Source organism: Saccostrea echinata, unplaced genomic scaffold, assembly GCF_033153115.1.
Source record: "Saccostrea echinata isolate AGI-Se365-2 ecotype Australia unplaced genomic scaffold, CSIRO_AGI_Sech_v1 ptg000008l, whole genome shotgun sequence".
In the NCBI taxonomy this organism is placed as follows: domain Eukaryota; kingdom Metazoa; phylum Mollusca; class Bivalvia; order Ostreida; family Ostreidae; genus Saccostrea; species Saccostrea echinata.
The window spans coordinates 3,549,527-3,837,884 of record NW_026889757.1 but is presented as its reverse complement, the minus strand read 5'-3'; the positions used below and the strand labels follow the sequence as shown (position 1 = coordinate 3,837,884).

Genomic DNA, 288,358 nt, shown 5'->3' with positions numbered 1-288,358 from the left:
CGTTCTTTCTGATTATTAAGTTTGTCGTAATGTCGATCTCGTACCGATATTGAACTATGATTCCGCAAACCATAATATTTTTACCAACGCTCACCCTTACACAAAACCTAACCCTAACCCCAACCTCCTTAAAAATAAAAACAACCCTTGCCCTTTATTTGTCATCCTTAATTTTATTTAGATATTTATACCTAGCTGCAATAATGTAACCCTCTCCGATTTTTTGGGGGGGAGACGGCTACAACTCCTTAGGATCTCCGTAATGGTGCAAGTGCGGGAGTAATTCATTACCGCACAGTTTTTGGTTAAAATTATCAAAAAGTGGGTATTTTAATATCATATGTTAACTGAACTCATAAAATGTAGTTATGCAAGACATGAATTGGTCCAAAAATATAACGAACAATTCGTAGATCGGTTTATTTTTCGTGTATGTCAACATCATAACTTGAATTTGTCCGCCATGTTTACTGACTTTGATCGATTTTATTTTGGAACAACCAATGAGAATTCTAGATCTACGGGAGCGGATCTATATTGGATTTCCCTTATTTTAAGCATAAATATTACGGTTTATGAAAAAATATCACATGGAATGCTTTTATTTATCGATGTTTAGTGATACCAAACAACACAAACATTTATCAACACCGACATTTACTTTATCAAGTAATTCTAAATATAAAGCGCAAGTCTCAGTACATCACGCGAGAACTGTCATGGCTGCTGAAGAGAACGACTGGTAAAACGCAGATTTACTTTACTTGGTTTTCGCGTATAATGGGCTATGTTGTTGATAGTGAATAAAAATTCTTATTGGAAGTAAGTTAAATGCAAAAACAGTTTATTTTGCCTGCAGACGCCCGTATCAAAAATATAAATTTGCACCATTATGGAGATGCAGTGGAATTGTAGCCCTCTCCTGAGAATATCATGTTAAGAAAAATCGGAGAGGACTACATTATCGCAGCTAATTTATACCAAATAATGAATGCACATTGACATCATACTTGCGACCTTCTATAAATATGTTTCTTCCTCAATTTGGAAATAAATTGTACAGATCTGTATCGATATCGATGATATTGTCGATAGCAACGGTGTCGAAATAAAACTAAGTTTAATATTTATCCAGTATTTCCAATTCCATAGTAATGATCAGGATCGATAGCATTACAATATCGATGTTATATTGTCGATATCGACATAGAATTTGTTGGAACCTGAGGGGTGGGGTTCAAACTATCAAATTTAATGTAACTTTTAAAAGTCTTATTTACTCCTAGACATCAAGCAGTCAGACTTTAAGTATTTATAAGATATGAGAATTGCGAACAGTCAAAGCAAACAATACAAAATTGTTAGCAGAGCCACAAGGACCTCTGAAAACAGAGGAGGGACCAGGTACCTTAAATGAGTGAGCATCCCCTGTTGTCCGGTCACATCCGTTGTTTGCTCTTTGTCATTATCGTGAAACTGGAGAATTCAGTAGACAATTCAATGTAAAAGTAACGGACTTAACGAGAGATTGTAGTTGCAATCATAGCCCTTGTTTCAACCATAGAATTTGCAAAATATTGTGTGTAAACGAGATTCTTTATATCCTTGTATAATCAACTTATTCTTTAAATGCTTGCTTATTTTTTTTCCAATAAGCAATGATACCTCAAAAGCAAACTGTGAAATTCTTGGTCCTTAGATTTGGAATTTTGATGTAAGAGTTGGGCTTTATAGATCATATAGGTAAAGTAATATTCTTTAAAGTCTTCTTCTCTCAGCTGTATATTTAGGAGACAAACTAAATGCACAGAAATGATAAGCAAGTGTGCCTCTTCCAAAATTTTGAATTAAGGCCTTTTGGTCGTGGTTATTTTGTTAAGGTGGGGCTTTATTGGTCATACATGTATAGTGAAATTGCTTCAATTCTTTGAAAATCTTCTCTGTTCCTGTGTATTGAGCAGACAAACTAAGTGCATGGTTATGAAAAGAAACAAGGAAGGGTGACCTTTCCAAAATTCTGAAACTGGTCCAATGGATCAAGTGTTCTGGTTCTGAGCAGGGTACCATTGATCTTATGAGTAAACTGATAGAAGTCAGTTTCTTTTGTTTATTCAGTTATGATAATTAATCACTGTAAATACTGAAATTGATAGATCAATAAAAATTAAAAAAAAAATTAATGTATACTCAACAAAAAAGTAACAGGTATGGAATTAAGTCCACAATTATTTTTTAATACAAGAGTTTTGTTTTTAGGAATAATATTTATGTGGCTGTCGTACATACTGCTTTTTATTTGCACAAGTTCGATTACCGAGTAACCGAAACCATGTGCACATTTACAATATCCCCCTCCCAAAATGAGAAACGCTGTCAAAGGTCAAGTGAAAGAAATTTTGTGTAAAACTTTAATTTTCAACAAGAGGCCCATGGGCCACAACGCTCACCTGAGTAACTTTGGCCTTGCTGTTTTTCACCTGATCCCCCATCCCCTGTAGTACTTATTGTGGCCCCGCCCTACCCCCAGGGGTCATGATTTGAACAATTAGAATCTACACTACCCCAGGATGCTTCCACATATTTTTTCAGCTTTTCTGGCCCAGTCGTTCTTGAGAAGAAGATTTTAAAGTTTTTTTTCTGCATATTTCAATGTAAAACTTGGATTCCCTATTGTGGCCCCGCCCTACCCCCAGGGGTCATGATTTGAACAATTAGAATCTACACTATCCCAGGATGCTTCCACATAAATTTCAGCTTTTCTGGCCCAGTGGTTCTTGAGAAGAAGATTTTTTAATCACCCCACCCAATTTTTGTCTTTTCTTGATTATCTCCCCTTTGAAGGGGACTTGGCCCTTCATTTTAACATTTTAAACTCCCCTAACCCAAGGATTCTTTGTACCAGGTTAGGCTAAAATTGGCCCAGTGGTTCTTGAGAAGAAATTGAAAATGTGAAAAGTTTACAGACGGACGGACGACGGACAACGGGTGATCCGAAAAGCTCACTTGAGCTTTCAGCTCAGGTGAGCTAAAAATTACTTTAGACTTTGAAATTTGACAATTGCTGACCTTAACTAATGACAGCATACCGCAGAGGCGACATATGGATGTACAGCACAACGGTTGTGCCAAAGGCATGTTGCAATTGGGTATGCTTAACGTCAACTGGTTCGACAGTTAAACGTCAGCCAAAGCGTATCAAGGAGGTAAAGGGAAAGGTCCCAGAACACAGGAGAGGGGGGGGGGGTGCAACAAAGACTGAAGTGACAGGCCAAAAAGTACGACAGCCCGTCAGCAGTGTGAAATTTGCTCTTGGCAAAACGCATCGGTTCATGTCTGCCGAAATCTTGAATAGAAAGTATAGGAATGATCATGGGTTGCAAAAACCCACTCAGACGTTAAGAAATAGGATACCTGCAGCAAAGAGCTAGTTTCATTTTTTGCATAAAATGGCCCTGTCCTTATATCAATTAATTGACTATCACCTTCTGTCCCATTTCATATATCAAAATAGAGTAGAGACTTAGTGCTTTCATTTCCTATAATAAAATTTCTTTTTGAGAATTCAGGTACTGGTAAACAGGCTTTGAGAAAATGCAATGTTCTTGAATTTTGCAGAAAACATGCGTATTTGACTACCTTCAGCAAAGAATTAAAATATGAGCACAGCTCACGATCCAAAAATTAAAACATGTTTTGTGATCTTCAGAAACCGATCGTTCATTATGTAATTGCATATTTTGGATCAGAGGTTGTGCTCTATATGAAATATTGAAATAATACCTCAATTTTTGGCCATTTTTATGGGGTTTTTTTTACTGAATATGGGAAACATGACGCATTTTATGACGTCATAATGCATTGACTAGAGAGAAAATTACGTCATGTTCAATAGATACACAGTCAAGGATCCAAGTTATAAATACTGCATTTCAAAACCAAAACTGAGCAATTTCTATTTTTTAGAAATTCTCAGGGCTAAAAAGGGCCCTAAGTGGCTCTGGCTCTTTGCATGTTTACAAGCCAGCATATCCGTCCATGTTTGACTGTAATATCTCGCAATGCTTGTCTTGAGTTAGTAATAACCATGAACATTGGCAATTACGAGACCGATTCTGTTCACATATGAATCATATAATTTATCTATTTCTTTTTTCACTTCTGGATTATTGAATACAGAAGGATAAATGGTTCTCATATTGCGCCTCAATCTTTTAATGCGCGATTTTAACATACATCTGATACATTTAATCCATTCTGACAAAGTGTCAAGGTGTTCTTTTTCATATCTGGCCCATCGCCTGGCGTAATCCTCTACAGAATCCATAATATTTAAGAAATTTCGACGCCAGTTGAAGGATCGGGATTCCCTATATTTAGGACCTTTTAAAATTAATTATCTAAGGTCCTCATTATTAACTATATTTACGTCACCAGTAATAACGTGTCCTGCAGGACTATTTATAGGGTGAAGAAGAACATGAACACGATGGAGGATTATGTTTCAGATATTCGATATCCAGGTCCTGTACAGTTTTCTTGTAATGTTGTTACCCTATTCCGTCCGTCTGTCTGTCACATTTGCTTCTTCCTCAAACTCCTCTTATATTTTACGCAGTAACCAATCAGTCTTTTGGAATATGATAGGCGGTGTCCTGAAGGTTTGCAATAAGGTTTTGAAATTTTTAATTTTACCCTTATCACCTGCATATGGTGTTTATGTCTCTCAGTTGATTCGATACGCAAGAGCATGCTCTACGTATGAACAATTTCTAAAACGAGGCAAGCTATTGACAAACAAGTTGACGAAACAAGGGTATCAACAGTGTCGTTTGAAGTCATCTTTTCGCAAGTTTTTAGGTCGATACAATGACCTTGTCAGCACATACAACCTATTATTGAGTCAAATGCTGACTGATGTTTCTCATACTAATTGTTATGATATTATTTATACACTGAACTGTCTGCGGATTTATCTGGTTTTTGTTTCCCGATCATGACAAGGAGCAGACGACGGATGTGACCGGTCGGGAGAGGATGCTTACTCCTCCATGGCACCTGAGCCCACCTCTAATTTTTGAGGTCCGCGTTTGCTCTGCTTCAAATTTGTATCGTTTCATTGGACTTCTGAGATTGAATACCGTTTTATCTTCATATTTCATTCTACTAAAACCTCGTTCTCAGAACTCCTCTTACATTTAAAATAGTATCCTAATCATCTTTTGGAACATGATTAGTGGTGTCCTGTATATGAGCATTCAGGTTTCTGAATTTTCATTTTTACCCTGGGGTCAAATGGAGGTAAAAATGCAAAAAATTCCTGGTTCCTAGAACTCCTCTTACATTTTACACAGTAGCCTAATCATCTTATGGAAGATGATTGATGGTGTCCCGTAGATGTGCAATAAGGTTTTGGAATTTTCATTTTTACCCTTAGGGTCATATGGGGTCGAAAAATGACCTTTTATACAAAAAGCCCCTGGTTCCCAGAACCCCTCTTACATTTTTAGCTCACCTGAGCCGAAGGCTCAAGTGAACGTTTCTGATCAAAATTTGTCCGTTGTCTGTCGTCGTTGTAGTTGGCGTTGTCGTAAACTTTTCACATTTTCACATTTTCATCTTCTTCTCCAGAACTACTGGACCAAATTCAATCAAACTTGGCACAAAGTATCCTTGGGTGAAGGGGTTTAATGGCATTATTGAAAAATCTTCTTCTCAAGAACCAATGGGCCAGGAAAAATGAAACTCATATGGAATTAGTGTCAGATAGTGTAGATTGAAGTTTGTTCAAATCATGAACCCCGGGGGTAGGGTGGGGCCACAATGGACAATCAAAGTTTAACAGAGAAGTATATAGGAAATATCTTCTTCTCAAGAACAGCAAAGCTATAATTGGTCAAATATATTTGGAAGCATCTGCAGGTGGTATAGATTCAAATTTGTTCAAATCATGACCCCCGGAGGTAGGGTGGGGCCACAATGGAAGATCAAAGTTTTCATAAAGTATATAGGAAAAATCTTCAAAAATCTTCTTCTCAAGAACAGCAAAGCTATGATTGGTCAAAATTATGTGGAAGCATCTTCAGGTGGTGTAGATTCAAGTTTGTTCAAATCATGACCCCCGGGTAAGGGTGGGGCCACAATGAACGATCAAAGTTTTACATAGGAATATATAGGAAAAATCTTTTGTCATATATATATGGAAGCATCCTCAGATAGTGTAGATTCAAGTTTATTCACATCATGACCTCCAGCAGTAGGGTGGGGCCACAATAAAAGTTCAAACTTGTAGAGAAAAAAGTCACAGTCAAAAAATTATGTAAGCATCCTGAGTTAGTGTAGATCTTAATTTGTTCAAATCATATCCCCACTCCCTTTTAGGGGTAGGTTGGGACCACTTATGCATTTAAGCTTTTCAATACTAAACTGATTTTTGCTTTTTTCCTAGCCACAGTGCTCAAGTGAGCGATGTGGCCGCTGGGCCTCTTGTACACAGTAACCTAATCATCTTATGAAAAATGGAGGGTGGTGTCCTGTAGATGTGCAATAATGTTTTGGAGTTTTCATTTGCACCCTGGGGGTCAAATAGGGATTCATGAATCCACCTATAACATGTATAAATTCAAGGTTGTCTCGAATCATCGGATATCTCAAACTTTAATAGTGGCCCCATCTAGTTTGAGATAATGAGGTTTGACTGTATCTACCTTACTAACCATGACAACACTGTTCAACTAAATCTCTTTAAAGAAGATTAACAGAATAATGTATCTTAGTATAATCTACTTGTACAGTCTCATTCAAATAAGATAAAACGGTAGGAGGAGTAGTGCTTTGTAAAAACAATTTTGATTCCACAATATGTAATGAAGCTATCGCAATAAGTTTCCATTGCTCTTGCCAAGTGGGTCTTGAAAAGTTTGTATTTCTTATACGTTCCATTATAAAACTTTAATTGCCTCTTATGGCCCCACCCTATCCCTGAGGGTCATGTGTGGACAAATTAAATCTACACTATGTTATGAAGCTTTCAAATAAATCAAACTTTTCTGACTCAGTGGTTCTTGAGAATAAGACTTTTGAAATTTTCAGTCATCTTATATCTCCTTAAAATGAGCTTTACCCTTATTTGAACAAACTTAAATCCCCTTTACCCAAGGAAACTTTTAGGCAATTTTGTTTAAACTGGTCCAGCAGTTCTTGAGAAGATAATATTGTAAAAATTTTACGCCAAAGACAACAACAACAACAGAGATTATAATCAGAAATAAAAGTTTATTTGATCCGTCAGATCAAATGAGCTAAAAATAAAGGCTGGTGGTGGTTGGGGTGGGGGTGGGGTGGAACACTTGCCTAACAAAATACTCAATATAAAGCTGTTCCCAAAATTTTGCATTCATAGGGTGAGTTTATGTTAGCAAACTTTTCCAAAGTGCCATGATATTTGGTTCTTGTCGAAGGGAGGGACCAAATCAACGTGAGGGAATGGTTTAACAACATACAAAATATAACGTTTTACAATAGAAATTAACCCTTTGTTTCTCAATATATTTTATCACACCTCTAGTGTGTTTCTTGTTATTTTGATTAGAATAATGATGATTAATTGCTGCCTAGTCCAATTTTGTACAGGCCCATATAGTAATTATGGTATTTGTACCCTGTTTACCCGTTTACAGGTCTGCAACAAGTCTGGTGAGGGTCTATGTGAGTAATTTTCGAACATAATTTGGTTCATTTTTGCATACTCAAAATATGAAAACAGTCATGTATTTTGTAATGGATTTAAGCCTTGAACTCAGTTGTAGTTTTCTTTGTGACCTGGATGGAAGGAAAAATGAACAAGAAATTTATTTGCAGAGGTTTTCTATAAACTTGACAACCATCCTAGAAAATAAATGTTTCATCCAGGGAGGGCAAACGAGAGAAAAAAAAAACCCTGGACAAGAATTGTACACAAAGAGTTTACTGACTTTGACCTTTCATCTATAAAAATTAGAAAGAACGTTTACTCTAGACAAGTATATATTTATGCAAAGAGATTTTCTTACCTTCACCTTTCATCTAGAAAATTGGCTCAATGTCACCGCAAACCCTCTACCCGAGAGGACTCTAAGTATAAAGTATGAGCTCAAAAGAGCCAAGCGGGGAGAAAAGATGCTCTGAACAAGGATTTTACACAAGGAGGTTTTCTTTACCTTGACATTTGTTTGAAAAAAATGGCTCAAGTCCTTGAACACCCTTCGCCAATGGATACTCTGTGAGTAAAGTTTGAGCCAGGTAAGGCCAAGGAGAGAGAAGACATACTCTGAACAAAGTTTTTCTAATGCAAAGCTAGTTGAGTTGATCTTTCATCTAAAAAATTGATTCAAGGTCACTGCATACCCCCTACCCAAGGACGATCTATTGTTTGAAAGAGTTAAATATCAGCAATTATCAACCTTGCCTTTGAATAGTGCATTCAACCAAGACTGAGGCAAAATAGGGCTATCGTTTCCCATTGTCACATTTGGGTTGTAAGGGTGCCATTAAGTAGTGTTAAGGTTTGGGACCAAATTGTTAGCAATTTTCTCTTTGTCATCTTTGGACAACATTTAAAATAGCACTCCTATGGGTAAGTATTCTTATTTAGTATATCTTGTCAACTTTTTGAGGGATCTCCGGCTCTCTGGCCCTGGAAGGGACCAGTAGACTAAACCAAACTTTTTTTACATTGCATTGTGAGATGAAGTTAAAGAAAGACTACTACCTCCTTTACCTTTGAAGTGTAAAAACAACAAAGTTCAGGTTAGCTTACTGGCCCTTTTCCTTCAACAGGACACTTCCAAAACCTGGCAAGTGGTTTTCCCTAAGGTCCTTAACCTTTCACTAGTGTTACTTTGTTCTAGTAGCCAAAGATGCTTTCAATATGAATGCTTGAAATACGTGCCCCACTCATGGCACCACTTGGTGGTACCACTACAGCAACATTCTGATAGCAGGAAATGATAGTCCTAGGGGCCCTCTACCTTGCCCCAGTAATGATTTGAAGCACACTTCAAAGATAAAGGGTATATTAACTGACCTTTAACCCGTATATTAAAACACAAAGTGAAAAACAACAAAGTTCAGGTTAGCTAACTGGCCCCTTCTTTTCCCAGGGACACTTCCAAAACCTGGCAAGTGGTTTTCCCTAAGGTCCTTAACCTTTCACTAGTGTTACTTTGTTCTAGTAGCCAAAGATGCTTTCAATATGAATGCTTGAAATACGTGCCCCACCCATGGCACCACTTGGTGGTACCACTACAGCAACATTTTGATAGCGGGAAATGATAGTCCTAGGGGCTCTCTACCTTGCCCCAATAATGATTTGAAGCACACTTCAATGATAAGGGGTATAATAGCTGACCTTTAACCAGTATATTAAAACACAAACGAAAAACAACAAATTTCAGGTTAGCTTACTGGCCCTTTCTCTTTGTCGGGACCCTTCAGAAACCTGGAAAGTTGTTCTCTCTAAGGTCCTCAACCTTTCACTAGTGTTACTTTGTTCTAGTAGCCAAAGATGCTTTCAAAATGAATGCTTGAAATACGTGCCCCACCCATGGCACCACTTGGTGATACCACTACAGCAACATTCTGATAGCGGGAAATGATAGTCCTAGGGGCCCTCTACCTTGTCCCAGTAATAATTTGAAGCACACTTCAACATTAAGGGGGTATAATAGCTGACCTTTAACCCGTATATTAAAACACAATGTGAAAAACAACAAAGTTCGGGTTAGCTTACTGGCCTCTTAACTTCCCCGGGACCCTTCAAAAACTTGGAAAATGATTCTCCTTGAGGTCCTTAACCTTTCACTAGTGTTACTTTGTTCTAGTAACCAAAGATGCTTTCAAAATGAATGCTTGAAATACGTCCCCCACTCATGGCACCACTTGGTGGTACCACTACAGCAACATTCTGATAGCGGGAAATGATAGTCCTAAGGGCCCTCTACCTTGTCCGAGTAATGATTTGAAGCACACTTCAAAGATAAGGGGTATAATAGCTGACCTTTAACCCGTATATTAAAAAACAAATGAAAAACAACAAAGTTCAGGTTAGCTTACTGGCCCTTTTTCTTTTTCAGGACCCTTCAGAAACCTGGCAAACTGTTCTCCCTAAGGTCCTCAACCTTTCACTAGTGTTACTTTGTTCTAGTAGCCAAAGATGCTTTCAAAATGAATGCTTGAAATACGTGCCCCACTCATGGCACCACTTGGTGGTACCACTACAGCAACATTCTGATAGCGGGAAATGATAGTCCTAGGGGCCCTCTACCTTGTCCCAGTAATGATTTGAAGCACACTTCAAAGATAAGGGGTATAACATCTGACTTTTAATCCGTATATCAATAGACAATGTGAAAAACAACAAAGTTCAGATTACCTAACTGGCCTTTTCTAGTCATTGGAACCTGTCAAAAAGTTGACAAAGGATACTCCCTAAGGCCCTTAACTTTTTTCCAATTTAGTGTTAGTTTGTTCTAGTGGTCAATAATGGTTGAAAAATGAAAGCATGAAAGATGTTCCCCACCGTTGGCACCACTTGGTGGTGCCGTTACAGCCTCAAACCGATTGCGGGAAAGATAGTCCTAGAAATCTTCTATCTTGCACAGTAATGATTTAAAGCACACTTATAAGATAAGAGGTATAATAGCTGCTTGAAATACGTAACCCGCCCTTGGCACCACTTGGTGGTACCACTTCAGCCTAAATTCTATGGCCGTATATAATAGCCCTGTGGACCCTTATACCTTGAGCCAGTAATTGTTCGAAGCACACTTCAAGGATCATAACTTAAAATAGATTAAATTACCTTCAAACCCTTATCAATGTAAATATTAGGAGTAAGCAAATTTCAGGTTAGCCTTTTGGCACCATCATGTTCCTGAGACCCGTAAAAGAGCCTAAAAGGGATTCTCCCGGAAGTACTTAACCTATCCAATGCTGTTTTATTCTTAAGCGGTCAAAGATGGTGACATTTTCTTCTTTTTGTTTGTTTGTTTGTTTGTTGTGAAACCGCATAATTTTCCTTATGCAGGTGAGCTTAACTGCCTCCAAGTGTTTGAATTATTAATTAATAATTAAGTGTTGCATTAATTATCTAATTATTAATTATAAATTGTCGAAAATGAGGCATTAAACAGTATTGCGTCAGAGTACTCTCAGTCCTTTGATGAATTTCCTTAGTGGCTGCTAGCTTCTACGGGCTTAATGGCTGCTGTTATTGGCTGCTAGCTTCAGTCTAGTGTTTTCTAGATCTCTCACATATAACGTTTGATAGTGTTGAATTTAAATAACATGTATTTCATTGATAAGAAAAGAACTTTTCCAAAAGCAAACCGGAATGGAACCTGAAAAATTATCGATTTGTTTGTTCAAAATGGCAATCTTGATATACAATAAGTAGATTCAGGACCATTAACTTTTGACAAAAACATCATTGTTTACGAACTTTATGGACAACCCTCGTATACTGTAATCACATAGGTATATTAAGTGTCTTAGCATATCACTCATAAGTAAGGAAATGCCGAGAAAATTGATACAATCCATAGAATTCGCCCGCGTGGCGCAGTGGTTGAGCGTATGCTCTAGAGTCGCGAAGTAAGGAGTTGATCCTTTCGTCGCGGGTTCGAATCCCACTGTGGAACGTGGAGACCGGTCCCTCGGATGAGACCATATAAACCGAGCAGTAGGTGCTGGCACGAAAAAGATCCCTCACTGCTCAATGGCCATAAGTGCCGAGTATAGGATAAAATTTGCAGCTCTCCACCGGCAAGTGGTGGCGTCTATATATGAGTGAAAAATTCTCGAGAGGGACGTCAAACAACATACAAACAAACAAACAATCAAGAAATTAAAGAAATCATTTCAGTATGTTCAGTTTGAAAATAAATTCATATTTCAAGTTTATCTATGTAGATCTACTGAAAATAGTTTTTCTCTGTTTGATACCACTAAACAAAATAGATTGTTTGAATCGAAGTTGTGTCATTTATTTACATTAAAATGACGATATCAACAATTAGAAGATGTCATAGAAATGAACTAAACAGATCCCAATAATGCAAAATCAGGAAAAAAATGAAATAGTTGTTTCACTACGTACGAGGGTCGTTAAATAAGTGATGCAAAATGTGATCTTAAAATAAGACAAGCACAAGAATCATTTCTTTATATTTTTAATCCCTCAAAGTATTCCCTGTTAACCTCTTCACATGTCTTAAGTCGTTGTACCCATGATCAGAACACCTCGTCATACTCCTTTTTAGAGATGCTCGAAAGACACTGATGAATAGCACTCTCCATCAGAAACTAAAATTTAAAGTCTTCCTTTGATTGTTTTCTTTAGATTTTAGAATAAAAAGATTTCACAATGAGATCTAGCGAATATGGAAGATGGCTAAGCTCTGTAAATGCTCCTTTTCCCAAAATTTCCTGTACATCTCTATGATTATTTGCAGCAGACTTGTCAGACACAAGAAAATAACCCCGTGAACCGGTATTTGGACACCCCTCACAGCTGAACTTTCCTCAATGCAATTATAACTACCGGACCTCTTGACTAAAGAGGAAACCTGTATAAGCCATATTGTAGCTCTGGCTTCACTTTGCAATAATAAAACGACAGCTTTCTCTTTAATTCCACTTTTTTATTAATATTGTTCTCCTGGTTGTAAAATATTCACCATTATTTTGACAGCCTTCACCCAAGTTTTTCATATCTTTTTGTTATAATGTTTATTTTTCAATAGACCATTTGCACACTTAACGAATGTTTTTTTCTGTAAGGAAATAAGGCACCCATATGATATAGAAATATTTTAAGATTCATATTTCGTTTGTCAGATCTCTAAAAACTGTGGCAATGAATTTTTTAATGTCTTTGCAATGTCTTTCAGTGTAAATCTAGTATTTACAGATATCATGTTGCTCAAGACATCGACACATTTTGGTATGGTGTCCCAACAGAGTTTGATCGACCAGTTCAACTGCGATCTTGTATCACTTCTTTTCCATTTTGGATTTCTAAATCTATTTGAACACTGGACAGCGTGAAAGGCTAGTCCTTCGAGATATCAAAACCAATTTTTTATATTTATCATCTCGGGTTTGAACATTGATTTTTCCGGGTTTTTTTAAATCATTAACAAGAGCTCTGTCCTGTCCACGATTCTCGTTGCTTAAAGGATTTATGAGAATGATCACTGTTCGTTTTTTTTAAAAAAAACCTTTTTTATCAGTTCTCAGCAGACTCGGTACTCGTGCGTCAAAAATTCCAGTCTGGGTATTGACAACCAGTCATATCAGACTCTGCATATGTTAATAGTACCAGACTGCGCATTAATCATGTCACATCAGACTCCTTATAACGAATTATACAAGATTCAGTTAAACACTCTGATTTTATCATCTAATGCAGTTATCGACCCATACATTTTTAATTTATATTTATTATTTTATTTCATATATTAATGTGAATATAAGGAATTCGCTGACTAGTTGTTTTTTTTTTTTTTTTTTTTTTTAATTTTAAATAATTAATCATAATTATATATTACGCTTTTCAACTATTGTTGATGACCTGGCATAGCCAACTAACTGGAAAGTAATTCCTTAAATATTTACAAGAGATATGATTTTTAAAATATTATCTGAAAAATATATCACATAGTGATAAATTACTTTTCTTTCAAGGATATCCACTCCTCGGTCAGGGAGGATAACTCTTAAAATCATTATTTGATTAAAAATTATCAAAAGGAAGCTTGAAATTGAAATCTTTTCTTGCAACAATTTTCATTTCATGCATGTCAATATGATTCAAGGTTCTTTGAAGTCTTAAAAAACTATTGTAAAAAGTTTACATTTTTACCCCTCGAAAGAACCAAAAAAAAAAAACATTTTTAGAGAAATTTAATTTCCTGTAAACTAAACTTATACATGTAGACGCTAACGCTTATTAGCATGAGATGATATCACATGTGATCTGTGATGTCTGGTTATGGTAGAACAAGCTTTTTGCATTATGTATTATATAATAATTAAAGTAATTAGAATAACTAAAACACTGTATAACTATGAAAAACATTCAATTTTCTCCTAATCCCTGGATTTCTACAGTTTTTTATCTTTAAATATATTTACTGATCAGAAAATGCATAACTGGTGCTTTTATTTGCATTTCCCGAAAATATATCTGAAATCAAATAATATTCCCTCAATAATATGATTCACTTTAACGATGAACTTTGAAGAAATACCATGGGTAAATGTACATTACTTTGTGAATTTAGAGACATTTTTGTAAGCAGTATCAATAACTTAACTGCTTATTTTAAGAACCTAAGATTGGAATACCTTAAAAACTAAAATATAAAAATCATTAAGAATGTGTCAAGATTAATTACACTCTACATGTATCAGTCTAGTTTCAGGAACAGGTATAACTTTAATTACTTTAAAAAAAATCAGATAAATCATGGTATGAATTTTGATACTGTGTGAGAAGTAATTGAGATCGGACACTACCACTTTAAAAAAAAACTAATATATTAAATTCATTATAAACATATCAGGGCTGATTTTACTTTAGTTTTTGTGTCTTATCATCATTACAGTCTTCTTCAGCGCTTCAAAGCTATTTTTCCAGTACAGCCATACCGGGTACTGAGGACCATGAACAGGAGACTGTGAATACTGGCCGTTCAGGTTTGATCTGAGGCACCAGCCGTACCACCAGGCTCCTCGATATACTTCAGCACAGTTTTCATCATCTTCACTTGTGTCATTATCCTGATCTTTTGTGCTGAATCTCATACCACTGTGATAAGCCAAACTGTCACCTTTAAAAGAGTATTGCTTACATTAAAGTTTAATGCATAAAATTTTTTTTAAAAAATGAATAATTGTAACTCAGTTATCAAATCTGATAGTGCCCTTGGTCTGCATCGAAAAGCATCGAAAAATTGAGTCATCCTGTCACCTGTAATAGGGTTTTAATGACATCTACTATAAACAGGGAAAATTTTTGCCCTCCTTTTATTTTCCTCTCTTTGCCTTAGTCAGAAGTGAGCAAATTTAAAACTGGGCGAATTCCTGAAAGACAGTCTTATACATTTATTGACTGGGTTCGAGGGCAACATGCGTTTTGTCGGACCCAAGAACCAAATTGTTTGCCTGAGGCTGTTAGGCCTCAAGCAAACAGTTTGGTTCGAGTGGTCGATAAAACGCATTTTGCCCGAGAATACAGTCAATAAATGTTTTGTTATACCTTTTATTTTTTTTAACATACATATATCTTGTGCTGGCTTCCGTGATGTAAATTTTATTTACCAGCACGCACTGTTGTTAAACTCGGTCAATTCCGGTCTTGTGGATATCACCGAATGCAAATGAGATTTAGCTGATCCCGCCCATTGTGTGACGGAAGCGGTCCAATATCTCATCGACAGATCCAATATCTCAATCTTCAGTCAAACATCGATTTTTTTATGACTGCTCTATAAAACATTGAAAATGTTAGACTTTTTTAGTATAGATTTATAAAGGAACACATTTTTAAAGGCGGAACAATATCTGTTAAGGACAACTATGTCTATGCGAATTTAAAACAGAACAAAATTGTTTGAAAGTGTGAAAGGATGAAATTAGCACGGGGCGAAAATAACCCTGTATACAGTAATTGATTTTCGTTGGTAAAATGGCAGAAAATGTGCGAAGTCAAATATAATGTGAAGTATACAATTGTGTTGAAGTTTCCAATAATCAGGATAATAAGAAAACTTAACTTGGCTCATTTTACTTGGAGCCCTGTAGGACTTTTACTATAATAAAATACTTTGCTTTTAAACTAAATCCAGTATGTTATCTGAACTTAAAAGGATTTTAGTACTATCCCAAGCTTATGATAAACTTAGTAGAGATTTATCATAAACAATACATATTCTTTTTAAAAGTATCCTCTCTAATACACAATTTATATCTTGATCATGCACTACTCACTCGCTGTCCCGCTGTATCCAGATACTGTTATATAGTATTTATCGTTTTCATCTCCGATGTAAAAGATGGCATATTCCGCATAAGCCTGTTCTCCGTTAAATCTCCTTAGGTCTACTCGGAGCTCTTGATTTTGATCCCTTGTTAAAGCATGGATTGCATCATTTCCTTAATTGTTTGGATATTCAATATATAAATACATATACAAAATTGTCAATTGGATGATTAGCATCTTTAAAGGATCTCGTAGATTTTAAAGTTTTTCGTGGTACTGTATTTGTGTATCTGGGTTTCTTTAAAATTAAATTGAATTAAAGTTGAAATTATAGCAGCAGCTTGGGGGAAGAATTTATAACCATCTTTTATTTTTGGTAACATTTGCAACCACTTTGTGGAAATCCTTAATCCACGCACAGAAGTTTCTCGTTTACTAAATTGTATTGAAATTTGATGATAACAATAGAAATATCATTTTGCAAGATACTTCTTTTTTCTTTAAAAGTGAAAACTTACATTTACATCAGAAATAGAATATTTTAGTTGGTTTCCAGTTACAACAGACTTATATATATATAATTGTGAAAACATTAAAGGGAATGAAGACACAGAGCTGATGATTAATTGATGATAAATTTTATCTGTTCCTATCGTAAGCAGGAACTAGAATGCTATATTTCATTATTCATTTCAAGTGAACTCAGAATAAAAAAAATTACAGAATCTACCACGTCTGTTCATATACATTTAGATGTTTACTGAAGATAGGCTTTAATGGCATACTAATGACGAAAGAAAGGATTTTAGATTTTCAATCCTCAGACTTCTCATATCTATGTAACGATATTCCATAATAACCTGCAGACGGTCTCAATGTCTCTTAACCGATTTAGTTCGCAAAGGCTTCATGTGCATTCAAATTTTAAACCTAGGCATGCTACTGACAAAAAAAAACTTTATAATACAGTGGGTTTCAACAGTTTACTTTAAAGTAGGTATTTAGCATTATAATGACCTTGATTGCAAACAAAAACTATTATCTGGTCGACCTTTGACTGAAAGATTTCAAACCAGCTGCTAGGTAATGTGTTAAAAAAGATTTAAAGAGTATATTTCATTTCATTGTCCTGTATCTAATCCCTGTATATACAATGTTTTTGATTGAAAATTGAAAGTTAACAAGAAAAAAGGAATACACAGGAATACCTATCCAGTAGTTTTTAGAGGCATTCCCAAATCCGTGTTTATATTCTTTCCATGTCCTGAAAAAATCAACATCGCCATCTTCTCGTTTCTGAATTACCTATAAACAATATTCACTGACTTAGTATAAAGTGTCTTATCATAGATATGAAAAAAATATTATCCACTAGATTGCTCTCTCCTGGGTCATCTTGACAGACTAGGATAATTTTCTGAGTTTGAGAACTATTTGATGATATAAAGGGTATAGGAATATGTTTGAGTCTTATAATTTTGAACATTTAAATATTTTATTGACAATTTGAACAAGGTCCAAAAAGCTTATCGTAAGTATGTTTTTTTTGTTCTTTGCCCGTGAGCACAGAAAAATACCAAATAGCAGACGAATTAAACTGAAGGCTTTCACCTAGCTGTCTCGTTTAAAGTCATCATTTCGTAAGTTCTATGGTCGATACAATGACCTTGTCAGCAAATACAATTTATCATTGAGTCAAATGCTGACTGACGTTTTTCATACTAATTGTTAGGCCATTATTTACACACTGAATTGTCGACGGATTTTTCCGTTATTTCCCGATCATGACAAGGAGCACACGGCGGGTGTGACCGGTCGGCAGGGGATGCTCACTCCTCCATGGCACCTGATCCCACCTCTGATGTTTGGAGGTCCGTGTTTGCTCTGCTCCTATTTTGTATTGTATAATGGACTTTTGAGCTTGAATACTGTTCGTTATCTCCATATATTTCACCTAGATGTTTTATAGATTGTCTCATCTTCAAGTTTGCTGGTGGTTTTCAAAAGCGGTGTTCCAGCAAGACATTTAACACGACCTTAGTTAAGGTACTGTTAAACCAGACATGTTGCATGTCACAATTAGCAATAGATGTAATAAGATCGTTTAAAACTATTTTGTTTTTATGATGAACATTGCTAACAGCAATTTCCACAGAATTTAAATATTGATAAATGAAAACAAATATAAACATTGGAGTACAGGGTATTCCTTAATAAATTAAAAAAAAAACACTCACCGTCCAACCACCTCCATCTGTCGTCATGTCACAGAAGACCTCTCTTCGGGTGTCGGCATAAATAATATATATGCCATCTTGGCCTTTCCTGCTGGAGTTTCTTTTCAAAATCTCCGAGCAGTCTTTGTATATTTTTTCTATGTAATTTTTAAATAAATATAATTATTAGTAATTCTACTTAAATGACTATTGTATTAGTGCATTGCAAGCTGCAAAATGTTTTATCTGTTGATTTCTTATCAACTTCGTGATATCAAAGTCTCGTTCAGTCAACATTTCGCACATTCTTCGGTCGATATAATAACCTTGTCAGCAAATACAAACTATCATTAAGTCGAATGTTGACAGACATTTTTCATACAAATTGTTGCACCATTATTTTCACTGAATTGTCTATGATTTTTTTCAGTTTTCCCGATTATGACAAGGAACACGCGGGCGGGTGTGACCGGTCGACAGGGGATTCTTAAACTTGCATGGCATCTTTGATGTTTTTCTTAGTGATCCGAGTGTGCTTTGCATCAAATTTTTTATTGTTTCAATGGATATTTGAGCTTGATAATTGCTCGTTATCTGCATATTTCATAACGAACATATTTGAATTAAGTAAACAAAGTACAATAGAAGCATACTCCTCCATGGCACCTAAACCCAAATCTGATAATTTGAGGTCCGTGTTTGCTCGGCTCCCAATTTGTATTGCTTCAATGGACTTTTGAGCTTGATTACACTATTCCAAAGGACTTTTGAGCTTAATTATTGTTCATTATCTCCATATTTTATTGTAAAATAGGAAAAGGATCGTAGAGAAAAAAAAGTCGTTTAATTGAAGATGAGAACTTCAACAACAATTGAAATTTATCCTACCGAATTTTAGAATCACTACGTGCAGAAATATGTAGAAAATAATTGTTTTACCTGCTAAAACAGGTAAACAGTTTCCACGAATACAGATGGCATCCTCGGTACATGAATAGTTTAGACAATCACCCACAAGATGCTGAAAATATAACATAATAAAGTCGTGATTCAATTCATATGTAATTCAATTCATTTTTACTAAAATTTTACAAGATTTATGTCTTACCTGTGGAAAATTTTTCCGGTCAACATGAATGATGCTGTCCTCTGTCATTAGAGGACTGACATTCTTGATAGGAAATCTTGTGTTAAGACGACATGTCTTTTCTTCTCGTATCCAATCTACTGACCGACATAACGTAAACTTGTAACAAACCATCATGCACATTCCCATGTCAGCATTGGTCAAAAGGTTAAAACCAGGCACTGAGGAATTTTCATAACTGCTTATTATCAAAGTTTTTGGGTCGAAGCACTGAGAGTAGCATGTCCGTAACAGAAACAGGACTTGGCCAATGAGGTACAAAGTGATCACATTAGAAACTGTTGCAGATAACATTGCAATAGTTTTTTCCCTTTTTAAATGACAGAGCGATCAAAATTTTTTGTCATGGGTACTCATCAAATAATCAACTGTTCTGGTTTTTTAAACTTCTTTGGTGTATATGTCTATCTTTAAGTATGTCTAATAAATATCTAATTAATGATTGATGAGGTCTCATGTGATGTGTTCATCGATTGTTCAGTACGTTTTATTATCGTTTTAATTTAAATGTGGTAAATTCAAAACGTTGGTCTTGCTTTCATAATAATAATGCACTTTTCAAGAAAGATATAAAGTTCGTTTTCCACCTTTGTCAAAAAAAAAAAAGAAAAAAGAAAAAAGGCAGAAGAAACGTTTAATTTGATGTTAAGTATTTATATTCATATATAAAAGAAAAATTTTAAACTAAGTACAAAATATAACGGGAATGATGTATCTTTCCAAAGTCTTTAATCTGAATTTTTTATTTATACATGGCAGTTATTGCATTTGCCTGAAAAAGGAATTTATGTAGAAATTTAATGCTTCTCAATTTATGAAAGTATTTGTAGGTTTCTCTTTGGGAGATTATCCAGTTGTTTTATTATAAATATTTTGCAAGTTGTCTAGAATTGGCGAGCATTACCAATCTACCACGTTTATGTGTTAAGAATTCTCATGTGAGTCTTAAGCACGTCACGATGCTATAATTTTAAGTTTTCTGTGACTCCTGTTGAGACGACCTTGTATGATCTGACCAGTGACAAATGACTGACAGCTCATTTTTTATCTAATTAATACCCGTCCTTGATATATGCATTCACTTTAAAAGGTGCAAATGCGGCCAATTTAAAACCAAAACTCTGTTGAACCTTTACAATGCAAGATGTACAGTTATTTTAGATAAATATTACATGTACTTGAAAACATTACTAATGCGTTTTCCCAAAATACTTGAGACACTTTTAGTTTACCTTTATCATTTAAGGACTAATGACCCTCTGCTCCAAATTTCACGAAATTTTTTTAAACTTCCCAACATTGATTTTCGTCAAGAGCTATAGCATCAAAATCAAATGAAAAATAGTATGAGGTATGAAGCGCTGCTTATTTTTTCAGAAATGATTTTTATGTCAGATCATAATATGAAGAAATTTTAACACAGAGATTAGGAAGAGTAATAATTTATTATCACAACATAAAATTAGAAATATGCGGTGTATATGAAAATAATATTTAGTGTCATACCTACTAAATTCATATTAGAAATCATAATGAAGCGCTGCTTCCTAAGTCAGAATATCACAATGTTATATGTAGTTGTAAGAAAACAATACATCTGTTAGCAAGAGTTATCTTTCTTATAAATATTTTTTCAGTGGGAAAAAAATGTAATACTAATAAAAATTCTACATTTGGTGCTTGATACATTAAACCATTTTTAAAATGATCGTTAAACAGATAGAACTTATTCAATTTTTAAGGGTTTTAAAACTGGATTTAAATGTTTTTTTGTCAAACATAATAAAACAATTTGAAAAGTACAGTCAAAGGAAATATGAGGTAATGTTTCCATCATATGTTTAGTTTGATCGAATTGACTGCTCAAAGGTCCCGATAATTAAACTCTGATAAAGTAAACTATGAGTAATACTAGGATATTTTACTTGGAAAGTTATCTCTCTTATCAGAGGGTCGGTCCCCCTTAAAATGTATTTTATGTTTTATTCTTATTTATTTCTAGCGTATATTGGCAGAAAAAAACATTGACAATTTTTTGGAGTTTGATTTTACGTAAAAGTTTTTCAAAATGATTTTTTTCCTTGGTAATAGATCCATCTGCGAATGAGAGGTATCATCGCCATATTGTCAAAGTTTGTACCCTTATCCCTCAATTATTATACACTTTGGTTGTATCAAATTAAATTCCAAGAATATCAGCACATAGGAAAAGGAGATATCAAGTGAAATCGAATTATCTTTCCTTCAGTCTCTTTAGGGACATTGCTTTAAATGGCCTGAAATAACCCCATTTGGTAATCCTTCGTAAAAGATTTGATCCTCTTTTAAAATCAAACTGAGGATCCAAAATGAAAAAAAAGCAACTCCTTATGCTTAAACTTCCACAACAGGATTGTATCGAATGGTTTTTGAAAGTCTTCACTTTCTTCATCCCATCGTTTTCTGAAGAATGTATTAAATGATTATCAATCATTTGTATCTAGTTTGATCTCTGTTAATTTTTTAAAACTATCCTTCGTTTGACAATTCATATGCTATTTCATAAACCACATTTAAAGACTAAAAGAATGCAATTTTTCAGTTTTGTCAGAAAATAAAAACTTCAGAGTTCGTGTTTGGCTTTTTCAAGGCTTACTTAGTTCAATAATATTTCATGAATATTTTCTTTTACCTTTTCCATTTTCTACAGATTTTTATTTAAAATATACCCATTTGTCTCCTATAACATGAACATGTTCCTTTCCAATTTTGATCTTTAATCGATAACCCATATAGGTACTTGAAAATGACAACATATTTTGTTTGAATATTTGCTATTTTTCTCCTGCTTAGTTGTAGAGAAACTGTCATTTCTCTGACAATTTTACTGTAAGTAATACTTTAGAACTATGCAGTGTTTTATTTCCATTTTAAATGAAAGTTATTTATATATGTCCTTTTTATGGTGTCCCGATAGAGCCATTTGCAAAAGTGTAACAATTCCTCACACGTCATCAAGCTAAAGCAACTTGAAACAACATCCGACAAGCTAACGCAAAACACGGCGTCAGGCTAACACTTTAACTCAACAAGTTTTCCGCATCATATCGATTTTAAATTTTGTATTCAGCCCAGGACCAGTATATGAGTTTTGGTGTTTTGTAGTTGGCGAGTAATTCTTATGCAGGTAAACGACAATAAAATAAAAATCATCTGTTATCTTACTGATTTGATATGATTAATAATTTTCCAAAGAGCAGAATATTTGACAAGAAATGTGGAATGTAAAGTTTTACTTCTATTTTTTGTAACTAAAAGTTTCTAGCAACAAGCACGCTCAACCTTAATCCAAATTTTTATAAGATTCATTAATTCTAAACATTTTTTATTATATAAACGTTTACTGAATAATGTGTTTATCCACAACGACTTTTTGAAATCTTTTGTTCTCGCCTTCTCGGGCCGTTTACGTCGCCTTAGGCGGTTTGGGGGGGGGGGGGAGGGAGGGGGGAGGTAGGGTACTGTCGCATTTCCTCATACAAAACATCTTTCAGTTTCTCTGTTTCTATAACTAGGGGTCTTTTCGTTAATTCTACGGCCAAGAAAGTTCCACAAGACTAGTGTTCAAGTGAGTTCATGTCTGTGGACATTGTGACGTGTAATCATCGTGTAATCAGTCAATGACATCATGGCAAAGATACTCTTTGACTTTTCAATCATTATGAGGTCTGATGATGTGTTCCATAAGTACAGGCTTCTGGGCCATAAAACTTAGACGAGCTCATTTTTGATCTCAGTATCACTTTTACCAAAGGAATTGAAAAAGGTGAAACTGAGATCAAAAGTGAGCTCATCTAAGTTTCATGGCCCCAGAGCCAGGTCTTCATAACAATTGGTGGTCATCAAAACAGCAGGCGATGTTTTGCATCGCTTGTTAAAAAAATATCGACGGGATAATTTCGTAATGTCGACACTTTGAGGGGTAATACGGAAATGTATGGGGTCCTTGAGGTTAACTCCTCACCCTCAACGATTTTTTCAAGGACCGCTATATTTCCGTATTTCTCCTCTAAATGTCTACATAACTATTAATACCAGAACCAGATATTGATTACACGTCACAACAGATTTGGTATAACAAGTTATACCTGAACCAAGTATTGATTGCAAGTCACAACAGACTCGGTATATCCAGTGATACTATAGGTTTTCATCATAATTAACAGTAAAATCAGACAAGGCGTACGTAGATAACCGCAGATCTAATATAACTGATCTCGTCATAGCCGTCTTAGCTTGGTATCTCCACAAATAGGAGACAGTATCAGCCATTCAGATAGACTCTCTCTCTCTCTCTCTCTCTCTCTCTCTCTCTCTCTCTCTCTCTCTCTCTCTATATATATATATATATATATATATATATATATATATATATATATATATATATATATATATATGCATATACATCTCCTTCAGGTAAAAGTGTGACAGAAGTACCATGTGCACCGGACTTCGTGAAATGGTACATCACACGTACCAACATAGTTAGAAGAGAGACAGTTAACACACTGCATTTGTTATGAGGGGAAAAACTTTCCTTATTAACAAGAGACATAATATCATGTATGAGAATCATTTCACATAGCAATGTCAACATAGATTCTTTTTTTTAGAACTGTAATGTGAAAATCATTAAGGCACAAAATATGAATTTTCAAACTAAGAAAAATACAAAGAAAACATTGAATGGTTAATGATACTGAATGAGAAGGTAATCACATAAAGATGTTTGTAAAGAGTTTTAACATGTTAAATTCATTATTAACATGCCGAGACTAATTATACATTAGTTTTTGTGTCTTATCATAATCACAGTCTTCTGTAGCGCCTCAAATGTATTTTTCCAGTACAGCCATGTCGGGTATTTTGGACCAATCACAGGAGACAGCGCATACTCTCCGTTCAGATTTGATTTGTGACACCAGTTGTACCACCAGCCTCCCCGGTATTCTATAGCACAACTCCCTTCTACTGCATTGTCATTCTTCTGATCATATGTGCTGAATCTCATACCATTGTGATAAGCCAAACTGTCACCTGAAACAGAGTATTGGCTTCATTTAACTTGATTAGTGTGAGTTTGAAATTGGTTTTTCAAAAATCAAATGGCATGGAATATCACGAAGACAAAATGTAAGCTAATGAAAACCGACCATAGAAAATCAAAGATGAATTCCTCTGAACTAAATTGTTATGTATCAAATTGATTAAAGATGTTGAATCTGAAAAAAAAATTATTTAGGAGTACACATTTATCATTCATTGCGCTATAACTGCCATATTGATTCAGTTTGTAAAACTTTGACATATAAATTATCTATCTTACACACAAGAAAGATATTCAAAAATGCATAGATTCTGTCTTTAAATTGTATGCCCTGTTCACATAAAGAGTTTAATTCGAATTAAACGTAAGTTTCTGCGAATCAAATTTGTATTGCGTTCACATGGAGAAATTTAAGCGAATACTTTGTATCGCGATTATCTCACAGTTATCTAACTTAATGACGCTCTTTTGCGGCGAAGTCGAGGAAACTCTAAATCTCGCGAGATTTCCGGGGCATGAATTACTTACGCTAGTGACAATCAAATGATTCGAACAATTAATATGCCGACTATGTATTGCAAAGGTTTGAACTTCAAATAGTAGGTTGTTTAATTTGGAATGTTTAAATTTTTTATCAGCTTCCAAAAGTAACGATAATCAGAAAGATATGGTTGAATTTAATTAGTAGAGTCGGCTTGCTGAAAAAGTATCACTGAATAAAATTGTAACACATAAGGACTAGGTTCTCTTTAAATTTATAAGCGTGTTTCAGCGAATGTTCCGCAAGATATTTCACCAGGCCCCAAGACCATAAACTGAGTACAGACTTAAGTCAAAATTTCAAATCAATATAATTTTTGGAATAATTTTGATAATGAAACAAAATTTTCAACATTCGTAGGGATTCTTGTATTATTAAAACTTTCAAATTTTTATGCACATATGTTGAGTAGAACTCAAGATACTCAAAATCAAAATTTTGACTTAAATCTATTATCAGTTAATGGTCTTGAGGCCTGGACTTCTTTCATATCTGCCCTTTAAAAATCCACAATGCTTGATCTCGCGTTGTATGCAATAGCAATGTGCCCCCAGGAAAGAATTCCATTAAGTTAAGTAATCGCGTTATCAAGAATTAGTTTAATTCGAATTAGTTTACTGCGCATTAAATTACTTCGCATTAGCTCCGTGTGAACGCTAAGCGAAGCTTGTTCGAATTAAATTCTGACACATGCGTAATGACAGAATTAAGTCAAATGCCACATGTGGGTGGTCAGATATAAGTACTTGTATTATTTTTTGAGTGGAAAACTATAAAAAATTATGTTAATCACTAAAATGCGTACAGACGCTATGACATTAGGTCAAATGGATCCGTCATGCATAAGATGACGTGATTTGCAAATGATGTCATAATAGCCTTATTGAATAGCCCTACTATAGAAATAAAATTTAATTCGCATTAGTTAATTTCGCATCAGTTGTCATGTGAACGCAATTTAATTCGCATTAGTTTACTTCGCATTAATTTACTGCAAATTAAACTCTCCATGTGAACAGGACAATAGTTTAACTACGTAAGTGTATTTGCGGCAGTGCACCAGGTGCTGGCAATGGAGCTTGGGTATACAGAAAATAAAGATTGAATAGCCCTACTATAGAAATAAAATTTAATTCGCATTAGTTAATTTCGCATCAGTTGTCGTGTGAACGCAATTTTATTCGCATTAGTTTACTTCGCATTAATTTACTGCAAATTAAACTCTCCATGTGAACAGGACAATAGTTTAACTACGTAAGTGTATTTGCGGCAGTGCACCAGGTGCTGGCAATGGAGCTTGGGTATACAGAAAATAAAGATTGAATAGCCCTACTATAGAAATAAAATTTAATTCGCATTAGTTAATTTCGCATCAGTTGTCGTGTGAACGCAATTTTATTCGCATTAGTTTACTTCGCATTAATTTACTGCAAATTAAACTCTCCATGTGAACAGGACAATAGTTTAACTACGTAAGTGTATTTGCGGCAGTGCACCAGGTGCTGGCAATGGAGCTTGGGTATACAGATTGTTACAGTGACCCTTTTGAATAAAATGCGAAATCATAACTACAAGCAACATTTGAAACAAAATATCAAATATTGTTAACAATCTTTGCAGAGAAAATTTCTACAAATGAAATGTATAAGTACCTACTGTCTCTTTTTACTAGATAATTTAAAGGATATAATATTTATAATTAATATCTTTTAAACTTGAATACTATCCAAGGTATATGACAAACCAAGCTAGAAAATTCTAATATTATCTTGATTACACTACTCACTCGCCGTCCCGCTGTATCCAGATACTGTTATAGTGTATTTATTGTTTTCATCTCCGATGTAAAATGTGGTATATTTCGCATAAGCCTGTTCTCCGTTATATCTCTTTAGGTATACTCGAAGCTCTTGGTTTTGATCCCTTGTTAAAGCACGGACTGCATCGTTCCCTTAGTAAAAAAAAATGAAAGTTTTATATAAATATACTGGGGGAATCCTAACATTTTTTCCCAGAAAAAATTCTGATTACATTAAGGTGACCGAATTTCAATATAATACATGTACAAAAATGGGAAAGGGATCTTTCAATGAATATTTTCAAGGTAAATTAGTATAGTAAAGCTATGATTAGTAAAACTATGATTGGAAAAAACTTGGTGAGGCCAGGGACAGCATTGAAACTAAAAATTATTAATATTTGGTTACCAAATTACAACAGATTTAAATACAATTCTGAAATGATAAAAAGGAATAAAAGAATAGAGCTGATGATTAATGGATAATACAATTTATCTGTTCTTGCCTTCAGAGGAAGTAGAAGGCTACATTTCATATTTATTTCCAATGAACCCAGAGTAAAAGATACTAGACAGAATCTTTCACATCTGTTTTTTATTTAGATGTTTCCTGAAGATAAGATTTAACTGCATACTAAATGACAAACGGAATGATTTTCCTATCCTCAAACTCCTAGTATCGATGCAGCAATAGTCCATAAGCACCTGCATACACTCTCAATGTCCCCAAATCGATTTAGTACGCAAGAGCTTGTTCCATGGTTGTTGTTTTTTTGTTGTTTTTTTTTTTTTTTTTTTTTTTTTTTTTTTTTTTTTGTTTGTTTTTTTTTTTGAACAGAGGCAGTTTATAGTCTCGTTTAAAAAGATGGCATTTTGTAGATTATCTGTTTCTTATAAACTTGCTTGCAAGCACAAACATTAGGTGGAAGTTTGTCTTAAATATTTCATACCAATTGTTAAGAAATATTTGCAGAACGTATTTCATTTTCTGTGTCTAATACCTGTATTCATTCTGTTTTGATTAAAACATAATCGTTTTACCAAAAAAGAGCAACATATACCTACATGTATCCAGTAGTTTTTAGAGGCATTCCCAAATCCATGTTTATAATCTTTCCACGTCCTGTAAAAATCGACATCGCCATCTTCTCGTTTCTGAATCACCTATAAGCAACACCATGTCTGTTTATAAAGCTTCTTGTCATAGATGTGATTAAAAGATTATCCACGATGATCTAAAGGGGCATGAAAATATGTCTGGTATTCTTGTTTTTTGTTGAACATGCGGTATCTTAATGACAATGTGTGATAAGGATTAAACACAAGTTCCAAAAAACTTTCAAATTACACATTAGAATTAAACTAAAAGGCTTCACCCTAAGTGTTCTTTAGGTACCATATTTACCTTGTCTACAGGTACAGTAAGGGCTTTTCGGTAGCGATTATCTACCAATCGCGACCCCAGTTAAGGTGCTGATGTAACCAGAAATGTTTCATGTCACCATCAGCAAACATTATGAGTTCATTCATTAAAATTTGATAATGTTGTTCCATGATGACTATTGCAACAGTTATTGCTACAAAATTCCAACAGTGATAAACAACTTTCTAATAAAGGGGCATTTTATTAGTACAATGTATTCATGCAAAAATTAAACACTACTCACCGTCCAACCTCCTTCATCTGTCGTCATGTCACAGAAGACCTCTCTTCGGGTGTCGGCGTAAATAACATATACGCCATCTTGGCCTCTTTTGCTAGAGGCTCTTTTCAAAATCGCTGAACAATCCTTGTATATTTTTTCTGTTTAATGTTTAAATAAGTCAAATTATTTATCTCTCTGCCTAACGTATCATTCGAGCATCACATCATCCACTTAAAAGTTAAAAGGTTTTTATCATGTCATCTAAATTTCTTTAAAATGAAGCACAATTATCATGATTGAATATATTCTTGAAACATATAATTACCATTTTATTATTAAATAATTTTGAAAACGGTTGTGATTAAGCAATAAAACGCTCATGATATAGGGTCCTCGAAGTAAAAATCTCCACATTAGATAGGGGACAAGTTGTACTGAAAGGTCACAGTGTCAATGGTCAATTAGAACTCGTAAAGCTTATCGTAAGAAAAAATATATCGAATAGATTATGACGTTAAATAAATATACTACACAATATGGTTGTGGCAAATTTTGACATGACGATTTTTTTGGTAGTGGACGTTCAATTTTTTATGTATGAATGCCTAGCAGAGATAAATAACCAAGAAATTTTGCTGACAAGTAGAGAGGACAGCGAAGACGAAGCGTTGACAATTTGGGACTTCAAATAAATAGAACGAATTACTACAGTTTGATTACGTAAATGTTTATAAATATTTGTGGTCAAATTCTCCTTCATTCGCTTTATTTATAAATTATATATCAATAAATCCTGTATATCTTCTAGCTATTACAGCAGTGAATATCATGTCCTAGAGATGACACTTTTCAATGCCACTGTACGCCATTACGAATTTCAGAACATTCCTACAGTAAGAGTCCGTGCGTCTTTTCTTTTTTAAAAAAAAATGCATGTTGCATGGTTATTTTTTATTTATTTATTTATTTATTTATTTATTTTTTTGGTTTTGTTTTAAAAAGCACCATTTCCTTAAAATATTTTATTAGTACAAAAACAAATCGTGGTCAGGCATAAACGATCGTTCTGAATGGGGAAAAAACCTCGCATTTGCAAAAAAGGGCCCCCTTTCACCTCCCAACCAAGTCTAGGAAATGTGATAAAATCTTCCTAAATCATTTCCTGTAAATATATGTGCATTCAAACTCCGCAAATTATACCTTACTAGCTGTCAATAATCCAATCATCATTTATTTATTATCTAACAGGTTTAATAGACGCAACAAATGAGCCGTTTTGTAAACACAATACTAATAAAACACATATTTTCGTGGGGTCAAATTTTCGAGGTTTGAGGAAAAAAATGGTTTTTGGGGGATCTGATTTCGTGGATGAAGAAATGTTGCGTACTTTTATATGGAATTTTACATTTCGTTGAGGACATGATTACGTTGATCTCTTCATACCTCAAAAACAACGAAAATTAAACCCCACGAAAATTAGTGATTTTTCTGTAATTACTTCGCTTGACCAAGATTGACACCTATGATGTCAAAGCAATTGCGCGTAACATTGGCGATCAAAATAATTATGCATACATTGACTGATATCAATGCTTATATTCCCAATTACTTCTTATTACTTCTTATTCAATTAATTATTCAATTAATTAGTAAATTTACAAGAACCAAAATTTACAACAAAGCAAGAGTAATTTGAAGACATTCTATCTTCTTTCTAAAGCAAATAACAGAAGAAATTGAGTGAGAACGAAAATTATTTAAAATTACTTTTCTGTGGGATCAGATTTTTGTGGTTTGAGAACAAAATATCTTTTCGTGGGAATGTGATTCGTTACCTTTCATAGAGGACATGAATTCTCTGGTAACTTCAAGTTAACTTCAAAATTAACCCCTCCCGAAATTTAGGATTTCACACTATATCCATGAAGCATAAAACATACATGAAATAAACATAACACATCCGAAGCTTGCAGAACAGGGAAATAATCGTGAAAGGAATGTGAACTTCAACAAAAAGTGAAATCAAGCATATTAAATTTTAAAATTAACTTAAAATATATTTTTTTAAAAATTATCACCTGCAGAAATTTGTTACCTTTTAAAACAGGTACACAGTTACCACTAATACAGATGGCATCCTCGGTACATGAATGATTTAAACAATCACCCAAAAGATGCTGAAAATAAATCAACTCAAGTCGTGAATTGTTAAAATATCTTTCAATTCTTACTTAAATGTTTCATGATTTTTCTAACCTTTGGGAAATTTTCCCGGTAAACACGAATGATTCGGTCTTCGAACATTAGACGACTGACATTTTTGATGTCAAATCTTGTGTTAAGATGGCATTTCTTTTCTTCTCGTATCCAATCTACTGACCGACATAATGTAAACTTGTAACAAACCATCATGCACATTCCCATGTTAGCATTGGTTAAAAGGTTAAAACCAGGCACTGAGGAATTTCCATAATTGCTAATGATCAAAATTTTTGCGTCGAAGCACTGAGAGTAGCATGTCCGTAACAGAAACAGGACTTGTCCAATGAGGTACAAACTGATCACATTAGGAACTGTTGCAGATCCCATTGCAATGGTTTTGAAAAAATGAAAGAGCGAACAAAGTTTATTGTCGGAAGGTTCTAATAGAATAATCAACTGTTTTGTTTTCCCTAACTTCTGTGATATAGATATTTATCTATTATTAAGCTCTGCCTATTTATGATTAATGAGATCTCACATTTTTCATTGATTTTTCAAGGATATTTTTTTTTATCTTTTTTATACGAATGGTTTTGCTGAATTAAAAACTTTTTGCTTCCAAAACGATAAAGAACATTTCGAGAACTCTATAAAGTACATGTTCAAACTTCTTTGTAGAGAAAAAACAATTCATTTAATCTTAAAGTATATAGAAAACACTTACTGTGGCCTTCAACACGACATTTAGATATATTGACAACGTATTATCAATTAACAATAGCTAAAACATTGCTGTGACTTCATGCCTTTCTTCTTGCTGTCTAAAAATTTACCTGTCGCCGTCCGATAATAATAATTTGCAGTCCAATAATATATTATCGGACGGCAGTGATAACAAAATCGGACAGTAGTTAAAAAAACAACAACAACTTGAGTGAAATCAAGGTTTAATATGTTCAGAAACCAAAGAAAAAAAATTAGGGAGAAAAAATTCAGGGAAAGCGAACGCTAGGAAATTAAATTGTTAAAAATAGCAAATCCAAGAAGAAACTGGAATTTAAACCTTCCTCAAAAGTAACACTTTCCATTCCTTTTTTTTTTTCTTTTTTTTTTTCTTTCTTTTTTTTCCAAAGCGTTTTCGATACTGCACTGTGAATAAGCCAATTTAAATCCATTTCTAATAAAGAACCAGTCTGCGAGTCTCTTCATTTAACGAGGTTTGTTCGCCAATGACTGCACTTTTAAAACCCAAGATTTTCATTATATCATCCAATCAAAATTTTAGATAAAAATCCGCATTTTTACTTTAAATGCATTTTGAAGATATCATCCAACACTGTATCTGTACCAATGTCAAACGCACTTAATAAAAAAAATATTCCGAATCATAAAAATCCTTCATCACCTGACCACTGTCCATAGTTCCTGCTAAGCCAAACGACTGCCATTGAATGAACGAAACAAAAGAGTTCACTCACTAATTTTACTGTCTAAAGGGGAAAAAAACTTTCTTTTTTCTTTTGTCTACTTATTAGATGGTTTCGGGTAGAAAACTATTGATGCCTGAACTCCTATTGTGTAATTATCGGACTCCTCCAGGTAACTTTTGGACATTTAAATAGCAATGTTTTAAGTAAGATATATGCCTCATACAATTCTATATGTAAAATTATCAGACTGTTTTTGGCCCTAACGGGCCTCAAACAGTCTGATAATTTTACATATAGAACAGTATTCGGCATATATCCATTACTTACTTCCAGTCATATGTCGTTCATATATCCCAGAGCCTTAAATAAAAAATACCACAGAGTCTGAGACATTGGTTTCATATTGGGATATTTTACTAGAGAAGACCTTTATGGTAACCTAGCAACCAAGTTTATGATAAACGTGATAACTTAAACTTTTCATTCGCAACTTTCCTTACTTATGTAGCAATATACCCATATCATCTGCATATGGGGTTTATGTCTCTCAGTTGATTCGATACGTAAAGAGCATGCTCTACGTGCAAACAATATCTAAAACGAGGCAAGCTATTGAAAAGTCCATGAAACAAGAATATCAACAGGCTCGTTAAAAGTCATCATATCGCAAGTTCTATGGTCGAAACATGATCTTGTCGGCAAATACAATCTATCATTATGTCAAATGCTGACTCCGTTTTTCATATTAATTGTAATTGTCTATGGATTTTTCCGTTTTTGCCGATCATGACAAGGAGCACACGGCAGGTATGACCGGTTGGCAGGGAATGATCACTCCTCCATGGCACCTGATCCCACCTCTAATGTGTAAGAGGTCCGTGTTTGCTCTGCTCCTGATTTGTATTGTTTAAATGGACCTTTGAGCTTGAATACTCGATTTTTAATGAAATGGATGATTCCCGTTAGAGTTCCCTCCACTTATCTTTGTTTGCGAAATTCCCTTATGCTTTTGAGTCATGGCACTGTACCAAGTTCTGTTGAAATACAAATCTTTTTTTGGAAAATACGAAGCAGGCACGCATGATAGTAAAATATTTTCATTATCTATTTCTGATGAAAAATGAAGATACCGAAGAATGCCAAGCAGATTTCGACTTCCTTTGAACGGTTTTTAAACATCGTTGGTTTAAAACATCGTTACGCAAAACATTCCTTTCTTTTTATCTAAATTGAAAAAAAAAATGATCAAATTAGGGGAACCCTTGCTCAAAACATCCCACGAACATGATCGCCAGGTTCCTCCTCTCACATCTTTTTTTCCACAGACATATGGCTGAAATACTGCCCACTTTGTGTAAAACAACACATTCTTACTGTACCGTAAAATTCAATTAAATTAATAAAAAAAATATAAGCATCATGACCGAATTAATATTACCTGTAATCAAGCCCCAGGGTCATAAATCAGTCTTAGACTCATATTAAGTCAAAATTTGTATTTTTACCTAGATTTTGAATAATAGAAAACAAAAAATATTGAAATGTAATATTTTTTTCCCCTCTCAGATATTGTTTTTAATATTCAAGTATCATATTACAATAAATATTCATTCAGTGAAAGACTGAAAATTTTATTTAATCTAAGACTGCCGCATGATTCTGGGGCCACGCAGGGACATAAAACATTCATGTATGAATTTAATTTATCTCGATTTTTTTTTTTTTTTTTTTTTTTTTTTTTTTTTTTTTTTTACAAATGTCGTAGCAATGATTCTCTACCCATTCCAATCGCAGCTGCTTGGAAATACTTGTGCAAGTTGTCCCTAAAAATGTCAGGGAACCAATCAATGAAATATGAAGATAACGAATAGTATTCAATCTCGAAGGTCCAATGAAACGATACAAATTTGGAGCAGAGCAAACACGGACCTCAAAATTTAGAGGTGGGATCAGGTGCCACGGAGGAGTGAGCACCCCCTGCCGACCGGTCACACCCGCCGCGTGCTCCTTGTCATGATCGAAAAAAAAAACGGAAACATTCGTCTGCTAATAAATAAACAAATTCTTTTGAACATTTAGAGACATTTGATTCGTACAGTATGAAACATATATGTCATTGAGAAACTATCGAGTATTTAGAAAAAATCCTTTATTGATTTATACACATGTGAAATATGAAAGCCCTAACACAAACTGTTCAAAATTTATGGCCACGGTTAAAGTTTTTCTAAAGTAGGTCAAACTCCAAGGTCAAAAGGTCAAAACAAATGTGCTCAAGGAAAAGTCTTGTCACAAGGAATACACATGTGAAATATGAAAGCCCCAGCACCAACATCTCAAAAGTTATGGCCAAGGTTAAAGTTTTTCAAAAGTAGGTCAAACTCCACGGTAAAAATAAATGATTCCCAAGGGAAGAGCTTGTACAAGGAATACACGTGAAATATGAAAGCTATAGCTCCAACAAATCAAAAGTTATGGGCAAGGTTAAAGTTTTTGCGGAGAAACAGATAAACAGAGAGACAGTGAAAAGCTTTATGCCACTAAAATCTTCGATTACGGGAGCATAAAAAATTACTTTGAATATACTCCAGCTGGAATGGTACTAGTATTAAATTCCATGTTCCCTGTAAACCTTATTTATAACATGCCTAGTTGCATTTAGGCTGTTTTATGTAAAAGACAGAGCAACTAAGTATTTAAAAAAGTTAAATATCAATCATGAATATTAGAACTATGATACATATTAAAATTCATCATAACTTTCCCTTTTATCTTTGTTTAGCAGCATTACATGACTTTCAAAAATATGCATAATTTGGCAGCAAAATTCTATTATGTTGACAACGTCTTTATGTTTCATGTTACTGGAACGTTATTATGCTCATATTTTCTTGGTGATATATAGATCTCTGCACTACTGGACGAAAAAAGTGCTGAGAATCCCAAATTTTACTGATAATGTTTGATAATTACTGATACTGTGCTGTTCTTGCTGATAAATACTGATATTTACTGTTATTCTTACTGTTGTATCTGATAATTTTAGTTGTTTCTGATAAATACTGATAATTACTGTCGTCTTTACTGTTGAGTCTGATAAATACTGATAAATACTGTCGATGTGCTGTCGATGCTGAGATTTACTGATAATTACTGTGGTCATTGTTCTTGAGCTGAGAAGGTGATAAAAAACTTGAGTGATGATTAATTATTTCAAAGAAAGTATTTTATCAACAAAATTCATTACAATTTACTTACTAGTTAAATTCTAAATGAAAAAGTCACATGAATTATTTGTTTTCACGTTTCATTTATTTATTTTTATTTTATTATTTATTTTTTTTACATCTTAATGTTAAAATTAGATCATAAATGTTTATGTTTTCCTTTATCTTTATATTTCTCCTTTGTTGTCAATATCTGAAGGGGGCGGGGGCGGGGGGGGGGGGGAGTGTTCATGCAGTTGTTACTCTACCTATGCAGGTACTTTTTAAAACAATTTTTTAATTCACAAAGGTTTTTTTAAAAAAAATCCCATCTCATATTTTTTCCGCGTGTACTTAATTTGTACTGTCGTTAAAAATTTTAGGAAGCATCTTCAATACAGTTAATGATTGCAATTAAATTTATATTTTCATATAGAGAACCTGAATATTTGACTAGTAACATGGGTTCCGTCTGCTCTCTTAGTTGAGACCCCCCCCCCCTTTACAAACCATTCTCCTTTTAACAAGGCAGTATTAAATATTTCTCACAAAAAATCTACTCATATAACATATACTATGCCCTTTAATGAAGAATGTGACAGGTTCAAATAATAATTTTTTTAATATCATTTTGTGGTATCAAGCTATATATCTTTCGTTGTTTTTTTTAACAACAAGCCACCAAGAGATAGAAATCTTATGCAGTGTGATTCTCATTCAATGAAATACGGAGATCTTTCTTCGTTAGTACGATGTGCGTAATTACTGGTAACAGCTAGATCAATTTAAAAAAAAAATAATAATAACCTGCTTATACGCGGTCAGTCAGTTAAAAAACGAAATAAAACAAAACTTGAAATTACTCGGTTGTTCTTAAAACACTGTGTAAAATATTCACATGTCCACCACGTGTAGAAGTTTCTACTTTCGTTTTGAGAATCGGGTCAAATATTAGTACACGTTGTATTTCTTACGATACGCATTTAGTAACATTAGTAAAATTAGAAATAACCTTGTACAGAGAGTATAATATTTGTTGTCCATTTCTCTTTTTGCGAGACCAATATACTCAAAGTACACGCGACATGATTCAATTAGTTATTCAGACTGTAGCAGAAAAAAAGGGGGGATGACAGAATGTTAACTAAGCTGATAGGCGCAAGGTTGATTCTTTAGTTTTAAGTTCCGTAAGTTATACATGTAATAATTACTAAATATCTTTAATATACATGAATAAATTATTTTAGAGAATCAAGAAACAATACAAAATTCAGCTATTATAATAACATTTATTCATGAGTGCGATCAGCATGTTACTATTATATTCCGATAATTCATAACAGATTTTTTTTCTCGGCTTCAGCGATTTTCTGAACTGTGAACAGCTGATGCTAATATCATTACACAAATTGCTAAATCACTAAACCATCTTTAAAAAAAAAAATCTTGTATAAATTTTGCATAATTATTTATTAGATAAACAAAGTCGAACTCTTCCTTATCATTTTCTCGTCTCCGTTTTACAGGCCCATAAACACTGTTAACAGTGTGGATTCAAATGAATTTACATGTAGCATCCTCCCGCTGGATATTCTTTAAACTTTATCTCAAGAAATGTACGTAAAACTAGCAAATGAAATTAAATACTGAGCAAAGATCGACGTGAATTAAAATAAATCTATTTTATTTTAACATGTTTAAGTTACTTCACTTAATTAATAAGTTTGTACAACATATATAAACTTCATTTCTCTCTCTCTCTCTCTCTCTCTCTCTCTCTCTCTCTCTCTCTCTCTCTCTCTCTTTTTAAATTTTGTACTGTGTCCTATATTGCTAAACATTTTTCTATCAATTTAATTTGTCAATCAAATCGATAACAAGTATTAAATTTTTTGTGCATTCATAAAGATTGTTCCTGCTCCAAGTAGCAGGTACATGTACATGTACAGTGCAGGTTCATTTGTTTATTATTAACACCGGTGGCCCCAGACGTATTCTCTTTAGAGAAGTGGACAGGCTTTCGCCTACATCCACTTCTCTTCGCAAGCCTTCATGTTTTGAGTCTGGAAAACGTGTAAATCTCGAACCGGTGACGGTCTACACTTCAACTGATATTTCGTCTAAAAGACGTCCGAATGTACGTAATAGACGTGTTGTCTTAACAATTTTAACATAAATACACACAACTGTCACAAGAAAACTGACCTTTAAGTTCTGTTAATCCATTTTCACAAGTTCTCCATCCCGGATTTAAACTAATGTTTATCTACCACAGCTTATTAGAAAAAATTGAAAATTTTAAGTCGGATAATTTGGAAAATTGGCGAAGACGTATTTTAATGTTCAAAAAAAGTTTTGGACAATTCACTTTTGATTTAGCATATTATTCAAAATTAATATTATTACCTTTACTTATTTTTACTATTTTAGTACAATTTAAATGTAAATTTGAGCTTAAAAATTACTTCATTACTTCCTCACTGACAATACTAAAAAATATTTTCTTTTATTTTTAAACGATATTAACTCTACCTTTCCCGAGAAATGAAAAAAAGATTTAAAACAAAGATCAAAAGAATTTGAACGAAACTTGAGGAAATACTGTCTCGTTAGTTTAAACAGAGTAGACGATTTCTCTCGTTTCATTATTATTTTGTAAAAATAGTTTCCATTTTTATCCGAATTAGAGATTTTTGAATACTTCAAGAGTTACTTGCACATAATTTAAATCCGGGATGGAGAACTTGTGAAAATGGATTAACAATACTTAAAGGTCAGTTTTCTTGTGACAATTGTGTGTATTTATGTTAATAATATAACACGTCTATTACGTACATTCAGACGTATTTTAGACGAAATGTCAGTTGAAGTGTAGACCGTCACCGGTTCGAGATTTACACGTTTTCCAGAATCCAAACATGAAGGCTTGCGAAGAGAAGTGGATGTAGGCGAAAGCCTGTCCACTTCTCTAAAGAGAATAGCCCCAGACGCAGAACAATAGGTAATTAGTGCCCATTGTTACGCTGACCACTACAACTTACATGGAATATACATGTTGTACCCGGTTCTGCCCCAGTGCCTAAGACATGTACACAATAAAGCCAAATCACGGGTTGATCTTTGATTTCTGATCAATTTAAACGTGTATTCCATTCAGATCTGTGACCTTACAATATTAAAATCGATCAAATTAATAATCCATTATTTACATTTAGTAGGTCCCATTTCTTATTTTCCATTCCATAAAAATTAAATTAAATGAATGAGATTTTTAAAACTTATTGAATAAAAATGTTTTATGTGGTGACTTGTAAAACTGTAAGAGACCAACATCAAAATTACATGTACACGTGTATACCATTGCACTTACACTATAATTCTGACAAATAATTTTTGATCAGTCCCCATCTGCCGGTTGCACATGTATAAACACATGTAGCAGAGTTATATTCTGGGACGATCTACGGATGCTTGCATTACGTATTCCTAAAAAAATAAATAAATAAATAAATAAAAAATGTGCCTCCAGACTGAACATATTCACCCCTTTTTTTCATCTCTCAATTTATTAAAAAAAAAAACCAATAAAATTTATCAGTTTCGGGCAGATTTTCAGGGGAAAAAGATCGAAAGACCGAACATTAAAAAAAAAATAATAAAAAACTATGCATATCTTTGGGGAAGAATTTAAAAAAAAAAAAAAAAAAAAAAAAAAAAAGCTATCATGTAAGGCCATCTTTAAAAAGAAAATGATTGTTTGTCCTCTCTTGACCGAGTGAAAAAAAAGTCCGAATCAAATTTTTCCTATTCTGCTGGAATTTTTTTTTATCCCGGTTTTAGCCCACCCATTAATAATTATTTCCACTTCAGTATTTTTAAATGAAAAAATTCACCAACCTCCTTACCCAAATTTCTTGAGTCGGGCAATCAATCCTTTTTTTTTTTTTTTTTTTAATTTTTTTTTAAAGCCTTAATGTTTTAGCATTACAGTGACTTATGTTAAAATGAAATCTTCATGCAAAAGGAAAATTCCATTTATTCTGGTTACAGACATACATGTACTATTTTCATAGATTCTTGGAAAACATTTGCCTTTACGCTGACAATTTTATTTAATGGTTAACTTTAATTATAATTGTCAAGATTTTCACAACCGTATTATAATTGAGACCAGTATCATATTTTTGTCATAAGCAGTAAATATAAAGAAACGTGAATATGTTGTTGGGAAAATTAAATAAAAAAAAAGAAAGTAATGATTGAAGAAGGTTTTAACAACCCAAAGCTCTATTTTAGCACCTTCTCGCTCAAAAACAAGGACCACAGTAATTATCAGTAAATCTCAGCATCGACAGCACATCAACAGTATTTATCAGTATTTATCAGACTCAACAGTAAAGACGACAGTAATTATCAGTATTTATCAGAAACAACTAAAATTATCAGTTACAACAGTAAGAATAACAGTAAATATCAGTATTTATCAGCAAGAACAGCACAGTATCAGTAATTATCAAACATTATCAGTAAATTTTGGGATTCTCAGCACTTTTTTCGTCCAGTAGTGCTGAGATAAAAGAGAAATGAGCATTATATTGTTAGAGCTTATACTCTTCATCATAAATTGTTACACATTTGAACTACATGTATTTCCATTTGAAATTCTAAGAATTGACCAAAAAGAGATGAAATTTGGTCATCTTTCTTCAACCCCTTTAGGGTCATTGCTATAAATAGTTTATTTTGTAAATCAAATGATTTGTTTCCTTCTTGGGAAAATTTGTTCAATTTTTGTTTAAACTGAGGTCCAAAAATTAAAAATATCAAACGTTTGATAATAAAACTTCCACTAGATTGTATCAAGTTTTCACTATTTTCCTTTCATTGCATTCTAAATAATGCATTAAAACTATAATCTCCTAGGAATCTATCCTTTATAAATGTCTGTTAAAGGATTTTTCTTACTTTACTTTCGATTATCCATGCGTCCTGATTCTTTTTTATAATCCATACTACATAGTAGACAACCAAATTTTCAAATTTATTTTAGCTTTTCTGCATTCTGGATGCATATTATGATACCATTTTATTTGTATAATGTAGTAAACTGAAGTTATATTTTTCGCTTTTTAAATTAAAGTACCAATATCCATCCCAAAAAAATCACATGTTGTCAGGACCTGGACTTTTCATTTTTTAATCGGTTTTAGGAAATAAAAGACTTCAGAGTTTGTTGTTGGTGCTTTAAGGTTGATTGAGTTATCTTTACTCAGTTCAAGAATCTAAGTGTTTTGGTCTATTATGAATATTTAATTTGTAGACATTGTCCTATTTCAATACAGATTTTCAAAAAAAAAAAGTTTGTCTCCTTAACCGACTGATCATGCGGAGTGTACTATTTCTTTTTCAAATGCGAAATACGTATATTTGTCCTTTCAGTTTTAGTACGTCGAGGTTCAACTTGGAGGTAATTATCCTTTTTATAATGTAAAGACTGCATCATGTATTATTTTATTATACCTCTATATCTTTATTAGACCTCTACTGATATTTTCCTATATAAATTATATCGTTAAATTTAAATAATTCCCCAGAAATCGCTGCGAATGGACTCATTCCCTTTTGCATTAGTCAAGTGAGTTAATCCTTGCTTCGAAATCTAATTCCATATCCGTAATCAATTAGATTTTACTTCTGTATCAGTAAAAAAAATCAATTAAAACGTATATATCATTGGCGGAGTTAGCCAATTCCATTCCCCTCCACCAGGAATAATACCTTTGGCTTCGCTTCGTAAAATAATCCTGGCCTCAGGAAACTGGAATCTTGCTAACGTCCTCATTGATATACTTAAACCATATAATATATCATTTATATTATATTGCATCTACACCTATGTGTTATTTACCGTCCACTCCATCACAGAAAAACAGCATAAAGAACACCATTTTCTTTGAGAAATCGACACCGTACATACCTAGTGTTGTACTCCTACAAAGTGATGTTTAAAACATGGTGACCTAAACTTTCATCTTGAGAACTTGAATGACTCAGACACTGCAAAGTTCCTCGGGATCTTAGATAAACATGGACAATCTCAACAAAATCAGAATCCAACACGTGATCACACCCTATGTTGTATAGTCCCAGGCACCTGAAGCATGGATCCCCCCCCCCCAACTAACTAATAAAATACTGATATAAGGAGACTTCATGTGATTTATCCGTCAATTTGATCTGTATGTCGTTTTGTGCAATTGGTTTGTACTTTTGTTAAGGGTTTAGAAATTGGCCACATACGGTCCAATAAAAATACACAAGGTAAGAAAATAAAAATTATAAACAAACAGGGGGTTCCCCGCTTCGAGGCTGATTTCCAAGGTACTAACAGTGTTATCTGTCTTATTTTTGCAACCACTCTGTCGGGGAGATGTTCTCCTACTCGTCTCTTTAATCTAAACCCCATCTAAACCCCACCCTGTTTTATATGCTGTAATCAGACGATTTATGAGACTAGCACATAAAATTTTCTCTACTGACAGCCTAGGAAGAGGTGTGATATGTTACGCTTTATCTGACTGGTCAAATGATTTAAGCTGTATTCCGTCGAAGTGTTGTTTCTGAGGTACTGATGTAAAATATCCCAAAATTCTGCATCGAGAGTGATACATCCCCCTCCCCGGTTGTTTGGATTAAAGAAACAAACAAGTAGCATTCAAAATGTAATTTATTTTTCCATATAAAAAATATTATGCTTGTAAACTATTATAAATTTATTGATCACATCACCTATATATATATATATATATATATATATATATATATATATATATATATATATATATATATATATATATATATATATATATATATATATATATATATATATATATATATATATATAATTATGTTTATTACACTTTCAATAGTGAAATACTGTAATGTATTTATTGAATTAAAGTGATTTTTTATCACAGAGTGAAGAATAAAAGTAGTGCGTCAAAAAACTCGAGATTTTCCTTTGTTGTAAAAAAAAAAATACTCCCTAACCTGTTAGAAGATAGAGTAAATAAACCATCTTGGCAGATACTTAAACTACCACAGTTTCTCCAAATATGCTGTTGAAATCCATTTTTACAATATTTCAATCTCACAATCACTAAGCTTTGTGTCTATCCGGATTTAAAAAAATCAATTAAAATTGCTGGTCATATAGCCCGATGATTTTCCTTTTTTATGGATTTCACTATAAGATTGTGACCTTTTCTGTCATTTACACTAAAAATATTATTAGTTATCCGCTGTCCAATCAAGGGTGTTCAGGGATTTACCCCGGGTTGTATTCCATACACCCTTCGGCCTCTGGGTGTATGGAATACAACCCAGGGTAAATCCCCGTACACCCTTGATTTGACCTGGATAACAAATTTATTTCATATGTACTCAAATAAATTCTTTTTAAAACAAGTGTTTCAAGCTATCGATAAGATTTACTACGTCCTACAATGCACCATGACGTCATATTATTTGCTTTTTATCATAGAGAAACTATGCATTTTGACGTCACGTTTTTTATTGCCGGCTCAAGTCGGTATCCGGAAATTTGCACCCGACTTTGTAACCAATCAAGGCTCGTGTTACAAGCTACATAGGAAATAATAGTATTTAAGTCCTAGCGCTAAATTCGTCCATCTTCTTAAGCAAAGCCTCGATAAGTTTTCTATCGTCCAAGACGTTTGCCAGTAGGAGTGAATTACATTCACATGCACATACCCTCGGGTCAGCCCCATGGTCTAGTAGTTTCAAAGTGATTGCAACCAGACTATCTGATCTTGGTTTCTTCTTATCATATACATTAAAATCATTATCCTTTTTACTGCCTTTATTCATTCTATATGCTTCAAGGTAAAGAAAACGAAGTAAAGGAGTAAATCCCATGTTGTCAATCACGTTAATGTCAACTCCGTTTTTTAAAAGAATGTCGAGTGTCTTTTCATCTAAAAGTTCGCATGACAAATGTAATGGCGTAAATCCATATTTATCTTTTGCGTTTATGTTTGCTCCGTATTCTATCAACAATGAAATTGTTGCATGGTTCTGACTAAAACATGCAAAATGTAAAGCGGACCGCGAATCTTTATCCTGAAAATTAACATTAGCTCCACACTCTAACAGAATTTTTGTGCACTCTCTATGGTATTGGGCAGCACCCATAAGTGCTGTTGATCCATTTTCATTTTGACAATCCAGATCAGCTCCGTATTTGATTAAAAGAGACACAAGAGCAGGAAAGTTATCAGACCTATCAGGATCGAAATTAAAGCATAAATCGTCTTCTGCGCTTATATCATGTAACCTGTAACGGAGTTTTTTAGCAACATCATAAGTATTCCATATACATTGAATGAGTACAGTTTGTCCCTTATTCAACTTCATGTTGATTTTTGCTCCGTTTTCTATCAAGATAGTCATTCCACTCTGGAATGAAGACCATGTTGCAATAGAGAGAGGAGAGCATATTCCTTCAAATGTATTGTTAACATCTGCACCAGATCTAATGAGTAGGGAAACCAACTCAATGTCTTTTATGCAGCAAGCACCAATTAAGGGCGAAGGTTGCAAAGAATCATTTGCATTAATTTTCGCGCCGTGTTTTATCAACAGCTCTGCGGTATTAAAATGGTTCCTGTAACATGCTGTGTATAATGGGGATATGCCATTATTGTCGAAGATGTTGACGTTTCCTTTCAGATCGAGAAAGAGTTTAAGAGTTTCTTGCTGACCTACATTTGAAGCCCACCATATTGGCGTTCTTCCATTCTTATCTTTTTCATTTACATTGAAGCCTTTTTTCATGAGTAAAGCAACCACCTCATAATTTTTACTCTGTATTGCAGCCCAGAGAGGAGTTTTACCTGCTTTATTTGTATTGTGAATATTTGCACCTTTATCAAGCAGATACGAGACAATTGTTAAGTGACCTCCATAACACGCCCACCAAAGTGCTGACCAACCCTCCTCTTCCAATTCATCTTCAAATATGTCTAGAATAAAATGGCTATCAAACATGTTTGAACAACATCTATCTTCCAAATCCGCACCATTCTCCACCAAAACTTGCACAACTTCGTTGTATCCTTTTTCACAGCTTACAACAAGAGGGGTATTACCATTTTTGTCTTTCATATTCAAAAGTGCTCCATTCTTCATCAACAAGTTTATAATATCAGTATGACCAATTCTACAGGCTGCAATAAGAGGTGTCACTGACTGGTTTTGGTAATAACTTAACTTGTTTAAGTCATGCATGTCGCAAACTCCTTCAGTGAGGAGAAACTCTAAAATGTCTTTCTTCCCTTTCAAACACGGCACAGTTACAAAATTAAGGCTCTCTAAAGGACAATTATGTCTTAGATGTTTAGTTGAATCACATGTTTGTTTACATAGGAAACAGGTATATGTCGAATTGAAATCAGGACCAAACAGTTTAAAACACAATTTCACCATATGTAAATTCCCACTAAGTAATGACAAAAGAAAAGCCGAGTTTTTACTTATAAATAGCTCATCCCTTAACGCCGTGTCGGCAACTTCTAAAGAGCGAATCAAGAAATTAGTCCATCCCGCACCAACTAACCACAATAAAAAGTTATTTTCGTTAATTTCAAGAAGTTGTTTTGCCGATACATTTTTGTAAAAATTTGGCATGTCACCGTTATAGACAGCTATTATTGTCAGGTTACGAACCGGTATCCAATTTTTCTCATGGGGTATTTCGAGTTCCTGTACTTCTTCTTCTGCTGATTCCTGTTTTTTCAATTCTTTTTTGTATTCTATATAATCCATGATTCTTGTATTTCCGATACAACTTCGTTTCTGCAAAATGTTATTTAATTTTCCATTTGACTTCAATCCATTGAATAAAAGTGTTTCTATTTCATCATCAGGAAAGCAAAGATTAAACAGTAAATCATGAACATCTGTTTCTTCCGTAGAATCCTCATTATCTGAACAGATGGTTTCTGATTCCAAACGATGTAATATTCTTTCAGCAAGAGCAGGTTTACAAAGTGAATTTAAGAAGATAAAGTATTCAGTCTCATCCTTATCTTTAACTGACATGCAACTTGGATTTCTAAGTCTAGCGTCCAATATCCACATAGGAGCAAATTTTATCAAGAGATGAAGAGATTCCTTTGCAAAGTGACAAGCTATAATTTCTGTCAATGTGGCATGCAGAAATTTATAAGTATCACCCTCCTTTTTTATAAAGGAATTTGTCAATGCTTCCAAAGCTAGTTTTATTCTTTTTCTGGAAGTACCTTGTTCTAGACAGCACTCGTCGTAAACTTCATCGAATATTTTATCGATCTTCTCATCATTCCCTTTTTGTAAGTGTGAAACTTGAATTCCGTTGTCAAAGAAGATGCATAACACAAGAGCACAGTATTCGTACGGCGTCGGATGGTGTCTCAGAACATCTAGTTCAAGAAAGTACTCTTTATATGGAAATTTCAGAAAACGTTTTATGTTTTTCTTAAAATTCTTATTGGTTGAAATGAGTTTGCATAATAAAGGAAAGCAATCATGCAAGTCCAGAATATATTTGTTCAATTGAAATTCATCCCGAGTGTGGGATTTAAAGATTGCCATCTTTTCTTCTCTCGTGAATGAAAATTTCTCAGAAACTAGATTGACCACTTCGCCCTCTGTTTCCCCAAACAGTTTAATGTCTCTGTAATGATGCGTACGACTAATTGAAAGTCTACATGAAACCAGTATTCGAGTTTTATCGTTTTTTGATAGGGAACGCATTATATCTTCTTCATATCTTTTCCATTCGTTTGCTAAATGAATGTCTAAGCACTTCTCGCCACATGGATCATCTATGACAAATATTTGGTCGGTATGTGCGTCGAAATATTGTAGAAACTCGCTCGGAACTTTTATTGGCAGGACGACATAATTATACTTCTGCATTTTTAATGCAATGTGATGTACAATGGCAGATTTTCCAGCTCCAGCATTTCCAACAATAGATACACATTTTTCGGATTGAATTAACATTTCAGCTTCTTTACATGCTCGGGTTTCATAAAATTTAGTGTCATCTTCTGACCATATATTTAGCTTGTCACCGATTTGCTCTAAAATGATTGAAAAATCATTAGATGGTACTTATATGTATTTTAGCCCTCATTTTAAAAATGATTTTTTTTTTTGAATGAATATTTTTGTGATTCCGGAGTTAGGTAAATTCACTACATTTCAGTAGGTCTTTTAATTATTGTATTAAATAACGGACGGTCATTGTAATCTGCTTTAATGATCATACTGGGTTTTTTTTTTTAGTTAAATACATCATTGAATAAAAGATAAAAATGAATGGAATTTTTTTTAAAATTTAGTTAAGCACATGTACAGTTTATATATATATATATATATATATATATATATATATATATATATATATATATATATATACCTTTGACATTTGGTGGAATAGTTTCTTGATACTGGGCTCTTAACTGGTTTATTTCTAACAAAAGCTCCCTATCTTTTTCCTCAATAAGAGATTCCTTCAAAGACTTAGCTTCTAGCAGTTGAGATTCACCACCTAATCTTCCTATAACCTGTTCAAAAGAAAAGTGATTTTTAAAATCTCCTGTACAAATCAATCACATTATTGGCTCATGAATTACGTACTCTTTCAATTTCTGCCCAATAGTCATTGAAGTCTTTTTCTGTCAGTTTTGCATTGTTTGAATGAGATACAAGGTTTCTGTAATGCTTTATTCTGGCAAGGTCTGCTCCAACACTGTCATCTTTCTGTAAAGGCAGCTTGTCAAAACCCGTTGCAGGAGCAGGGACATTCGTCATATACCGTAGAAGGAGGATCAGCAATGTGACGTCGAATTGCCTTGAGTTTACATATCCTGAAAAAAAGAATCCCTCAGTTTATTAGTGTCAAGAAATATATATTTTATAGATAAACAAAAAATATAAATTATAAATATTAATAATTTTGTTTGACATGCATTGGTCTTTTTTTTCCTTGCAAAATAGCAAAATAAAGAACATAGTTTTAGTCCTTTTATGTTGAAATGTATTCACGTAATGCTATTTATTTCTAATAATTCAATAAGGTCTCTAATTATGTCAATAATAAGGACACATTGTTACTTTTGTTTTTAAATTATTGTGCACCCTTTTATACCTGAGGGTGGGTACAGGGTCTTCCACTGTTGAGAGGAGATAATTCTTCCCTTCAGAGCTGAAAGGACATCTTTTTTGACGGCAAGATCTGTCATTAACTGTAACGGTGGGTGACGGGAATCAAAGTACGTTCTTACTGCTTTAGGCGCTCTTCTTAGAATCAGAAACGTGAATCGAAAGAAATTCATTTCCACAGGAGGAATAATGAAACGTTTGGGAAAGAGTTGTGGATGGATGTAGTTTTGTGTTACTTTTGTGTTAACTGTGTGTTCTGAGTGTTTCGTAGCAGTAGTATACGTTGGAATAGATATGTCAGTGTCTGAGTAAGTCGACACCGAACAGTCTGTACTGGATATTCCTTGTGATACTGTTAACTTGGGTGTATGTTTATCTTGTGATTGTGATGCATAGGACGACGTTGCCTTGAATTCCTTTGTGGTCATAATTGACGTCATTTCACTGGATTCTGAATCAACCACGGTACTCTGACTTGTTCTCACTAAAAATGTTTTATCACAGCTTTGGTTTTCTGACATAATATCTGCACTGTTTGACGGGAAAATAAGTGAATCTTGTCGTGTAGATGGAAATAATGACTGTGCTGTTATTGTTGTTGATTGTGGAAGTTGAGAGATTACCATATACCCTGAACAGGCAATGGCTGTGTTTTGTGATGATGTTAATTGCTTTGAGCTTGTCAACTGGTGTTCTAAGGTGTTCTCTGTAAAAAGATAATTGATGAAACATGTTATTTCTAAACGTTACTTTTTGTTCCAGCAAAAATAAAACAATGCTATATCTTTACAAAAAGAGGTAAAGATTTCTTATAAAAAGTACGTCTCCTCATTACCTTCTAAAAGATGTACATGGCCGGGGGGGGGGGGGGCGCGGGGGGGGGGGGGGGCGTGCCCCCACCAATAATTTTGCCGATATATAGAATACTATAGAAAACATAACTATTATATGCTTGTGCCCCCTCAATAAAAAAGTCTGATGACCCTTTTTTTTTTTTTTTTTGCTTGTCAAGGAATTTTGGTAGTTGATTGTGCCGCCCCCCCCCCCACCCCCCCCCCCCACTGAAAATGTATAGTTGTGTCCCCTCAAAGTGAAATTGCGTCCTACTGGCCTGATGTAACCCTTGTTGTTTGATAATTCATTCTTCAAACTGTTTTCAGAGATTGGAATGCCCGATGTACGTCTTGTGTATATCAATGATATAGAATGATATGGTGCTATGGATTGATAACAAGTATGTTCATTGAACGGCGCAGAATCTGCATCGTTTAAAGACGATTTATGACACAATTTTATTTCTGGAGTATGTGAGGAGTTCTCTGATTCTCTACTCACTGATTCTCTTTTTTCATTAGTCTCCATTTGGTCAAATCTTTTCTTTTTTTTTTTTTTTTTAAAAATACTCTTTTGTCAGTTGTGTTTATTTTAAAACGTTTGATATAAATCTGTGATTTATTCTTGGTCAAGTGTTTCGTTTCTTACATAAATAAATCTTGTTTCAGAATGTGATTAGCGCCGACGGAAGAAAAATGCGCTTGTATAGAAATTTGAATAAAAGCTAATATAGCTTCATGTGTTTTTCTATTGGCATTAGATAAATTCTGAACGTATAAATTATCCACTGGTTTTAAAACTGAGGATTATATAAATCATTCACTGGTTTTAGAACTGAGGATTATTTGAGAGCGTGAATATAGTCTAAATCATCACCGCGGCCAATTGTTCTCAATACAGTAGTTTCAGGACATATATAGAAATGAAATTCATTTTCCAGTTTCATTGAAAGGATGGATAATAGATCTCAAATATAAGTACACAAACATAACATCGAATATTCTAAATAAGGATCATTTATCGAAACTTGATGATTTAGATCTCAATAGTACTAGGCATGTACTAATTTTAGCGTGTTGGAAAAGAGGGGGAAATTGGATCCTTTGGTATGATCGTGATGTAGCAATCTCAGTATATTTCTTCGTGTAATAGGGATATAAAATCATGCTTTAGTGACGCTTGCTCCGTGATCGGAAGGTCGAATTTTCGAATCACGGCCGCAACCGAGGTTCCGTGTCACGATAAGCGTTGACACAATAAAGAACCCTCACTGCTCAATGGCCCCGAGTGTCGAGTTAAGGTCAAAATTTAATTTTGGTATATGGTCTCTATATGTGTGAAAAATTCTCGAACTGGACGAAAAACAACACACAATCAATCAATCAATTATACTTTCGTGTTAGCCATATGACATAGGCCATAAAGTGCCAAAATCATAAGAATATAGACAATATAACTCTTGTAACTTACGTCCACAAACATTCAACTTAAACATTTATACAGGGTAGAAGAGCATTTAACTCACTAAATCTCGATTTGCATTCTGCATTCAAAATGACCTTCTATTCATATAATGTAAATGTATTTACGTGTACGACATTTTAAATTTTTAAATAGATTTTGCATTGTACAAAAGATAAAATGGCATTCCCAAAAAAAATTTTGCAATGCTTTGATATAATTGATATAATTGGCAGAATAAAAAATAATATTAACATTTATTTTTTATCAGTTTGTATGAAATAGGTGAAGATATGTATAACTGATCGATCTCAAAAATCTACAAACAATACAATTCTGTGAACAGGGCATAAACACGGATCCCTTAACATTCCAGAGATGAATCAGGTGCGTGAGAAGTAAGCATCCCTTGTCGAATGATAACATTCACCGTGAACCCTTTGTATTGATTAGGATTTATCCGTAATAAAATTTATTATAAAAACATTGGCCCAACAATTGGTATGAAAAATATTAGTCAAAATACGACCCAATTATAGGTTCCGTTTGGTAACAAGGTCATGATAACGACTATAGAGTTAACGTAATGCTGACTTTAAACAGGGTTGTTTAAATCCCTGAATATCAACTTATTTGTAAGTAGCCTGCCTCGGTTTAAAAATTGATCGTACTCAGAGCATGCTCTTGAACATCGAATCAACTGGGAGGCATAAACACCATATGCAAGTGATTGCGCAATATTACTAAATAAATAAGGAAATTTGACGATGGAAACGCTGGGAAATATCGAGTCGACATGAATGGAAGTAACTATTGTTAATTGATAAAACGTCGTCGATACATCTGAATGTCTAGTTGAGGCCACTGTAGGTGATTTCTTTTTCTTATGTAAAGCTTTTTGAATAAATCCTGCTTCATAGGAATATAAAAATAGGTCGGCTAATAAAGGAATAATTATGCATGTAAATGATCCATGCAAATTTATGCATGTGTATTCTTATGCTCATGTCTTTTATTTCAGTGTATAATATGACACACATAAAGACATATTCTGCCAGGAGACATGGACAAAGTATACGGATATGAATAAGGATATATCAAGTGACGAAATACATCGCAAATGATTTCTGTATTATTTTGTATTTATTTAGATCCACTTGATATTATTATCATATCATCATATCATTTTTATGCCAATGAAACAGGAAGGTACGATTAAAAAAAAAGGTAGCTTGAAATGTGATATGTAATTTTGAAGATAATGGACGAGGAATATTATTTGGCATCTACATCTATACATTGTTTGTCCAGTTTTTCGTAATATTAGAGATAAGTACACATGTATCATTAACATGAACTGCCCCGAAGTCCTCTTAATATAGAATAAATGATTATAGTCAAAATACTGATAAAATGAAAGTTGATCTCATGATATGAAGCGTTGAAGTGAACTTAAAATAAGTAGCATTATTCAAAGGGTAAGCGATCGTAGTGTACCCTTGTTGCTATGAATGGCTTCATGGTTTGATTACCCCTAACGTGAATGCACTTAATATGTACCCCAGCAGAGCGTTTTATGACACCACCTTCGTTCTAAACAAATTGATTAAACATGGCATCTCCACGCATAAATTAATGTAGTTATACAGATTATGTACCAGTGTAGTTCTATGAAACCTTCCTATAAATTTAGCACATCAAGTAAAAACCTAATTTAGTTTAATATCAGCTACCACAAATGAACACACTTACCTAGAAAGTAAACAAGGAAATCCAAACTTTGTACATGTATGCGAGATCAAATTTAAAAAGCTTCTCTCAAGATTGATTTAAAAAGCACGAACTTGTATGCACTTGCACCGGTCAATGAACACAGTCGAAGTTCAAATACCATTATAATATGAATGCTTATTAGCATTATGGATATAAGGCGACTGAACATTGAATGAAAAAGGTGAAAATAACGAACATTGATCAATCTCAAAACCTTCTAAATTCTGTAACATCACTTATTTTCGTGGAGTCAATATTTCGAGGTTTGAGGAAAAATATTAGTTCGTGGAAATTTGATTACGAGGTTGAATAAGTGTTCAGAAGTAATATATTTGGAATTAACATTTCGAGGAGTACAAAATTCGTGGGTCTCTGTACCACGAAAACAACAAAACTTAAATAAGTGATTTCACAAGATACAAATTTGTGAACAGGGCGTAAAACACGAATCCCTGGAAATTCCGTACGTGGGCTCAGGTGCCTAGGAGGAGTAAGTACACCCGACAGATTACACCCTTTGAGCCCTATATATTGATCAGGTAGACGGAATAATCCAGAGTCAAATTTGGTATAAAAGCAATGGCCTAACTATTTGTTTGAAATATATCAGTCAATATAAGACCCATTGATATATTGTTTTCGAAAGAAATTTACATGCCCCTATGCGGCTCATCAATTAAAAGTAAAAAGTTAATTATTCCATATATATATATATATATATATATATTTGAAATCATTTATTGTTTAATGTTCCATTCTCTACTTGGCTTATCTCATTTCCCAAAACAGTAGATCTAATTACCTAAGTTAAATATTAAAAACCCCTTTTGACCAATCACACTAGTATGTACTAGTTCATGTATAAGGAATAATCCAAAATTTCACTTGCCCTGAAATATATAACTAAGTCCTTAAGACTTCCAAAAATCAGCACACACACACACACACACACACATAGATTGATATATATATATATATATATATATATATATATATATATATATATATATATATATATATATATATATATATATAAGTAAATTGCCGCTTGTCTCTTTTCTTACCATATCTTTTGGTATGTCCTGTTACAAATTAAATTCCATTGGGTACTACGATTCCTTTTTTATTGAGGGCATTGAAAAATAAGGATATAATTATCTCTTGCAATTTTTCTAAACAAATATCCTTTTGTTATTTTGTTACAGTGAAATTATTTAACCTCCATTAGACATTTTTTGCATACATTGCAATTACATTGGAACACATATAGAACATTTAATTCTTAAAATCTTGCTTGAAAAATACATAGTTTGACTTCGTCGTAAGTTTCATTTGAAACGCTAACGTGAACTTTCTAAAACATCAAAATATAAAACATTTTAAATTAAATCAAAATTGTTGTAAATCAAAATCATGACTTTTCTTGTACATTTCGCTGCATATAAGATGTTTATTTCTTTCAAATCAAAATAAAGCAAGGGTGAAATGATGTCTTTCTTAAATAATAACTGAAATATACAGAAAGTCATTATATGTTCCCTGCCCGCAGGACCGGTTTACAACAATATGTGATATGCTTGTTTTAAATATGAGATTTTTCTGTTCCTTCCACCAATCACAGTTTGCTTTTGTCTTCTTCATACGCTGGGTTGTGCACTTCAATCTCTCTCTCCTTCATCATTGAGGTTTGTGAAATATCATGTGGTGTAGATTCTCTGTACACATTGTAAAGACCTCCTTCTTTTCGCCTTTGCAGTCTCTCTCTACATTGAAATGCAGATTTTAAAGTTCACAACTATTTTATTAGTTTGCACGATTTAATTTCATTATATTGCTAGCATGCAGGGGTAATTTGGTCTTTCTTACTAACTGTAGCTTTAGTTAAAGGAGAATAATTTTTTAATCAAAAGGGGACACGTTTAGGTTTTTAAAATCTTTAAGTTACCACAGCTTAATTAATGGAAATAAATAATACAGTGAAAATCTTATTCTTTAAGGTACATCAAGAGAAAATTCAAATGCTTGCCAATTAATTCTTTGCTAAGGTCATGTTATTAGGCTATTTAGATGAACTCACTTTTGTTTACATATGTAGAATAGGGTCAACAGGAAGAGGAATCCAATGACACCACAAGTTGCTGCCAGAATGGTGACCAACTCACTACTGTAGCCGTCTTCAGACTTTGATTTAGATACCTGAATAGCCGCGAATTCCTGTCTGCATTTCTCAGCTGTTGGAGTAAAACAGAGAGGGATCCATTGTATTTAAGAATGTTTCCAAAGACCCATTGTATTTAAGAATGTTTTCAAAGAAACACAGGAGAGTGTCGAATAAAGTTAATTTGGTTAAAAGTCTAGTTTTATATTTTGTTTATTTCTGCAATGAAATGTATTTAAATACATATAGCTTTGATTATCTTTTGAATACATACTATCACTGTTTGTCCATGATGATGTGCTAACAGACGGGTCACAGAGTTTACAATGGTCAGTTTGTTTCTCTTCCAGCAAGGCGTGGCATTCGCCGTTAATAAGACATGTGTTCTCCTACGCAAAGTAAATGTGATCAAGTTGTTTGTAAAAAGATATGTATAAACAATTAAAAAAATTGAAAGTACCTCCAAAAGGTAACTGAATAATATAATACTTACTCTCAGTTTACAACTGGATTTCATGATATCGTCTGCGATTGAACAATCAAAGCACCTGGAATCATACACTAAATGAAGGTATTGGTTCTCACTCAAAGTTTGACCATCGTTGCTGACCTGAATGAGAGCACCTCCACGAGATTCTGGGAGATTGCACGAGATCTGATTCATATTTATAAAATCACCAGAAACGGTTCTCATTGCTGTAGTTGTTACAACATCAGCTTCTATCTGATGATGAAAGATAAAAATAAGTTTGTCTATATGAATAACAATCTAAGAATTAAATGCAAGAGTTTGCAACACTCTTATGATTATTTTTGTCTTTTTCTTATGGCTATTTAAAACTAAATTCACTTCAGGCATACATAAAACATCTGCATTCATCAAACCATTAATTTTCTATTAACTATTGAAAAGCACGTCGACAGAATGAATTATCACTATAGTGTATAAGAGAAACATAACCTTGACGTATTTGTAATGACAGGTCAATGTCGATGAGTCCACGAAATTAGCTCCATATACAGTGGCTGTACTGCAGTCTTCTACTTCCTGTGTATTACAACCACAAGTATCACAACTGGTACCGTTAAACAGAGTCTCCATGACAAAAGGTATTGTGGATTTGTGAATATCACACTGGATACCAGAATATCCCTCATCACAAACACAAACTCCTAAAATAGTTAGAAAGATTACATATGTCACTCGAATTAAAGTTTATCAAATCTTAAAATTGGACGTCAATTCACTGATAATTTTTTTCCGTTTATAAAACTGTTTTACGTACTATTAATAAATAAATGTAATTGCTTATTATGATGACTTTACAACTGGATTATAATAGTTATTGAATCTTAAAAACTGGACATGCATGGTGACATATTAATCAACAACTTATTATTACATTACCAAGTGAGAAAATTAGCATTTTTATTGAAATATATTTAAAAAATAAATGCTTTTCTGCACTTTTTATCTATATTACCCTCTGAGCAGTGACCGTTCTTTCCACAGTCTAGCTGACAGAGATTATTTGTGATATCTGTTGTGTTAAATGTAGGTTCAGTTGTTTCGTTCTCCGCCGGTTGCTGCTTGTTTACCTCAGCTAAACAGTTGGTAACTATGTCGCTTATATGGTCTTTCGCCCACTCAGGATCGCCTGTAAGCTATTTATAAAATTCATAGTAACAAAAATGTGGGCAAAGGGATTGACAGACTGCAAGTATGTTTTTAAAAGATGGCAATGAATGCTTGCAAAAATAGTAATCAAACACTTTGAAGAATGTACAATCGACTTAATATATATACCTTTAAATCTTCAGCACAACTATCCACTTGGCTGGTGTAGTTTGAGGAGTTCAATACGGACATGCAACTTTTGGAGGCGGTACTGTTTGCAATATACTCTTCGCAGTAATTCCTTGCACTGTCCCAGGTGTATGTATCGTCCTGAAAAATAGTAAACAATTATTTTACTTAACAATGGAATCTTATCACAATTTACCTTTGTTTTCATTATGTAAGTGAATACCTCCTCAAAGTCTGGCATCACTTGTTCATTTCCTGCTTGTCGCCGTCCTCGATGAGAAGAGGGACGAGCAACCAAGGCCTGATTCACAATTGTTGATGTGATGTCATATCCTAAAACAGAAATGAAATATTTACATTAAAGAAGGCAACAAAAAAAGTTGGTAGAGGTGGAAGGAAAAAAATAATACTCACTGTTTCTCTCGCAAATAAAAATACCATATCCTGGAGAGCAATAGGGGGTTCTATTATCTACACAACTACACCATGTTGTTATTCCGGGCAAGGTGCCCGGTCTAACACCAGTAAAAATTCTTTCTGCAGGTCTGTAAGTAGATGCTATGATTTAATTTTGTATATTGTATTACCAACACTGTAAAATGTACTTTCGAGTAATACTGAGAAGAAACTGTACTTGATGTATATACATGTATTTAAAACAAAACAAAATCATAAAAAAAAAATTTCTGAAAGCTGTTGTTAAAATGAAAATACTGTATACAGGGAAATTTTCGCCCGGTTTTATTTTCTTCCCTTTGGCCCTGCTCACAGGAGGGCGAATTCAAAACAGGGCGAATTCAAAGAATGCAGAATAATTTCTTAAACTGAATTGTGACTGGGAGAACTTAAAACGGAGCAAACTGTTTGCAGGTGTGAAAGGGCAGAAATACCACGGGGCAAAAATAACCCTGTATACAGTAAACGATTAAAATATCAAATAACACTCCTTTTTTACTTCAGATCATGAATATTTTCTTTTGATATATATATATATATATATATATATATATATATATATATATATATATATATATATATATATATTCTGCGTCACCTGTGACTATTACAGAATGTGTTGGGATATCTATCTCTTCCAGGTACGTCGTTACCAGAGTTACCATCATAATTGCCACACAAACCTTTAAAAAATCGAAGAAAAAAGACTTGTGTTATTGAGGGGTCATGTTATAAGGTTTTATCTAAAATTTCTAAGAAGCAAAAAGCAAATACATGTCCTCATATGTGGCCTTGAGTCCTCTTGGGTTTCTTTTTCTTCTAAGGCTACATATAGAATATTTTACCCGTGATAATTCTTACATATTAAATATGTACCTGTAACTTTGTTGCGATCTACACTTGATGGTTTAATCCAGATGTTAATAAAGTTTCTAGAACTTGTCTGTATGGTAATGATGGTGCCAGTCGGGAGCAGAACCTTAAGAAAAATAGAAATCATATAAATCTACACGTAAATGCATTTCTGTGACATTTCTGAAGATTCTCATCATACATGTACATCTGATTTGTCATTGCTGTATCCAGCAATCCTATAATAAATGAGCTGGGTGAGCGCTGTACGTACATTTTATCCATGTCAACATACTAAGTTTTGAGTAATATAAATCCACGAACCTCATATTTCTGACCACAGCCGTATCTTCGGATGTAAGTTCCCGGGGTGAGTTGACCGTTCTTATACAGTTTTACACTTATTGGGGCCGAGTGACTAGAACTATGATGATGGTGATCGTGATGGCGATGGAAGAGAAGATCGAAGATACTGTGACCACCAGATGTGCTACCTCCATTACAACCAGTGAAGGTAATGACGTCATCGCCTGATTTGATGGCGACTGCACAATTGCATGTTGCTCGTGATGAAGAACTGCACTTTGCGTAACTAGCATGCACCTTTAGTAATGAATCAAAACCTGTCAATCCGTATATATTAATTTTTTTACAGGCCTTACAGAAAAAAGACACGAAGACAAACCTCAAATGGAAGTGATTTGTGTTGATACAAAACGAATTCGCCAGTGAGGAAATTATTATATCGCCTGAAGAAAAGAAATAAAGAACATTTTGATATCGCCTTTAGTTGTACCGCCTCGACTTTTAAGACTGTTTTCAAACACCTTTTATCAATGAAGATCCCCACTTACCTGCCATCAAATGTAGTAATGTGAGGGTCATTTACAGAACTACAGACGGATTTATGGTCATTATCCTTAGCAGTGACCTAAAAAATAAACATTTTTGATAATAATACACTACATAAATAAGAAAAATACATATAAAAAATCTGACAACCCTCATCCATTATCACTCAATAGTTCTCCTTTGTATCCAAACAAAATACGAAACCAGCAATATTAAAAACAAACCTGCACACACACACACACACACACAAAAGAAATCAAAATATTAGAAAATATCGCAAGATTTTTTTGAACAAGCAAGATTTTTGGATTTTTTTTTTTTTTTTTTTTTTTTTTTTTGGTATTTCAATGGGATATCCAATAGCCTATTTTCAACATACTTCCATATTTAGTCTCTGAACCCCACTTATGATCAGGAAATACAAGTCCAAAGTAAAACTCTTTCTTGTAGTTTCATCTTATAGATTTTGCAAAATTATAGCCTTGCTGTTCCGGACTTTTTCTAAAAGCAAAATATTTACATGTATGTGTAGAACCTTCCTGTCCTCTGTTCGCCCCATCTCTGCTCCGGGGATAATGATTTGACGAAATTACAAAATGTATTATACACTCCCAAAAGCTACTTCCATAATTATTTATTTTAGCCTTAATTGGTGTGCATTTTATGAAGATTTTATAAGATATTTTTTCTTTAACATACCTACACAATTTTTTTTTACTATTTTTTGCCTCTAACAGGTCCAGGGAGTCAATAAAACACAGTTTTACATCGGTGGTTGGAATTAATCTAGTGGTTTTACAGAAGATGTCGAAAATGAGAAGAAAAGTTATCTAGGGCATATAGACTACCGGAATACAGACACTAGTTTTCTGTTCACTTTCTATCACAATTTAATAGCTCCATTCCCCTAGGCATCTAAAAATTATTGAGTATTGTATTCCACCAAATTCAAGTTGAAGTCCAAACCTTGTATTTCTTACAAATATATATCGACTATTGCTTCCTAACTTTTAAATCACTATATAAACACTCTTCAGTGCCTAGATATCTGAAATATAATCCTCCAACGTATTCACGATCATATTCTTCTTCAACCTACAAGTATAGTCTTGCTGGGCACGTCATTACTGGTAAGGTAAAATTAGTTAATAATGAGGAACTTAAATCACTTATTTTAAAGGAATCAAAATTTAGGGAATCCGATCTTTCAACTGGCGTAATAATTTCATAAATATTATGAATTCTGTGAAAGATCTTGCAGGGCAATGGGCCAAACATGAAAAAAAGACCTTGACACTTTTTCAGAATAAAGTAAAAGTATCAGACAGTGTTGAAATCCCACATTAAGCGATTGAAGAGCAATATGAAATCCGTGTAACCTTTTGTCTTCAATCATTCAGAGGTGAAAAAAAGAGTTAGACAGATCACACAATCAATGAATATACTGGTACCAGCTGAAGAAGCAGGTTGCAACATTGTCTTTGTAAGGCTCATTATTTTAATTATATTTAAGACGAGCTGGGAATTAATTCTGCCAGTGGTTTTCCAACTTATACCAATAGCTCACTTTCTAAGGAGGAAATTCTTCAAAATCATACGTCATTTTCAGATATTTTTAATATTCCCAACACTGAAATTGAATTTCATTTAACATACTTATACTGGATTCCTAAACTACTTAAAAATCCTTACAAATAAAGATACATAGCGGGTTCCAGTAAATGTTTTACCAAGCCTCTTTCTTTACTCCTCACTATAATATTAACAGCAGTGAAGGAGAAACTTCAGGAATATTGTGCAACAATATATTGTAAAATCACATATTTTCGTTGGGTCAAATTTTCTTTCGTCGATACAATGACCTTGTCAGCAAAAGTGATCTATCATTAAGTCGAATGCTGACGTTTATCATGTTAGGCCATTATTTACACACTGAATTGTCTAAGGATTTTTCCGTAAGTGTGATCATTACAAGGACCAAACGGCGGGTGTGACCGGTCGACAGGTGATGCCTGCTTCTCCGTGGCACCTGGTCCCACCTTTGATGTTTTCAAAGGTTCTGCTCCCGATTTATAGTGTTTCAACTGACTTTTGAGCTTGATTGCTGTTCTCCATATTTCATTTATAAGACTGAAAAGTCAAATACGAACTCTTTCTATTGCATTAAAAAGTTTATAATTGGAACCCACATCCCTTTACAGCGTTGCTGAAATAAAGCTAAGGGAGAATTCTGTATTCAAGTTATTGTTTACTCGTAGATCTGACGATAACGTACAGTCAAACCTCGTTATCTCGAACTCGATAGGACCGAGAAAAAAATTCGAGATATCCGAGCTTTCGAGATATTGAAGCTAAAATACTTAAAGATAAAGTGCCTGGAACTTCCAAATCACTATAACATATCCATGGCATTCAAAATATCAGTGCTCGAGATATCGATGTTCATGTGTATTTTCTCTTAGCAGAAAGATCTAGTCACCATATTTGGCTATAATGAATCTGTATTACAATATTCCTCTAGTAGATTATTAACGTGTTAATCTGAAAATGTAGAACTTTTCTTTAATTATTCATTGTCAGAAGAAACTTACGGATACTTTTCCAATGTTCAGTGTATGTGGTGTAGTTGTTACGGACCCTGACTGTACATTCAATATGTTGGCATGAACATTATAGTTAACAGTCTTGTCACGGTCATACGACCCATCTACTGTTGCGTAAACTGGTAAGCTTATTGGATTTTCCCAGTTATGGCAGTTAACTACAACGCCACATGTTTCAGGCTTGCTCGACTGCTTTTCCCCAGCCCAGCCAATCAGAGCTTGAGGAACGACTGACCTCCCACCAGGACAGGACTTGATGATGTAACGGAATTCTAATTTAGCGGTAACTTTGAACTCACATCGCCCTCTACAGCCCTTGCAGCAAAAGAACTGTGGTGGCGCTGTTACTTGGACGAGTATGTGTGGAATAGGGAAGAGTGTTCCTTCCGTTATTTGTAAATGGTTGCCTGAAGTTATCTGTAAACGCAGAAAATTCTAAAGTGAGCAAATACTGAAATCATTTATTTGGTTAATTATACTACTAGATATTATGAAGAGTGAAATTGACAATGATGAACTGTCAGTACCTGAATGTTAGGCTCGAAAACATTACTGATAGAAACTGGGGTTAAAGCTACTTGATCCTTGAATTTGGCTTGTATGGAACAAGTTACCTGTAAGAAAGTCAAGATGATAAGTGTTTGGTTTTTTAATGTTCATGTACGATTTAAAATTCATAAGATTAAAAGTCAAAATACCCTTTGCTTGTACAAGTTTTCGTTAATTTCGGCCGCAGAAAATTTGTACTCGGTTGTTCTACCAGGAACAATGTGTCTCAGAACACATTTTCTGTTGCCAATATTTAAACAAACGATGAACTCGACATTATTCTGAATAGCTGCCTGGAATGAGCAAGTCAAGTAAGCTGTGCATCTGCCATCAACTGATGGCTGAAGGCTAGGCTTATTAGTGTACGAAGGGACAGTGGGCCTCGGTTTTGTTGTTGTGGGTTCCGGTGTCGTTGTGGGTGTCGTCGGTCTGGCAGTCGTTGTCGGTCTGGCAGTCGTTGTCGTTGTCGGTCTGGCAGTCGTTGTCGGTCGAGGTGTCGTTGTTGGTTTACTTGTAGTTGTCGGCTGAGCTGTAGTTGTCGGTTGACCTGTAGTTGTTGGTCGAGCTGTGGTTGCTGGTTTAGTAGTGGTTGCAGGACGAGCTGTCGTTCGTTTTGTTGTTGTTTGCTTTAGGGTGCTTAAGTCTGTATGATAAACAACGCATAAAATGATATGGAAAGTTATAAATTAGTTTTCTGTGCAAATTAACTTTATCATTGCTTAAAATATTTTATAAAACCATAAGACTTTCGTGGGTGGGATTAATTTGATTGGTGATATATTTTAGTTTTTAAAAGAAATGTAATTAAGAGAAGAAATCATATCATTGCTGTTATACCTTTACAGACATATTGACCAGAAGGACAGTAATCAGTCGTGTGGTGAACCGCTGGTGTGGTCTGTACGGGAGATGGAGTAGTCACTTAAAGTAATAAAATATGAGAATATTGCAAAACAATATATCCTAAGCTAAAATGGACAGAAAGAAATCTTTACGGTATTCTATGAAATTGGAATCTAATGTATTTACTTTCAATTGGAGGAGGTATAATTCCACCGGCTACGCAATCTCCAATCCAGGCATGGTATATGATAAGAGACTTGATACACAGGTTGACGTTGGTGGTGGTCGATGATGGAGTGTTACCTATGTACAGGTGCTCGTTACTGGTGCTTATAGTGGGGTGAGGAATAGATGTCATTGAAACAGCCACAACGTGGTTGTCAATAACCACTTTAATACCGTTCTTTTGAGACCAAGAAAAAATTATTTTCAAATATACGTTTAAAGACAGTTTATCACGCCCAACACTGGCAAACCAAGAATGAGTTTTACTAGACACCGCAAAATGTAGACGCCCAAACTGATAGATCATTTCCATTCCTGTTCCTAATAGATTGCTACCGCCACTAGATAATACGATTGTTCCCTCGTCCAATTGTTGGAATTTTACGATAATCTGGATTGTTAATCCTTGCAAACAAAGTCCAATGTTTCCAAAACATAAATTTCTATGTTCTCCAAGATCCAGATATTGACTTGAGTTTGATATTTGCAGAGAACAAGCTGAATTTTTCGATGTATCAATAGATGGTGTTCCAACCACATGCATATTGACATTATTAGATGTCAGTGTTGTTACATTAGTCGATACTGCAGTTAAGTCGAAGTGGTACTGTGGTATTGTTTCTATGGTTGGCTTTACAGTACTTGTTTCTGAAAGAAATTTACAATACTTACGAAATGTTAACAAACGTTCAAATACTTATAAAGGTAGTTAACAAATGATGCATATCTCTTACCAACATAGTACACAATTTCCGTCATTCCAGAGATCATTATATTTGGGTTGTAATTTGCTTCAATATTATGTGGAGAACCAATTACAAGATTTTGTGACTGCAGAGTCACTGAAACATTTGTTGATGGAGTCTTGGACTCTACATGCATTCCATCGATATGTAAAACAAGTCCGTTAATTTCGCTCCAAACAATCTTATACGCATGCCACTTGTGCTCGTTAAAAGCAAACGGGAATTGCAATGTCCAAATCTTCGTGGTGAGTACACTGAGATAAAAAGTGTGATTGAAATGGTACAATTCTATTCCAGGACGAAGCGGTCCTGCGCTTGAAAATATGTATGTTTTTGCTGTATGAGATGGATCTGTTAAAAACTTGAGTTCAAATGAAAACGAAAATCCTGCTATACAATGCAGAATATTATTTAAGCAGCTTTGGGAGTTCGCATGTTTAGAGAATTCAATAAACTGTCCTGTTTTATTCAAAACTATGACCGTTTTATTGTTCGCGCTTTCTACAAGTAAAGGGTGTCCATGGACTGTGAAATTATGCGCTGGAGTATACAAGTGATTGGCATCTATACTAATGAAGTTGTAATTCAGCTCCAGTTTTTGGTAAGCAAGCGCACTGGAATCTGTTGAAAAAATTAAAATTGTTAAAATCAAATGAGATAATGATTGATTTGAGTATTTCCCTTTATTCCTTCCGCTCAATTTGTAACAATTCAAATAATTAAATAATCTGCACCTTTGATAACCATTATCAATTTACAAATATTTTTTCAGTAAATTATTTGTCAAAAATTAGAGAAAAAATTACCAATCCAAATTTATAGTTAATATAACTTAAAATAAGAATTTATCATAAGCGAAAAATATACCATTTTTGGCTTTAATTATTTCTTTCATTCCAGTTATCAACATATGGGATGAGTAGGAAAAATTTATCTTCGGAGACGTTCCAATCACTAAAGAGTGTGACTGTAGAATAACATTGGCTTGTATGGAAGAAATGGTTTTCCCAATCTGACAACTGTCCACATACAGAGCGAGTCCAAAGACTGGACTCCATTCAATGCGATATAAATGCCAAATATTAATCTTAATATCAAATGGCACTGCTAAATTCCACCGATGGTCGTTAGACACAACCGTAACGTGAAAAGTTCCATTGAAATAATACATTTCGATACCAGAATGCCCAGTTTGTAAACTAGACAGTACGTACAATTTGTTAGTCGTTATCTCAATGAATTGAACTTTTATGTCAAATTTGAATCCTGAAGAACATTTCGAGATGTTGCATATGCAAGCGTTCGTGCTCGAGCTCTGAAACTCGATATATTGCCCCGTTTTGTTCAAAACTAGCGCTAGCTCATTGCCGTTTTGCACAATCAAAGGATGTCCATGAACTGTAAAATTTTGGGCTGGTGTTTGTAGCATATTTCCATTAATATTAAGAAAATTGTAGCTTAGAGTAATCTCTGGGTTTGAACCTGTTATCAAACAATAAAGACACGTTAACGTTTAGAAAAGATAAGCAATAATAATAACTATTTTTAAAACAGAAAAAAAAGGTATAGATTTTGTAACATTCTTGTTTTTTAAAATATAAGAATTGAACTTTCTTGTTGGTTATTTATGATTATAGGACCACAGTAATTAATCAAATCAAGCATCTGCTTAATTACTGATATACTATGTAGTGTTAATGACAGAGTTAAACACACACCCATACATAATAATTATATATTCGCTGTTAGCATGTAGCGCAAATAGACAGTAACTGAATAGCATATCGTTATTAGAAATACATGTAGACATTACTTTTATCACTTGTTGTTGATTGTACTGGTGTTTGTGTTGTTGGTGGAGTTGTTGATATTGTTATATGACTTGTAATGGAAACTTTGGTTGACGATGTGCTTGATGTCTGAGGAACAGTGCTGTATTCTGATAAAATGAAAAAAAAACTTTAACTTATTAAAGTAAATATATCAAAAGCATATAAAGGTATTAATAAACTTGTATATAATAGATTTTTATCTGTTTCTTCATCGTATCCAGAAGAGTAATATCTTTCCATAGGTTAATCAAATCTAAATTACAAGTAGTAGCTATAATAGATGTACCTGTAATACATCCTTGTCCGATCAGAGAGTCACGTGATGCAGACCACGTGTACAGATTCCTAACATCCATCTGTGTGGAGGAATACGTGCTGTTTGGCGCATTTGCTATATACAGTGGGTATACAGTAGGCTGATCAGGGTTTGGTAATTCAATTGAATGAGACATGAATACTTTTCCATCCAAATAAACTATAAAGCCGTCTTTTTTGTTCCAAGAAACTTGATAAATGTGCCATTCTCCAGCTTTGACATCCAGTTTCTGCTTTGCAGTCCATATAAAGTTATCTTTCTTTGTAGAGCAATACAGGTCACCGTGCCAGAGGTATAAAGCCAGACCGCTGGCTCCTACTTGATCACCTCCGCTAGAGAATATGTATCGTTTGTCTGTGGTATTCATGTCCTTAAGTTTGATCTCTGCACTCAGAGTAAACCCATGATCACATTTTGTCATATCTTGGATACATTCTAGTCCGTAATTAGGCAGTTCAACATACTGACCATCTTTGTGGAGTTCCAGAATAGCTTTTCCATTTTGCTCAGGCGTTAAATGTGGTTTGCCATACACAGTAAAATTATACGAAGGCGTAATCAAGACGTTTCCTTCAATTTTATTAAAACTAAAATCCAACGTCTGTTGATCGCAGGAAGGAGTCGTAGCTTTGCCTGTACTCAATAAAGAGTTTATGTTGTATTACGATTTACACAACGTTGCAAATATGATGTAAAGCAATTGGAACTGGAATTTAAAAAAGTAAATAATTTGAAATTCTTACAGGAATCACATATGAATTAATAATATCTTACTTGTTGAGCCAGCCGTAGTTGCAGCAACTTGTGTTGTCGTTGTTTGCAGGGTGGCTGTAACAAAAATATTAAAAAATTTGTTAAAATATCAATATTTGTCTTCTTTACAATGTAAGTGTAAAATTTATAGTAAATTAAACTTTCTACATTTTTATAACTAGATCAAGAGTCTTACTTGTTTCTGTTGTAGTAGACGTGGTAGATGTTGCCTGCTGTGTCGTGGTTGGTCTAGGAGCTAAGATATATTTAGAGAATGTTTTAATACAATTCTTAATTATGAAAAAAGATGAAGATATCGAACAGTGATCAATCTACAAACAATATAAATCTGTGGACGTGGAATAAAACACGGACCCCCAGAAATTTCAGTGGTTGGATCAGGTGCCTAAGAGGAGTAAGCATCCCCTGTCGACCAGACATATCCGCCGTGAGCCCTATGTATTGATCAGGTAGACGGAATAATCTCAAGTCAAATTCAGTATAAAAACAAATGCCTAACAATTGATATGAATACGTCAGTCAAAATACGACCCAGTGATACCAGTTGCTTATATGATATGGCAGATTATAGATAAGAAACAAAAAAATCGTGCAATCAATACTCACTAGTAACCAATCCATTAATCATAAGATTTTCCCTATGGGAATCAAACGTTTGCACACCACTGACGGTCATAGAAATGGACACTTGATGGTGGTAGCCGTGTCCTATTGTAAGTGGCTTGACCTGGTGAGCTACAATTGGCTGTGGTTGGCTTACAGAACCAGCTAGATTATTATCAATGACAAGTAAAGACCCGGATGTCTTGCTCCAGGAGAGCTCAATTTTATGCCATACATTCAAGCTCAGTGTATTCGGGATTGTTACGACCCACTGTTTGGATGATGTCGTAACGACAAAATGTAGCGTATGGTCTTTATAGAAAAGAGCTATTCCTTTGTGATTCTGTAAGTCTCCACCACTGGATACAATGTACGTGTTATCAGTGAGTTGATGAAGATTCACATTAATTGTAAGCGTGAAACCAGAAGAACATGTGTCAATGTCCTTAAGACAGGCGTTGAATCCAGTGTTGTTGACTGTGATATAACTGTTTCCTGTCAGGCTTATTGCCTTTCCGTTGTCACTGTTCACAAGGGTTGCAGTTCCATGAATGTTTAAAGTAATGTGCAAGTTTGTGTGAATAACATGTTGTATGATTTGTGTAAATCCCAAGTTAAGGTGTACCATATTTGAAGCTGTAAAAAGCGAAAATCACATTTCAAAAAAGCTCTTACATAGGGCTTCAAATCTTTTTTTTTCTTTCAAAAATGCAAAACCTATTTTTTACTTAAGAAAACAAACTTACTCTGTTTATCACAGCTGTCCCCATAGAAACCATGAGGACATTTGCAAACATTAACACCAATACATGTTCCTCCGTTCTTACAGAAATCTTTACTACAAAGACCTAAATATAAACTGAATGTTAGTTTATAAAACCATCAGAAATATTTTCAAACAGAAAAAATGCAAATAATGTAATAAATATGTATTCTTTATGTGCTTTCTATATAAAAAAAATATATAACTTTGAAAAAAGGAATGTTTATACCAATCAATTGCTACCCTACTGACAAATATTCTTTTATGTAAAACAGAAGCTCTACCTGCTGGATCGCACCCTACGACTTCCATTCTAAAACAAGCCGCACTATGGTAAGTTTCAGGATAAATTCTAATAGCATCTGTGACGATGTATGGATTCAATCCGATATTGTAGTATAAAGTAGAGTTGTAAATTGATGGAATGTGCTGAAGAAATTGAAAGGTATTACCTCATAGTGCATCTCAATTTATTATTTTTGACATATCAACTATCAAAAGTATAATAAACAAAGTGTATACCTCATGAAAGCTACGCCACTCTCTAATGGGGTCCATCGCAGAGATGAATTTCAGTTCAAATGTCTCCATGTAAATACTAGGATACGTGCTCGAATCTTTTTGACTGGGGTGAAGAAAATGTAGACCAGACACGGCCATAGGTTTAGCAAGTCTGACCTCAAGCCAAGGATTATGATCACTGGGCGCTGGACACCAGGCTCCGTTGTCTTCTCCTGTGTGGTTCATTGATTACATTTAAAATTGTGTGTACGCAGAATATAAAGATAAACCTTCTTTAAAAAGACAAGATGTGTTTGTGAAACACTGAGGCCCCGTATGACAACTTATAGCAAAGGTTAAACTTTCTCAAATGCAAATCAAATATGCTGGTACCCAAAGTAAGGTCTTGTTTCGAGGAATATACCTGTGAAATATGAAAGCAATCGCAGCCACCATTGAATAGATATAGAAAAGGTTAAAGTTTTTCAAAAGTAAGTCAAACATCAAGGTCAAGGTCAAATGGTCAAAATTAATGGTGCCTAAGAAAAGGCCTTCTCACAAGAAATATATAGGTGAAATATGAAAGCCGGAGCACCAATCGCTCAGAAGTTATGACCAAGGTTAAAGTTTTTCAAAAGTAGGTCAAACTCCAAGGTCAAGGTCAATGGATTACAATTGTTGGTATCCGAAGGAAGGTATTGTCACAAGGATTGCATATGTGAAGTATGAAAGGCCTAACACCAATGACTCAAAAGTTATGGCCAAGTTTAAAGTTTTTCAAAAGTAGGTCAAACCCCAAGGTCAAGGTCAAAGGGTCAAAGTTGTTGGTATTCAAAGAAAGGTCTTGTCACAAGGATTACATATGTGAAGTATGATTGTAGGTATCCAAAGGAAGGTCTTGACACAAGGATTACACATGTGAAGTATGAAAGCCCTAGCTCCAACTGTTCAAAAGTTATGGCCAAGGTTAAAGTTGGGTAAAATTTTGTAAAACTAGGTCAAACTCCAAGGTCAAATGGTCAAATATGGCGGTACCCAAAGGTCTTGTCACAAGGAATACACATGTGAAATATGAAAGCCATAGCTCCAACCAGTCAAAAGTTATGGCAATGTTAAAGTTTTTGCGGATAAACAGACAAACAGACAGACGGACGGACAGGGCAAAAAGTATATACCCCCGAATCTTCGATACGGGGGCATAAAAATACAAACAGTAATATTTTACCTGAGCAACAGTTGTATCGGACCTTATCTTTTGGTTTCCCTGCCGCTGCCGATGACACAGAAATCATATCATCTGTGATGGCCCCGCTTGCCAACCCAAGGGCAGTTTCACACACTGTAAAATATTTATTTCAAATTATGGGTTTGTGAATTTTAAGTGTATAGTATAACTTGGTAACTAGAAAGATTTCTAATGATTCTATTGTGCTACAACTTTATATTCACTTTATAAATACTCACCAGGGTTTGAAACTGAAATAGTAATGATAGTTGAAATAAGTTGATTGTATTTGAATAAAAATGGTCTTAGGACTAGTTTTCTGATCAATTGTCTTTCTTTCGTTTTTACTACATATCTTTGCGTTGTATCATTGATCTTTAACATATTTTAACAGCATACTAATTTCATGCAAGTATATATATGCATATATATATATATATATATATATATATATATATATATATATATATATATATATATATATATATATATATATATATATATATATATAAAACGTTAAATTTTTAAACTTCAACACATAACAGCATACTAATATCGTGCAAAAATATATCTATTATACCAATAGTTTTTATACTAAGTTTTTGTATGATGATTTGGATAAATGGATCTAAAATTAATGCTTCCTTACTCAGATTTTCGCATCTTGCTCCGTTGTAGTTATTAAGGCATGCACATTGATTTTCAGCGATACACTGACCTCCATTCAGACAGGGGTTGGGACACAGGGCTAAATCAAGGTTAAATTGAATATGAAAACTAGACTGCTTGGTATTTAATATCCATTTTCCTTTGCTTTCAATCAGTCAATTTAAAGGAAATGTTTATCTTACCCTCATAATTGGTGCATCCTAACGGGTCAAATCTTAAACATGGACTTTTTTGGAAAGCGAGGATGTTGATTCTAAATTTGGTAACAACGAGTCCAGGATTTATTGTAATGTTTGTAGAAACTGTGTCGTCTCTGAGAGCATCTATAGGCTACCAATAGATAAATATTGACAGATCAAAAAAGGAAATCATTTCTCTGTGTACCAATATAAAAGTTTCTAGAAGTTCATGTTAAAGTTCATGTAAAAAAAAATCTTGATTCTTATTGCTAAGACCAAGCATTAAAAGAGTTTAAAAATCTTGATTCTTATTGCTGAAACTAAGAACTAAAAGAGTTGAAAATTTTCTCTAAATCATTATACAGAACTATGTAGCTTTACCTGAGGGTGAGTTGAATCAGATGAAACATACTGAAAAGATGTTGATCCCTTCAACATAAACTGTAACGATACAGACATTACATAACCCTCGTGGGCATCTTCTGGTTTTTGAATAACAAGACCACGTATTCCTACAGCTCGACCAAAGTCCACCTCAATCCAGTTATCTGTGGTGTGTGAATTACCACACCATCCTCCTTTTTCTCTTTTACCTGATGCATTTGAAAAGAGCAAAATATCTTGTTTCTATCTGAATTTTGTGTGAGTTGTCATTTCATTAATTAAAATAATTTATTATCCATCATACCAGGTTTTAAATGGAGCGTTTCCTACTACTTCAACATTTCTCTACTTAATGGCACCCAATTCAAGATTAAGACATATACTATTATATGTAGAATTTTAGCAAAATCCATTCAATAATCCAACTTATGAAACTTACTATTACAACAATCAATTCTGGCATTGGTAAGTCTTCTTGTTGAGGGATTGGACGTTTTAATCATGGACTCCGTTATACCACTCCACAGAGAAGATTTACATACTAAATAAAAATAAAAACAGTTCAAAATACTGAGTATTGCAAAAATAATATATTTGAAAAGTAGTCTCTCAGTAACTGCAACAATCTAATTCACCTATTATCATCTGAAGGACATTTGTTTAACTTGGATAAACTCATCTAAACGCACAATAGCAAACAATCAAAATTAAAGGCACATTATATCTCTTACATGTCTAAAACATTTATCATAAGACTCTTAGTGGATTGAACACTAATTGTATTAGCAATTTATTTTTATTTGTTGATTTTTAGCGTTTTATATCGTTGCTTTAACATAACATCCATACCAAGACAATCGAGGAGGAGCCACGTGTAACAGCTAAGTCGAGAGAAAAAAGTGAAAAGATACAGTTATGAATCTGCTACTGGAAAGCTACTGTTTCTTGTTTACAGAGTAATCATAAAAGGATCAAAATAAAAATCGCATATTTTCAAATCTTAGTATCACAAAACTTGTAAAGAGTAACAAAGATAGAAAAACTGTATATTTAAAGAGTTCTTTTAAATATATTATACCTATGATCACTGATAGAGAACCATAAAAATGCTTGACTCAATTAAGTAAAAAAAATGTTATTTACCTAATTTTTACAATAAAGATATATAATTTATACTGCACACCTACATTTGACCTCTACCTATTTTGACACTTCAGAATTGTAAATGGAGATGATAAGGAAATGACACGTTTTATTTGATAAATTATTAACACTTATTTTACGTACTAATCCATTTAACTCTTTAATAGAAGCTACATTCATCCGTGGTGATAAACAAAGGTATCAGGGGTGGGATCTGTTTTAAATACTTTTCCCTAAACTTTAAATGATGTGTAATTTGTCAAAACTGAGGTTTAACAAACATAATTAATGCTAGGGTTACATGGTAACGAGTCCAGAGCATCGAAGTTTAAGTCTGGTCAAATGAGGCTACGGAGGTAATGTGTTTTTTGGAACTTTTTACAGATAGATCATACAAAATATTTATAATTTTCATTTTTTTTTTAATTTTGAAACTGTTTATGAACTTTGTGTTATCATACCCAAAGCCTTACATGAATTTAGGAATCATGTTTTCATCTCATTCAAGGATCGTGGTTACTTATGTACTTTTTTAAATTCAAGAAATAAAAAAATGATGTAGACCTGTCTAAAAGATTTCGAAAAACAATTACAAAATTACGTAATTCAGTCTCTTTTTACTTGTTTCGTAATACACAGTTATTATAAACCCTTATTAGGTAGAACAAAATGAAGACAGGTACATAATTAAGGGATTTACAGTTTCTAAGCTAGAAATTAAGTAAAATTTGAATAAGACAAAAAATAAAAATAAAAAGCAGATGAAAGAAGTTAATTTGAAGGAACAGACAAAACTTGAAATAGTGTAAATAGCTAGATAATTAAGATTTAACAAAAATAACCGTAATGATTAATAACCATTATAATTAATCCTACTTAGTGAAACCAATTCCAACCAAGTATATTCAATTGATTGCAAATATAGACTAGGTGCACATGTATTAATGATTGAGAAGGGAAGGTTTACTCATATTCCTCGAGAGAATAGATTATGTTTTTTTCTGTCAATTAGAGGTTGAAGATGAGTACCATTTTATTTTGAAATGTTCACTTTATCATGAGTACAGGGAATTGTATATTAAAAAGTATTGTTGGTATAGATCCAGTATGTATAAACTTTTACAATTATTATCAACTGAAAATGTGAGTGAATTAAGTAATATAGGGAAATTCCTACAGAAAGCAGAAGCACTTAAAGATTCACATCTGTAAACTAAGGATTTTTTTCTTTAATATTGGTTTAAAATATTGTACACAAATAATATTATGTTAAAATAAGTGTATGTAAATATTTTATGTATGTACATTTTGTATTTTGTAATTGTCTAATGAGTATGTATTCTGATAAGCCAGATGGCTTAAGGAATAAATAAACAATCTGTTGGAAAAAAAGAAAAAATTTAATTATTGTAAGAATATATACATATATATATATATATATATATATATATATATATATATATATATATATATATATATATATATATATATATATATATATATATATATATATAAAGTTAAAAAATACATGTAAATACAAGGTAGGGTTTTTGCAGAAAGGCGACAGAAGAATGTAATAAATATAGAAATAAATCCGGAGAAGAGAGCCCCTCGCTACAGTCTAATCTTGGACACAAAACATTGCTTTATTTAAAGTTCAATGGGTCAATTTGTTGTTCTGTTACAAAATTAATATATCTTGACGCTTGGTACATAAAAGAGAGAGATAAAGAAACAATTTGTACATATTAAAATTGTCCGGTAGTGATAATCAGTGGTACCTTGTAGATGCTCCAGAATTCTATCTGAATTTGCGCCAAGCTTCTGGTAATCGTGGGACGTACTATGAATACATATTACGTATTAGCTGAATCTAGAGAAATTGGGGAGTGACAAAGTTAAGAAGATTTATGACTTTTTTGTTCATTTTTCTTATCGAGTTATTGAATTTCTCCTGTGACTTATCTGTCTATGTGGGCGGACCCTGTAAGGTTTTCAGCTGCAGAACATATTTACTTACTGCATAATATCCTCGTGCATCAGAGACGAAAAAATTATTAAATACGTATACAGAAATAAAGGTCATTTAGTAAATATGAAACATTTATGGAGAAAAAGATTATAAAAAGTCTTTGTTTCATATAAGAAGAAAATTCTCTTGGTGATGTTTTTGTTAAATAAGTTTTAACTGTATTGAAAGGTGGCTTTAAGTGATCATAAAACAGAAAAAATGCATTTTTGCTCATATTTTCCTACTTCTGCAGTAACTCAAGTATTTGGTTACACTGACAGTGCTAAAATTATGGGGGAAAATAAAAGCAGATTATTAATTTTATACCATGTGTAGATTTCTGTAAGTTCTTGTCTTTAATATTTTTCTGACATTAAAAGAAGAAAATGGTTTGGCCTTTTAAAGAGGTTAAACGGCACAGTCGTGAAAAACATTTCTCTTTTTTATTCGTGATGTTTGTTATTTTTTGTTTATTTTAAATTGCTATATTGATATTCTGGGTAAGTTTATGATTTTTTTAATCCGTTAATCATGATAAAAATTTGATACAGAATATATTTGCAATATATGAGATGTTAAGCTACTTTATTCAAACTTCACAAGACAAAGACCTACTTAGAATATTGTTACAACCTTTCCGTAGAGAATCCCTTTGTATTAAGATTTTAACTGTTACTGATTGTGGGATTTTGACAGGAAACTCAGACCACTAAATTACAATCATTTCTGAAACTTCCAGGGGAAGTGTTTGACCATTTTATCTCGTCATTAAGTGTAAATAACAAAGGATTTAAAAAACCTTATCACTGCTACATGTTGATAAATGAATGTAATGATTAACTCTGCTCAAATTTGGCAGCACAAATATCAAAAATTTAAGCAGGAAACTTGATTAACTGAGATTTTAAAAATATTTATAAACAAGAAATTTAGCAAAGTAAATCATAATTCATATGTATTGTTGCAATTCTTAAAAAAAGATCTTAATGTATTTATTTTTGCATAGTATGTCTTACTCAGAGGGTGGCAGCAATGTATGAAGTATTCATACTTTTTGTCGTAAATAAAAGAAATCATTTCGTTGGTTCTTTAGTCGGAATCATACACGGACATTTTCATTCAATGTGGAATTTCTTGGTGTTTCTTTACGCTGTTGAAAAAGTTTGATCGTAAACCGTTTCCCAAAAACATTTTAACTTCAGTTTTGTAACGTTTGCTAAACTAATAAAGCATCATTTTTATCAATGCACGGGAGAAACTTAACTTTTAAAAAGGAAATGATCAGAAATTTTTTTGGACTGCATATTTGAAGTTTTGCGATTCTGCAACTTCATGCAACTACATATATACTTTATTGTTCTGTCTTTTCTATATATATCCGGTAGTCAAGATTACTTTACTTCCTGTACTATTTTGTATTATTATACTTTCATGTTAAATACTAAAATCTGATTGGTTTAAACACATTTAACAATCCGTATTATTACCCTCAGCGTTAGCAACACACTTGACAAGGGGTAACATTACGAAAATATCACATGCGTTCAAATCATGCGCGTACGGTTCACCGTAGAATTCTCAAATCGTCGGTTGTGCGTTTGAAAGAAGCCGAATAAACGACGTCAATAAAAGCTTGCGTCCGATGTAGCTTACTTGAAAAAGACAAACGACAGACGAAACATCCTTGCGAGTGCAAACTTTAGGTGATAAAGGACTTTTTGAGTAGCAAACAAATAATAAAGAGGTTGGTAAATCTTTTACGAAGCTTTCCTATTGAGAAAAATAGAAGCGGGGAGTTTGAAAGCTTTCTAAGCGTGAAGTTAACGACGATCTCCGAATTTTTAATGACATCCGAAATCAATAAGACATTCAGTATAATAAAATAAATAGTGCACGTTTTTGAGGGTAAAAGTTGAAATTGACACCCCAAGGAAAACCATTGTCAACTGACGCTGACGCGTATATTTATATACTATCTTGAATATTTTTGTAGAAGAGAAATGAATTGTTAAGAGTTATTTAAAAAGCTATTTTAGTCAAGAAACAGCTTCATTTATAATAACCTTTGAAACAAAGCAATATATATAATATCCTATTCAAAAAGACTCTTAAGGTTGAAAATATCAAAATTTCAATGGAATATGATAGACTACTAGACTACAGTCTAAATTAACCATAAAGTCATTTAAAAAATACTTACCACTGTCCGGTAGAGAAGCAGAAGTTCCATGTAGGACCAAAGTTAACAGCAGCACAGCGAAAAACGAGGGCGACATTCTTTGAACAAAAAGTGAATCTAAATTTCGAAGAATATTCTTGAAATATTATAATATTTTTAATTTTGTTTTCTTCACAAATGTGGACGGGTTGATGTTAAGTATATATATAGAACGAGAAATGTATTTTTCTCAATACTTGTTTGATGTTGCTTATATTTGATTTATAATAATTTATTTAATCTATTATATTTCATTTTAAATAGTTTTGTTCTAATAAGCGCCCAAAAAATTCAGAATCAACAGCATTGCATTTGCCTAAATGTATCATCATTTTTATAAGTAAAGATAATTCAAAAGAATTATATCTATATGACATACATTACCTGCTCTATCTACCTCCGAAAACTACGGCCTGTTTTGCCACCGAAATCGATTGGATCGGATATTAAATACACTACGCTAAACGTCCCCACCCAGATTATTTATAGGAACAAATTCCTTATGGTATTCACCCCGGATCGCTTACCCTATACTTAAGTTGAAGGGAACCGCTGTTGTCACCAAATTTCATAGATTATCTTTTGAAGATCCGGCAGATTTAAAATCTGACATGTTACCTTGTACCATAAGTGTGGGTGGATTTCGTATTCAGAGAGAGATATGGCCGGGTAAAGTCTTTGTAGGGTGTCAAGAAAATAAATTCTTAATTTCTTTGATTTGACAGGGATTTGCAAGTCAGTTTGATATGTTTATTTGTTTCTTATTTACATTCAGAAGGTTAAACAATTGTAATTCAAAGAACCAGAGAACATTGTCGTCTATGTCTCTACAGAGCTGACTATTTGGTTATCTTGTGATTCAAACTAATATTTACTTTGGCATAAAAAGAACAACAACCTAACCGCACTAATTTTTTTTTAAATATTGTTTTGTTTTTCAAAAAAAATGCTTCAAAAAATATTTAATCAAAGTCTGGCATTAACTATATATGTTTTTTCGTCAAGGGTCTGAAATATATTGTATTTTTTTTCCTACAGTGAAAATCTTACAACATGAATAAGTTCACTATCTACACTTATTATGACTAATGCATTCAGATTACATTGTGTATGCAGGTGTGCATATTTGTTAATCTATGCTGGATGAAGGGTTACTATCCAAACCTTATTTCAGTTTGTACATTGTCTGTACAAAATAAGTACAGATAGGTCAATGTTTAATACAAGTATAAGGAACATTCCTAAGATATACTTTTAATATAAAATAACCATGTCCTTTGTAGAACTAACATTTTTTTTTATTTTTATGTAATATAAAGTTGACACAGGCACGAAGTATCGACTGACAAAACCTGACAAGTAAAAATAAGATTTAAAAAAAAAAAAAGAAGTGGGGGCCATCCTCCAAAGATCTGCAATTTGCCAGTGCTCGACTTTACAACAACAAGGGGGGGGGGGTGTGCAACAAGCTCTTAAATGAAAAATTACTATAGCAAAATACTATACTCAGAAAAAAGTGCCCCCCCCCCCCCCTGCTTTCTACGGTCCTGTAGATTTACGCACGGAAAACTCAATGTTATAATTAATGGCGATGTTTCTTACCAGCGTATGAAAAGTATGCAAAGCTTTTATGAAAACTGAAGCAAAAGGAGTTGTCGTGCTTAGATAATTACCTGGCTAACGAAGAGTTACATGTTAAAATAAGTCACGGAAACCGTAAGAAGAAGGGGGGAAAGGATGCTTCTCGCGGAAAAGTGAAACAGTGGTGCTTTGCTTTGTTGTCACTTTTAACTCTGTAATCATTATATTCTATATTAAATGTATCAAAAAATCACTAATCTCATTAATAATACATTAAAGTAATAAGTCTTATGCTGTCTTTTGTTTTAAATTTAGGTCACCTGAGTCACTCAGGTGACCTATTGCTATTTGTTTTTGTCCATTGCCGTGCATCGTTCGTCGTGCTTTAGTATTTGAACCTTTCAACGTCTTCTCTGGAGCCCCTGAACCAATTTCAACCATTTTTTTTGTATATAGCATCTATGCGCGAATAAAATATGGAGATAACGAATAGTGATCAAGCTCAAAAAACCATTGAAACAATACAAATCAGGAGCAAGCAAACACGGACCTCTAAAGTATCAGAGCTGCGATCAGGTGCCATGAAGGAGTAAGCATCTCTATCGATCGGTCACACATGCCTTATGCTCTTTGTACTGATCGGGAAAACGGAAAAATCCGTAGACAATTCAGTGTGTAAATAATGGCCTAACAATTAGTATGTAAAACGTCAGTCGGCATTTGACTTCATGATAGATTGTATTTCCTGGCAAGGTCATTGTATCGACCATAGAACTTGCGAAATGTTGACTTCGAGCGAGACTATTGATATTCTTATTTTATCAACGTAATTTGTCAATAGCTTGCCTCGTTTTAGAAATGGTTCAGATGTAGAGCATGCTATTGCGAATCAACTGGGAGATATAACCCAATGACAAGGATACATTGCTACATAAATAAGGGAAGCTGACGATAGAAATGTTGAAGTCATCACGCTTATCATAAAGTTTTGTTGATAGATCACCATTATACGTCTTTTTTCTAGTGTAAATATTCAAATATGAAACAAATGTATCTTTTACTTCAAGTTCACTGGGATATATTGAGTCGACATATAAATGGGAGTAGCTATTGTTAATTGTTGATACGTCGTCGATGAATAAACAGTGCTTCATGTGAATGTAAAAATAGGTCTGCTGATAACGGTGCGCAATTGGTACTCATGGGAATTCCGACAGATTGTTGGAAGACTTGACTTAAAAAAAAAAAAAAACAAACGACGAAGTTATTGTCATTTAAGAATACGTAAGGAACACATGTTTGTAGTATTTTGAGACGGCCTAAATATAAGGGGGAAAAATCGAGACGCAAAGCACTTTTTTGTGCGCAATAGATAAACATTTTTTTAAATGGGTGACATTGTACATAGTCCTCTGGTAGTCTCTTCTAGTTTCTGCATGTAGACCAACAACCTTCGTCACTTTTTCGCCCAGATCATCATCGGTGCTTGCATTGGTGTTAATATGATTGATGATTTCGAACATTTTAACAACATTTTGAATGATAAGGTTCCATAACCACAAGTACTTTTTCTTCAATCAGAAGATGTCACCAAGTCATCATTCATCGGAGTTCTTGACATCCTAATCTATTGCTTCTTCTGTTTCATACATATTTTCAATAATAAAATCACTGTTTGATATAATTGTAATTTTTTTCAACACTGAGTAATGCTCTTGGGTAAAAAAAATCCACATTAACTGTATTTAATTCCTAAACAAAATGCCTGTTCAATTTCAAGCTGACTTTTATCAGAGCAAATAAAACAAAATAGAGACAAAACTAATTGTTATCAGAGAATAATATTTTTACGCATTTTTCTGATTATTTCAAAATTGAAATGTTTTCAGCAAACTTTAATTTTTTAGCAAATGTTTCGTACTTTGAAATTCAGCAGCTCTGTTAAGCAATTAATTGCTTTCCGGAATCATTAAGTTTTATCGTTGAATAGTTTTCGATTCAAACTTTCTTAACACAAAGGATACAGAAGTAGTTTTAAAAAATATGCAAAAAAATTTTAAAAAACTTTTAGTTAGAGTTTTTATGCTATTATACAGTTTATACACATATAATAGTTTATGATGCGCGATTTTGAAACGTATATTTTTACCAAGAACATACGCACACAATTTTGATAACAGCAATTATATATATAATTAATCATTAAGCAGTTAAATCAATGCAGGGAGGAGAACTGACCCTCATTTTTTCTGAAAGTATTCTCTTTCTGTTAATTTAGTGTGAAATTATTTATATAAAGGCCGTCCCCCCCCCCCCGCTCCCCCTTTCAATCGTTGTTGTGGTAGGTTCAAATCTCCCATTTTACAGTATTAGTTACAGACGCCACACGCCTGAGCTGGTCTAATTGCACATATGATGTGAACTATGCAATAAAATTAAAATGCTTTATTACTAATTAACAAGGTATTTTTAGAATACTTTTAAGGAATGCGTATCCCCGAGTACCCAAACTCCGTCACCGTAAGAAGAAAACACACCCACCCCCCTTACTCTCCGAATATTTTCTTTTATTTATTTATTTCTTGTTTGCTACATTTAGTAATTGACTTAAAAATGTACAACACAGCGATGCACCTCACCCCCTTAAAAAAATTCCTCGGGTTTATTTTTCGCTATTATTGAAAATTTTATACATGACTAGATCTACTAATTATATGCTTATCTTGGACAAAGTCGTTCAAGTCGTATTTGGGCAGGAAGTTCCAAAAGTTACCCCCCCCCCCTTTTGGTTGTTCACGAGGAGAGGAAATTTTTAACCAAGGACCTTAATACTCCTTGATTTTCAAAAAAAGTCAGATTAGCCTAGATGTCAAATTTCAGTGACTTATTCTTTTGTTCATTGAACACACAAATAAAGTAATTTTGTAGAGGTAAACATCGACAAAAACAACTTTGAAAAAACTTAAACTGAAAAACCAAGTTTCATCTTCGTCTTGAAAAATGCATTTTTTTTTCAATTTAGATAACTTTTTATGAAAAAAAAACTATCCTTAAATTTTGGAAAAACCATATGCTTAGAAAACGCTACGCAGACGTAGCCTATGTTTTATCAAGTTCATGGCCCCTCCGTTGCAAAGAAGAAACGGACGGGGGGGGGGGGTCTTAAAATTTCAGAAGTTGCCTACGTGTACATGTTATTTTTTCAAAAATGTCGACATGTTAAATAGTTATGCTGAACATAAATACGAGATATCAGTATGATACATTACTAAGTAGAAATGTAGAAATTTCATATCAAATATCGCTCACATGTGAAATCCAACATGCGAAATGAAACTTATTTATGTCCACAACCTATTTATGCTGCACCTTATGTTAACATGCAACTTACTATGGTAATATTTATCCTATATGCGAGCTACTTTTCTATACATTATTGACATTCAAGAAAGTTGGGTCGATATGAAATGTAAATATGCAACGTGCAACAGAACTATGTTGGCATGCAAGAAAAAAGTGATTGGATAAGAATTAAGAAATTTTCGCACATCAATTGTCATCCACATTTGACTTCAAACATGCGAGAAGCATTTTATTAATTCTAATATGCAACTCTTTTATGTTGACAATCAACTTATTTATGTTTCAAAGGAAAGTACTAATGTTCATGAGCAACCCATTTATTATCTGTGTTGACATGCAACATAAATCAACAAACAACATCGATGTTTTAGTTGATGAATACATTTTGTTATATAATACCATAAGGAAAAATCATTAGTAATGTTTCCCGGTGTAATTTGTGGTATAGAAAATTTTAGTTAATTTTTAGCTGATTTAGAAATATACTTCAAACTATAGTCCCCGCGTGACGCAGTGGTTAGAGCGTTTGCTCTAGATCTAGAGTCGTGGTGTAAGGATTTGATCCTTACGCCGCGGGTTCGAATCCCACGGCGGGACGAAGAGACCGGTCCTTCGGATGGGACCGAATAATGTCACAATAGGTGCTAACACTAAAAAGATTCCTCACTGCCTAATGATCCTCAGTGCCGAGTATAGGTCTAAATTTGCAGTCCTCCACGAGGTAATTGGTGGCCTCTCCATATGAGTGAAAAATTCTCGAGAAGGACGTTAACAAACAATCAAAACAACTATAATTCAAAACCTTGAAAGACTACAATTATGCTAATTACTGTGCAACTCAGAATGTGTCAATTTAATGAATTTACTGAAAACAAGTTCGGTTGTAGTTTTTGGATTTCCAGATTTCATCCTACCGATCTAAGTTTAATAAGTTTATCTTTCATTGTTGCCGGAAAATTTTACTCTTATTTCCCCGTTCAAAGGATTTTACTCTTATTTTCCCCGTTCAGTACTTCAAGCTTTTCTTTGCATCACAAATTATAGACATTTTTGCAAGCAGTCTGAAATATCTGACTTTTTTCAGTTTTTTTCCCCACGATTTTGATAGTTGGCGTGCCAGGAAAAGGTCAGAACCGGCGCGATTATGGAGTAGAAATTTGCGATCTCCAACCGGAGGCGGCATTCTCGGGTCAATTTTCCGTAAATGCTAACCGAATTAAATGTCTTTCTCACATCTTATAAACAGTACAATGCTTCTAGTACTTACCAATGTCGCTTTTATTGTTCCTTTTTAATATAAAATGTCTGATGAAAATATTCTTTACAACTGTTTAGGTTTGTTTTGATTTTGTGCAGTTTTAAATTTTATAAGACTTGTATCGAAATGTGGACTTATATTATCTTTTAAGCGAAATTGGTGAGAACTAGAACTGTTGTGCTATTGATAAGTCGTGAGTTTGACATGTAATTAGACTACTATAAAAATCGAGTTTACTTGAGGACGGCGAAATTTCCACATTTCATAATGATAATGACGTTTTCCTGGCAAGTCAAATATAGAATCGTGAAAAATGCCTGGAAGACGTCAAATATTTCGGACTATCTTGTAAGCTGACTTAGAAAAGTTGCATGTGGGCATAAGTAAGTTGCTTATGGACATGAATAAGATGCATGTTAAAATAAGTAAAATGCTTATTGATTTGAACATATTTTATTATGTAGAAACATAAATGGATTGGGCAGCAGGCATAGCCTATATTAAAGCACTCTCCACAGGTACAAGGTTCATTTAAATTATACATAATACATGTACTACATGAAATAGTTACAGGTTCATATAACAAAATTGATTGGAAATTAAGCAGAAAAAAAGTGGAGGAAGTATTAAAGTTGTAAATGATTACCGGTTTTATGAGAAAAATGAGGTAAAAAATAATTATTGAGAAATACAGCAAATTAAGATAAATTATATGAAATACATTGAATGTGTATTTAAATAATAAAATTACATAATTCATATCATCAATGAAACCTCTTAGTTTGTAAAAGATATTCATGAACACTATCAAATAATTTAACATTTTTAGCATAAGGAATATTACTATTACCAAATAACAATAGATTTAGAGATAGAGGATGTTGCAGGTCTATACTAGATATACAATTCAAAAGTGTATTTCTTTGCTCGACATAACATGGACACTCAAAGAAAAACTGATACACATTTTCAGTATGAAAACCACAGTTTTGCACATTTGGAACTTTCACTAATAAAATCTTTCTTTAAATCAGCATTTAAACTACTAGCATTATTTCTTAATTGACAGTGAATAATATTTTGACTACGATTACCATGATTAAAAAGCTCATTGGGAGTTCTGTAATAAGCCTTTTTAATAGCATTAGTGAAAGAAGCTATAGTTGGTAGATTTCTAGTATGATATGGTAAGTTATTCCATAATTTAATTGTAGATGGGAAATAACTATTCATATATATGATGTGGTTCTCACTGCTTATTGACATACATAAGGTGATAAGTTGCATCTCGCATGTTTGAAGCTTGGGATATATCCGATAATTTAAGAAAGTGAAAAAGAAGACTCCTGTCTTCGGACACTCTGTCCGAATGGATTAAATGTTTCAAATGGATGTTGAAATCGCGCATTAAGCGATTGAGGAGCAATATGAAAACGATCTATCCTTCTGTCTTCAACAAGAAGTGAAACAAGAATTAGATAGATTACACGATTAGTATGTAATTGTCCCCGCTGACAAAGCAGGTAACAACATTGTCTTTGTTTGAAAGGCTTATCATTTGAATTTTATTTTAGAGGAACTAGGATTTAAAATCTGCAAGAGGTAATCCACATTATACCTATAGCTACCTTTCTAAGGAGGAAATTCTTCAAAACCGTATGCCAGTTTTAAATATATTTAATATTCCAAACAAAATGAATTTGAATTACCATGCCTATACTGGATTCCAAAACTCCATAAAAATCCTTACAAACAAAAATACATAGCGGGTTCCAGTAACTATTCTACCAAGCCTCTTTCTTTACTACTCACTAAAATATTTACAGCAGTGAAGGAGAAACTTCAGGACTACTATACAAGCACCCCATCCGATAGTTTTTAGCTGCTACTATAACAAACTTATTAGTGTTATTTGCATGCTTATAAGACTCATAAAGTCTGACTTTTAGACCGTGCGGTCTACCACGGTATATTATTAGCTTCAACTAGCAAAGGCTAACAATATGATATAAAGTATACTGCGGTCTATTATTATCTTTAAAAAAAACCTTGTAAATAGCAGCAAATCAACTCTTGAATGCCAGGGGTCATCGCTTCGAAAAAATAAAATAAAAATTATTTTATTTATCTATTTTCAAATTATTTAATTTCTTCTTATATCTAAAATGATCAATGTGAAATAAAAAAATCTCGTTACGTCACATCGCCGAGTAAAGTTCGCGGGAACATTCCACGAGATCTGACTGCCTGGAAATGTCACATGTATCCCAATGATCATGATTTGGTAAGTAATTAGATCTGTATCAAAATGAAGTGCAGTCGAAAGAAGATGCAAGTGCATAAATATATGTAGTAAATTGTTAGTAGAAGTACTTGAAAGGTGTTAAAGGTCAATGGTACTATCAGGACCTGCATGCCATGTAGTTATGTTAGGCTTTGTTCGAATTTCCTCTAATCAACAAAACTTTTACATCTATGAGCAATTATAGCTGACATCAGTATTTTATACGAGTTAGTATATATACATATAAGGATAGGCTTCAAAGGTTTTCTTTAGACAACCAAAAACAAAGAATGAATAAAGTTCTTCAGACTTTTTTTTCATAAAGTTGACCATAACTTGGCACAAGCCTATCTTATTTTTATCCTATAGTATTTACTGACAAAATCAACAAATAATACAGTGTGCATTTGTCTCTATTGAAGGAGAGATTTTTTTATTTCCAAATCAGGGACCTAAATTTCACTGTGTTTCAGGCATCACAAATAACAAACATAATTGATACAATTACAAACAAGGAAATAATTATGTGTATTATCAAATTCATGGCCCCAGGGTCAGGGGGTCTAGTGCTAGGGTGGGGCTATATAGATTATATAGTAAAAGTGCATTAATACTTTGAAAATCTTCTTCTCTGCTCCTAGGTATTAAATAAACTATAAACTAAGTACATAGTTATGTTGAATAAGACTGCCTCTTCCAAAATTGTGAATTTCATGGTCCCTGGGTCAGGGGTTCAGGTGATAGGGCGGGGCTGTATTGATTATGTAGTGAAAATATATTAATTCTTTAAAAATCTTCTTCTTTACTCCAGAACATCAAGAAGTCAAACTATTGGCATGAATGTAATAAGCATTGAGCTCTCTACCAAAATTGTGAAATTCATGGCCCCAGGGTCAGGGGTTCTGATGCTAGGGTGGGGCTACATGTATATAGATTATATAGTGAAAGTGCATTATTACTTTGAAAATCTTCTTCTCTGCTCCTAGATATTAAATAAACTAATTAAGTACATAGTTATGTTCAATAAGGCTGCCTCTTCCAAAATTGTGAATTTCATGGTCCCTGGGTCAGGGGTTCTGGTGTTAGGGCGGGTCTCTATTGATTATAATATCTTGAAAGTGCATTATTACTTTGAAAATCTTTCTCTCTGCTCCTAGGTATTATTTATTGATAAAAAAAACTTAGTACATAGTTATGATGAGAAAGAGTGTCTATTCCAAAATTGTGAATTTCATGGCTCCTGGGTCAGGGGTTCTGGTGTTAGGGCAGGGCTGTATTGATTATATACTGAAAATGCATTATTTCTTTGAAAATCTTCTTCTCTGCTCCTGGATATTATCTAAACAAAGGAAGTGCATAGTCATGATAAGCAAGAATGCCTCTTTCAAAATTGCGAAATTCATGGCCCCCAGGGTCAGGAGTTCCGGTGAAAGGGGGGGGGGGGGGGAGGGCTTTATTGATTATATAATGAAAATGCATGATTACTTTCAAAATATTTTTTCTACTCCTGGTTATAAAGCAAAGAAACAAGTGTAGAGTTATGATGAGCAAGGCAAGGGTACTTTTAACAAAATTTTTAAAACTTGTGGTTCCAAGGGTTCTGGTGTTTCTCCAAGGGGGGGGGGGGGGTGTTCTATTGATAATATAGTGAAAATGTATGAATTCTTTGAAAATCATCTAATTGCATAGTTATGATGATGAGAGTACCTCTTCCAAATTGTAAATTTCATGACCCTGGGTCATGGGTTCTGGTATTAGGGCTGTGTTAAGTCTATAGTGAAAATGCATTATTTCTTTGAAAATCTTCTCTGCTCCTGGGCATATTGGGGGCAAACAAAGTAAAAGTTTTAATAAGCAAGGGTATATTTACTGAACATCAAGACCATTTAATCAAGTGTTCTGGTCCTGGCCAGGGTTCTATTAATTTGTATTCTACTGAGCAAAGTTATTCCCTTTTGCCATTCACCTTTGATAATTAATCACTGTAAATAATGTATTTGAAAGGTTAATAGAATAAGATAATTATGCAAGAACATTTATTGTATAGTACAAAGAGTACTTTCATAGTTTTATTGTTCAGGTAGACTTGTAAGTAATGGATAAATAAAAATGAGACAAAAAATAACTTATCTTTTTTGAAGTTTTTCAAAGGCCAAGAGAGGCCAATATGAGAGGTAATAATATGGGGTTAAAAAATAAATATTTTGTTAATAGTCTGCATGATAATAATGATAAATGGGGGACAGATAGAAAATAGACCGATTATTTTGTTGATTCTAATTATACTGTTTTTCTTGCTTTTGGGCAACATAAGCTTCATTTATCAGTTTATGGATCCTCTTAATTGTTGTACTATGTATAGGCTACTTGGGACACCCCCCCTCCCCCCCCCCCCCCAATGAATATTAAATACATCAACATATTCAAAAAAACCTCTAGTGCTTGGTAATATTTCTACTTTATAAGCTCACTTGAGCAGCTGAGGCAAAGCCAAGTGAACTTTGTCCCTTGTCTGTCTGTGTTGTTGTATAATCTTTTGACAATTAATTTTAACTTCTATCCAAATTCTCCAGACCATTTTCAATCAAAATTAGACAAAGCATTCTTGAGTAAAAGGGAATTAAGCTTTATCAAATAAAGACCACGTCTTTATTCAAGGGGAGATAATCAAGAAAAGCAAAAATATATTGTCATGCACAACATATTTCCACTTGAAGAACTGGGCAAGAAAAATACGTATGGTGAAAGGTTTCTGACATTGTCAAGTAAGCTTTTGTAATCACATTTTCTCTGGCATCCTTCAGTAAACTTTTCACATTTTCGACATCTTCTCAAGAACCACTGGGTCAATTTCAACCAAACTTGCCACAAAGTATCCTTGGGTAAAGGGAATTCAAGTTTGTTTGAATGAAGGGCCACACCCTCTTTCAAGGGGAGATAATAACCAATTAGTGAAAAATTGATAGCATCTTTTAAAAATCTTTTTCTCAAGAACCACCAGACCACGAAAAAAGAAACTTATATGGAAACATCTTCAGGTAGTGTACATTCAAGTTTGTTCAAATCATGAAGCCTAGGTGTAGCAGGGTTTTGACTGTAACATTTATAAGTTTTAGTACCACGGACTAGTGCTTCTTTTACTAGTCCGTCAAAAAAGGAAACATCCATCTTCTTTACCAATTAATTTAAAAATTAACATTACAATATATACAAGTACTCCTTGAAATAAACAGAGCATTAATGTGAGGTGTTTATTCCACAAATTCATTGAAATCTCATAATCAGGAAGTACCATCGTATTCCAGATCTCATTCTTTTTTTCTTTATGCATTATCAGGGATACATCCAAAACATTGTGCTTTTATGTGTCATGCTTAATCATGATCGCTAAAACGTTTGATATTGTAGCAATCAGTCGTAAAATTAAGTGATGGATTGATTCAGAATTATGTAACTACCCGCCAAGAAGCTAGAAAGCTAAAAATACATGCGGAATTTTCCAGTAAAAGTTGTCAAGAATAGAACATCAGTCATTCATTCATTTTGTTTTCCAAAAATTTTAATTGGTTTGTTTAGAGTAATAATCCGAAGATTTTATTAGTCCGAATGAAAATGTATTAGTCTAAGACTAAAGGACTAATGGTAATGTCGAACCCTGGGTAGGGAGGGGTCACAATGGGCATTCAAAGTTTTACATAGGAATACACGGGAAAAATCTTTACAAATTTTCTTCTCAAGAACAGAAAAACCATGATAAGTCATATTAATACAAAAGTGTATATTCAAGTTTGTTCAAATCATGAACCCTCGGTTGTAAATTTGGGCCACAATGGGCAATCAAAGTTTTACATGGTAAAATAAAGGAAATATCTTTAAAAATCCTCTTCTTAAGAACAGGAAAAAATCTTTAAAAATTTTCTAAAGTCATTAGTCAAAGAAATATCGAAGCATCCTCAATTAGTGTAGACTTAAGTTTGTTTGAATCATTCCCCCTTCCCCTCCATTTGAGGTTATGGATCGGGACCACATATATAAAGTTTGTAAGGTTGAACTGATTTCTTCTTTTTTCTAGCCAAAATGCTCAGGTGAGCGATGCGGCCCATGGGCCTCTTGTTATCAAATTGCAGTACCGATAGGAAGGGCTGAGCCATCATAGGGGATAAAAAATTAAAATTGGAATATAAATGGAAAAATGTTTTTAAATTTTCTCCAAAATAGCAGGGTCACGATAACTGATATCAATATGCAAGCATCCTCATGTAGTGTAAATCAAATTTGTACAAAACATGGTCTTTGGGAGTAGGGTGGAGTCAAATTATGGGATCAAAGGTTTGTTTAGATGTATTTTATAGAAAGAAATGTTTTAAATCTTCGTCTCAAGAAGCATGGCCTTGATTAGGCTGTTCAAAGTTAATTCTACGTTTAACGTCACTCCTACGAGGGAGAGGAAAAAAATAAACAAAAATTTTAAACAACTGTGAATTTATTCAAATCAACCTATTCAGTACATAAAAAACACTACTGGACAATAAGAATATTTGATTTGACATTTAAGTATAATTTCCCAAACAGAGAGTTTTTCCTTAGTATATTTATTGGTTTGAATCCTTTTGTGAGCATGCACATTGTAGACTTGTATCTAGGCCTAGTAGTATGCCCATTGGATTTATATCACCACATACATGTTACCCTGTAGGGAAATGCTTCTCCTCGTGGAAATAGTTGATCAATATCTGATCAATATCTACAATTAAAATCATGATGACAATTTTTAAATCATTTTAATTGAAATATTTTGAAATTGAACTATGATGTGTTTTTTTTTTTCTCATAGTGTTAGCATTTGGTTTTGAGTTGTTAAGTTATTTTACCTTGATTTCCACGCACATGACAGGATTCTTCACTTCTTGAAACCAATTCCCTTTCTTACTTTCTTTCACTTGAAAGGTCCCACCTTCTGTAAACTTCTCCCTTCTCAAATCTAAATGTATTAATTATTTTTCCTTAAAACTGTAGCCATTTTTAGGTAAAACCTAACTATGTTTATGATTAAATCAACTAACTGTTCCTTCAACTTTTACAGGAATATTTTAAGATGAAACTATTAAATAAATGTAAATGATGCAACACAAAAGCAAAAGCTTTGAAATTCTCTTCAAATACAATGAATAGAAAAGCCAAAATAACCACAAACTGAGAGTCCGTAATCTGAAGACTTATAAAGAATTCATCAGAACAAACTGTCATTAACCTCAATCATGAAATCATCTTACTTTTACTTACATTTATGATCCTATACTGTTTGATTCCCCAGTTTTCTTCTTATTAAGACACCAACTGCAGTAACAATTAAAACACATTTTCTTTCACTACAGGATGCAGAATTGAGTCGCTAAATGTAGAACCAAACCGGAACGGATCTATGAAATTCCAAATTGTTTGTTTTTTTCAAAGACGGATTTCTCCTAAACCTACGTGCATGGGTGACGTTAAACGTAGAATTAACTTCAAACAGCCTTAGGGAAATTTATATGCAAGCATCCTCAGAAGGTGCAGGTTCAAATTTGTCATATTATACTCCCCCCCTTCCCTCCTCCTTCTACGTGGAGGATAAGATTGGACCAAATGACAGGCCGATCAAAGGTTTACGATGAAATATAGAGGAAAATTAGGGGATCAAACTTTTACTGTAACAGGTGATACATAGGAAAAAATATCTTAAAAATTATCCTCTCAAGAAAGACAGCTCCATGAAATATCAAATAAATACGTAGATATCCTCAGGTAGTGCAGATTCAAATTATTTCAGATATGGTCCTTGGTCAAAAGTAATGTGGGCTCATATTACTTAATTAGGGGATCTGATTTTTACATGAATGCATAGTAAATTTTTTTTAAAAAAATCTCAATTAGCAGGTCTTCACTAAATCATAATTGATTTGCAAATATTTTAACATTGTGTGGTAGGGCTGTCACGGTTCCAAAATTTTTCGGGTCGGGTCGGTTCTGTAAATTTTCAGTTCGGTTTCGGTTTTTTCGGGTCGGGTATTTACATCTATTTTAAACCTTAATTTCATGAATTTAACTTGAAAAATCTTTATTTGTTACATTAAATTTACATTGGAAACAAGTCTTAACCATGCGAACGTCTAGACATCAGTGACTTGGCCTACTATTAGCCACAACCTGACCATTCCTGCTCGTTTTGATAATTATCTAATACTTCGGTGACAAGTGTTTTGTCATGGAATGAAGTAGATTTCAGTTGTGATGTTTATTTATCAGGCCAAATAAAAAAATATGTGTGGTTCCGGTTACCCGACCGTCCCTATTTTATACCTCCGACCCTAAACTTTTTTTGGCAATTTTCATATTTTTTCCGGACTTTTCCCCAATTTCCATCAATGGCTCTGGTTTAAGTTTTAGTTTCAGCAATGACGACCCCCTTGCACAACATAGTGCAAGTGTTTATTAGTGTTAAATCCAAAGAAAGCTAGCATGTAGGTGTCCCCTACCAATATTGACTAGTATATTATCATACCACATCTAAATATGTCATTTGCAAAGTAAAGATAAGTATTATTTAGAAAAATTAAGAAAATCATTTTGTTAAAAAAAAAAAAAAAAAAAAATCCCTACCTACCTACCCTAATGTTTTTGGAGGTGTAACTGAACCACACATATTTTTTTGTTTGGCCTCACTGTTATCGTCATCATTCCTTTGATTTCGACGCCATTTTTTTGTATTGAACAGACTCTTATATATAAATCAGACCCGAACCGAAATCTGGAAAAATGGAACGGAACCGAACCGAACAACTTGGACCGCGGTTCTCGGTTATTTCGGGTACTCGTGACAGCCCTATTGTGTGGATTTTTTAGCTCACCTGAGCCAAAGGTTCAAGTGAGGTTTTCTGATGGAAATTTGTCCGTCATCGTTGTCCATATAAACTTTTCACATTTTCATCCTCTCCAGAACCACTGAGCCAATTTAAACTTACCACAAAGTATCCATAGGTGAAGGGAAGTCATTTTTTTTAATGAGGACTACATCCGCTTTCAAGGGGAGATAATTAAACTACCGGGGGTGTTAGTGAAAATTTAGTGTCATCTTTAAACCTTTTATATTTTTTACAGGCCTTTAGTTGCTTTAAATTGACTGACAAAATTGGGTTTATAAAAAAATAAAGGTTTGGAACTTCTCAGATAGAATACCCAATTTTGCAACGAAATGTTAATAAATTAAATTATTCAAAATTACACTTTCTGTCCAATCTCTTTACATATAAACAAACTACATAACTTCAAAATTCATTCCAAAAATATATCATTCTTCAATTTTGAAAATACATTTATTATTTTGTTATTTATGCTTTATATCTTGACGCTCATTAAAACTTGCAAATTTTGTTTTAAAATGATTAAAGACAAATTGTACAGGTCTGCACTTACATCAAATACCAGTACAAATTTACATACATGTAGGAATACCTTTCTCAAACTGTGAAATGCACCGGTGAGTGGATTTATTTGTAATCCATGTGTTAACTATGGAAAAGATTTTGTTATTGCCGGATATACATATGTAATGTAAACTTTAATTTGTTGTTTGCCATTGCGACTCTGTGGAACAGATAATCAAATGACCCATGCATATTAATTACATACGACGAATTTTGGGCAAGTTTGCCCACTGGTGATGAGTAAAAGACAAGATCACCGTGGGTATCCGACAATGGGAAAGGGGGGGGCTATTGGTTAGATAAATGCATTACTTATTTGAAAATCTTCTTCTCAGTTAAGCAATCAAAGTAAGTGCATAGTTATGTCGAGCAAGGGTACCTCTTCCAAAACTGTGAATTTCATGGCCCCTGGGTCAGGAGTTCTGGTGTTCGGGTGAGGCTTTACTTATTAAATTCTGAAAATACATTAACTCTTTGAAAACCTTCTCTACTCCTGCATATTTAGCAGATAAACATAGTACATAGTTGTGGGGAGCAAGAGTGCCTCTTCCAAAATTGTGAAATTTGTGGCCCTAGGGTCAGGGGTCCTTGTGTTGGGGGTGGGGGTGGGGTTCAGTTGATTATAGAGTGATCAAAAGAACCCCTGACCCTGGGGCGACAAATTTCACAATTTTGGAAGAGTCACTCTTGATCCCTACAACTATGCACTATGTTTATCTGCTTTTAGGTATTAAGCAGATAACCTTAGACATGCATAGTTAAGGTGAACACAGGTTCCTCTTCCAAAAATGAACTGTGTATTTCCCCTGTCAGGGGGTTCTTGTGTTAAGGCTCTATAGATGATTAGTCGTATTAACACAAAATCATATTCAGTTTGTATAGATTCAAATTTTTTGAAATCATTTGTTGACTCCCAGGAATATGGTGGGGCCATAATGAGTTATCAAAGTGTTACATAGGAAAAAAATCTTTAAAATTTTCTTTAGAAGTACAGCAAAGACATGCTTGGTCATATATATATGGAATCATCATTATGTAGTTTTGATTCAAATTTGTTCAAATCATGAGCCCTGGAGGTAGGGTGGGGCCATAATCATGGTTGATCACAGTTTTCACTGGGAATATCAGGAAATATCTTTAAAAGAACAAGGTTCACTGAGGGCCCTTTTTGGCCCTATAAATTTCTGAACATGTGAAACTACTAAGTTTTAGTTTGTAATGCATTAGATATTATTTAGACACTTGATGATTGTGTATCTATCAAAATTAAGGCAATTTTCTGCTAGTCAGTGCATTATGACATCATGAATTGCGTCATTTTTCCATATCATGAAAATTTCTACAAAAACAGCCAAACTTTTAAGCTATTTTTCAATATTTTGAATAGAGCACCCTCTGATCTAAAATGTGCAATTATATGATAGAATTGTTTCTCAAGATTGCAAAAAATGTTTTATTTTTTGGATCAAAGGATGCGCTCATATTTTGTTTCTTTGCTGAAAGTACTCAAATAACCAGTTTTCTTTAAAATCCAAGAATATTGCAATTTCACAAATCCTGTTTTCAAAAAAACTGGACTTCCAGAGAAAACTTTTATGTGGGAATGAAAGCACTAAATCTCTACTTTATAATGATGTTTGGAATGGGACATAGTATTTTTGTCAGTAATTTGGTATATCTACAGGGACATTTTATGCATAAAGTGAATCTAGATCTTTTCTTCTCAAGAACAGCAAAGCCATATAAGTCCTATATATAAACATCTTTGGGTAATATAATTCTAATTTGTTCATTTCATGACTAAGGGGGGTAGGGACGGGCCACAAGAGGGGGGGGTTAAAAGTTATACATATGTATACGAACAAAAAGTCTTCTCAAAAACAGCAAAACCATGATTAGTCATATCAATACAGAAGCATTCTCAGATAGTTTTGATTTAAGTTTGTTTAAATCATGAACCCAGAGGATAGGGTGGCCACGAGTAGTCAAAGAATTATAGAAGCAACTTCAGTTAGTATAGATTCAAGTTCAAATCATGCCTCCTCCTCCCCTCCCCCCCTCTCTTTCCCTTAGAGTTAGGTTGGAACCACATATATTTCAACTTTTCAATACTGAACTGATTTCTGCTTTTTCCTAGCCATTGTGCTCAGGTGAGCAAACAAATTAAGTGTATAGTTATGATGAGCAAATATGGGCCTCTTTCAAATTGTGAATTTCACAGCCCCTGGGTAAGGGGTTCTGGTGTTAGCTAGGGCAGAGCTGTGTTGATTCTATAGTGAAATGCATGATTGAAATTCTCCTCCTCTGATCCTGGGCATCTAGGAGACAAACAGAGTACAAAATGGGTATACTCTTTTTACCAGATATTTGAAATTCTGAACCACTGGGTCAAGTGTTCTGGTGCTGTGCAGACCTGTATTAATTTGAAGTACTGAGAGAAGTTATTCCCCTTTGCTATTCCCTATGATAATTAATCAATGTTGATAATGTGATTGAAAGGTTAGTAAGAGAATTATACAAGCATTGGTTTGACGCTATTGTACTGTGTCACTGTTGGATATATAAATGGGCTAGATCCTATTGTATTACAGCAAAGTTGGATATATAATGATATATTTCCTTGCCAAATTGGGGAATTTTTTAAAGTAAGATAAATAAATGGATAGTGTTGAATAGAATAGAGAAACATCCCCTCCTTGAGCCATTGACCCTCGGAGAGAATATTCAACACCATCTCATTATTTATCCATTACGTATATATAAAAAAGAATCTGCTGATGAAAAACAGGAATGGTCATAGTTACTTATTACTCAGGTGAGCATTGTGGCCCATGGGCCTCTTGTTTACAATAGTAAACAACCTGGCTGTGTAGCTATAGAAGCAGATGATTTATATTTGTTTCTACTCTGAAGTAATTATTAGCACTAGACTGAAACATGATTTGGAGTAAAAAAAAAATCAACTTGGAAATGTTGAAAGATTATGCAAATACTATGCAACTGTTTGCTGCAGTTCTAACACCATCTGTGTACCTATGAATGACCAGGGGCCCAAGCTAATTTCAAGTAAAGAAAAAAAATAGGTCAATTTTGGAATTGGTTTCAGATTTACATTTCTTGGGAAGTACATGCAGTGTATACTGAATTTCAACATGAACTTTGGAAGTAATGTAGATAATGTTTATTCATTGTATGTGAATAGATAGAAATAGAAAGTATAATTTTAAATCATATGATTTACAAGTAGTTCATTTGCAAAAGTGGGTACCATAGCTGACAAGTTCCACACCTTTATTTTTTTTTTTTATACCCCCCCCCCTTTTTTTTCATTCTAGTTAAAGCGGGGACTCCAAAGGCCTGTGGTTTTAAGTTCTTCTCAAAGCTAAAGGGATAATTCATGTACCGGTACACAATATAAATAATGATATTTATATTCTGTATATGTGGCGGACAGGCAGGTTAGATCACCAGGGGCCAGATGGCCCGTGATGGAGTGCCTGACTAGTGATTCAGGGGGCCTGGGTTTGAATCCTGGCCTATAGCTGGTCTGCATTTTCTTCCTTGTCAATTATATTAAGTGCTGTGCAATGCCCTGAACATACCAGGAAAGAGCCTGGGTTGGTGACTTTTGGACGACTTTTAAGGGAGGGGGGGGGGATCGGAATGGAGTGCTCAGGTAGGTTTTATGGCCTGTGGCCGGATGGCTCCATGGAGACCCTCCTAGTGATTCAGGGAAGCTGGGTTCAAATCCTAGTCTGGTCCCTACATTTTCTTCCTCACCAGTTACATATGTGATGAAAACAATAAACCATTTATTTGTACAGTATTCAATATTATTGTTTTCATAATGAAAATAAAAATTGTTTCTTCCATTTCAGATTTTCAAAAACAAAACTAGGAGTCTGCAAGTTGGATGCCATATATATATACCCTGACAGCTGCACTAATAATATCCTAAAAAGTTTTGATTATGAACTTTATTCTGGAGAAAATGTGCCTCAAAGAGACCTTTGTGATGAATTAAGACACTGTGTTTGGATTTAAAAGAATCTGATCTTCTGGACACCTTATGAGCATAAGGAAGTGTTGTACTCTTGAGAAACTTATTTTTTATTGGCAGACTGTACTTGAAAATAAGCACGGAGTAAATTTGTATTTACTATCTTATAAAGTTTTTATTTGAATCAATGTTTTTGAGTACTAGTGTGTATAACAGAAACACCAGACAAATTCTGGTGTACCGATTTTTATCACATTACTTTACTGCTTTATACAGTGGATATAGCCCAAAGGGATATCATTTTCATATCCAAGATTGTGAGTCACACTATATATATACAGGGTTCAAAACTGACTGGAAATACTCTCTAAATGCGACCGTAAAATATATTTTAGCGATTATGTTACATTATATGCTAGCAAAATTTATCGATAAGTTCCAGTTTTGGTTTTTTACCTTTCAAAATAAAAGATGTTTGAATGTCTGCATGTCACTGAATTGTAGCTCTGATCTGGTGCGAAATTAGTCAGGAGTCCAGATTAGGGGACGGCTATTTGATTTGGGGGGGGGGGGGGGCTGGCCAATTTTTCCGATTCGGATTATTTATTTTCATATCGGTGAAGGACAGATTATTTATATCCAGGATGATCGAGGACAGATTATTTTTTTTACTGAAAAAAGTCAGACCCCCCCCCCCCCCCCGCCCCAAAGGAAAATGCCCAAAGTCCAAAAAAAGGGGGGGTTAATCTTTATTTTCTTGCCAGTCGAGGAAAGACTATCTATTTTCAACATTTTCGAGGACAGATTATCTCCAAAATCTGCCAGCCCCCCCCTTTCAAAATCAAATGGTTGTCCCCTTAAATAAACCTGTATCTTCCCAAAATGTTTTGGAAGCCCCCCCCCCCCCCAAAAAAAAAAACTTTCAAGTTTGTGATCAAAATCAGTTTCTTGATTCCATGTTTCTCAATTTTGGATTCCTTAATAATTAGATAATTCCTACCACTATTGTTCTTGATGTAAGTTATAAAAGATTCATACCTTGATTAAATAATCTTGAGTTGTTATTTACTACTGTTTGTCTATTTGAAATTGCTTCTCATATCACAGGGGTTTTCTTGAAATCCCAGTCTGGCCTAATTGACCTTGAAATGCTCAATTCTATGGGCCCCAGCTCCCTTACATGTATATTCAAAGTACCGGCCGACGAAAAAAAACACCTTAACTGCAGTAATTTTTACACTGGACTAGAGCTTGAATGTACCATTTTTGAATAGTTTTTTTTTTTTTTTAGAAGAATCGCTAGTGAATTTTCAATTTTGCGATTAAATGTTTTTGCCACTAGGCATATATACTGAAAGGAAAATGGTTAAGCTTTTGAAGTGACTTAATGACTTAATGTTATATTTTCGAACGTATTTTCCAGTATTGTTATCAAACATTTAACTCTTCCTTCATCAACAAATAAGCAAAATCTCATTTATTTACATCTACTGAATATCACCTTCTTTATATTTTTTAAGAAAACCATTGCCGTTTATGAGCCAGTAAACACCGCTAAGCATACATGTACGACATCTACAGGTTTCTTGAGCAATGGCTGTTCAATCAATGAAACGTACGACGTACACATCAATAATGCACTATTTCATCTACTAAATACTTTTTTAAATGATTATTTTTACAGATATAACTTTGAACAATAAAATGTCTTTCTTTGTTAGTACAGGAATTAACTTTGCAGCTATTGCAGAAAAATAATACTTATATAACCCGCTTACGCGAGTTATGCGCGGGTTATGCATTTTTTCTGCAACAGCTGCAACATTAATTCCCGTATTAACAACTAAAGAAAGGATTTTATTGTTGAAGTCAATCTTATTTGATTTATCACAAAGATCTAGTATACTCTAATGTATAGTATCCAAACCAAGCTTTTCTGCATGGCACAGCCATCGTGCCTCTAACCTAAATTTTACTCAAACAACTGTTCGGTGTTACTGGTTGAAGACATCCATATGTGCCATATCATACTAGTATCATAAGAGGTCTGAGTGTACAAATCAAATATATAATAATTGTAACAGTCATATTCATTCGAGATTATATTAAAAATTTTCATATGAAAAATACATGTATGATTGGTTTCTGCTACCTGTCTGAGAATTTTAATGCTAGAAAATCGTTTTGGTTAGGAAGATTGAAGAAAAAACAATATGTGTTTGTTAAACACATGGTCAATATTAATAGTGCCCTAGGGAAGAACTTGTCACAAGGAATGCACATGTGCAATATGAAAGCCCATAGCACCAACCGTTGAAAAGTTATTGCGAAGGTTAAAGTTTTTGAAAAGTCAAAATAATGTCAAGGTCAAATGTCAACATTAATTGTGCCATAGGGAAGAACTTGCCACAAGAAATACACATATGAAATATGAAAGCCTTAGCGCCAAATGTTCAAAAGTTGTTTTATTATAAGATTCAATAATTAAATGACAAAACTCATTAAGCAGTTAATGCCATCTTGTTTACATTTGCTGAAGTCCTAGCTAAATGGAATGAGAGAAGCGGTGTTAAATAAACATTACTAATCGTATTAATTTGGATTTTTTTTTTTAAATCTCCTTTAGTTGCTATGAAAAAAAAGAAATAATGTCAGACTCTTTTATAGAATAGATTTTGAAAAGGGGGGGGGGCATTAACAGGGAAAATGATAGCTAAAAAAAATCTTTAATTATCCCCACGAAAAGAGAATTCGTTTAACTTCAAATTTTGTTTTAGGAGGGCGGGGTAAAGGGTGGGGGATTAAGGTCCATTAGTGGGGGCCACTCTTTCAATGAGTATTTTTAGTCTAAATTAAAAGTAATTATTTACCTTCAGAAAAAAAATGTTGGGGGGAGGGGGGTTGCACCCAAATCCCACCCCCACAACCACCCCCACGCCAACTTATATATTCTTAAATGTTATGTTCACCTGCGTGGAAGTCGGTAGCAAGTGAAATAGCTTTCCAAAACTATTTGTATCAGTTTGGAATTTCCCGATCTATTTTTTAGACCAATGTAGAGAAAATAATTCTTTTTGTTATACTTTAAAAATTAGTTCCTCTATAAATATATACTAAAAAAGTCTAACATTCCTAATGTTTTACTGAGCGGTCATAAAAAAATCGATGTTTGACCGCAGAGTGAGATATTGGACCTGTGGAAGAGATATTGGACCGCTTACGTCACACCGTGGGCGGAATTATCTAAATCTTATTTGCATTCGTTAGTATGGAAGCTAGCGGCAAAAGAAAATGTATAATTACAACAAAAAATAAAAATAAATAAAAGGTATAACAAAATATTTATTGACTGTGTTCTAGGGCAAATGCGTTTTGTCGACCCCTCGAACCAAACTGTTTGCCTTCGGCCTAACGGCCTCAGGCAAACAGTTTGGTTCTTGGGTCCGACAAAATGCATGTTGCCCTCGAACCCAGTCAATAGAAGTATAATATTATACTTTCATGTAAGTTACTTAAATTTAATTTGTGGAGAAACATTTATCAAAAAAACTTTTACCATCTGAATGATGATACCACGCCCTCCAGCGCGATAGAACTTAGCAACAGTCAACATTGCCTGACAACGGGTGTTATCCCCCCCCCCCCCCTTAACTGCGCGGAATCTATGAGCGCCAGCTTTCTTTGTATTTGTATAAAACATTCAGTAAAATATAAAAAATACTGCATGTAGATGAGGGAACATTGAACATCTGCAGTATTTATGTAATATTCACCTGGAAGGTCACGTGCAGGTGAATATAACGTAGTACTTTTTCTACATTGTTGGATCTCAGCCAATCAGAGAGAAAGGAATTATTCAATCAATAGTATTTAAATCATAATTCTCTTTTGATATGTACATTAATTTCAACAAAATTTGCAACAATCATCACAAATATTGAAATAAGTCGTCTATGAAATAGCATGCACAAGCTAGAAGAGATCGAGAAATATATTTTTATGTCCTTGTATTCGAAGATAAGAGACATATAGTTTTTGCCCTATCCGTCCGTCCATCTGTCTCTTGCATTGGTGATTTCATAAGTTTTGCTTAATATACGATTACATAATGGACATTAAAACAAAGCTAGGTGTAGGAAACAGAAAATCATAATAATTTTAAATATTTTTGATATATTATGAAGATATACAAAAACAGATATTCAAGGGACTTGTCGCCAGACCTTAAAAGCCTCTTCTTGTTATGGTCGAGTTGTATGGTCTAGTGGCTAACGTGTTCAGTCACTGAGAAGAAGCTGTTATTGGGAATTTTTTTATTGTTTGGGTTCAGACCTAAAAAAAATATTCAATAGAATATTTTTGCAAAGAGAATTTTTCGCACAAAAATTTTGCTTGCCAAAATTTCATACCTTTCTACAATAAGAACTTTGCTCTAAATACTAAGTTCAGAAACAAACACTTGAGATAATAGACATTTCCTAATCTAATTTACTCGCGTTATTTTTTCATTAAATATCTCACATTTAGCCGTGGCTGTAGAACAGTTAACGCAATTCCTTCTAAACCCCCCAATAAAATTTAAGGACAATTTCACAGAATCTCGTTTACATACTAGCAAGCAACGCACTTTGCCATATGAGAGCGGAGGTGTCATTTTGTGAGCTGTGCTCACAGTACTTCTGTTTTAAATATTAGACTTGTCTTACGTCTTTTGGACCCTCGGAAAAGAGTCAATTCAATTTAAGCGAAAACAAGTCAATTTTAAGTCATTCAAATATTTAATATATATACTGAAAAGGGGCAGGGTAAAATGTTCCTTTGTTTGTTAATGCAGAAATCAACTTTTCAGCTATTTCAGAAAAAAATCTTAACTTGCATAAGCAGAACTTGAACCATCTAGGAACGCATTGAATTGCAACATATGAATACTTTTTTCTGTATAGCATCCGTCTCTCGTTTGAATCCAATTATATCTTTTCTGAAAAACTTAAGATTTCTCCACATTAACAACTATACCTGGTAGGTCTTATTTAGTGCTCCTGGAATGCATACAGTTTTGAATGCAAGCCACGATTTTGAACTGTTTAAAGCAAAATCATCGGAGCACAATAAGGATATAATTTTGCTTTCAAGAGATACATACATATTGCACACTTTCGTATCACTGTAGACAGTTTTGAGTTCAATAATAAACATAGAGAAAAACCAAGGACTTAATGAACGCCCTTGCCTTACACCTGTATCATGCGAGAAAAAATGTTTCAGTCAAATCAAAATGATAGTTTAGGTGTAGGTGTTGTCAATCATGGGGAAAATTTACATGCAATCTAACAACATGAACTTTCAATACGGCATAAATGAAAAGTGACGTAAAGTACATATAGGTTTTTATTGTTTTACTAGACAAATAATTATCAGGAAGTAGATATCGGTCAACCCATCAAGATGACTTGGGAATTCTTCCTCGCTTAAAATTTTAACCTTCTTTGGTGCTATAATTAAACTAATGGGTTGAATTCTTCAACATGTTGTATTGTATAATTTATTTGATCATTTAATCTCCACATTTCTTAAGACTAAAACTTTTGTTTCAAAGTTGATAAAACCATAATGAAATTCATTAAATGTATTTTATTTGTCTATATACATGTATTTATAATTATCAAGGCCTACAGTGTGTCAGAGCATGCATTTAATTTGTATCACATCCGTGAAAAGCTAAAATCACTTAAACATGTATTCTCATTCTCGTAGAAAGATTCCAACCTATTGAAATTTTTATCCCCAGAAAGGGTCACGATGTTTGAAATTCAATATTTTTGCATGATGAAGATAAGGTTTGCAATCGACAAGGTTTGAAAATCAGAATTTCAAATTTTGGAAATCACTTGCATCAATTATAAGGTTTATCTAATAGGATGCAATGCATGAAAAGATATTTGGATGGTTCCTACTTCAGTCCTTTCTCCGTTCCCACATGTTATACAATTTACAACAATTCACTTGACCAAAATGTTTAAAAATGGTTAACTTTTCATTTGACACGTTCATTTTATCTAAATTCAGAAGCATTTCATATTTAAAGTTTAAGAGACCCTGCTCTTATTCTTCATGAGATTTTTAAAAGCCCCCCCCCCCCCTCGACTTTAAGACCATCAACTTTTTTTTTTTTTACAGATACTGTGACCCTTCAAGGTGTAATGATTTAACTAAACTTGAATCAACACAACATGGGATGCTTCAATATGACTAATATTTTATTATGGCTAAATTTTTGAAAACTTTGCTTTTCTCGTATACGCAACTGTTACTTGAAATAAAAGACACCACAGAGTTTGCCACATCTGTTTCATATTTGGATGATTTACTGACTATAGACGATTGATTGATTGATTGAATGTTGTTTTACGTCCCGGGAGGGGGGGGGGGGGGGGCAAGGTAATAATTTTTTGTTACTTTACATAGGAATTTAATTACTCTAAAAACCCCGGGGGTGTTCCAAACACACTCTCCCTCCTCTGCACGAAAATCATAATATAGAATAGAAAACTGAATCCACACAACTTAGAAAGATTTAATGTGGCCCGATACTCATGAAAATGTTAGTTCTTACAGTCCCTAACTCCCTTGTAAAACTCTGGTCTAACTCTACCCGAAGGGCTCTGATTTGAACAATCCTGAATGCTGCTATATTGTATAACAGTACATGTATTTCAGTATCAGACTGTATACCTTAAGTAAAAATACATGCACCTGTATAAAACACTTATCCAACTATTGATTGTTTGTTTCTTGTTTAACGTCCCTCTCGAGAATTTTTCACTCATATGGAGACGCCATCACTTGCCGGTGGAGGGCTGCAAATTTTGACCTATACTCGGCACTTAGGGCCATTGAGCAGTGAGGGATCTTTTTCGTGCCCGCACATACATGTATTGCGACACGGGACCTCGGTTTATACGGTCTCATCCGAAGGACCGGCCTCCAACTGTTGTAAATAGTCTTTCTTAAAACCGTCGACAGGAACCACACACCTGACCCTAAGTTATCGGGAAAATAGTTCCTGTTGTGGGTTTGATAAGAGACTATCCCACTCAAACCATTGGATGAGTATGTATTATAGCTTTCCTAAAGAACAATGTAGGGTAAGAGCCGAATTTGGCCCCTAATTTGATATAGAAAAAAGTTAGAATTTTAATGGTTGGCAAGAAAAAACTTTAAATGATGCTTGTTTTATAACCAGTATAATTGATTTTTAAAACGTATATGGATGCCACAAGAGGGTGAGAAAAAGGAACATTCAGCCAAATTTCAACTATTATTCTGATGGAATTTCCCCAAAACTGCGATACTTATTACATGTACCTCTGAAATCAGAGCACAAGCTTACCTATCTGAAATTTTCATTCACAAGATGTACATTGTATCTTAAACTGGTGCATGAAATATATAAATTTGGTAGATAGGCAACCACTTTCTGAAACAAAATGTGCTTTAAAATTGATGAAAATTCGAATAAAAATGAGAAATTTCAGAAAATGATCAATTTTGTGACCTTCCTATTACCTCTTTGTATCCCATCATTTAGAATCCAAACTCATTTTGTAACAAGGCTTTACTGCACCGTTCTAAGATACATCTCAAACCAAGGGCCAGAAAGGGATCTTAGCTTATCTTTTCCTTTAAAAATTTTAAGTTTAGAAAGAAGTTTGAGAAAGTAAAATTATTCATTCTAGTTTTCAAAAGATGCAGTGCTGAATTAAATTAGTTCAGCCTGTTATTCAATTAAAATGGAATATTAATCACAAGCAGACATTCCATTTACAATATTTCAGTGATATAAAACATTTTTTTGAGGTCCTTTAGTACAACTATAATTGAAATATATATTGATGTTAAAAAATGCAAATCATGGATTATTCATTTCACAAGTGCATATTAAAAGAGGGTATGTCACTTTTAACTTCAATGAATAGTATCAATAGAGTACAGCAAAGCACACTTATAGCGAACATGCTTTTAATGAATTGACATTTACAGCAAAGTGATTTCCATTCCCCATGACTTAAAAAAATATTTGACACTTAATGGATATAATGAGTTATGCTGATAATGAAGCAAAATTGTCAGTCCCTGGCACTTTGTTATAAGCATGTTTTACTGTACTTGTAATCAACTTCATTTCTCTTTACATGTACTGTGGAATCATCACTGTTCATGGAGGATCAATCTGTGGATTTTGTGGGTAGCCCTTACCCATGAATTAAGTCCCCACAAACAAGTCAAATTTTGGTTACCCACAAAAATTGACCCCCATAAACAATGATGATTCTACAGTAAATAAAATTCTTACACAGGTTTAAATTAAACATGGAATGCTATTAAATACATTTTTTCTTTTTTATTCAACAGTTAAACATTTCACAAAATTACCTCACATACAATTTATAATTCAGATGGTTAATTGCATAAAAACTAATTTTCATTTGATTTAAAAGGCAGTGAGCATTAATGCTCACCTGAGTATCACAGTTCCTTCTCATATGACAAACTTAAGTTTCCCCCAGAAATGGAACTCTATACAGATTTGTGTGACATGAATTTACAACTGAAGATCTATGTGCTCACTTTCATTATCAAGAATCTTGTTCATAAAAGATAATGAGTAAAAAGTCCAATCAATAAGTCTGACTCACAAACTCACAAATTTGATAAGACTTACTATCATTAAGAAAAAAGCAAAGGTTTGCTGGCTAAAAAAAATTTAAAGTTTTAAAAGGTCCATATACTGTAAAATAAACCCATGTCAATTCATTGTTCTGGTCCTTCATTAAGCTAGAAATATATGCACCATGTCATGCTTGTTATGGTTTACAAGACTTTTTTGCAGCTGACTTCCATGATCAGTTTTTCCAGTTTGTCAGAGAACATTCTTTGTCATTTAAACACTTAAATGTAGGTACATGAACTAGCTCTCACTTTCAAATATCTCAGTCAGTTTGCTTAATTGAGCAATCAAAAACATGAAAACACAGAAGAACAACATGAAGGGTGCCACAGTCTTTTCCATGCCAATCATTTTCTTCAGATGATTAGTCATCATGGTCATTCAATAACTTTCCATTAGGCTAGCATACACGTTGAATTGTAAATACCCTGTAATGAAAGAAGTAATATTATGATTACATTATTTATTTTAATACATGTGAAAAAACCAAATTATCAGGGCAACTGTGGTAAAATTTCTTGCCAGTTCACATTAAATTTGTCCTAATTATAAAATGGAAGACTAAGTTTGGTGAAGGAGATATAGATTCTTTGCTATTCCTGGCTTTCCTAAGGTGGAGTGAGTTAGTAAAACTAAACAAGAGGCCCATGGGCCTTGAATCGCTCTTCTGATAAACTGTACAACCTATCACTTCTATTTGAAGCCTCAAAGTATCCTGTATATTTACATAAACCCTTGAAATTCCAATTCACACTCTGAGAACCCAAGATGATTCTAAGCCAATTAGTACCTGAGAAATGGTCATGGTGACCTACTTATCACTTGTCATTCTCTGAGGACCCATCAACTAAGTTTGATGATTCTAAGCCAATTAATAACTTAAATATTTTTTAAAATTATAATCATAAAATTTTATAAGTAGGTCAAAGTGACCTACTTTTCAATTGTTGTACTCCGAGGACCCAAGACGCATCAACTGACAAAGTTTAATGATTCTAAGCCAATTAGTACCCGAAATATTTGATTAAAGCCATAAATTTTCAAAAGTAGGTCACCGTGACCTACTTTTCAGTTGTTATACTCCGAGGACCCATGACGCCTAAACTGACAAAGTTTTATGATTCTAAGCCAATTAGTACCCGAAATATTTTATTAAAGCCATAAATTTTCCGAAAGTAGGTCACGGTGACCTACTTTTTAGTCGACCTACTCTGAAGACCCATGACGCATCAACTGACAAAGTTTGATGATTCTAAGCCAATTAGTACCCGAAATATTAAATTAAAGCCATAAATTTTTAAAAGTAGGTCACGGTGACCTACTTTTTAGTCGATCTACTCTGAAGACCCAAGATGCATCAACTGACAAAGTTTGATGATTCTAAGCCAATTAGTACCCGAAATATTTAATTAACGCCATAAATTTTCAAAAGTAGGTCACTGTGACCTACTTTTTAGTCGACCTACTCCGAAGACCCAAGATGCATCAACTGACAAAGTTTGATGATTCTAAGCCAATTAGTACCTGAAATATTTAATTATAGTCATATAAATTGAAAAGTAGGTCACGGTGACCTACTTTTCAGTTGACCTTTTTTGAGGACCCAAGATGCATCAACTTACAAAGTTTTATGATCATAGGACTTAAAATGTCCAAATTATGCATCTAAAACGCTTTAAAATCGAATGCCTGCAAAGTTCAAAAAGTAGGTCACTGTGACCTACTTTTTAATAAATATGTTTTATGGCCCCAAGATGCATCATCTTACAAGATTTAATGATTCTAAGCCTCCCCGTATTCGAATTAATGACCTTAATTGTTTTAAAAAAGATTAGCCATAAAATTCAAAAAGTAGGTCAAGGTGACCTACTTTTTAGTTGACGTACTTTGAGGACCCAAGATGCATCAACTGATAAAGTTTGATGATCATAGGCCTTAAATTGTTCAAAATATGCCTCTAAATCATTTTGAAAAAGAATGGCCGCAAAATTTAAAAAGTAGGTCACCGTGACCTACTTTTGAGTCAGCATGATATGAGGTCCTTAGATGCACCAACTGACAAGATTTGATGATCCTAGTCCTTATAGTAAGCAAAATATCAACATTTTAATAAAATGTAATTTTTGGTCAACTTTGAAGTGACCTTGAGACCACGCCCTTTGCCCCAGGGTAAATCCCCGTGCAAATTTTAATCTACAACATATCCTCATCCTTTTGTGTAAGTTTGGTGATAATCTGCCCAGTGGTTCTTGAGAAGAAGATTTTTTAGCAACCAGTACTTTTTTTTTCTATTTTCCTAATTATCTCCCCTTGTTAAAGGGTCACAACCCCAGTTTTAGTAAAAAAGGGAGCCCTTGGGCCAAGGATACCCTGTGACAAATTTGACAATAATTGGCCAAGGGGTTCTTGAGTTATGGCCCATATTCTAAAAAGTTTACGCACACCGCACAAATGGCCATAGCATTAGCTCTTTGAGCCTTTGGCTCAGAAGAGCTAAAAATTCAAATTCAGTGGGCATACAATTCAGATATTTGTATGTACTTACAGTAAAAACTGTCTATTCAGAAACCTGTGCAGTCTGTTTCACTGTGAATTCTGAGCTTTATTTTAATTTGAACTTTACTCCTTTCTATGTGTTTTGCACTGTGCAATCTGACATCCTGACACCCTGTCTATTCTGACACAAAATTTGTTCAGTAGTGAATGTCAAGTCAGACAGGTTTTAAAGGAAAATTTTTTCAGCGAGTACTGATTATCTTACCCTGATTTACTGAATTGGAGTAATATATAACTGTGCAATCAAGATGTAAATCATAAACATTTGGCAAGACTTTCAAATGACATCTTGTATGTATCCATTTTACTAGTGATTAAAGTTTCAAACTGGATATCCAATTGGAATATTAAGGCTACTCAGCCCAACCTAGTTATGCTCTATTTATACAAAATACCTTTTAAATATCCAAGAAGTAAACACTTTTAATACTTACAATACATTGCATTTGCAAGCATCACAAAGGAGTGTTGATCTTTTTTCTAATGCAGGGGCTTTAGTTATGGATTGGAATTGTCATCTCATCCTCTAGGGGGAAAAACATAGTATAATAAATAAATTAGAAATGTTTCAATGTTTCTAAAACACAAAAAATGTACTCCAATGAGAACAAAAACTCAAAGGTCATGATATTTTAGAACACAGTATTATTTTCTAACATAAGCCTAGATATATAGAAAGACAGTATAGGGTTTTTTTTCTGGCCTGTAAAATCATTGACCTTGACCTTTAGACAAGTTGCACCCTAAATCTATAAATAACCTCTAAACTTTTCTTCATCTATACCGGGCATGAGCTAACAAATATTATCGATCAAATTTAGTAAGGATGACTCAGTTAAAATGCAGCATTATAATAAGCATTATAAGTAAAACCTGACAAACTCAAGATAGTCTACATATAAGATACAATTTTAGGTGAAAAAAAGGCAATGTTTATATTCTGGAATAAATTTTTCCAAGTTTTCAAGACATTTTAGATTTTAAGTCTGTTATGATTTTGAAATTGAGGTAGTGCCTGTAAAATCTTGGTTGGGAGCTTGGAGTAAGTGAATCTTGCAAGCACCATGGTCACTTTATTGTCTTTAGAAGCTTTGCAAAGGCTTCAAAAGTCTATTGGTACTGAATAAATAACCCTCATTAATTGTGTAATGGTATCGGATTTGATTCCGTTGACCATCCCTGGACTTGCAGGTAAAATTCCTGCCAGGGGCAATGAAGAACTTGGGTGGGTTGTGTCTCTGAAGGTGAAGACAATTTTAGGAGGGAGGAATGTACATTTTCTCCTTTCCTGTTTCAATTGAAATTATAACAATACTTAGGGAGAAAAGTTATAGCTGAACGAAGAATCAGACGAGATCCTAGTGGAGTTCCCATTGAGCTAGAGGAGTGTAACTATCTACCAGTTACAGGGTTGACCCTAAGACCCAGGGGCCGGGGAATTTCCCCACCTATAATGACATAAAGCCCCAGTAATTCTGGTATCCCCCCTCAAGGCCCTGTTAGGGAAGGAACCCCAAACCCCATTCTACTTTTTTAATGCCCCCTGCTATTTCGATTGTCAGGGACAACCCTGAGTTACCAGTTACTGTATATCAGAATAATTGTTTTGCCTCCAGTCAGTTACAGAGCAATAGAGCAATCCAGAATACAGTTTTTGTGTCACCTGCAGAGCCAAGTGACACTTGGGATTGATCACTTTTACCTAGGGTCTGTTTGTCTTTCTATCCATCCATTAATCTGGCCATCAGTCACACCTTACATGTATATCATGAGAAATGTAAAACGATTGGATTTAATTTTTTGAATATATAAACCTGGGCACTAAGGCTTTCATAAAATACAAGGGTTTACCCATATAGTGACCTTTCAATTTGACTTTTGACCTACTTTTTAAAATCGTTCATAGAGTCAATATATTTAGCTAACTAAGCTTATTTCTGACCTATTGTCATAAAACATTAAAGCTAAACAGTCCACTTGACCCTTGACCTTTGATCTCCTTTGGAAAAATACTTTGAAAGATTAAAATTAAAACTTTTAAATCTTTTAAATTTTGAGATAGAGAGTTTCAATAACTAGCATATATATCACATGTTTATGAGCTCATCATGTACTTTTAAAATGTATAATATACAGTTATTACATAAACTGAAATCTAAATACTAACAAAATACATCGGGATGGGTATAGCAAAATATATTGCACTTCAAATAAAGATGAATGCTTACAATATCAGTAAAGAGAATCTGAAATCTCTCTCCATAGTGATGAATCTGGGAGATCGTACGATAATAATCATTTCTAATTATCTCGGTTTCCTTATTATTTTATGCATAAAGGATTGGGGAATCATATTTTTATTATTTATATATGGTAATTGCCATTCTAACAAAGTCTCTCTATCTGTGGACATTTTTCTTTGCAGGTAAATGCATGAACCAATTTAAATGCTAGTAAAATAAAAAGCTGACCACTCCTAGTTTTATTCAAATCTTTAATGATGCCCTAAAGCATGTCAAATATTGAAACACTCTACTTTTTATATGGGCTACGAATAATCAATTAAGAATCGCATCATTTAAGTACTTTACAAAATGTATTTTTCTTTAAAAGTACATGTATGGCAAAATTGTCTTCCTAACAATATATTACAGTCACTGTGATAATTTTTAAGTATTTTTTTAAAAAGCTTTTGATAGAATTAAAGTGATACACATAATGATAAACAAGTCATTGACAAAATTGGACCGTGATATATTTTTGGGGTAATACCCATCCCTACTGAGCTACCCAGGATGATGTCCACAGCCCAAATAGCTTCTCTTATATATACGACAAGAAATCGCAGCACACTCTGTCAAATGTCTGAATCTGACCTTTGAGCAAGTGACCATAAATCTACCGCTCAATAACTTCCTTCAGGCATTCTCAATGAAAACTGTTGGTTACAAAATGTCCAATTAATTGCATCACAATGGCCAAATTGACACCCTTGAGCTTGGATATTTGATCAAGTTAGGTATTTTCTTGAAAACATTTGTCACTGTAGTAATTAAATATGACTAAATATGTGGAAACCCCAAGAGATCCAATGGGCCATGATGCTCACCTGAGTCACCTTGGTAGACTAGTGCTGTTATTCATCAGCATATTTAAATAAAATCTCACTTTATTCACATGAAAAATTCATTATCCATATCATGGCCCTAGCCTAGCTCCAAGGGGTTGCAGATGTTACAATATCCTTATGATGTTGTGGCCTTATGACTACAAATGAGGGTTATGAATTGAACAAACTTTAATCTAGCTGCACTTCCTAAGGATACTCGCATATATCAATTGGATTAATTGGACTAATCATGACCCTGTTGTTTTTGAGAAAACGATTTTTTTTCTTCTAGTACTCCAAAGTAAAACTTTTATCCCATATTATGGCCCCTATCCATTCCTGGAGGCAATGATTTAAACAAACTTGAATCAGCAGTACGCAAGCAGTGATGTTAATGTTTGCATATTAATATAACAAATCATGGTCCTGTTGCTCTTGAAGAAAAGATGTTAAACTTTTTTTTTCTATATACATTCCCACGCAAGACTTTGATACCCAATTGTGGCACCAACCAACGCCTGCAGGCTAGGCTTTTCACAAATTTATATACACATTACTTGAGGATACTTGCACCTCATTATCGATAATCATGTCTGTGCTGTTCTTGAAAAGATTTTAAAACATTTTCACTATATATATTCTGATGAAAAAATTGAACCTCTATTGTGGCCCCCACCCCATCCTCAAGGGCAGTGATTTAGACAAACTTGAATCTACACCATGTCAGGAATCAAAACTTTCATACAAGTTTACCCTTTCTGGTACAATACTGGGCTGAACATTAAAATTTTCCAATTGTCTGTGTCCAGTTCATTTTGTAACAGGACAAGGGCTCAAGGGCCTTTAAGGTCACCTGAGTTTTTTTTAAAAAAAAAAAAACCCTGTGAAAGATCCATGGAATGGTAAATAATTAATATATATAAATAAATAAATTAAATTAAATTCAAACTAGAAAAATATGTCCAAAAAACATGAATGCAACACTCAGGGTATTTTAATACTGCAACATGAAAGTTTGTATAAGTGTATGATGTTTGATGAAAATATCTTCTGAATCATTAGTTTTTTTTATAACTGAGATTTATACACAATAAAAAAATAAAGTCAAAGGTCATTGGGAAGGTAAAGGTAAAAAAAACAAGGCCCATAGGTCTTATAGGTCACCTGAATATAACAATATGTAACAACTTTCCCACAACTGAATTAGGTTCATGTTATAAACCAGAGGCCATGAAATTCATAATTTTGAAAGAGGTGCCCTTGCTCATCATAACTATACACTTAGTTTGTTTACTTAATACCCAGGAGCAGAGCAGAGGATTATCAAATAAAAAATGTATTGTGTATAATCAGTAGAGCCCCAAACCCCTGACCTTGAGGCCACACATTTCACATATTTTGGAAAAGGCACCCTTGCTTATCATACCCATGCATTAGTTTATTGGCTTAATACCAAGGAATAGAAGATTTTCAGAGAATTAATGTATTTTTACTATATAATCAATAGACACCAGTCCTAACATCAAAACCTCTTACCAAGGGGCCCTGAAATTCAGAATTTTGGAAGAGCACCCTTGTTCATAATAACTATGCATTTAGTTTGTTTCTTTAATACCAAGGAGTAGAGGAAAAGATTTTCCAATCATTGATTCATTTTCACTAAATAAATAGTGTCCCACCCTAATACCAGAGCTCAACAAAATAGTTAGTCTGGTAATCAGCAACAACTCAGAAACATGTCTATATCTATATATACCAGTGCTATCTACTGGTACACTTCATTACTATCACCAAACATAACACAACAGTAGTGCTTTAGCATATAACACAATATCCATATAGTAACACCAAGCACCATACCCACACCATATTTGCCTCTCTTTGTCTTTAAATACATGTGTATGAAAGTACTTTTGTCTCATTTTTATTCATGCATCTATCATTTATATGTCTACCAGCTGTCAAATAAAACCTTTGAAAGTACTTTTCATATCATAAATATTTAATATTTTTGTATTGTCAATTTACCTATCAATTACGATATTTACTTTGATCAATTATCATAAGTGAATAACTTTTCTTAAAGCAGAGTAAATATTCCAATATTTAAAATGATTAAAATATAGCACTACTCTAAATCCAGAACCCCTGACCCAGGGATAATGAATTTCAACATTTGGAAGAAGCATACTTTCTCATCATAAACATGCACTAAGTTTCTCTGCTAAATACTCAAGAACCATAGAGGAAGACTTTCAAAGAATTTAATGCATTTTCACTATATGATGAAAAGAGCCCCGTACTAAATCCGGAACCCCTGATCAAGGGGTAATGACTTACACCATTTTGGAAAAATTATTCTTGGTCATCATAACCATGCTGGATATTTCCGAATATAAATTACAGACCTATGTAAAACTTTGATCACCTTTTGTGGCCCCACCCAATACAGGGGGCCACAATAACACTACCAGAAGATTTTTTCCTATTTAAATTTTTGAAGTCAAAAATATGAAAAATTTACAGACGGATGAACAGCTAAACAGACAGACAGATGGATGCTGGATAAAGAGTGATCAGAAAATTTTACTTGAGCTTTAGGCTTAGGTGAGCTAAAAAAGTAAACTAGGCCCATGGACCAAAATCCTCACCTGAATTACTTTGTTCTTCAACAGATCCCCCCTCCCTTTGTAATACTTATTGTGGCCCCACCCTACCCCCGGGGGCCATGATTTCAACAATCTACACTGTTTCCACATAAGTTTCAGCTTTTCTGGCCCAGTGGTTCTTGAAAAGAAGATTTTCTAAGATTTTTCCTATATATTTCAATGTAAAACTTTGATTCCCTATTGCAGCCCCACCCTACCCCTGGGGGCCATGATTTCAACAATTTAGAATTTACACTACCCAGGATGCTTCCACATAAGTTTCAGCTCTTTTGGCCCAGTGGTAAGGGTGAATTTTGAATTTTGTAAATGTTTAAACACACAGCAATAAACGAAATGGTACCGTTTAAACGGGAGAATATTTTATGTTGAATTTTTATGGCTACTTACTCATGAAACACTAATTTAATAAACCATTCTTTCACTATAATGTAAGTATGAGTTGTTATTGCTATTTATTTGTTGGCTTTTATGACTAAAGAACATGAAGCACATTAAACTCATTCACTTTCTACACCGTCAACCAATATTGCATTTATTTAATGGTTTGTTTGGCTACATACCGGACGTAGAAAAAGCATAGTTCTGTTATAACTTATAAGCATGAAAATTTGTACTTTCTTAGCAATAAAAAGCAACAGCAAATGTTAATATTTAATTATTTTAGAACATATACTTGGAAAAATAAATTAAAATCATAATACATCGCTAGTATTCACTCCTCGGAAATTGGAATTAAGTATGTTAGACCTCTTGGATTTTAGATAGTTTTGTTTAATATCATGTTTCTGGTTAGATTAAAAGAAAAAACAATATTGTTAACAATTTGTAAAAGACTGCTTTCTTTGGTAAATATGAAATAAAACAACTTGTTTGTATTGAACTTTATTTCTGATAGACATTGATAATGACCTTTGTGTAAACGTTTACTCAATTTGTAACTGCTTAGAGCATTTAATCGAAATGTTGCCGTTTACACGTGTAATCATTTCGCCCTTACCCAGTGGTTCTTGGAGAAGATTTTGCCTATATATTTCAATGTAAAATTTTGATACCCTATTGTGGCCCAACCCTACCCCCAGGGGCCATGATTTCAACAACTTAAAATTTACACTACCCCAGGATGCATAAGAGGCCCAGGGGTCACATCGCTCACCTGAGCACTTTGGCTAGGAAAAAGCAGAAATCAGTTCAGTATTGAAAAGTTTAAATATACAAGAGGCCCAAGGTCCTTAACGGTCACCTGAGTATAATACAACAATTTAGAAGTTAAATACACTGAGGGATGAAGCTTTGTTGCCCTAAAGCAAGAGAAGTAGGAAGATCAGGATCAACAAAATAATTAGTCTAGTATTCAGTATCAACTCATAACTTAAGTTCTAATCTGTCCCCCACTTAATATTATCACCATGCAGACTATTAACAAACTATTAGTGCTTCTGTACTATTTTTAAACCCATATTAAGACCTCTAGCATTGACCTCTCTTATGGTCTTTGAAGAACTTTTAATAAGATAAGTTATTTTTGTCTTGTTTTTATTTATCTATTACTTACAGGTCTATCTGATTATTAAAACTAAGAAAGTACTTTTTGAATTATACAATAAACATTCTTGCATAATTATCTTATTCTATTAACCTTTCAAAAACATTATTTACGGTGATTAATTATCAAAGATGAATGGAAAAGGGGAATAACTTCTCTCAGTAGAATACAAATTAATAGAGCCCTGCCCAGGACCAGAATGCTTAGACGAATTGTGCAGATGTTCAAAAATCTGGTAGAAATACGCGAACTTATATCATTTAAACTTTTACTCAGTTTGCTTTCGATATGCCCAGAAGCAGAGAAGAATTTCACAGGTACAATGCATTTTCACTACAGATTCAACAAAGCCTTACCCTAACACCAGAACCCAAGACCAAAGGTCAAGAAATTTACAAATTTGGAAGAGTTACCCTCATCATCATAACTATGGACTTCAAAGAATTAACACTTTTCCACTATATTATCAAAAGCCCCCCCCCCCCCCCTTCCTCGTTATGCCAGAACCCCTGACCCTAGGACCACAAGATTTAAAAATTCTGTTCGAAGCTCCCATCTTCATCATAGCTAAGCAATTTATTTATCAGCTCAACACTAAGGAGCATACAGGATTAGTTAATGATTAATTAATAGAATTAATGCATTTTCACTATATAATCAATAGAGCCCCCCTCCCCCCCCCCTCCTCAAGAACCCCAAAAACTGAGGCCATGTATTTAAAAATTTTGGAAGAGGCATCCTTGCCTATCATAATCATGCACTTAGTTTGTTTAAATAATCTCCAGTAGCAAAGAAGAAGATTTTCATAGAATCAATGCATTTTCACTATATAATCAATAGAGCCCCGCCCAAACACCGGAACCCCTGACCCTGGGGCCATGAAATTCACAATTTTTAAAAAGGCATCTTTATGCATCATAACCATGCACTTAGTTTGTTTAAATAATCTCCAGTAGCAGAGAAGAAGATTTTCAAAGAATCAATGCATTTTCACTATATAATCAATAGAGCCCCACCCTAACACCAGAACCCCTGACCCTGGGGCCATGAAATTCACAATTTTTGAAAAGGCATCCTTATGCATCATAACGATGCACTTAGTTTGTTTAAATAATACCCAGGAGCAGAGAAGAAGATTTTCAAAGAATTAATGCATTTTCACTATATAATCAATACAGCCCCACCCTAACACCAGAACCCCTGACCCAGGGGCCATGGCTTTCACAATTCTGGTAGGGGCCCACCTCCTCATAATAACTATGTTATTATGTGCATCATAACCATGCACTTAGTTTATCACCTTAATGCCCAGGAGCAGAGGAGAAGATTTTCAAAGAATTAATGCATTTTCACTATATAGTCGATAGAGCCCCGACCTAACACCAGAACCCCTAACCCTGGGGCCATGACATTCACAATTTTGGAAGAGGCACTCTTGCTCATCATAACTATGTACTTAGTTACTTTATTTAATACCCAGGAGCAGAGAAGAAGATTTTCAAAGAATTAATGCATTTTCACTATATAATCAATAGAGCCCCGCCCTTACACCAGAACCCCTAACCCCGGGGCCATGAATTTCACAATTTTGGAAGAGGCACTCTTGCTCATCATAACTATGTACTTAGTTACCTTATTTAATACCCAGGAGCAGAGAAGAAGATTTTCAAAGAAATAATGCACTTTCACTATATGATCTATATAGCCCCACCCTGGGGCCAGAACCCCTGACCCTGGGGCCATGAATTTCACAATTTTGGAAGAGGCACTCTTGCTCATCATAACTATGTGCTTAGTTACCTTTTTTAATACCCAGGAGCAGAGAAGAAGATTTTCAAAGAATAAATGCATTTTCACTATATAATCTATAAAGCCCCACCCTAATACCAGAACCCCTGACCCTGGGGCCATGAATTTCACAATTTTGGAAGAGGCACTCTTGCTCTTCATAACTATGTACTTAATTACCTTATTTAATACCCAGGAGCAGAGAAGAAGATTTTCAAAGAATAAATGCATTTTCACTATATGATCTATATAGCTCCACCCTGGGGCCAGAACCCCTGACCCTGGGGCCATGAATTTCACAATTTTGGTAGAGGGCTCAATGCTTATTACAATCATGCCAACAGTTTGACTGCTTGATGTCCAGGAGTAAAGAAGAAGATTTTTAAAGATTGCATTATTTTTGGTGGTTTTAGCCCCACCCCTCAGGCCCCAGGGGGGCAGGGACCATGAAATTCACAATTTTTGTTCCCCTTTACCCATAGATGCTATATGCCAAATTTGGTTGAAATTGGTTAAGCGGTTTCAGAGAAGAAGCTAAAAATGTTCAAATGTTAACGCACGACGCAAGCCGACGGACGAGAACGGATAGCAATAGGTCACCTGAGTGACTCAGGTGACCTAAAAAGTGGTTCGGAAAGGGGGGATGATTTGAACAAACTTGAATCTACACTTCCTAAGGATGCTTTTGATTTAATATGATACATAATGGTTTTGCTGTTCTTCAGATGAAAATTTTTATTGATATACCCTTTATATTCCTTTGTTAACTATGATCCCCTGTTATGGCTTTCTATTCTCCTGGGGGTCATGATTTGAACAAATTTAAATCTACATTACCTGAGGATCCTTTTATATTATCATGACCAATCATGACTTTGCTGTTTTTGAGAAGAAGATTTATAAAGATTTTTTTATGAATTCCTATGTAAAACTTTGATCCCCAAGATTTGAACAAACTTGAATCTACACTACCTCACAATGATTCCACATAAGTTTCATGTTTTCAAGCACAGTGGTTCTTGAGAGGAAGATTTTGAAATGATGCCATTAATTTTCACAAAATTATAATTATCTCCCCTTGGAAGAAGGCATGGCCCTTCATTTGAATAAAGTTGAATCCCCTTTACCCAAGGATACTTTGTGGTAAGTTTGGTTGAAATTGGCCCAGTGGTTTTTGAGGAGAATTAAGATGAAAACGTGAAAAGTTTACAACGACGATGACAGACAAAAGACAAATTTCGATCAGAAAAGCTCACTTGAGCTTTCGGCTCAGGTGAGCTAAAAAGTTGTATTGTCCCAGCCCTACTATGAACAAGTGTTTGGATCCCAGATTTAAAATGAAACAAGAGGCCCAGGGGCCACATTGCTCACCTGAGCACTATAGCTGGAAAAAGCAGAAATCAGTTCAGCCTTGAAAGGTTGAAAAGTTTAAATTTAAAAGTGGTTGGGGGGGGGGGGGGGGGAGGGGGTTGATTTGAACTAACTTGAATCTATACTTCATAGGGATTCTTTTGAATTAATATGACGAATAACAGCTTTGCTGTTCTTAAGAAGAACATTTTAATTGATATATCCTTTGTATAACTATGATCCCCTGTTATGACCCCTCTATTCTCCTGGGGGGTCATTAATTGAATACATTTGAATCTACATTACCCTAGGATGCTTCCATTTGAATATGACCAATCATGGCTTTGCTGTTCTTGAGAAGAAGATTTTTAAAGATTTTTCCTATGTAAATCTTTGATCACCCATTGTGGCCCCACCCTACCCCGGGGGTCATGATTTGAACAAACTTGAATCTACACTATCTAAGAATGTTTCCATATAAATATGACCAATCATGGCTTTGTTGTTCTTGAGAAGAAGATTTTTAAAGATTTTCCCATGTATTCCTATGTAAAACTTTGATCAACCATTGTGGCCCCACCCTACCCCCAGGGGTCATGATTTGAACAAATTTGAATGTACACTACCTGAGGATGCTACCATTTTTAATAAGACCAATCATGGCTTTGCTGTTCTTGAGAAAAAGATTTTTAAAGATTTTTCCTATATATTCCTATGTAAAACTTTGATCACCCAATGTGGCCCCATCCGACCCCTGGGGGTCATGATTTGAATAAACTTGAATCTACACTACCTGAGGATGCTTCCACATAAGTTTCATATTTTCAAGCACAGTGGTTCTTGAGAAGAAGATTTTTTAATGATGCCATTAATTTTTCACAAATTCATAATTATCTCCCTTGAAAGAAGGTGTGGCCCTTCATTTGAACAAACTTGAATCCCCTTTACCCAAGGATACTCTGTGCCAAGTTTGGTTGAAATTGGCCCAGTGGTTCTGGAGAAGAAGATGAAAATGTGAAAAGTTTACGACAACAACGCCGCTGACGCCGACACACAACGGACAAATTTTGATCAGAAAAGCTTACTTGAGCCTTTGGCTCAGGTGAGCTAAAAAAACGGAAGGGGGGAGGGTGTCCATGCCCCAAGTGACTGTACAAGTATTCTCCTTTCATAATATTGACTAGCTTTTATGTTTGAATCTTGACATGAACAAAGACCGAGGGCACCTTTAATTGGCATTTGGCAGGAATCTGGGCACACTTGAAAAGTGAAAATTTCATTGATCTGTCACATGAAATTTTAGCATTCTTTTCATGTATCGGGTTCCTGTGAAATAGGAAAGGGAAATATTTTCCCGATATTGTATTTTGATTTGCGAAAAAAGAACTTGAAAATTGGCTAGGTGAGTCAATTGGTACAAAATGTTACATTTTTAAACACGTTTTTCTAAAAATTTGCTATCTCTTGATCATCTCTCCATGATTTTGAAATGTTATTTGTGTGCATTTTAATTCAAAGAAGCTAATAAACATTTGTAAAAAATGGAGAGAAGACCAAGAGACGATAAAAAAATGAACTTTTCCTAAAAAAAAATTCCAATGTGTAAATGCGGTGCTTCATTGTCACTTTAAAAACCATAAAGTGTGTGTAGCGGTGATATCTCAGTAGTATGCGATACCCATCCAGTGCAATAAAAAAGAAATATTTTTGGTTCGATCCTCGCATGGAACGTTAATACTTTTTAGTACAAACAATCAATTCTTTTGTCAGTTTAATTTTATGTTTATTTTCAAATGGATAAATTGTGGTTTTGTTGCACCAAAAGCAATAGCAATTCTTCCAACCTACTGATAATATATATATGTACTTGTAATTGCATTTAACTATACCCTACATGTATTTATCATTTATGTGAAGCGTTACTAAGTTTTACATCCATGTAGTAATTATTAAGATGAGCGGACATATATATTAAATTTGACGAAGTATTTCAAACTAAATGGAACATTTTTCCAATGTGCGTAACTTTATAAAGTATGTCCAGCTGTGGTCAACCGACCAAATTGTAGAAATTTAAACTATAAATAATGTTTCGTATGCAGATCACACGGCAAACACGCCCATCTTCTTTGAACTTTTATATAATTATATATATAGGCCTATTATTATTAATTTATTATATATTCCTAATTATAAAGGGCAACACCAGGATATGGCCAAATAATGATACCATATATATCATGAGCAGTATGGCTTTTATAAAACTGTGTTGCTTATATGGTATACCTCCACAGTAATAGAAAATATATAATATGAAAATATTATCACTGTTTCACAAAGTTTTTTATTAGATGATTTACAGATTCAGGATTGGATTCATTTTGACCTATCTTGTTTTCCACCACTTTGGAACATTAACATTTGTAAGGTTGTATGTTAAATAAGATTTTTTGACAGGAATAAGTAAGCTTCAAATAGGGATATATATTATTAAAAACAGCTATTTTAAATGTGTTGGATCTTTGTGTGTATAAAATAAACCCACATACACAAATCATAATTTATTAAGGCCACAGGTTAAATAAAAAGTATAAACCATATAAGTATTTCCTTCAATTGAAGTTCATATAAAGGACATGAAGTAGAAGAGACAAGAGATTGCTCTACTTTTCCAGGCAAAGGTGACCTTTATGGATAACTGTTAAACTAATAAAGTAAATTCATTAACAATGCCCCCCCCCCCCACCCCTTTCACTCACTTGGGGTGCTTACTGAAAATTTGATTAAAACTGTAAATCCATGGTAAAATTCATATCATTGAGACAAAATCATTAAAACCTATGCTTATACATATATTAAATCATAATACTGATGCCATCTACAGTCACTGTGTTCTTCACAAATGGCGAAATGTGGTGATAGAGGAAATTCGAGTAATGGGATCATTGATCTCTGTTAGAGGTGCTTCTACAAATATCCCTACTACATATATATATTTATGCACATGTACATGTATGCATCTTCATTCGACTGCACTTCATTTTGCTATAGATCTAATTACTTACCAAATCATGATCACTGGGATACATGTGGCATTTCCAGGCAGTCAGATCTCGTGGAATGTTCCCGCGAACTTTACTCGGCGATGTGACGTAACGAGATTTTTTTATTTAATTTTTTTTTTCGATTTCACATTGATCATTTTAGATATAAGAAGAAATTAAATAATTTGAAAATCGATAAATAAAATAATTTTTATTTTATTTTTTCGAAGCGATGACCCCTGGCATTCAAGAGTTGATTTGCTGCTATTTACAAGGTTTTTTTTAAAGATAATAATAGACCGCAGTATACTTTATATCATATTGTTAGCCTTTGCTAGTTGAAGCTAATAATATACCGTGGTAGACCGCACGGTCTAAAAGTCAGACTTTATGAGTCTTATAAGCATGCAAATAACACTAATAAGTTTGTTAAAGTAACAGCTAATAAGTATCGGATCGGGTGATACAAGAGTATAATCGAGAAGTGGTGTAAATCAGATGTGGATACTTAAAGACTCCAAAGAACTTTTGGAATTCATAAATATACTTACTTTGTCATTGGTTATTTGCCAAATTATTTTGTTAAAAAGCATTCTGATTGTACACACAAGTACCCTGAAGTTGATATTAAAAGAAGCTTGAGTTTTTGATTGACAATATCTATGTAGTTTTTGGAGATTAGGTCTTTCAACAATCTGTTGGAATTTCCATGGTTACGTACCAATTGCCCCCCTCCCCCCTTGTGAGCAGACTTTTTCTATATTCACATGAAGCAGAATTTATTCAAAAACTTCTACATGAGAAGAAGAAACACTTGCTGTTGCCTTAAACTCGACATTTAAATGTATCGACGACGTATTAACAATTAATTAAGGTATGTCACTCGTCAGCCTTTTAGAAAATTTCAGTCAGAACCTCTTACTTAAAAACTATTTATTACAATTCAATCTTTATAACATATTTAAATTAAACAATGTAAAATGTTCAACATTCAATTAAAAAACTGCTCAAAAATGCATAAAGAAGAAAGATTTATAAGGAACTATTTCTTGTGGTGAAAGGATATTTAGCAGAAAATTCTGCAAATCTACACATTTATTAAATTTAATATCTTGGAACTTTAGCCTCACATACTTTTACTCAGAGAATATTTTCCGTTATGATATGCCTGGAATATTAAATATAGGTCTCAATTTATATTTTTATAACAAAATTTACACCTTCGTTCAACAAACTTTGCCAAGAAATGAAGATATATTAAGGAAGTCGAGATAAAATTTACACAGTTTTTTGCCAGAAAATCGCATATTTTGACCGATATTTCAAAATTTACATCACTGACCCAAACTTTTTCTTTCATAATTTTAAACTACTTGATACTTTTGACCGATCGGCACTTAAGTCGTAAAAAGTTTGATACAAGAAAATATTCTATTGCCTATTTAGATTTTTAATACCCCAAATATGAGACTTTTTTAGTGCAAAAAGGTCACACAATAATTTACGCGCATTAATTTGCATGATTTGTTCAATGATAAATATTATTCAAACTATTTTACGTAAAATAAGATTATGTTTATTGCCATGGTTACATCTGATAAAATATGATAACGGTTAGAGTGATTAACCAAAGAGTTACAATTTAAGTGCAAAGAGGTCAACTTAATTGTACCGTAGCTCAGTTAGATGCACACTGACCCCCCATTATCTCTGCGATTTTGAGTCATACTATGTGAGTACTTATCCAAAATATACTTCTCAAAAAATCCTTGATATAACAAATTTCACGAGTGACATACCTTAACAACAGTTACTTCCATTCATATGTCGACTCGATATATCCCAGTGAGCTTGAAACAAAAGATACCACAGAGTCTGACGCATCTGTTTCTTTATTGGATATTTTACAAAAGAAGACTTTAACGGTAATCTAACAACCAAGCTTTATGATAAACGTGATGACTTCAATTTTTCCATCGTCAACTTTCCTTCCTTATGTAGCAATATTTACATTTGCAAATATTTTTCTTAGATGAACCTCTTGAAGAGAAAATATGTTCAATTCTGTATTCATGAACTTCTTAGGAGTTCAGAGGTCATAACGTGACCGAATCACACGGCGAGATGATATTTTGCCTAAATATTTCACAGTGAAACTGGTTTCGGAACTTTCAGCTTAATAGCGATGACAAAGATAAAGTTATTAAAACATATTGATATTTTTTCAATCAACAGATGTCCGTTAGATCTTCTTTCGGTGTGGGGAATGGATTGAATATTAATAAAATCGCGCTTATCTTTCTAACCGAAATTCCTTTGGAGGTATGTAAACAGACGATACCGCCGCTTTTGACTCAACATACATAAAGAACTCACAAAACAGTAACGTTATTTGCAATATCGATAATTGTTCTATCATTATGGACAGAGACTCCCTGAACCTGATCGCGAAACATGCATCAATATAAACATTCAAATGATGGAGCTAGGCGAACTTCCATGACCAAATAACTTCCACTTCTAGGTCACAACATAGTGATACGGCGGACCGTTTGTGTAATATTTCTTTTCGAATATTCGTCTCAAATGTAAATATGAGTAATAAACAAGAATGTTAAAAAGTTTACTAAAAATTAACTTGGCTGGTACAGATGTACGTGATCAAATCTACTGAGAAGTCCTTCGAGCTTCACAGGATTTGATCAGGTGACCAACCAAGTTCATTTCTCAGTGAACTTTTTAACATAGTTGTTTATTTCTTACAATATACCTTTGTCACCTGCATATGGGGTTTTTGTCTCCCAGTTGATTTGATACGCAAGAGCATGCTCTACTTATGAACAATTTCTAAAACGAGACAAGCTATTGACAAACAAGTTGATGAAACAGTTTCGTTTGAAGTCATCATTTCACAAGTTATATGGTCGATATAATGACACTGTCAGCAAATACAACCTATCATTAAGTCAAATGCTGACTGACATTTTTCATTTTTAATTGCTAGGCCATTATTTACACACTGAATTGTCTACTGATCTTTCCGTTTTTCCCGATCATGACAAGAAACACATGGCGGGCGTGACCGGTCGGCAGGGGATGCTCACTCCTCCGTGGCGCCGTATACCACCTCTGATGATTTTGGAGGTCCGTGTTTGCTCTGCTCCCGTTTTGTGTTGTCTGAATGGACTTTAAGATTGGATGCTGTTCGTTATCTCCATATTTCACTTATTCAAATCTGATCAGGTTTTTCTGGCTGTCATTGTTAGATATTGAGATATTTATGCTGCATGTTGAGAGAGGGTGGTAGTCAAAGTCATTTTACTATGTAAATTCGAGTACATTATACTGAAAATCCCAGCGGGTTTAATTAGATCACTTTTTTGATGCCCCTTGCTTAAGAAGGTGTGTTTTCATGCATAATCACCATTTTTAAATCCATGTTTGTTTAAGGCTGAAGATGTCGACAGTCGGGATTTCGGAAGTTTAATTTATCTGTTTCTAATGAGATATATAAGGTTTAATTTTTGCAATTTTCCGAACCAAAATAAACTTGACTAAGAAGAAAAATTATAAAATGCCTGCCAATCCCCCCTTTTCGAAATATACGCAAAGTTTCGGATGATTTTACTTAAAGAAACTTAACGTAATTACTTTGGTGAATTCCTTTTAAAATGGACAATAAAGTATTTTAATTAATGAAATATTAGTAGTTGTATTCTCCATCACAATTAATTCATTTTCGAAATTCTAAAATATCTAGCAGGTAAAACTATCACAAGATGTTAACATCGATATACAATGTACAATTTTTACCCAATAACGAAAAAAAGAAAAAAGGCTTTCTTTTAAAAACATTTTATTTTATGCAAAGGATGTTAAGCGTATTTGTTGTAGTTGGTCCAATTTCACACCTCATCTGAAAAACAAAATCAAACGAAAAATGTAACCATCTATTTGCATACAATGACATTACTAATTCGAAAAATTTTAAAACTACTTACCATTTTTGAAGATCGACCTAACATGTGACAATAAAAATCAAACGTCATGAATGCTTAAAGTCTTTAGAATAAAGTGCAATACGACTTCATATATTCTGTTACAATTGTGGGGAAAATGCTCGATTTTTCACGTTTGGTTTTTAAGAGAAAAAAGTATTTAAACATGGAAAAGTAAGCAATCCAACCAGGTTTATAGTCTCAGAACAATTAAATATCTAGTTTTTAAATGTCGTTATACTGAATCTGGAAGCAATGGTCTAATCTCCTTTAGTTCTACCCAAATCATCAGATCCTTATTGTCCAACCCTGAACCTGACAAGCCAATGCGTTTCAGTCTACATTCCACAGTCTTAATTTATAACAATTTTATTTCAAAGTGAAACCATAATAAATTAGTTATTTTAAAAGCTCTTATTGCGATAACTCTTAAACAATACCTCGTTTTGAGAGAAATACATTTTAAACAAGTCACTGCTTGAAAGTCTTCTTTTTGGGTATCATTTTATTAAAAGATATTAAAAAAGGCAGCACTCTTAGAAAAAATTCATGACCCTTTTACTCAAGTAATCTAATTGCAGTTGATAATAAGTGAACCTATGATTATCAATACACAGTCTTCTTCACGTTCGCCTGGAATGAAACTGATAAGGTGATTTTTAGTGAAATATGATTCATAAGTGCTAATTAATTATGGTAAAAAGTTATTTTAGACACAGAAGTTTGCAAGAATCATAAACTTACCTTAAATATTCCATCGCAGAAATATTTCGAACAGGCTGTCTTTCGCGTTTTGCGCAAAAATAAACAAATGTAGCAAAGCAGTTGAAAGAAGGAAATAAAAGGAGAAGCAATTATTTTGTAAATCAAAATCAAACAAACATTATTTTGTAATCAAAATATGCAAAGTATATTAAAATCATTGAGATCAAGAACAAAGTAAAATAGAAATCTTTAGCTATAGAGGAACATGGGCCACAACCCTCACCTGAGTCACCTTCCCTGTTGTTCTTTAAAAAAGAAACATGTTTTTGAAATCTTATTGTTGGTAAACTTTCATAACATGTTTTTGGCCCTACCTAGCCCTAAGGGGTCATGACATCACAAAAACCTGAATCCAAACTTGGGAATGTTTCAGGAACAAGAGGGGAAGATCCTTTAATATGACCGTTACGGTAAGTCAGTCGGTAGAGCACTCGTTCCATGATCGGAAGGTTGTGGGTTAAAGCCCCGGCCGCGATTGACCTTAGTCGATAAATAAGGTACCACTGTTTCTTTGCCAAGAACTCGGAACTTTAAAATGAAAGTTGTGGGTCTTTCAGATGAGATCTTAAAATTCGAGGCCCCGTGTCATGGTAGCCGTTGGCACAATAAAAAACCGTCGAGGCTCAATGCTCCTAAGTGTCGAGTAGGTCTAGATGTGAAGCCCTTCACCCGTATATGGTGACGTCTCTGTATGAGTGAAAAATTCTCGAATGGGACGTAAAACAACATACAATCAATATAAATATGATTAAGAAAGACTCATTGTTCCTGAGAAGAAGAATTTTTGAATAAATTTCCTAGTGTACCTGCAAAAGGTAAAACTTAATTCTCGACTTTAACCCCACCCTAACCCAAAGCTCATTAATTTTAACAAATTCTCATTATTCAAACAACTTCGGAATGTTTTCAAATTGCAATTATTTACTATGGCACTGCTTAGATTTTCCTCTATTAATTTCCTACATATTCCCATGCATCTACAAAGAACTACGCACGCTAACTCTCGATTCCCGCCTACATTTTAAACCATTTAATTCAATACTAATGATAATTTGGCCATTAAAACTTTTTTAATGCAAAGAAAAGTTCAATGGTGATTGATTGATAATTTTGATACCAATGTCAAATAGTTAATTACTCTGAATTTCTGCTCTTTTTATAAGGGGGTAGACGATGTTTTTCATTAAAATCAAGATTTAAAGCATTACCAGATTTTAAAATATTCTTGAATATGGATATATGTCCCTTAAAGCTTTTCATTTGTATAACCCATGTAAAATTACTCATGTATTATTGACTTAGTACAATTTTTTAGTTGAAAACCCCTTTGAAATTGATGATAAAATGAACAGTTTTACTGTTTTTGTCTGTAAACATAAGTTCCCCCGTGAAACAACTAAAGCTTTGGTATGAATTTGTTAAATAAAGATTCAAAATACCTGTAAAAAGGAATTTGCCGTTTTCCATTGATTTCTACAGTGAGAAACACAAGTTTTATCAAAAATTATAGAGTTATCTCTCTTTGTTTTCCCAAATAAGTCATGTTATGTGAAAATCCATAAAATCCATATATATAGATAGATAGATAGATAATCCAAACATGTTAACTTTTGACATGAAGGTAGCAGCAAAACAATACTATCGTTCGCAGTTCTTTGATCCTTTATCATCCTAGCCTACCCACGGGGAATTTGAACAAGCATGAATCTTTTAGAAGGTTTGCTTCTTCATATGTCTAATCATGGACCTAACGTTCTTGAAAAAAATGTGAAAAGTTTACAGACAAATACACGACAGACGACGGACAGGCAATACCAGAACTCTTCGATCAGAAAAGCTCACGTGAGCCTTTGGCTAAGGTGAAATAAAAAACCTCTTGGAAAAGTAAAGAATACATCAATAAATAAACATCTCATTATATCAAAGATTAGTGGATCATATATCTTACATATCTTTAACATACATATTTGTATTGTGCTTACTGTTATTGTGTGTTATTTTATCAGAAGTACCCGATATAAATGGTTGCTGGGAGGGCATCGCCCATGGTATTGTCAAATCAACTGCAAAATACATTAAATAAAATTAAAGACCAACAGAAAGTAAAAGATAAAACTAATTCACTTATTGGTTCAAAGTTATAAAACACATACGTGTATAAATTCTAGTTTTGATAATGTTAACGTTACAGTTGTACATGTATTTGCATTCATTAATTGCTTTCAAATTTAACTACTTGAACTGGAACCTCATGGATAGAACATACGCAAAATAAATGATAAGTAAATAAAACTGTCTTATTCATTAGAGCATGTATGGATGCAGAAGTATGGGTGAAGAGTATCGCAGTCAGTGCTTAAGACATACACATAAATAAGAGACTACCACACACTGACACTGTGCAAGTAATGTACAGAGTTACAGTTATTTGTACCCATTCCTTATCCCTTCTCTTAGTACTCCTTTTTGATACAGAGAGCCCTAATGTAACTCCACTCCAAAAGGCAATTATATAAATTTTAGTTAGAACTTTAGCAAGATACATCCTTGTCCGATTAGAGAGTCACGTGATGCAGACCACGTGTACAGATTCCTAACATCCATTTGTGTGGAGGAATAAGTGCTGTTTGGCGCATTTGCTATATACAGGGGGTATACAGTAGGTTGATCAGGGTTTGGTAATTTGATTGAATGAGACATGAATACTTTTCCATCCAAATAAACTATAAAGCCGTCTTTTTTGTTCCAAGAAACTTGGTAAATGTGCCATTCTCCAGCTTTGATATTCAGTTTCTGCTTTGCAGTCCATATATAGTTATCTTTCTTTGTAGAGCAATACAGGTCACCGTGCCAGAGGTATAGAGCCAGACCGCTGGCTCCAACCTGATCCCCTCCGCTTGAGAGTATGTAACGCTTGTCCGTGGAATTCATGTCCTTTAGTTTGATCTCTGCACTCAGTGTAAACCCATGATCACATTTCGTCATATCTTGGATACATTCTAGTCCGTAATTCGGCAGTTCAACATACTGGCCATCTTTGTGGAGTTCCAGAATTGCTCCATTTTGCTCAGGCGTTAAATGTGGTTTGCCAAAGACAGTAAAATTATATGATGTTTCCTTCAATATTATTGAAACTAAAATCCAACGTCTGTTGATCACAGGAAGGAGTTGTAGCTTGGCCTGTACTCAATCAAGAGTTAGTTGTTATATTAAATTTTACACAACGCTGCAAATATGATGTAAATCTAATGGATCTGGAATTTAAGAAAGTAAATAAATTGAAATTCTTACAGGAATCACACACATGCATAAGTTAATAAAAATGTCTTACTTGTAGAGCCAGCCGTGGTTGCACCAGCTTGTGTTGTCGTGCTTGGTAAAGTTGCTGCAAAATAAAATTGTGGGAATGTGTGTTACTGGGTTAATATAACTGTTGGGTGCTAAATGTCACAGGTGGTGAAAAATTAAGTTTCGATCGGGACACAATACCAGGGTCTCTGGCATACCCTTAATAATTACTGGGCTATTGAGACACGACATATTGACCAGTATTCACACACCTATTTACCCGACGGTGTATTATACCGGTAGGTGCAAAATGAAATGATCTTGATGATACTCATTTCTCAAGGATACTAACAATGCCAACTTTTAGATAAAATACGAATGTTTGTCTTTTTTAGGCATAAAATTTATAGAAGATTAAACGTCTTACATTTTTCATCTTCGCTAGCCAAGGGTTTCTTATACGCTACTCTCCTCATAAACCATTGGCATACAGTGCTGAAAAAAGACGGGATTGTTTTGTCAGGTGATCATGATTTTTGCACAGATTGCGTCATCGACAAAAATAAAAAGCGTATTTTAAAAAAAATTGTTTTTAAAGATAATTAACAAGAAGGTATTGAGTTATGTTAATTTGTTATTTAAACATGTAAAAATGCAAATCTACACAGTATAGATTCTTAATCACATATTTTGCACGTTGCTTTAGAAATTGGATGACACCATATTGCTATTCATAGAATGGCATGTTATCTTACGGATCATTGTTTACTTGCGTTTTACATTACCGATATTAAAGAGTCAAGATATATCCCGAACGCAAATATCGTCATTTACAAAAAACAATTGCTGATTGGTCGAACGATGTCGATCAACTCCAATCACAACTTGAGAAAAAAAATCCCAACTTTTTTTAACACCGTATGCCAAGGGCTTATGAGGAGAGTAGCGTGTCAGAAGCCCTTGGCTAGCGAAGATGTACATTTTTATGATCATACAACCCATGATTCTTACTTGTTTCTGTTGTAGTAGACACAGAAGTTGTTGTCTGTTGTGCTGTGGTTGCTTTAGGAGCTAAGATATATTAAAGAAAGTGTTTTAATACAATTCTTAATCTCTCTTGGACAACATAACAAAAATCATACAATCAGTACTCACTAGTAACCAATCCATTAAGCATAAGATTATCCCTATGGGAATCAAACGTTTGCACACCACTGACGGTCATAGAAATGGACACCTGAGGATGATGATAGCCGTGCCCTATTGTAAGTGGCAAGACCTGATGAGCTAAAGTTGGCTGTGGTCGGCTTACAGAACCAGCTAGATTATTATCAATGACAAGTAAAGACCCGGATGTCTTGCTCCAGGAAAGCTCAATCTTGTGCCAGACATTCAAGCTCAGTGTATTCGGGACCGTTACGATCCACTGATTGGATGATGTCGTTACAACAAAATGTAGTGTATGACTTTTATAAAAGAGAGCTATTCCTTTGTGATTCTGTAAGTCTCCACCACTGGATACAATGTACGTGTTATCAGTGAGTTGATGAAGATTCACATTAATCGTAAGCGTGAAACCAGAAGAACATGTGTCAATGTCCTTAAGACAGGCGTTGAATCCAGTGTTGTTGACTATGATATAACTGTTTCCTGTCAGGCTTATTGCCTTTCCGCTGTCACTGTTCACTAGGGTTGCAGTTCCATGAATGTTTAAAGTAATGTGCAAGTTTGTGTGAATAACATGTTGTATGATTTGTGTAAATCCCAAGTTAAGGTGTACCATATTTGAAGCTGTAAAAAGCGAAAAAATAAAATTTCAAAAACGGTTCTAAGGCTTCAAATCTTTTTTCTTTCAAAAATGCAAATCCTATTTCTTATTTAGAAAACAAACTTACTCTGTTTATCACAGCTGTCCCCATAGAATCCATGAGTACATTTGCAAACATTAACACCCATACATGTTCCTCCGTTCTTACAGAAATCTTGACTACAAAGAACTAAAATATAAACAGAATGTTTAAAGTTTATAAAACCATCAGAAATATTTTTAAACAGAAAAAATGCAAATACTGCAATAAATATGTATTCTTTATGTGTTCTCTATATAAAAAATATAACTTTGAAAAAAGGAATGTTTATACCAATCAATAGCTACCCTACTGACAAGATTTTCTTTCATGTAAAAGCAGAAGTTCTACCTGCTGGATCACACCCTACGACTTCCATTCTAAAACAAGCCGAACTATGGTAAGTTTCGGGATAAATTCTTATAGCATCTGTGACGATGTATGGATTCAGTCCGATATTGTAGTATAAAGTAGAGTTGAAAATTGATGGAATGTGCTAAAGAAATTAAAAGATATTACCTCAGAGTGCATCTCAATTTATTATTTTTGATATATCAACTATCAAAAGTATAATATACAGAGTGTATACCTCATGATAGCTATGCAACTCTCTAATGGGGCCCATCGCAGAGATGAATTTCAGTTCAAATGTCTCCATGTACATGCTAGGATATGTGTGCGAATCTTTTTGACTGGGATGAAGAAAATTTAGACCAGACACGGCCATAGGTTTAGTAAGTCTGACCTCAAGCCAAGGATGATGATCACTGGGCGCTGGACACCAGGCTCCGTTGTCTTCTCCTGTATGGTTCATTGATTACATTTAAAATTGTGTGTAGGCAGAATATAAAGGTAAACCTTGTATAAAAAGAATATAAACAGTAATATTTTACCTGAGCAACAGTTGTAGCGGACCTTATCTTTTGATTTCCCTGTAGCTGACGATGACACAGAAATCATACTATCTGTGATGGCCCCGCTTGCCAACCCAAGGGCAGTCTTACACACTGTAAAATACTTATTTCAATTCTGGGTTTGTGGATTTTAAGTGCATAGTATACCTTGGTAACGTGAAAGATATCTAATCATTCAATTGTGCTAAAACTTCATATTCACTTTAAAAATACTCACCAGAATTTGAAACTGAAATAGTAATGATAGTTGAATTGAGTTAACTGTGTAATAATTAAATGTTTACTGGAAAGAAACCCTTTAAAATTTGCTTTAGGACTTTTTTGGATATATTTTATTAAATTCCATTAATTCTGCCGTTCATCCTACATACTAGTCATGTTAACATCTACAATGACGTCAATAAACTGTGAAAGGACTTAAGTCAACATTTAACATTAGCTTATCTTATGATTATTAAACAAACTTTTTTAATGTGTGATTGTATTTGAATAAAAATGGTCTTAGGACCAGTTTTCTGATCGAATGCCTTTCTTTCGTTTTTACAACATATCTTTGCGTTGTATTTTTTTATCTTCAACATATTATAAGAGCACACTAATTTCATGCAAGTATATATCAATCTTAATGTTATATTTTTAAACTTCAACACATAACAGCATACTAATATCGTGCAAAAATATATCAATTATACCAATAGCTTTTATATTAAATTTTTGTATGATGATTTGGATAGATGGATCTAAAATGAGTGCTTCCTTACTCAGATTTTCGCATCTTGCTCCGTTGTAGTTGGTAGGGCATGCGCATTGATTTTCAGCGATACACTGACCTCCATTTAGGCAGGTGTTGGGACACAGGGCTAAGTCAAGGTTAAATAAAAATTGAAAACTATATAGACTTGTTTGGTTTTATATGTTGCATTGTCTATGCTTTCGATCAATCAATGTGAAGGGGATGTTAATCTTACCCTCATAATTGGTGCATCCTAACAGGTCAAATCTTAAACATGGACTTTTTTGGAAAGTGAGAATGTTGATTCTAAATTTGGTAACAACGAGTCCAGGATTTATTGTAATGATTGTAGAAACTGTGTCGTCTCTGAGAGCATCTATAGGCTACCAATAAATAAATATTAACAAATCAAGAAAGGAAATCATTTCTCTGTGTACCAATATAAAAGTTTCTAGATGTTCTTGTTAAAGTTCTTGTAAAAAAAAGTCTTGATTCTCATTGCTGAGACCTAGAATTAAAAGAGTTGAAATATCTTTCTAAATCATTATACAGAACTATGCAGCTTTACCTGTGGTTGAGTTGGGTCAGATGAAACATACTGAAAAGATGTTGATCCCTTCAACATAAACTGTAACGATACAGACATTACATAACCCTCGTGGGCATCTTCTGGTTTTTGAATAACAAGCTCACGTATTCCTACACCTTGATCAAAGTCCACCTCAATCCAGTTATCTGTGGTGTGTGAATTACCACACCATCCTCCTTTTTCTGTTTTACCTGATGCATTTGAAGAGAGCTACATACTAGTATTTTGTTTCCATTAGAATTTTTTTTATTACAATAATTTAATTAACTTATTATGCATTATGTCAGGTTTTAAATGGAAAGGTTCCTACTAATTCAACATTTCTCTACTTACTAGCTGGGTGAAGATTAAGACATATATATGCAGACTTTAAACAAAATCCACTCAATAGTTCACTTTAAGGCTATAACTATTTGCTTTTTACCGTACTTCATGTACCACTGATTGTTGGTGTAGATGTAATAAATGAACTTGAACTTGAAACTCACTATTACAACAATCAATTCTGGCATTGGTAAGTTTTCTTGATGATGGATTGGACGTTTTGATCATGGACTCTGTTATGCCATTCCACATGGATGATTTACACACTGAAATAGAAATGAGTAACATATGTATGATATAAATTGAGAGGAAAAAATATAGTCATTAAATGACTTATAATAATTAAAGCTTATAAAGATCATTTACTTTTGATAGTTAGCCACTGAAGTATATAAGTTACATGTATGTAGTGGGCTACAAAAGGAAGTTTGTGTCCCCTACCTCCTTAGCATTATTTCCCTAATAAAATTTAAATTATTCTCTCACTATCCCCAAAAACAGCTAAGTAAAACGTTATCTGGGGAAAAGGGAAACCCCCCCCCCCCACCAATTAATACCGATTTTATAGATGCAGCATAGTATTGTTGCTAATCAGAAATACTTAAGACCTCATTTACAACAATGAATCTTTTTTTCTTTGCATTTGTATATAGTCATGATTACAACTGACCATTCAATAATTTAAGCTTTAATGTTGCTATGAAATATCTGCATAAGCATCCCAAACCAATTTTGACGAACATCTATATTTTTCAAACCTGTATAGCTGTTTGTGCATAACGTTTCTCTTTTTTACCTTTTCTGTCGCAAACAGAACTGCCTTTGTTTAAAATTTCCACTTTATGCCAATTAATTTTCCATCTTTTAGCCCTCAGGCACTTGTTTTGAATCCCTACTTATTTACTTATCTTTACCACAAGGTATCTAACTCAATTTCAGGCACCCCCACTTCAAGCCAGTATTTTATCAATTTATCAATCATTAACCTACTTTAATAAAACATAGTTTGCTTCAAGATATTGTTCAAATATATTGTTCTAGACGTCCTTGAGCAAGCCTCTTTAATGTAAACCACTCATTTATTCCTCCAAAATTACCTCTCAACATATTAAGACTGTAGACAGGATACAAGAACTTCCGGTTATTGGTATAGTGTAGGATAAAACCAGAGACTTCCGATTTCATTCTGAAATCTCGGGAAATATCGGGAAATTCCGTCGACAATTCAGTGTGTAAATAATGGTCTAACAACTAATATGAGAAAAGTCAGTCAGCATTTGACTTAATGATAGATTGTACTTGCTGACAAGGTCACTGTATCGACCATAAAACTTACTAAATGATAACTTTAAACGAGACTGTTGATATTCTTGTTTCATCAACTTGCTTGTCAATAACTTACCTCGATTTAGAAATTGTTCATACGTAGAGAATGCTCTTGCGTATCAGTTGAGAGATATAAACCCCAGGACTGGACAAGATTATTTATAATTGAATTAATTGCATTTACTACATAATCAGTAGATCCCCACCCTTACACCAGAAAATCTGACCCAGGGGCCATGAAATACATTTCTGGAAGAAGAGCACCCTTGCTCATCATAGCAATACACTTAGCTTCTTTGCTTTATAACCAGGAGCAGAATATTTTCAAAGAAATGCATTTTCACTTTATAATCAATAGAGCCCCCTTCCCCTTTACCAGAACCCCCGACCCTGGGACCATGAATGTCACATTTTTGGAAGAGACACCCTTGCTTATCATAACTATGCACTTTGTTTGTTTACATAATACCAAGGAGCCGAGAAGGTTTTCAAAGAATCAATGCATTTTCACTATATAATCAATAAAGCCCCGCCCTAACACCAGAACCCTGATCCAGGGACCATACACTCATAATTTTGGAAGAGGCACCCTTGCTCATCCTAATCTTAGTTTGTTTGCATAATACCCAGGAGCATGGAAGAAGATTTCAAAGAATTACTACATTTTGATTATATAATCAAAAGAGCCCCGCCCTAACACAAGAACACCTGACCCAGGGGCCATAAAATTCACACTTTTGGAAGAGGCACTCTTGCTCATCATAACTATGCACTTAGTTAACTTGTTTAATACTCAGGAGCATAGAAGAAGATTTTCACTATGTGATTTATATAGCCCCGTCCTAGTACCAGAACTCCCGACCCTGGGGCCATGAATTTCACAATTTTGGTAGAGATTTCGATGCTTATTACAATCATGCCAACTGTTTGATTGCTAGATGTCCAGAAGTAAAGAAGATTTTTAAAGATTGCATTAGTTTTTATGATTATAGTCCAATCCTTCAGGCCCCGGGGGGCAGGGACCATGAAATTCACAATTTTTGTTCCCCTTCATCCCTAGATGCTTCTCGTATATGTCAAAATTGGTTGGAATTGGTTAAGCGGTTTCAGAGAAGAAGATGAAAATGTTCAAATGTTAACGCATGAAGAACGACGACAGACAAAACGGATAGCAATAGGTCACCTGAGTGACTCAGGTGACCTTAAAAAAAGGCTGAAAGAACTGGAAAAAAATATGCAGCAAGCGAATAAACAAAGGTCAATGTATGTATGCAATATATAAATATCTGACCTTAATCTTTTACCTTTAGACCTCAAAATCAATAATAGTCACATTGACTAAAGGTATAAAATTTGATTGCAAAACCTCAAATAAGACCTAGAGTTATCACCAGAAAACCATTTTATGCGAGATGCGATTTTTTTTTACTATGATCTTTGACCTCAAAATCAATAGGGGTCTCCCTTTGGTCATAGGGAGTTGTCTTATAAAATTTCATTGCAAAACCGTAAAAGCTTTTTAAGATATCGTCCAAAAAGTGTTACACACACACAGAATGATAGACCCAAATTAATAACCCCCACTTTCAGTGAAAGCTGGGGGGTATAAGAATTTTGTTTCATCCTGTTTTTACAAACAACCGTTTAGTTTTGTTTTGATGTGAGTAATGATTATGTTGTACTTAACTGCCTCTGAAAAATGTACTCTTTTGAGAGGGGATGTTCCGCTTTGCGGTGCCCTTGTTCAATATTATTAAGTTAATGTTTTTCTTCATTTGGAACTTGCGTAAGTTTTTCTAATTAACATTTATGTCTTTCTTCTGTAAATAATTTAATTATCTGTCTGTCAAAGTTTCAAACATTCCTTCTCAAGAAACATTGGACAAGAGATATTGTGCAATCATTTTAATTCGTGGAGGTCAATGTTCGTGGACAAGCAAAATTTTACTTACTTTATTTTTATTTTGTGAGTTACTCCTTTATACGTAAACTCAATGAATTAATACGTTTACAAAATAAACGTTCGTGGGGGGGGGGGGGGGGGAGTGAAAAATCGTGGGTAAGGGTGACCCACGAAATCCACGAACATTGGTCATCCACAAACAATGATAATTCCAAAGTATATTCATTTTTCTAAAGAACAACAAAGTTTCAATTTTGCATCATTATTTAGTAAAGATTCAAGGCATGGATTTATTTGAAGAAGCTGACCACTAGGTTTTTTTAATGGGTATTGTTTTTCAGAAGAAATAAAGGAGCAAATTTCCATTTTTTTGTGCGCAATAAATGTACACTTTTTTCAATGGGTGGCACTGTAGCTCTCTGGTCGTCCATCCCAATTTTTTTTAGACCAGCGAGTTACAGATCTGCAGCCACAAATTTCCTGTGAATGTAAATATTGATGATTTATTATATGATTGAATAATTCCCATCTCTCTTATTGGCTGAGATCCAACAATGTTAGAAAAATACTACGTTATATTGATATGCACGTGACCTTCCAGGTCAATATAAGGAATTATTTCCAGGTCAATATAAGGAATTATTTATTCTACATTGGACCAAAAATAGATAATCATATAATAAAACAGTTATTGCTGTTTTTTGAGGTCAATATGATGATTTAGACACCTTAGAAGTACAATATTCACCTCGCCCTTTAGGCTCGGTGAATATTGTACTCCTCAGGTGTCTAAATCATCGTAACAGTAATAATTGTATAATATGAGTATAAAGAATGGTAATTTTAAAAGAATTGACTAAAGTCTTGGCTGAAAGTGCGTTTTGAAATATAATATAATATAATATAATATAATATAATATAATATAATATAATATAATATAATATAATATAATATAATATAATATAATATAATATGATATAATATAATATAATATAATATAATATAATATAATATAATATAATATGTAATATAATATAATATAAAACAAATTTTCAGCAAAAATTAATTTTCAATTTATAGGTTGTTTTTCCTTTCAATGTACATACTTTTTTCAGAAAGACTTTCCTTATCCTATGGACGCTCGCTCCGTGATCGGGAGGTCGTGATTCGAATCTCGGCCGCGACTGACCTAAGTCGATAAAAAATGGGTAGCAACTGTTCCTTTGCCATGCGCTCGGCACTTTGAAGTGAAAGTTGCTGGTCCTTTGGATGAGACCTTAAAAACCGTGTCACGGCAGACGTTGGTACGATAAAGATCCCTCACTGCTCAATGGCCCTGAGTGCCGAGTAAAGGTCAAAATTTGAAGCCCTTCACCGGTTTATGGTGACGTCTCTATTTGAGTGAAAAATTCCCGAATGGGACGTAAAACAATATACAATCAATCAATCAATTATCCTATGGACAGTGTGAGTATTAACATACAATACAAAAACTCTTACCCGAGTTTGGAAGTGAAGAACTGACGTCATAAAACGTTAGAAACAACAGCAGTATAGATAACGTCTTCATAGACTTCATTGTGACTAACACCTTGTTCGATCTAAAGAACATCATAGTTTTCTGTATTTTATAATCGTTCATATCTAGAAGAACTATAGAAATAGTTATATATCTAGGACACACAAATATCAGGGATGATTACGTTCAGTTTGTCCGTGATATCAGCAATATAAGTACTCATTTACAGTGCATTCTTAGTGAATTGTGTCATTTCTTCATGAGAGCTTTTACCAAAAAACCCTTGTATAAAAATCGGCCTTCAACCAGATATGGAAATCTTATGTTAATCTGAAGAGTAAGGTACGGAAGCCAATTTAGGACCTATCACAAAATTGTTTCAAAATCGATATAACGAATTGTCAAATTTTTTATAACAAATTTAATTCGTTATAATTTTAGAATTTGTTAAAACGAATTTAATTCGTTACAACGAATTAAATTTGTTATAACAATTTTTCTGAATTTGTTATTCAAAAAAAATGTCATAACGAATTTTAAAATTTGTTATTACAAATTAAATTCGTTTTAACAAATTCTAAAATTTATAATAACGAATTAAATTCATTAATCAAATTCAACAATTATGGTACTATGGTAAATTATATATGGATTCGATATAACGAATTGCTGAATTTGTTAAAACGAATTAAATTAGTTATAACAAATTTAAAAATTCGTTTCAACGAATTTAATTAGTAATAACAAGTTTTAAAATTCTTTAAAACGTGTTTAATTCATTATAACAAATATACGAAATAGATATAACAAATACAAGAAATTTTTTATAACAAATTCGATTCGTTATAACGAATTCTCGAAATTGATATAACGAATTTAATCCTACAGTTTTCCTCCATTTTCAACAAAACTTGGCACACAAGAAGTAGACTACACTAGATTTATAATTCTGAGCATCGGTTTTGATTTCGATGTACGGTGTGTTGTCTTATTGAAAATAGAATTTTTTGTGAAATACTTTTAAAACGCTACTCCTCCTACAGTTTTTTTTTTTGGTCTTAATTTGATATTAAATTTGCAAACAAGTAGACTACACAATTATACATTAGTCTTTATATCGGTTTTTGATTTCAAGACTAAACCAAGGATCATTATTCTAATTCATTGCTTTTGCATATTTTCAAGTCCAAGTGCTACTTTTCTCTTCCTTTCTTAAAAAATACAAACCAGTAGAGCTACAGTCTAGCCAGAGACTTCTATTTATTAAAATCCTTTTTTGTTGTTGTTGTTGGTTTTTTTTTTTTTTTTTTTTTTTTTTTTTTTTTTTGTTTTTTTAAATTTATCCATTGCATTTATTAAATCACAATTTTAACTACAATTATTTAGAAAAATGAATATAATGTCATTAAAAATTTTATGATCATGTATCAAAATGAACGATATGTATAAATATATTAATAATTTTGATCTGATTTACTCAGTCTTAGAATTTTATATATACATTTATACATGCACGTAGAATTGTTCAGTTGGATTTGAAAGGCAGGGGTTAAGGTCACTGAGTAATATATGATGCGTTGAAGAAAATGGAAACAATTTTAACTATTATTAGAAACAATTTATATACATGTAAGTTTGAAATACATGTATTGGCCTATTTATGATGTTCCGTTTCACTTAGCGGTTACTACATGTAAGCTAGAATGTCTAATGAGTTCATGTGATTTTTTTTTTTAAATCAAGAATGTTGTAATTCGTAACTGGCCGAGCCTTTATCTTTAAAAACTTCGAAGGAATTTGATAAATCTATAATATAATATTTAATATTATATATTCGTATTCATAATATTCTATTTTTAAGCAATCCATGAAGGATTTCGATATAAATATACCTGATGTAACAAGGATATCGTAAACAAAATTTTCGAAGTTTTTATTGTTGTAATTTGATTTAATTGCACTGTATAATGTATGAAAATGAGAATTTCGATTTAGTTGCTTTTGGATATGTGCATGTTTGCATGTATATGTAGTGATATATATAAATTTGCATTTTTCATAGACATTTTCTTTTAAATCAGTTCCAGGTAAATTTCAAAATATAGACCTACATATATACTTTGGAAGGATAAATACGATTATACACACTGTACAGTTCCTTCCTCGCTTTAAAGGATTAATTGAAATGAGAAGATATAGTTCAGTGATCAATCTTTACATTTATGACTGTGTAGATGTATTCTTATGATAAGGGATTAATTTACTTTAATTACTTGTGTTTTCTTTACTTTCTTCCGCAAAAGTTTCAAAGAATTTCTTACATGGATGGTTTTCCGAAAGTTAATAAGTTCCACGAAAAACTACTATCTTTAGAACATGTAATTGTGACAGTATTTCATTGAAGATGTTTTCATAGCAAAATATAAAATTTATCGTAAGTCTATTTTTATTGCTTATGTCAGTATATATTGTACAATGAAAAATATTAAAGTAAAACATCCATTTGTGAACTTGTAGAATGATTAAAGACTCTACATCCCTGAATACTCTTACATGATGGCTCTCACGTTAGGAAATTAAATACATGTTTACCTATTTCTTCTTTTATTTACACCTATTTCGACATATCATTCATCATTTTTATTTGAATATTAATCTCGTGTTGTTTTGATCATCTTATTTTTAGACTTTCAAATTAGAAGTATGTTTACAGAACAAAAATTGTGCTCAATTTTAAAGATAGTAATAAATTAATACATACAGTATATATGTTATTCTATAACATGCGATTGTTTTATATTACGTCATAACTGTTTTATGTATTCATATGACTGTAATCTCATTCACTCTGTAAATAGATATATATCTGCAACACACCTCATGAGATAATTAGGTATAATGAAACCTTGTGACACGTGAATTTTTCTGGAAATGAATATTTATCATAAATTAAATGGGCATATGACTCTTGTGTCAACATGGCAATATAGAGTTCATTAGTTATCCAAATTAAAAAAAAAAAAAGAAAGAAATTATTTGATGCATCTATAGTTTATAGTTTATCCCCTTTTAAATCCCGGATTTTTTTTCTCTCTCTCTCTCTCTCCTTTGTTAGTTCTTACCAAACTTCCTTTTTGAGGTAAATTTAAACAAAAACACCTGGACAGAAATCTTCCGCATTTTTACTATTCTCGTTAAAGATTGTGGCTTTCAATCTAAAATACCCCCATGTTATACAAATAATAAAACACCTATAATAAAACAGAAAAAAAAACTGGCTGTTAGATATATTCAAAATTATTTTTAAGTGCATGGTAATTTTACCTATCAATCTGCAAAATATTCAGTAGTAAAGAAAACTTTTCTATTTAAGCTTTAGAAGATTTAATGACAATTTTGAAACTGACAAATAATGATTCATACTAATATGTATGTGAATATCATCACGGCGAGTGAGCTTCTTCTCAAGTTTTATATATACTAGTAAATGTATCAGTTTTTTTTTTCTTTGTTTGTATTATATATTCTTAAGGCTCATCACGAAGTTCAAGTTCATTTATTATATTCACATCAACAATCAGTGGTAAATGAGGTACAGTATATAATTAAGTCGTAATAGTTCCGTTGTGAAAAAAAAATTAAAATACATGTATATGATACAATAAATGATAGGCATATACATATGCATAAAATATATACATGTAGTAACAAACATTCAATGAGAACAGAAAGGAAAGGAATGAGAATGTATAAATTATGGAGGCAGACAATGTCATTTATTTTAGATATGAATATACATGTACAAAGGTTTTTTAACGATTCGAAATTTGTGGTTGACATATTTTAGAAAACTTAGTGTATTTGGCGTTTTACAAAATCAGGGGTGTAAAAGATTATTTCAAATACTTCTCAATGTTTTACATTCTAAAATGAAATGAAATTCGTCTGCTCTTTGCCCTGAATTACATAGTGTACACAGTCTTTCATCCAATGGAATATTTGACTCTTTACCAGTTCTAAATTTTATCAGTATTTTTTGAAGTTTACTTGGTAAAATACTCAAATATTTTGCAAGTCCAAAATCACTCTTGAAAAATTTGTAAATTTGATGATTATTTAAATCACGCACTGTGCCATTTTTGGATAAATTAGTCGCTTAATCTTTGCTTAACAGCAGCCCCGAAGAACCCAATTCCTGACACCGGAACTTTGTTCATGCCAAATGTTGGAAAAGAAGTTAAAACATATTGTACATGTAAATAGAATCTAACCATAAATCTACTTTGAGAAGATAAATATTTATACAAAACAAACTTAAATTTTCTGAAGAATTCGAGGCAAGTAATTTTAACCAGAAAGAGATCATTCTTGTAAATACATTAATATAGTCTCCCCATACATGTATATACGGAGATGTACTACTCTTTAAATGGAAAACATGTTTTAAAAATTTTAAATGTACTCGTTCGAGTGAACTTCTGTTCACTCGGATAAACTTTTGCTTAATGGATGATAATTTTCCAAAATAAGTTTATTCTATAATTATGATGCACACATTTACAACCTATAAAGGAAAATCAGTCATATATCACACTGAGAGTTAGCTCCTTTCTCAGAAGGTCAATGAACCTTTATATGATTTTTTTTTTTCAAAAACACCATTCTACTTTTATTTTGACATCAGTTTAAAATGTCTCTGGTTGGTGTTACAATGTAGTGCGATTCTATCATGACTATCAATGAAACCTTCAAAATGTATTTTTTAAGCTTTTGAATTTATAGTTTTATCTCTGTAAACCTTCACCAAAGACCGTTAAGTGTCCTCAAAATTGTCATATTCTTTCCCGCCATACCTCCTCAGAGAAGATAAAATATCGAGATGACCCCTTCCTCTTGCCAGTGCTGAGGGAGTCTGACCAGAATATGTTCGACAATTTACGTCAACACCTGGTAGCTGCAAGATGTAATCCAGTAAAATTGTATTTCCGTTATCCGCAGCGTAGTGTAATATTGTTTTTCCGCTTTTTCCGTCACGTGCGTTAACGTCTGCACCAAACGTCGTTAAAAGTTTGATAACAGGAAGACTTGTATGGAATGTTGAAAGATGAAGACATGTTTGACCATCATAGTTTCTGTCATTTATTCCTTTGATCAAATTGAAAGTATTTTGTCTGTCATTAGAACACGTAAGGAAACTAAGAACTAGATCGTCATACCCATAATGACAAGCAATATGTAAAGGTGTATTTCCTTGGAGATCACGTGACCCTGCATCGGCTCCAGACTGGAGAAGATATTCAACCAGCTCAAGAGATCTTATGATAACTGCCAAGTGTAAAGGTGTCTGCAACAACAAGTTAGGAGTATCTAACAATTCTGGGTCAATGTTAGAAATCAAATAGATCATGGTCATTGCAACGATGTCCATTTCCTGAATAATTGCCATATGGAGTTGTGTATCCCCGTCTCTATCCTGTTCTAAAATAGACATAACCAATTCTACTGACAGCTTGCTTTCTTCAGGCTTCATCATTCCCTGGGCGTCTCTATCGTCTTTAATACCAACACATTCCATGTTTTCCTCAAGCTCTGCTATATCTTTCAGAAGACCTCTTTTGTCTCCTTTTTCGGGAAAACTTTCTTTAAATGATTCCGAGAAAAATCCAGAGTCTTCGCGATTTGCTCCTGGAGTTTGGAAGGGACAATCCGTTTCCAAGCTGTTGAAATTTTCTTCGGGATTTTTGGATTTTGTAGGTGTTGAATCCATTTTTTGATATTTTCTACATCAAGAAAAATTTTACATCTAAAAATATGTGCATAGGTATATTAATTTGGCGAATTTATTAGTGTATTAATAAATTGGCAAATTATCAAGGATGATGTAGAACAATAATTTTTACATATACAGTAATGGTTGACATCAACGACAATATTAAAATTATTGAATTTGAAGTACTAGAATATACGTTATATTTAGCAATGGGATTCAAGCGAAATATGCAATAGTGTATGTAATCCAGTCCTTTATTCAAGTACTTCGAGACATTTAATATTGTGGAATAAAAAAGCCTCCCTTTTTTCGTAGAACATAAAATGAAAATGCAAGGAAGTGAAATACATGGCTTGCATAAATTTACATGTAAAGTAAACTGCACTGAGAAATCTAGGTCGCCCAAACCAAAATAATGTTCACTATACCTTGTAGCTGTACGTGTCATTGTTTGCAAAGATAGGAATATTACTTTGTAGCTTCAGAGATGCAATGGGTAAAATGCAAAAAATACTTACATATATACCAGTCGAAAGCCGGAAAAAATCGCTGTAAGTCACTTTAATTAGGATTTTGGGAATTCCCTGGATGTCCTAGCTATTTTTAGTAAGTGATAATTTAAAATCTTTAGCTAGAATAATTGCTGAGTCAAGATAAACTTTATAATATTACAATAAATTGTTCGATATAGCCTAGTTTACAACGTATTTTAATTGAAATTTGGTTTTCAAAATTGAGAAAACTGGGATTTTTTTTGGAATATCTGACTTTTCGTCTTGCTCCGTATTTATTTTCTCTTTTACTTTCACTGAGGCGTTTCCTATTTGAAGTATAGCTTTTTTGCTTGCCGTCAGGATTTGGATTCTCATGGTAAATAGACGGATGTATTTGTGTCCCTTACGTATGATAGTGTTCCCAAAAATATTTTTATTAAAATATATCAAATGTTCAGTATATTTATATAAGTTAAAAAGCATGCAGAATAATTATTAAGGGAGAAAGCTGGACCTTATCAGTTTATCAGAGTTTATACATGTATATCCGTTGATAAAAGTACAACATAATGACATAAATTTTTGATATTTTACCTGTAGATAAGATTGAAGTGATAATTCCACGTATGCATCCCAAATCGTCTATTAATATTGGGATTGGGTTGTACCTCTGCTAATTTTATTAAGAAGTGTTAGTGTGTGTACATTTTTAGCTATTTAGTGAAGTGATCTTACTCATATCCAAAGCCAGGAGAATGGATAAAAAAACCCTGTTTTTGTTCAGATTTCATGATGCTTAGGATATGAGTATTGTGTGATTGAAAATTATATGTTGTGAAATCCAATGAGGTAAACACTGCCTGGCTAGGCTACTGGATTTTTCAACAGCCTCCCCAAACTATAGGATGCATTTTTTTTTTAAAGATTTGCTTTTTTCTTTCACAAGCACTTAGGGAAAGTATTGCTGTAAGGGTTGACAGTTATTTTCAAATCATAAAATAATCTAAATGTAGATTTCTCCCCAGGTTTGTGTAGTTTTCCATCCATCTAGTTAAAAGGCACATGTACACCAGCATCATCATCCCGCAGGTTTGCTCTTGACTAAGGCTGGGACAATACATCTTTATCTATATTGATACATATCCCAATATTTGAGCCACGATATGATATGTATCACGATATGTTTAATTGGTCATAAATTCTTTTTTTTTTTTTTTTTTGTATTGAAATGAACAAAACAATTTTTCACAAATAAGAATAAATTATTCAAAGAAGTTGTATATCTGTTGTAAAACTCTATTTTACACAAGTGGTGTTAATTATTATGTATTTTATATTTATATTAAGCATATTTTTTATATATTAAACCCAAAATGTTAAGTAAACATAAGAAAAACATAGGTCAGAATTTTTTGGGCGATATTTCGATATTTCTTCATACGTATGCATATCATCCTCAAATTGAATCGATATTATCGATATGTCATCCCAGCCCTACTCTTGGGAAGTATAGGTGCATCATTCCTTTCCTTTTTTCATTCATCAAAACCAATTAAGACATTGCCATTTAAGTTAGAAGAAAATTTTTTAAAAAATCACTTTAACTGGGTTTTGCTGAACGGTAGTTTTGGTGAGATCCTTGAAGAATTGCATAGAAACTGGTCGAGTATTTAGTACATGTATCATAAAAATATTTGCACATGCATACTCATTGTATTATAATAAATATTAAGAGTGCACTTGTTGAATGAATATGTGTTTTATGAAAACTTGAGCTGTTTTGTATATTTGATGAATTTTTATTCATACTCATTCATGAAGCAATAATAAAAATGTTTCAAAATTTGAAATCAGTGAAACACATCTATAGAGTTCAAAGTACAGAAATGCAAGAATAGTATTTTACTAGTTTTCCATACCTTCAGAATGTTTAGGGAAAAATAAACTTTTAATGAGAGGAGAAAGAAAATTTAAACTTATAAATGAAGATAGTTAACTTGTGTGTACTCTTGGAGTTGTCTGTCTTTCCATAGCATCATATTGTGTTCTGACAAATTGAAAAAGAGCTGTGTGTTGCTCAATAATTGGGGGAAAAAACAGTATAGTTTAATGCAGACTTGATATTTACTGAAGAACGGAAATGCAATTCTCAAAGCTTTATGATTAAATGCTTCTCGGTGTAACCAAAGGTTCTCATTAACTCAAGAATTTGTGTAATAGACACAGCAAAATTATTTGGGACACGACTTTGTCAAAAACTGCACGATCCACAGACTCATTCATCCTTGTTAGCAAGAAAATTTGGGGTGTATCAAAAATCAGAGATTGAATTGCCAGAAACCTATTGAATGAAAAATATCTGGTAAACATCTTGAATGTAAATATCATCAAGATTTAAAAATTTGAAGGTTCAATTCCAGTAAACACCTTTTCTTGTACCAAATTTCATTTTTTAACAGGGATAAAATTAATCAGCTTCAAGATTGTAGGTCCATTGTGTCGAATATGGTAGTCCAAAACTGTGATAGCTAGCTGTAAACACAAGGTAGCAGTTTTTCACAGCTAAGAATCTATTACTGCTTGTATATACACATTGTTGCCTGAATATCTGTGAATTTTAGTTTTTACCACTGTAGAGGCCTGTTAGGGATTAGCTATGCACCATTGCACATGACACCCATGATTTTGTATATAACTACTATAGACTAATTGATTTGTCAGTAAACTTTGCAACAGTTTATTTAAATTTTCAAGAACATAAATTGAATTTTTACAGCAGTTATTTGCATTTGGATACAACAAGAACGAAAATTAAACTCCAACAAATATAATTGATTTTACTGCATTCTCAATCTGATTAAAATCAGATCCTTTGATCCACTCATGTAGATCACTACACACCTTGTGTAGTGAGCGATGTATGTGAGTGGATCAAAGGATCTGATTTTAAACAGATTGCTGCATTCTGATCTATGGATTGATGATCGATGTCTGTATGCAATGTTCATCTTTCTATGATTTTGTTAAATATATATACATGTATAGCACTGCATTAAGCTTTATTGTGGGTGATGTATTTGAGTACAATCTTCATTCAAACTAAGTAAATGAAAAACATTATGATTTGTTGACCTTGATATTTGACCTCATTATTGAAAATTTAAACATATTCATCTTTGTTGTGTCCATTTGTGGATGACTTATTTGATATACATATATTAAAATAATATTCAACTTATCATAACTATCTTCTGTGAATTTTTTGTATTATAATATATATGTACATAAATAAGGATGCAATTCATGTACTTTGAATATCAACTTATATATTGATTGAAAACCTTTACATGTTTTTTTCAGGGAAATATGTCCATCTTAATTTTTCATTTATTAGAAAATATATAGGACTGATCATAGTCAGATTTCATTTTATAGAATCGTAAATATATGCAATCTGGCTAGTATAATGTTTTAGCATTTTTTTCTATAACTAAGATATCTAACTCATTGCCAGATGTATTATTTAAATTCCATTCTTGATTCAATCTTCAAGAAAATGTACTAGAATTGTTTGAACACAAAAGATAAGACTTTTGCTAAACATTGGTATTTAACTTTACTATTATAAATTCTTTTGAATGGATTCACTGCAGTTTTAGAAGGCTGAAATTTATACATATGAACTCAAGTTAATCAAGAAGAAACAGTAATTATTATAGTATCAAAAAGATTTTTAAGGGTTCATTAATTCCTAATAAGTGGGGGATAAAATCAAATGAAATTGACTGCTAATTGTTGTTTTGGTTTTTAATGTTTTGATTTTTTTCCTTCACTCTCTTATTCACTGTACAGAAGAAGTTTTATTCCTGATAATTTCTGGCAAAAGAAGCAATCACTTATGGAGAAAGTGTAGAATCTAGATTGATGTTGGCAGTTCTTTTGCATTGATTCAGGCAACATGACCCTTCTTGATAAAGACTGGAGAATGTAATGAGTCTTGGGCCACCATGCAACCACAGTGGGCCCAATTGATTGCATTGATCTGAGAGAATGGTTTAGTCCTAATGCTTCGTCTGACTGCATGCCATTATTATTCAACATCATTAGCAATAAATTATTCCTTTTTGTGACAATCTCTAATTTACTTCAGTTGTCTTGATAAAGGACCGTGCTGCTATAAAATGGTCTTCGTTTGACAGGTATGATAACTGGGACTAATCAGATATAAGGTGTGTGGCAGTCTTAGATTGAATTGTCACGGGGTTCTGTGCCTTGATTAAATCTAATGTCAAAACACTGATGAGGTTCTCATTAGAAAAAGTTATTTATCAAGATGAAGGTACCCATTAATAGCTAATATATCACTAAGCCTCTTATCACATAGGATGGTATACCTTCTGTAAGGGATAAATGTACTTATATTGAATTAAATGGCAAAAGTAACTGTTAATTCTTGCAAGATCATCTAACTAAAGGAAGCAGAGTAGGGTAGGTATATTCTAGACTAAAATATTAAACCATTAGGTACATGTATAAGGTAGATAGTATAAGGCAGCCAGGAAAGTTTTGTGACTTAGTCATGAAATTTAATTTTAGTAACATAAATCCTGTTTACCTGTAACCATGATTTAATCATTTCCTTTTTTTTTTTAGGTGCAATGAAGTCCTTCCTACTAGAATTTTTTTAGAAAATTGGGAAATAATTTTCTAGTATAATCCAGGTGAGAAACATTCAGATAAATAAGATAATATGCATGTATTTTGGGTGAAAATTTAACATATATTTACAACAATCTGAAGATAAAACTTTAGAATTTCAAATTTTTACATATTGTCCAGAAATAAAAAAAAAAAAAAAAAAGGGGGGGGGGACCCTCAAATTTTTTAGTCCATTTAAGAAAAGTTTGGGTATGAGTCAAAAGTTATAGTATACAACCTGGTTGGGTTTTGCTGCAGGTGTCCCAGGTTGAAATTCTTTCTTTCCTAAGTAATTGATAGTATTACTTAGACCAAACTTGATTGGTTGATAATATCTTAGTTTGCTGTATGTGACATATTTTCCAAATCGATGACCATGCAGGCTAAACTTTTTACAGGAGCTAAATACATGTACCATAAACCTACCTGAATCAAACTTGTGTGGATGATGCATCTAAGGATGCATACTTTCAGACTTATTTGTAAGGGTGCTGCATCTGACCTATATACATGTATACCAGATCAGTGACAAACTCAAATTTTTGAAGCAAGTCCTGTCTGTGTAGATATAAACCTTATCAGGACCAAAATTTATTGGATAATACATCATAAAGTTCATTCTATCTACATATTGTTTCTGCATCTGACCTTAATGTCATAGGTTCAAGCTTTCAAAGCTGATCCATTACCTAGTCAAATCCAAAATTGCATATATGATGCAAGAGACATACATGTATCATATACTAACCACCTTGCTAAGGATGGTTATGTTTATGATGGATATTTATTTAAAGATGTTTAATGAAAGGTTGTAATAAGTAACTTGACTATAAACATGCATTGTGTAGAAATTGTTAGTATCTTAAATGCCTATTGCATAGGTAAAATTTGTGGAGGTGAGCTATGTAATTTCTGATTATTGTATGTTAATTTAGAAGTTATTCATAGATTTATAAAGCCATCAAACAATTGAGATAAGATCAAGGAAAGAAGAAAAGGAAAGAACACTATCTAATCCTAGAAGATAGTATATAGCGATACATCCTGTACATTAATGTACATACATGTTAACATATTAAATGTTCATAATCTTATGCAGAATATGAAGCAGATGCATAAACATGAATCCATATATCAGTATGAACAATCTTGCATGTGCCAGTGAGCCATAGAGGTAAGTGCCAGGCTCATTAGCCTATATGTGTTTAATGAATGTATTAATCCAAACTTCATCTGTTTTTTTGAATTTATGTAATATGAAAGTTAATTTTTAAAAAAAAAAAAAAAAAAGGCAAGATGAGGCCAGCTTTATTGATGTTTTTTTTTAAATTTCATTGTATACTTTTTCTAGCCATCATTATTAGGAAGTGGTCCTTTAATATGTTATAAAACATTTTAAATACTGTATACAGGGTTATTTTCGCCCCGTCTTATTTTCGCCCTTTCACTCTTGCAAACAATTTTGCCCCGTTTAAAATTCGCCCAGTTGCTGTTCTGTTAAAGGAATTATACTATGTTCTTTGAATTCGCCCCCTTTAAATTCGCCCACCTATGAGAAGGGCGAAGGGGGTGAAAATAAAACGGGGGCGAAATTTTCCCTGTATACAGTAGCTCTGTGTTTTCCGTAGGGACTTTGTTACTTTACAAATGGGTAAGACTTACTTTCAAGATGAATTAATTCAGATATAGTGTGCAATGAAATTAATATACTTTTTTCAGCTCACCTGAGCTGAAAGCTCAAATGAGCTATTCTTGGTTTTCATCCATAATACATGTACCATTTTTCACAAATGACTTGTTGAGATCAGCTTGTGCTATACCCTCGCATCAGCATCAAGTCCATTGCCAAATAAGCATAGACCATCCTGAACCAGACTTGAAATGAGGCATCTAACTATGCACGCTAACAGATTTGTTTTAAATGCTGGATGTAACCTACTAGTACATTCAGATGGTTAAAGGTTAAAGATTTTATTGGAATAGGTCTATTCACAAGTACATGTAATTATAAGCCCTACCTGGATAGATGATGTAAACTTGCATAGATGATGTAGGATCTATAGGGATGCAAACTGCCAGTCTTGCTTCATATACTAGATATGACCTACAAATTCTGGAAGAGTGACCAGGCTAAACTTTTAGGAGCAGGTCCATTTCCAAGTGACTACAAGCCATACCTGGATCAGACTTGTACAGATGGTGATCTAGGGTTGCATAATGCTAGACTTGCTTCAGATGCTGGAGCTGATGTACATTTTCTGGATGAGTGACCAGCTTAAAGTTTTTGGAGCAGGTCCATTCCCAAGTAACTCTAAGCCTGTGATTTTACTTGCATGGATGATGGGTCCAGCAATTCAGACATCTAGAACATTCATTTGATGTACCCGGTAATACTTGCCTTACTGATACATAACAAGTGTTAAGGTGAGCTTTGTGGTCTTTGATTACGTTTGTTTGATTTCTTCTCAAGAATCAGTCAGCCAAAATCAACAAAGTTTGCCACATAGTATAAAGGATTCAATACTAATTCTGCTTTAGCTTTCAAAAATTCATCATCTTTTTTAACATACATATACAGTCAAACCTCATTATCTCGAACTCAATGGGACAGAGAAAAAAGTTCAAGATATCCGAGGATTTGAGATATTGAGGGTAAAATACTCAAAGAATAAGTGTTTGGGACTTCAAAATCACTTCGACATATCCATGGTATTTGAGATATCAGTGTTCAAGATACCGAAGTTCAACTGTATTTGTATACATATAAGAAGGATAGTATTGTGAATACAGTGAAACCTGTCCAATCCAACATGCATTGGGAGATAAATTTTGTGTTGGAATAGACAGGGTGTCAGATTGCTCAGTGTAAAGAACAAAGAAAACAGTAAAATGGGAATTTAAATAAACATCAGAATTCACAGTGAAACAGATTGCACGTGTCAGTTTAGACAGTTTTCACTGTATTTGTGTTTATCAGGCTTCGCCATGATACCATAAAAAGAAGCCAGTCTTGAGCCATGTGATGTCTCCATCCTAAGTTCACAAAAAAGTTTTTATAGCAAATTTTTGGTGGAATATTGATCCGTAGTTCTTCATTGGCTTCTTTTCAAATTAAACGGAATTTAATTCTGTCCATGTTAGGGAACTCCTCAACAGCAGTGCTCTACTAATGGGAGGCTTGGTTCTGCGTAATTGAATAGAAATCCTCACTGCGTTTCATTTGGGCAGCTACTGCACAATCAATACTGAATGGAGTTTGATGTTAAAAAATGTTTTGAAAAAATATCAGCAAAATAGACTTTCAGCTATAAGAGCAAAAAAGTAATCTGTTATCATTATTCACAGAGTATTGCTCTTCTCCTTGGAGAGCAATTAGCTTTCCGAAGTTTGACTTCCGTGTTTGAGATTTTGTAATTTGTAGAGGCATTTTTGACAGATATTTATTGTCTGAAGTTTAAGCTAACTTTCCATACTGGTGTTAAATTTACACACTTCATGAAGACCTTCATTTCTTCTGCCATGTCAAATTACACTTTTATTGTCAAATAAAAATTCTCATTCTAGGATATTAGTCTCTCAAGGAATCTGTCACATTGTATAAGCTTCATTATTTTGTATAAAATTGCAAACAAACACACATTTATTGTAAACATAAAAATGTAATTATGTTCCCCAAACGAAGTTTGGGAACATATTGTTTTTACTCTGTTTCTTATTATTATTATTATTATTATTATTATTTTTCTTTTTTTCTACTTTCTTCTCCGGTACTTTTTTGTCCGCGAGTGTTCTCATAGAACCACTCATCCGATTGACATGAAACCTTTTTAGGGTTAATAGGCATGTTGTGTAGGTGTTCGGAACGAAGGTCATTTTGCGCGCACATGCATGCACGTGCGCGCGCGTGCAATGAGTGAAATGACTGATATACTTGATGAAGCCGTAACTTTGATATTTCTTGATCAATTGCTTTGAAACTCAAAATATAAAGATACATTAGTAGTCTAGACAAGATAACATGGTCAAATTAGCGTGAACTCACGCGCATGCACGTGCGCTCTTCTCTGATTGGCTGATACAAAAATCTCAATAATTTCCTTGTTTTTTGACAAAATACTTTGAAATTTAGAATATAAGTATATATTATAAGGTGCTACAACATGTTATATAGGAAATTTCTTGAAAACACGCGCATGCAGGTGTGCTGCAATCTGATTGGTTGAAACTTTAAATGTCTATAACTCCCTTGGTTTTCAACAAAACAGGATGAAATTTATGACATGGATAGGCACATAGAGCTCCTACATTATAATACTATCAAAACTGAATGCAAGGACCTGCATGTGCGTATGCTGAATTCTGATTGGCTAATACTTAAAGGGTTACATCTCTCTTATTTTTCAATGAAATTCTTTAATATTTAACACAACTGTATGTATTGTGAGACACTATAAAAAAATTAAAGTGAAAAATGTAGAAAACATGTGCAAGCACATGCGCTGAAATTTGATTGGCTAATACCCATATGGCTATATCGGAGTAGTTTTCCAATGAAATACCCTTAAAAATAAAGTGTCCATCTATATTACAAAAGTATTGTCTAATTTATTGAAGCTTGTAGAAAATGGGGCATCATAAGGGATTTGGGGAGCCGTTTGGGGAACATCTGTAACGGTTCCCGTTACAATTAGCACTAGTTATTATTATTATTATTTTTTTCTACTTTCTTCTCCGGTACTTTTTTGTCCGGGAGTGTTCTCATAGAACCACTCATCTGATTGACATGAAACCTTTTTAGGGTTAATAGGCATGTTGTGTAGGTGTGTGGAACGAAGGTCATTTTGCGCGCACATGCATGCACGTGCGCGCGCGTGCAATGAGTGAAATGACTGATATACTTGATGAAGCCGTAACTTTTATATTTCTTGATCAATTGCTTTGAAACTCAAAATATAAAGATATATTAGTAGTCTAGACAAGACAACATGGTCAAATTAGCGTGAACTCACGCGCATGCATGTGCGCTCTTCTCTGATTGGCTGATACAAAAATCTCAATAATTTCCTTGTTTTTTGACAAAATACTTTGAAATTTAGAATATAAGTATATATTATAAGGTGCTACAACATGTTATATAGGAAATTTCTTGAAAACACGCGCATGCAGGTGTGCTGCAAACTGATTGGTTGAAACTTTAAATGTCTTTAACTCCCTTGGTTTTTAACAAAACAGGATGAAATTTAAGACATGGATAGGGACATAGAGCTCCTACATTATGATACTATCAAAATTGAATGCAAGGCCATGCATGTGCGTATGCTGAATTTTGATTGGCTAATACTTAAAGGGTTACATCTCTCTTATTTTTCAATGAAATTCTTTAATATTTAAAACAAATGTATGTATTGTGCGACACTATAAGATAATTAATGTAAAAAATGTAGCTATTAGATTGGCTCATACCCATATGGCTATATCGGAGTAGTTTTCCAATGAAATACCCTTAAAAATAAAATGTCCATCTATATTACAAAAGTATTGTCTAATTTATTGAAGCTTGTAGGGAATGGGGCATCACAAGGGATTGGGGAGCCGTTTGGGGAACATCTGTAACGGTTCCCGTTACAATTAGCACTAGTTGAATTTGTGACATATTTTCTCTCTTTTATTTTTTTGGGGGGTATTACATTCCCCCAAGAAACTGAGTGTGATCCTATTTTATAGATAATTAAAAAATGAGTTTCTTGGGAATTACTTTCTGTCAGTTCATATACAAATTGTCACAGATATATCCACACATATGGGAAAACAATGTCATGTTAATCTGATATTAGAAAAAAAACTACTTGATAAATAATTTACACAATCAAATGGTCTCCAGGCAAATATACGTGGTTGCCATGGTAAAGGAGGACAATATTTTTCTGAAAAGACAGGAAGGTAAACACACAGAGAAAGCTTTAATGGACATTATGATGAAATTTGTAAGACTGGAATTCTTTGGGTAAACCTATAATGTAATAAGAGACTCTGCAGTGTGTGTTTGATAAAGCTAGAAGGACTGTGAATGATGGATTTTTTATTGCTTCTTGACTCCCAGTAAAATCAATAGACTAATTAGTACAGAAGGAAAATTTGATCAATGTTATTGTGATCGGGAGGAACTGCAGATCTTATGGCTATATATAGCATTACTACAGGTGGGTTTAACACCATATGGATGACTAATTAATTGTACATGTACTTTTACATTGCTATAATATAGAATTATACAGAAAGAATTGCTCTGTTACTGGAGTTGACAACATGATGCAGACACATCTTAGTGTAAGCAAGAATGGACTGTATCAATATCATAATACATGTAGCTTAATGTTAACAATAGACTACATTGATTTTAGGTATGTCTTATAATGGCCATACATTGTCTTGTCATATCTTTAATAGCATCACAGCTTGTCTTCTCCCAAGAATTGTTTCTGAATTCAGTTGTTTGTTTACTGTTTTGCCATATTCTGTGAATGGTCATACATTCATCATAACAAAGAATGTGGTCTTGACTTGGATGTTATAAATTGATATTTTTTTTTTTTTCAATGAGCTCTGTGAGTTTCACACAGCAGTCAGTGAAGTTTGATTTTCTTTGGTTGCATTTCATTTGTAATTCTATTGTAAAACAATTCATCTTCAAGGCACAATTACATATAGTTTTTGGAATGGTTGAACTTATACACACCTCCTTTTTAGGTCACCTGAGTCACTCAGGTGACCTATTGCTATCCGTTTTTGTCCGTCGTTGTGCATTAACATTTAAATATTTTCAGCTTCTTCTCTGAAACTGCTCAACCAATTTCAACCAATTTTGGCATATAGCATCTATGGGTGAAGGGGGACAAAAATTTTGAATTTCATGGTCCCTGCCCCCCTGGAGCCTGAGGGGTGGGGCTAAAACCATCAAAATTAATGCAATCTTTAAAAATCTTCTTCTTTACTCCTGGACATCAAGCAGTCAAACTGCTGGCATGATTGTAATAAGCATTGAGCCCTCTACCAAAATTATGAAATTCATGGCCCCAGGGTCAGGGGTTCTGGTGCTAGGGTGGGGCTATATAGATCATATAGTGAAAGTGCATTATTTCTTTGAAAATCTTCTTCTCTGCTCCTTGGTATTAGATAAACTAACTAAGTACATAGTTATGTAGAGCAAGAGTGCCTCTTCCAAAATTGTGAATTTCATGGCCCCTGGGTCAGGGGTTCTGGTGTTAGGGCAGGGCTCTATTGATTTTATAGTGAAAATGCATTAATTCTTTGAAAATCTTCTTCTCTGATCCTGGGTATTAAATAAACTAACTAAGTACATAGTTATGATAAGCAAGAGTGCCTCTTCGAAAGTTGAGAATTTCATGGCCCCTGGGTCAGGGGTTCTAGTGTTAGGTTGGGGCTCTATTGATTATATAGTGAAAATGAATTAAATCTTTGAAAATCTTCTCCTCTGCTCCTGGGTATGAAATAAAGTAACTAAGTACATAGTTATAATGAGCATGGCTGCCTCTTCCAAAATTGTGAATTTCATGGCCCTTGGGTCAGGGGTTCTGGTGAAGGGGGGGGGGGACTTTATTGATTATATAGTGAAAATTCATAATTTCTTTCAAAATATTTTTTTCTACTCCTGGTTATAAAGCAAAGAAACAAGTGTATAGTTATGATGAGCAAGGATGCTTTTACAAAATTTTTAAAACTTGTGGTCCCAGGGGTTCTGTTGTTTCTCTGAAGAGGGGGGTGGGCTCTATTTGATAATATAGTGAAAATGTGTGAATTCTTTGAAAATCTTCAACTAATTGCATAGTTATGATGATGAGAGTACCTATTCCAAATTTGTAAATTTTCAACATCTGGACCATTTAGTCAAGTGTTCTGGTCCTGGCCAGGGCTCTATTAATTTGTATTCTATTGAGTGAAGTTATTCCCCTTTGCCATTCACTTTTGATAATTAATCACTGTAGATAATGTATTTGAAAGGTTAATAGGATAAGAGAATTATGCAAGAACATTTATTGTATAATGTAAAAGTACTTTCATAGTTTTAATAATCAGGTAGAATTGGAAATAATAGATGAATAAAAATGAAACAAAAATAACTTATCTTCTTAAATGTTCTTCAAAGGCCAAGTGAGGCCAATGTGAGAGGTAATAATATAGACATTTTGTTAAAAGTCTGCATGGTAATAGTGATAAATGGGGGACAGATAGAAAGATACTAGACCAATTAATCGTACTAATTTTCTTGCTATTGGGCAACAATTAAAGCTTCATTTATCAGTTTATGGATCCTCTATATTGTTGTACTCAGGTGACCGTTATGGCCCTTGGGCCTCTTGTTAGAGTATATTTCTCATCATGTACTTTACATACTTTAGGCTGTCCAAAGTTAATTCTACGTTTAAAATCACCTATAAAATTCAAAACCTACGAGGGAGTAAACGATTTTCAGTTTTTCAAATGAAGTTTTGTCTGGACGTTTTCTCAGAAATGATCAAATATAAAGTCATTTTTAATGAATGCAAATGTTCATAATAAAGTTTTAAAAAGTGCTTCATGTCTGACCATTTCCATCGCAAGCATAATTTGTCCAAACCGTAAGTGGTCTAAAATTGAGTATTTTTCAACGAAAGTTTCAGGGATGATTCCTACATGCTCAATGTGGAAATTAAAGTCGTTTTGAGCACTTCTGGTCACACTGAAAGTGAATGAAAAAGAACCGGAAGTTGTTAAGAATTGATTGACCTCACTCTTTTGTGTGCTTCTAAACAAATTTTTTTAAATTCATGTGCCTCTTTAACTCATCTGTAGTTCTTCCTTCTTTTATCAATCTAACTAACCCAACAAAGATCTTAAGGGAAATTGGACGAAAGACCTACTCGTTGCTTGCAATGAGATCTCAATGACTAGTTATTATTATTTTTCACTGTGTCTTAAGATGTTCAACTAATATGTTCCCATTATTTTCAAAATTTTGTCTACTGGTATCTTTTAAAAATAATATAACAAATGTAGCCCTTTCTTTCGGTCAATCCGTAGATATACTAGTATCAACTTCTGTTAAGTCAATATATATTTATGGATTGACCTCATAAAAGGGCTATATTTGTATAATATTTGTATTGTATAATATTGGCATGTTTTCAGATTTATTAGTCTTATTTATAAAAACTTATTGATATATGAGAATAGATGTATATCTTATGCACAGAATGAACTGTATAAAATTGTTAATTTATACATAACAGACAGATGTTGCTTCATTTGCATCACAAGAAAGATTTAATGTATGATTTCATTAATTGCCTTCAAGTCTATATTTGACTCTTTTGTTTTCTTCAACTGCATAGTAATGATCTTGGATTTAAAAGAAGCCTCCTTATTTATAAAATAACATTTGATATTTATTTTCCAATATTGATCACCTTCAGATACTAGTATACATGTATATAATATTGGTTTGGGTCTGTATGTTCAACTGCCCGGAGTAATGTGAACGTAAGTTTGCAATTCAAACTTGAATACATTTATTGACTGGGATTGAGGGCAAAATGCTTTTTGTCAGACCCCAAACCAAACTGTTTGACTGAGGCCTAACAGCCTCAGGCAGATAGTTTAGTTTGAGAATTTAGCAAAACGCATTTTACCCAAGAACCCATTCAATAAATGTTTTGTTATACCTTTTACTTTTTTGGGCATATCTTTTGAAGGCTTCGATGATGTAAATTTTGTTTAACCGCACTATGCCAGTATGGATTAAACTTGGTCAATTCCAGAACTGTTGAACATCAACTTATGCAAATAAGATATAGTTGATCCCGCCCATAGTGTGACGTAAGCAGTTCAATATCTCATCAATAGGTCCAATATCTCACTCTGTGTCTCACATTTTTTTTTTTGGACTGCTCAAGAAAACATTGTAAATGTTGGACTTTCCAGCTCTCCTGAGCTGAAAGCTCAAGTGAGCTTTTCTCTTCACCCATTGTCCAGCATCCATCTGCCATCCATCTGTAAACTTTTATACATTTTGACTTCTTAAGTTGGAACAAAAAATCCTTGGGTTAAGGGGATTCTTAATTGTTCAAATGAAGGGCCAAACCCTCTCCCATGAGGGGATAATCAAGAAAGGCAAAAATAGGGTGGGGTCATTAAAAAATCCTCAAGAACTGTGAGCAAGGCTTTGATCAGTCATATTTATATGGAAGTATTCTCAGGTAGTGTAGATTCAAATTTGTTCAAATTTTGACCCTGGTGTTAGGGTAGGGCAACAGAATGTGATCAGAGTTTTACATAGGAATGAACAGCAGGGCCATAGTGACTCAGGTGAGTGTTGTGGCCCATGGGCCTCTTGTTTAGCTCTTGTTTAGCTCACCTAAGTTGAAGGCTCAGTTGAGCTTTTTGATCAAATTTGTCCATTGTCATTGTTATCGTCGATGTAAATTTTTTTTGATTTCTTCTTCTCCAGAACCACTGGGCCAATTTCAACCAAACTTGCCACAAAGTATCTTTGGGTAAAGGGAATTTAAATTTGTTCAAATGAAGGGCCATGCCTTCTTCGTAGGGGAGATATTTATGAATAAGTGCATATATAAAACGATATAAATTTTGATGTTCTTAGAGTTTTACATAAAATGCATATAATTCCTAATTTGTACTCTACTGGGAAGTGACAAGGTTTGGCATGTGTTATAGGGTGTTGAATGTTGTGAGAAAATTACAATGAATGTAAATATATAATTTTAAAAGATTTGTATAAATACAAATGTTTACAGGATTGTCATTTAAGTATAAATGTTTACATTACTGTTAATCTTTGGTTCCATTGTTTATTATTCACATCAGGAGAACCTGTCAATAGACTTAAGTACATTTCAAAATCTCAAGAGGAAAATATTATACAGCTGTGTATATTTAGAGTGGCGCATAATACATGTAACAGTCCATCGAGTAGCATCATGATGATAGAGACCTCTTGTCAAGTTAAAACCACTTTCTAAATATTCAATACAAATTTACAAATTGGATTTTGGGATCTGATGCATGAAGCAATATGAAGTAAAACTGTATCCAGTGGCATTGATTGCTTCAGAGGTTCCTATTGTGTGGAGCAGCCTATTCCACTGTCCCAACTAAGCTTCTATCTCAGGGCCTATTGATTGCTGGCCCCCTGAGTGTATTTGCAATATTGTGTATTGATCACACAACTGGGTTTTATATTAGTTACACACTTTCAGCAGTCGGTTCTAATTTGTTTCATGTTTTTGGGAATAACTACTTTAATTTAATCGCAAGTAAGTTTTTTTTTTTCAAAGGGGTTTTTAATTGCTTCTTAGCACTTCTTCTGTTATCAAGATTTTAGTAAGTGTTATGTAATTAAATTTAGATTTGGAATGTGTATTATATAGGGAATGGAAATGATGCACACTGGTGAGAAAAGTATAAACATGTTCTTTTTATAAAATACCGGTACATTTTTTTTAATGGAATTAAGAATCATATAAGTGATTTAATGAAAAAAAGGGGGGGGGATAAGTTTTTATTATATGCAGAATGTGTTTCATACAAGGTACACTGAGATTTTTCCATGCATTTTAGATTTTGAATATTTAATTTTTAATTTCATTTTATGTATTTATTTTGAATATTCTTAAATTCTATTTATAAAGTACTTTACATTTTGTATTTTTAATAGAAAGCAAGTTAAAATGAAACACAGTTATATATAAAAATATCATAGGCAGATAAAACTTTTAAGTCCTAAATCCAGTGTTTGAAATTCTAGGTAAGCCAGCAGGCCCAAAGGTTAAGTTTAAGGATATCTGATCCTCAGCTAGGAATGATAACTCTTAAATCTATTATTTAGTTAAAAAAGCCTCCAAATGAAGCTTGAAATTGAAATATTTTCTTGCAACAATTTTCATTTTATGCATCTCAATATGATTTAAGGTTCTTTGAAGTCTTAGAAATGATATTATAAAAAGTTGGCATGACTGTACCCCACAAAATTACAAAAATAAATTCATTTTTAGAGAAATCAAATTTCCTTCGATGTAGCATTAGATCCTGGTGCTTATTAACATGATATAAAATTAGAAGTGATCTGGGATGTCTTGCAATCAGCTAACAAAAACTTTTTACACTATGTATTTTATAACAATTGAAGTAAATAAAAGAACTAAAATACTGTATAAGTGTGCAAAACATGCAATTTTCTCCAAATGCCTGGATTGATACCTATAATTTTGAATCCAAAAATATATTTGTTGATCAGTTTTCAAGTAGAAAATCCATAGCTGGTGCTTTTATTCGCATTTACTGAAAATATATTTGAGATCTGATAATTTTCCTTATATACATGTAATATGATTAACTTTAGTGATGAACTTTGAAGAAATACCATGGGTAAATACATGTTATTCTGTGACATCCAAGACATTTTTGTGAGAATTTTCAATTACTGAAAAGCTGATTTTCGGAACCTGAGGATCGGATTACCTCAATATAAAACTGGCTGACAAATTTTGAATAAATCTTTAGTAAAATATAATATGCTTTTATTATTGAAAATATAGGACTACATGTTCGACAAGCCTTTTTATAGTGAGTTTCATGCACTGTCTTATCCATCTTTAATTAATAAAATTTTTTCTTTATTTTTTGTTCTTGATATCAAAATTTGGCCTAGATGATATATAAGCTGCTAATTTTCTTCTTTGAATAAATTTTACTGAGGATAAAAATATTTTTTGGTATGCCCTTGGTTTTTGCATAAATTCACCTTGATATCTTTCATTTATTTTGATCCAAATTTGATACTTTTAAGCCTTAAAGCTTAATTCTCCTTATTCTATAAAAGAAGTGAATTTGAAAGAATAATAATCTTAAATGATGCACAAAAAAGCAAGTTTTGAAGGGTTGCTATTTGATCTGATTTTTTTTAAATTAATTATTAATAAAGTTGTAACTTTCATTTGTGACAGTTCTAAATATCATAAAAAAAAACCCAAAGTAAATAATTGATGATGGCTTTCAAACTTGACAGTCATGTTTCGTGATATAGGTTCCCAGCTATTGATTATATTGATTTGATAAAGAGAATGATTCACAAAAATATCTTCACATCTGCCAGAATAATTAAATTCAATATCTATCCTTCTTTACTGGTTCAGATAAGCACATTACCCAATGTTACTGCAATTGCAAGCACTTCTTTTGTTTTGGAAAGTATAAAGATTTCCTTCTTTAAATGTTAACCTAGACAGGAAATGTTGTCTCCCAGACTGTCAAATGGTTGGTCTAGAATGACAAAACCTTGAAAAACAATTTGCAAAGACTCTTCTAAGTGAAAACTCATAAAAGCTCTTGGATTGAAAAAACATGTTGCAGTATCACATTACAGTCACTTTATTCATCTTCTGTTCAGTACAAAAAAGCTAGGACTATTTAGTTAATGTTATGGAATTAGTACAGGTGTACCATTGCTGTGTCAGATTGCATTATTTTTGGTACAGCTATTGTTATACTTCACAGTAAATAAACTGTAGGCCTAATCTGCTTCAGTGTTGAGACTGTAACAATATTAAGCTTATAACACATATCACTATTTGCTTTCTGAATTCTGTTTACTAACTGCATCATCGTGTTGGCAGGAACTTTGTAGGAAGATCAAAGTATAGCTTTTGAAATGACTGTTGACAATGTCTCTGAATGTTTTTATCAGGTAACACATAGAGTGTCACTGTAATAGACAATTATTGTCTCGTATTGATTTTGTCACAATTAGCGAATCGTTTGATTGCCTGTAGTCAGATTTTCTGACAAGTAAGGAGCATGGAAAATGCCATCCAATTTGTCGTGTTCTGTGATGGCTTTCTTTTAAGGCATATCTGTAATTCCTTTATATCAAGCAACCCAGGATAAGTGAAGGATTTCAAATCAATTTAAGAGAGGGCTAAATATTATATATGTAAAGGTTGTGAAATATAGATATTGAAACGGTACTTTTGTATATGGAATGAATTCCTCAAATTTGTAAAATATTTATTTACTTTTGATATTTCAATGTCTGCTATAATCTGTCATATGTTGATAAAGAGAATAAAAGTTAATAAAAAGTAGATATAGGAATAACATGTTATATCAGCTGGCCTTACTCATCATAATCTAATATACTGGTACAGTGCAGGGAACTAATTTTGTGACATTAACCAGCATCAGCATAAGCATTAGTAGCATCAGGATCGAGCTAGCATCAGCATCAGCATTTAAAAAACAGCATTACCAGGATCAGCATCAGCAAGCAAAGGATAAAACTAGCATTGACCTACATAAAATCAGCATTATCCTACTAGCATCAGAAAATCAATGAGTTTTAATTCAGTAAAAAATTAAAAAACAAGGGAAAAAACATTGGTTAAAGTATTCACATTATTGATACATAGTGAGATATTATGATCAAATAATTGTAAAGGAACTTTTATTGCTTTAAACGGCAATGCTGAAATTCATTATCTACTTCCGGTAGCATGATGCTACTTCCGGTAGCATTGACCTAATTATAAAACAGCATCAGGATAAGGATTACTAGCATTAAATCAGCAAGCAAAGGAAGCATTCAAATCAGCAAGCAAAGGAAGCATTCAAATCAGCATAGATGCTGTAACAAAATTAGTTTCCTGCACTGTATATGGGTCATACTGTACTCTGATCACAAAAAGTGTTAACGAGGTTCGCTCCTGAGCTTTTGAGCAGATTTATGTCTTACCCTATATTTCAAAAATTCTGCGTAAAGTTTTAATTCATACAATAATTTTGGATTCTACAATGCCAATTAAACTATATTCAGTTAAAACTCCATGACTTAATTCCATACCAAAAGCATTAAGTGAGGAACTATATTTTGTGGCAGAAGGTTTTTTAGAAGAAAATGGTCATTTTTTGTCTTTCGAAGTATTTAAAGTATGTTAAGTTTGAATTCCTATTTCTCCATGCAGTCTGCACACAGAGTTATTTTGTGAAGTGAACTGTTTTATACTAGTCCTAAATTATATATCAAATAAACTGTCATGAATTTTATCATCATATTTAATAAATATAGCAAATATATTTTGAAAGTCAAGAAAAAAATATCCCTATTTTAAGCTTAAAATTAGCACTATTTTAGTAATATCTAAAAATTAACATCACAGACCCCCACTTCTTATTTTCTTTTCTGAATATATAAGATACTTTTAACCATTCTTCTTAAATTCAGTAAAATGTCATTACTTTCAAATGATATTTTTGCTTGTTAAATTTTTAATGCCAGAAAAATGAAATTTTTTGATTGCAAAAAGGTCAAATAATTGAACATGCGGAGTTATTTGAAAATTTTTTCGTTGTCACAAATTTTTAGGTGTCTATTCAAGATGACATAAGTCTGTGTTTGTTCTCATAATTTACTTGAATAAAAAATATTGGAGGAAAAACTTCAAAAATTGATTTATGTGTAAGACGTATTTACAGTGCAAAAAGGTCAAACTAAATGCTCTGTAGCGCTAAAAGAAGCGCATTGACCCCCATTTTTTGTTTTGATTTTTAATTAAGCTGTGTGTATAAATTCAGAAAATATACTTGATAAAAAATTCTCATTACTTTTGATGGCAGGATCCAACCTCCTTAAGTCTAATGGACAATAATTAGTAAAATTCTGCACAACACACTAATGATTCTTTTCAGAATCCCCATCTATTACTAGTATTGCATAAAAGGCCTTGCCATAAAGGGAATTTCTTCTCAGTTCCAGTGCAGGTAAACAAGTGCCAGAACACAAGCAAATTGCATTATCGGGTAATTAGGCAATCTCCACAAAAAAAACCTCAGTCTGATGTGTGCAGTGCATTCACCTATTTTCTTAACAAGCAAAAAAATGACATAGTTTGATTAGCATTATTGATCAGAGAGGACCAAAACGATAATTATATAGCAGACAAAATGAAAACTCTGGTGCTGCTGATAAGCCACTGCAGCAGGAATAAGTCATGAATATGCATTCTTGTACACAGACCATTACCCTGAGTAAGAATATACATAGAAAGATTATTATACCAACTCAATAAAAGCCTACAGTTGAAATAGAAGTTTTACTAATTAGTGGTTCTGGTCATTATTTCCCTTCAAAGTTATTTTAGTGCAAGACATACAAAGACTGTAAATTCAATTAATTGATGAAATGATATAATCCTACGGTTGTTACATTTATAGATTTTGCTATTCAGAGTCTAGAGCATTGTAGATGTTGCAATGCCAGAATCAATGAAAACGATGCAAGATTTGGTCATTGTATTGGAAGGGTTTGTTTATAAGATTTAGATCGAGGAGGATACTTTTGAAATTCAGCATCAACAAATTCTGTTTATAAATAGTTTTTAGCTCACCTGAGCCAAAGGCTCGTGAGCTTTCAATCTGATCAAAATTTGTCCATTGTCTGTCGTTGTTCACAGTTATAAACAACGACCCCATTTTTCGTTTTTTTTAATCATATGCTTCATGTTTCTTTTCTATCCATTGTAACATTATGCACGACTTATTTAAATTTGAAGTGGAACGCTTCTGTTTATGAAGATTGATATGATCATTCAATATCATATATAGAGCACATGGCACGTTTTCATTCACAAATAACAACAGTACTTTTTGGTTTCTTGGGCTCATTGACCCGTCGATGCCACATTGTGCCCGACACAATCACTTAGACACTTAATTTTATGTATAAGTACTTCTTACGAGTAATTATAAAGCACTTTACTGATTACGAAATTTTTCAAGAGAAAAATATAAAACATTCGGATAAAATTGAAAAACAAATATATACTATCGTAAATTTTCTAATCGCCATGTGGACAACTTGAACGTAATTTTAAGTCGCCCACATGGAACATTAGTCACAAATTGTGAGTGGGCAACTGTTAACTTCAAACCCTGAACGTAGATTCAATTTTGTTCAAATCATGACTCCTGGGGGGAAGAATGGGGCCACAATGGACAGTCAGAGATTTACATAGGAATACATACTAGTTAAAATCTTGAAAAAAAATTTCTCAAGAACAGCAACCCAGTGGTGAGTCATATTTTTACTGAAACATCCTCAAACAGTGTATTCAAGTTAAAAAATGTTCAAATCATGACCCCTGCAGGTAGGGTTGGACCACAATGGGCAATCAAAGATTTACAAAGGAATACATAGTTAAAAATTTTTAAAAATCTTTTTCTCAAGAACAGCAAACTGATGATGAGTCATATCTATATGGAAACATCCTCAGGTAGCTTGTATTTTTTTTTTCAAATTGGGTAAGGTTACTTGGCCACATTTGGCAATCAAAGTTCAACTTGGGAATATATATGGAAAAAAATTTAAATTCTTATCAAGAACAGCAAAGGCATGAAAAGTCATATCGATATCCTCGGGTAGAAAGTGTAGATTCAAGTTTGTTCAAATAAATCATGACCCGCAGGGTCAGGACTGGGCCAAGTACAATGAACTTGGAGATCAAAGTTTTGCATCTGAATATATAAGAAAAAAAAAATTTTCTCAAGAGCAGCAAAGCTATGATTAGTCATATTAATGTGAAAGCACCTTCAGGTAATGTAGATTCAAGTTTGTTCAAAATCATGACCCCCTGGAGAAGGGTTGGGCTACGTACAATATGTGATCTAAGTTTTACATAAAAATATATAGGGAAAATAATCTGCTAATGAGGAATAGAAGGGCCAGAGTTACTTCCAATGTGAGTAGTTCTTAATACACATCCACACTGCCACCAAGAGGCCTGTAGTCTTCCACTAAATTCTTATAATGCCCACAAATTCCAATATAAAATATGTGTTTGCCTTACTGGTACTCAATAGAAGGCTGCTTTACAATCATACAATGTACCTTGAAATCTTAAATCAAGAATAAATAAAATACACATAATAAGTCAAACTGCAGTTTGTTTTTCTGGAAAAAAAAAATCAAATGAAAGTACAGTCAGTTTGATTAAAATGTCATGTACAAAACATTCCTGGCATGATTGAGTGGTTGTTGGACTCTAGAATTCAGAAACATTTGATATTTCCCAAGAGAACTCTGACCCTACTGTTATAACAAAATGCAACTTAAAAATCAATCTTTCAAGTTGGTACAAATTCTGGCTTCAAAAATCAGGCTACAATTTTGGATCGCTAGAGACAGTTTAAAGTTTGAAAAGATGACATAATCAATTTTACATTACAATCAATTGATGGTTTAGCTGTGAGTCCCTCCATTACTGAGAGACTCAGGGCTACTGGAAAGATCAATAGAAAACATGCTCTGTCCAAACCAGTTGTTCAAATTAATTATATGTAATGTTGCAATCAATACATAATGGACACCAAGAAGCCACATTTAGGAAATGTGTGACACTTTCTATCTAATTAATAGGAGTGTGAAGTCTATTCAAGTTAGCAAAAAGAAGCTAGTGTACCATATACATGTAGTCATTCACTAGAGAGAATTATTATAACAAATGTAGAATTCAAACTTAAATGGTTCATATAATATATCTTTTCAGTTGATATACATGTATGTAGATTTACCAGACTTAAAGTACTGTAGATTCCTAAATATGTACATGAGGAACTTATTATCACATATGAAAAACAGTATTATACCGGTACTCTGAAGAAATTAAAAAAAACCTTTTATTTTAATATTGCTGAACTAAATGTAAAAAATCTAACTCAACAGTCTAATTGCGAATTCCTGTTCTAATAATATGACATGTACGAGGCATTTCGCCATATTAAGTACTTGACATGTAAAATAAGGAATCTACAGTACATAACTGTTATTCTTTAAAATCTCATCATAATTTGCATTCAGATATTCTAAGCCTTTTTTTGCCAAGTTAAAGAGTTAAAAGTGAAATGGATATTTATTAACTAGACAGTTGTCTTTCATCTATAAAGGTACCAAAAAAACTCAAGCATCAATGGTTCAATGACCATACTTGTTTGGACTGAGGAGTCACTAACAATGCTAATAAATATACAATGATAAAAGATAATGACATTTTATATATATTTATATTTAACATCGTGTGCACGACAGTTGTTTGTCCTCTCTAGTCATTTGCATTTAATCAATCAAGCCCTCATTGATTTCAGTTTGTATTTGTTCCTTGCAAGACAAATGTTGTCTGTAGGAATGAGGCAAGGAAAAAGGTTGTCTTGTGTAAACATGTTTATTTTCTTTCATCAGATTACTTGCTGCTGATGTGAGAAGAATTAGAAAGCAGTAGCCATTGTTGCCATAGAGAAGGGCATAGTAACAAAAAAATGGCAGCATTCATTGCTAAGCAGATGGTTGGCAACCAATTAAAGTCAGTCAAAGGTATGAATTTTCTTTCTAAAGCATGCAGCAATTGTTAATTTAGTGTAAGTTCAAATTGAAAATGTTAACATGTGACATTATGTTTTATGTATGAAAGAGGATTTTCTCCCCTTTGGTTGGCCAAATTCCCCCGATGTTGAAAAAAAGATATCAAGATAACCTCATGTATGTTGACAGATAAAAACACTTTTCTCGAAAATGTTAGTATGCAATTGTAATGTTATTACTTATTCCTAGTTTCTCTTTTAAATACAGGATATTAAAATTATGCAGTCATAACAATGTGACATTACAAGCAGTGCTATCCAACTTTCATGTTACTTTTCATCATTGTGTTTTTGTGAGAATTTGACCCTTATATTAAAACAATTATCAATCTTTTTGTATTTTTAGCTCACCTGAGCCAAAGGCTCAAGTGAGCTTTTCTGATTGAAATTGTCCAATTGTCTGTCATCGTAAACTTTTCACATTTTCATCTTCTTCTCAAGAACCACCAAACCAATTTTAACCAAACTTGCCACAAAGCATCCTTATGTGAAGGGGATTTAAATTTATACAAATGAAGGGCCACGCCTCTTTCAAGGGGAGATAATTTAGAAATAGTGAACATTTGGTGGCATCTTTTAAAAATCTTCTTCTCAAGAACCACTTAAGGCCAAAAAATTTCAAACTTATAGGAAACCTTCTTTACATAGTGTAGATTCAAGATTGTTTTAATGATGACCCCTGGGTGTAGGGTGGGGCCACAATGGACATGATCAAAGTTTTACATAGGAATATATAGGAAAAATCTTTGAAAATCTTCTTCTCCAGAACAGCAAAGCCATGATTGGTCGTATTTATATGGAAACATCCTCAGGTAGTGTAGATTAAGATTTTTTCAAATCATGACCCCCCAGGGATAGGATGGGGCCACAATGGACAATTCAAAGTTTTACATATTAGGAATATATAGGAAAATCTTTAAAAATCTTCTCAAGAACAACAAAGCCATGATTAGTCATATTAATATGGAAGCATCTTCAGGTAGTTAAGATTTAAGTTTGTTCAAATGATATCCCCTGGGGGTAAAGGTGAGGCCACAATGGGGGATCAAAGTTTTAAAAATAATTTCTGTTTTCCGTTGATTTCTATAGCGCAAAACACAAGTTTTACCAAAATTATAGAGTTATCTCTCTTTGTTTTCCCAAATAAGATATGTTTTATTAAAATTCACATAAATATCTACACAAATATAAAAAATCATTCAAATATGATAACTTTCTCTTGAGTGAAATAATTCCAAATCCAACTACAAAATATTGAATTTTCTGTTTTTTATTACTTTTTCTTTGATTTTCCCTTTGCTTCTGTCTCTTCATAACAAAGTGTCATAGGCTATGATCTCATAGTTTAGCAGTTTAGACGTCATAACTTTACAATTGTGAGATTTAAGACATAGTAAACACTGGATTTCAACAACACATTTGGAGAAACTTTGGCAGTTTTGGTCTCTGTCAGGATTGTTTATTTTCTCTGTTTATAACAGGCCAGGGAGTGCTTTTGTTAAATGTATGAATTGTTAACAATGCATGAGCATTGGAGTAGCTCATTATAATGGTAATGAACTGTTAATGCTGAATAAAATAAATATCGCATTAGGCCACAGTTTTTTAGCTATCCTCAACGAAGTTGGGGGAGCTTATGTAATACCCTCGGCATTGGCATCCCAGGTTAAAGTTTTTGGAGCAGATTTCTTTTTAAGTATTTCTATGCCCTATATTAATCAGAGGTGCATGGACAATGCTTCTAGTATGTTTCATTGTACCAGTCAAGGTTTCAGATGCTGCAATTTCAGCTGAAGAATGACCAGGTTAATGTTTTTGGAGCAGGTCAAAGTTCTTGGAGCAGGTTAAATAAAGTTTTTGGAGCCAGGTCTCATTTCCAGGTAACTATAAGCCCTATATTGACCAAACTTGCATGGATGATACATCTAAGGATGCACACTACTGGACTTGCTTTGGATGCTGGATCTGACCTACATTTATTTTGTTTGGAATTTAATTACAAAATTTCATAAATTCATCTCACTTTTTTATTGGGGGGGGGGGGTGAGGGGGTCTTAAAGTGTTTTAAAATTGAGGTACTAGTTGTGGGTGTACATACAAGACTCCCAGATTTTCAAAACCTCTCCCTGCTGACAAAGCTGGTATGGCATCATGAAAAAAGAGTTGTCTGAATGAAATAAATACTTATAAAATAATTTAGGATCGTTTTTGCTTCCTGACATTGTTGCATGTACCTGCATTGCTGTCATCAAAAACGAAAGCTTCATTTTATTTTTATTTCTCCTGACCGACCCTAATTTTTAGGGAAAAAAAATCTGTAAACCAAGAAATTAAAAAACTGAAGCCTTAGTATGCAAGGATACTTTGAGAAAGATTTCTTTTTGTGGGTTTTGTCTTAATTACCCCTGTAAGTAACTTTCAATATTTACAGTAGCTGACAATGCTGAATACTAGTAGACAGATAGAAAGTATGGCACCATCTATTGCTAGAATGTTTTTTTTAAGGAAGACAATGTAAGCTGCAAATGTGAGCAATTCTCTATAAAACTGGACCCATAGGGTCATGAAACCATTTAGACTAGCATGCAAGTAAGAATTTTCATATTGTGTTAAAGTGATGAAGGAATCAAAGTTATCAAACAGACAAAATAAAACATAATTTAGGATTGTATTTCAAATTTTGCATATGTTTAGTTCATAATTATACCAAATATCAACTGAAACTTTGACTTATGAGTGTTTGTTTCATGATTCTGGGGCCTAGGCTATCACGAGTTTTATCAAATGTAAATTAACAATATTTATTTCAGGTTCTTTTCATTTATTTCATGATGAGCCTTAAATAAATGTATTTTATATAATGTTCATTAAGCTGCAGTGGTAGATAGGCCAACTTTATAATCAAGGAATTTATTACAATCAACTTCATTAACCATTACATAAGGTTGTGGTAAATGACACCCCCATGTGGTACTTCAATTTACCACCAGCTCAGTAGCCAGTCATGTTGTGCCACTACTCAGTAGCCAATCAGATTGTTCAACCACCCATTAGCCAATCATTGTGCCACCACTCAGTAGCAAATCAGATTGTGCCTCTGGCTCATTAGCCAATCAGATTAAGCCTCCGGCTCAGTAGCCAAACATATTGTGCCACCACTCAGTAGCCAATCAGATTGTGCCACTGGCTCAGTAGCCAATAAGATTGTACCTCCAGTTCAGTAGCCAATCAGATTGTGCTACCAGCTCAGTATCCAATCAGATTGTGCTACCAGCTCAATATCCAATCAGATTGTGCTACCAGCTCAATATCCAATCAGAAAAAACCAAATGATTCTACTACCTGGAACATTACTAAGGATGTTGATATTGTTCAGAAAGGGCATTTGTGATTTTACATAATTTTGTTCTTTGTCATCCATAAAATTGATTTTCTTTCATGTCAGTGAATGAATATTCAGCTTTTTACTTTGTTTACAGCTATAGGAATATACATCATTAATTTTGCTCTGCAATGATTAAGTATTGCTGACCTTGTTTTTTCCAATTGTTATTATAAGATGGCTTTGTTAGTTTGTTTTTGGTAAGTTAATATGCTATGTCTTCAATGAATATACATTTATATTGATCTCCAGATCATGATATAGTCATTAATGATGAAAGTACTATAAGTAAGGAAGGAATAATCACTGTCAAGTGAAAATGTAAAGTGAAATTATTTCAGTATTTAGTGAAACCCCTCAAAAAAGCAAGACCAACAACAACGAAAAAAAATGCACGCAGAACTAAGGCCAGCTTTAAAATAATGTTTGTTCACCCTCTCCCAACATTTGGTCGGTAGATAATTGAGAATTGTTTTCCTTTAGAAAATTTCAACATCAATGCTGAATTTTCAAAATCTTTTTTCCAGAATGCATAAAAAAATAATTGTTTCTTAGAGAATAAAAAAAGTTTTGAGTCAGGCCATTTTTAGCCAGTTAGTAAGAGAGGGCAACCAAACAATTTTTTAAAGATGGCCTGAGAATTCTACTGTCAAAATAAACAGCAGAAATATATATGCTATAGAATGAGTATTTTATTTCAAATTTTAGAATGTTTTTGTAAAAAAAAAAAAATATCACGATGTAGTGGAAATTTAGTCTATATATTAATTATTTCTAGCAGGCTTCTAAAATTCCATCTTACACCTGAGGAAATTATACCACTGTGACCTACATAATTATACTGAACAGTTTGATCCACAAGGAGATTGACGATTAAAAATGTGGTCCCAAATTACTGGTAATCTTTATATTTTTGGCTAATCACAATTTTGTAGGTCTTTTTTGCATGGATTTTTTCCCACTTTGTTCAGTATAATTATGAGTTGCAGTATTCACAGTGCAGTGCATTTTCACATCTTTATATCATCTATAAGTGTTTAATTATCGAATCTTGTATTAATACTCCTGTTCAAGACATTTTTGCACATGCAGTATTTCCTTTTTCTACATATTTTGTGATTAGAGAATTCTTTCTTTTAGCTGCATTTTATCTTGATATATATTTACCTGTGCAAATCAAATCATGATTTGCATGTTCATATTTTGTGTTGTTCACTTCTAATTTGTTTCTGTACTGTAGCCTGAAAAATAGAGTGACACTTAGGGATCACTTTGCCTTGACAGACCTGGTATGTTTTGTCTGTCTGTCATTTGTCATATCCCATATTCTTAGAATTGAAAAGTTATTAAAGATCTGACTTACTGCACATGTATAGCTTAAAGTCCAATCTTTTGTGAAATACTACAACCTTTTGATTTTAAACTTGATCTTTGAATTACTTTCCAAAATAAATTACATATTACATATATTTATGAAATCTATATAAGGGCTGTTGACTTTGTGACCTTGAACTTGGCCTTTTATTTTTTTTAAAAATGTGTCACATATTGTATGAATTACTAAAGATGAGGCTTTATTTCAGCATTGAGTTCTTATTTTTAGATGTTGTGGGTCATAATTATGTTATAAAGTACATGGCTATGCTGACAAATTGAATACCGCATGTTTAAGTGCAGTATGATAATTTATCAGCATGGGCAGGTGCTGTCATATGACCAACGACATCCAAAAATAAGAATTCAATTCTTATAAATGTACATGTATTTACATTCTCTAATTTTCTCTCATCATAAATTTTGATTTTAATTTCATTCATCTTTATTATATAAATTTCAGAACTGGTTTGGTTAATAGACGTAAGAGCCATTTTGATTAAGGGTTATTGTTTTTAATTAAATTGAGCCAAAACAATGTACATTCTGGTCATCCTAGTGTACTGAAATTGTATGCATAGTACTATCCTCACAATGTCAGGGGTCCTGAGTCAACACATTGCCGTTGGACCCCTGGCCAATTTCATTCAATAATTCATGGGCTGACTGTAGCAACGTTTTTCGGAAAAATTACAAATCTTGATTGTTTTTCTTGTCTCTCAGCCAATAATACTAAGCCATTCTATGATAAACAACTTGTAACTCGTGCATTAGAGGTGTCAACTGAATCCTTTCTGTTTACATTATCTAACTATTTATGAAAGCTTTAATTTGATTGGTGCTTCTCTATGAGATATGCATGCCCGAAAATATCAAATGAAATTGGCCAGGGGTCCCACGGCAACATGTTGACACAGGACCCCTACCATTGCGAGGATGGTATAATACCCATTGTACATTCTGTGTGTATCAATCTACCATGCAATGACATTGGTTTAGTATGTTTTATAGGGGGTTGATTTTGTCATAGATTTCCAAAAAAATTCATATAGAAGATTACACTGAATGTAAATATTGATATATAAAACATGTATTATATTTGACTAGCTTATTTGATCAATGATTTAAAATGAAATAATTTACAGATAAACTTTCTGGTAAGTGCAAGAACAAAGGTTGCATATAATATATAATCAAGCTTTTACAAAACCTTAAAGTAACTGCTAGAGGTGTCTGTATAGCAATGAAACGAAAACAATACTAATTAATAGTCATTAACAATAAAAAGTAATCTAGATTTGATGCTAACATTCTTTTATAATAAGAAACTGGAAAGTAGCAGGGTTATTCTAGGCAAAGCCTAATACTAGCGTGTCCTGCATCTGCCTTTGACTTAATTTGTCACCTTTTCTAAATTTCCTCCTCTGAACAATATTCTGCTGGGAAGTTAGTGTTTGCTCCATCACACCAGCCACTAACTGTGAAACAGATTAATTTCAAATGATTTCATTTAACATTATATTTACTTTCTTTAACATTAAATTTTCTCTACTAACACCAAAATCTCTATAATATCCTCTTACTATGCATTAAAATATTATTTTAAGCTTAATTAACAAATCTGATATTTACCGTTAATATGTTTATTCAATTCAATTAAAATATTACTTTAATCTGTAACAAATCCTTCATTTAATATGATGTGCATGTTTTTAATTCAATATTCCATCAACTATTAAGATTTATAATTTGGTTTATAAGTCAAGGAGCATTTCATCCTTTATGACAAGAACAACATTTTATTTTCTCAGACTGATAAGTATTACTAACTTAAAATTAGGAGATAGTTCCTTTTATATAAAATTTCTATTTTCTATTTTGTTAGGAATTCTATCTTTGGCACAAAGTACATTTTAAGTGTTTCATGAAGTAATACTGATGTATGGCAACCTCCTACTTGTTTTGTAAGATAGCATTGGGTTATGAATTTGAGGATGGCCTTATTTTTAGGTACTCTGTCAGGTCATTGCTATGACGAATTATTCTGGGCTTTTATAGTTTAGATATCAGAAGCTAGCATATCATATTGGAGTCATTTGGATCTGTCAATTTCTGTATTTCCAGTTTAAAAGAAAGTTACAGAAAATCTACCTGATACTGTTTTTTGATCGATATTGGGTGATAAATTAAAAAAAAAAACTTTAAAATTATAATTTATAATTTACATTGATTGAGAAAAATTAACAAGATATGGTAGTTTAATTGCTAGACGCAATATCCAATAACAAGGGCAATTTGCAAAATCGATTTTTCATCAGAATATCCCCCAAAAAATTCTATAACAAATTGAGTTAATTGATAAACAAATTGAAGTCTCTTTTTCTAACAAGAATTAGATAAAAAAAAATGGTTTCTATCATTAGTAGTTTGGTCTAATTCTAATTTCATTGAAAAATAACTTTTTTGAATCTGTAAATTATAGGGGCTATAGGAGGAGGAGAAAAGGATGAGGGTGGAGAGGGTAAGGAAGATGGCGGAGGAGGTGGAGGGGAGGATCCCGAAGTCGAGGAAATGCGGAGAGAGGCGGAAAGGAAGCGGAAAGAGAAGCATGAAAAAGCGGAAGCTGAAAGAGAAGAGCTTCGGCAGTCAATCAGAGATAAGGTAACTGGGCTGTTAGCAATATTGGTGTGGTGACAGGTAGAAAAAATAAACGAGGTGTAGTTTTAAAGTCAAGAAATGTATTTCTATGGATAGTAAAACCTGGAATGTATACATGTATCATCAGCTGTTTTATATTGATTTCACAAACAGTTTTCTGCTTCCATGCTGAAACATTAATTATTAAGTGAACATTTTATGTTTTTCATAGAAAAAAAAACATTTTCAGAAAAAGAATTGAGTCATGATTCCCTCTTTAAAAATGGGATTTGATAAGTAAAATATTAAATGCTCTTAAATTTGTGATCACAGCAATATATTCATCTGATCAGGTTCTGAGACATGAGATATTGTTTGCTGCAGGATAATATTCCATATCCAAAACATGAAGCAGTAATTATTTGTCACAAAAAGGAAATAACATCAATCCATTCTTTACTACCACATTAATTGACTCAAACAATCTACAGGAGGCATATTTTATAGATCCCACTGCTTCCTCTTAACTACTCCACAATAGTCTGTAATGACATTTTCAGATCAGCAACTATGATACTGTTCCTTTGCTTTGATCCAATAGAGAGAAAAAAAAATCATTATTGTCTAGATGTCATTAGTGTAGTTCACATTTCTGGTCTGTACCCTCAGAATCTACCAGGGGGAGCTGTGTGATTCATGCAGATCAGTGGAACTGTCCATATCACTCAATGCTTTGATAGTCACGAGAATCGTAGAAGTGTTGTAAGGAAATTAGCAGTGGGATCACAATATATGATCTGAATTAAGATGAATTCCAGACTTGAAGCAGTTTGTATTGTGTATTGCATAAAATTTTTATGTTTTTTCATCCACATTATAATACTAACATGATTTGGTGAAACATTAAAAACAAGATGTGTTTGTGAAACATAGATGCCCCTGTATGGCAACTTATAGGAAAGGTTAAACTTTCTCAAATGCAAATCAAATATGTTGGTACCCAAAGTAAGGTCTTGTATTGAGGAATATACCTGTGAAATATGAAAACCTTAGCAGCAACCATTGAATAGATATGGAAAAGGTTAAAGTTTTTCAAAAGTAAGTCAAACATCATGGTCAAGGTCAAATGGTAAAAAAATAATGGTACCTAAGGAAAGGCCTTCTCACAAGAAATATAATGGTGAAATATGAAAGCTGAAGCACCAATCATTCAAAAGTTATGACCAAGGTTTAAGTTTTCCAAAAGTAGGTCAGACTCCAAGGTCAAAGGGTCAAAGTGGTTGGTATCCAAAGGAAGGACTTGTCACAAGGATTACATATGTGAAGTATGAAAGCCGTAGCACCAATTGTTTAAAAGATATGGCCAAGGTTAAAGTTTTTCAAAAGTAGGTCAATCTCTAAGGTCAAGGTCAAAGGTCAAAGTTGTTGGTATCCGAAGGAAGGTCTTGTCACAAGGATTACATATGTGAAGTATGAAAGCCTTAGCACCAGCCCTTCAAAAGTTATGGGCAATGTTAAAGTTTTTCAAAAGTAGGTCAAACTCCAAGGTCAAGATCAAAGGGTCAAAGTTGTTGGTATCCAAAGGAAGGTCTTGTCACAAGGATTACACATGTGAAGTATGAAAGCCCTAGATTCAACTGTTCAAAAGTTATGGTCAAGGTTAAATTTGGGTAAAATTTTGTAAAACTAGGTCAAACTCCAAGGTCAAGGTCAAATATGGTGGTACCCAAAGAAAGATCTTGTCACAAGGAATACACATGTGAAATATGAAAGCCATATAAGCTCCATCCAATCAAAAGTTATGAGCAATGTTAAAGTTTTTGCAGATAAACAGACAAACAGACAGATGGACGAACAGGGCAAAAACTATATACCCCCGAAACTTCGATACCGGAGCATAAAAATTACTTTAATTAAACATGGATTTCCTGCTGAAAGTCATTAATAAGTCATTAATTACATCACTGTCATGGCTGTTATGTCCGTTGATTTCAGTCTGCTTTATCATTTCTTGATAAAAAATCTCACTGGCCCTGAGTAATGAGAAAGTTTCATCCCCTGAACCATAGTCCATATAACATGAGAATATGAATCTTTTTCTCCAGTGTAGAATTAATGGCTTCACTTTCATTCCCTCACAACAAGGTTGCAGGGAAAATAGAAATTAACATGTGCATTCATGAGTTTGAACTTAAATGTACTTGCAAACACAAAAAAATTCTTTCTTTAAAAGTTGCCACAAAGTTATTTGTGTCAGACAAGGTTGCAGACATTAGAAGTTTGAGATGGTAGTCAATGAAAGAGGCCTTTTTAAATCAGCATATTAAGAATTTTGGTTCCTCTTCCATATTTTTTGTTTTTCATTGATAAGTTTTATGTATCTGAACTGTTTACCACATATGGAATTGTTGAAAGAATGTTTAGTATTGCTTTGCAAAGAGCAGTTTATCATATAGATCATATAGATATAGCATGTAGTTGAGGGTAACATTGAAAATTTTCACCCCTCAAAAACCATTGTCAACCAAGGCACAGCCAAGGTTGACAGTGGTTTTTGAGGGGTAAAAATTTTCAATGTTACCCTCAACTACATGCAATATTTATTATTTTATACAAATACACATATAACAATGAACCATGCATGCATAAATTTGTGCAGTCAATATGTTTTGGAATATCAGCCATCCTCAATAATGTTAACTGTTGCTATATTCTATCATGCTGGAGGGAGAGGTTTCATCATTCAGAGGGTTATAGTGTTTTTATCAAATAATCCTCAACCAATCTGATTGAACTTATTTACATGAAAGTATAATATTCTAAAATGTCAGTTTTTGCACCAATATAACCCTGAAAATATTGGTAATCTGTCTTTGCTTTTGAAAGATTAATTGCCTTTTGTTGGGTCTGCGGTTTAAGTCATAATGGAGATAAGTGATAAAAAAGTCTTTTGCCTGCATCAAGATCTTTTGTCATAGCTACATGCAAGTATGACAAATTGTTATGTGTTGCGTAAATTGAATGCTATTCTCAAGATCTGCTGATTTTGAGAAATGATTATTTAGTGGAGAGACTGATTGTCTGTAGATGTTGATATATTTCTTGTCCATTTTGATGTTTTCAAGGACATAAAATCAATAATGGACAAAGAAGGAGACAATTCACCAACACTAAGGAAAAGAATTACTGTAAACCAATCTTTATTAGCAGCAACTTTAATTTGCAATATGTTGGTTTGAAATCCATTCACAGCAATTAATTTTCACACCAAAAAGAAACATTCTACATAAATACACATTTAGATAAATGGTTCACAGTGAGAATTATTTGCAAGTATAAGGTTGCAAAACATATTTTTTTATGCAAATGATAACTTGTTTACAGTATGATTTGAGAAATTCTTTTCAAATATTAATTATTTTAAAAAAAAATGTATTTATATCCGGAACTAAATTACAAATGATTACTATATGTGAAATGAGGGAGACTCAGATGTAAGTTTCATTGAGGTTTATACTACATATATTTCGAAAAACATCTCAATAGTTTGTATACTTAATTTTGTTTTATTGTTTTGCAAACCATACAATACACCATCAACCATAATTTATTATTATATGGATATATAGCCAACATAACCAGACAGAAGAAGGAATTTGTTCCAAAAACTGGCATCTACATGCAGCTCAATTTCCCTGTAGCTTATACTTTGTACAATGGTCAAAGTAGATTACCTAATTATTGTAACACAAAAGTGATACACTGTACATAACTACATTAAATACATATATTTTTGATTTATTCTTTGGTTGGAAAACAATCCAAAATTTACACTAGAGGAGGTAATCCAAGATTCGTTTGACTCTAACACCCCCCACCCCACCCCCGCTTTTATATTTTGACATGAGCAGGGGGGATGTCAAAATAAAAAAGATGGGTTAGAGTCAGAGGAATCTTGGACTATAGAGTAATATAGAAGGCTGAGAAATTAAATAAGATTTTTTAAAAATTTATTTTACCCCATATTTATTTTATTGTATTATTATAATGTATTTAGTTGCCTGCGTGGTGCAGTGGTTAGAGCGTTTGCTCTAGAGTCGTGGGGTAAGGAGTTGATCCTTACGTTGCGGGTTCAAATCCCACTGTGGGACATGGGTACCGGTCCTTCTGATGAGACCGTATAAACCGAGGTCCCGTGTCGCAGTAGGTGCTGGCACGAAAAAGATCCCTCACTGCTCAATTAATGGCCCTGAGTGCCGAGTATAGTTCAAATTTTGCAGCTCTCCACTGGCAAATGGTGGCATCTCCTTATGAGTGAAAAATTCTCGAGAGGGACATTAAACAACAAACAAACAAAAACAATGTATTTAATTTTGTTGTTGTTGTTGTTGTTGTTTTATATTTACACATATATGTAAAAATCTATTAATAAACTAATGGTCAAATTCCCTGAAATAGTTTTTGCCCATTCTCACTTAATATACAGCTTTTATCTGTTTATTGCTTCTAGTTTTATGTGTGGGCATAAACTTATGCAACAAAATAAAATATTTATAGAGACTTGTATTGAGACTTTTCTGCAATTATAGACAGTAACAGCTATTATTAGTTCCCATGGGATCTTTAATCAATACTGATTTGAATTAATGAATGAAAACCACTGTCAGAATAGGGAGAACATTGATATGATTTTCTCCTTTTACATTTGAAGACCACTGTAATATTTATCAACCATAGTCTACTGGGTATTAGTTTATGCCTAGGATACTGTTTTGTGTCTGCATGTGCATGTTATTGATAGGTCACAACAAATAACTTATACAACATTTTTTTTTCCTGATATGGAAAAAAAAACTATAAACTCAAAGACATGGCAGTGGAAAGTAAGCATCTACTTTTGATTTAAATAAATTGTATAAAAGTTAGAATAGGAACATTTACTGAAATATTATTATATAATTATTGCTGTTTTTGAGGTCAATACAATGATTTAGACACCAGAGGAGTACATATTCACAGAGCCCAAAGGGCGAGATAAATATTGTACTTTGAGGGTGGCTAAATTATCCTATTGACTAAAAAACAGCGATACTCGTAATTGTTTTAGTATGTGATTCAATGATTAAATAAAACCATACCATCTTTCTTGTTTTACATTTGCTGAAATCCTAGAAAAATCCAGCAAAAGAAGCAAGAGAAAATAAACATAACTAGTTGAATTAATTTCCATTTTTTATTATTTTCCATATTAATTTTTTTAATGCGATGTAGAAAATATAAATGTTAGGCTTGTAGCATTGATTTTGAAAGGGGGATTATAAGGGAAAAGATTAACTACTCATCTAAAAAATAGTCTTTGACCCTCCCACCCCCTCCCAAATAGGAGAATTTTCCAAACTTCAAATCTTATTTCATGGAAGGGGATGTTTGGGTCCATTAAAGGAGGGATTTAACTATATATACTACATACTAAATTAATATTAAAATTTTATGATCAGAAATCCTCTAGGAATTATTCAATCATATAATATTCCTCATTCTTTCTATTTATGATTATAATTAGTGTCTATCTTATTAAACAACCTTTTTGATGATTACAATATTTATTATATGGTTTTTTTTTAATTTTTGATTTTTTTATTGTATTGTATATACTTGTATCAATGACTTGCTACACATGTAGTTTGCCATTTAAAAATGTACATACAATATGAATAATTTTGAAATGTTAAATTCTTTGTTAAAATGTCATATTCTTTGTTAGGATACATATAAGAATCAAGGAATTTACATGCATTTAGAAATGTGAAACAATATGAGTGATCATTATGATTGTATCAAAGTTGTGTTGGTTCATTATCTCCGGACCATATTCACAGGGAAATGTTATAGAAGATTAATATTTACATTTAGTCTGTGTGAACAGAATGTGAATTTGTGTGACTGACTCTGCATTTGATTGTCTTCTAAATATCTCAAGGATCTGTCAGTGTTGAAGTGGATTTTCCAGGCAAGAATTGATTTGGTTTTAAGACTAAGACTTATGTATAAGGTTTCTCCATGTTGACAGTGGGTTTGGCAGAGATTATTTTAGTGATTTTGTCTGGACCTATAGTGATAGACTCATAAGGACATTGTAATATAGTCACAGTTTTCCCTGTCTATGAGATTAAATGTCTGTTCTTCTGCATGTTACAGTTAAAACTTTGTCTCAGCCATAATTTGATATCCCTTTTTAGTCAAACTCACTGCTCATAGGGCAATAGCTGGTTTCTGTAAGCGTGTTGAACTGGATGTTGACTGCACAGCTGCCAAATGAAAGGATGACTGCACTTAACGCCGGTTTTGGGGTCTTTTTCAGTTGCTTCTGTTGCTTTTATATCTAAACCTTATTTCACTTTTGTATATTTATGAAAGAATCCTGTCAATTTGGAACCCAGTTTAAATCTTAAAATGATTTTAGACTGTGATACAATAAACTGATTCAATGTTTTTTGTCCTTACTGCTTTCCAAATATAGAGAATTTACACTTACCTGCCCTTGATTGAATGTTAGATATGCATGAGAGGTGGAGCTAACATTGCAAGAATGGGTCTAAAATTCTAAGACTTGATAAATAACAATAACATGTTTGGAAAAAAGAATGTGATGACACTCTTTCCCATCTCCCTCTCCATTCTATATGGCACAAATACACTACTGACAAAGGTTTCAAAACAAAATTAACAATATGAGCATGTCCATGTAATTAAAGCAGATTTTATATCAATGCCAGATGACTTAACGTGTTTGAACACAATGTCCTAGTTAGCACACACATGCTACCTTACAAGTCATGTGACGGAATTTAGTATTCACAAAGTTACCTGAGGTAAGAAATTACGTGGTGAATTATAATATTCAACAAGTCACAACCCTTGGTTACAATACAGAAAGCGAATGTAAGAAGAAGCAGTTTTTTCTCTTTTTGACCATGAGCGCATGTTTGTCTATTAATATCCTTTTGACACGTTATTATTTATGCAAATATACAACTACTGTTAAACGTAGAACAATAGACAAACATGCGCTGACTACATATGAAGTCAGTAAAAAAGTGGGCGTCCTCATTATCGAACGGAGTTTCAAGAAATTGTGATGACTCCTTCCTTTGAAAACAAATTCGAACTTTGTAAATACACACTTTTATTAAACGTTATTACATAAAGCTGTAGATTGGATGTTGACAATTCTTGCAATGAAAAGAAAAATGCTTGTTTTGAAAGTTTATTTTGTCGCAAATTTCGCATGTCCTTAAGTGCAGTCATCCTTTACTTGTGAAAATATACTGTACATATACTCTCAACTGTTGTAAAGACAACAAACTCTCAATCAAACAAAAGAAAGCAATACTTTATAAGGGGAATTTTTAGCGAGATGCAAATTTAGTGCTTCGTCCTGAAAAATCAGTATATAATTTTTAAGCAAGAAGTAATTTTAGCAATTTTATGATACTTAGAAATATAATGGTTATCTCTTATGCAGAAGGAAATGTTAGGGATATTCAATAACAGCGATCTCAGATCTCAACACCCTCGCTTAAAATGCCAAAATTGAATCCTTGCTAATATTTCTGCCTATACTATATGAAGAATTTTGTAACCAAATATTAACGGTTATTAATGCATTTTGAAAATTTTTTAAAAGATAAAATCATTACTTGTATATTAACTCTGATGCACAAGTTTTTATCGTCAATGTTAGATTTGTCCTATTTTTGTGTACTTTTGGAGGTGTCAGGTTAACTCAGAACTTGTTTAATTCAGACCAAAATGGTATAAGTTCCCGCCATTTTGTTAATAGAATTAAATTTCTTGATTTCATCTTATTAAATTTTTTTTATATTTAGGTGTTATTGTAGCCTTTAATTATACCCCCAGCTTGAAAGGGGGGGGGGGGTATTGGTGATGGTGGTGTCCATCTGTATTTCTATTACTCTTGAGGGGAACCAATCCCTTATCCGCAACTTCTCTTATTCCACTGAATAAAATTTATTTTATTGAGAATTTCACAGAACCTTTGTTACATAGTGCCATTTTGTGCTTCCTATTCTGCATTTCGATCGGAGACATATTTAGGGTTTCCCATGGCAAAACATGGACACTGCCATATTGGGGATTACACCCATCTCTTATTTGCATCTCATCCTATATCATTCATCATCACAAACCACATCCAAAATGTACGATCCTCTCCCATTCTGGCCATGGTTGAATGAGAAGAGAATATTTCGTAGCTCATTAAATTATTGACCAATGCGAGTAAAGCATAGTTGGAAAATGAACTTTGACACGACCTATCAATACCCAATTGCAGTTCACGAAGTAATTTATATTTACTGATGATGTCAATTGTTGATTTCATTTGCCATGGAAATAAATATTGTCATTGGCAGAACATGACATCACAGCATAGAGGCATAAATATTCAAGATTACGACAATTTATGTGATGAAGCAGCCACGGGTAGGAGAGAGCTATATGCGGACTCCGAACATTGGCTTGAGACAATGATATCACTGAATAAAATGTAATGAGACTTTCACAGAATCTTTATTACATAATGCTATTGCATATTACATAATGCACCTATAGCTTTAAATCTTTGACCTTGACCTTGGAGTTTGACATACTTTTGAAAAACTTTAACCTTGGTCATAAGACCTTCACATGGATGCAAAATTGCAAAAAAAAATTACCCTTTTGACCTTGACGTTTGATTTTGACCTATTTTTGAAAAACTATAACATATTTCTAGTGAAAGGACCTTCCTTTGGGTACCAATAATTTTGACATTGACCTTGGAGTTTGGCCTATTTTCGGAAAACTTTAACCTGGGCCATAACTTTTGAATGGTTGGTGCTAGGGCTTTTATATTTCACATGTCTATTCCTTGTGACAAGACCTTCCCTTCAGCACCAGTAATTTTTACTCTTTGACTTTGACCTTGGAATCTTACTTGCTTTTTGAAAAACTTTAACTTTGTCCATAACACTTGAATGGTTGGTGCTAGGGATTTCTTATTTCACTGGAGTATTCCTTGTGATAAGAGCTTTCTTTAGGTACCAAAATTTTGATATCTTGACCTTAACTTGGAGTTTGACTTGCATTTGAGAAACTTTAATCTTCACCTTGAGCTGCCAGTTTTTCACAAACACATCTTGTTTAAATAACTGTGATATTTCATTAATTATTAACAAAATCTAAATATCAAAATCAAAAAGACATAAAAAATAATTTAAAAAGTGAATTAAGAGTCATTTCTCCTGCATGTCCATTACATTGCCGCAAAATCATTGTTGAGGTATTCAATGTACTATAACGACCATATTTTGTATCTAATAAATGAACGGTCCTATATTTGTAATTATGGTATCATTTTGATGGTGTTGTGAAATAAAAATACTCCACCAAAGTAATTTAAAAATTTTTGATTATTGTCAAATTAATTGCACCTTGAATTTTATATTGAAGTCTATGGGCAATGCATGTGTTATTAAGATATTGTAAAAAGTATTTTGAATTTCATAAAAAGCTCTTGGTGAAAATATGCATACACTCTCTCATTATTAAAATATGAAATAAAATTAATCATTTACCACAGATATTTTGACGAAATTAAAATGTTCTTCTTTGCATCAAGGGCAGATAACTCTTCAAAAACTTTAAAAGTGCAGAATGACCAGCTTCTTATATGTTATCAGTCATGTTAATTTGGTTCATTTCACTTTCATCATTATCTTAAACTAGTTTAAAATGATTCAAAATTGTTCAAAATCCCTTCATTGTACACTGAATACTTTAAACATCTTATTTGTAATTTTAGTATGGATTAAAGAAGAAGGTACCTGAGGAGGAAGGGATGATGAACAATGATGATGCAGGAGGAAGAGTAGGGAGGAAGAAGAAGACGCCCGCAGAATTAGCAGCGGAGGCGGCGGCCGACTCCGATGATGAGGAGTTTACAAGTAAATTTTCCTCCATCTGTTGTTGTTTGAACTTTTTCTAGTGCACTGGCACTTTAAAACACAAGATATGTATATTTTTATATTGCTTAAATGATTTTTTTCTGATATGAGCTGACACTGTGTAAAATATGAAGCATATTTTGTAATTGCTCAGACATTTAGACACTATAGTTTAATTTGTGTGTTTGTTCTTGTTAATTTTAGACAATCAGTATGAAGGGGAATAACTCTTGGTTTTTTCCTCATTTTGTACATGTAGCTGGCATTAGGTACTTTAACATTTTTTATTAAGTCCCTCAGAAATTTTACAGATATTTTTATTTCATTATATTTATATTCTACATTATCTAGTGTAACATGTTCAGATGGCCACTTGCAATTTAAACCTAAAATTCTACCATTTTCTTTTCATTTAGCAGAGTATTCACATATTGTTTTAGAACACAGCTTAAACACCTTTTTAAAAAAAAACATTTAATTAAAATGGATGATTGATTGAATTATAGTAACCAAATAATCTTGACATCATCATGATGATTTTGTTCATATTTATCCAAGAAATGTTTTGTATTTGATGATATAATGTTACAGCATTATAATGTGCAATCTGCTGAAATGAGATACATTTTTGCTTTGATGTCTGTTTTAATTATGATGTAGAATATTTACTGCTGTCAGTATATACCATCTCTTGTCATTTCATACAGTGAAGGTAATTTCTGCAAAAATAAAAACATCTGTTATGTATATTCCTCATGAAAGTGTTTCAAAAGTATTTATGGAGCATAATTTTTTTCTTTGTTGTGAATACTAGCTTTTATAGCTTTTCCATGGATTCAAATAATCTCAAAATTTAGAAAGTACAATATTGCTTGTTTCCTAAAATTCAACATTTTAAAAATTCACAAAATAGTCAAGTAGAAATTAATGGAAATTCATGTCAAGAAGAAGCTTCCAATTGGCAGTTTTCTTTTTGATTTATATAAAGTAGAGAAAAGAATCTTTCTGCATTTTTTAGTATTTGAATTTTTGATAACACCCATTCATTTTGATGTTTTACACTTTCTTTGTTTTTGTGTTTGTTTTGGTTTGTTTATGCAGTTTCATTTGTTGAAGAGTTTTATTCAAATAAATCTTTGTTAATTTTAAGTTTGGGTTCTAGGCAACAGTAGATGCAAGTTATTATAATTACCACTAGATTTTATTCTAAATCAAATTCAAATTCCTAATAAGGAATATGTACTTTTACACAAATGTAACATGAACTGTGTATAATTATGCTATTACAGAATTGTTTTTTAGAAATTTCATTGGTATTTTCTGGAGAAATTAGATGTGATCATTTTGCTTTCAGTGCCAAAAAATATGGATGAACTGAAAAACAAAGTGCAGGACATTCCACAAAAAGTGGCTCAAAGTGTTGGTGAAGTGACTGAAAAGTGTTCTCTACAGTAATTTTAAAATACTGTGGATTGCTTCATGTAAGTCATGACAGTATCTGGATGATTTGATTGGCCTGTCGTTTGTAGTCCGTACCAAGCACTTGTTACATATCTGATTCAACTCATATTGTGTTTCCTTTGGAGCACTTATTTATTTTCCCTGTAGAATCGATTGCTCACTTATTTTTTTTTCCTTGCATGGATGTTTGTTTTAAATTGGTAGGAATCCCTGTACTGGTTTTCTGAGCTTTGTGTGGTGACCAACACCTCACATTATATACATTTTTGTGTGATTTTGTTTTCCTTTGTCCTATGTTTTATTCCTTTTCTTATTTCTCTTTTTTTCTCCTTTGTTGTTTTGCCATTGAATTAATTTCTAGAATCATTTGAATATATATGTTATATTTATGGATTTGAGCTTGAAACAATTTAACGCAAAGTAACAAAACATAAAAGCTACATGTAAATAATATATGAAAATTATTTTATACTGTGGATATTGGCCACCAGGAAATGATCTATATTTTAGTGCATGGTTGTTTGCCTTTCTTTGTGGAATGATCTAACCAAAATAACAGTTAAAACAGTATGTTTCAGGAATATTTTATGAAAATTTTAACCCAGTTATGCTTATTTTCATATGCAGATTCTTCCAAGTTCGTGTGTGACATAGTACTCCATATTGGGAAAATTACACAATATGGCAGCCGAATATTCGTGAAAGTTAAAATATGCACGCTGTTATAGGAGAGCAGTTCATATCGTGTTTAATGTATAATGTTACTTTAGTATGCAATATAGACTGTATGTCACTGTTGTTAAAATAGACATTAGCTGCGCACAATTGAAAAAAAGAAATGTTCCTATTTTGAAATGTTCCCCTTTGTAAGCAGTATTTACAGAAAAATTCTTTTTCGGAGGTGTTTGTTATTCTCACTAAATAAAAATGGCAAGTGTATATAGCTGTTTTTCAAGTAATTATATTGTCACACCGGATGAGCATTGGTGATATTATTGTTTGTTTATTATAACTTTTTTGTTAGTTTTTCTTGAAGTGTTTTTGACACTTGCATTTATTTCTTTTTCAAAGGAAACCCTTGGCATTCCATTCTTAAATCTATATGAAATATATTTGTTATTAAATATTTGCAGTTCACTTACAGAATTTTTTTAATTACTTTAATTTGAAAGTTTTCCTGTATTTCATGTTTAAATTATTTTTTGTCTTTTGTATGTGATATTATTTGCATTCCTCTGTAATTGTTCTGTTCCGATTTAGATTACATCACTGATTTAACATTTGACTTTTGTTCCCTTTCATTTCATTGTGTTAATAAAACTTTTGCTCATATATATAATACAATAGATTGCACCAGTAGCACTCTTTAATTTTCTGCTCTACAAATTTACCAGTTTCCTTTGAAGTAATCTCCAGTACCCCAAGGCATTCTTATCAAAAAGACATTGTCAGCATTGAAAACAAACAACCTTATACAGTCAAACCTTGTTATCTCAAACACTCGATGGGACCAAGAAAAAAACTTTGACATATCTGAGGATTCAATATAGTGAGATTAAAAAAATTAAGATTACCTGGTAAAGACTTCAAGCTCACTTTGAAATTATTCAAGAAGTCGATGCTCGAGATACCAAAGTTCAACTGTATTTTAATTTTTGAATCTCAGGATAATTCCATGACAGGATATTTTTTTTCATTTTTCTTTTTTACTTTGTTTTTGGTTGATGTTTATTTATTCAATTTTTCTAAAGCATAATACTACCTTGTTATTTGTCTTTTTCTGTTACTTCAAGGGTGTTATCTTAAGTTTGTTAAAAATGAATTGTATTATGTAGTTCATTCAAATATTTGAAAAGTTAAATTTTATACTGATATTACACTATTAAAATGTCATTATGCACGTTTATATATATTTGTTAGGATTATTAAGGACACAAAAGCACGTTCTTTAATTCAGGAAATAATAGTATTCAATACCAAAGTGACAATAATTCGGGCTTTATGCAATGCTTATTTTTTTTTAATGCAGATGTTTTCATATCCATTTTCTATACTGCAATATAAATCCAAAATTCGAATATACTCGAATCACCAGACCACCAATATGTACATAAAATTATACACATTTGTATACCAAATATGTCATCTTAAAATTTGAAAACCGTCATGATATCAATTTTCACTGTAAAATTTATTTTTCAAACGGCAAAGTGTGTTATATAGGTTTTTGCCATGTTCATTATTATGTGGTTCTATAACCCACATTATTTGCATGATTCTCAAGGATGTTTGTGTTATAGTTGTGACTGAAATCTGTATACAGCTTCCAGTTGATTTTATGTAGACTTAGGCTGTTTAGCAGATGGTATATGTATATGTAGGTGTTCTGTATGGTTTTTGAAACAATCAGTAGAAAGTTGTTATTGATAAATTAAATGAAATAAAACAAAATATCAGTGTTGTTATCTCTACAAAGTGTGAGTTTTCTTGTTAATGTAGTGGTTTGGGCTATATGGACCCTGAATATTGGCCCGATAGCCCAGTGATTAGAACTTCTGACTAGTAATGCAGGGATCCTGGGTTCAATTCCCTTTCCAGCCATAATTTTTTTCCTTTCCTGTAAGGTTGTGCCCCCCCCCCCCCCCCCCAAATGGGCTTTCTAGGAGTAATATGGCACCAAATATAAGAGAAATTCTTGACAAACAAAAAAAGGTCATTTTTAGGTGGCACAACCATATAATAGCTTCAGTTTTTTTTTTGTTAGTTCTGATGAGCCAGAAGTATGGGCCATATCTTGAGAATCCCTTGGTCAATTTTTGTCAAAGAGTATCCTTGGCCCAAGGGCTTTCATTTATACTAAAAATAGGGATGTGATCCTTAAACAAGGGGAGATAATTAAAGAAATAAAAACAAAAGTAGTTGTTGCTAAAACGTCTTCTTTTCAAGAACCACTGTGCAGATTATGAACAAACTTATGAATAAGGATGAGGATATGAAATGTTCAGGGCATCACTCTGGGGCATTAAGGGTCTCAAAGTCACTCTTACGTAGGCCTAAAAGGATGTTTTGTAAAAACTTTGATATTTTGCCCACTATAAGGATCATCAAATCTCGGTTGGTGCATCTTATGACCTCTTGACATGATGACTCAAAAGTAGGTCACTGTGACCTACTTTCTGAATTTTGCAGGTATTCATTTTCAATTTGATTTTGATGCATATTTTGGACACCTTGAAGCCTATGATCATCAAAACTTGTCAGTTTATGCATCACTGTGACCTAATTTTGGAATTTCAATGCTATATTTAAATATTTCAGACACTAATTAGCTTAGAATCATCAAATTTTATCAGTAGGTGCAACAACATTGTTCCTTTGAGTATTTCAACCAAAAAGGAGGTCACTGTGAACCATTTTTGAAATTTCCCACTTCATATCTCAATATTTAGGATAAAAAGAGTGTTAAAATTATCATATTTTGTCAGTTGATGCATATTTGGTCAACAAACTAGGTCAACTTAAAAGTAGGTAACAGTACCCTACTTTATGAATTTCATAGTTGTTTATCCATGCTGTTGGTACTAAGAGGCTTATATTAATCATCAAATTTCATTAGTCGGTATTGTATTGTGCCAACCAAAAAGTAGGTCACAGTAACCTACTTTTGGAATTTCAAGGCTTGATATAAATATTTAGGATACTAAGAGGCTTAGAATAAAAGTGACAGGATTGTACAATTTATCAGAAGAGTGATTCAAGGCCCTTGGGCCTCTTGTGTGGTATGTACTGGCAAAATTTTTGAGGGGAGAGAGCTGTAAACTAGCTTTCTTTTCTATTGTGAAGTATATATTAGACCAATCCTAGGACCCCAACCATGGACCCAGGAGCCATGAATTTCACATTCTTGGTAAAAAAAAAAAAAAAAAAATCATTATAATCAAATTAGCTGTAGTTATAAAGAACAAAGTTTTTTTTTCACAAATTTATTTCTTGCATGTAATAAACATAAAAAGCAATGTTTAATAAATTATTATCATTTAATAATTTAAAATACACCAGACCTATTAATAATCTGAATAATACAGTGCCTGTTGTAAAATCAAAGAAGAATTAAAATGTTTGCTATCTGAATAGCTTGGAAAAATTAGTTTAATTTCACAAATTACAACATAAATTTTAATGATTCCAAGGCAATATGAAATATTACCTGTAATCATCTTATTTTTATTTTATAATCCTAATACTTGTAGAAGTATTCTCCCTTGTATTTCAAATTTTATCTACTTTTTATACACCTTTGAACCGACTGTAAATCATCAATAAAGCACTACACGTACATGTTAAAATAGAAAATAAGTACAAACAATTGTATAAAGACATTTAAACAAAAAATCTGAAAGTTCAATTTCGCAGAAATTAAGATTTAGCAATCAATTTATACATGTACTTACACATGAATGCATATGAAATAACTTTGTATCATCTTTCAAAAAATGTCTCTGCTAACACTCCTCTACTTCAATAATGAAGTTAGTGAATCAAGACGGAATGTTTTACACTATAACTCTTCACCATATATTATATATTCAATCCATTTTTCATGGTCCCTGTGTGCATATAATTATTACTGATTGTAGAAAACATACAACACCAACAGGAAGTTTTACTGAATAATAAGTACATGTACATGTATGTGTAAACAGGATGCACTCAGATAATAAAACAAGACAACTCCTGATAGAGCCATCAAACAAAATTTCTCAATCTTTATCAACAAATGCATACAATGTATATCACAAATGATGGTCAATTATCTTTGGAGAGTTGAGGCATGTGTGGAAATAAATACAAGATCAAAATACCCCTGAAATTCCCCATTACAGGATCCTCTAGATTAAAAAGCCAAGTTCTTCTTACCCATTGATTGTAAATTATCAGGTATCTATTATTCTAAGGCATCAAACTTTCAATAATTTTTATGATAAAAAAAAAGAAAGAGAGAAGAGAAAATTATAAAAAGAGCAAAAGGGACAAATATGTTTTTGGTTATTTTTTTCCTAAGAAAGACACACACAAGCACAGTTTTTGCAATATATCGGGACAAATTTCTGATCAATTGCAGTCTAGATAATCTGTTCTTTGTACCATTTATACATGTACTTGTCATGGAACATGTAAGTATTCTACTCATAAGTTTCCTTTTGGAATCTAGGAGACTACTTTATTATGCTTGTGTTTATCACTCATCACAGAAAAAAACAATGTTCTGGAAATGACAGGATTTCGTAAGATTGAATGTATGATGTTTTATAGGTATGAACTGAATCTTCCATAGGCATCAATGATCATGTGCCATTCTTTCTATGAAGTTATCGATAGGTAAAAATTACAGTAACAATGTACCGTACAAGTTTTGTCTGTAATCATTAATTTGCTTCAAGTCAGCATAATATGTAAATTGTAGATTAATAAAAAAGTGAATATTTAAATCATCCACTGACTATACTGATAATTGGTGTAAGTACCATGTTCTTTTGTAAGTATCATATTATTTGAACAACCTACTGTGACTTACCCAAAGATGAAAAAAAAAAATCATCAAACAAACAGATATGCTCATTCTTACTACAACAGTGTATTGTGATAATAAACATGATTAAGCTAATTAAACAATCATAAGCATCAAGAACATGAGAACTGAATGGTAAATCAGACTAGGACTTTATTTTTGCAAAGCAGGTAAAATTGCAATGTACACACTAATCTACTTAGCACATTAAACTGCAGCATTTATATCTACATGTACAGTGTATGTCACGTTTTTCTAAAAAATTTGCTATCTCTGGGTCATCTCTCCATGATTTTGAAACGTTGTTTGTGTGTATTTCGTACAGAGTGTATTATGAATTGGAAAATTCTGAGGCTAACTAGTTGCTTCAGGGTGGGTAAAACATGACATCTGTATACATTTAGATAATATTTCTTTCTGCATACATGCTTTGTGTTCATAAAAATGATCTATTCATGATTTACATGTAATACATTAACAATGCATGATTAGTTAACATCCTCTAAATCACTTTTGAACATAGCCTTGAGATCTTTTCCCTGAATTTACGACAATGGATGGGACTTCAATTTCTTCTGCTGGAAATGTTCTGGATACGCCTTTTCTAGTCTTTCTAACAAGTCTGTGTAGGGGGGACCTAAGGATGACACATTCTGGAATGTAGAAATGAAGGTCCATTGTTGCTGTTTGTCCTTCAGAATGCAGTAAAAGTCAAGTGCTGCCATGCAGAATAAATTCTGATCCACTGTCTCCATTCTTCCCATCCTGTTGATGACGTGATTAATGCTAATGATACATATAGGAATCAAAAGTTGAACATTTTTAAACAGATCTATGTAGATACAATTAAGACATCATCAATACAATCTAAATGAGATCTTAAAACAATCTTTAAATCTTTCTGTAATTCAAAAGAAAGGTACAAAGTATGAAACTTTTTGAAAAACTTGCTAGCCTTGACCAATTTTTGTTTTAATCACAGGAATAAGCTATTGAAAATGCCTTAAAATTTTAACAGTTTACAAAAGTTACATGTACCAGTCTTCCACTCACTGGCAGAGAGGAACTTTGTACTCAAAAAAATAGATTTGTGACTATAATTCAAATATTACTTAGCAGGGCTATAAATTCTGCTAGTAGCTGAAGCCCTATGAACAAGCATACAAATTCTGCAGTATTGAAGGATACAGAGGCCTTAACCAGGAATTGGTCGAGGCACTGATGAAGAAACACGTCAGACTCCATGTTGCCATGGATACAGGAGTTCGTTGGGTGAAGTTGGAGAGAGACAACATTACCCAATTCTGAACTAGGGCTTCCTGGTTTTGAATGTGGAGGTTATTGAATACCTGTAAAAATCAATCATACACTTTCTTAATGCATTTTAATTGTGATTTCATAACCCATGTAAAACAACTCATCATTCATGAAAATAATAGAGCATCAACTGATCAACTGTGTCCTTAGAAGTGGTTTTCAGGACAAATGACACAAACAAAAAAATGGATGCCAGGACTGGTATGTATTTTTTGGACCTATTTTGGTTGTAAATGATACAATAATATATTTCTAAAATATTTAAAAAAATGTAAATTTTCTATGATATTCAAAAGTCTACTTTTTTGCAACCATCTTTATTAATCTATACAACTTTTCCTCATTTTAAATCCCATTATTTAAAAATTTTGAATGAAAGATTAACTAGAGGCCCAGGGGCCACATTGCTCACCTGAGCACTCTGGCTAGGAACAAGAAGTCTGCGAGCCAATGCTCACTAATAATACCCCCGCTCTGATGTGAATACACAAGTTCAGTTATGGACAAACACAGTGATAATCAGGAAATTGACATTGGATTAGTAAAAAATGAATCCCAACATATGGCATGCCTAAACAAACATTGTGTTAAGATTTCAAGCACCTGCAATGAGTAGTTGCTGAGAAAACTGCGACCAAAATTTGTTATGTATGGTACAGACAGATGCAGGGATAAACAGGAAGCTGACATTGGATTTGTACCAAAATGAATTCCATTATATGGCATGCCTAAAAAAGATTGTGCTAAAATTTCAAGCATCTGCGATGAGTAGTTGCCGAGAAAACTACGACCAAAATTTGTTATGTATGGTACGGACAGACACACGGATAAACAGGAAGTTGACATCAGATTCATACAAAAATGAATCCCACCATATGGCATGCCTAAACAAAGAGTGTGTTAAAATTTCAAGCTTCTGCAATGAGTAGTTGCTGAGAAAACTGCCACCATAGTTTGTTATGTATGGTACGGACAGACGCACGGATAAACAGGAAGTTGACATCAGATTAGTACAAAGATGAATCCCACCATATGGCATGCCTAAACAAAGATTGTGCTAAAATTTCAAGCATCTGCGATGAGTAGTTGCTGAGAAAACTACGACCAAAATTTGTTATGTATGGTACGGACAGACACACGGATAAACAGGAAGTTGACATCGAATTCGTACAAAAATGATTCTCACCATATGGCATGCCTAAACAAAGATTATGCTAAAATTTCAAGCATCTGCAATGAGTAGTTGCTGAGAAAACTACGACCAAAATTTGTTATGTATGGTACGGACAGACGCACGGATAAACAGGAAGTTGACATTGAATTCGTACAAAAATAAATCCCACCATATGGCATGCCTAAACAAAGATTGTTCTAAAATTTCAAGCTTCTGCAATGAGTAGTTGCTGAGAAAACTACGACCAAAATTTGTTACGCACAGACAGACAGACAGACACACAGACGGACAGACAGACAGACACACAAGGGTAAAACAGTATACCCCCCCTCTCCTTTGGAGCAGGGGTATAAAAAGCAGAAATCAGTTCAGTCTTGAAAAGTTTTGATATAAAAGTGGTTGGGGGGTGGGGGGGTGGATTTGAACTAACTTGAATCTAGTATACTTTAAAGGGATGCTTTTGAATTAATATGACAAATAATGGCTTTGCTGTTCTTAAGAAGACAATTTTTATTGATATATCATTTGTATTCATTGTATAACTATGATCCCCTGTTATGACCCCTCTTTTCTCCTGGGGGGGTCATGATTTGAACAAAATTTGAATTTATATTACCCGAGGATGCTTCCATTTAAATATGACTAATTATGGCTTTGCTGTTCTTGAGAAAAAGATTTTTAAAGATTTTTTCCTATGTATTCCTATGTAAAACTTTGATAGCCCATTGTGGCCCCACCGTACCCCCGGGGGGTCATGATTGGAACAAACTTGAACCTACACTACTTGAGGATGCTTCCATGTAAATATGACCAATCATGGCTTTGTTGTTCTTGAGAAGAAGATTTTTAAAGATTTTCCCTATATATTCCTATGTGAAACTTTGATCCTCCATTGTGCCCCCCCCCCAATCCCCAGGGGTCATGATTTGAACAAACTTGAATTTACACCACTTGAGGATGTTTCCATATAAATATGACTAATCATGGCTTTGCTGTTCTTGAGAAGAAGATTTTTAAAGATTTCTGCTATATATTCCTATGTAAAACTTTGATCGTCCATTGTGGCCCCACCCTACCCCTTGGGGTAATGATTTGAACAAACTTGAATCTACACTACCTGAGGATGAATCCACATGAGTTTTATCTTTCCTGGCCCAGTGGTTCTTGAGAAGAAGATTTTTAAAAGATGCCATTAATTTTTCACTAATTTGTAATTATCTCCCCTTGGAAGAGGGCATAGCCCTTCATTTGAAAAAATTGAATCCCCTTTGCCCAAGGATAATTTGTGCCAAGTTTGGTTGAAATTGGCCCAGTAGTTCTGGAGAAGAAGATGAAATTGTGAAAAGTTTACAACGACAACAACTCTGCCGCCACCAACAACAACAACAGACAAGACAAATTTTGATCAGAAAAGCTCACTTGAGCCTTCGGCTCAGGTGAGCTAAAAACTTTGAAATTGAACTTATTCATTTTACTTATATAAACATGACTTTGTTGTTATTTTCAAGATTTTTGATAAAAATTTTTTTTGTATGATCTGTCCTTAAAGGGATTCATAACTGTACCTGAAAAACGACCATGGCTATTAGCTGGGGGTAGGGCTGCTGACTGGAAATAAACTCCCCAATTATTTTATTCATGATGTCCTGGGGAGGAAAGAAATCGGCCAAAAATGTTGGAAGCACTAGTGTGATGACTCGGGCCTCGTATGGGTAGCCCTTCTTTATCCTGCAATATTTACATGTAAAAACTGTACTTAAGCCAATACCAGGAAGCATATCATTTGGACTTGTATATTTATTTTTAAGAATCAAAGTAAAATTTCTGACATGTCTGCTAGCACTTCACATCAATTCTTAAGTTACAGCTACAATACATGTACATCATTAAGTTAAGAGTTCCTGAATTTTGGAAATTACTAACCTATCAAACAGCACTGTGACCCGCTCCATAGCTAGGATGAGAGACTCCGGGTCCTGATACACAATGTTGAAATCATACGCTGGAGCATCTCTAGGAAGTGGACTATACTGGTCATACTGCTTACCTATGAGACAAAGTACAGCTTTACAGCATTTATTGTATAATATAAGAACTACATTACTAATTTTCTTCTATGCATAGAAATTAGATATATAAAACACAGGCATGTAAACTTCTCAGCATATTTTAGCAAAATCCCTGGCACTTCATTATAAGCGTGTTTTACTGTATTTCATGCTACATATTCAGTTTTCTATTGTAAAGTGAGGTCTTGAATGTTAATGTCTTGTGTCTTTATACTTTGATCTCTGTAGATTACCTGAGTACATGCATGTAAACATCAGTCCTAATGCTGCCAAGGACCTCTGAGGGCTGGGTAAACACAACCTAAAAATGTACAATTTAAGCCACATATACAAGTATCTTAATACAACTCAAACGAACAAACATTTCTGAAATGCATTTTAATGTACAAAAATTGAAATTACCATGTTACCATGTACCAGTATAAATGCCAGTATAATTCACAAATGTACATGTATTACTAGTCTGAAAAGACCACACAGAGCCCAGTGATTATTAGACAATAAAACCAATAGATTTTTTGAACAAACATACATGTACATATACAGTGTATATACAATACAACTTCAGTATCTCAAACATTGACACCTCAAATACCATGGAAATGTTTTAACCTCAATATCTCGATTAATCAGACATCTTTTTAAAGTTTTTTTTCTCAACCCTAAGGAATTTGAGAAAATGAGGTTTGACTGTATTCCCCTTACCTATCCACCCCCAGTTTGACGATGGCCTCCGCGTCCTGCTGGGACAGGACATCAGTGAGGAGTAACCTTTCCAGGCCCTTCAGGATGGCTAGATACACAGGGGTGGACACACTCTCCTCATTCCCAGAGGCTGTGGACACTGCTAACTGTAAGTAATGATGACAAAGATTAAAAAACCTTTGAAAGACTTCACTGTAATTCATAGATGAAATCAATCTGCTTTACACTGAAAATATACATGTGCACTGTACATGTACATGCACTTCACTGGAATCACTGCACAAAGAATACAATGCACAAGAAATTTAATTTGATTACTATTTTAAAATATGAAACAGCTGTAATCAGATACTTCAAGGAAGAGGGAAAATGGGTATAAGAGGTACTGAACCTGTAAAACTTTGCTAGGAAATTCCAAATCTTTTAGGTCCACATGATAATTTTCCATTATATAGAAAGCTGTGGCCCACATTGTAAGAATGTATTGCTGACTTGTTATACAAGTCCTGAAAAAAGAAACATGTACATGTAGCTTATAACTATGATTAATGCTTTAAATAATGATTGAAGAAGTTCAGAAGTATTGAAAAACTTCCTGGGACTAGTCAACTCATGCAAAATGCATGTTCACTGTAAATGACTCTGGATATCAAAACTTCTTTAATGAGATCACTGCTCCTGCAGGACATATTTAACAGCCAAATCTTTTAATTCAAAGTGCTTACTGGCTTATGCTGCCTAAATTTCTGAGGAGGAAGTCTGTTGCCATGGGAACCAGAGGTTTGGTGATTTCTTGCATGCCTGCCTCCAGAAGATAGAGGATTCCATGCATGGCCGCCGTTCTACTCGGAAGGTGAGGGCTCCGCAGGCCTGTGTCTAATAACTTCATCAGTTTTTCTATGCCAGAACTATCCTGTTGATTATTTAAAGGTTATTCATTCCTTAAATTCCTGATCATTCAACAACAAAGTAAAAAGCTGAAAATGCTGAACAATTACAATTCTGCCTTCATAATTCTTTTTTTTTAATCTTCAGTTCTTTTTTTTTTCAAAAATTGTATATAAACTTTTCAAGCTTTTCAAAACCCATACTCTATGCTACCACAGTAGAATTGTACTAATCGCAAGGAGATATGGACTCATTTACATTTACATGTAATATACAATGCCTCATACAGAATCCAAATACTTACCAGGCCTATGACAGCAGCAGCTTTACTGAGTCCTACATTGATATACTGCATTACTATCTCATCTTCAGAAGGGTGGGCTTTGTAAATGTCAAACAGGAAGTCCAGCATCCACTCGTACTGTTCTCTCTCCACAAACAGGTCAGACAGAGAGACAAGCTAAAGCAAATATAAAATTACTGCTTGGACAATTCAAATATAGAATAAGAACTTCTCTGTCAATACATAAATATTCTCTTTATTTTATAAGTAATTAAAGTTGTTCATCCCTGCACTTCCCTATCAGCATGTTTTATTGAAAAAGTTTTACAATCTCAGAGATAAGTTTAAAATTTAAATGCACAAAGTGAAATCTCACCGACTTAACCACTTCATTTTTCAGCATCAGTGGAGGTTTCAGTATACTGTTAGGAGAAAGCCATTGTCCATACAACTCTAACAAAAACTGTAAACAGGAATGAATGTCAAGGCCACTCAGCGAGATTGATCTTTCCCTTTTCTCTATATTGACCAGTGGGAACTGCTGTTGTATTGGAGGGGGCGGGGCATTTTCTGGATTCTCCTGCTCTGGACTGTTTAGAGATTCTGGAGTATCAGAATCAGCTGTCTGTACATGAAGAGCCCCAACAACTGACCAGATGGACTCTATAGACACCTAAAGATATAAAATACATGTCCAACATTGTGTCTCTAGTGTGGATAAGAGAGTTTGTTTCTTTTTATTAGTTGAATTAGTTTATTTTATTTCTTGAGTTGATTTATTTTATATGATAAATTATTTTATTAATATTGATTGACTAATTAACTAAAAAATTATCTTTTTTCAGTTGTTTCATATTCAAAAAATTATATTTAATCAATCATACATTTGAATATCACACTAACTAAAACAGCATAAAACCATCACTTTACACATGTACAGTATGTGTACGACTGACCTTAACTAATAGACTCTCTTGTACCTACAGGATCAACAATACAAACTACAAGACTTAATTTATGTTAATTGAATGAAACATCAGTCCCACTCTATAACAAGTGGTAAACTTTATGACCATTATCAAACAGCTGACACTTTACCTGTCCTAGATTGTATCCTACATCCCCGGTCTCCCTCTCCAGGTTATTGTCAAACATGTACCTCAGAATCTCCCGATCCTCTCCCTCACACAAATTACTGCTACAGTTATCCTCACTGTGTCAAAATAATGTCAAAATCTACATAAATAACTTAAAATCTCAAACAGACACTGCATAGCTAGCAGTTACAGCTACATATCTAAAATATATTTCTTTATTCAAATATTTTGATACAGGTTTTTGTTGTTTTTTTTTAATTTTGACAATGTACAGTGTATATTGTGAATCACTGAATACTCTACCTCTTTCTATACAAGTCCTGCACCTCTCTCTCAATGATGCCTCTGATGATGGTCAACTTTTTACCACATCTGAAAAATAAAAATATGAACAACTGAACTGTGAATACAAAACAAGAATAAGCATTACAACAGGTGAAACCTGCAATTTCTTCTTAGAATATCCATACAGTCATTCTGGGATGAAAAATTCTTTACCTGGTGTGTAGAAATCCTAAAGGTTTGTCCCTTGGTCTAACCTCATAAACACTGTTGCTGGGGTTACCAGGTACAGGGGTCAAGGTTGACTGTAATAACATTGCTGTGATGGCCTTGACAGCTATCACCATACACTGTGACCTCTCTATTTCTTCCTACAACAGGAGCCAGATTTCTCAATTTTACTTTTAACTTTGCTAATCAAAAATTCTTCAGAGTTCCCATTTCTTTCAGGATTATTTTAAGAACAGGCATGGTCACAACACCTCAACACTCCAACAAGTCCATATACATACGAATAATTATATGAATAAATGAAAACTTTTATTTTAGCTACATGTACATGTATTAACTTCTATGTATCAACTTAATTCTATGGTTTCAAAAATTTATTCAACAGTAAACTGAGGCTTGAGGTCAAAATTACAAATCGTAGCCTTGTTGTTTTTTAGAATTGTACATGTTCCCATGTAAATCCATGACCCATTAATGTGGCTCAACCCTTGCCCTGGGGACAGTGATTTCAAAGTTACATGGGGATGCTTGTATATCAAAATATATCTTTTGTGGCCATTCTTTCTGAGAGAAGATTTTCCAAGTTTTTCCCTTTTCAATTTCCTTAGTAAAACTTTGATTCCTCACCTTAGGCCCAGCCATTATATGAATGAATTTGAATCTACACCACATAAGGATGTGTGCAGATCAATAGTTTTTTTTTTTTTTTTGGTTGCCTTTCTGTAAATGAGATTTTATTTAAAGTCTTTTACCTATATAATTTGGCAAGAGCTTTAACCTGCTGTTGTGGCCTCACTTTATCCTATTTTGTCATAGAACTTTGAAACCCTATTGTGGCCTATTAACTCCTGGTGTCATGATTTGCAAATCTCTAAATACTGCACAAATTCCAATTTACACTACAAGGGAATGCTTGCATATAAATAGAACTTTATCCCCCTATGAATTATATCTGTTTGTAATGTTAGGTGAGTACAGATTTTCTGACCTCTGGTGAGATGTGTTCAGTGACGTCCTCTATAACTGGGTTCAGTACCGCCAGTAAACTCATCCATGTCTCCTCAAACTGCTGACGACTGATCCAACCTTTACAATAGTATATAAAAAGAACATCATTCATACACATGAACAAATTAATATTTTCCTATTAGTTTAGTTTAAATTAACTTCACTGTCTACTGTGTGTCATAAACACTTTCATAATACCTATCAAGATTTACACACAACTACTTTAATACTTCAGTAAAACTTGTCTAATCCAGATGTTCTGTATTCCAAAATTTTCCTTATTACAATGAAATCTTTTAGCCCCTTGTAGTAAATTCAAATGTTTAAATTGTTGTCTAATCCAGAATGTTGTCTAATCTGGCAATTTTTTATGGAACCAGTGGTGTCCAGATTTGACAAGTTTCACAGTACAAATATATAAGTACATGTATTTTTAATACTACTATTATTCTTGCTTTTTTGTTAACTTTGTATTCTAGCTAATTTTCTTACCTAGTGTGTTAATCCTGCTAACAAACTCCTTTAACACATCTTTATCTTTGAGATAGTCCACTGGTAAGGGAGGTAAGTGTGTCTTTAGTTCCCCTGATGGGGTTGGGGTCCACCCTAACTTCCACACTAATGATGGTGTCCTGGCATAACTATTGAGAGCTGGCAGACGAGCTAATGCTAAAAAAATTGGAAAACATTACACACAAACCTCTAGATTATTCTTAACCTGTGTGTACTTACTGTATCTTTAAAACTCTGTCAACTGATTTCTGACTGAGGATAGACGAAATTCTGTTTTACAAGTACTTTTAAATTACTTACATATAATGATGGTTGTAAGATGGCTGTCCAAGAAATAAGGAATGGAATGAGATGTTTTGTTGAACAACAAATATTGCACAAGTTCTGAAATCTGATCACAGGCTTTGACAATCACAGACAATTCTGCAAAAAAAATTAATATTACTCATTTGTTTATTTCTTAACCATAACTATACATTTTTTATTGTATTAGAACTGCAAAGTCTTTTATGCATGTCAAACAGATAGACGCATAAAAATAATTCCTTAACCAACAAGAAGTCTGTGAGCCAATGCTCACTAGTAATACCCCCACTCTGATATGAATATACACTCCCATGAATCCCACCATATGGCATGCCTAAACAAAGAGTGTGCTAAAATTTCAGGCATCTGCATTAAGTAGTTGCTGAGAAAACTATGAGAAAATTTGGTACCTACAGACACATGGACACACAGACAGAGTAAAAGAGTATAACCCCCTCTCCTTCAGAGTGGGGGTATAAAAATGGATAGCATAACTTTTACATATTATGATAAATTCACGGTTACAGTTTGTTTAGTTTGTGTGAGGACTATATATCTCTAATCTCTCAGCTGGATGTGAGACTAACCCTAATCAGTCTAATGCTTGTGCAAGGACTAACCCTATTCTCTTATGTTGGTGCAAGACTAACCCTTATCATTCAAGTGGTGTGCGAAATTAACCCTTATCAGTCAGGTGATGTAAATCTTACATCATAGTGCAATGATTTTGTGGATGTGGGGTCAGGTAAAGTAAGGTTTACCCAAAAGACTGATGCAAACTGATGAAACAGATTCATGCAGCAATAAAATACCAAAGTGATTTGGGAAACCTAATACAAGTAGAATGATACAGATAAACTAAGGTACCTCAACATCAGTATGTTGGCTACCTGGGATGTGATCCAAACAGTGCTTACTATGTAAGTCACTTATCTTACTATGTAAATAATTTACAAAAACTTGGCATCAAGCATGCTTATCTCTACATACATGTAAGTATATTCAGTCCTAAGAGCATAAATGTATATAAAACTTTTTCTGGGAAGTCACAGTAACAGACATACCATTTTGACCACTGGGTTCCTCAAATGACTCCTGGCTTGTTGTGACTAGTTTGTCTCCTGGAATGAGTACCACTACAAGCAAGATTAAGGTCTCACTTTATACATGTAAATTTTGTCCATTAAGAGCATGAACAGAACATTATTTATTTGTAAAGTAGCATTTCTTTTTCAATTTCAATCTCAGCAATTCTAATTCAAAACTGAATGAAACCAGAAGTCTCTGATGAGACTGTAGCTCTACTGGTCTGTACGTATAACAAAAGAAAAGTAGCACTTGGATTTGAAACTTTGCAACATGCAACAATAAATAGAATTATGTATCTTAATGTAGTCTACTTCTGTGCCAAGTTAAATTGAAATCAAACGAAAACTGTAGGGGGAGTAGCGTTTTGAAAGTATTTCACGGAAATTTCTATTTTTAGTAACCATGACAACACCATTCACCGAAATAAAAAAACAGAAATGCATATTATGTATCGTAGTGTATTCTAACTGAGTTCCAAATGAGATTGAAATCAGACCAAAATTGTAGGAGGAGTAACCTTTATGGGAATTTCACAAAAAATTCTATTTTAAGTAACCATCAGATTAAAACTGTAGCAGGAGTAGCGTTTTAAAGTAATTTCACAGAAATTTCTATTTTTAGTAACAATGGCAACACTGTTCATCAAAATCAAAAACCAATGCACTAAATTATGTATGATAGTGCAGTCTACTTGTGTGCCAGTTATATTGAAATCAGATCAAAACTGTAGGATGAGTAGCGTTTTAAAGGAATTTCACAGAATTTTCTATTTTTAGTAACAATGGCAACACCGTCCATCAAAATCAAAAACCAATGCACTAAATTATGTATCTTAGTGTAGTCTACTTGTGTGCCAAGTTATATTGAAATCAGACCAAAACTGTAGGAGGAGTAGAGTTTTAAAGGAATTCCACAGAAATTTCTATTTTTAGTAATCATGGCAACACCATCCATCGAAATCAAAAACTGATGCAATAAATTATGTATCTTAGTGTAGTCTACATGTGTGCCAAGTTATATTGAAATCAGACCAAAACTGTAGGAGAAGTAGCGTTTTAAAGGAATTTCACAGAAATTTCTATTTTTAGTAACCATGGCAACACCGTCCATCAAAATCAAAAACCGATGCATTAAATTATGTATCTTAGTGTAGTCTACTTGTGTGCCAAGTTATATTGAAATAGGACCAAAACTGTAGGAGGAGTAGCGTTTTAAAGGAATTTCACAGAAATTTCTATTTTTAGTAACCATGGCAACACCGTCCATCTAAATCAAAAACCGATGCACTAAATTATGTATCTTAGTGTAATCTACTTGTGTGCCAAGTTATACTGAAATCGGACCAAAACTGTAGGAGGAGTAGCGTTTTAAAGGAACTTCACAGAAATTTCTATTTTTAGTAACCATGGCAACACCGTACATCGAAATCAAAAACCGATGCACTAAATTATGTATCTTAGTGTAGTCTACATGTTTGCCAAGTTATACTGAAATCAGACCAAAACTGTAGGAGGAGTAGCGTTTTAAAGGAATTTCACAGAAATTTCTATTTTTAGTAACCATGGCAACACCGTCCATCAAAATCAAAAACTGATGCACTAAATTATGTATCTTATGCCCTGTTCACACGGAGAGTTTAATTCGAATTAAACGTAAGTTACTGCGAATTAAATTTGAACCACGTTCACACGGAGAATTTAAAGCGAATTAGTTTAATTCGAATTAATTTACTGCGCATTAAATTACTTCGCATTGGCTCCGTGTGAACGCTAAGCGAAGCTAATTCGAATTAAATTTTGACGCATGCGTAAGGGCAGAATTAAGTCACAGGCCACATGTCGATGGTCAGATATGGGTACTTGTGCTACTTTTGAGTGGAAAACAAAGGAAAACTATGATAATCACTAAAATGTGTACAGACACTATGACATTATGTCAAATCAGTGGTCAAATGTATCTGCTCGGCACAATGTGACGTGATTCGCAAAATGACGTCATAATAGCCTTACTGAATAGCCTTACTGTAGAAATAAAAATTTAATTCGCATTAGTTTACTTCGCATTAGCTGTCGTGTGAACACAATTTAATTCGCATTAGTTTAATTCGCATTAGTTTACTTAGCATTAATTTACTGCGAATTAAACTCTCCGTGTGAACAGGGCATAAGTGTAGTCTACTTGTGTGCCAAGTTATATTGAAATTGGACCAAAACTGTAGGAGAAGTAGCGTTTTGAAAAATTGTTTACAGACAGACAGACAGACAGACAGACAGCTAGACGGATGGACGACGGACACCTTACTATCGCATAAGCTCTTCTGGTCTCTGACCAGTAGAGCTAAAAACATGTACACAGTCATGTACAATCGTATAACTTGTAAATACTTCAGAATGTTATCTACAATCTACAATGAAATATGTCGACATGTAATTTCCTTACAGGAGAGAAAGACTTGGTAGATAGAAGAAGCTATAGATGCTATCCATGACACCCGGTCTTTTTGGCCAATCACTGCAGACAGCTGTTGATTCTGTAGAATGACTGCAGTACACTTCAGACACACGTTCAACTGCTCCGAGGTGGGGAGAATGTCATTATGAAACATCCAACACAAAAGCTGGGAAAAGACATTATATGTTTCAATTCCAGATACAACTAGATTCAAAATTTGAATTGAATTTCAGTTTTTGATTACAAAAAAAATTGATGAAAATTCAAAGAAAAAAAAAATAAAATCTCATAAATTACATCTAGAAGCATTTTACAGAATCGTTAAGAATCATTTTTCAATATATTCTACATGTATATGTACACATGTAGGTTTGCTAAATCAAAGGTACAGCTCTGCCCTTTTTCCTCCTATTAGTTGACCAAAAAAAAGAACTTTTAAAGCCCTCACCTCCATACACAATACACTAAATTTACAAATATCACAGTGAGATTCCACGGGAATATCAGGTTTCCATGGTAACCTATCCATAGCTTGCAGATAACAGTTCAATGTCTTGGTCAGTGAAAATATCATGTCCTTCCAGGAAGTGTCAGAGAATATATCATTCATCTTCTCCTGGTATCGACTCTCCTTCACAAAGAATGAGGAGAACGTGAGTATTTGGTGAGGGGCGGGGAGAAGGTTGATGACATTATTGATGTGACGGGTCAGTGTGAGCTGGGCAGCCTGGAATAGATTGTCTGTCACTGGTTCCTGGAGAACCTGGTTCCCTTCACTGTCTAAGACCGTGACTGAATCAGTGCTCTTTATTAAGGTGTACTGAGCTCCCAGGGTTAAGCACTCTGACAGAATGTCCAGACTGAACTCCTAATAACAAGGAAGAGAAATAAAACCATGTTGTAAATTTACTTAAAATATTCATATGACAAAGTATTACAATGTATAAACATCTGTCAGAGTCTCATAGATCCTGTTTTGCTGCTGCAATGACCCAGATTTTCTTTTTAGAAAAGGATACAGATTGTTCTTTACTTATTACATGTACAAATCAAAATTTACCCACCTTTGTCATCATTATAGCCAACATATCGGCATATTCCAGTTTGTGAAGCAGCAAGCCACATTCCCTAGGACTAGAGTCAGGATTGGAACATTGATACTTAACTATGGACAGATACAAATCCTACAAAGGAAAGTACTTTTTATAAATTCCCTGTCTGGAAAAAACATACGACAAAAAAATCTATAAAATATCTTATATACATATATAAATATACACATTTTTCTATATATGTATGTGAATCTACATACAAACTCTTTTTTAAGTTTACCTTGTCCATCTGATTGTGGAGATATTCTTTCTTACTAAGAACAGGGTGACAGGTGTCAGCATACAGAGATAAAGAAGTTTCTGGGTCAAGGGTCCCCCTCAGTTTCTGTAGTAAGGAAACCAACCTAGCATGCCTACAAAATTTAAGCAGCATTTACTTGTAGATAATATCTGTTCACTCAGTAGTTAACCTTTTAAATACATGTAAAACATTAATTTGCAATGTTTGACCTTCACTGGATTGTGAATAAGGAAATTGAGTTTTTGAGATGTAGTGCTAAAATCCATTAGTACTTTAATACATCAGCATTGTTCTACACAATACTTACCTCTTTAGCAATGAATGGGTCTCCATAAATTTAAGGAGTTTATCTAAATCAACTAATGGTAACTGTTTCTTAGCATCCTGTATCAGATAAAAAAAAAGTCAGTGAGTTAAATATACATTCCATGTGAGTACAGCTACATGTAAGTTCATTAAGAATGAAATTCCATAACTTTCACCAATCATCTGTTTTCGATATTAACTACATACCTCAAAGTTATCAGCCAGTAACATTTCTACCCTGTGACAGGCAATGGTATCACAGAGGCGGGCCACAGAGAGATGATGGGTGTTCAGAAACTTGTCAATCAGCAGGGTCAAAAGGGCACCTGTTTGGCTAAGATGAATAGCCTCTACACACTTCATTGTCTTCTTTATTTGGGATGGCTATAAGAGAGTTGACTGTTTGAAGCTATCAATATGTACTGTATGACACAAATGTTTCATTATTTACATGTAAATGTTACATTATGTTTATGTACTGAATACCAATCTCCCGTGCGAAGTTGTTCATTTCTATCTCAGAAACCTCTGCAATAAGCTCAGATCAAGATTTTTGACAAAAGGTAAACACAATGATATTCTAAGGATCCTTTCATACTAAAGCAATAGTTCTAAATATACTGAGTAAATATCTACACTGTTACAGTAGCTTAATAGACAAACATCAGAGCAAGTATCTAATTACCTGGAATAACATTTAAAAGAAAAAATGCACTGTTTTTCGGACAAATCATAGGGATACAAGTGAACCAATGACAGGTGAATGTATGAGCCAAAGGTAGAAGATAACTGCAAACATATAAATTTTCCTCGGGGTGAATGCAAGATGAGGCACATAGAAAAAGTTATCTCTCTTTGAACACAACTGTGTCTGCAGCAAATTTAGAACAAGGCAATATAAAACAATGGGTGAAAATAACCTTGTTTAGAATAATACAAAGTATGTATTTCCACATTACCAGATGGAAACTGGATCTAATACGCAATATTCATAAATCTTACTTTGGACACATCCTGACCTCTGGAATGAATGGCTTGAATGAACAAACAGCTGGCTGCTGAATTCCTGTGTATAGCACTAAAAGAGGAGATACATTTTAATGTCACCATTGTACTACATGTATGTACTAATGTACAGGCACGAATCATTAAAAACATTTCTTTGTTTATCACATTGATAAAATTGTCTCTGATTACAAACAGTTGTATGCTATAGATACCTGACGAAGTCCTGGACTGGGGATTCCCGGGACAGCTGTATGAGGTCACTCACATGGTTGATCACTAGCCAAGTCATGTGTTCCGCATCCAACATGTTCTCGCACTGCAAGTCAAAATCACACATCCAACATTTTATATCAAATCACATTACAATGAAGGACAACAGTTTTATCATATAACAAGAGGCCCATGGGCCTTGAATCGCTCTTCTGATAAACTGTACAACCTATCACTTCTATTTGAAGCCTCGAAGTATCCTGTATATTTACATAAACCCTTGAAATTCCAATTCACACTCTGAGAACCCAAGATGATTCTAAGCCAATTAGTACCTGAGAGTTGGTCATGGTAACCTACTTATCACTTGTCATTCTCTGAGGACCCATCAACTAAGTTTGATGATTCTAAGCCAATTAATACCTAAAATATTTTTTAAAATTATAATCATAAAATTTTATAAGTAGGTCAAAGTGACCTACTTTTCAATTGTTTTACACCAAGGACCCAAGATGCATCAACTGACAAAGTTTGATGATTCTAAGCCAATTAGTACCTGTAATATTTAATTAAAGCCATAAATTTTCAAAAGTAGGTCACCGTGACCTACTTTTCAGTTGCTGTACTCCGAGGACCAAAGATACATCGACTGACAAAGTTTGATGGTTCTAGCCAATAAGTACTCAAAATATTTAATTACAGCCATAAATTTTCAAAAGTAGGTCACAGTGACCTTCTTTTCAGTCAGCCTACTCCGAGGACCAAAGATGCATCAACTGACAAATTTTGACGATTCTAAGCCAAATAATTCCTGAAAAAATTAAATACAGCCATAAAATTTCAAAAGTAGGTCACCGTGACCTACTTTTCAGTTGTTGTACTCCGAGGACCCAAGATGCATCAACTGACAAAGTTTGATGATTCTAAGCCAATTAGTACCCAAAATATTTGATTAAAGCCATAAATTTTCAAAAGTAGGTCACCGTGACCTACTTTTCAGTTGTTGTACTCCGAGGACCCATGACGCATAAACTGACAAAGTTTTATGATTCTAAGCCAATTAGTACCCAAAATATTTGATTAAAGCCATAAATTTTCCGAAAGTAGGTCAGGGTGACCTACTTTTTAGTCGATCTACTCTGGAGACCCAAGATGCATCAACTGACAAAGTTTGACGATTCTAAGCCAAATAATTCCCGAAATATTTAATTAACGCCATAAATTTTCAAAAGTAGGTCACTGTGACCTACTTTTTAGTCGACCTACTCTGAAGACCCAAGATGCATCAACTGACAAAGTTTGATGATTCTAAGCCAATTAGTACCTGAAATATTTAATTATAGTCATATAAATTGAAAATTAGGTCAAGGTGACCTACTTTTCAGTTGACCTTTTTTGAGGACCCAAGATGCATCAACTTACAAAGTTTTATGATCATAGGACTTAAAATGTCCAAATTATGCCTCTAAAACGCTTTGAAATCGAATGCCTGCAAAGTTCAAAAAGTAGGTCACTGTGACCTACTTTTTAATAAATATGTTTTATGGCCCCAAGATGCATCATCTTACAAGATTTAATGATTCTAAGCCTCCCCGTATTCAAATTAATGACCTTAATTGTTTTAAAAAAGATTAGCCATAAAATTCAAAAAGTAGGTCAAGGTGACCTACTTTTTAGTTGACGTACTTTGAGGACCCAAGATGCATCAACTGACAAAGTTTGATGATCATAGGCCTTAAATTCTTCAAAATATGCCTCTAAATCATTTTGAAAAAGAATGGCCGCAAAATTTAAAAAGTAGGTCACCGTGACCTACTTTTGAGTCAACATGATATGAGGTCCTTAGATGCACCAACTGACAAGATTTGATGATCCTAGTCCTTATAGTAAGCAAAATATCAACATTTTAATAAAATGTAATTTTTGGTCAACTTTGAAGTGACCTTGAGACCACGCCCTTTGCCCCAGGGTAAATCCCCGTGCAAATTTTAATCTACAACATATCCTCATCCTTTTGTGTAAGTTTGGTGATAATCTGCCCAGTGGTTCTTGAGAAGAAGATTTTTTAGCAACCAGTACTTTTGTTTCTATTTTCCTAATTATCTCCCCTTGTTAAAGGGTCACAACCCCAGTTTTAGTATAAAAGGGAGCCCTTGGGCCAAGGATACCCTCTGACAAATTTGACAATAATTGGCCAAGGGGTTCTTGAGTTATGGCCCATATTCTAAAAAGTTTACGCACACCGCACACCGCACAAATGGCCATAGCATTAGCTCTTTGAGCCTTTGGCTCAGAAGAGCTAAAAAGAAAGAAATTGTATTATTTTTGTAATCACATATTTCTCTCAACAAGTGTTTCTTAATGGTAGATGACTGACCACAAAGTCACAGAAGAGAATGATCCCCCCTCGTCTTAAGATTTCCTGGTTACAACAGTGGGTCTCTGCCACAGGGTGAGCTTCATGACTTGTTGATTGACTATAAGAACAAGGAGTCCATTATTTGCTTTAATGCAATGCCACCCTCTTCAGAAGTTCCAAAGAAAATTAAATCATATATAAAACATTCAATTTAGCTATTCAACATCGTTGCAAGCCTGGGTTTTGTGTCCATTCTATTTCCACAAACTTTGTGGAAACAGAATGGACACAAAACCTGTGGCTTGTGACGATGGATATTCAAGTGCAGTGTGTATCATTTAAACAGGCACAAAATATTCAATAAAGCTATATTTTATCAATCTACCATGAAATCAATAAATGTTCATTCGTAACTATGAGCATTGAATTCTAAATTTGGACATTTATTGTGTCATAACATGGACAACCCCGCAGACAACTTTCATAATGTGCAAATTCAATTTGTCAGCACACCCATCGGTGTTATATGACACACTGAACACCCAAACTGAAATTCACTGCTTTAATACTAACACATGAGAACAAAACTTTAGATTGTATCAGTGTTTGCAGTACCTTGTTCCTGGTTTGAGATGTCTATTTGGGGTCTGCATAACCTCACTCCATAAATTCTGGTCATCGTAATTCAAAAGGATCAGAATATTACACCACTGTAAGGTCAAGGTCGGCAGTGTCATGGAAACAGACAGGAAGTTACGGTTGACTTCCTTAATGCTGTAGAAACAATCAACAGCTTCCTCAGAAGCAATCTGAAGTGCACAGGTGGCAACTTTCCTAAACATACCTGAAGAATACAATATCAATCCATAACAATCAGCCTCCTTACTGTTTATACATCTGCATGTACATGTATTTGACATTCAATTATTAAATGCTTAGCTGGTTCAAAGCATTATATAAAGAGAAAACTGACATCCATGTATCTGACAGACAAAACAGAATAGAAATACAAAATCAGGAAAAAGATATTTTTAATGAAAATAATGCTTCTATAGAGTGTTTCCATTAAAAGTCAAAGTTACTATTCTTTTCTATTACACATAAAAACTTTGAAGCATAATGACAAAGTCTATTTCCAATTTGTTAACCTGTCATTCTGTTACAAATCAAAATTATGTTATATTCCTGGTTTTAAAGCAATTTATTTAATAATAATTTTAATCAATTATTGGTATGGCCAAGTGATACTCAATTAAATGAGTATTCTATGACATCATTAATGATACATCTTCATGTTATACCTCGTAGTAAAATCCTAAATGAATTACTTTATATGTACTTTAAAAAGCGGACTTCATATTTTAGTGGCTTTGGCATGGACAATAATGCGCTAATTCATGAATACCGTTAATAAATCATTGATTAACACAATATATGGCGAGTACGGGTGTAGCGCTAATTCATGATTATGCCAATCGCTCAATACCCAGTGATTGCACTAAATTTTGAATACATTGTACACGTACAGTATTTGTACGTATCTTCATCCCAACAAGCACCAACAAAGCATACTAAATGGAGAAGAAATATCAAATCTACAAATATTTAGTCTCTTTTGTTACATTAATGAAATATCAGAGTACAGTAAACTTAGGTACCTGACTGGAACATGTGCGTAATGTAAAGAAGAAACTGGGACAGCTGTTGAGACAGGAAGTCTGTGTGGTCCCGTGACCCATGATAAGACAACTGATGACCCATGATGACCTCTAGACATTTCCCGATCACCTGAACCAGAAACCTACAAAAGTGAGAAAAAGATCTATAATCTGCAAATTTCAGTCTACATTGTTGTGAATTTTCTCTCCAATGACAGTATGTGTCAATGCATACATGTAATGGAGCCTGGTTAATCAGGACAAGAAGTATCAGGACACCTCACATTCTGGACGAAAATTGTTGGGAACAGAATTAACATTTATGTACACAAACTATAATTATTAGGTTCATTTCATTAATCATTCACTTCATTTATCCAGACAATTTCTTGGGGAGACATGCATCCTGACTGTAAGTCATTTGTGTCAACAGTCAATGTGAGAATAATTAACTAAAGCATATCAGAGAAAAGATAAAACTCACCTGGCTAGAATCTGTTCTGGTACCATATCCTGAACCATTTGTTTTTCTTCTTCTGTCAATTTGGAGCTGTGAACTTTGAAGAGGGTGAGTTTGATTCTCAGCTCGGTGAGGCGTGACAATATGACCTCCTCTTTGGACTGAGCCATGAGAACTCGGACCACAGACAACACTAGACACATCCAACGCTGTAAGTTCTCAGTTGTACCCTAAACCAATACTACAGAGTTTTCTTCAAACATGATAGGATTCTAGGTCTATTTGCTCACAAAGGTTTTAATATGCATTATTCATGTACTTGGATCCAATTTTAATGATAACTAGTGGGTATTGTTTTTTTAACAAAAAAAACACATGTCTCCCCTTCTTTACCAACATTAACGAGTGCAAATATATGATCAGGGTCAAAAATAATAATGCAGTGCATCTCAACTCAAATTCTGTGTACAAAATTTCAAGTCTTCATGTCAAACGGATCTCAAGTAATGGTCTGGTTGTGTTTTTCTTAATTTGACCTTAAAGAAAGTGGTCAAGGTCAAATATTTTGATGCAGTGCATTTAGTCTCGATGTTGTCTTTCCTTGTTCCAAGTTTGAAATCCTTATGTCAAAAAGTTCTCAAGTTATGACTTAGACTATATTTTCATGTTAATGAATGACCTTGACTTTATTAATAGGTCAAGGTGAAAAAAATGTTGCCATTCACCCTTCCTCTATACCACCTCTCCATATTCCAAGTTTGAAGTCTTAATGTCAGGGTTCTCAAGTTATGGTCTAGTCATGTTTTCTCTATTCCACCTTGAAGAAAGGGGTCAAGGTCAAAATTTTGAAGCGTTGCATCTTGTAACAATGTTTTCTTTCTATGTTACAAGTTTGAAGTCCTAATATCAAAGGATACTCAAGTTAAAGCCTGGACTCTATTTTGATGTAAAAGATTGACCTTGACATTATAATAATTGGATCAAGGTCAAAAATTTTGGTGGCATGCATCCCTCCTTGATACCACTTCTGCATGTTCCATGTCTGAAGTCTTTATAACAAAGGATTCTTAAGTAATGGTCTAATCAAGTTTTTTCCCTATTTGACCTTGAGGAAGAAAAGAGGTCAAGGTCAAAAATTTTGGTGTGTTGCATCTTGTATCAATGTCTTCTTTCTCTGTTACAAGTTTGAAGTCCTAATATCAAAGGGTACTCAAGCTATGGCTTGGACTCTATTTTGATGTAAAAGATTGACCTTGACCTTATAATAATTGAATCAAGGTAAAAAATTTTGGTGGCATGCATCCCTCCTTTATACCACCTCTGCATGTTCCAAGTTTGAAGTCTTAATGTCAAAAGGTTCTCGAGTTATGGTCAGATCGTGTTTTTTCCCTATTTGACCTTGAAGGCAGAAAGGGGTCAAGGTCAAAATTCTAATGCAGTGCATTTTGTCTCAAGGTCTTCTTCCTATGTTACAAGTTTGAAGTCCTAATATCAAAATTATCTCAAGTTATGGGCTGAACTCTATTTTGATGTAATAGATTGACCTTGACCTTATAAATAGGTCAAGGTCAAAAATGTTGGTGGCGTACGCTCCTTCTCAATGTCATCTATCTATGTTCCAAGTTTGAAGTCTTAATGTCAAAGGGTATTAAAGTTACGGCCTGGACAAAATTTGGATGAAGAAGAAGAAGAAGAAAATCGACAAAAACAATATGTCTCCCCTGGAAGGGGAGACATAATTCTCTACTTCAATGACAATTACTGTATTCAAGTTTGAAATAATATCAAAAAAAAAAGATTGTTGAAGTACTTTGATGTACTTATGTCTTACTATGTTTGAAGGAGCTTGTAACAATGTCTTCAGCAAAATATCCACTGGTCTGAATACAATGGGAGCTAGGCACTCAAATAGTCGATGAAGCACATCTAATGATTCACCATTGTCTAAATTCACCTGTAAAGAGAAGCATCAGGACACCAGTAAGTTCCTGAATACATGTAGCTGTAAAATAAAGAGTTGTTCTTATATCTAATTTCAAGTTTCGAGCACAAAATGCTTCCAAACAACAAGAACACTATACAATCTTGAACTAAAGAAAAGTCATATTTACATTTGTATAGTAATTAGCAAATTCATCAACAAAACATGGTAACAAGTGGTTTGGTTGCAAATAATATGCATTTGACTTATATGCAAATACTATGTAATACATGTATTTCCTTTAGGCCACCTAATAATTTCTAGGCCATTTGAGCCTCTACCTTCTAAAAACTACAAGGCTGGTAGAATCTTATCTACTACCTGGCTGATTGTTTTTATCAGAATGGTAAAAGCTTATACCTGATTGGCTGTTAAGGCTGGTAGTAAACTGTCTGTTATCAGACGAGATAATCTCTTCCAGCGATCTTCACTTTCCTTCTTACTTTGTTGTAGAACCACCACCAATAAATCCAGTGTCTGTATAATTGAATTCAAGTTTGCAGATTAAAAAATGTACATTGTTTCATTATTTCCTCCAACTTATACATGTTATGAAGCAGTTTCAAACAGAAAAACAGAATTATCTCTCTGGTACACTGTATTACTGGATGAAGATTTGACACAGTTTTGGGCTAGACATAAGCATTATTTACCTGGCAGTACTGGATGAAGATTTGACACAGTTTTGGGTGTGACATAACCATTATTTACGTAATTAATGTACAAGTAGCCTCCATTCCTCAAAAGTACTGGAGCCGAGGCCCCAAAGGGGCCGAGGCTCATTGCTTTTAAGGAATGGAGTGCTACGAGTATATTAACCCGCGTAAAATCCACCTTTTTAAATGCTTGTAATTATTGTTTGTTAATATATAATAAACATAAAATACAGTGTAAACATACATTTAACATATAAGTAGTATTTATTTATATAGAGAGAGAAAGTAAGGCAAAAAAATGTACTAAAGTTATTTAAATCCGGTACGTGTCATTCAACAGCTTCGATAGCATAGTGAGATGAGAACCTGACTGCGAAGGTGAAGGAACCTGGATCAATTCTCAACAGTGCCATATTTATTTTCTTTATGTGTAAATAAACTTGTTAAAATTTTGTAAGTTCTTTCCTCAGTAGAGGTACAGAAAGGAGAATATGAACATAACAAATTCTGTTTTCAATGTAATTTACAACTCTCCATTCCTGAAAAATAATGGAGAACTCAAACAAAAGAGTGACGTCACAGGTGGATTTTACCTGGTAGTACTGGATGAGTCGAAGAAGCATGGACACTAACACTTCTCTTTGTGTCTCCAGATCTCTACTTATATCAGGTTTGTTCCCTCCCCTCAACAAAAACAAGTCAAACACAACCGGTCTCAGAGCAGGAATGGCTGTTAAAATAGAAGTATTTCAGATATTTAAAACATTATCAAAGGCTTTACATGTAGCACAAATTTAGAAAATTTCATATTTACAAGGTACAGTACATGTTTCTACATAAATATTTAAGGAATCACTGTCTAGTTAGTAGAGTATGCCAGGGCATCAACGATAGTTGGAAACATGGGATAATTTGCATAACCGGCGAAGCCCGTTATGCATAAATTTTCCCACATTTCCAACAATCGTTGATGTCCCTGGCATACTCTACTAACTAGACAGTGATTCCTTATATTTCCATTTCACTGTGAAATAAAATTGTAAATTTAGATTTTAAAAATGTAGACTAATAGATTTAAATTACACGAGGCCTCACATGTCAATTTCAATAGTCCCCGCCCACTGATGTCAAACACAAAGACAGCCTCACAAGAATTACATGCATATTAGGCCTTCTTAGCTCCTGACCTTTCGCTTGGCGAAATTTGCATTCTGGTAGAATGATCAAGAAATCAACTCAACTAACTTTCAAAGAGTTATCTCAGAGAAAACAAATAGAATTGGGAATATTTAAGATTCAAACAACATGTAGTGATGTTTATATTTCCACGTAATATGCATGATTACATTATTCCTTGAAAATTCTTCAGTAGATAAATGCATTATTTTTACCATGAGACACAGGCTGCAGTCCACTCGCCATGATACCATCACAAAGCTGAATGATCTTGGGCATTCCAATGATTGTTTTACTGTGAGTTTTCTCATAGGATAGCATAACAAGGAAACTGAAGATGTTTGGAATTAAGTTCTCTGAATTTCTGAAAAAATGAAGTCACGAAAAATCCTTTATGTAAAAAAAAAATTAACAATTACATGTAAATGCATGTACATGCATATGCAAAAGATTACACATTTAAAGAGAGTATGTTATTCATGTGTAATGATATGATTTCAGTAATACATGTACTTCATTCTGTGTTTCTTTTTAAGCTAGTTAACAAATGGTTGACAACCAAGTTTGCAACCTTATTTATATGTACATATAGAATATACATATAGTAAGAGACAGTTTTGTGACAAAGATTATGGTCATATAAAACTTAGAATTATCCACCTAATTTGCCCCTCTTCTATGAACTCCAGCTGTTTGATGATAAATCCTATGAAGACCTGATCGGAGTCCAGAAGGCAGTAATTCACCCGTAGCTGAATCAGTTGACTCAGAAGGTCAAGGACTTGCTGTTGAAGTTCAAGGCTACTGGACACAGTGTACTGCTTCAAGGCTTTGATGACCAGGGGCTCAAACAGTCGGATGTATGAGGCTACGGTGGACTGCAGTGATTAAAATTCCAGTTTTCAAAGAGTAACACAGGAAACTAGATGCAAAATATTGAACAACAGGCAAATGGGCTCAACACTCAGCACAGTAACAAGACACTCTTTTTTAACTATAATTCTTTACCTCGGTTTTTGACTGAAATACACATATTTGCCTATGAGCATTAACATTTTATACAATTTCTGGTTACCTTATCAGTTTTGCTGCTGGGTTTCAGGATTGCTGGAAATTTCCTGTCTACACATTTCCTTAATGTGCTCAGAGTCCTATATCAAAATGAAGAATAGAGAAGTTTTACTTGCAGAATCATGCAAATTAATAATCTGATTTATTCACTATCTTATTTTTTAAAAGCACGCTGGGAATTTTTCCTATGAAAACACAATGTAAATATTACTTACACAGTATTTTTCCTCTAGTCTGCTCATCATTTATGAGATTAATAAAACTTTAGTCTATCACAAGCTTACTTAATCTCTAGGGAATTTTTCAAACTAGGGCATAAGTAATTACCCGGAGCCTTCCTCTTGGTCAGTATGGGAGGAAGCTTTAAACGTAGCCCCAGCCAATGACTGTGTAAACTGAGTGTAAGGCTGGGTAAAACAAAAGTAGTACTGGCCGGGTTTATTATTTCCAGTTAGGCGGGCAGCTTTACCAGGTTTACCGGACAGGTTCACTAGATGTTGAGGCTCCCATTGACAAACAAGATTTGTACCAAACAAGGCTTTAAGAAGCTGAACAAAGATAGCATGTCAAAAATTTGAAATGTATGGCATGGATACAGAATTATAATGTATACAATGTAGCTGATTCTATTCACAGAGTGCTAATTTTGGCTTATTTAACCCCATGGTTCTTAAATTCAATAAAATAGCATTGTGTGTAATGTATCATATGGTGATTTCAAAATTTGTCAAAATTACAAAGATAACTTTTTAGGATATACCCTGTTTGACTCAACTATTCACAAACTTTTAATCTCTCAAATAATTCACTATAAAATAAGACAAGCTCTTTTGGACATCATTATTACAGGTAAATATGCACAATTCCTGTTTGAACCATTTAACCTCTCCTGTTTATTTCTCAGGTACTGCTTCAATAAATAACACCATACCTGTTGTACACATTGGATAGATTCAGTGGGCTCCAGAACAACTGTAGACTTCAGGTACTGAAGAATTTCATCAGCATACTTCCCAATGTCTTCTAGTCTGGCTATCTCTAATATCTGAGACAGAGTGACCAGTGATGTGTGGAGGAGGCTACAAAACTTGTCAGTCACCATTAGATCCAAGGACACCTAAAAAAAGACAAATCATCACAAAACCAGATATATATCTTACATCATGCATACTGTATATTGCATTAAAAATACTGTTATGTTAATAAATTATGTAAAATCAGTTGGTCAAATGTTAATTAAGATTGATATAACATAACTACTGAACATATTTGATGTCATTTTCACAAGTTATCAATAATAAACTATCCCACAGAAAAATCAAAATGAACCATTCTGTGATTTGAAATACTGCCTGACTTCCTACAGAAAGAAAAAAAATGTCTTAATATATACAACAGTTTGACTGAGCATTTTTATGCCCCTCAAACAGCTTCATGTACTGAGAATGACTATAATTTGAGTAAGTTCCCTTTAACACCTTCATATAATGGGGCAGCCTTTTGACTGACCTTGTAATTTGAGTAAGCTCCCTTTAACACACTTTCATGTAATGGGGCAGCCTTTCGACTGACCTTGTAATTTGAGTAAGCTCTCTTTAACACACTTTCATGTAATGGGGCAGCCTTTTAACTGACCTTGTAATTTGAGTAAGCTCCCTTTAACACACTTTCATGTAATGGGGCAGCCTTTTGACTGACCTTATAATTTGAGTAAGCTCCCTTTAACACACCTTCATGTAATGGGGCAGCCTTTTGACTGATCTTATAATTTGAGTAAGCTCCATTTCACACACCTTCATGTAATGGGGCAGTCTTTTGACTGACCTTGTAATTTGAGTAAGCTCCCTTTAACACATCATACAGCTTCATGTAATGGGGCAGACTGTGGAACACTCCTAATGAGTCCTTCTTTGTCTTTTCTTTTTCTTTCTCCTGTTCTTTCTCCTTTTCTTTAATATAAAATGTAGTGTCAAAAAATAACTATCAAAAAAGTTTAAGAAAATACATGAACATGCTTATGCTATTCTTTTTAAAGATAATATCTTTGAAATAGTTAAATAAATGGTTACTGTGGAATCATTAAAATTCGTGGGGGTCAATGTTCGTGGGCAAGCAAAATTTTATTGGTTCATGGGGATGTAATTTCATGGGCAGCTCGTTTATTTGGTAGATATAATTAATCAGTATGTTGACAAAATAATTGTTCCTGGGGATGTAAATTCATGGGTAAGGATGACCCACGAAATCCACGAACATTGATCCCCCACGAACAATGATGATTCCACAGTATATGTATAATTTTTGCAATTTTGAAAAAAAAAAATTCTTAGATATGATTGTCATTTGTGATTTCTGAAAAAAGCTTTCACATTTTGTTTGTTCAAATTCACATTTTGTTAAATATTTACCTTTTTGTTGTTTTGTGGGTGTTTTTGTGTCTGTGTTGCTGCCTTTAGCTGGGGAATCATTTGGACTGTCCCCTTTGTTCTTTCTTTTGATAGGACTGAGGGAGGGGGCATTGGGTAGGGAGGGCAGGGAGGGTTTGACAGGAGCTGGACCAGGTACTTGTTCATCAATTACATGGACACAGCAATTTAGAACCCTGTAATAAGACATGTACTTTAAATTCCTCTTTCTAGCAAATGAATTGGATTTAATTATACATTACATTGGAGAGGAAGAAAAATTCTCCTATTGATATCCTTGAAATGTATGCTCAATAAAGATTTCATACATACGTACAATTAAACACAGGTACAGCAAAACACTTATAATGAAATCATGCTTACAGGGAAGTGATTTTTATTCCAACTAGTTTTAAAACATATCGTGAGCTTACAGGATATATTGGATCTTTTATGATTGTGGTTGGATGTGATTTTTTATCCAACAAGTTGTGTTCTTTATCCCCAAGCCTTGGCCATATCCAACCACAAATCATGGGAGATTCTTTTTATCACATATTTTATACATCACTATCAATGTTTTACACTGTTTTATATTTGAATCCACATTATTTTACTTCATCACTTTCACGCAAAACCCATTGTGACATCAAAGCAGTGGTATGTGAAAAAATATCCATTGAGTGATATACATGGGTTAAAGGGATAAACATGTGATAAAACTAACTACATTTATAAAGAATCAAAATTGTTTGTCCATAGCACTTCTCTATCAGCATGTTTTACTGTACTATTAATGCAAGAATTTTCTTCACTTTTACAGAGAATGGGCTACATTATATCAAATGATACTATACCTGGCAATATGGAAGAGTAGTTGGTCTAAGAAGGGAATCAGAAGTCTGTCAGAGACAGCCCCCCACTTCACCCCCTCTCCATCATTTGTAGAATTAGATTCCTCTACTGGCTGCATACATCTGTATACTGCACCTGTAAATGATTCTAAAATTACCCAAGTGTGCACAACATGTATTTAAGTCTTGATCACATACTGTACATGTACATTAAAATGTTTACTCTCTGACATTCTTCTCTTAATTTTTATTCAGAAGACTTTACTTAACTTTATAGAAAATTAGACTCCACATTTCTCTGATCTAGAAAAATTCAGATATGTGTGAAAGGGATAACATTTGATATCAGTTGGCAAGCACACATGTTTTCTAACACAGCCTAATTTTTACCTGCAACCAGATTGCCAGCAAACTGTAGGGTGTCACTGTGTGCCGCTAGATCAAGACTTACATTGGAGGAAGTCAGTAGAGGGAGAATAATGGTGAGAGCCCCTCCCCCAGACCCTGCTGACATCTCATCAAGGCTAAATGTGCTAAAACACAACAATACACGATCAAGTCCACAAGGTCTTACACTAAAATATGAAATTCTTAATACATGTACTCTGATGTTTTCTTTGGAGTTCTACAGACAAGTTGTATATTTATTACTTATGTAAATGAAAACTTTAAATACTCTTTGATAAATGCATTTCTACATGTTTGTACAAAGATAATTTTAATATTTGGATTTTTTTTTTTTTTGAGTTATTATATGGTACAGATATGCATGCCCACTTAATGTGAAAGAAATTGATTTTAACAATTCATCGTAAATTATGTGTTTCAAGAATTAAGAACTCAAATGAATAATCATATAACGTGAAATTCCTCATGCATGACACAGAGAGACAGCATAGAAAACATGCACTATTTCCCAAACATAACTAGCAAAAATGCAACTCAACAATGAAAATAAATAATTCTGAACTATTCATAGTCATCTCAGAGTATTAAACATGACAATTCAATAAATGCTGCAACTTTTATGTAGAACATTGCTTGTTTGTAACAGATTATGTTTTACATGTATTTCAGAACATATCTGGCTAAAGGGAAACAATAAATGAGGACAAACAAACAAAGCAGTTGCTTCCCCTGTCTTACCCAGACCAGACATAACCCATCACAGTTCTGTTAAAAGACAAAGTAATAATCTGTAAGATTTGAATTTAAGGTTTTAATTTTTTTCTTCGAAATTTCTTTGCCCAATATCACAATTTTTTTTCTACCTGCTAGGAGATATCTAGATGTTTGTACATTTCAAAATCTTTTTTTTAATCTTAAAAAAATTTCAATTGGCTATTTTAAAAGTTAACTGAATAGAAGTTTAGTCAGTCTCACATACATGTATATATATACATGGGGAAAAGTGAGGGATATACATGTAACCACATGTATAATAAATTTCATGTACCATGAATAACTGTATGCATTAATCAATTTATCGTTCATACATGTACACACATTTCTTGCAGATAACAAGAATATTTTCTTCCTTGAATGAGGATACTTACATGTAGCTTACAACATTTGTTAGGGAATACAGTATGCAAATATAAGAGCTCCGTGAAAATAGAAATTATTGCCTAGTTCTGGTATAGTAATTTAAATACATGTATTTTAAATTGTATAAAAACGTGAAAATTATGCAAGTTCATAAAACAAAGCCTTCTAAATGTTCCTTTTGAGGACTAAATTATTTTAAATGACGTTTTGAGATGAACAATCTAAAAATAAACAGGTACATGTATATGAAAAATGTACATTAATTCATATTTAGATACAATTTAGTATACAATTTGAGATACATGAATTTACATTGGTACATGATGTTTATATCACACCTGTCATCAAATTTTTGTCTCCTGCAAACAGAACTGTAGTAAATTGAAGTGTATAAAAATTTAAATTCAAGAAAGATAACTCTCACTCTGAAAAATGATTATTATACCTTTATGGGATAATGAACCTTAATTGTATGTTCTTCATCAATTGGAAGTTAGGGACACACGCAACATAGTTTTGAACTATATTTTTTATTTCCCTGTATAATTTTAGTAACTGAATAAATGAAGGACCTTTGTGCAATTTTATGCTGTCTGGTAGTCCTGAACATCTCCTCTGAATCAAATTTTAAGGAAATACCAGCTGAAACTACCATTTTTTGTTCATTTTTCTTTTTAAAAAAATACAATGATTTCCATCTTTTGATATATGTTTAAAACTCCTGGTAATGTATGCTGATATTTTGTCTAAGAACATCTGTTGGTACTATTACTTTAAGGACCCTCTCTATACTATTAAAATGAAAATGTTTTTTGGACATTGAGAAAATCATATTGTATAAAGGTGTAAACATTGAGCTTATTTACGTCATTTTCAACATTGGGTGCCTGGCTTTTACCCCAAGGAAAAATGTTCAAAGTCAACAAAGTTTTGATGAACAGAAATCACTGTTGTTTACCTAAGTGGGGAAAAAGCATACAGATGGAAGTTTTCATTAAATTCATCTTGGCCTATCAAAATGTCAAGAATGCTTGAATTGATTAGACATTGATTGATAAACTGTAAATTTCAATTTATTTTATTTTAGATCTAGGGGCAGATTACTTTAACTACATAAAAATACCACAGAATCAGAACTCTTTAGTGTGCAATGTATGGAGAGTTCTTAAATTAAGAATATCTTGGAAAATTATCAGTGGGAAAGGAACATTGTAAAGTACATGATTGTATGTTGCATATAACCTTTTGAACCTCTACAATTAAGATTTCATATTTCTACTTATCAGATCAACAAAATACAAAAAAACATTTACACAAAATAAAACACATCAAATAAAATTCAATGTCACAACATTATACAATTTTATAAAAATACATACATTTCACAAAGTAAAAAGAAATTAATTAAATGACAGTAAAATGAGAAGAAAACAAAATGAAAGTCTCTTATAATCACCAGGGAAAATGGACATAATTTTACCTGGAATTACTGTGAGATCGACTAGGTGGCCTCTTCATTATTCCTTTATTGCTGGCCTCCTTAGGGAGGAACGAGGTACAAGGTCCACACCCCCAGGAATGAGCATACAATGTTGCAGGGAAAGCCTCAGACAGGAGGAACAAAGCATGACAACACCCAAACTATAGAATACAAAGTACTGCATGAAAGGGGGGATTATCATATCACACCTGAAACAGACTAATTAAGTCTTAGTATCATACAGACCAATTCACTCATATCCATTTTAGATCCACAACATGAAGTATTATAACTTTGTCATTAAGATAACAAAGAATGAGTAAATCACCGGATAAAATGACAAAGGATAAAAGTATTTACTGTATTCTAGACTTGATGATTACTTGTGTAAACTTACTGTTAAGTGTTTGGACTGTGATACATTCAGCTGATGTAGCGCTGATTTCACAACTCTGGACAAGTTACTTTCTATAGATGGGGAGACCACTCCATTACTGTCTGTGTAAGGTTTCACCAGGCCCAGAACCAGTGGGGGTGAGTTAAGAACAGAATCAGACACCATTGGGGACAGCAACTTTTCTGTGTGGAGTCGAGATTCCGTTATGATTGGGTCATGTTGTGGGTGATCACATGGATAAAATAACCTTGGCACAATTCTGTTCAAAAGATAACAATATAAAACACACTCTAAATTAAAATCAGACTCAATTGGAAATAACTTCAAAAGGTGATAGTAATTTATTTTCAACATCACATTTTTTGGCCGAGCAATGAGGAAAGACAGTTATTTCAACATCAAGTAAATCTAGATTCAGTAAACATGATAAAACCTGTCTATAAAGTCTCTAGGATTGAATTAACATGTAATTTTCCCTATTTACAGTAGAAGATGGAACCTTAGTTCATGAGTACCCACTTGACTAGTGTTTCTGAAGCACAATGCCTGACCCTGATGTCATCATTCCCCAACATCTCCATCACAAACAAAACAATCCTGTCCTGTATATGTAGCTTCTGCAAACAAGATGAATATAAATGTACATGCACACATATACGGTCAAACCTCATAATCTTTAACTCTATGGGACCAATAAAGAACTTAAGATAAATGTATCTGTAGGCTTGAAATATTGAGGTTAAAATACAATAAGAAAAAAATCATTGGGACTGAATAATCCATGGTATTCAAAATATCAGAGTTTGAGAAAAGAAGTTCAACTATACATGCATTTCAAAAAAAAAAACAAAACATAAACATGTTTTCAAGAAAAGAAGTTCGCCTGTAGATGTATTTCCCAAAAAATACCACAGCATGTTGGTATTTAATCCACATATCAAGATAAATTATCTACAATACAATCTTTAAATTATCTACAACACTACATGTATATCAGCATTCATGAAAAAAAATAGGTATAAATTATTTATAATACTGTCAAGTTACCCCAAGAAAGTGGTTTGTCCCTCTCTGTACTTCACTACAGCAAGACTCCAAATGGTTCAAAACATTGAAGTTCACACAACTCACAATCTCTAGTATTTCTACCTGTAATTAGAAATATTATTTTTTGTATGTATAGTACTCTATTGATCTTCAAATGCTAAAAGACATGATAGAAATACACGTATATACACATACAAAAGAAGGATTGAGCAAGATCCATGATATGGGTGCTAAAGTAAAGCAATTCTTTGCAAAAAACTTTTATTTGAGATTTGTCAGTTTAATCGACTGCATATTTATGTTAAAGCAAAATTAAATGAATGTTTCACAGTGAGAAATATTTGCCAGTAAAATAAGGTGTTCCAAAAGTAATAAATATTTCTTGAACACAAATTTAAGTTGGTTTACAGTAATCAGTCACCTTGACAAGCCAGTATGGATTGTCCTGTATACTGAGTAACCGGATCACTGTCTCTAGTCCCACAGGACTGTGAGTTCCCAGTAACAGAGGCATTAGACACTTCTTAACAGCAAGCACAGCCAGGCGGACTGCTACTGAGGACTCATCTTCCATAATGTGGAGAATAATTTCTACCAGATGCTCAATTCTTACTGAGTATCCTACATGTATACAAAAAGGCAAAATACAAAATTATTCAGTATTTCAAATTCAATGCTTTTACAATCCATTATCCATGCATGCACCAGAATTATATACTTTATCCTTTTATTAATAACTTTCTCTTTATAATGCACTTCATATATTTTAATAAGAGTTTGTTTTCCTATGTACATGTAAAACAGAGTCATAATAAAATGAGCATATTTACCAAAAACAAATTCCTCCATCCATTTATTGAAGTTTCCTCCTCCCTGAGTGAGGGTTGAACTTATTAGATTACCAATGATTATTGAAGCTGTGCCTTTCAGCTGTGGGTCAATATGACTAGCAAAAAGCAACACATCCTTTATCAGCTGGTTGTTTTCTACAAAAAATAAGACCCTAAACGTTTACCCCATTTTGCAGTTTTCAGTTATTTCATTGGCTTCTGTCTGTAATTTTTATCAGCAATTTTGAGTTGGCAATACTTGACTTAATTTTCTCATGTACATTTGATAATTTAGATATGAATGATTCTTTTATTGTTACATTATTATGTTTTGTCAGAATGTACATGTATCAATCATTACCCCCACCCCCCCCCCCCCGTTCACACAGAGCTGAGACTTTACAACGATCATTCCGATCAAGCCCCGATCTGAAAAACTTTTGGATCGGGGCGGATTGGAGCCGATCGGCATCTAAATTGAGCAATTTGGCAAATTATGGTCTTCATTACGACCATACTACGATGCCCTACGTCAAACGTGCTGCTAACACGCTTCTATTCCGATGTTATGCAGACTGTTGCCGACAAGCGGCCGCGTTTACAGCATTTACGCTATGCTGCCGCTATGACATTCAAGATCATACTACGACGCTACGCAGATCTAGATGACTGTACGACGATATCGCTACGGTGGTGCCGACCATGTTATGATTGTATTACGCTTCTAGTGCGATTTACATGGTAGTGGGAACGTAGTAAGAACGTAGTGGGAGCGTTGTAGGAGCGTACTTGATAAGTTCCTGACTGTACTATGCTTTTACTGCGCTTTTACTACCATCAGGAGGATCTCTCCACGATGCTTCCACGCTGCTTGTATGATTACGGCGCTTCTACTTTTTACGACTTTACCCCGATTCTTGTTGGCCACGATCCCACGAGCATGTTCAAAATAAGCGTGGTGAAAGCATAGAGCTCTCCGATCATGAAGACCCTACCGCGATCATACTGTGCTTATGAAGACTCCACTCCACTACGTTTCTCCTGCGATTTGTCACGATCGGCCACGTTTTCGGCCACACTTTGATCGTAGTAGAAGCGGCGTCTATGTGTGAATGGGGGCTTAATAAGTGACACTTTGAATATGAATCAGTGTCCCTATCATTGCTAAAGCATTAAAACAACAAATGAAAAAAATAAAATTTGGAGCATAACCCAGCAGTGTAATCTGGGGTGGTCAATCCATAATCCATATTTTGAAACTAAAATCCAGGATACATTTGTAATTCTGTAATAGTAAACAGCACTGGAGTATTAAAATTCATGCATCCTAACATTCTTATACAAGTTTTGAGAACTTTCATTATCACAAAATGAAACAAGCTCCAAAGAAGAACACTGTGAAATCAACCATGGAGTTTCGAATCTGCAAAGCTACTTACCTTCATTTATTTCCTTAAAAACATTCATAAATAGAATTTGTGGTCTAAATGTCATGGAGTAGCTGACACATCCTAAAGCTAAAACCTTAATGCTCACACGCACAGTTCGATCCGGAATTAATTGTTCTTTTGTTCCACTCAAAAGGAATCTCCGACAGATCACACGAATACAGAAGTCTAGTGGCACATCATCTAATAGACTCCCTAGGTTTTGTGTCACATCTATCTGAATAGAATTTTGTATCTGAGTTTTCTCATCAACTTCTGGTAACACATCCTCCTCTAATTCTGGGTTTCCATTCATGTCCTGTCCTCCCCCTCTTTTAGCTTTTGGGGGCAAGGACAACTTATTCAGACTTTGCTGGCTGCCATTAGCACTAGAAACTTGAGACAAGTTTGATTTTTCTGACATGTCTTCATTCAGGTCACCTATTTCTATCCCAGAATACCTAGTGTCCAGAGTTGTGACGACAATCCCTGCATCACAGGTGTCTACATCTAGAGGAACTCCATCATTGTCTGCGGCTTCAGAGCTCTGATCTCTGGACATTTGTGCCCTGTAGTTAGCTACGATGTCTGATACATTGTCCTCTGAACCCTCTGAAGGGTCTACTATTGATTCCGTTACCTCCAGCTCATCAGCAGCAGTGTTATCTTCATACATCTTAGACATGGATGGAACTTCTGACAATCCTAGAGAGGAGATATCATTTATTGCTGATTCAGTTTTGCCACATCTATGAAATTTGAGATTTTCCTGATAGATAATATTTATAAAAGAAATCTTTTATATAATTTTAAGAAATAAAATACTGTCTGATGGAAATCTCGCACTTTGCCTTGTTTTAAACATTTGCACATCAAATGTACAATGTGTGAATTTTCTAGTTTGGTATTTTCTTTAATATACTTAAATATTACCTTCACCTGGTTGTAAACTTTGATCTGCCTTAAAAATGTAGGATCTAGTGATACTCTTGGGTGTGGTCAGTATGGACACCAAGAGAGGTGAGGGATTTCGGAGGAGCTGCTGGAATGTCTCCAGGGCACCTGTCACAACATTATGGTCAGAATGTCCCATTAAGTGAAGCAATAGCTGTATCACCTGTATAAAAACAAACCATAAGTTTAGGTTCTATACAAATGTATTTAATAGTGAAGTAAAAAAAATGTTCAGAGATCAGCTAATTGTATCCTTTTATGTTTTAGTATTTTCAGAATCAGCTATTTCACTAGATACCATGATAAACTGCTCCTTGCTGATGGTCTGTTCTTTCTCTTTTGTCATCACACCAAAGCTGCCTTTCAGACCCTGTTTTTCCTGTCCAGATTCATTGAGGTGTGGAATAAGTGACCTCAGGCACAGTAACACTCCAATCAGTGTGTGTAAACTGGTCTCCTCATCCACTGGCATGACCATATCTGTTCATAACAGAGTCATATAAAAGCACACACAGATGCAAGAGTACAAAGGTTTTTATCAAATTGACTTATTGTTGACATGAATTTAGTTAAGAAATAAATAACAAGTTTAAAAACTTCAATGGGAATTGAAGTTGGTCGGTCACGTGATCAAATCCTGTGAAGGCCAAAGGCCTTCTCAGAAGATTTGATCACGTACCGACCCACTTCAATTCCCATTGAAGTTTTTAAACTTGTTATTTATTACTTATATATACATTTGAGATGGACAATTGAATGTAATCGAATATAAATATTGCACTAACCGCACATCGTAGATTTCGACAAATTACGCTAGGTGTAAATCGGCTTGAAAAGCGGTTACGCTTCAAATTCATCTGGCAAAGGATTCTGTTTTGAAGGGAATATTCTGTGAAAGGCTACTTGCGATCAATTATAGTGAGCATATTGGTGTCTGGGAATTTTTGTATTCATGAGAACCCATATTCGATGTTAAAAAACACAAGAAACACGTCTGATGTTTGATAATAAAAAGTTGGAGGAATTTCGGTAGGAAAGGGATGGATGGAGACACTTGTCCGGACCAGATAACTTGAAATCAAGTACAAAATTTGATCAAAACCATAAAATCTACGATTTCAGTAAGGCATATTTATATTAATTTATGATGTTGACATGGAGACACTGGCGACAGCTTACATTGTTAAGACAACGTCACAACGATCTCGATGATGGAGGTGTGCCTACCGAACTTCCAAAGTGCAGTGTTTGTCAGCTGTTTGTGGCGTGATTGCATTACATTGATATTTTTCAACAGATTTTCAAATTTATTGTGAGTAAAGTTTAACGAAAAAAAATTATAGCATTCAGAGGTCTGCGAGAAAAATAAGGGTAAACGTTGAGACTATGCAGCTCAGACATGGAACTTATAACATGTAGTTTTCTATTCTCTATGTAAAACCGATCAAAAACTGTATTAAATACTCGTTTACATTGTAAATAAAATGATTATTATAATTTACTAGAGTATTTTGTACATTTTTATGTATGAAAAACATGCTATATTGCTTAGTGGAGTAAGTCTTTTTATGTAGATATTACTGCGCTGTGTGATTGGGTCATGTAATGACCTATGACCTTCAAAAAACTTCATACAGTTATGAAGATATTTGCTCTCTGCATGTTTATATAATAGAGAGATACCACAAATGTATATATTTTTACTTGAAGCAGACAGTGTTTAAATTTTGACAAATGCAGAATATAATTGTATTTTTTTCTTTCCATCACTCTGTTTGTCTGTTTCTGTTTCTCTCTCTGTCATTCATTATCTTTTATAATGATTAACTCTCCAGAATAAATGATGTAAAGATTTCAGATAATGAATACACCCTCCATACAAATTACCTAACAGTGATCCCAGAAGGTGGTTGTAGAATGAAGATGGACTTCTACTGTGCTCACATATCAGGACCAGGCTGGTCGCTGCCATTCTCCTTGTGGCTGCAGAGGTGGATCTCAGGTTAGGAAGAAATGATTTTATAAGAGCCTGAAAATAAAAGAGCCAAATAAAACATTCAAGACATCTGATGACATATAAACAGCTAAAGGAATCTACATCATTATCAAGATTAAGTGTTTTGATCGAGAGAAGTTGAAAATTATTGGTAGCAATGTACATGAGTAATAGTTACATGTATTTGTATACAAGGTGTCAATATCAAACAAACATAGGTAATCAAAGATTACAAAGCTTACCTCGACGAATGTTATCCATAAGTAAGGCAAATTTCACATCATATTTTTTTTTCTAGTTAGTGTACATGCAAAGATCAATATCCACGCAAGTTTGATTTAAGTAGGACTTACAGTTACTTGGAAATAGACCTGCTCAAAAACTTTTAACCTGTTTACTGATCAAGAAAATTTTGGTCAGTTCCAAAATCCAAAGCAAGTCTGGAAGTTTTCATTTTTAGATGCACCATCTATACAAGTTTAATCATAACAGGCCATAATATTATATAGCTACTCAAAAGAAAAATTACCCTGGTCACTCATCTGGAAAATGTAGGTCAGATTCAGAATTCAAAGCAAGTCTGGAAGTATCCATCCCTAGATACATCACCCATGCTAATTTGGTTAAATATGGCTAAAATTCACTCATGTGGAAAATCTAGGTAGAATCCAGCATCCGAAGCAGGTGGGCTAGTGTACATCCCTAGATGCATCATCCATGAAAGTTTGGTCCAGGTAGGGCTTACAGTTACTTGGGAACAGACCTGCTCCAAAAACTTTAACCTGCTCACTCATTTGGAAAATCTAGGTCAGATCCAGCATCTGAAGCAACTGTGGTAGTGTCCATCCCTAGATGCATCATCCATGCAAGTTTGGTCCAGGTAGGGCTTATACTTACTTGGGAATGGACCTGCTCCAAAAACTTTAACCTGGTCACTCATCTGGAAAATCTAGGTCAGATCCAGCATCCGAAGCAACTGTGGTAGTGTCCATCCCTAGATGCATCATCCACGCAAGTTTGGTCCAGGTAGGGCTTATAGTTATTTGGGAATGGACTTGCTCCTAAAACTTAAACTGGGACGCCAACGCTAACGCCGACGCTGGGGGTATGGCATTAGCTCATCTCGACTTCGTCGAGGTGAGCTAAAAAAGTGACTATCCAGTTACCTTTATTTCAGATTCATTGGCAAATCCAATCAGTGGTGGGCAGATCTTCTGCATGGATTGAGACAGAGTGTCCTGAATTGCTTCATCTTCTCTCTTGCATATTCGTGCAATGCATGGCAACAAATTAACTATGTATGGTCTGGAGAAAACCAACAAAAAATTTTGAACATCCAAGAATGGAGACACAATAGCTAATGATAAATGAATGAATTTATGTGATTGATCAAACTATTTAAACTCAAACTTAGTCCATTAAATATTATGACAAAATAAAAATGAGAGTAAAAGTATCAAGGATTTAATTAATGCAATACTGAGCAACATCTGTCCCAAATTTACATTAAGCATCTGTAGACAAGAAACAATTACCTGCATTTCTGTGGACGAATAAGATGAGCCATCTCAGAGAATCTCCACAGAGCTGCTCTCAATGTACGACTGCTGCCATTTTTCTTGATTTCCTTATATAGCTCCACTTGCAGTCTTCCAAGATTTGTCTCAAGCAAGATCTGAAACAAACAAATATTAGAACTGTCAGAGCACAACATGTCAAAAACTGAAAAGTGAAGTTTCTAAGAATGTACACATCAACATCCAAGCGGTGGAAGGAAAGAAACTGATATGGCTGTTTGAATTTCATTTTTTTAAACAGAACATTCATTGACAAAACATTTTAATGTTCTTGAAAAGGAGGAAACACCAATACTAGTAAATGTCTTTTATTACTAAAAGGATGATGTGACATAACTGCTATCTGGGGCCCCTTTTTCTACGATGAATTATATTTAATCTACAACGAATTTGATAGTTTTCAAACATGAGTGAATAAATACAACGCCTTTTGAATAGTTTAAATAGTTCTGACACATTTTTAATTATAAAGATTACTGCATTATCTATGATTTTTCAGACCCCATGACAACAAAATTCGGCCTGGTTTGTGACAATATGTTCTTTTATGAAAAGAAAATAGGCGGGCCTTAGTACAATAGAGGGATATGCATGTCCGAGGAATCTATCTTATATGGCTATTGTTATTATTTCGCACATAGTCGCTTACCGAGAACAATTGTCCAATCCGATGACAGAACGACAAAACATGCTGGTTTACTACATGTTTACATTTTATCACAGGCATGTGGTTTAGGTCAATTTACACATCTCTACTACATTTCAAACTTTTAATGGTCAGCCAAGACTAGTTATACAAAATAATATGCATGGAACCTCAGTGTTTACCGTTTTTGGTCAAGAAATGCACATGAAACTTCTATTCACTGATTCTCGAGAATACGTGTAGACCTTATGAATTGCCCACCAAACGCTTTACAAACTTTGAACTATGTATATTTATAAATCAATGTTTGTAATGTGAGCTGGGAAATTGTAGATCCGTGTCTAATTTGTGACTCAAATGCATAAAAAATTGTTTATCGGAAAGCAGGTAAAAAAAACAACCTTTTTTCCAAGCATAAAATGTCCTTAGTACTTTTGTGGTACTCACTAGTAATGCAACTCATATAGCTGATTGGTCAGTTAGAAAGTATAGTCAGTGCCTCGATTTGCATATGAATTAATTCTTACGTAGATTTCAATAAAATACAGTGACCAGCCAAAGGAGAAAAATGTACCTACTTGCGCTCGTATATTTTAAGGGTTTCAAAGAGTGGGGCGTGGCCAAAATTTAATGGGAATTGGATGTAAACATGGTACCCCTACTCAAAATAAAGACATGCATCTTCCAAATTATGTTTCTATTTTCCGTAAAAGTAGTATTTTATGAGGGTAAACATGTCAGTGATTAAGTGCATGCAAAAATTAGAGTAAAATTTATATATTTAAATTTTTGTCAATTTACCTGGGGCCGTATGTCACATCATCCTTTATCATAATGATTCTAAACATTAAAACATTAAGTGCACATGCATCTATAGTAATAATTTGTTTGCATATACTTCAGTTCTTCATGTACCTAACAGCTACGAATTGCTCATGCCCATTTACCTGTACTTGATTTCAACAAATATCGCATTTTTATAGTTGTGACATTTAAAATTTTATTGCTTCATAAAACTAAAAAATCAACCTAGTATATGTATCTCCTACTCTATAAACCAATGAGTTACACTTTCTACAAGGATAATTACACCAAACAAAATAAATACCTTTATAGATCTGTTCAAACACTCATCTGCTACCATTCTTACATCAGATTCTGCATCATCACACAGTGTTAAGAATGTCTCCATCGCAATACCAAGGAATTTGGGAAAATCCACTATTGCTCTATTACAAAAAAAGGTAATAAATATAACCTTTGTTTCATGCACAGAAAATTCTTGACAAATTCACAATACAGTGCCCACTGTCCAATCCGACAACTGTGCAATCCGGCACACTGGACTTTCCGACCTCATATTTTATTCCCAAAAATTTCTTTATAATATATATAGAATAAAACACTGTATATTCCGACCACTGTACATTCCGAATTCCGGCGCTTTTTCGTCAACAGAACAAGATAATTACTTTATGATTTCACCTGAGTAATCCGACATAATTACACTTGTGTACCGTAATTGGCCGCTGGCCAGGTAACGTGAATGTCCAGTTTGGTCACAAGATTGGTCTACTTAGAGAGTAGTTAATTACATGTACGAGTTTGAAAGTGTTTATGTAAGAAATTGTAATGAACAGTTTTTGAATCAAAAATTAGGCAATCATTCTCTTTGTTGTTATATATATATATATCCCTGTTGTTATCAATTTTATTCCGGCATATAAAAAATAGCATCCACGCGACAGAAAATATAAAGACTACATGATGTTTAGATCGCTTTGCTTTTACCTTACAGAATAAATAAGATTTTTAGCTTGAAATTAAAATCAAATATGCAGTCAGGGTCCTTCGTAAAGCCATGTTATGAAAAAAAAAAATGAGTACATACGGCGAACTACTATGTAACACAATACACAATTTAAAAGGCAGATAGACAACTCTTCATTTCCGGATTAATATACACTGAATCAAGCGAGGCTGTGTACATAAAAGATCCGCCGAAAGCAAAATATACCTTTTTCAGTTGCCCATTAAATTTAAAATATTACATCTGTCTGATTAAAATTCAATCGCTATCACAGTTTTAGAGTTACTTCCCGTTTGTATGAAAAGTCGCGTGACGGTATTAATAGCACAGTCTATGTTGAGAAATAAACAATGGCGAAAATCTGTAGAAAAAAATAATACAATTGTGTAGAGAAGGTAGAGGAAATATTTACTTTAATATCGACTGTCAGTAAGTAAAAATTAAATTGCAACATCTCGGAGCGATCGGCAGTTCCAAGTTTTGTCCATTAAAAAAAAAGAAGAAAAAAAACATCGTATATTACTTCAGAGTCCAGAGTTTACTAATGCTATATCACAAAGCGTTGTTTCTCAAAGAAATGCTAATCAGATATAATTTATACAGCAAAGAAACACACAATTATGCAAACACTTTGACAATTAAATACAAGTGTACTCTTAACCTAATGGAAAATGATTTATTTTTTTTTGTATGAAGTCGTCTGACACTAATGATAATGCTCAGAAATATTCAACACTGGGTAATCCGACACACTGCCTAATCCGACATTGATTTTATTTCCCGCAGCATGTCGGATAAGACAGGTTACACTGTACATACTTATGAACATTCGTATGTACAAATTTACCAACAAATTGTGAGACATGTAGAATATTACCTCATATTAGGAGCACAGATGCTGTCAGCCACAAGATTACAGTTGATCATTTTGTCCTTTTTGCTTACAGGAGCTTGTTCTTTTTTCCTAAAAAGTTCATCATTGATCAAACAAACATTAAAAATGATACATTTATGCAAAATAATCATAATTTCTCGAAACTGAATTTATACATTTAGTTAAGTCTTATGCTGTGAGGAATACTGAATTGAAAATTTTTTACAGAATTAGAATGTCTGGATGATAATGATGTTACTTTGCTAGATCATCTGTAGTTGACCCTGGTGGCTGAAACACCCTAAGGGCCTCAAATGCCTTAATCAGCTTCTCAATGGTAGCCATTGTCTATGGTCCTTCACTTCACATCCTACAAGAATCAGCTTTGCAAATATTATACAGTGAAACCTGTCTAATCCGACATGCACTTGAGACGAATTTTGTGTCGGAATAGACAGGGTGTCACATTGCACAGTGTAAAAAAAATTGAAAATAGTAAAATGGGAACGAAATTTAACGTCAGAATTCACAATGTGATGGATTGCACAGGTGTCAGATTAGACAGTTTTCACTGTACATGTACATGCAAATAATCCTTGTCTTCAACAAAAATATTCATAATGGACTTTGTAATTTCAACTTATATGCAGGAAGTAAATATAAACATACATCTGTTTTTATACAAATTAATTTCCTTCAAAATTCTAAATGGGTATCATTAATCAGATAACATAGATTCTGCCCTTTTTCACTTAAAAATTCCTGTTCCTTTCAAACAAACTGACACTTAATTTGCATGCAATACTAATTATTCTGGCTGTCTGATCATAGCAACCTTTGATATGTGTTTAAAGTATTTTTATTGGCCAAAGGTTTGGGTGGTAAGGAGCTAGGTTCACTTTATGCATATAATGGCCCTGTAGATATACCGATCTATTGACTAACACTTTATGTTCCATTTTAAACATCAAGATAAAGTAGAGGCTTAGTGCTTTCATTTCGTATTAAAAATGTTCTCCTTAAAACCAAGGTCTTGGAAAACAGGCTTCATGGAATTGCAATGTTCTTGAATTTTAAGGAAAACAAGTATATTTGAGTACTTTCAAAGAAGAGAAATAATATGAGCACACCCTCTGACCTAAAAAATAAAACATGTTTTGTAATCCTCAGAAATAGTTCAATCATTTAATAGTTGCATATTTTAGATCAGAGGTTGCGCTCTATATTAAATATCGAAAAATAGCTTTAAAAATTAGCTGTTTTTGTAGAATTTTTCAGGATATGAGGAAAATGACGCAATTCATGACATCATAATGCATTGACTAGCCAGAAAATTACGTCATTTTTGATAGATACGCAGTCAAAGGTCTAAATGATATTTAATGCATTGTCAACTAAAACAAAGCAGTTTCAGTTTTTCTGAAATTCACAGGGCCAAAAAAGGCCCAAAGTGAACCTTGTTCTTTCTTTTGTTTGGGGTAGTGCATGGGGTACTTGCTTCATGCTCTGGCAGGCAACATCTCGTCTGTGCAGACAATTTTGTCTTTATCTTAAATTGTATTCACAAAGATATTTCTGAATTATATGGATGGATACACAGACCATATTCAAATCAGATTGTAATCATAAATGAAGTTGCATAAGTATAGCTTGCATAATTCCATAAATTAGGTTGTTCATTTGTTGTTAAAACCTCAAAGTGGATGGGATCCAATAAATGATCAAACCCTCTTACAAAACTGTGTCTCTTCATCTTAAACAGTGTGGTCACAAACAGATGGAAAGTATTAGATTAATATTTAATAACAGAAACTTCAAAAATGTGTGTAAAATAGCAAAACCTAGCAATTGAGGACCTACATTTTATCAAGGTATTGCTTGGACAGCAAGCAGATGCAGGATAAAGAATGAAAATCAATGACCTTATAATTTCAATTTGCAATGTACTTCCTATAAAATTATAACAATTTCTTAAGTCTCGTTAAATTAAAATGCTCTTGTTAAAATCTTTTCTTAATATTCTAAGGTGAAAAGCAGAATTGATTGTTAAAACACATTTACCAAGCAATGAGCTCATTGGTAGGAAAAAAGTAGAAAACAAAGAAAGATTACATAACCATTTGGTTTATATAGGTCTTTCTTAAAACAAGTCCATGTCTGATGTTTAGCACTTTATTCTCAATTATCAATTTTTGAATTAAAATGACATTTCCATATATAGATTTACATCATTCAATTTAGATAGAATGTTCTATCGTTAAAATGATATTGTCCTACGGACCCGGTTTAACGATAGAATTCGTTCCGTGTATTCGCAATGTAGCAAAATAAACACGGGCGATAACTCGAACTCTGTGCATTTCCTATGAACAATCCAGAGAGTTCCGAATGTCAACTTGGCGTTAAATTTGAAGAAAGGAAAAAAACGTTGAGAAAATGAGTTGAATTTTCGTATTTATATGGATTATTTTGTAGGTTAAAAGGCATATACAGTCTCAAAAAGGTTTGTTATGATTAATTTGGTAGTTATTTTCAGTGCAACTCCTTTTGTATTCTTCAAAATCATTTCGGAGTGGATCCACTCCGATTTGCTACATTGCAAGTATATGGGACGTATTCTAACTGTGGTGAGGGCTCGTCCCGAGACACAGTTAGATTATTCTAACTACATTCAATTGTGTGGAATGCCAAGTTTAACTGGCAAAAATTTGTGCGTTCATGACCAACATCATTTTAGATGATACAACTCAAATTTTGGCGAATGGGATATAATGTATACATATGCAGGAAAAATCTGACAGTTGCAAAATCTAATTTATAATGGGGATTAAGAAGAAAACATCTTCAGACACACTGACACACCAGCACTCTAACAAGTCAGATGCAGAATTGGAATGAGACGCCAATTTTCAGTGCTGCAACAGGCTTCTCATGAAGTCATTTCCATTTTAACTATACTTAAAACATACATGTAACCGACATGCCCACCAGTTTCAAAATCCGTGAGCCAATGCTGCAGATCGTTTATGTAAATACATGGCAATTAATAAATATACTTAAGTTTTCTATAAATTCCGTGGTTATAAACATTTCACAAACCAGTATTTATCTGGACTTGAGCCTAGAACAAAGAATTATTGATTTTTCTCTTAATACTCGTATCCTCACATTTCTGCCCTGTATCTGAACGGAAGTACATGTCACGTGAGAAAAACATTGTTGTAAAGAAGAAAACCCATTCAAACAAACAAAATTAATCCGTAAATGAAGAATCTCGAAAATGGTAAGAAATTCGTTAATGAAAATAGTGTTAAAAATAGAAATGAATTTTCTTTGATCTGGATTGCCTTAACTACCAACTGGTGCGCTTCCACATATCTATTTTTTATATATTTTTTAATGTATTAACAAAATTAAGGATCAGTGCCCATCCATTGTATATTGAAACGGGCAGATACTGTAAACCCCCTATTCCTAGAGAAAAACGTTTATGCTATTCATGTAAATTATTTATTGAAGATGAAAAACATTTTGTTCTATACTGTTCAAAGTATGACCAATTTAGATGCAATTATACTGATATATTTAATGTAAACACATATACTAGTGATAATCCCATTAGAAAAATTGTCAATCCTACAAATATTACAACTGCTAGAAGGATATGTTGTTTTTTGAAAAAGTGCTTTGACACCAGAAAAGAAAGTCAGCAATGAATACTTAGAAATATGTGAATATACTCTACATTGTTTTGTTCAACTCACATTTGTCACTTTGTATATGTATGTATTATTCTTGTTAATTCGTTTTATGTCATGACTGTATGCCGACATGGTAATTGTCAATAAAGTGAATTGAATTGAATTTTTTATAGCTCTGTTTTGACAGTTACCTAGTACATGTACTTGGATTTATGGAGTAAAAAAAAAAGTGATGAATATTGATTATTAAAAATTAATTAGAAAATAAGAAGCTATCTTTTCCCCTCACAAAATATTAAATTCTATGAAGAAGTTTCAGACGTTCTTTAATTAGAAAAATCGCATTTTTCTAAAATCATTAACATCAAAAATGTACCCCCCCCCCCAAAAAAAAAAAAAACAAAACAAAACAAAACAAAAACAAAACAAAATAAAAAAACTAAAACAAAAACAAAACAAAAAACGCTTTATACAACAATTCCTTTCGATAAATTAAAGATGTAGTATGGAAAGGAGGAATGAGTTACTATCATTCCAGTAACAGCGTGTCACTTTGCTTGATCGAGCGTGATAAAGTTTCACTTGTTGATTACCATATTACTTATCGATTGGATGTTTGATTTCAATGAAAGCAATACTACTTTGCATATGAAATACAGAACCCAGCAATACTGACCAATCGTACTGAATGATTGTTCACGAGAATGCAGTAAACAATAATCACATGTGGACAGGCAAAGCAAGTTTTAATCCTTATAATGATGATATTGATCGCTATATAGTATAATAGTAGCAGAGTATAGCCTTACTTATTTCATGCTTTAAATTTTCTCATACGTACATGTATTAACTCCATTTGGTCAAATCACAACAAATATGACACATACTATTTTAAGGAGGCTGGGGGTCAACAAATTAACCACAAATTAACCACCAGATTTAACTTAATTTTTTTAGATATGATATCTTAAGCTGTCAACTATCATTTGGCAAAGAAAAATTTCAAAAATTTTAGTTTTAAAATTTGATCATTTTCTATATCTTCATATGGAGCTCTTCTTCTAAAGGAGATCAATATAGTCTAAAAATGGCCACAACCCCCCAGCCTCTTTAAGGACAGAAAACGGGCTTTGACTGACCACGTGTTGCTGCTGACTGCCGCACTGGTAAACAATCATTCAATATATGACTGGTCAGTGTTATCGGGGTATTGTTGGATTCTGTGTTTCTTATGCAAAGTGGCATTGATTTCATTCAAATCAAACATCCAATCGATGAGTAATATGGTAATCAGTTTGTGATACTTTAGCACGCTTGATCAAGCAAAGTGACACACTGTTATTGGAATGATAGTAATATACATTGAAAATTCATAAATATATATATAATGAAAAACATATGGCAGGACCAGGAATCGAACCCGGGACCCCTGTATTACTAGTTAGGTGCTCTAACCACTGAGCTATCCAGGCCGATGTCCACAGTCCAGCCTAAATTCCTACATCCCCCCCTCCTTATAAATAGTCTTCGCCCCCGAAGACACAACACAAGTTCACCTTGTCAGGACTTAACATTAATTATATATTATTTATTATATTGCCTGAACAAGGTAGGCCACGGCACCATCTGTAGTATTGAAAGGAGGAATGAGTTAATATACATTGAAAATTCATAAATAGATATATAATGAAAAACATATAGCTGGACCGGGAATCGAACCCGGGACCCAGGCTGTATTACTAGTCAGGTGCTCTAACCACTGAGCTATCCAGGCCGATGTCCACAGTCCAGCCTAAATTCCTACAAAGACAAGACCTTCAATAGAAATGGAAATCAGAAATTTTCATTTATCTTTCATATAGATCTACACAGTTACTTTGGTAAAATCATTCTAATTCTACACACAAGTACTCTGGGGTTGTCATTAAAAAGATGCTGGACTTCCTCAAATCTTCATTCACGCAGTTTTGAGAGACCAGGCCCAGGGGTTATTAAACATCTTAAGCTTAAGTCAAAATCTTTGTTTATGTACTAAATTTTTGTAGAAGTCAAGCAGAACAAAATTAAAATATTTTTCAATATTGCTTTACAAAAGTGTTGTTATCTGAAAATTAAGAGATTTTAAAATTCAATGATTAATAAACATTTTACAGGCGATTGACAATTTGACTTAAATCTAAGTCTGTTTCATGTTCCTGGGGCCAGGTCTTCCAACAATCTGTTGAAATTTCGATGATCGAGCGCCAATTGTGCTCATTTATTAGCCGAGCTGTTTTTGCTTTTTTATGAAGCAGACTTAATTCAAAACCTTCTATATGAGAAGTAGAAAACTCTTGCACTGGCCTTTCATTCGATATTTCGATGTAATGCAAGTTTTATCAATTAACGATAGTCATTTTCATGTTAACTCGATATATCCAAGTGTACTCCATGTTTGCAAGCCAAGGATGTTTGTCCGCTTGAGCGAAGCACATCGAAAACTTTGGCTTGTGAAAACGAGTGAACTCGAAATGAAAGACACCACAGAGTCTGCCAGAGTTTACATAAACCGTTTTTTTTTCTGTCATAACTCTTACATCAACAAAGAAAGAAAGACTTATTTTTTAAATCACATGCATATGGTGTTCATGTCTGCCATCTGATTCGGTACGCAAGAGCATGTTCTGAGAACAATCAATTTTTTAACCGAGGCAGGTACAGCTGACAATTAAAGTTGATGTTAAAGGACCTTAAAGACAACATTTAACAATTCTATGGTCGTTATAATGACCCTGTTTGCAAATACAACCTATATATCCTTTGGTCGGATTTTCACTGACATGCTACCAATTACTACGTTTACCTCTCAATACAGAGAGCTCACGGCGGGTGTTACCGGTCGACAGGGGATGCTTACTCCTCATAGACACCGGACGCCGGGGCCATAAAACTTAGATGAGCTCACTTTTGATCTCAGTCTCACTTTTCCACTATATATTCCTTTTATAAAAGTGAAACTGAGATCAAGAGTCAGCTCATCTAAGTTTCATGGCCCCGGAGCCGGATCCCACCTCTGGTGATTCAAGGGATCCGTATTTTTTGCCCTGTTCAACAATTCATATTGTTAACATGAGATTGATTACTGTTCGTGATCTCCACCTTTTTCATCATGACAGTTTTATTTCTTTTTAAATAATAGCTAGAACGTGGGAGTCGAACCCAATCCATGTTATACGTTTCTTATCTTTTTCTTTCAGATTTATTGACTTTGAGTAAATTTGCCTTATAGAAAGTTTTCATAGTCTTTGTTCAAAATGATTTATTGAATTTTAAATAAAAAGTTGCCTATATAAAAGAATGATATAGAAATTTAATTTAGATACCAGAGCTAAGAGGTTCCTCTTGTTATTGTCACAGTTTGAAGTACATTTGTAATAAAAATGCGTATTACGCAAATAGAGGACTATAATGACGCCTTTAAAATATCATATATGTAGTAACGTATTATCATGTTGTAAATTTTGAATTTAATAGAGTGAGGTAAATGCAAAACCTTTTTAGTAGAAATGTTATTATTGAGTATAATTGTAGAAATCATTTTTTTTTTTACAAAGTCAACTTCTCATTCCTGAGACAGGATTTTATTAAAAATATTTTTTCACTTGTTCCCATATGTAAAAATGCCGCCCCATTTCTGAAAAAATTCATATCCAGGTACAAAACATTGAATATCTTCTATTTACTTTGCGTTATACACCTTTTAGAAAGGTTCGCTTCATTAGCCTTTTGAAAAACATAAAACATTGGGAGGGGTCGCCTTTTTGACATGACCAAACTTTGCCTCTTTCAAAGTTTTTAATGGTCTATCTGAAAAGGCCAAGGAAAGTCCATGTTTGATCCTTCGACACCAAAATGATTTGTGATCTCTGATTATGGATATTAATAATTGCAGGCTTTTTCAACCGCCACGTTTTACGGAGGAGAATACTGCCCAAGTAACCCCCTCTGTTCATTAATCTTATTTGGCAACAAAGGAATTGAAGCAATAAATATTAGCAATATTCTTAATCACAAAAGGGTCCAATCTTGTATTCTTTACCACATTTCAAGCTGAAATCTAGACCTTCTATTTCTTACAAATACATGTATTCGTCGACTATTGCCTCCACACTTTTTAATACTCTTCACTCTTTAATACTCATAATACAGTTGACAATGAGGACCTTAAATCACTTATTTTAAAAGGGCCGAAATTCAGGGAACCCTTACAATTCGAATTTTTATCTTCAGCATCCCTTATATATGTAGCAATATACCATTATCTCCTGCATATGCAGTTTAAGTCTCCCAGTTGATTTGATACGCAAGAGCATGTTCTACGTACCACTACCAACACTTTCTAAAGCGAGACAAGCCATTGACAAATAAGTTGATGATACAAAGATATCGATCTTGTGTAAGTCGGTAACATTTCGTCAATTCTATGGTCGATAATGGCCGAGTAAGCAAATAAAATCTATCGTTAAGTCGAATGTTGACTGATATTTTTCATACAATTTGTTTTCACATTGAATTGCCTGCGGAATTTTCTTTATCCGATCATGACAAGAGCACTCGGCGGGTTAGCTGCCGAACTGTAGCTCTCTGCTTGAGAAAATTCGGACAGACAAAGCAGAGAGCTACAGATCCAAGCGTTGTAAAAACCTTCGATTTACGCCGCCGCTTTTTTGTCGCTCGCTTCGGATATTATTTCTTGTATTTTATGCCCTCCCCCACTTTAAAAATAGTATCCGATAATTAATCATATATTTTACTCCCATTCCTGAAACTTTATTTATCTCATTTCTTTTTTACATACATATTATATTCTTTGTAGACAAAATACATGATATTTGAACCTCCTGAATATTTTATTTACATTTTCTCGGCAAGTATATGTTTTTTCAAAGACATTTTTCGCACGACCCCTAATATGGACGTCGGAATGGGAATTTTTAAAACCGACATTCCAAAACCATACCAGGGCTGTTTGAGACCGTTGAAAGGTAGATAAGGTATCAAGAATAGGAGTAAAATATATGGTTAATTATCGGATACTATTTTTAAAGTGGGGGAAAGCATAAAATACAAGAAATAATACCCGAAGCGAGCGACAAAAAAAAACGGCGCGTGATCCCACCTCCAATGTTTTTTTAGAGGTCCTTGTTTGCTCTGCATACAATCTGTATTGTTTCAATGGACTTTTTAGCCTGATTATTGTTCATTATTTTCATATTTCATTCGCCTTTTGGGTGAACAAGGCGCACAGAATGCCTATAGCTTCAGATATATAAAAATCATAATTAATTTGTGAATTTAGTATTTAGAGTATAGTTCTCATTATTGAAATTAATGAAATTATGAAAAGCAAAACTTTTCTGAGAAAATTTTATCGGCAAAATTACTCTGTTATTAACACATGAAATCTGTATCCCTTCATACATAAACCTTGATTAAATATTGATATTAACGCAAGAAGTGTACAATTAAATGTGAAATTCAAATAATCACAGTGTAACGAATTCAATCGGATTCATTTGTATGCTGACTTATATTAAAAATACACATGTTCTTAAGTTTATGTTGGAGATGGGAATGATAATGAGTAATCATTGGCATTTCAGTATAGTTTCCCTCTTTAGCAATCTCTATTGCTCTACGTATGGTTGCAATAGCAGGTGACAGTTCGCCTTTTAATTCCAGCAGACGAGCTTTAGCAACACCATACATCATCTGACGACGATGCTCTAAATCCTCCAAAGAATCCAATGAAAGCAGTCTTTCTGCTTCTCGTAAAGACTCCTCGGAAATTTCGTAGCCCGGTATTATCATACAGCGTTTTCCGATACCCAAATGACTGTAAATCATTCTTAGAATAAACAGTCTCCTCCAAAATATCTTTACGTCCTCGTCCTCATCCGCGAGTCCGTGAAGACCTCGACTTGCTTCTAGTAGCAGCATTTCCTTTAATTCAGTGGATGGTTGTTCCTCTAATTCCGACAAGCGAAAAACAACACCTTTGTAGACCATGTCCACTGATTCGATGCAGGTATCTGTAGCGTTTGCATATTTGAATCCTTCCTTTAACATGTCACGTCCTTCTTCTTGCCTTCCAAGAGAAGACAAAACATCTGCTTTTCGACCGTACAGAAGGACTCTGGATACGTTAGGATTGCTGGTGTCGTCAATAACCTCTTCAATATCTTTGAACGCTCCTCCGTAAGGATCAATGTCGTCTGTTTTGTTCGTTAGGGCATCTATTTCTGCTGCTTTCAGAGCGACATACCGGTCATACATGAATTGCCTCTTAGCATCATTCTTTTCCAATTCTATATTTTGTCTCAACCTAACTCCTATGGATGATAGATCAGCCTGAGGATTTTTAAAGGTGAATTCGTGAACTTGCTTCTTAATGAATTTAAAGTATTGTTGTATCGTCTTCCTATTACCAACTGGGGCACGTGCCACTTCCTGGACAAGCCTAGTGCGAGTAAACTCATTGTAGTATGATATCAGGTCGTTTGCCAACTGTGCAAAATGTATAGAATACAGAATGAAGACAAAAGCCCTCAAAGGATAACGTTTTGCAATTTCGTCTTTGAGGATTTCATATGAAAACCAAAACGGCGATTTTTCACATTTTACCTTGATTAAATTCAAACATTCCTTAGAAATATGTGTACCTTCACACAAAGCGCCAATAAGAGGTTGGGGATCCACTTCTAGAAGATAAGTTGTGAAGAAATTTTTCAAAATATCTCTCTCCAGCACATTCATATATTTCCTGTCACCACATGAAATTGGAACTAGAATTCTGTCGTCTGCCTTCCTTTCGAGTTGATCGTCCGACGCCATGTTTGATAAATAACTTTATCACCTAGATCCAGAAGCATATGTACTTGTTACGTGTGTATACTTATAAATATCTTACTAGGTTAAGTTTTAATACATACGTCTTACATGCCTAATGCGGAAAATTCATCTTTACTTGTATTTTCATCTATATTGTACTTTAAAATGGTATTCGAAATGTTAACATTGCAAGTTAATATTATTCTTTAACAAAACTCTCTTTATAATATCCATAATTTGGTATCTATATATTGTATTTTCTTTTAATATTTGTATACATTATATTATCCAATAATATTCGCCCAAACAAGACATATGAAAAGTGAAATCAAGATTGAGGTCCTTAGAACTATTATGATAAAACATGGAATAGATAAATATTTGTGATATTAATACATGTAATGACTGAATGACTGGATAATTAAAACAAACAAACAAAAAAAGAGTTTGGAGAAGATGATATCTTTAGATTTTTTTTCATACGTAAAGAAGATTTTATATCGTCAAAATCATTTTATAGATGAATATCGTCATCTTATAACGATTCGCTGGTGGTTTTATGATTGCTTATGTCTCTTTCTTGATCTTGAATGTTCAGTTCTTCTGTTTATCCCCCTTCTCATACCTGGATTTCTTTGAAACATTAGAATTGAAGAATATTCCACAAGGAGGCCCATTACTGTCGGAGTGGTTTTCAATTCCATCTGAGGAACTGCTTTCAAAGAGAACTGTTTTATTTATCATTATTTCTGATGAGGTGTTAGTATCTGTGGTTGACGATCTGGAAGATTGGCGGGAATAAATCGGTGATATTGTGTGGAAGAGGTACTCATCGGAAAGAATAACAACATCTTCCCCATTTTCATCGATATTTTCCAAAACCTCTTGATAGGCAGCGATATTTTCCTTTTCAGTGTAAATTCCCTCCCTAGCAAAGTCCATAACAATATTAATTATTTCCTTTGCTTTACCAATAGCGCCTTGCAGATGACAGAAGCGACTGACTGCAATGCCATACATCATTTTTCGACGATGTTCCAAGTCCTCCAGCTTATCTTCCTGAAACATTCTCTCCACGACTTTTAATGATTCTGGAGATACGTCATAACCTTCGATGATCTCACATCGTTTTCCTATCCCTAGATGACAAAAGATTATTCTTAGTCTAAAAAGCCGGGACCAAAACAATCTCACATCGTCACTCTCTTCTGACAAAGAATCCAGTCCCATCTCAGCTTGATGAAAAAGTCTCCTCTGATATTTTTTGTCTTTAGTCCTCTGAAATTGTAACAGGTTGAAGACCACACTTTTGTATATCATATCTGTTGCCTCAATACATCTTTCACATGTGTTCTGCCACATGAAAGCATCCACGAGAAAGTTTTCTCCGTCATCTGGGCTTGTTCCCAAAGATGAGGAGATATCTGCTTGTCGACCAAGCATTAAAATAAGAGAGATTTCAGGACAAGAGCTTTCTGTAATGACTGCTTCGATTTCTTGGAACGGTTTCCCATTAGGATCAACATTATCCGTCTGATTGGTATGCGCATCTATTTCTGCTGCTTTCAGACAAATGTATTTGTCATACAGAAATCGTTTCCGGCCAGGATTTTGCTCTTCTTCAATATTCTGCAACATTTGTTTACCTATTTCACCAACTTTAGCATACGGATCAGAAGTGAACAGTTTATGAATGTCTTGCTTAATCCTTTTGAAATAAAGCTGGATTTTTCTTCGTTCACCAACTATTTTTCGAGAAACATCTTTGCATCGAGATTTCTGTGCGAATGGAATATGAAAGAAAAACAAGTCTTGTGCAACGTGCTTAAAATTGTTCTTATACAGCATGTCAACGAGCTGAAGGGTCGTTACGCGTTTTTCAATGTTTTCAGTAAGAATGCGGGCATGTTTTTCATTCGAGTCTTCTTCATTACTTTCTAACTGTTGCACACAGTTTTGTGACACAATTCCAAGCATATTCAATGTATTTGCAAGCATCCATAAATTAACTCTCCTTCCAACAAGAATACTTGCAAGGATTTTCAAAGTCAGATCAGGAATTCTTGATCCTTCAAAGTCTAAAAGAAAATAAATACACTGCTTTTAACTAAAGATTTATACATTTATGTAAAAATTTAGCAGTGTGTAAGAGGTATATATACTTTATTAAAAAGTGAAACGAGATATGGCTCTGAAAATAATTACCGTCAGCATCTGTATATGTAAATTCTAGCAGAGAGGATTTTCACAAACTGGAGTCAATTAGCTGCTCTGTAAAAGCAGAGTTAGTACTTTGTTATAAAGGTTTCCTGGCAATGAGTCAGGAAGAAACATTCTAACGTTATCTTCAAAACTGTCAAAAAGAATGGAGTAGAATTCAGTCTGAAGACTGTAATAAATGACACATTTCTTTTGGTCAATTTACATTTTAAAGAGAACAAGCAAATCAACAGTAAAGATATACATACCACTGAGATCTAAATTACCCACAGATTCGGAACTAAAGATGCTTTTATGTATTGCGTATGAACCGTTCAAGGATCCCAAACTAAGATGGACACGATTTTGGAGACTGTCTGTTTCTGGGTCGCTGTTGAACGAATCTAAGTTCAAGGAAGGAGTTACCATTCCTTTCCGACTAAACAATTTATTAGTTGTCTGAATAAACATAAGAAAATAATCAATAATTTTGGGTTAAGATAAAGAAATGTTTGAATGTAAAAAAGAAAAAAATAATCAGTTCACATTCTGGTGGTAACTTACGTTATCTGGTATTGGAATAAATTTGTTGTCCTCTGCTAGCAATGGTCGTTGATCTAGTGGTGACCCCTGTAGTTCTACAAGACAAAGACAAAAAGTGATTTTGAAATAAACCACAAAGACTGGGCTTATTTACATAATAATATTCCCGTCATCTCTTTTTCATTCTTTTCCCAAGTGAACTCCACCTCTGTAATAAAACACGGTTCAAGAAAATTCTCAGACACGAGTGTGTATTTATAATAATGTTAACAATTTTTAGCTTAAACAAACCAAAGTATCAAGAAAGCGCTTCTGTTTCCACATTTACGAATTTCTAAACTGACGAATCAATTTCAACCAATAACATTCTTAGGTGAAGTGGATTTAAGTTTATTCAGATGAAAAACATACGTCCTCGTTTAAAGGGAAATAATTTTAAAAATAGTGAAAATAGCTTGTGGTCATTTAAAAATTGTCTCCTCATAAACCACTTGTTCAGAAAAGATAGGAAGAATATGTGAAAGCTTCATTAATTAACGTAGGATTTCATTTGTTCAAATCACGTCCCCCAGGGGTCATGACCAGAAGTCGCATGCGAATATACAGGAAACAAGATGTGTTTGTGAAACACTGATGCCCCTGTATGGCTACGTATAGCAAAGGTTAAACTTTCTCAAATGCAAATCAAATATGTTGGTACCCAAAGTAAGGTCTTGTCTCGAGAAATATATCTGTGAAATATGAAAGCCCTAGCAGCAATCATTGAATAGATATGGAAAAAGTTTAAAGTTTTTCAAAAGTAAGTCAAACATCAAGGTTAAGGTCAAATGGTCAAAATAAATGGAGCCCAAGGAAAGGCCTTCTCACAAGAAATACAAATGTGGAATATGAAAGGTGTAGCACCAATCGTCAAAAGATATGGCCAAAGTTAAAGTTTTTCAAAAGAAGGTCAAACTCCAAGGTCAAGATCAATGGATTACAATTGTTGGTATCCAAAGGAAGGTCTTTCACGAAGAATAGACATGTTAAATATGAAAGCCCTAGCACCTAATGTTCAAAATTATTATCAAGGTTGAAGTTTTCCAAAACTAGGTCAAACTCCCAGGTCAAAGGGTCAAAGTTGTTGGTATCCAAAGGAAGGTCTTGTCACAAGTATAACATATGTGAAGTATGAAAGCCCTAGCACCAACCATTCAAAAGTTAAGGCCAAGGTTAAAGTTTTTCAAAAGTAGCAACTCATAGGTCAAGGTCAAAGGGTCAAAGTAGTTGGTATCCAAAGGTAGGTCTTGTCACGAGATTACACATGGGAAGTATGAAAGCCCTAGCACCAATTGTTCAAAAGTTAGGGCCAAGGTTAAAGTTGGATAAAATTTTGCAAAACTGGGTCAAACTCCAAGGTCAAGGCCAAAAGGTCAAATATGATGGTACCCAAAGAAAGGTATTGTCACAAGTAATACATATGTGAGATATAAAAGCCATAGCTCAAACCAATCAAAAGTTATGGGCAATCTTAAAGGTTTGGCGAACAAGCAGACAGACAGACGGACAGGGCAAAAACTATATACCCCCGAATCTTCGATACGGGGGCATAAATATCACATAAAAATTCGCTTTAGCAAGACCAGGACCACATTTACACATGTAAACATCAAAACATGACTTTTCTCCACTTTGTTGGGCTTTGCTTTTATACTAATTTGAACTATTCAGTCTACCTGATCAATACATAGGGATCACGGTGGATGGCACCGGTCGACAGGGGTCACTTGCTCCTCCAAGGCACCTGCTCACACCTCTGAAATTTCCAGGGTTTCGAGTTTTATATCCTGTTTACATATCAGTATTGTTTGTAGGGTTTTTTTTTTTAGATCAATCACTGTTCGTTATCTTCAATTATCAATTAACAATAGTTATCATTTAAACGTCGACTGCCATTCCGAAATTTAAGGATAAGTATCACAAACAAACATTTTTCAGAAATCAGCAATAATTTTTTAAAAAAATTATATCCATACAGATAGTTTGAATAAGTGTAGAAAATTTGTAAGATTTCGAATAATGTCACAAAATGCGTGCAAATAATTTATGGCTTTATATAGAAAATGGCACACAGTCGCATATCTGAACACCAAAGAAAATCTACATTTTTAAAATAGTTTAGGATATAACTGTTTTTGTCATTTCTTTTCAAAATTATTCTGAAAATATGTCTCAGTCCATGCATCAATTTTATATATCTGATATCAATCCTTAACACCCCACCCCCCACCCTCGTATGCTATTTAGCTGTTTAATCCAATGATGAGGCTGTTTACAGTATCGACACTTTTACCATTGTACTTATATCCAGGGAATTATTGATTAAATAATTTTTCTAATTCTTCCACCCTCTTCTTTTTTTTCTTATGCGGGGGACACAAATTCTCTGAATCAGCTTGTTTATCTTGATCCTGGAGTTTGATTTTGAGTGGAGACTTAAATCGGGGATCAAATAGTACCTGATAAATGTATATGGACTTTTTTCCTGAAAGTCTTTTTTTTTCAAAACAGCATGGCCACATTAGTCATATTGATATTCAGCATCCTTATATAGAGTAGATTCTATTTGGTTAATACACGATACCTTAGGTCGAGGGCGGGGTCATAATAATCGATCAAATATTTACATGGAATCTCATTAAAATCGCCTGAAGTACAGCAGGCGAAGTTGAACAGAAAAGTGTCATGGCTTTCTATTTTTGCTAGCAATCTATAACTTACTAATGTGTATTAATTTCAGGACACAATAAACTAAGCCATATGAACGTAAGTAATTTATCTCAGTTAGAATTTTTGTTTAATACATGGTCTGTCAGTTTTGTTGAACTAGACTAAGTCCAAATCGTTCTTCAGTGCAAAGTGAACAATCCTCGTGGGTGACTGTAAGTTAGAAACACTGTAAAAAGTAAGTTTTATTTATGTAAGTTACCTAGAAGATCCCCACCCTCATATTTTGTAATTGATTTCCTTTCAGGTTGTTTGCATGCTTCTTCCAAGGATCCTACGCTTAATTGGACAACATCCTGGAGATCGTCTGATGTACTGGCGCCAGTATCTTGGCTGTTATTAAATGAATCTAAATTTAAGAGAGAAAATATAAATTTTTATAAACTTAAACATTCAATTCTTTGCTTTCTTCCCCTTGACATTCAGACAATAACCTTTGACCAAATTCAGTACATTCTTAGATTTGTGTTTGTTTACATCGTTTTATTGCCAAAGACCTTTAGCTTGCTCGAATAATATGCTTATCAAAGTATAAACATTACATACAAGAAAACAGGCAAAGATTTTCAGTTTTTAGTTTTGGAAAAGAAAGGACAAATGCACAATTTCATATAAACCCTTTTTCTCCCAATATCCTTGAACTTATCCTTGTTTCAAGGACGAAATTTGACATTGTTTCTTTAATTTACTCAGTACCTTGAATCTCGAACCTTGACATAGGTCTTCATTTACATTGAACACTGACGTAAGTCTTCAATTTACCTTGAAATAACCTGACTTTTGTAAATTTCACTAAAAACATGTACTAGCACTTTTAGTTCAAATCTCACCTTTTTGTCAGGCACGAGCTTCAGAAATTTTCTATTTGACTGGACAAGATTGCACGGATAGATATACAGACTAAGAAGATAATTTCTATTTACATGTAACCCAAAAGATAAATAAATCATAGAATTATCGAACAATTACATCCACTGGCTTTATTTTCATTCATTCGCTTGCCACTACCTGGTTGAATACAATAAGTTGGCTTGGAATCTTCACAATGCGGTATCGATTTTGTGGAAAAAGAGTTATTTAATGATTCACAATTTAAAAGATCCAACGAATGTTGATCATTTTTAAACGAGTCCTTGTCTAGTCCGGGACATTCAGACAGGAGACTGTTACAATCCATGGCTTAAAAAAAAGAAATGTTTCCTTTCATCCAAAGTGCGATAAAACTGGAGAAAAAAAAAACAGTAAAACACATATAATTGCCCATAATTTTAGGAATGTAAGCTTTTAAGGAAATTCATTACTATTTATAACAACCATTTGTTCAGTAAGTATCCTTTTCCATCAAAAAAGATTTCTTTCTTTATTAGCTCAAAATAATATGGTTTTAATTTAAACTGAAATCTGTTCTTAATTTCCATAAGAAAAAAAAAATCAACTTGAGACTTTTCTATCTTTATAATCGAAGAAAATGTTCGTTTTGAAATGTCACTTCATTGAACTATATAATTCCTATACTTATTAAATCGTGGTTCCATGCATAGGTATCGACTGTTGGCAACATAGGGGTGGCATTGAACTTCTTGTACACATTGATAATATGCAGTTAACTTAGCGGCATCCGTATGTCAGTATGTCCCTGATTTGTATTAACAAGGATAATTTTGATAATGTGTATTTGATACAATAACTTGTGGTACAACAGAGACATTAATGCGAGAAATCAAAATCATTTACATGTAAAACATTCATTTTCAACAAGTCCATGACAGCGTGAAACCACCGTTTAAGGTGAGAACCTCGTAAGTTGTTAGAACTCGTGGTCGAAACTTTGTATAATATGTGCATTATGTACAAATCAGAACAACAGTACAGCGTTAAAATGATTCGTAAAAAGTTTTGTTGACCTTAATTAATATGGCGACTGACCGTAAACAGCTGTGAAACCACTGGACTATCATGAGACAACAGACTTGAAATACCCGGATATTCAGTCACTCCTAACGATTGTTAGGTCTTCGAATACATCTAAAATGATCATGGAATTCAAAATAAATAAATCTGCACCCTTTAAACTTCTGGTTTAGACTATGCGGAACAAGCTTTTATATACGTGTTCTACATTTAAAAGAAGGACGCAACGGTTGAATTAACGCAACAAAATACATCTGCACTTTAATTGATAGCTTTCTGCTTTAATTCAAAACTTTTATTGTATATATGCCTCATTTGAATTGATTTAATTGATACGAAAGTCGTGGAGCAAACGCAAACTTTAATAACATATGAATTTTAAAATAATTACATTGTATGTACAAGTATATATACATGTACATACATTGTACGTTTATGAAATTCACTTCTAATCGTTAAATTGACTACAATATGGTAAAGGGAAGAATAATGATACTTAAAGTTTTCGGATAAAGAACCTTAAAAAACAAACGTCATCGTCGGATATCCACGGATGATCTCGTCTTTAACTCATCACCCGTGGGCAAACTCGCCGAAATGTCGTCATAAAATATGCTTATTTGTTGATTATAGACAGCCAATCAGAAAATTGGGACTCTTCATCACTAGTCAGGTGCTCTACCGACTGAGCTACCCAGTCCGATGTCCACGGCCCAAACCATTACATGTTTATTAGTTTGCTATTTATGCTTAAATATCTTGACGCTTGTTAAAAGATGCAAATTTTGTTGATTTAAATCAGTGGAGCAGCCAATCAAATGACCCGCGCATATTAATTACAAAAAAATACTTTTCGGCGAGTTTGCCCACGGGTGATGAGAAAAAGACGAGATCACCCGTGGGTATCCGACGATGACCAAACTCAGGTCGGCGAATAAATGCAAATACAAGGGCATGATTAGTACCCAGGGAAATTCCAACAAATTGTTGGGAGACCTAGTCTCCGAAGACAGATATTATCAAATGTAGCGCCAGCATCTTTTTAAATCTCTACTTATGAGTACTTAATTATGCAAAAAACAAAAAGATTTTCTGGATGACTCATCTCAAGATTTATGCATACATGTGTGTGTGTGTGTGAGAGAGAGAGAGAGATCACACTAGCATAAAAAATCACCCAGGAAAGTTTTGTAAATAAAGACAATGCACCATTAGCGATGTTGTGTAGCATATTTCAATAAAATCAGTCATATATATCTTTCATGATAAAGGCTTTAAAGGCATAAGGCATATATATATATAGTTTACTTACGATACATGAAGCAGAAACAGAAATGAAATTCCTCAGCAAATGTATATGTGCCAATATATTATAATTTCTAATCACCAAGTTTAAGTAAATAATTTGCCTTCAAAGAGTTCATGGTCTCACTCCCTGTAGTAATATTCCGAATCGTAACTTTCAGTATGTCAATGAGGCAAGTATTCGTCATCAAGCTGTTTAAATCGAGCAAGTAGATACTCAACATCAAGTGAAAATAACTGCTGTATCTTTTTTAAAGAGACATATTAATTTGGTGTCAATTCGGTGACTAATTAATTAAAAATGTCTAAATGTTTAAAAGAAAAATTAAAAGGTACTTGTAATACGGAAGTAAACAACTCCCTCAGTCTCCCTGATTCATCGACTACTCAGACAATCGATCAGTCTGGCTGGTTTTTCCATGGACTGTCTCTAACTTTTAAAACAATCATGTGAGATAACATATGAAGAGAACATTTATAAATTGTGTGGATTTGTATTTGCATTATTACATGTACAATTGAAACTTGTCTTAATATATTAGATCGACAAGCCTTGCAACCATATACACCATTTTACTTGTTAGGATAAGGTCATCATATCTGGCTATGTTTCTGCTCCATATTATCCTTTTTCTTATGTAATTCTTTTTGTAATTTAATAACAATTTCAATGGAAATCTAAATAGCATATATTCACTGTATGGTTTATCCAACTTGAAAATTCAGAGTTTTTGTATTGCAAATCTAGACAACCTTGCTGATAAGGGACCATAAAACTCTATGTGCAAGAGAGCACTTTTAGATTATAGAAGATGGTGTTCCCACATGTATATCTGGTCTTAGTTTTAACCATAACTAGGACTTCCTTGTGTGTTTCAGAAGGTAAAAATATTTAATTTTTTTTTGTATTTTACACCAATTTGGGTTAAAAGATAAATTTATATTCTTTTATGTATTTGATTGTACATGTTCTCTGAATTTGTTCAACTGTTTGACATTTTAGGTTGGTTTTTACATGTCACGGACTTTCACTGGGACAACACATACACAAATCGGGATCTTTCTTGTAATGGCGTGGTGAATACCCACGGTTTTTATGGGGATTACTGGTGCGACTCCCCCTTTTCCCTCATTGACGTCACAATAAAGGCCATGAAGAATGCTACAATAGATAAGAGTGTGGATTTCATGCTTTGGACTGGGTAACATTTCTATTCTCATTATCTCTGCATTAGTACATGTAGATATTAGTATGCATTCTTTTTTTTGGATTTTGAAACAATAACCTCTTTTGAATTTATTCACTATCGGTTAAAACCCCGTAGAAGTATTCTCTTATTAATTCGTCTACCTGGTTGTTTGGTTATATTAAGTAAAAATAAACAGTTTCCGTTCAAGTTTGCTTTTTTTTTTAGCATCTCTATGTTCTTCTGAAAGTTTGTTTCTATCCTTCTGTCCGCCGTCTTTCTTTTTGCTCCCATGTTTAAGTTGCTCCAAATACACATGTACAGTATTTTAAAATAAGCAATTTCCAACTCAAAGATACATTTATTACATTGTCAAATGTATTTCACCTCTAGCAAATTGATATGTGCTTTTTATGTGATAGCTTTTGTCTTTGTGCTGATACCATCCTCCTCCTTTAAGTCATCGACTCCGGAAAATAGTTACTTTGGTCAATCAGGATTTGTTTTATCGACTTCTATCAACTGCCTTCTGTATGTTTTGTAATTGAAAATGGATTAAATTGAAGATTGTGAATTTGAATATTTAGGTTATACACTACAAATGGTTATATACTTTTATTTTGCTTTACAGTGATAGCATTCTTCATACTGGTGACGAACATCTAAGCATTGACAATAATATTGAAATGCTTACAAATCTGACAAACAATTTAAAGCAAACTTTTCCCACGATGGACGTTTATGCTACTTACGGGAATCATGACTATTTCCCGAATGGACAGTACCCTCCTCATAACAATGAGATCTATAACAGAACATTGGAGCACTGGAGGAGCTGGATAAACGATAGCAAACAGGAAGACACTTTTTTAAAAGGTTCGTGATAGCGTTATATAACTACTGCATGTAATTGACGGTAACGATGAAAATTTTCACCCTGACAAACCATTGTCGACCGAGGCGCAGTCATAATTGACAATGGTTTTCATGCGGTGAATTTTTCAGTGTTACCCCCAATTACATGTAGTATTTATAATATCAAACTGAATGTTATAAACACTTTATACAATGACAAAAAGAATGGTGAAGCGCGCACGCATAGATTCCAAGCAGTCAAATTCGTTGTGGAATAGCACCGGTCGCCGAGCAATTAATGTTGACTGTTGCTAAGTTCTGTTGCGCTGGAGGTCGTGGTTTCATCATTCAGAGGGTAACAGTATTTTTATCAAATGTTTCTTGAATCAAATTCAAGCAATTTACTGGAAATTATATAGTGGATTTTTGTAAATGTCTTAGTTTTTGTCAGTAGTTATATCGTGAATCTTATCCAAGATGTGACTGAGAGTCTTTGATAATGAAAAAAAAAACAGTCAAACAGTGTTTCAACTGACAGTTTACCTTTCCTTTATTTTAAATTGCTTAAACATCCGTCAGTTTGGTCATGAAATGTGAAGATAACAAACACTGATCGTGCTAAAAAGTTGTTAAACTGTACAGACTGAGAGCAGAGAAACACTCAGTATGTGGCTTGGATCGGGTGCTACGGAGGAGTATGCATACCCTACTGACAGGTAACCCTTTGTATTGATTCAGGACGAAAATTGTATATTTAACATGTCACTCAAAATTCGACCTAACGACAGGTTGCAAACAAGATCATTGCTGCAATTTGCATCGACCATTTTTTGAAAGTTGACTTAAATGAGATTGTTGATACTGTTGTAACATCAATTAATTTGTCAGTAGGCTCCTACGTGCGCAGAACATGCACTTGCGTATCGAATCAACTGAGAGACATTAACACCCTATTGATTGATAAAGGTATATGGCTCTACAAATATAAGGGAAGTTGACAATAGAACAGTTGAAGTCATCAAGTTTACCATAAAGTTTAGTTGTTAGCTTGTTAGCTTGCCATATGATCAAACTGATTCCATTGTGCATGATGCAAAACATGGTTGTAGATTGTATTTTGCAAATGAAATCATAATGAATGTTGCACATGTAATTGCAGGAGCTTACTACACCTTAAAGACAAAGTATGGAATAAGAATCCTGGCATTAAATACTAACTTGTATTATACGTCAGACAAAGTTACAGCTCACATGGATGACCCCGCCGATCAATTTGTTTGGATGGAAAATATATTAGAGAAATCCAGACAAAATAGTGAAAAGGTATATAATATTTAAAATGCTTGGATTTTATATAAGAAATAAAATCTTTTATGTAGCAAAAATATGCATAGTTGTCTTCTCTCCTTAGTGATAAATATATTTATAACAAAATTCTCTTTTTAAGGTGCTTATAACCGGACATGTTCCACCAGGGGTCGCTCCAGAAGGCGGGAAACCTTGGTTTTATAAACACTTCAATACTCGCATGGTGCATATCCTACAACAATACAGTGACATCATAATAGGACTACATTTCGGACATGAACACGCGGATACATTCAGATTGTTTTATGATCATTCTGGTAGCTTTCCCTTTATAGAGATTTTCTCATCTAATAACATATGACTACTACATATTATTACTACTACATGTACTTCGATGAAACTTTTAAATACAAATCAGGAGATCGGAGAGTATCATATTGATGTGTAGTCGTCACTTTTTAAAGTTTTAAATTTTTGACAGGTTTATAATATATCTTAGAGCAAGATACAACATTGCTTAAAACTGTTTGCGTGGAAATATTAACATTTTCCAATGTTTTGTTAAAAATCACACAAGAAAATTCAGGAATTATTTATTTATAATCGTACTGCATATTAAATGGGAAGAAAAATAAAAGCCGGCGTGAATGAAGAGCGAAGGCGAAAGAAACAGATTGTAAAATTATAGTTTTAGTGAAGCAAGCTTCCATATATATATATATATATATATATATATATATATATATATATATATATATATATATATATATATATATATATCAAGTTGGAATTAAATGATAGGCTTATATAAGAATATAAATAATAAATATCTAGTTTTGCTGTGTATAGTTAAATGATGACCAAGATGGGTGACTACCGCTTATGCGAATTACTCCGTGCTCCCATGACGGTTATTATCCCCATACACACAAAGCACTCATTCCTTAATTACAGCAATTAAAATATGTTCATTAGAAAATCTTTTTTCTGTTGAAGGTCAACCTACGATGACAATGTACATTGCGCCTTCAGTTACTCCCTGGAGATATAAAAATTCCGTGGCAACTGGACCAAAACATAATCCATCCTTTCGAATGGTCAAGTATGACAGAGTATCCGGTAGACATTTAGACTTGGTTCAATATTACATGGATCTACCAGAAAGTAATAGACAGAATAAACCTGTTTGGAAAATTGCCTACACTGCAACTCGAGACATGGGAATTTCCGATATATCTCCGAAATCCATGGATGACTTTGCTACTCGGACGAGAAATCCAAACAGCCAAGAGTTCCAGAATCAATTGACTTGGCGAAATGCCAAAGCGGAAGTGATGCCTTGTGATGCTTTATGTCATTCTTTGATCTTTTGTAATTTCAAGAAACTTCATGACCATGAGTTCAAACTTTGTCTACGAGATACTCAACAATATACAGCGACTTTACCATTTGGGAGAAGAAAGTAGTATTTTACTTATTAATGGGGATGAAAGTATATAAAACGTAATAAAATATACCATTGTTTTCATTCTTATGTATTGTTTATACGAAAAAAAATTTAAAAGATCGTTATAAATAATAAAATTGCATGTTAACGGGATTATGTTACTCTGCCAATTTTTATCATCGGCATTTTCTTCATTTACACCTCTTGTTTATAACATCATATGGGTCTTCCACGGGCAAAATGTCACTTTTTGCAGGCATTTGCGCTGATAATTTTGTAACTCTGATAAATGTCAAGTAAAGTTTGTCTGCCTGCTCTTGGAGAATTAGCAATATCGGTTCGTTACGTTCTTTTTCTGTGAAATGAAACCCGTATGACATACTACATCTACAGAACAATGTCAAACCAGACAAGGAAAGGCTTCACATATTTAACAGTTTCCTTCTGAAAACCAGTGGCAATTAAGGTAAGTCAGTTCGGTGTCAGTGTCGAATATTTATTTGCGTTATGGAAAATTCGGAAAAAAAATTTGGTTGACAAAGTGAGATTTCCTAGAAAGTAGTGGATAATTCACATGTTAAAAAAAATCAGTTGCATTTTTTATATGTTATTACACGACACATTCGAGATTATTTCACAGTAGAGATGCGATGACGTCCGAACATGACCTGGAAATTCCATTTTAAAGAGCTTTTAAGAATAAAGGTTCATTTTATGTTACTCCAAATTTCGAACCCAGTGCATTGGAAAATAAAAAAAGAAGCTTGACTTCTTTAAGATATTATTATTGACAAAGAAGGAGCACTGTTATTCAGAAAGTTTTAAAAGCGTTAAGATATTAATAAAGGTGTGTTACTCTTAGCGTTGTCAACGAGTAAACGGACACTCGATTATTCAACGAAAGGCCCGAGTATCGAATTCAGTATTCGAGTACTTGGAAAAATTAAAACCAAGCAATATTTCTTCTTAATTATCGTTATTTGTAAATCACATTCTAATTTCAGAGATCATCTTTCCGTTATGTCAATTCCAGTCAACCAATGTGAGTTCGATCTACCCTACCTATATTGGATCCCTAAACTTCATAAAAATCCTTACAAACATAGATACATTGCAGGGTCAACCAGATGTTCTACTAAGGCTCTATCCTTACTCTAATATTCTAGAAGTGGTGTAAATCAGACGTGGATTCTCAAAAACTCCATAGAACTTGTAGAAAATTATAGAAAATTTAAAATCGCCAAATTTTTCAAAAGTCAGTAACAACAAAGCGTACGACTTTTCAACACTTTATACAACCATTCCTCACAATAAATTAAAAAACTAGACTTTTTGATATCATAGATAACTGCTCCTTCAATAAAAAACGGAAGTCTTGTGATTGTCATCAACAAAATTACTTCGTTAAAAATCACTCTGATTCTACACACAAATACTCTGAAGTTGATATTAAAATGATGCTGGAGTTCCTCGTTGACAACATTTTTGTAGTCTTCGGAGACCAGGTTTTCCACTTGTGCTCCTTTATAAGCGGACCTGTTTTTATATTCTTATGAAGCAGAATTCAGAAACTTGTACATGAGAAGAAGAAAACACTTGCTGTGGCCTTCAACTCGACATTTATATATATCGACGATGTATTATCAATTAAACAGTTACTTTCGTTCATATGTCGATTAGATATATCCCAGTGAAATAAAAGACAACACGGAGTCTGTCACATCTGTTTTTACTGACTATAGACGATTAGGACCAACTTACAACTGCATTGTATGACAAATGAGATGACTTTAATTTTTCCATCGTCAACTTTCCTTACTTATGTAGTGATATTCCGCTATCGTCTGCATATGGTGTTTACATCTCCCATCTTATTCGATACTCAAGAGCATGCTCCGAGTATGATCAATTTTGAAACCGAGGGAGGCTACTGACAGATAAATTGATGTTATACATTTCAACAACCTCTTTTAAAGTCAGCAATTCGTAAATTTTGTGGTCATTATAATGACCTTGTTAGCAAATATAACATATCATTGGGTCGTATTTTGGTTGACTTGTTTCATACCAATAGCTACATGATTGAAGGCATTTGTTTTTATACTGGTTCCGTATACTTGATCAATACATATGGCTCACGGCGGATGTGACCGGTCAACAGGGGATGCTTACTCCTCCAAGACACCTGATTTCCACGGGTCCGTGTTTTATGCCCTCTTCACAGCTTTGTATTGTCTATAGATTTTTTTGTTAGATCGATCACTACATGAAAAGAATGACATCGTACTGACAGAAAATAAAACAGAGAAGAAATTCAATATATTTATATCATCCAAATTTTCTCTGACTACAGCTGTATATGCAAGAATGAAAAACAAAGATAACGAACAATAATCATGCTCAGAATTCTATTGAAACAATATAAATTGTAAGCAGAGCAAACACGCAACTCTGAAAATATCAGAGGTGCATGGGATCAGGTGTCATGGAGGAGTAAGCATCCCCTGCTGAATATCATTCAAGAAAGTGAATTGATAATACAAGCATTCAATATGTAATTCGATGTAAAACTTTGATCCCCTTATGTGGCCTCGCCCTTTCCAATGAAAAAGTTTTGAATCTACAATACTTCAGACAGTTTTCACATAAGTTACATCATTTCTATGCCAGTGGTTCTCGAGAAATCTTTTTTAATGCCCTCACCATTTTTTTTGCGCCTTTTCTTGATTATCTCCCCTAGGAAGGGAGTTAGATCCTTCATTTGAACAATTTAGAATCCACTACGAATGCTTTGTACCAACTTTGGTTGAAATTGGCCCGAGAAGTCAAAAATGTAACAAGAGGCCCATGGGCCACATCGCTCACCTGAGCACATTGGCTAGGCAAAAGCACAATCAGTTCAGTATTGAAAAGACCGGGGGGGGGGGGGGCTTGAATTTTAAACTACCTGATGATGCTTCCATGTCAATATAACAAATGGCTTTGTTGTACTTGAGAAGATTTTTTAAAAAAAATTCCCATAGATTCCTTTGTAAAAATTTTATCCCTCATTGTGGCTCCTCCCTATCCCAGGGGTCATCATTTGAACAAACTTGAATCTACACTACCTGAGGATGCTTCCATATCAATATGACTAAATATAGCTTTTCTGTTCTTGAGAAGAAATATTTTTTCTATATGTTCTTATGTAAAACTTTCCATCTCCCATTGGGCTCCATCCTACCCCTGGGGGTCATCATTTGAACAAAATTGAATCTACACTACCTGAGGATGCTTCCATATCAATATGACTAAACATAGCTTTTCTGTTCTTCAGAAGAAGATATTTTCCTTTATATTTCTATGTAAAACTTTGATCCTCCATTGTGGCTCCGCCCTACCCCCGAGGGTCATGGTTTGAACAAACTTGAATCTACACTACCTCAGGATGCTTCCATATCAATATGACTAAACATAGCTTTTCTGTTCTTGAGAAGAAATATTTTTTCTATATGTTCTTATGTAAAACTTTCCTTCCCCCATTGGGCCCCACCCTACCCCTGGGGGTCATCATTTGAACAAAATTGAATCTACACTACCTGAGGATGCTTCCATATCAAATTGACTAATCATGGTTTGCAGTTCTTCAGAAGAAGATATTTTCCTTTATATTTCTATGTAAAACTTTGATCCTCCATTGTGGCCCCGCCCTACCCCCGGGGGTCATGATTTGAACAAACTTGAATCTACACTACCTCAGGATGCTTCCATATAAATATGACTCATCATGACTTTGCTGTTCTTGAGAAGAAGATTTTTAAAGATTTTTCCTATATATTTCTATGTAAAACTTTGATCCTCCATTGCAGCCCCGCCCTACCCCCGGGGGTCATGGTTTGAACAAACTTGAATCTACATTACCTGAGGATGCTTCCATATAAATATGATTCATCATGGCTTTGCTGTTCTTGAGAAGAAGATTTTTAAAGATTTTTCCTATATATTTCTATGTAAAACTTTGATCCTCCATTGCGGCCCCGCCCTACCCCCGGGGGTCATGGTTTGAACAAACTTGAATCTACATTACCTGAGGATGCTTCCATATAAATATGACTCATCATGGCTTTGCTGTTCTTGAGAAGAAGATTTTTAAAGATTTTTCCTATATATTTCTATGTAAAACTTTGATCCTCCATTGTGGCCCCGCCCTACCCCCGGGGGTCAAGATTTGAACAAATTTGAATCTACACTACTTGAGGATGCTTCCATATAAATATGACTCATCATGGCTTTGCTGTTCTTGAGAAGAAGATTTTTAAAGATTTTTCCTATATATTTCTATGTAAAACTTTGATCCTCCATTGTGACCCCGCCCTACCCCCGGGGGTCATGATTTGAACAAACTTGAATCAACACTACCTCAGGATGCTTCCATATAAATATGACTCGTCATGGCTTTGCTGTTCTTGAGAAGAAGATTTTTAAAGATTTTTCCTATATATTTCTATGTAAAACTTTGATCCTCCATTGTGACCCCGCCCTACCCCCGGGGGTCATGATTTGAACAAACTTGAATCAACACTACCTGAGGATGCTTCCATATAAATATGACTCGTCATGGCTTTGCTGTTCTTGAGAAGAAGATTTTTAAAGATTTTTCCTTTATATTTCTATGTAAAACTTTGATCCTCCATTGCAGCCCCGCCCTACCCCCGGGGGCCATGGTTTGAACAAACTTGAATCTTCACTACCTGAGGATGCTTCCATATAAATATGACTCATCATGGCTTTGCTGTTCTTGAGAAGAAGATTTTTAAAGATTTTTCCTATATATTTCTATCTAAAACTTTGATCCTCCATTGCAGCCCCGCCCTACCCCCGGGGGTCATTTGAATCTACACTACCTCAGGATGCTTCCATATAAATATGACTCATCATGGCTTTGCTGTTCTTGAGAAGAAGATTTTTAAAGATTTTTCCTATATATTTCTATCTAAAACTTTGATCCTCCATTGCAGCCCCGCCCTACCCCCGGGGGTCATGATTTGAACAAACTTGAATGTACACTACCTAAGGATGCTTCCACATGAGTTTCATCTTTCCTGGCCCTACGGTTCTTGAGAAGAAGATTTTTAAATGATGCCATTATTTTTTCAGTAATTCCTTATTATCTCCCCTTGAAAGAGGGCGTGGCCCTTCATTTGAACAAACTTGAATTCCCTTTACCCAAGGATACTTTGTGGCAAGTTTGGTTTAAATTGGCCCAGTGGTTCTTGAGAAGAAGTCGAAAATGTGAAAAGTTTACAGACAGACAGACAGACGGACAGACAGACGGACGCCGGACAAAATGTGATCAGAAAAGCTCACTTGAGCTTTCAGCTCAGGTGAGCTAAAAAGTTTACAGACCGACTGACAGATAGACGTAGCCGGACGATACAAAAATGTGTATTAGAACAGATCAAAATGTACAAACGTTAGCTACATGTAGGTATCAGCATTTTTTTTAAATATTGCATTTTATTGGAGTTTTTTTTCCCTATAAGAACAATTCCTTGTCTGTCACAAAAAATTTGACATGCAACAAAAAATACATTTGCTAGTAAAATTGAGATGTGACAGTAAAAAAAATAGTTTTCTTTCAAAATAATATTATACGTTTATCCTCTTACAAATAGTAAATAATGACTGTGGTAATAAAAAGAAGACCACACTTATATTGCACAAGGATTGCATTATCTGTAACACAGTCTCACTGTGAATGAAAAAAAAAATATATGTCCGAATACCTGAATAGACTTTGCTTTGGTTTCAGTAACTGAAGACAAACACAGTGAAAAAACATAATTAATTATTACTTATATATAAATATAAAATAAATAAATAAATATAAATATGTAGTAATGTAAATAATCATTTTAAAAAAATAAATCAAAATAATTACCTACAAAATATTATACACATTCGATATGCTAAGAAGTGTTTAAATAACTATAAAATCAAAAATTAATGATTTTTTTTCTACATACAACTTCGAATAAGCGTTCTTTTTCGATCCCAAATATAAAAAATCAGTACATTTTATGAGAGAAAATATGATTATCAAGAACAAGATCAACAATGACTTTAGCCGATTTGGCTAAATATGATATGATCTTTGTCCAAATTTTGCCATCTTTGTAACATGTAAGACATGTACATTAACACTATATTAGATATAAGTTTGAATAATTTTGCTTTTAACGTTAATAACACTTGTTTTTATACCTTTCAGTTTTGATTTGTATCCTTATATATATATATATATTACCATGCAACAATAAAAGAAGATTTTATATAAGAGAAAGTCAATTTGTCAAATAACAGAACAGCCATTCTTTGTCACAATATATCATATGAAAGACCTGGAGTTTTGACCTATGGTGCATCAAGCTTAGCGATGATCATAAATACTAAAATACTCCAAATTTACCTTGAATAAATAATATACATTGGTGACTGTTCACAAAATTGAATGTTACATGTACATGTAGTTTTAAATTCGAGATTCGCGGACATGTCTTCATATCTTCATCCTTACTTGATCGACTGCTTTAAATATTATTACCCTCCTATTCTTTCTCCTTCGTTTCATATTCACTGTCTTAAAGTCATCTTTAAAAAAGGGGGGAAAAGAAAGAAATTTAATTTTAAATTTGATCGAATTATTTTTCATAAAAAAAAATAAAAATAAAGACGGCAACTTCATATAAAGAGTAAGCCTTCAAATTATACCATACCTTCTTTTTTTCTGTTTAAAACCCTTCTCCTGCATAAACAAGGATCCGCCCCGCTGTATCCTCTACTCTCGTCACATTCACATGGTATTCTACAGCCAGTTTTTGACAAAGAGTTTACTCGTCTTGTTTCTGTATTTATTAAACAACAATGATGATTATAATGGACTCAAATCGGAATTTATCACTAGTGTGCAAATATTGGCCCAAATTTTCAGTGATGCTTCAAAATTAAACTACTTTAATGTCGGGATTTCTCAGACAAGGGTCTAGACATAGACAGGAATGAAAAAAAAATGCTTTTTAAAATATGTTTTTCTTTGAACGATAAGTTCTCTCCCAAGATTACATTCCGTTTAATCATAAAACTGCAAAATGAGATGCACACTGTATAATTATGAAACTAGGATTAAAATACCAAACAACTGAGGTTATCGAACTTATGATAGCAATTATCGACAAAATTTAAACACTCAATAGCACCTATCAACTTGAAAAACTTCAAAAAAGCAATTGAAAAAATAAATACTCAAAAGTGTATATTGAATGCTGCATAGCTCATTATATCATTAGGGAATATTATATCGATTATTGGCTGATTCTTGGAAGGTATGCAGTTTCATATATGCATTCTATCGTACTCTGAACATCCTCACAACGTCAGGGGTCCTGAATCAACGCGATGCATGCCGTGTCCCACGGCAACATGTTGACTCAGGACCTCTGCCGTGTCTCACAGCAACGTGTAGACCCAGTACCCCTAAGTCGTGAGGGTGTACTCGAAGTAATATTCTAGGAAAGTGTATAGAATGGCTTACCCGGAGGACAGTCATACCGGCGACAGGGAAACGGGAAGTAGGAGTTTGTGGGGTCTAGTAACAGTGATCCTGGGGGACAGGGCTCACAACGGTCTGCCGTATTATTCACTTCACATCTCCTGACGTAAAAATCTGAAATTAAGATGCAGTTAAATAGTGCACATTTCCTTCTATTCAACAGTCAAGTGTTATTACAGAACTGTAAAGAATAGTGTTTACTTGGTTGACACTCGACGAAGCAACATGAGGTAGTTTTCTCAGTCAAGAAATCTGTTCTCTCGACAACACGATCGCAGGATTCACTCATACAAATCTGAAACAGAGAAAAAACACGCAGGATAAATGGCCTTCACCTTCATTATATACACAGGAAAAGCTTCATTATGTTTAGTGATAAGAAAATCTGTTCTTTGAGATTCATGGTGGATTGCATTGTTGTATTGGTGTTGGTGTATTGTTTATTTATTTTTTCGTACATTATTCTTGTCTTCTTTAATACTGAAGAGGGCACAATGAAAATAAGTAGTTAATAATAACAGACTATGTAAAATGAAATTATTTTTCACCTTTTTAAAATTATGACTATATTTTAAGCTCTCGGTCAATTATTGTGAAAAAGAATGAACATTGTCTATCTAAAGCTTCGTTTCAGATGTAGTTGCTTTATTGCCGTATAACCAAAAAAATGTAATTTGAAATATTCGTAATGGAACTCTTGTATTTATGTCAGGTGAGTTTCGACAGCGGAGAATGTTTAAATGAAATATACTTACAAAAACTAGGAATAAACCCGCTATAAATTTCATTCCATTTAATGGTTTACTTGTAATAAACATTATGGTCTCTCTTCCTGAAAATAAGCATATTACCCTATAGCAATCGTTATTTGATGTGTTCCTAATCAGATGAACTTGGTACTTATTTGTATCAAAATCATATTTTAATTACTTTATAGAAATGATACTTCATTAAATATTTCCTTTAAAATTAGACACACTTTACCTTATTCGTTAGATTCAAAACAATTCCAGAATCGCGTACTTCTACTTTTCGGAATAGATACATGAAGACAGAAAAGATTTGGGAATTTATATCATCATTATACGTCATACATATCAGTTGACCATTCTATGAAGTATAATAGTATTTCGGAAAACACTCTGGGAATCCCGGTTTCGTATGCCAAGAATTCATTACCTATCCAATTCTCCTATATGTTTTTGTTACAGTCTCATTTATGTTCATAAACAAAAAAGGATGGTTTGCTTTGATCAATAATTAAGAAAGTGAAGTCATCGTGTATTTCCCGTCTGCGTGGGTTCCATCGGAGAGAGAAACATTTCATTGAAAGTTCACTGATTCAAAGTTTTCAAAATTCTGAGTTTACCAGTATGAGGCAGTGTTTATTGATTATTGCATGCGCGACTACTAGTACTTTGACACTAACAGCCATGCTGTCCTTCAGAGCCTTTACATTTCTATTTACAACACTGGTTTGTACTTTTCTTACTGAAATAAGAACAACAACAACACCATCCCATCCCCCCAAAAAGTTATCAAACCAAAAACAAGTTAAATCTCAACTATATTTTACATAAGAATGTGTATATAATTGGTCATTTTCGCATTTTCAGTTAAGAGAAACTTCCAAGCTTTTGGCCTGTATATTCCTGTAAAACTTATAGCCTCTTTTTTGGCATCATGGAATAAAATTGAATTTGTACGACCTTGACAATGAGTCAAATCAGTATGAAAGGGAGGGCAAAACCAGACATTTTCAAGCAAAAATTCCTTGATAAATAAAGGTCATCGGGCGTAATTGTTGAGAGAGCATCTTTGTACTACACTGTATGTGGCGGAAAAATTATTGCCCCTTCTTCCCCCAGTTCCTTCTGCCACAATGGTCCTAGAGAACAAGTTATCAAACCATTATTTGGCATTAATTTCAATGAACTTAAATCTTTTTCTCCATGATGTTTTGTGTCAGTTTTGATTAGGATGTTTGAAATTTTAGAAATGAAGATGAAAATGTAAAAAAAAAAAAAAAAAAAAAAGTCTAAAGACGACATAATTATAGCGAACAGACGGACACAAAGCACTAAGGTGGAAATCTCAATTTCAAAACAGCGTACAACTGTCCCTAATAATGGTACCTGGTTTACTGAATAAAACATACATTGGTGTCTTACTAACCAAACCATTCAATAATTTAAAGAACAATTTGCATTTATTACCATTCAATATTTGAGGAATAATTTGCCTATATTACCATTCAATACATTGTATTTCGAAGAGGAATTTGCCTACATGTATATCATTCATTTTTTTCTGTTTCTCTACGAAACTTTGTTTTTAATTTAGAACCATACGATATTCTGAGATTTCACTTTGACATATATACATGGTATCAGAGATACTGAGTTACTGAAGTTAACCATAGGTCATAGACAAGATCGGAGAGATTTGATCTATAGATAACCTAAGCATACAAACAATTACGATTAGTTTATAAAACACATCATACAACATATATTCAAGATACCAGTGGTTATTCATTAGGACCGATAAAAACGGTGAGGCTTCTATACTTATAAATTAATACATTTTGCAAATAAACTCCGAAACGGATGCACCAGAGTTTTCACCTACTCCTCTAAAAATACACTAGATACAATATGTCCGTAAACTATATTTAGCTTTAACTCGCATTGTAAGTATCGTACATTAAATTAAAAGTCTACTTTTATTTTCTATAAGCAGCCATGAAATAGCAAAAACATGAGTACGGTGGCGTTTCCTGTTGGCGGATCTAAGTTTCTGGCAATTTTCAATGAAACTGACAACAAGCAATCGTTTATTTATTTCATAAAAACGTCATCACTAAATTATTCAATCAAAACTTGATTTAAATGACATAAAAGAAATAAGTTGTGATAACCGATTAAAAAGGGAAATGTGCAAATTATTTTTGTCATTCACCGATCTTAATATTGACGGAAGCTTCTAGAACATCATATAGCACCGAGCCCGATGTAAAAAGAAAAACGAGACGATTATAGCTGCAGGAACATAAAAGAAAGCTTATGCGTGAATGGTCATTGAAATAATTGATAACACTATAAGTTGTGAATATATTTATATATCGAAAGACTATTACATACATGTAGTAGGTTTTCCTAATAAATTTATCGGTAAAATGTGTAATATATTCCTCACTGGCATCGTGGCAACGAACCCGAAGTACAATTTCTACTTCGTAATAAAATTGCTTACATGAAAAGAGAAAATTAATGTATAAGATATTGCTCAAATACAATTAAAGCTGTAAAATTTTGTGCTTTAATCAATACATTTCAGTTTTTTTTCTGAATACAGTCTTTTGTATCAAATACTCGGCCTATTGGCGTTAAAAGCTAATTTTTACACAGGTACTTGCGTCTTGGTTTATAAATATATATGTACCTTATTGATATGTAAAAAAGGTAAAGTACATTTTTACATATCAATAAGGTACATACATATTTATAAACCAAGACTCAAGTACCTGTGAATTTTTACCCCCCCCCCAAAAAAAAACCAATCAATCTATCAATAAAATATGCATATTCGCTGCTTTTATCCTTGACGGAAAGAAAACAAGAGCATCTGAAGTACAATATCCATAACATAGTGTAACAGGTTTCACAATAAACATCAATTAATGAAATTGTTATCTTTTTCAAGTTTTTACAAAAGGGGGTGGGGGTGGGGGGTGGAGACGCACATGTGGGATTTTGAACAAAGTATTTCTTCCTGCTATAAGCCTGTAGGCTGTCAGTAGAAACTACAATATATTTTCTGTCGGTAGTGGTATAAATTCAATTACCCGCGCTTGCGCGGGATTTCATCTAGTGCCTTATAAGTCTAAAACCTCTTTGCAGACCGTACGGTTCTCGTGTCCATATACACTAAGGCAAGACTTAAAACATTATAAACAACATTTCCTTAAATTCCAATTGTGTTTTAGCCCTAGACAGTATTTTTATTCATTTAAATAGAAGACGATATTACTATGGGATTGTAATAATTTTAATTAAATGCATTCACACTTCTTAAAAAGAGGAAGAGGTTGAACCGAAAGTATTTGTCGAAACATTCATTATCTCATTCGAAAATACTTTTTGTTCACTTCAATCTATTCTACCCACGTGTATGCTTTGGTAAAAAAAGACACTGCCACTTGGGCGAATGGTTTTCGTTGGATAAGAAGAAAAGGTCAGCTACATTATAAGTCTTGTATTAAGGTAGTATGGGATACCTCCATCTTATATTATGACGTACTTCCTTTTGAGGTATTGTTTTGATTTGGTTGAGTGTTTATTATCGGATCAAAAGTAGATACGCCGTTATCCGTTTATAAGAACTTTCCGAAGCTATAATAATGCAAAATCACAAAAATTGGCATTCTATTCAAAAATACTGGTAAACCAAAAAAAAAAAAATTGCAAGTATTAACGACTTTGAACATTTAAAAAAGCAATCCCCTGTCAGAGATAATTTAAAAATCGCTGCTTTTGAACTCTTTTAAGCAAAAGATATGCATTTCATATATTTCAATTGTTTGATTAACCGTATAGCACTTTGTGTGCGGTGAGGAAAAGATAAGTATTTTTACTTACCATTGTACTGATTCATTATACCTGTCAATTATCATGTTATCCAGAACTGGTCTTCTTTGTTTTTTGTTTGTATGTTGTTTAACATCCCTCTCGAGAATTTTTCACTCATATGGAGACGCCACCACTTGCCGGTGGAGAGCTGCAAATTTTGTCTTATACTCGGCACTTACGGCCATTGAGCAGTGAGGGATCTTTTTCGTGCCAGCACCTACTGCGACACGGGACCTCGGTTTATACGGTCTCATCCGAAGGACCGGTCTCCACGTCCCACAGTGGGATTCGAACCCGCGACGTAAGGATCAACTCCTTACTCCGCGACTCTAGAGCAGACGCTCTAACCACTGCGCCACGCGGGCGACCTGGTCTTCTTTGTTATTTTATTCAAGAAGTAACTGTTTGGTCACAAATCAACTGAAGATGAACTTTTTTGTATATAGACCCAAAACTTTAAGAACTTTGATTGCAGACACATCTTGGAAAGCGATTGTTCATGCAAAACAGATAAAAGTTGAAAACTATTACTGCACAAAAGAGCTTCTTTTTAAAGTTGGGGGGGGGGGGTGCTCATTATTTCTAAATAGCACCAAGGGTATTTCAACTCCTTGGAAAATAAAGAAGAATGCTCATTATTTCTAAATAGCACCAAAGGTATTTCAACCCCTTGGAAAATAGAGGATACATGTAACTGGCTTGGGGTAAAAAGCTGAGTGGAGTGGAGTGGAGTCTTGTGGAGTCATGGAGTGGAGTCTGTATTATAGCAGTACAGAAAGTTTGAGAACAAAACAATTTCTCTTGCATACAGTCTCTCCCCTGCAATGTCTAACAAGAATGATACAAGGAACAAAAGAAATCAGTACGACCAAAAAACTTTTGACCTTTAAATGTCAAACAGAAATCTTTTTAAAACAAAGACTTGGTAATACATTAGCAGCATCTAAACTACGCTCAGGTATATGACCTTGCTCGCCTATCTAAAACAGACAAACCTAGTAAGAGGTGTTGACAGCTTTATAATATCAACAGATTGCACTGCGGAACTGATGACAATTGAATTATAAAGGCACATGACTTAAATACCTTTTTTTGTTTTACTTTTAAAGTGCATTCAACCCTCTTTGTCGATATTTGAAGGCCACTATTTTTTTCTGCATCTCATTCCTCGTGATTTGTTTATGTTAACATACACATATACCTTTTTCGGGTTAAATTGGGGGAAATCTGCTACAGAATCTAGTTGTATAGCCTACATGTACTTGTCAATTGGGTCTATCAAAGTTAAATGTCAAGGATTAATTTCTAGTATAAGACATAAAAAGGAAAATATTTATCGAAATAAACTCAACAGCTCATGTAGTTATTTTTAATTTTTTGAAGTACACATTGTGCATTTTAAATGATGATGCATTATTCACTCTTAAAAATTTTACCTTTGTTTTTTGGGGGAGGGGACAATGTTAATTCCTACCTATAATTAGTTTCACCAATATTTGAACAAAGAAATTTTTTGTTTTATAAATGTGACTCAGAACAGAAATAATATATATGAAAAGTAATGCTAAAATGTATTTAAAACATTTTATTACATCCTTACTGTTGAGTTATTGCTTTCTTTGTACTTTGCTGATCAATGTTTCAAATGCAGTCTATCAACCAGTACAAGCATCACTGATGCATCTGTTTGTTATAAACAAAAATGAAGACTTTCTGACAGAATTAATTTAATTGGAGTATGAGAACTTTAAAAGAATGTCGATCCCCATAACGATGTGCTGAAATATATTTGGTTACTCTTTAATATTGTTTTATAAAGATGACTCAAGCAAGATGCTGTCAACTTGATTCAGTTATTAAATAAGTTACGTGGTTTGCTACAATGGAAAAATTTTCATTTTTTTTTTTTTAATATCATTATTTTATTTTGTATTTGATGTTGCTGAGACTGCCAATATTTACCTTAGGGGGTACAATATATATGGTACCTCAAAGTTTTATTTTCAAAAAATCCTTGCAACATTTACCAGGGGCATGTTTTACAAAAGAACTTATTACTAAGATCAAACACCTTAGATGATAATATAATCTTGCAAAATCAAAGATTCTGTTAAAAATTGCTTGCATAAAAATATCTATCTAAATTAATTTTTAAAAGGATTAAAGTCATTTTCAAATCAATGTTAAAAAAGAAAGTTAATCTCAATATTATTTTTTGGTCTTAGTTATAAGTTCTTTTGTGAAATAGACCCAAGATGTTTATAAGATTATTTGCCCTATTTCGAAGAATGTCTAAGAAGTTTTCCTACAAAAATGCCCATGGTTTGAAATATCCAGAGATTTTATTGTCCATTGAAGAATCAGGTCTCAATTATCTGATCGTAAAGATGTGTTGCAAAATAAGTTACTTATATGTCTTATCAGTTATCATCCCCTCGCAACGGATATAGATGTTGAATGCTGTCTTGATTTATAGATATGCTCTTTGCGAGGGGATGCTCTGCTTTGCGGTACCCTTGTTAAATGCTTTTTTCACTACAGCCCATGTTTGTTGTTAAAAGTATAACCCAGTGGACATATCCTGAATAATGATGAAATTTTTATTAGGTTACAAGTACATACACATATGTTACCCGGTACTGTTGAACTTGAAAAATTTATTGTGTATTAAATGTGTAATTATATTTTTAACTGATTCCAAATTGTAAACTATGCCCAGCTGTAAATTTAGATTCTTTTTTTCTGACAAAAGCAAAACCAGTTATATTTAGTTCAGTTCATTTTAAAGCAAATTTGTTTTTACAAGCAACAAATGATTAAGCATTTCTAGTGCATTAATTAAATCTGTCAAGACTTCTCGCCTGTTGGGATGGGAGTGGATGTGGGTCACTTAGTCTCTGTTACCCAAAACAAAAAGCTTTTCCCATTGATGAGTTGACATTTGAAGGTCATGATTTTTTTCATTTACTCAGTCATTCATTCACTTTATTGTCAATATGGTTCATACAACATGAACAAGTTTCTGACTAGTTGTAACATTTATTCTGAAATCAGGAAGTTTACAAGAGTCTGATCAGTGATCACAGACATCACTTATAGCTGGGGCATACAGAAATGAGAGAGGAAAGGAGGGGGAATTGTGTTCAATGACAAGAATAATTTTTTTTTTAATTTCAACTGCCATGACTCTACATCTAAGCTTCTGTAGTGTTTCCTGTAATTTACCGATACACCCCCGCCCCCACCCCAAAGAGGGAGATATGTAAATAGTTATACAAAATGAGAAATAACATCATCTACAGTGTTTGGTCTTAGTCGTAAGTCATAAGTTTTTTTAAAACATGCCCCTGGTAAATGTTGTAAGGATTTTTTGATTGATTGATTGATTGTTGTTTAAGTCCCATTCAAGAATTTTTCACTCATATAGAGACGTCACCATATACCAGTGAAGGCTTCAAATTTTGACCTTTACTCGACACTCAGCAGTGAGGGATCTTTATCGTGCCAACGCCTGCCGTGACACGGGGCCTCGGTTTTTAAGGTCTCATCCGAAGGACCCGCAACTTTCACTTCAAAGTGCCAAGCGCATAGCGAAGGAACAGTTGCTACCCATTTTTTTTATCGACTTAGGTCAGTCGCTGCCGAGATTCGAACTCACGACCTCCCGATCACGGAGCGAGCGCTCTACCAACTGAGCAACCGTGAACAGTAAGGATTTTTTTTTTAAAATAACACTTAAGTTAAACAAGGGCACCGTAAAGCGGAGCATCCCCTCGCAAAGAGTATATCTTTAAATCAAGACAACATTCGACATCTATCCCGATGCAAATTACGTCACTTCCGTTTAACACATCACTCACTCACTAACTCACTCACAAACACACAAAAAAGCGTGTTGCTATATCCCCTCCAACGCTGTTGCGAGGGGATATACTAGTAATATAAAGGTATATAATGTACCCACTAAGGAAAATATTGGCGGCCTCAGCAACATAAAAAACAAAATTAAAAAAAATTCAATGTAATGATATAAAAGAAGAAGAAAAAAAAACTGAAAATTTTGTCCATCGTAGCAAACTATGTTATTTTATCTTTAAGAAAACTCTGTACATTTATTTCAAAAATCTTTGAGACTGTCTTTTCCTCTTAATTGTCCTCCTGGTGCTTTTCTTTGCATTGAATACATACATACTGTTAATATTATATGTCTATTCTTTTACATGCAGTTGTAAAATATTTATTTATGTATTTATATGTTGTATGTACCTCTGACGATTTAATAGATATGATTTATACTTTGTGTCCCTCACGTACCATGTTGTATGGTTTGAGTGAATAAACTGCTTGATTAACAGAATCATGTTGACAGCATCCCTCTTGAGTTGTCTTTATAAAAATATATTTCAGCACATCGTTATGGGGATCGACATTCTTTTAAAGTTCCCACACTCCAATTAAATTAATTCTATCAGAAAGTCTTCACCATTGTATATATCAAACTGCTGTATCAGTGATACATGTACTGGTTGATAGACTGCATGTGAAACATTGATCAGCAAAGTACAAAGAAAGCAATAACTCAACAGTAGGGATGTAATCCCGGTAATATGTTTTGAAAATGCTTTAGTATTACTTATCATATAATATAATTTCTATTTTAAATCACATCTACAAAATAAGCTTTTCTTTGTTCAAATATTGGTGAAATTAAAAGCACAGCCCCATCACCAGGAAACAAACTTTATAGGTAAAAATTTTAAGAGTAAATAATGCATCACTGTTTTAAACGCACAATGTGTACTTATAAAAAATAAAAAGAAACGAGCTGTTGAGTATATTCCAATAAATATTTTCCTTTTTATGTCTTATAATTAATCCTGGACATTTAATTTGATAGAATTTTAATTGACAAATACATGTAGGCTATACACCTAGATTCTGTAACATTTTTCCTAATTTAACCAGAAAAAGGGAGATACATGTGTATGTTAAATTGATATAAAACAAATTAGGAGAAAAATAGTAACCTTCAAATATCAACAAAGGGGTAGCTTGCACTTTAATAGTAAAACCTAAAATATGTGCCGTTGTAATTCAATTGTTGTCATCAGTTCCGCAGTGCAGTTGTTACTCTTTGTTTGATATTATAAAACTGTCAACACCTCTTAATAGATTTGTCTGTTTTGGATAGGCGAGCAGGGTCATATTTCTGAGCTTAGTTTTGATGTTGTTAATGTATTACTTAGTCTTTGCTCTAAAAACATTTCTAGGTGATTCTCTGTTCGACATTTAAAGGTCAAAAGTTTTTTGGTCGCACTGATTTCTTTTGTTCCTTGTATCATTCTTGTTACACAAATCCAAAATGACATTGCAGGGGAGAGATTGTATGCAAGAGAAATTGTTTTGTTCTCAAACTTTCTGTATTGTTATAACACAGACTCCACTCCATGACTCCTCAAGACTCCACTCCACTCAGCTTTTTACCCCAAGCCACATGTAACTCTTCTTTTTCTATTCGGATCTTTTAATTCAGAAATGTTTAAATGCATCTGAATATATATATATATATATATATATATATATATATATATATATATATATATATATATATATATATATATATATATATATATATACTTATAAATTAATAGATTTTGCAAATAAACTCCGAAACGGATGCATCAGAGTTCTTACTTACTCCTCTAACAATACACTAGATACAAGATGATGTCCGTAAACTATATTTAGATTTCACTCGCATAGTAAGTATCGTACATTAAATGAAAAGTCTACTTTTATTTTCTATAAGCAGCCATGAAATAGCAAAAACATGAGTACGGTGGCGTTTCCGGTTGGCGGATCTAAGTTACTGGCAGTTTTTAATGAAACTGACAACAAGCAATTGTTTATTTATTTCATAAAACGTCATCACTTTATTATTCAACCAAAACTTGATTTAAATGATATGAAAGAAATAAGTTGTGATAACCAATTAAAAAGGGAAATGTGCAAATTATTTTCGTCATTCGCCGATCTTAATATTGACGGAAGCTTCTAGAACCTCAGATAGCATCGAGCCCGAAGTTAAAAAGAAAAACGAGGCGATTATAGCTGCATGAAAATTAAAAAAAAAAAAGCTTTTGTGTGAATGGTCATTGAAATAATGGTAAATCATTGATAACACTATAAGTTGTGAATATATTTATATATCGAAAGACTATTGCATATCTGTAGTAGGTTTTTCTAATAAATTTATCGGTAAAATTTGTATTTTCTTTACTGAGAGCATCGTGGCAACGAACCCGAAGTACAATTTGTACTTCGTAATAAACTTGCTTACATGAAAAGAGAAAATTAATAAATAAGATATTGTTCAAATATAATTAAAGCTGTAAGATTTTGTGCTTTATTAAATCAATAGATTCCAGTTTTTTTCTGAATACAGTCTTTTGTATCAAATTCTCGGCCTATTCATAGGGCGTTAAGCAGCTAATTTTTACACAAGTACTTAGGTCTTGGTATATAAATATGTATGTACCGGGTACCTTACTGATATGTAAAAAAAAAAGGTAAAGAACATTTTTACATATCAATAAGGTACATACATATTTATAAACCAAGACCCAAGTACCTGTGAATTTTTAACCCCCCCCCCCCTCCAAATCAATTTATCAGTAAAATGTGCATACATGTGTATTCGCTCCTTTTATCCTTAGCGGAAATGAAATAAGAGCATCTGAAGTACAATATCCATAACATTATATAACAGGTTTTACAATAAACGTCAATTAAATGAAATTATTATTTTTCAAGTTTTTACAAAAAGGGGGCGGAGACGTACATTTACTTCCTGTGTGATTTTCAACAAAGTATTTCTTCCTGCTATAAGTCTGTAGGCTGTCAGTAGAAACTACAATATATTTTCTGTCGGTAGTGTTATAAATTCAATTCCCCGCGCTTGCGCGGGATTTCATCTAGTATATATATATATATACTTCATATATATGAATATATATATGTATATATTTTCATATATACCATATATGTACTTATATAGTATATATATATATATATATATATATATATATATATATATATATATATATATATATATATATATATATATATATATATATATATACTTCATATTGTTAACATATTTTAGCAAATTTTATTACTATGGAATGTTGTCCATCCGTTCTCAAGAAATGAAGTTTTCCCAGTTTTCAATGCTTATTTTTTGTTCAAAACTTAAAAAAAAAATCTAAGACTCATTTCTTGTCATTTTTGTTTTTATATCAGTGTTTTATTAGTTAACTCTTGCCTATAATAGTAAGCTTTTGAAAAAAGAATTATATGAGAAAAATCATTTTTGAATTTCTCATTAAAAGAATAATAATTATTATTAAAATTACAATATAACATACTGAAAGGTAGAGATACTTCAAATCGTATTACTAGTATTTAGGTAATTAATGAATACTAGTATTAGAAGTTTCGTCTTGTATCCCATACCACATAGAGCAGTGCTCTATTCGTAATTCAGACTTACAAGGCTCGAAAAAACGTGTATTAAGGGTGTGCACACGGTTAGGCTAGAACTTAAGTTCCATGACATAAAGCAAGTTTACCGTATGTACAGGTCTTTACAGAGGGAAAAACATTAAATCTCCGAATAGGTGTGACGAAACATCGGCATTTTGTAGTACGCCTATTAATTGCAAGTGTCAATGATCCGATTTGTCTGAGTTTACGGGAAATGTGTCCCAGTTACCGACCTTGTCAATGACCTAAAATTACCGGTATTTATACATGATGGCATACTTCCGGATCTGTCTCCTATTGTTCTGAGATATCATTAATAGACTTATCTCTGCTTGCACCTTATATTTCAATTGCTGACTATATTCCATTACAATTAATTCAATTCTTTTTTATGTTTGTCTGACCTACCTATATACCGACCTTACATAAAATATTCAGCAAAAGAACTGCGCAAACTGTAATAACCAATAAATGCAACCTTGTCATTTAAGACTTGGCATAATATAAGGATATCAGTGTGGCCTGGTTTTTCACCTCGATATAAAACGGTGACATTGTTAGCGATATGGCAGACGACATATCTGTTCCTGGCGATTTAATTTTTCCGCTGTCAAAAGAAAACAACATTTCACAGTGAATTCCACGTGGATTTTGTGAAAATGTCTTTTTCTTTCTTTACCCACGTGGATTTGACTACTTTCTTCATTTTTTTAGCTGTGTTTCTGGTCTCACTTTATTTTATGTCAAAACAGAGAACAAGCATTCCAGGACCTTTTGCTCTACCTCTTGTTGGAAACCTCCCCCAGTTCGTTGGAATGGGACCACGAAAACATATAGAATTGTTGAAGCTGAGTAGGAAGTACGGGGGTGTTTTTCGCCTGTATATTGGACCATTTCTGCTAGTTTTTATCAGTGGTTATGAGAATATTCATGAGGCATTTGTCAGACAAGGAGCAAGTTTTAGTCACCGTCCAAATTGGCTACCAGCGATCAAAAAGAGAGCAGAAAAATATGGATATGGTAAGATTTGCATAGAGGGTGTGTTCTTCATTCATACATTTTTGCGTGGTGCACGTGTATGATGTTGAATGTTAGCTTTTGCATCTTTATGTATAACTGTCACAACAATATCTGTTTATTGTTTGAGAGCTTAGCAGAAACACACAAGAGATATAACATCGGCCTATCCTAAACAGTAAGCTTGATAACAATGCATTCTACCAATATCGGTTGAAGCCTGTATTAAGTAGGTTAATCCGATCAGAGGTGTGTCTTTGTACTCTAAGAAATATCCCTATATCTACTAAAGTACAGAAAAAATTAATCTTCCACGCGGCCAATCAAAGAACTTTTTATTTCCTTTTAAATTACCTTTTAATTTCACCAACGCTGGTTTGAGACAAACTCTATTGGCTGCGTTGATGCTTACTAATATAGACATGTACTATTGCGATTTTAAGTTGACATCGAAACTCTGCGATTATGTTAAAGTAAATGTTGTTTTTGTCCTGTTAATTAATAATTAAACTGATTATGATATGTGTTGTACGTGTTACATGATTTGCATTTTATGTTTTTCAGCTTGTATTGACACTAAGTAAAATTAGATGTCACATAAACGGTGTTAACTGAATTTCATGTATCACAAATATGATGTACCCTTTCCAGCAAACATGTAACAGTGTCAATATGTCAATCGGATATCCTATTTCGAACAAACCTCATTCAGATATTTATCGTTATACATATAGGCGTTGGCATAATGCTGTAGGTAGATGTATCAACAAGTTATTGCAACGTCTTTTGTCAATGACAAATGCAGAACTTTAATCCCTCTTATACTATATACATATATTATTACAAAACGTTGATAGGTGTTTCGTTTTAGTAGAATTTGTTAAATAGTTTTCTGATTGCATGTATTACATGCAACAGTTCATGACATAATATATCTCTTTATTAAAATGACTTTGAAAACTGGAATATAAAATATTTGTAACTCATTTCATAAAGGTTTATTTTGTGTAAAGTATTAATTATTCGTAGTGTACTTTTTTTTTTCACTTTTCCTATCACTGTAAAATGTATGTTGAATGAGTGTCTTAAATACTTACAGTACAGGTTTGCAAGTCAGATTGTCTGTGCAAAGGCATCGTCCCTTGGTACCCTCTGTATTTAAGCCACCTAATTTTTAACATTATACAATAGTATGCTGCTATTATTATCTATATCTTCATGTGGTTTTGTACTTCTTCAATACTTTTGAACCAGTTTCAGATAATTGTGGAAATGTTAAATATTTTACATATTCACAAATATCATAAATGTGGTATTGTACATCTATTTATAACTCCATTGTAGACTTCATTTATATTTTTAAGATGCTCAAATTTGAACACACTGATATAATTGTAAATGCCTCATGAGGACCCTTGATTGGTGAATAAACACATTTCTTTATAGCAAGAAAACAAAGACATCTACGTACATGTAAAAAAAAAATGTAATTTATACTTTTACATGTACATCATTTCAATTTACATGTATTTTCATGTATTTTCTGAACAACTCAATGGCAGCTAAAAGCCTGTAAATTTGGGTTTGTTTGAAGAGGTCATCCTCAAAACTAGCATTGTACTATTACAGGAATAGCCTGGGGTAATGGGGATCATTGGAAAAAAGTTCGGCGCTTTGCCCTGCAGACTATGAGAGATTTTGGCGTGGGTAAAAAATCACTGGAAGAAATAATACTAGATGAAGCAAGGTTGCTAGGCGACGAATTTGCATCCAGAGAAGGCCAACCAATTAGCGATGTAAAAAACATGATGACAACCTCAATAAGTAATGTCATACACTACATCACGTTTGGTTTCCGGTGAGTTTAACATATTCTGTAGTACTGTTTTCTAATACTTCATATAAATTAATTCTCTCATAGTAAAATATGAATGCTTCACTTAACAAGAATATAATTATCATGCAAAAATATTGTTTGGTTTCCAGATACCCACATGATGACAAAACCTTTTTGAAAGTGATCAAGTTACTTGACGAGGTATTTCAAGGTCCAGGGCCGCTATTAGCTTCTCTTCCAGAATGGTGCCAGTTTGGAAAATTGGTGAGACAGCGGATATATTACTAAATAAAATAGAAATATTAACATATTAATGTTTTTCAAAGGATTTGATTCTATGACATAAGGAAACTTTGATATGTTTTCTAAAATTTTAGACAAGATCTGACAATTAAAATATTACATGCATTTAATAAAGCAACTGGATAAAAATTATATTGTTTTATGCATTTTTTTATCTCGAGTTTGTACTTACTCTATTATTCGTAAATTAATACAGAAATCCAGTGTTCAGAGAAGTAGAAAGGGCCTTGAACTCTTAGAAAACTACATAGCAGGCCAGATAGCTGAGCATGAAAAAACATATGATGAAAATAACATCAGGGATTTCGTTGATCTGTACATACAAACCCAGCGGGCTGAAGGGGAAATAAAGGGAAAAGGTATTTGAACATTATATTTTTACATTTATAATTATTTCCTTTATAATAATCCTAAAAAGGAAAACCCGCCTGTAACCCGATAGACCGACGTGGAAGCTATTGGCTTTCGTGCGTCAGTCATGTGTTGTCTTGTCATAAATAAGGGGCTGTTGGGAAGGAATATCTGTCTGATTAGGGAGAATTCGATTGCAGCACGAGGTCATTCTTTTTTAACGAGGCCGAGTCTAATTATTTCTACCTAGATATTTTGATAAATTTTCTTGAATGAATTTTTACTATTATATTAATTATTTTAAGATAAAAATATTAAATGTTTACCAACCTGATTTCTGAGAGGGCCATCTTAAAAGTTGTCAAATTTTACTATTGGACCCTATGGAATTTGTTGGAAAAGTGCCATATTATCACATTTTCCTCAAATTTTTGTATTTCTGCCTTAGGGATTTAGTTTTCAGTCAAATACATGAAAGTTATTGTAAAAAGTCACCAAATTGTGAAATTTCAAAAAAAGTTGACCATCTGGTTTGGTCTAGGAATTATTACGAAGTTTATTTTTTCCCAATGCCCAATACCTATAAATTTGCCATATTGCTGCATATATTTTGTATATATCGGTGCAGATGAATTATTTTGGTAAAAAATAGCAACGTTTAGAATGCTGGTATGTTTCTTTTGATGTTCTGTCAACAGTGTTTAATAAAATGTCCATGGACGTCTTGAATACTCAAGCGAGTCTAGCGTCATTCTTCAGCATCATGCATTGCTTACAGAACCGGAAAACAGTGACGTCGTGAAAGCCATTTCAGCATTTATTCCTAAACATTTCTTTAAATCACATTTTAAGACCCATAAACGTTACAGATAATGTTCATTTTGTGTTACAATTACAATACTTGGATAGGTGTTATGTTGCAGATAGGACTGCATGAAACTTAAAAGCTGCGCAAAGTCATGCACCCTGGAATTAGACTCGGCCTCGTTAAATGTATTCTGCACAAATGCAAAAATAAAAACAAAAGTTCATAACTTTTTTTTCTGCAGAAGTGAAGTACACTTGTACAGCTGTTTGTAAAACTCATAACATAGTTTGGCCAATCGCAACTTTTCAGGCCGTTCCGACAAGCTAAAAAACATCCTCGAATGTATTACGAAAGCATCCATGACAACCCCCTTTTCATGAACGTTGATATATATGTAGGAGGACCTCTTATCTGTGTAGTCTGGATCTGACCTTTGAATGTAAAGATATTAAAATATACTTCAGCAGGTAAAATCAAAATTAATTCAAAACTTTAATAAATAGGAAGTGACTCCATTTTGTATAAAATTTTAACATCCGGTGATGTAAATACATTCGAGGTCTTTTTCCGATCTTGCCGGAAAGGCCCAAGCTGATGCGATTGATATTTTTGTGCAATTTCTAAGTTTTCTTTTGCATGTTTAAGGAACTTTTCATCATTTGTTCCGAGTGATTTTGGATTTGTTTAGCGCTGGTACAGAGACAACTGGAACCTCTCTAGACTGGACCTTACTGTATATGATAGGTTATCCTGAAATTCAGCAGAAATGTTTTAAAGAAATAGAAAAGGTACGGAACAAAATGCCAAAAAAAAAAACAACAAAAAGATCATTTACAAACTGAGGAAGCATATTTTATTAAAAATTTTTAATAACGTAATGGCAGGCCTTCGCTCTGTCATCGAAGTGCACAGGTTAGATTACAAGCGCTTTAAACACAATCATTAAACACAAAAAAAAACAATCATTTGCATTTCTAAGACGCCTAAGTCTATGTGGTGACCTATTTCCATCCGTTTTCGTTGTGTGATTTGCATCGTGCATTTGAACCTCTCTAAATCTCCTGGACCAAGTTTCAGCAACTTAGGCACATAGGGTAATAATTGTAAAAGTTAATGTCCCTCTCCAGTCTAAGTAAAGCATTTCCCATTTGAACATGCCCATTGTTTGGACTAAGACTGTAAAAGTATTCTTTAATCTTTAAACAGTATTTTTCTCTAACCCTAGAACATTGTAGATAGACTGTTTGTTTATTTAAGCTAATTGCAATGAGAGTTTCTAGACTCTAAGTACTCTGGATCTTGGTTGGGTTAAGTGAAACAAATATTGAAAATACTTTGAATCATTCGGTTACCTAAAATAGAACTCTGGTTTCCCTGCAATGACATGAAGATGTTTAAATCTGCGCCAAAGACTGACGTGGCGATTACTTCGCTTGAATTAATATTGCATTTTAGTCCACGATTAATGGGTTTCTCTCTCTTTCTCTGAAACCGTGATTTATATGTATCTTTTGGGTTGTGATATTCGAATCTTCAGTATGGATTGATTGCTCTCTTGATGAACTTGGTTTCGATGGTTTGATGGCATTAAAAGACCATGCTTGATAAAAAGCATATTCTTGACCATACTTTGTATTCATAAATCTGCTCAAGGATTTCTTATTTTTTTTTTTTGGTCATGATCAAGATATTAAGGAGAGAGCGATCTAGTGTTCTTCTAGGCCACAATTAAGTTTGCAACAGTTAATCATGAGAAGCTGGTGATAGATAGAGATGGTGATTATATATATATGCTCGATCCTAGAAAAAGGTTTAGCATAGTACTCAGGTTGCCATTAAAGCCCATATATAGACATCTCATCATAATAGATAGGTTATCAGTTATCAAAACATATTACCTCTGATTTTTTAACAAAAACAAAACATTTGATGAGATCCATTAACTGTTATAATATGCTATGTTTCCGCAGGTTGTTGGCTTGGGTCGAGAGGTTCGTTTATCAGACAGATGTTCAATGCCTTACATAGAGAGTACACTTTTGGAGGTTCAAAGAATATCAAATATCGGTGAGTTTTTGTACAAGATATACATGTATGAACTTTAAAAAGAGGTCAATCTCACTTTCGTTTTTTAATATTCGTTTTATCATGATAATCAATTCGTTACGCATTAAAAAATATTTTTAAAGAAAAATGAAATAACAGTAATGTTATATTGTTCCCCAATAAGTATAAGCCTTGTTTTTGTATTGTACATGCTACTGTGCTCCCTGTAGTCTATCCCACGGTACCGTGGACAACACTCTTTCCATTAAATCTCAAAATACGTAAATATTTGGACTTCCAAACTAGGTTCGATCATTTTTTCTGCTTTGACAAGAACCTTTGAGATCAACTACATGTAGTATATTGTCACGGTAAGAATTTCAAAGACATTACGAAAATGGCCGCCACTTTGAAAAGAGATCCATTATTATTCGTAACTTTCAGTTGTTTGCCGTTCAATAACGTAATAACGTAGTACACATTCGAAATCAAATTATACGTCATACTCGGATAATATGTGGAAATAACAACTCGTTCTTGCTCTTGACTTTACATTGTGAATGTCTGAAGCCTTTGAAAAAATCCTGTCATACGTGTTTGTTTCAAGTTGTATGTATCCAGTTTGACTAAAACTTGTTTGGAACTGATGAAACTTTACTAAAATGATATTCTCTTTGAAAATAAATAAAAAATTATTTGATATCAATTAAAATGTGGTTGAAGCGTCCATATGCTGGAAAAACTTTACATGATGGCTTCAACTTTTCAATCGTCAACTTCCCTTACTTGTGTATCAATATACCCTTATCACCTGCATATGGGGTTTATGTCTCTCAGTTGATACAATACGCAAGAGCATGCTTCACCTCCAAACAATTTCTTAAACGAAGCAAGCTATTGACAAACAAGTTAATGAAACAAGAATATCAACTGTCTCGTTTAAAGTCGTCATTTTGCAAGTTCTATAGTCGATGCAATGACCTTGTCAACAAGTGCAATTTATCATGAAATATGGATATAACGAACAATATTCAAGCTTTAAGTCCATTTAGACAATACAAATCAGGTACAGAGCAAACACGGACCTCCAAAAACAGAGGTGGGATCAGGCGCCATAGAGGATTGAGCATCTCCTTCCTACTGGTCAAACCCGCCCTGTGCTCCTTGTCATGATCGGGAAAAAAACGGGAAAATCCGTAGACAATTCAGTGTGTAAATAATGGCCTAACAATTAGTATGAAAAATGTCAGTCAGCATTTAGCTTAATGATAGGTTATATTTGCTGACAAGGTCATTGTATCGACCATAAAACTTGCGAACTGATGACTTCAAACGAGACTGTTGATATTTAGTATTTAGTCAATTGCTGACTAACGTTTTTCATACTAACTAAATAATAACTATTTGAATTTATGGCTTATTTCCCTTAATTTTCTTAGCCAGCATGTCATTACCACACATGGCCACACAAGACATACAAATAAATGGTCATACAATACCACAGAACGCCATAGTATTGGGATTCTTAACAACATCACATTTAGACCCAAAACACTTTCCTGAACCACGTCAGTTCCGACCAGAAAGATTTATTGATGATGCCACTGGGACGGTTAAGTATCAAGACCGACTCATTCCATTTTCAATAGGTAAGAGTATACAAACAATATTGTCTCGATTCTTTTTATGTAAGAGCAAACGTCTTTAACTTTTTATGTCACCTGGATTACTATCTGTGTTTTGTCCGTCGTCATGCATTAACGTTTGAACATTTTCAGTTTCTTCTCTAGAACCGCTGAACCAATTTCAACCAATTTTGGTATATAGCATCTATGGGCAAAAGGGAACAGAAATGGTGAATTTTATGGTCTCTGTCCCCCTGGGACCTGAGAGATGAGGCCAACACCATCAAAATTAATGCATTCTTCAAAAAATCGTCTTTACTCCTGGACATGAAGCAGTCAAACTGTTGGCATTTCTGTGTTATAATAAGCATTGAGTCCTCTACCTAAATTTTTTCTGGTATTAGGTTGGGGCTCTGTAGATCATATAGTGAAAAAGCATAAATAGTTTAATAGTTGAAAGTCTTCTTCTCTTCCCCTGTATATTTAGCAGACAAACTAAGTTCATATATATATATATATATATATATATATATATATATATATATATATATATATATATATATATATATATAATGAGCAAGGGTGGCTCTTCCAAAATGTGAAATTCGTGGCCCCTGGGTCAGGGTATCTTGAGTTAAAGCAGAGCTCTATTTATCATATACATGTAGTATACAATGAAAATGCATTAATTCTTTGACAATCTTCTTCAAACTAAGTACATGTACATGGCTATGATGAGCAAGTGTGTTCTTCCAGAATTGTGTAATTCACGGCCCCTTGGTCAGGAGTTCTGGAGTTAGGGCAGAGCTCTATTTATCATACAGTGAAAATGCATTATTAATTCTTTGAAAATCTTTTTTCTCTGCAACTGAGTATTTAGCAGAAAGAGTAAGTATATGAT

At 33.6% G+C, this 288,358-nt stretch overlaps 12 protein-coding genes and 1 long non-coding RNA gene across 19 annotated transcripts in view; 3 read left to right on the top strand and 10 right to left on the bottom strand.

Moving 5' to 3' along the window:
* Positions 1–14,616: 14,616 nt before the first annotated feature.
* Positions 14,617–28,503, bottom strand: LOC133181146 (angiopoietin-related protein 6-like). The gene is made up of 10 exons (XM_061315686.1): positions 28,477–28,503; positions 27,871–27,973; positions 26,798–26,962; positions 24,237–24,460; positions 19,346–19,483; positions 19,177–19,258; positions 18,259–18,395; positions 17,230–17,326; positions 16,030–16,194; positions 14,617–14,870 (listed from the first exon to the last, which is right to left on the bottom strand). Exons 1-10 carry the CDS (start codon positions 28,501–28,503, stop codon positions 14,617–14,619), a joined length of 1,392 nt encoding a protein of 463 aa, XP_061171670.1.
* A 14,112-nt stretch (positions 28,504–42,615) lies between these two features.
* LOC133181145 (uncharacterized) lies at positions 42,616–48,048 on the bottom strand. Its single transcript, XM_061315685.1, has 6 exons — positions 47,514–48,048; positions 47,003–47,232; positions 46,782–46,929; positions 45,010–46,443; positions 43,070–44,688; positions 42,616–42,711 (listed from the first exon to the last, which is right to left on the bottom strand). Exons 1-6 carry the CDS (start codon positions 48,046–48,048, stop codon positions 42,616–42,618), a joined length of 4,062 nt encoding a protein of 1,353 aa, XP_061171669.1.
* A 5,128-nt stretch (positions 48,049–53,176) lies between these two features.
* Positions 53,177–75,710, bottom strand: LOC133181144 (uncharacterized). The gene is made up of 37 exons (XM_061315684.1): positions 75,689–75,710; positions 75,287–75,363; positions 70,372–70,473; positions 69,930–70,141; positions 69,552–69,699; positions 69,350–69,448; positions 68,940–68,951; positions 68,701–68,814; positions 67,497–67,708; positions 67,259–67,403; positions 66,958–67,059; positions 66,215–66,847; positions 65,784–65,843; positions 65,609–65,662; positions 64,805–65,467; positions 64,500–64,625; positions 63,554–64,168; positions 62,675–63,307; positions 61,902–62,588; positions 61,710–61,793; positions 61,022–61,515; positions 60,851–60,937; positions 60,312–60,740; positions 57,723–57,799; positions 57,554–57,617; positions 57,193–57,471; positions 56,893–56,995; positions 56,615–56,699; positions 55,975–56,105; positions 55,784–55,893; positions 55,561–55,701; positions 55,238–55,418; positions 54,715–54,926; positions 54,247–54,477; positions 54,028–54,142; positions 53,673–53,826; positions 53,177–53,358 (listed from the first exon to the last, which is right to left on the bottom strand). Exons 2-37 carry the CDS (start codon positions 75,360–75,362, stop codon positions 53,211–53,213), a joined length of 7,818 nt encoding a protein of 2,605 aa, XP_061171668.1. The 5' UTR covers position 75,363; positions 75,689–75,710; the 3' UTR covers positions 53,177–53,210.
* Positions 75,711–127,326: 51,616 nt separating this feature from the next.
* On the bottom strand, positions 127,327–133,605 carry LOC133181143 (uncharacterized). The gene is made up of 13 exons (XM_061315683.1): positions 133,596–133,605; positions 132,663–132,764; positions 132,154–132,365; positions 131,821–131,968; positions 131,614–131,712; positions 130,832–130,945; positions 130,528–130,739; positions 130,290–130,434; positions 129,987–130,088; positions 129,247–129,882; positions 129,103–129,162; positions 128,135–128,188; positions 127,327–127,988 (listed from the first exon to the last, which is right to left on the bottom strand). Exons 1-13 carry the CDS (start codon positions 133,603–133,605, stop codon positions 127,327–127,329), a joined length of 2,556 nt encoding a protein of 851 aa, XP_061171667.1.
* Positions 133,606–142,021: 8,416 nt separating this feature from the next.
* On the bottom strand, positions 142,022–143,027 carry LOC133181265 (NF-kappa-B inhibitor alpha-like). The gene has a single exon (XM_061315796.1). The coding sequence runs from the start codon at positions 143,012–143,014 to the stop codon at positions 142,061–142,063; it is 954 nt and encodes a 317-aa protein (XP_061171780.1). The 5' UTR covers positions 143,015–143,027; the 3' UTR covers positions 142,022–142,060.
* Positions 143,028–148,155: 5,128 nt separating this feature from the next.
* LOC133180935 (complexin-like) lies at positions 148,156–189,000 on the top strand. 5 transcript variants are annotated; one of them, XM_061315399.1, is made up of 8 exons: positions 148,156–148,232; positions 149,309–149,383; positions 167,510–167,641; positions 173,590–173,601; positions 174,927–175,105; positions 184,947–185,088; positions 186,443–186,569; positions 187,177–189,000. In XM_061315399.1, exons 3-7 carry the CDS (start codon positions 167,587–167,589, stop codon positions 186,541–186,543), a joined length of 489 nt encoding a protein of 162 aa, XP_061171383.1. In that variant the 5' UTR covers positions 148,156–148,232; positions 149,309–149,383; positions 167,510–167,586; the 3' UTR covers positions 186,544–186,569; positions 187,177–189,000. The 5 variants fall into 5 exon arrangements, with proteins under 5 accessions (XP_061171383.1, XP_061171382.1, XP_061171385.1 ...); XM_061315398.1 differs by having other exon boundaries at positions 186,443–189,000; XM_061315401.1 differs by lacking the exon at positions 173,590–173,601 and having other exon boundaries at positions 186,443–189,000.
* A 1,590-nt stretch (positions 189,001–190,590) lies between these two features.
* On the bottom strand, positions 190,591–238,812 carry LOC133180932 (huntingtin-like). Of its 2 annotated transcripts, XM_061315395.1 has the most exons (58): positions 238,714–238,812; positions 235,874–235,984; positions 235,618–235,704; positions 234,039–234,159; positions 232,243–232,382; positions 231,874–232,012; positions 230,599–230,740; positions 229,010–229,191; positions 228,691–228,874; positions 227,770–228,462; positions 226,331–226,486; positions 225,922–226,121; positions 225,501–225,602; positions 224,973–225,070; positions 224,454–224,712; positions 224,057–224,217; positions 222,175–222,201; positions 221,419–221,561; positions 221,032–221,164; positions 220,178–220,371; positions 219,594–219,718; positions 218,701–218,886; positions 218,097–218,317; positions 217,774–217,849; positions 217,359–217,576; positions 216,914–217,062; positions 216,116–216,252; positions 215,227–215,343; positions 214,717–214,839; positions 212,910–213,115; positions 212,426–212,568; positions 211,383–211,611; positions 210,786–210,885; positions 208,411–208,514; positions 208,193–208,268; positions 207,398–207,574; positions 207,192–207,268; positions 206,864–206,996; positions 206,596–206,715; positions 205,980–206,399; positions 205,520–205,697; positions 203,056–203,127; positions 201,986–202,108; positions 201,665–201,841; positions 201,153–201,250; positions 200,150–200,304; positions 199,955–200,023; positions 199,653–199,767; positions 198,931–199,227; positions 198,576–198,731; positions 198,109–198,296; positions 197,775–197,889; positions 197,384–197,529; positions 196,912–196,979; positions 196,533–196,656; positions 196,175–196,337; positions 193,307–193,467; positions 190,591–192,904 (listed from the first exon to the last, which is right to left on the bottom strand). In XM_061315395.1, the coding sequence occupies exons 2-58, from the start codon at positions 235,957–235,959 to the stop codon at positions 192,664–192,666; spliced, it is 9,030 nt and encodes a 3,009-aa protein (XP_061171379.1). In that variant the 5' UTR covers positions 235,960–235,984; positions 238,714–238,812; the 3' UTR covers positions 190,591–192,663. The 2 variants fall into 2 exon arrangements, with proteins under 2 accessions (XP_061171379.1, XP_061171380.1); XM_061315396.1 differs by lacking the exon at positions 222,175–222,201.
* A 5,895-nt stretch (positions 238,813–244,707) lies between these two features.
* On the bottom strand, positions 244,708–246,352 carry LOC133181264 (uncharacterized). Its single transcript, XM_061315795.1, has one exon. The coding sequence runs from the start codon at positions 246,186–246,188 to the stop codon at positions 244,857–244,859; it is 1,332 nt and encodes a 443-aa protein (XP_061171779.1). The 5' UTR covers positions 246,189–246,352; the 3' UTR covers positions 244,708–244,856.
* A 196-nt stretch (positions 246,353–246,548) lies between these two features.
* LOC133181142 (uncharacterized) lies at positions 246,549–248,267 on the bottom strand (the record flags this gene model as incomplete). Its single annotated transcript, XM_061315682.1, has 1 exon — positions 246,549–248,267. A coding segment is annotated over one exon (1,488 nt), but the record flags the coding sequence as incomplete, so codon positions are not given.
* A 123-nt stretch (positions 248,268–248,390) lies between these two features.
* On the bottom strand, positions 248,391–252,150 carry LOC133181263 (uncharacterized). 2 transcript variants are annotated; one of them, XR_009720447.1, is made up of 4 exons: positions 251,896–252,150; positions 248,949–249,022; positions 248,654–248,843; positions 248,391–248,456 (listed from the first exon to the last, which is right to left on the bottom strand). It is a non-coding gene; the product is annotated as an uncharacterized LOC133181263 (long non-coding RNA). The 2 variants fall into 2 exon arrangements; XR_009720448.1 differs by lacking the exon at positions 251,896–252,150 and adding an exon at positions 250,643–250,682.
* Positions 252,151–255,660: 3,510 nt separating this feature from the next.
* LOC133180931 (acid sphingomyelinase-like phosphodiesterase 3b) lies at positions 255,661–259,754 on the top strand. Its single transcript, XM_061315393.1, has 6 exons — positions 255,661–255,791; positions 255,913–256,111; positions 256,728–256,972; positions 258,111–258,274; positions 258,399–258,576; positions 259,256–259,754. Exons 1-6 carry the CDS (start codon positions 255,722–255,724, stop codon positions 259,723–259,725), a joined length of 1,326 nt encoding a protein of 441 aa, XP_061171377.1. The 5' UTR covers positions 255,661–255,721; the 3' UTR covers positions 259,726–259,754.
* Positions 259,755–266,450: 6,696 nt separating this feature from the next.
* Positions 266,451–268,128, bottom strand: LOC133181103 (uncharacterized). Its single transcript, XM_061315646.1, has 4 exons — positions 268,050–268,128; positions 267,496–267,589; positions 267,277–267,408; positions 266,451–266,590 (listed from the first exon to the last, which is right to left on the bottom strand). The coding sequence occupies exons 1-4, from the start codon at positions 268,110–268,112 to the stop codon at positions 266,451–266,453; spliced, it is 429 nt and encodes a 142-aa protein (XP_061171630.1). The 5' UTR covers positions 268,113–268,128.
* An 11,820-nt stretch (positions 268,129–279,948) lies between these two features.
* The window catches only part of LOC133181102 (uncharacterized), an 18,232-nt gene continuing 9,822 nt past the window's right edge, over positions 279,949–288,358 (top strand). The window contains exons 1-7 of the mRNA XM_061315645.1: positions 279,949–280,490; positions 282,117–282,345; positions 282,474–282,588; positions 282,824–282,986; positions 284,432–284,574; positions 285,757–285,853; positions 287,272–287,481. Of these exons, the coding sequence (XP_061171629.1) occupies positions 280,130–280,490; positions 282,117–282,345; positions 282,474–282,588; positions 282,824–282,986; positions 284,432–284,574; positions 285,757–285,853; positions 287,272–287,481 (1,318 nt within the window). The 5' untranslated portion in view covers positions 279,949–280,129. The remainder of the gene's footprint in view (positions 280,491–282,116; positions 282,346–282,473; positions 282,589–282,823; positions 282,987–284,431; positions 284,575–285,756; positions 285,854–287,271; positions 287,482–288,358) is intronic.

What these genes read in the sequence shown, in the direction of transcription:
- LOC133181146 (XM_061315686.1), bottom strand. Translation starts at nt 28,503, where the DNA reads ATGACGACAGATGAAGGAGGTTGGACG. An exon ending in TTGAGGCGCTACAGAAGACT is followed by an intron (nt 19,484 to 24,236) that starts GTGATTATGATA and finishes GTTTGTTACAAG; the next exon opens with TTTACGTTATGTCGGTCAGT. An exon ending in ACCGGAAAAATTTTCCACAG is followed by an intron (nt 19,259 to 19,345) that starts GTAAGACATAAA and finishes TTATATTTTCAG; the next exon opens with CATCTTGTGGGTGATTGTCT.
- LOC133181145 (XM_061315685.1), bottom strand. Translation starts at nt 48,048, where the DNA reads ATGTCAGAAAACCAAAGCTGTGATAAAACATTTTTAGTGAGAACAAGT. An exon ending in ATTGGGCAGAAATTGAAAGA is followed by an intron (nt 46,930 to 47,002) that starts GTACGTAATTCA and finishes TCTTTTGAACAG; the next exon opens with GTTATAGGAAGATTAGGTGG. An exon ending in AATAATAGCTGTCTATAACG is followed by an intron (nt 44,689 to 45,009) that starts GTGACATGCCAA and finishes ATTGTCCTTTAG; the next exon opens with AGAGCCTTAATTTTGTAACT.
- LOC133181144 (XM_061315684.1), bottom strand. Translation starts at nt 75,362, where the DNA reads ATGTCGCCCTCGTTTTTCGCTGTGCTGCTGTTAACTTTGGTCCTACAT. An exon ending in GGAAATTGTGTACTATGTTG is followed by an intron (nt 62,589 to 62,674) that starts GTAAGAGATATG and finishes AATTTCTTTCAG; the next exon opens with AAACAAGTACTGTAAAGCCA. An exon ending in TTCTACATATGTAAACAAAA is followed by an intron (nt 53,359 to 53,672) that starts GTGAGTTCATCT and finishes ATTTCAATGTAG; the next exon opens with AGAGAGACTGCAAAGGCGAA.
- LOC133181143 (XM_061315683.1), bottom strand. An exon ending in CTGACCCAACTCAACCACAG is followed by an intron (nt 131,969 to 132,153) that starts GTAAAGCTGCAT and finishes ATTTATTGGTAG; the next exon opens with CCTATAGATGCTCTCAGAGA. An exon ending in AGTTGCATAGCTATCATGAG is followed by an intron (nt 130,435 to 130,527) that starts GTATACACTCTG and finishes TAATTTCTTTAG; the next exon opens with CACATTCCATCAATTTTCAA.
- LOC133181265 (XM_061315796.1), bottom strand. Translation starts at nt 143,014, where the DNA reads ATGGATTCAACACCTACAAAATCCAAAAATCCCGAAGAAAATTTCAAC.
- LOC133180935 (XM_061315399.1), top strand. Translation starts at nt 167,587, where the DNA reads ATGGCAGCATTCATTGCTAAGCAGATGGTTGGCAACCAATTAAAGTCA. An exon ending in GGCAGTCAATCAGAGATAAG is followed by an intron (nt 175,106 to 184,946) that starts GTAACTGGGCTG and finishes TTGTAATTTTAG; the next exon opens with TATGGATTAAAGAAGAAGGT. An exon ending in CGATGATGAGGAGTTTACAA is followed by an intron (nt 185,089 to 186,442) that starts GTAAATTTTCCT and finishes TTTTGCTTTCAG; the next exon opens with TGCCAAAAAATATGGATGAA.
- LOC133180932 (XM_061315395.1), bottom strand. Translation starts at nt 235,959, where the DNA reads ATGGCTACCATTGAGAAGCTGATTAAGGCATTTGAGGCCCTTAGGGTG. An exon ending in CAGCCTTAACAGCCAATCAG is followed by an intron (nt 214,840 to 215,226) that starts GTATAAGCTTTT and finishes TTCTCTTTACAG; the next exon opens with GTGAATTTAGACAATGGTGA. An exon ending in CTACCAAGTCTTTCTCTCCT is followed by an intron (nt 203,128 to 205,519) that starts GTAAGGAAATTA and finishes TCTTGCTTGTAG; the next exon opens with TGGTACTCATTCCAGGAGAC.
- LOC133181264 (XM_061315795.1), bottom strand. Translation starts at nt 246,188, where the DNA reads ATGGCGTCGGACGATCAACTCGAAAGGAAGGCAGACGACAGAATTCTA.
- LOC133180931 (XM_061315393.1), top strand. Translation starts at nt 255,722, where the DNA reads ATGGTGTTCCCACATGTATATCTGGTCTTAGTTTTAACCATAACTAGG. An exon ending in TTCCTTGTGTGTTTCAGAAG is followed by an intron (nt 255,792 to 255,912) that starts GTAAAAATATTT and finishes TTGACATTTTAG; the next exon opens with GTTGGTTTTTACATGTCACG. An exon ending in GGAAGACACTTTTTTAAAAG is followed by an intron (nt 256,973 to 258,110) that starts GTTCGTGATAGC and finishes ATGTAATTGCAG; the next exon opens with GAGCTTACTACACCTTAAAG.
- LOC133181103 (XM_061315646.1), bottom strand. Translation starts at nt 268,112, where the DNA reads ATGTTTATTACAAGTAAACCATTAAATGGAATGAAATTTATAGCGGGT. An exon ending in CGGGTTTATTCCTAGTTTTT is followed by an intron (nt 267,590 to 268,049) that starts GTAAGTATATTT and finishes TCTCTGTTTCAG; the next exon opens with ATTTGTATGAGTGAATCCTG. An exon ending in CCGGTATGACTGTCCTCCGG is followed by an intron (nt 266,591 to 267,276) that starts GTAAGCCATTCT and finishes TAATAAATACAG; the next exon opens with AAACAAGACGAGTAAACTCT.